The 245,872-nt window shown below is 42.8% G+C and overlaps 2 protein-coding genes across 15 annotated transcripts; both read right to left on the reverse strand.

The window, feature by feature from the left end:
* Positions 1-8,362: 8,362 nt before the first annotated feature.
* On the reverse strand, positions 8,363-8,938 carry FGFBP2 (fibroblast growth factor binding protein 2). Its single transcript, XM_075849384.1, has one exon. It carries the CDS (start codon positions 8,936-8,938, stop codon positions 8,363-8,365), a length of 576 nt encoding a protein of 191 aa, XP_075705499.1.
* A 9,640-nt stretch (positions 8,939-18,578) lies between these two features.
* On the reverse strand, positions 18,579-210,622 carry PROM1 (prominin 1). 14 transcript variants are annotated; one of them, XR_012882462.1, is made up of 30 exons: positions 210,443-210,622; positions 190,829-191,208; positions 138,108-138,166; positions 135,201-135,227; positions 116,652-116,857; positions 107,694-107,814; positions 106,157-106,220; positions 105,722-105,826; positions 81,367-81,584; positions 81,172-81,246; positions 79,779-79,842; positions 75,167-75,326; positions 64,436-64,588; positions 64,152-64,275; positions 57,786-57,889; positions 56,151-56,235; positions 55,462-55,608; positions 52,306-52,377; positions 49,152-49,244; positions 43,473-43,490; positions 39,314-39,367; positions 38,648-38,728; positions 37,468-37,536; positions 30,059-30,151; positions 28,356-28,471; positions 25,567-25,590; positions 25,161-25,229; positions 22,407-22,505; positions 20,346-20,382; positions 18,615-18,666 (listed from the first exon to the last, which is right to left on the reverse strand). XR_012882462.1 is itself a non-coding variant. In XM_075858353.1 (29 exons), exons 2-28 carry the CDS (start codon positions 191,040-191,042, stop codon positions 20,364-20,366), a joined length of 2,619 nt encoding a protein of 872 aa, XP_075714468.1. In that variant the 5' UTR covers positions 191,043-191,211; positions 210,443-210,622; the 3' UTR covers positions 18,579-18,666; positions 20,346-20,363. The 14 variants fall into 14 exon arrangements, 8 of the variants coding, with proteins under 8 accessions (XP_075714468.1, XP_075714424.1, XP_075714488.1 ...); XR_012882465.1 differs by having other exon boundaries at positions 105,722-105,811; positions 190,829-191,211; XR_012882461.1 differs by having other exon boundaries at positions 190,829-191,211.
* Positions 210,623-245,872: the final 35,250 nt, after the last annotated feature.

Below are 245,872 nucleotides of genomic sequence, written 5' to 3' on the forward strand. Positions count from 1 at the left end.
CGCTGCTGCTTGAAATTCTTCCATAGTTTCCATACTATCTGTAAGACAAAATTATCATAAATGTAATCAGTTTTTCATAGAATGCAAATACTATGACTTCTGCTCTATAAAATACCATATGTACAGTTGGTGCTTCCATAGGCAATGGGGGAGATTTATCAAAATTCATGCAAAAGAAAAGTAAATTGCCCACAGCAACCAATAAGATTCCTTCTTTTTATTTTCAAAAAGGAATGTAAAGTTGAGAGCTGGAATCTGATTGGTTGCTATGTCCCCCATTTTCCTTTTCACCAGTTTTGATACATGTCTTCCAATGTGTACATATACCATAAATAAACAGCAGCGTCTCTCCTTGGCTTGCCCATATTATAACTACAACAAATATAATGGTGTTTGGGTCAATCTATAGGGTAAGCAGAAGAAACCGTTTACCTGGACATTGCTTTGGTCACTAGAGGTACATCACTTGTTTTTTCTTTGACATATAGTCAGGAATTACAAGAATTGTGTAAAGGATTTGGAAATGTCACCATTGGTTTATACTCTGTCTATGGCTCTGTACACTTTAATTGTTACACACAACAATAAAAAAAAAACATCTCTCACTCACTGTAATTTACAGTAAAATTTTCCCACAAAATATACAAAACCTAGGAAGTGTCTCCGCATACCCAATTGTCATCTGTCCTGATGACAAGATGACATAGGACACGAAAAGCTGATGTAATTGTTGATTGATGACAACATAATGGTCTCCATCCATTGTCTCAATTACTTAAATGCATGGAAAAATATGAAGTAATTGGGACAGTGTTCATTTTTCCATCTGTGGCTTATAACATTGAAATCATCAGAAGGAATATTTGCTATCATCTATGACGTCTTGATCCATTTCATTTGTTGTCACTTTGATGGACATTATTTGCGCTGTATTCAGTATTTCCATATCTAATCTAAATTCTGTCCATCGGCCCAAGGGAAAACTGTACAATATTACAGAGGGATTTGAGGATGCTTGGCAGAGAAAAGTAAAATTAAAGGGGTTTTCCAGTCTGATGGCCTATCCACAGGATAGTCCATCAATAGCTGATTGCTCGGGGTCTGACTGCCGGGACCCCCACCGATCAGCTGTTTTGAAGGGGCCGCAGCACTCGTACAGGCACTGCTTCGCCTTCATTCCAGTCACTGCTTGTATTGTGAATCGTTGACACAGCAGTAGCGCCGATTCACAGTATTACAACTAGTGAATGGTAGAAGGCTGTAATACTGTGAACCGCCGCTACTGCTGTGTCCGTGATTCACAGGACGAGCAGTGCCTGGAATGAAGGGGAAGTAGCGCTCGGACAAGCTCTACGGCCCCTTCAAAACATCTGATCGGAGGGGGTCCCGGCAGTTGGACCCTAAGCAATCAGCTATTGATGGCCTATGCCATTAATTTTTAGGGAAAGATGATGTGAATAAATGTAAGGTTATGCAATTGGGCAGAGGAAAAAAATTCTACAATTATGTATTAAATAGTAAAACCCTGGGTAAAGCTGCCATTGAAAAATATATTGGTGGACAGTAAATTAAACTTTAGCAACCAGTGCCAGGCAGCTGCTGCCAAGACAAATAAAATCATAGGATGTATCAAAAGAGCCATAGATTCACATGATAAGAACATAGTTTTGCCTCTATACAAATCACTTGTAAGACCACACATGGAATATTGTGTACGGTTTTTGGCTCCTGTGTATGAGAAGGACATGGCTGGACTAGAACAGATGCAAAAGAAGGCAACCAAGGTAATTAAGGGAATGGGTAGCTTTCAGTACCAAGACAGGTTAGCATCTTGAGGTTATTCCGTTTAGGGAAAAGACGGCTTAGGGGCAAACTAATTACAATGTACAGTACAGAGATCAGTCTAATAATCGTTTTACACCTAGGCCTGTAACCATAACAATGGGGCATCCTCTACTCTAGAGGACGGAGGGTTTCACCACTGTCACAGACAGGAATTCTTTACTGTGAGGGCAGTGGGACTATGGAACTCTCTGGCACAGGAGGTTATGATGGTTGATTCTTTGAACAAGTTCAAGTTAGTAATATTACAAGTTATGAGTACTAGATTCTGGGATGTTGATCCATTTTGATTTATTCTAATTGCCAAATTTGGTTATGGGGAAAAAAATGTTCTAATATGGGGCTACTGGCATATGTCTCATGGGGTTTTTGCCTTCCTGTGGATCAACACGGTAGGATTATAGGTTGTACTTGATGGATCTGGGTCTTTTTACCAACCATATCAACTATGTAACTATGTAACTTTTGAAATCTTGATTAGAATGTAATCCCATTGAAATGAAGGGAATCTGGTTTTATGCCCATTTTTTAATTTGTGCAACTATTCTATACATAGTGCCCATTGTGCACTATGTATGTGAGATCAGAGAGCACAGAACCAGTAAAAACTGCGTCTGTTTTCTCTCCTGGGGGCTTGACTGGCTCGTGCAGCTAACATAAACCCACTCCATAAAAGTATAATGGGCTAGTGTGAGTAAATTTACATCTGGCAGACCTGTAGCGGCTTATATACATTCTAAGTTCATCCTAGCGGCTTATATACATTCTAAGTTCATCCTATCATGATCCCTTATATGTCCTTCTTCACATATTAGTTTGCAAATGTGCCGTTATCCAATATACCCTCACACAATAGACCATGGCAAAGCTTAAATGAAATATACATGCACTTTATCTATGTGATAAAAGCCTTGATCCACAATTAAAGGGGTATTCCCGTCTTGAACATTTATGGCATATCCACAGGATGTGCCATGAATGTCCGATAGATGTGGGTCCCACCTCAACTTCCCGAGCTACGCAATTTTTGGAACTCCTTAATAGTGAATAGAAGTTATGCAAACAGCGCAGCTCAGCGAGCTCGGCTGTTCCCGGAAAACCCGTACAACTCGTAACTAAGCAGCTGGAGCCCAGTGACTGCGGGAGAAGGTAAGACTGGACTCAGGGGGTGCCGTTCTAGTGGTGGGACCCACATTTATCGGATATTTATGACATATCCTGTGGATATCCGAATTTTGAATTTTTGTATTTTTTTTATGTCATCCTCTTCAATTTTATTTGACACATTGTCAAAAGGTTTTTGTTCATCCAGATCATAAATCTGGTATACCTAGTATTAGGAAGTTAAACTCAAGTGCACTTAAAATGTTCAGGACGTATTACCACTGATCCAATTGGCTTGCACAGCTTTTATACACTATATGGACAAAAGTATTGAGACGCATTACACCTACAGGAGATTTATGACATCCCATTTTAAATCTGTAGGCATTAATATGGAGTTGGTCCCCCCCCCCCCTTTGCAGCTAAAGCAGCTTCCACTCTTCTCTGAAGGCTTTCTACAAGATTTTGGAGTGTGTCTGGACCTTTCATACAAAAGATCATTTGTGAGGTCAGGCACTGATGTTGGAGGAGAGGGCCTGGCTTGCAATCTCTGTTTTAGTTCACCCCAAAGGTGTTGGATGGGGTTGAGGTCAGGACTCTGTGTGGGCCAGTCAAGTTCTTACACACCATACTCACCCAACCTGTGTTTATGGACCTTGCTTTGTGCACTGGGTCACAGTAATGCTGGAACCTATGGTCACACAAAGTACGTTGCAGTTTTGACGTGTTTTTTGGTCTGAATCGCGGGTCTGTATTTAGGGTGTCTGGAGTCTGTATTAGTTTTACGGGGTCTGGGTTCTGTATTTGTTTATGGGTCTGTATTTAGGAGGTCTGGAGTCTGCATTTAGGGGTCTGGGGTCTCTATTAGTTTAGGGAGTCAGGTCTGGGGTCATTATTAGATTAGAGGGTCTGTATTAGTTTAGAAGGTCTGGTGTCTGGATTTAGGGGTCTGTCCTCAGGTGTGCATTAGTTTAGAGTCAGGTCTGGGGGTGTATATTTAGGGGTCTGGTCCAAGGTCTATATTTAGGGGTTCCGGTCTAGGGGCTGTATTTATTTAGGGTGCTTGTTCTGGGGTCTGTATTTGTTTAGGGGGTCTGGTCTGGGGGTCTATTTATTTCGGGTACCTGTTGTGGAGCCTGTATTTGTTTAGGGTGGTCTGGGGACTAAATTTATTAATCTGAGTTAATGTATGGGCTTGTGGTCTGGATTTATTAAGGGAGCTGGTCTAGGGGAAGGACAATTTAGGGGGTTTGGTGTCTGAATTTTTGTGTTTCTATAGTGGCTGGAAATGGCTACATAAGCGCGGGGCGAAGATGTCTTGGCAGGAAACTCTGCAGTCATCAGGAGAAGTTGCCATAACGGTCTGTGTCAGATGAAGACGAAAAGAGAATGACTTCCATCTGAGAAGACGTCGATTTTGAGTCACTGGATTTATAGAGAATCTGTCACCTAACTTGACATGTACCTTATAGGAAATCCTTGTATTCCACAAAAAGACTTTGTGTAGCCCAGGACTTATAGACAATTAGGTGTTACCATTCCCCTTATCACGTTATGTCCCTGCACAGTGTGATACTGTCAACGATGGTTGGAGACTGTGAGTATGTAGGGACATTGTCCTTTGACAAGGGGAATTGTAACACCCTTTTGTCAATGCTCGCACAGAAAGGTGGCGTAGACTAAAGGCAAGGCGTGGCAGGCTGGCGGTGGAGAAGGGGGTCCAAGTTTAAGGAACAGCCCAGGGCCCGTGGACTACTTAATCCACCGCTGGTTACTACTGCTCCAGAGTTCATGGTGGCGTGCTTTATACCACTACATCCGACCCTTGGCATTGTGCTTGGTGATGTAAGATTTGAAACCCATGACATGAAGCTCCCGGCGCGCAGTTTTTGTGCGGATGTTAATGCTAGTGGAGGTTTGGAGCTCTGCAGTTATTGAGTCACCAGAGTGTTGGCGACTTTTATACACTATGCGCCTCAGCACTCGGTGAACCCGCTCTGTAACTTTACGGGGCATACACTTTGTGGCTGAGTCTCTGTGGTCCCTAAACGCTTTGACTCTGCAATAATACGACTCACAGTTGATCGTTGAATGTATAGTATATGTGAAACTTCACAAACTGACATGTCACAACAATGGCATCCTATTACAGTCCCACACTGGAATTCAGTGATTTCTTTAGAACGACCCATTCTTTCACAAATGTTTGTAAAGGCGACTGCATGGCGAGGTGCTGGATTTTATACACCTGTGGCAATGGGGCTGAAAGAAACACCTGAATTCATTGATTAAGAGGAGTGTCCTAATACTTTTGTCTATATAGTGTACCTCTGCGGGTAATTCAATCACAGTATTCCACTCCCCAAAGCCCATGCTGATGTAGTCATTGTTCACTTCGGTGTCGAAGGCTCCATTAGGGTCCTCCGTCGAAGATTTCTGCATTTTTGCCAGACAAAATAGCGCAGCATGCAGCGTTTTTTTGTCAGCTTTTGGCCTACGTTTAACGTGTATGCTGGAAAAAGTCTCAAGAAATATACATTAAATGTAGACCATCACTATCGAATTTAATGAAATACGTTATATGTATACGTCATAAACTCTCATGACCCTGTTCATGAAGTATAGGTTAAACGCATATAGTCTATGGGTAATAAACAGATATAGTCTATGGGTAATAAACAGATATAGTCTATGGGTAATAGACGCCACCGTTAGGCATTCATTAAAGTAAACCTATTTAAGGGAACTTTTTTTTTTAATAATGTGTTTGGTGCAACTTTACAATTACTATTTATTAAAAATTATTTTTACTTTTTGAGATAGAGCTGCTTTGTATTCTCTATACGCAGCAGCTCTATCTTTTGTTTTCATCTGAATCTATCAGTCCCGATTATGAAGTTAATTGTGATAGATTACAGGTGGATCCTGCGTGTCAGAAGTCTGCTGGACTTATGGATTCAGGTAATAGTGAACAATATATCTGCTCTGTATAGAGAATACAAGGCAGCTGTATCTCAAAAAGTAAAAATCATTTTTAATAAAAAGTGTTTGTAAAGTTGCACCAAACACACTGATACACTGTTTTTTTTATATTTGCCTGACAAAGGTTTACATAGCCTTTAAATGTAAATCCGTCACCTATAAAATTTAATGGTATCCATTTAACGTATACGTCACAATTGAAAATCCCATAATGTACAGTATACATTAAACTTATGTTTTTATAGGTTTGATTTAACATATAGGCAAAGTATTCCATGAAAAATATGTCTATGCAAAGATATTATATTTTTTCTATTCTTACATTTAAAAAAAATAGCAATTTCTTTTTGTTTTTATTTGAAATGATTTTTTTTATTTATTTACATATTTAATTATTTATTTTTCAGCAGGGATAATATGATCTATGGGATACCTGCATTCTAATGTTGACAGATTACTGGGAGGAAACAGATCCCAGCCTCGCCCTGTGATGTCATCATGACTTCACAGAATTCAGTAATGACACAAATGTAAATGGTGGCATATATAGTAATACATCACTCTCTCTCTGTACATTGTGTTTTGTTTTGTTTTTTTAGTTGCTGGAACTACGTTATACAGCACCATATTCAAGTATAGGCAACATGTGGTTCATGCTTCGTGAACGTGTATATATTTATTAGTGGTGTCTATAGGTTTAATCTGTTTACCTGTTATTGTAAATATAATTAATAGTGAAACCACTTTGAGAAGACCACCAAAAAGAAGTGAAAATGGTCTTCTAGAGATAGATAGATAGATAGATAGATAGATATAGAGAGAGAGATAGATAGATAGATAGATAGATAGATAGATAGATAGATAGATAGATAGATAGATAGATAGATAGATAGATAGATAGATAGATAGATAGATAGATAGATAGATAGATAGATAGATAGATATGAGATAGATAGATATGAGATAGATAGATAGATAGATAGATAGATAGATAGATAGATAGATAGATAGATAGATAGATATGAGATAGATAGATAGATAGATAGATAGATAGATAGATAGATAGATAGATAGATAGATAGATAGATAGATAGATAGATAGATAGATAGATAGATAGATAGATAGATAAATATGAGATAGATAGATATGAGATAGATAGATAGATATGAGATAGATAGATAGATATGAGATAGATAGATAGATAGATAGATAGATAGATAGATAGATAGATAGATAGATAGATAGATAGATAGACAGACAGACAGACAGACAGACAGACAGACAGACAGACAGACAGACAGATAGATAGATAGATAGATAGATAGATAGATAGATAGATAGATAGATAGATAGATATGAGATAGATAGAGAGATATAGATATAGATAGATAGATAGATAGATAGATAGATAGATAGATAGATAGATAGATAGATAGATAGATAGGATACAAAAATAGCAGCACAGGCTTAAATGAAAGGAGGTACAAGCCTGAGTGAACTGACCACTGTCCCTCTAGACAAAAAGCAGTAAATAGGCAGCACTCACAAAGGCTTATAGTGAAAAAAATAGGGTGCTTTATTGACCCCAAAAGTGCGATGTTTTGGCTCACACAACCTGAGCCTTTCTCAAGCTAGATAGATAGATTATTAGGAGTAATGCTGAATAGTGGTAAATCAAAACTCAAATTATATAATTTGCATCAAAAGCACAGGTAATTACGCAGGTAAAATCCACACTTAATACTGCATTTTTGATGCGATTTAAGATGCTTTGTTTTACATTAAGCTGTGCTTTCTAAATATGGATTTAATGTAATTGCAATGACTGATAATTGAATGGGTCATGATAAAAGCGTAAGCAGTAATTAACTTTTTATTGAGCAGTAATGTCAAATCTCCTGTTAGGCTGGGTTCACACACCCTATTTACGGACATAATTCGGGCGTTTTAGCCCCGAATTACGTCCTAAAATACGGCTCCAAAGCGTCGGCAAACATCTGCCCATTCATTTGAATGGGCTTTACGATGTTCTGTGCCGACGGTCATTTTTTTTACGCGCTGCTGTAAAAAGACGGCGTGTAAAAAAGACGCCCGCGTCAAAGAAGTGTCTGTTACTTCTTGAGACGTAATTGGAGCCGTTTTCCATTGACTCCATGGAAAAACAGCTCCAATTACGTCCGTAATGGACGCAGCGAAAATCGGCTGCAACATGCCATTACGTCTGAAAGTCAGGAGCTGTTTTCTCCTGAAAACAGCTCCGTAATTTCAGCCGTAACGGAGGCTGCCGTGTGAACATAGCCTTACATAGTATAAAGAAATAAAACACTTCTCTATATAAAACACTATAAAAAGAAAACACTTATTTGATCTATTATGCTTAAATCATGATCCAATAATGTAAGTTTAACAACAAATGTTGAGGTTACCTGTAGATTATAAGAAAATCTCTATAATGTAGGAGCAGAATGTCTGGAAGAACCATGAGCAGTTGTCTTTTGCCATCTTCACAGCTTTGGGATTTTGCTCTTCCAATTGTTTAGGCTTGGGAGGGTCTGGTTTCTTGGTGGATGGAGGTTTTTTAGTTGTTGGTTTCTTTGTTGGTGGTGGTTTCTTCTCAGGTTTTGAGGTATCAGACTGTTGATTCCTAGGGTCTACTTGCTTAAACTGAGAAGGAGCAGGAGCCTTGGGGCACATGCTGTGCTTGAACATTTGAGGCTCACATGGATTTGTACTTTTTTTTAAATCTTCACTGAGCTGGTTCCAAAATCCCTTTGGATCTCTGTTATATGCCCGGCAGAATGTTGGTTTGGACGCAAATTCACATAAATAGTTCTTACCCTGATTTTTGCATTCGATTCTTACTCTCATCTCACCTTGACCGCTGACGCTCATGACACATGCATCTCTTTTTTTAGTTTGAAAGGGAATTTTTTCTTTGGTACCAGGCTGCTGGGCTAAAGTCCCCACCCAGACCAATGCAATAGTTATTATGACCGTGCCACACTTCATGGCCAGAAATTCCGGTTGTAAGCCCCTGTGCGGTGGAGTCGATGCGCCGATGCTCTAGTCGCGCAGCTGTGCTTAGTGTGAGCGATAAAGGTACACTGATCAGTAAATCTAAAAGTGTGATGTTTTCTGGAAAAGAATGTGCCTGTAATGTGCCTGTAATGTATAGCTCAGAGCAGTGTTTAATGACCCAATGTGATCTCAGAAAACAAGACGCATCTTGTTAAATTCTGTAAATTGTCAAGTGGTGAAAGTGTCATTTAAAAGTTATAGATTCTGAATTTCCGTTTTATAAAACATTTGAATTAGAATTTAAAGCTCATTTTTAGTTCCAAGAGTTCTTCACATATAGTAGCAGCAAGTAGTTGTTCACATATAGTAGTAGCAAGAGTAATTATAGATGTCAATATGTTTCACAGTCTTTATCTTCTCACCTTCAGTTATCAATACTGAAAGCGGAATAATAAAATCAATAAGTATGGTAAAGATATAAAATTTGATTAAAAATATTTTTATATATTATAAACTGAGTGTGAGATTAAGGATCAAACACCAGGTGCCAAGCCTTAGGTCCTTTTACACTGTGTTTCCCCTACATTTGATGTATGCGCTTGGAAAGCTCCTAGCGCATGCATCAAACTTACCCATCGTCTTCCATTTTACCAATGGGGTCCAAAAGAGTGTTATTTTGGCCTTCTTCAGGTGGTATGTATTCAAGGATAATGTTTCTTTGCTGTCTGGAATAGCACAACAGACTGTGCTATTCCATACAGAGGCATTAAGTTGAATTTTTTTTATCTGCATGGTATTCCTTTTTTATTTTAATTGGGAGCCTATGGGTGACAGATGCTACTGTATGGCATACATCACAGGCATCTGTTAAATGTATAGATCATGAGCTTTTCAATAGCTTTTCATGACATATACGTTTTACTGATTCCAAAATAGCCTGTGGGTGTTGGATATTTTGTGACGGATGCTATTGTGGCATCCATCACCAATAGGCTGTTATGGCATCTCTTAGCTCTTTGCCACAAGAGCCTACATCAGCAGTAAAGTAGAATCCCGCGCTGCCCAAATGGGAAAAAAAACACCTGGCAAAGACCCCCAGATACCAGCCAGAGTTTCAGTCTCTGCCCCCTTTGCTTACCTTGGACGCCCTCCTCTCCAGTTAGACTTGTAGCCTAGCGGCCACTAACAGAAAGGACATGGTCTCGGCCTCCTGATCGGGTGAGTTGCAAGCCCTGAATCCTTCTGCTGCCTCTGGCTCTGCGGTTACTCACCCTGCTTTCTCTCCAACCATTCTAACGGCGCTGGATTTTGCCAGCCTATTCCACCAAGAGGCCACAGTCCCTCGGTCTCCCACTTCCATTAAATCGCAGACGGGCTTCTGGACCTGTCCTCCATACCAGCACTTTCTGACTGCGATACAGGGGAACATGAGGGTGATGAGTCTTCCTCACGTCCTCTGCAGGCTAGGCTGCTCCAACCGGCTCTCTGTTTATTAAAGTGGGCCTCTATTTCAAAACACTTCACTATATGCTCTACAGGGATCTCTGATGTCCCTCTCCTGGTACGCCCAGATACTCAACCACAGTGATGGTCAGGTAACTCGACAGACTCCCCTGACGCAGCAGGCCTTGATCCACTGCCTGTGGATTGGTGGAACCATGTATTGCAGCTCCCAATTAAGCAAGATTTCAGAGTGTTTATTACCTCAATTATAGACACCTGCAGGGCTGAAATTGGTTTGGTCAGACAGGATGTTAACTCTATTTGTGCACCGTCTTGATCAGCTTGAAGATCATCATGCGACTAGGTCGGTGGTCTGCTATCTACAAACAGGATTCTTTTCATGCAACAATCACTATCAGAGAGGTAAAACAACATATTGAAGACCTGGAAAACAGAGGGACATGACATAATATCTGAGTCACAAGGAGAGGAAAATGTTTCAGCGATACTCCATGCCATCTTTAACTCGGTCCTTGGCCACTCTGCTTCTCCTCTCAATAGAAATTACCACACAGGGCCTTGCACCCTAAATCTGTAGGGGGCCGCCCACAGGACATTGTATGTTGTATTACGGACTTCCTTCTGAAAGAAGAAATCATGGCAAAGGCTCGTCCACTCATGTGGATTTTCAGGACATTTCTGCTGCTTTCCATCTCAACCCCCCAAATTACTAGATTGGGATTCGATTCCACATCTGCCTTTTATATCTCCATCTTGGCTAGCCCAAGCAAGAGACAACATGGTTCAAGAGAGGGAACATGCCTATTACGGCCGTGATGATGATTGAGGCCTACATGAGCAACCCAAGATATCCTTTACAGTATTATGAATTTTCATTGTTATTTTGAGTGATAAGGCTTTTTTGGAGGGATAGTATATTCTATGGTTTTTAGGGCCATTTGTTTATGGAGCTTGTTATACATTCTCCACCTGGCAACCTTCATGTACTCCTCTATAGAGTTTCCTTATCATGCTTGCAAGTTTCTTCACAGAGGCTGATCCTAACATTTTGTCCCCTTCCTTTACTGATGAGACTTCTATTTGATGACCTATTTTAAATGACCTTATTCTACTACTGCCTGTTTCATTGAAGGGTCATCGGATTTTAACCGTTACCATTCTATCGTTATACATTATTAATTTCTTCCCGCCTTCTTACTGCACAGCAGCTCTCAGGTTACTTGGAGTCTGCGACTTTTATATTGTGGAGGAGTAGCTTGGTGACTCCCTTGCAGGGTTCTTGTGGACTTGGGACCTTCCTGCTATGGGCCCCCGGTGACACCCAACTAAGCGTTTTTCTTTATAACCACAACTGTCATTCCCTTAATGTGAAAGAGATGAATTCAGATATTAAAAGGCCTCTGACCCTACAAATAAAAGCAAAAGTCTCAAGCTGATTTGTTAAACATTTGTTTCCTGTAGCTCATATGGCCTGTAATAAAACTGCTTCGGTAGCTATCCTCATAGCCCGATCCTGCCCGTTGAAAGTGTCCAGAATTGACTCTGACTCTCAGGGACGTTAGCTCATCCTACAAGGGATATTTCATGGTGTTTCTATAGCTCTCTGTAATGTAAATCCTCCTAAATTTCTCCACATCTCCTTTTTGTCCTCTGTGCTCTCTTTGCTCCCCCACTGCAGGGTGCTGCACTTCTTATAGGAGGTGACCTTAATTGGACTCTCTCTGAAATTAGAGATAGATTTACCTTTTACCCAGTCCGTCCCCAAGGCTGTCTCCCATCTATTGTCAGATTTCCGCAAGTTCATACATTCTCATGCCTTATATGACCTCTGGCATAACCCTTCAGCTCGACACTACACCTTTTACTCCCATCCTCATCACACCCACACTTGTATTGACTACTATTTGGGGAATATTCCAATTATGCAGTCTTTAGCCTCCTCCACTCCACTGCGCCTCAACCATTGGCCTCTTAACGAGTCCTTCCTGACGAACTCATGATGTACTTTGCCAACTTCATTCGAACATATCTGTATACAAGGTCCCTTCTCTTAGGTCCTCATTTCTAGCTTACTGGACAGTTTTGATTGTGCTCCCCACATAAACATTCCTATATGCATCGTAGGTAGAGTTGGTTGGGCAGAGAATAGCCAAACAAACTATGGCAGGTCGTTTGGACCAGGGCAACCAAAAGCTCTTTGTGCATCTTATATAAGGAAAAATCACATTAAGCTCCTTATGGCCTGGTATCATAACCATGTGTAATTCTCCAGGCGGCTCACTGTACCATGTATTCTGGGAGTACCCACTAATTGCTCCCTAATTTAGTAGTTGGGTGCCATGCTGCTTCTTCACATATTGCTGCAAAATGGCTTATTGCTTTATTTTGGAGACGTAAGACTCCTTCTTTATAGGTCGGTCATTTATGTTCTCATGAGAGATCTTCACTCTATGCAATATTTAATGGCTCCTATACAAAACACTGTGGACAAATTTACAAAACCCTGGACTCCTCTGGGACTCGTATAGTCAAAGGATCCGTCTCAGAACTGTACTAAAAACCGTTTCATATGGATTTTTGATTGCTGTGCAAGATATTTCCTTTTTTTGTTTCACACATTTTTTTTTCGTTTTCTTTCTCCTTTTTGCACATTACCCCCTTAACGCATTATCACGTAACTGTACCTGATAAGGGTTAAGGGGAAGTGAGCTCGCTCCATAATCAGCAGGTGATGGCTGTGTTACACAGCAGACACCTCACTGCAATGGGCAGTTCACTTTGATTCCGCCCGTTTAACACCTTAAATGCCGCGGTCAATCGCGACCGCGGCATTTAAAGTGTTAGAATCAGGGGGCCGCCCCCTCAAACAAGCCATCGCACCCCCCCCCCCACGGCATGATCGGCTGGTAAACACGGCTGTTATGGCAGTCTGGGGGCGTAACCAAGGCCCGCCATCTTTGTACTCCTTTGAAGCTCTGCCTCCGGCAGGGCTTCAAAGTAGATGGTCAGAATCACGATATACTGCAATATATTAGTGTTGCAGCATATCATGCAAGCGAACCAACGATCGCTGCTTCAAGTCCCCTAGGGGTCTAATAAAAAAGTAAAAAACAGTTAAAGTTTTTATTTATGTTTAAAAAAATATATAGTATTAAAAGTTAAAAAAAAACAACTTTTCACAGTTTTTCCCTAAATCAATGTTAAAAAAAATAACCGTTAACATAACTGGTATCACTGGCGTAGCTATAGGGGTCGCAGCGGTCGCAATTGGGACCGGGCCCCGAAGCCAGGGGGGCCCACGGCCCCCCGCACCACATCAATAAAAAGTTACTATAGTAACTCGGGCCGCGGGCCCCTGTTACTATAGTAACATACTTTACTTACCTTCCTGGTTCCGGATGGCAGCGGAGGTCCTGACGTCAGGCGCTGTGCGCAGCGCATGACGTCACAGCGCTATGCGCCGCGCACAGCATCGAGACGACAGAACTCCCGCCGCGGCCGAAGAGGAAGGTAAGGTTAGCTCTGACTGGCGGGGTCCGACTCCCGGGACCCGCCAATCAGCTGTTTTGAAGGGGCCGCAGCACTCGTACGAGAGCTGCTCCCCTTCATTCCGGTCACTTAATTCCGGTCACACTGTGAATCAGTGTCGGCGATTCACAGTGTGGGCGAGTAGTGAAATGAAGGGGAAGCAGCTCTCGTACGAGTGCTGCGGCCCCTTCAAAACAGCTGATTTGCGGGTCCCGAGAGACACATCAGCTATTGATGGCCTATCCTGAGGATAGGCCATCAATGTTTAGGGACTGCACAACCCCTAAGCCTACGATGTAGCAGGCTTAGGGGGCCCATGAGACAGGATCACAGATTGTGTGATCCGGTCTGCTGGGCCCTGTATCTAAGCCAATCACATTGCAGGCTTAGATACATGGCCCATGCGTGATCCTGTCTGCTGGGCCCTGTATCTAAGCCAATCACATGGTAGGCTTAGATACATGGCCCATGCGTGATCCTGTCTGCTGGGCCCTGTATCTAAGCCAATCACATGGTAGGCTTAGATACATGGCCCATGCGTGATCCTGTCTGCTGGGCCCTGTATCTAAGCCAATCACATGGTAGGCTTAGATATATGGCCCATGTGTGATCCTGTCTGATGGGCCCTGTATATAAGCCTACCACTCTGTAGGTTTAGATACAGGGCCCCAGCACACAGTAATCTTATACTGTATAAGATTACTGTCTGCTGGACCCTGTATCTAAGCCTACGTTGTGGTAGGCTTAGATACAGGGTCCCACAGACAGTATCACACATGGGCCCTGTATCTAAGCCTAACACACGTGTTACTAATAATTTTTTGTGTCTTTTCTTATAGGTTCGGTCGTTGGACTACGTCAGATTCCAGGACTACTTCGATGACGGCTTTTTTTATTATCAATAAAATGGTTAATGAGGGCTGTGTGGGTTTTTTATTTTTATTTCAATAAAATATTTTTTCTATGCCTTTGTGTTTTTTTTTTAACTTTATTATTACCGCCTTAGTAATGGCCGCCGGCTGATTGACAGTATCCATTGCTAAGGCGGGGCTTAGTGTTAGCCGGTGCAGAGGCTAACACTAACCCCCTTTATTACCCCGGTACCCACCGCCTCCAGGGGTGCTGGGAAGAGCTGGGTACGATCCAGTACCTGACCATCTGTAGTGATGGTCGGCCACTGGGATGGCCGCAGGCTGGTATTATCAGGAGGGGAAAGGCCAAAAACAGTGGCCCTTCCTACCCTGGTGATGCTAGGCTGCTGCTGCTTTATTGTATCTGGCTGGTTATGAAAAATGGGGGGGACCCCACATCATTTAAAAAAAATAAAAATAAAAAATAATTGGAAAGAACGATGTGGGGTACCCCCCAATTTTCATAACCAGCCAGATACAACACAGCAGCAGCAGGCAGCATTACCAGGGTGGTAGGTGCCACTGTTTTTGGCCTTCCCCAGCCTAATACTACCAGCCTGCGGCCGCCCCGGTGCCTGCCCGTCACTACAGATGGACGGGTACTGGTTCGTACCCGGCTCTTCCCAGTACCCCTGGTGGCGGTGGATACCGGGGTAATAATGGGGGTTAGTGTAGCCTCTGCACCGGCTAACATTAAGCCTCGCCTTAGTAATGGAGGTTGTCAATCAGCCAGCGGCCATTACTAAGGCGGTGATAATAAAGTTTAAATAGATACAAGCACATAGAAAAAATATTTTATTGAAATAAAAACACACAACCCTCATTAACCATTTTATTGAGAATAAAAAAAACGCCGTCATTGAAGTCCTCGTATCCGAAGTCCAACAACCGAACCTGTAAAAAAACACAAACACACCAAAAAAATCAGTAACACATAAAGAAGCAAAATTATTATTCTTACCTATCCTGGGTCCAGCGCTGGAGACGCAATGTCAGCGAGCTGGGCCCTGTATCTTATCCAATCATGTGTGATACTGTCTGCTGAGCTGTGTATCTAATCCAATCATGTGTGATACTGTCTGCTGGGCCCTGTATCTAATTCGATCATGTGTGATACTGTCTGCTGAGCTGTGTATCTAATCCAATCATGTGTGATACCGTCTGCTGAGCTGTGTATCTAATCCAATCATGTGTGATACTGTCTGCTGGGCCCTGTATCTAATCATATCTTGTGTGATACTGTCTGCTGGGCCCTATATCTAATCCAATCATGTGTGATACTGTCTGCTGAGCTGTGTATCTAATCCAATCATGTGTGATACTGTCTGCTGGGCCCTGTATCTAATCCGATCATGTGTGATACTGTCTGCTGAGCTGTGTATCTAATCCAATCATGTGTGATACTGTCTGCTGGGCCCTGTATCTAATCCTATCATGTGTGATACTGTCTACTGGGCCCTGTATCTAATCGTATCTTGTGTGATACTGTCTGCTGGGCCCTATATCTAATCCGATCATGTGTGATACTGTCTGCTGAGCCACTGCATCTAATCCTATCATGTGTGATACTGCCTTCTGAGCCACTGTATCTAATCCTATCATGTGTGGTACTGTCTGCTGAGCCACTGTATCTAATCCTATCATGTGTGGTACTGTCTGCTGAGCCACTGTATCTAATCCTATCATGTGTGATACTGCCTTCTGAGCCACTGTATCTAATCCTATCATGTGTGATACTGTCTGCTGAGCCACTGTATCTAATCCTATCCATAGTTTATAGGGTCGTAGTGCTATAGATATGCTATGCTGTCTCCTATACACACTTTTTTTTGGGCGGACACATATGTATTGGGGCTATTTCCCTGACATTTTAAGCCCTGAGGGTATGTTCAAATGGCAGCGTCCGTTACGGCTGAAATGACGGTGCTGTTTTCAGGAGAATGGCATGTGCCGGCGTCTTTCGCTGCGTCCATTACTGACGTAATTGGAGCTGTTTTTCTATGGAGTCCATGGAAAACGGCTCCATTTACGTCTGAAGAAGTGACAGGCACTGCTTTGACGCGGGCGTCTTTTTTACGCGCCGCCTTTTGACAGCGGCGCATAAAAAAAATGACCGTCGGCACAGAACATCGTAAGACCCATTCAAATGAATGGGCAGATGTTTGCCAACGCTTTTGAGCCGCATTTTCGGACGTAATTCAATGCTAAAACGCCCGAATTACGTCCGTAAATAGGGTGTGTGAACCCAGCCTTAGTGACGCCCCCGGCTGCTAGTGCTGCATTGTTGGGTCACTTAGGAGACCCAGCGATGCAGCTGAAAGCTGCGGACCGTCGGCCATGAGAAGTTTGCGGGGGGGGGGGGGGCCCAGTAAGAATTTTTGCATCGGGGCCCATGAGCCTTTAGCTACGCCCCTGACTGGTATCGGCTCGTCCGTAAAAGTCCAAACCATCACAATATAGCGTTGTTTAACCCGCTCGGTCAATGGCGTAAAAAAATAAATATATATATATATATATATATAAAAAACAAGCTTGCTGTTTTTTGGTCACCTTAGCGCTCCAAAAAAATTAATAAAAGTGATCAAAAAGTCACATATACACCAAAATGATATCGGTGAAAACTACAGCTCTCCCCACAAAATTAAAGCCCTCACATCGCTAAATTGATGGAAAATTAAAAAGTTATGGCTCTCAGAATATGGCAAAACAAAAGATTTTTTTAAATTAGCAAATAGTTTTCTTTTCTTAAAAGTGATAAAACATAAAACAAAACATATAAATTTGGTATCGCCGTAATCGTATCAACCTGTAAAATAAGGTGAATATGTAGTTTTTACCGCCTGATGGACGCTGTAAAAACAAAACCCCAAAAAAATTGCGTAATCGCTGTTTGTTGCCCATTTCACCGCACAAAAAAAAAAATTCTGCTTGCCAGTACATTGTGCGGTATCATAAATGATGCCATGAAAAACTACAACTTGTCCCGCAAAAAACAAGCCCTTATATGGCTATATAAACGGAAAAATAAAAAATGTATAGCTTTTGGAAGGTGGGGAGGGAAAAACAAAAGTGAAAATCCGAAAAATGGAGGAGAGAAGGGGTTACCTGGTATGCAAGCAAATGATGTCTATTGGATATAAAAATGTATAATGCACAATGTTTCCCTCTTACCTTTATGTCCCCTTGAATTTTTTATTTTTTACTAAAAAATTTCAAGAAACATTTAGTGGGTTATTAAAAAAATTGGTTCTAGAATATTGGAAGGCTTCATTCACAGAAGCATACATTCAGTTTACAAATCACTACCTCCAACGAGAACAGAGTTCATGCGTTCGCTAAATTGCCTACATGAAATAACTACGCCACACTAGATGTTAATAAACAATGTTTACTTTTACTGACCATACAAGTGAAGATTTACAAACTGAAATGGTACATATACCCTTTGTGGTTTTTTCCCTCTTTTTACAGAACTAAAATACCATAATAAATATTGAGTATAAATACAAAAGTTTGTCATACAAAAATGAGCACTAGTGTAAACACTTGTTCTTAACCCCATAGTTCTGCTATGCATGGCATTACTTCTTGGCAGTGACAGATTTACATATAATTAAAAGAAGTGTCACAAATATGGAATTGGTAAGAGTTTCTCTACAGTCCACATGTATTCATTCTTCTTGGAAGGGAAGTTTTTGAAGACTCTGGAAGTCTGAAGTTTTACGATTTGTCAGGCAGTCATGTCTTACATATTACAAAAAGCGCTTATACTTTGCACAAACTGAAGTTGTGTTATCTCTGTATATAATGCTGCACCTATAAAAGAAATAGTACTTAAAATTATACTCGTAGTAGGACATAATAACGAACAGTGGTCCAACCAGATAGCTGGATCATAAAAAAGCATGCCTGTAGTGCATCACCATCATTTTTAATGACTAATCTATCCCCACATTTTGTTTTTGTTTTTTTAAAGCTTATGTGTTTAAGAGCTACTAGTTATATAAGTTTTCTTAAAGTGTAACTAAACGTTCACAAAACTTCTGACATGTCACAGTGACATGTCAGAAGTTTTGATTGGTGGGGGTCCAAGCACTACGACCCCCAACAATCACTAAAACAAAGTGGCAGAAGCGCTCGTGTGAGCGCTCAGCCGCTTCGTTTTTGTTCTGCTTTTTTCGGAAATCAATGTATCAGAGTACGGGCTCAATAGAAAGTCTATGAGCCTGTACTCCAATACATCGGTTTTCCGGAAAAAGACGAACAGAAACTAAGCCGCTGAGCACTCACACGAGTGCTTCTGCCGCTTCATTTTAGGGATTGGTGGGGTTTCAGTGCTCGGACCCCCACCAATCAAAACTTCAGACATGTCACTATGACATGTCAGAAGTTTGTCAACTGCTTAGTTACCCTTTAAGCATCAGTCCTTCCAGTGAGAGGCATATTTTTGAGTAGCTAAGAAGAACCTGTCTTCCACCTAGGCAGTGCCATTTTCCCTCAGAGTAGACAATGTCTTAGCTGCTTAGATGTTAACTTGTAAGGTTTCCTGGGTGCAGCTTCTTCTATTTCTGATCCTCATGGTTCTGGCCATAAGAATTCAGTGGTGATATAATCGATTTTATGTTGTCATAGTTCTGACATCACTGAATGATAACATGTTTTTAAGACCTGAAGATCACACATATATGTTGGAAATATTTGAGATAATATAATGATTATGGGAGCAGACATTTTTTCTGGACTTCCGGACAGAAATCCCCGTAAAGAACTTAGTTAAAATTGTCTAAACACACCGATTTCAGCAGTATCGGCTATTGATCTAGTGTTTATGGGGGCAGCCTGACATTCCCCTGACATATTAGGCATGTTAAATTTCAAAATTCTTGAGCCTTTATTACCCAACAGAGGTGTTTAATAGAAGTTTTAACACCCTTTCTTCCATTAAATTAAACATGCACGCTTGGCTGAGCCAAACCTGTATGTGTATGGCTGGGGGCCTGTCAGTAGATATAGCTGTTGGCCCAATGAGCATTCACCCAACAGCTATCTAATATGTATATCAAATGCAGATAATATAGACTTTAGTGTCCCTTATAGTTCCTGCTTAGTTCTATAGCAGGAAGGTTTATTCATTTTTTACAATATTCCACTCGCTTTACCGAACAGGCCTAAGGCAAAATGTGTAGGGGCTTTCCAGTGTCATCTGGCAGGTTACTTGGACTATTCCTCTCAGGTAATTGTTGTTATTTTTAAAATCTTCCTATGATATTTCTGTATCCTTGCTTATTTTCTGACTTTCAAAAACATAAATTTTTTGCAGTTTATTGTAATTTAATCTTCTTGCGTCTATACTTCACTCAATACGATGACCTATATTTATTCATATACATTCATATCTGTGCATGTGTTATTTTTGCTATAACTTAACCTTTATTCTCTGTCAGCTTTTGGTCAGTTCTTATTTTTTTTATACATGGGTGTTTAGCTGTACTTACCAGAATCTCCATTGTCTTCTACCACTGTTCCATAGCACTGCAATAAATAAAGGCAGATATCACTTACTAGTAAGTAGAAATTGTGGTATAATTTTTTTTAACGAAAAATTGACACACATTTTTTTCTTTTACAAAAGTTATTTTTCATTTTACAGAAAAACCTGCCGTTGTTGATAATAAGTCCTGCTTAAGTTTAATTCTCCAGACCTGAATCCATTCTGTACATACACCTATACCTGCAACCTTCACTCACCCCTCTGTGAACACCCAAATTGGCAGCAGATCGATCTATTTTAATTGATGGGATATGTATTTTTAATCTCTTTTGATGCCATTATTTATCTAGAATTAAACCTTGAGCTGGATAACAACTTAAAATAGTAGAAGTTCTGGAAGCTTGCAGTGATCCGAGACCCTGGAAAAAACCCTCCTCAATACAGGTAGAAGTCTCTGCTGGATTATTATACGTAGTTTGGAATGATCATCAAAGTGGTTGTCACAGCATGTGTTTAACCTGAGCAGTACTTGACTAAATGGCAACCTTCCTGGTTTTTTCCCATCCAGGGACGTGTGCTGCAAGTTGGGTATTCATCGGGTGATGGACAGTTTTTTACCCAATGATAGTATCTAGTGTTAGCAGCTTCTATTCTTGAAAATCGTCAAATCCTCTTACTTTAACTTTCTCTTTTTCCAGATTTTTCAACTATTTCATAAATTACACATTTTGTATGACATTCATAATTGTTCAATGAGTAAACTTTTTATTTTAACATTTATAAATCAAATTTTTAGTCCTTATTCAATTTACAATATAAGCTGCTACACCTTAAAATTAAAAGAGTTGCAATTGATGAATTAACAATATCTGTTTGAACTCGTTTTATGACTTATTCCACAATTTCATGAAATTATGGCACTTGATATTTATTCATTTACTTAGAAAACATGATAACATCCATATGCATAGTTTTTAATGAAAAATATGTAGATAATAAAGCGCGTTTCACAAGAGGCTAAAATTAAAATCTAAACTAGGATGTCAATAATCTTAATTTATTTTATTTGCTACCAGATACATAAAGCATTAAGACATTTGTTTTCTCAGACAATGAAGATTAATAATATGCAACAGAAAACAAAGAGAACAAGAAACAGCTTACACATAACAAAGCCCAAAACAGAAAACGTGGCCAATTTTAACAGAACAAAAAGACAATTATCCGATCGGAAGTCATCAAAATGTCTTATTTTTGTAAAAAGATCGTTTTTACAGATATGTTTAAAATATGCAACTGGTTATATTAAAAGAACATAAGTATTCTCAACACAATTCATTGATGAAAATTCTCAGGAGCAGCCATGGGAATAATGCATGCTCCCTTCAAGTCCTATCTCTATTGTAACTAGTCAAGAAATATTCTGGGGAATTCACTTTTGTAGATTAACTCTATACATTCACTTGCTTTAAATAACAATAAATATGACTTATTAGTTTATATAAATCACCTAAAACTGGTCACATTTGATAATCTGACCCGGAAAACAATCAAATATTAGAAGTCACTACTTTACTTTTTGTATGTACAGGTTTGTGTTTGTTTGTTGGTTTTATACATGGGGCTTAATGTGCATATTATATAAATCACTGGCTTGCCAAAAAGTTAGTAGCTTTTTAAACTCACAAGATATAGGAATAAAACATAATTCAGCCCAAGTCTGATTAAATTTTTTTTTATCAGAAAATCACCCCAAACCTGAGTACAGGACATCTCCATAGTTAAGAGAAAGTCCTTCTCAGATCATAGGTGTATAGTAAACATTCCTTTTACTGGTCAACCATGCTACTCAAAGATTCATCTCTTTACAATATAACAATAAGAAAAGTTTCTATTTTATTGAAATTTTAATGAATTGTTGAGAATAATTATGTGTATTTTTGCATAAGCTCCAGTGTTAGAAAGTTGTGAAGAAAACGTAGAGAACTTAGTAACAGTAAAGGATAGAGGCAAAAGCTAGAGCCATGGTGAACAAGGGTCAAGCTACAGAGAACAGATATGATACCTCCACAATCTCAAACAACTGGATAGGTTTCATCAATCATCTTGACGTGGTGGGGCAGAAGCTCGAGGGAATCTACTCACAGAGTCAAATGAAGATAGACTATTCATGTTCAAGGAACGTAGTATAAAAGAAAACAGACGTCACTAGGTGTAAGCCGGCATTTATTTAGGAAAACTCAACATTATTTTAAGTTGTAAAATCTAAACCATGCAGCTTCACATTTTACACAAAAGCTGGCATTGCAAGACTCTTTGCAAAGTATAAGGTCAATATAGAGGTAGTCCAAGGAGCAGATTAAAGGGATTGTCTGGTTTAGAAAACCCATTTTCAAATAACTTATTAGGAAATTCTAAGTTAATAGAAGGAGGTCCTCATCAAGGTACCTCATCTATTAGCTACAAAGAGCATTTCATGTTCTGTAGGACTCCGTACATCTGAGCAATGAGTGATTTCAATGAGCACTGTGTAATGATTCATTTCTCCTGTGGTGGCGCTGCAGAGGCATTGCACAGCTGTTAACAGTTTATTGTTGGGGGATCCTTCTGGCGCAAATATAATTTTCCAAAGCGGGCAACCCCTTTAACAAACACGTTATATGACGTACAGAACACAATGTGAGCCTAACTCTTTACTAAATAGGGACTTTTAGCCCATGTATTGACTTATAAGGCACATAAGGATTGTGACTGTACTCCGTTTTGTGTTTCTCCCACATATGTAATTTACCGGCTTCATTCTCTGCACTATGATAACTATTTAAGCTAACATAAAGGGGGTTTTACACGGGGAAATTATTGGACAGATGAGCAGTCATAGAACGCTTGTTGCCGACAATTGCCCTGTGGAAACACGACAGGGATCTGCAGATGAACGAGCAAACGTTCGTTCATCCGCTGATTGTATCGTTTTAAAAAGTAAAATATTATCGCTGTCGGCAGCACATCTCCCTGTGTAAACAGGGAGACGCGCTGCCGACATCATAATAATGTATGGGGACGAGCGATCGGAGTAACGACCACTCGTTCACATACATAGCTCCTTGTGAAAGGGGGAAACGAGCGCTGATCAACGAGCTGTCTCGTTGGTCAACGCTCGCTTCACCGGCCAAAATCGACCGGTGTAATAGGGCCTTAATGCAGTAGGTTTACCTGCAATCTTAGATATGATAAACTGAACTCTGCCACATCTGTATGCAAGGGGTTGATGTGTTGCACAAGATAGAAATCAACTCTGTGTGTGAAATATGTAATGTATACTTCATTGATTGTTGATGATTTCAATAGATTATCCAGTAATTCTAATAGATATTGCCTATAATTAATTATTGACACCATTTTTGATATTATTTAAGGAGTTGAAAGTGATTAGAGAAAAAAAGAGTCTACTTACGTTCCAGAAACAGCGCCACTCTTGTTTATGGGCTGTATTGCAGCTATGCCCTATTCCCTTGAATGTGGTTGAGCTGTAATGCCAAACACAGCCCATGGAAAAGAGTGGTGCTGTTCCTGAGAAAAACAGACTGCTTTTTTGTAATCTCAGACAATCTCTTTTAGACTTTATTCTAACAGGCATACTGGCAAGAAAGTTGAATTTCCCCAACAGCTAGCTAGAATTCTGTTAATAACGGTAATAGCCAAAATTATATTTAAGGAATAAGTAAATTAATTCTTTCAGCAAAATAGTTTTAAAATATGGACAGAGATATGTTTCTCAATAGACTATATGAAAAACATACAGTATATATTCTTAAATTTCCAAAATAAATTAGACGTGCAAAGAGAAATGCAAACTAACAAGCAAAAGTCATTTAGATGCTCATGCTTCATTTGCCTAAAACAACCATGCACTAAAACATTAGACCTAATAAATAAAACTTAATTATAAATAGTAGAACAATACAGTAGATCAACCTAGCTCACCACATTGGCATTTTCCATTGTAAAACAAAAAAGCATATATTGTGCTCTACGTTTTTTTGTGGTGGCCTACTGTGTAGCAATGGATAGCAATCTGCCGTTTCCTACAAAGCGAATATAAAGATATACCGATATATATGTATATCATATGGGTTCATGGACCTGGTCGACGTATGTGCCGGAAGCAGTGTGAGCATAGCCTAAAACGGGGTTTTCAGGTATGTAAAGTTTGTTCCAATAGTATGTGTGTTACAATAGCAAAAAATGAAATCCCCCGCCGATAAATCACAGGTCCCACACTGATGGAGCCCTGGTTTCCCGCTGCTCTATGTTTTCACTATCGGCAGTGATAATGTATCATACTAACACCGAGGCAGCCAATTACTGGCTGAAATGGTGACGCTTTGACCTTTCTGAAGTCACTGCTGCAACTAGTGATTTCCACCACAGTCGCGTGTTGAATGATATATCAGCGCTGTAGTAGTGTAAAGAAAGACCAGCGGGGGACCAGAGATCCATCAGCGGGGGATTTGAAAAGGGAGCAAATAATTTATAATAGTTGGTTTAACACATTTTGATCATGTCGGCAGCACGTCTCCCTGTTTACAGAGGGAGATGTGCTGCCGATAACGATAATATTTTCTGCATTTAAAACGATATGATCAGCTGATGAACGAGCGTTTGCCCCATTATTGGCCAGTGTAAAATGGCCTTAAGAATACATACAATCCATGCAACCTGCCCTTGTGACATGAAAAGCCAAATGTCATGCAAAAGAAATACCATGCACAAAAATGAATAATAAAACCAGAAAGGCGTGCTCTTAAAGTGTTTTTACCTGGTCATAATAGGATTGCGTATACCATACAAATACTCATTATGATAACCATTATTACCATTTTCCATACTGTAATAAAACAATTGCATGAAAAAAATAAATTGATGTATCATGTAAAAAGATAAAAAAGAAATAATGGGAAAAAATATATATATAAAAAAAGTGACATGTAATATTTTATTGTGATACTATGTGACAGGATAATTAAAAAAGTGGCATGCAATAAAAATACAGAATTGTATTAAAATAAATGGAGTTAATATTACCATAATCGTGGTCCTGGTATAAAATACATAGATAAGCACAGACTGACACATTAAAGGTATCTCAAAATACGAGTTAGCCCCTCTGTTAGGATTATACAAAAATTTAAAAAAAAAACACAAAAATAGCATAAAAATCTTACTTTTTCATGGGGACAGTTTCAACACTACAAGATATAAAAAGAGGGAAAATTACTTTAAAACGGCAAAGTTAGTATATAATAAATTAGTGATATAAATATATATATATAAAAAAAAATCATAAGCTTGTGCTTTTTATTGGGTCAGGCTTATAGTCAGTCCTGATTTTTTACATTTGGTTATTGCAAGTAGCCTAAGTACCAGATGCACCTGTGGAACAATGCAGTGCATTCCTGTAGCACCAGTAGTACTCAGTGCAATCTATAGGAGTTGTCTGCATCGATGAATAAAATACAAGAGGAAATATGGAGAACGTAGAACAGTAAATGTTCTCAGAGAGTGAATCAGTACTGAATAAGGAGGCATGATTGGAAGTCCAATGGTAAAAACAGTTATCATAAAGTGAAATGCCAAGTCCCTGAAACAGAAGTACTGTAGATAAGAGAAGAAAAACTAGTTAGGACAGACACAATCGGTCACAGAGAGACAATACGAGGCAAACTTCTTTTGGTTATATATGTCAATGTGAATGATGATGAAACAATAAAACTTTAGGAATCCAAAAATTCCTGACATTGATGGATTGTTTCTATTTATATTTGATGGTGCTCACATCTTCAACATCATAAATGTAGGACCATTTGAGGATCTAATTGGCAATAGTACATTGTCCACATGGAGTTTTTATTTGCCAACAATAATTGTTCTCCCACTGTGGGATCATAGAATTATATTGACTCTTGGTTACTGCCCGGGGCATGACAAGTAACCATTGGGCCCAATTCCACGATGACCACCCTTAGAAGCAAGTGAGTTCAGGTAATGGAACTTTTTTGGTTATTATGATCTTTTGAGTCCTTCACTCACCTCTCTGCTCCATACATTTTATCATCCACTTTCTCTCATTTCCTGCACATTAAATTTCGCTTTTCCCCTAAATTATCAACAGTGATCAGTAAGGTTGTCCTCCTCCTCCGTTGCTGGGCCCCATAGCAGCTGCTATGCATGCTACCCTGGTAGTTACACCTATGGTTACTGCTCAAGGCTATTTTCCCCACCATGTTCCTAGACTATTCTTGAATAGATCGATATATCAAAATTAGAAAATGAAGTTAATGTCAATGCTACTAGGACATCCCAGGACGGACTTTAGCTACGTCCTAGAAGTGGAGGATTCAGTTAAGTAAAGCTTTTGAGGAAACATTGCACAAGGGTTGGCCTAACACTGAATTATTTTTTCTTTTAAAGTCAAAGGCCCATTTAGTTTAGCTATTGAATAAATTGTGATTATGCTAAGCTGATCAAAAGAAAAAATGCAAAACCCAAGTGAGTGATCTTCCAATTTAACTGCCAAGTGAAAAAACTCCTTCTGACCTAACAATCAGACAAAGTGATCTAGAAGAGTGTATCAGCCTTGTACCCACTAACTCAAATAGATGACATCTAAGTACTCCTAAGGCTGTCATCAAACACTGTTAACAGCACAACATTAGGACAGTGCAAGTACCCCCTACACGTACCAGAAGTTGAGAACCTATAATCGGGAATACAACTAACTATGGATATTGACAGTATGATGGTTACTATTGATGGCGATGGTTGCATTAGGAAGACAAGTGCCATAGAGTGATCATTTCTAACCCTCCAACATTGACAAAGTCCTTATATTCCTTAATGGTAATGATGCACTAACAAGGTACAAGCCTTAACCACAAAAAATAACCCAGGTCCAAAAGCATGTAAGCCAGTGCCTACTTACACTAACCCAAAGGCAATTTATAGAACTTCTAAGTCATCATCTAGCCACCCTACCCCATGCAGATCTGTGACATGACCCCAATTTAAGATTTGAAACACTCTCAGTTCATTTGCATCTCCTTCAAATAAAAAAGAAAAATTACTAGAATTAAATCTTTTTGTCCAAGATAAAGAAGAATCATAGACATACACTCATATATGACCACGTCAGGAACTCTGGGTCTAGCTGGTACCTTCTCAAAACGTTCTCTCCACCATTATAATCTAAATATTAGGTTTGGTTCTCTGACTACAATATTTCTTTATACGTCTGTCTGTGCAGCAGATACATAAACTCTCTAGACCTAAACGAATGCTCCTTATTTAAAGTGTGACTCCAAGCAAACTCAGAAAATTCACCTTTTGGCCACACCTATGTACCACAACATTCGCTCATTACTTACCTGAATGTCACTATTCAGGAGATCATACACTATTTTCTACTAGGCCACATCTGAAGCTTGTGCTGTCCATGACAACCGAGCACCACTAAGCCACCTTAAAGTCACCATAGGAAATATGCCAACAAATACTAACCATAACCCTGTAAGTTGTCACGGCCAGCACCTGCTTCAGCTATAACCTACTAAAGGACAATAGTTAATCTTGGAAATGGTGGCATACAGGTAAGTCAAACTTTGGGGCGGTGTAGATCTCTAACGACTGGCCAAAAGCTGCATTTTTGCCGAAAGTTCCACTTTAAGGTATAAAAAAGCTACTACACTACCAAAGATCTATTAAAACAGCTCCAAATAAGATGAATTAATTGTAGATACTTGCTTATCCCAACATTAATAAGGAGGTACAGTCATCTCTATGGAACAAGCCGCATCCCCATATTAAGTATCCAAAACTGAATAGCAACAGGATGTCCAAATGCACAGGGATCTCTTCTGTATTTGTCCAGTTGTTTACCTTCGAGTTTCCCTTTAAATTAATGTCTAAATTAATTAATATACAGACTAATAATATCCATACATATTTAGGTACTCACTCATCATAAACGTCTTCTGTCTCCATTCTACGATAGAACTTTGCTAACTTGATGGCAAAAATAATAGCAGGGATTAAAAATATTGTAGCGCCCCCCAAACCAAACCAGAAGGAATTCTATAAGAAAAAAAAAGAGTAAATAACTTTAATAACCCATGAAAATCACAAATTGTTTGGTTAACACCTTGAGGACATTTTGTCAGTAAGGACCTTGGGAATATTTTCATTTATTTCATCGCCGCATTCAGAGAGCCATAACGTTCTTACTTTTCCGCCGACATAGCTGTATGGGTAAGTCCACACGTAGCGTTAACACTACGGATTTTCTGCAACGGATTTCATTGCTGAAAATCTGCAGCGTAATACAGGAGCATCAAAGTGGATGAAATTTGAAAAAAACTCGCCAACAAAAAACGTTTATATATTGACCTGCGGTGCGTTTTTTTAATCCGCAGCATGTCAATTTATGCTGCAGAATAGCTGGTATTGTGTTACATTGTTGCATAGTTGGTATGGTTGAAAAAAGACACATGCACATTGAATTTAATGGGGAGCTAAAACCCACAATAAAAAAGGCAAATGTTATTTTTGTGGTGGAAAAGCTGGGATTCCACCGCAAAAATCGCAACTCAGAAAATAAATCAAGCCTATATTTACCCAGATCTCTCTGCTTCTGCGTCCAGCCTGGCCTCCACAGATTAAGTTTTATCCCATGTGACTGATGCATCCAATCACAGGATGGAGCGGTCACATGGGATGAAACGTCATCCCAGGAGGCTGTGCTGAAGGACGTCAGAGGGACGCATCGCCATGACTACGGATAAGTATGGACTTTTTTTATTTTAACCTGCTATTTTCCGTAGAGTACATTCTGGCTGAAAAACTGCCCCACAATTTAGTGCGTTTTTTCGGCTGGAATTCCCTGCGTGGACCAGGGCGGATACGCTGTGTACTTTTACGCAGCGTATCCGCCCTGTGTGAACATACCCTATGAAGGCATGTTTTTTACTGGATGAGTTGTATTTTTCAAAAACACCATTTTGGGGTGCTAAACTTGTTGCTTAACTTTATTTACATTTTTAGGGTGGGAATGGAAAAATAAATCAGCATTTCCGCCTTTGTTATATGGATTTAAAATGTATGCCGTTCACCATGCGGCATAAATAGCATGTTAGTTTTAATCTATGGCTTGGTACGATTCTGGTGATACCAAATATGTATAGTTTTTTTTATGTTTTACCAATTGTCACAACAGTAGCAAATTTTATGTGAAAAAATAGTTTTTATGATTTTGGCAATACCATATATGTTTATTTATTTTAGTTTTTTTAATACTTTTACCAAATAAAACCACTTTTTATAGAAAAAAGATGGTTTAGATATTTTTCCCCCAAATAATTTTTTTACATTTTTAAATAAAATGCATTAACCTTTATTAATTTATGTTTTTAGTTCCACTAGGGGGCTTCAAAATATTGTACACCATGGTTTACAAGAAGTGACATTTCCACTAGGGTATAATGGCCCATATATGTACAGTATGCGTTAGAGGAAGCAATAACATTAGCAAGTTTCACTAGACAAAAGGCAATGCTGTGATATAGGTTAGTTCGTAGCCTGTAACCAGTTGTAATTAATGGAAATACAACTCCAAGTTACGTATTCATATTCCCCAAATGGAGTGTTTTGATGGAGGTATCTTACCACTGAATCGATTATGTAGCTGCATAAAAATACATCTACTACAGTGTCGACAGCATTTGCAATTGGTTTACATCCTGCAACATCCAGGGCGATCTGAAAAGATAAGATCAGACAGATGAGGGTAGGAAGCCACAGAATAATACAATGATCAGAGGAAGAGAGGATCGATACGTTAAACGGAAAGCAACGGCTCCATTAGAATTACCATTGCTTTCAATGGTAATTCTTTTGTATCAGTTGCTTTCCGTTTGTCTCCGTTCGCCAAGTTTCCGTTTTTGTTAAAGGAAACAAAAGTGCAGTCTGCAAAACTTTTATTTCCGTTCAAAAGAACGGAAACCTAGCGAACGGAGACAAACGGAAAGCAACTGATACAAAAGAATTACCATTGAAAGCAATGGTAATTCTAATGGAGCCGTTGCTTTCCGTTTAACGTATCGATCCTCTCTTCCTCTGACGGAAGAGAGGTAAACGTATATTAATGCTAGTGTGAACAAAGCCCAATACAAGTAAGATATTAATATTAAATAAAAAAAAATAAAAAAACCCCAGCTGGGATTTGAACCAGCAACTACACTATAGAAGCCATCATAGTCAATGCCTGTGAAACTGTAGTAATTGAGGGTTTATCAGTCTATCCTGTCTGTCTGCTGCGTGTGGGTGGTGACTGGTCAGAGACTCACAGTCAGACTGGCTGCCGCATGCAGTGTGCACTGGGAGTGACTGTGAGACTCACCAGTCACAGCCCCGCTTGTAGCTTTCCCACGCTAATTAAGCACAGGAAAGCTACAAAGCCCTTATACTGCGCTCAGCTTCCTGCCCCTGCCAGGAGTATACTGCAAGGAGGGGGGGGGGTCTGGGCGTTTTACTGACAGCAGAGGGCTTCTTAAGGGGGAATTCCCCCCACCATAGAGCCCTGACTAGTTACTATACTGAAAGGTTAGGGGGGGGGGTCTGAGCATCTGACTGACTGCTCTAAAGGGGGGGGGGCAGAATCCTCTGCAGTAAGTCAGACTGTCAGACCCTCCCCCACCCACACTAATCCTTCCATTATAGTGATGTGAGGGCTCTATGGGGTGGATTATTCCAGCCCCATAGAGCCCTTTGCTGTCTGTAAAATGCCCAGACCCCCCCTTGCAGTATACTCACGGGACCCAGTAAGGCAGGAACTTACCTTGTGCTTCTCGTCGCTCGACCGCTCCTCCTGCAGACTTGCTCCTCTCTGGCTGCATGTGCTGTGTACAGCGTCAGAGAGGAGGAGGAGTGTTTCAGACGTTCGGCACGTCTGCTATGTGCGTCTGCATGGCCCCTCCCCCCGGTCCAGTCCGTCCCGGACAGCCCCCTCTGTAGATAACGCCATACAGCCCCCCTGTAATAATGCCATACAGCCCCCTGTAGATAGCGCCATACAGCCCCCATTGTAGAGAACGCCATACAGAGTCCCCCCTGTAGATAAAGCCATACAGCCCCCCCTGTAGATAACGCCATACAGCCCCCCTGTAGATAACGCCATACAGCCCCCTCTGTAGATAACTCCATACAGCCCCCTCTGTAGAGAACGCCATACAGCCCCCCTGTAGATAACGCCATACAGCCCCCTCTGTAGATAATGCCATACAGCCCCCTCTGTAGATAACGCCATACATCCCCCTGTAGATAATGCCATACAGCCCCCCTGTAGATAACGCCATACAGCCCCCTCTGTAGATAACTCCATACAGCCCCCTCTGTAGAGAATGCCATACAGCCCCCTTTGTAGATATCTACAGAGGGGGCTGTATGGCGTTATCTACAAAGGGGGCTGTATGGCGTTATCTACAAAGGGGGCTGTATGGCGTTATCTACAGGGGGGACTCTGTATGGCGTTCTCTACAATGGGGGCTGTATGGCGCTATCTACAGGGGGCTGTATGGCATTATTACAGGGGGGCTGTATGGCATTATCTACAGAGGGGGCTGTATGGCGTTATCTACAGAGGGGGCTGTATGGCGTTATCTACAGAGGGGGCTGTATGGCGTTATCTACAGAGGGGGCTGTATGGCATCCTCTACAGAGGGGGCTGTATGGCGTTATCTACAGAGGGGGCTGTATGGCGTTATCTACAGAGGGGGCTGTATGGCGTTATCTACAGGGGGGCTGTATGGTGTTATCTACAGAGGGGCTGTATGGTGTTCTCTACAGAGGGGCTGTATGGTGTTCTCTACAGTGGGGGCTGTATGGCATCCTCTACAGTGGGGGCTGTATGGCGTCATCTACAGTGGGGGCTGTATGGCGTTATCTACAGAGGGGGCTGTATGGCGTTCTCTACAGGGGGAGCTGTATGGCGTTATCTACAGAGGGGGCTGTATGGCGTTATCTACAGAGGGGCTGTATGGTGTTCTCTACAGTGGGGGCGGTATGGCGTTATCTACAGAGGGGGCTGTATGGCGTCCTCTACAGTGGGGGCTGTATGGCGTCATCTACAGTGGGGGCTGTATGGCGTTATCTACAGAGGGGGCTGTATGGCGTTCTCTACAGGGGGAGCTGTATGGCGTTCTCTACAGAGGGGGCTGTATGGCGTTATCTACAGAGGGGGCTGTATGGCGTTCTCTACAGGGGGAGCTGTATGGCGTTCTTTACAGAGGGGGCTGTATGGCGCTAACGCCATACAGCCCCCCCTGTAGAGAACGCCATACAGCCCCCCCTGTAGAGAACGCCATACAGCTCCCCCCTGTAGAGAATGCCATACAGCCCCCCCTGTAGAGAACGCCATACAGCCCCCCCTGTAGGGAATGCCATACAGCCCCCACTGTAGAGAACGCCATACAGCCCCCCTGTAGATAACGCCATACAGCCCGCTCTGTAGAGAACGCCATACAGCCCCCCCTGTAGGGAATGCCATACAGCCCCCACTGTAGAGAACGCCATACAGCCCCCCTGTAGATAACGCCATACAGCCCGCTCTGTAGAGAACGCCATACAGCCCCCCCTGTAGGGAACGCCATACAGCCCCCCCTGTAGAGAACGCCATACAGCCCCCCCTGTAGGGAACGCCATATAGCCCCCCCTGTAGGGAACGGAATACAGCCCCCCCTGTAGGGAACGGTGTACAGCCCCCCCCTGTAGAGAAAGTCCCCCGAAGTTCTCCATGACTAACCTCTGACTTCCGGCGTCTGCGCAGCTCAATAAAAATGAAAGAAGCGCTGGTCACGCATGCGCACAAGCGCGACCGGCGCTCCATTCATTTCTACGGAGCTGCCGACACAGACCCCGGAAGTCCGAGGTTTGTCATGGAGAACATTGGGGGGCTTTCAGTCCCCCGTTCTCCCTATCAATGCCAGCGATCACACATGTATCCCCTATCCTGTGGATAGGTGATACATGTCTTTTGTTTAATGGCAGAGCAGGGAGATACCTCCCTGCTCTGCCGTAGTGTTCAGTGGCGTTGCGCTGTAGCAGCCATAACGGCTGCTAGCGGAGCCTCCGGCCATGGAGGGGGCCCGTGCCGGTGGGCGACACGGGCCCCCTCATGCCGCGGGCCCCATAGCAGCCGCTACGGCTGCTACGGCGGTAGTTATGTCAGGGATCATTACCATGTATATTGTTTGAAAAATATTATCCTTACATATATATATATATATATATATATATATATTCAGTATATTAAACAAAGAGATTGGATTCATGGAGCACAAAGAGCAAGCATAACACGCCTATGGAAGACACCGCCCCCTGGAATGCAAAGAGGAGTGTGCAGAAGAATGTACAGGAGAACTTACAGCTGAGGAGCCAATGGGACTTAAGCAAGTCCCACATCTCTAGGGAGGGGCATGTGTCTTTTCTCTGTGTGTTTCTTTGTTCTGAATAAAGGGCAGTTCTCCTCCTGTCTGATCTAGGGAAAGCTGTGTACCAACATCTCTGGCTAGTTTACTTCTTTCCAGGCATGCCTTCAGCTTTCAATTTACAGAGGTGGTTATTCGGTGTGAAATAACAGGAAGAAGGGAGCTACCCTGATATATGGACCTGACAGTTACGCCACTGGTGCCGGCCATATGCCCGACCATTGAAAGTGCAAAAACCAGGTAACCATGTAATACATGGTCAAGCCAAATTCTTCAGAGCGGGAGCCCCATTACGATTTTTTTCTTGCGAGTGACATCCTCAGCACTTACTGTCTTTAGTCACTTAATCTGTTGGGCATCCCATGATCACGGCGCTGAGGATACCCAGGAGCCTCTCCTGGGTCAATGTCTCTAACACTTTAAAGGAAATGTCTCATGTATTTAAATTTAATATCATTAATTGGATGTAAATCTGCAGAAGAGAAATAATGTTTTGCTCTGCTCTTTTTAATGATCTAGCCATTTATTTGTTATTTTTAAAAACTTTCTCGGTGCGGCCATATTGGAGACACTCACTTACAGCCTGTATTATCTGTATAGGCAGTGCAGCAAGGTGTGTGCTTTATGGCGGCTGAAATTAATGAGAGTCAATTGACTGAGATCATAGATTATTACAGTCTCCAGGAAGAGATGGAGTACAGCCCATTCACAGAGACCAGTGAGTAGCAGGGGAGCTGCATACAGGGCTTTATCTGTGTATATAATTACTATTCTGACTTATCTATGTGTAGCAGTACAAAGAACTGTCATATGTCATTAAATCTCCCGTTCTCTTCTGACCCTGCCCAAATCTGACAAGTGAGCTGAAGAAAACAGGAAATCGCCAGTCTATCGTGGGGGCTCTTGTGGCCAGTGGCCAATATTTATTTTTTTAATTATGCTTGCATTATCTTTTCTACTGACAAAAATTCACCAGCAGAGACGTGTGAAATTCCCAAAATTCGTTTGTGGGTACAATTCTGAACCGGCCGTTAGATTAAATTCAGTTCAAATAAATTTGTTGCATATCAAAAGTGCTCTGATTGCCCTGAAAAGTCGTGTTTAACACTCTGAGGTTTCCTAGGACTGTACCCGACACATTTCAAACTCTTTAACACCAAGAGAGCATTAGTATTATAAATGTGACGGTAACATATATGGCTATGGATAAACGGATGGTGGCCGGGGGTTACAAATAGCCTGTTTAAAAACACACTGCACTTCAGAATAATAAGTAAATTTTTTGTGGCATTATTATTAGCAATTATATATATGCAAAACAATGAGTAGCGTCACGTCCGTGATGTCTGTATAGGCAGCGGCACACTATCAGCACCAGGATTTAAATTTATTTATTTTTAAAAATCTGCCACTTGAACTCATACGGAAGTATAACGGCGCTGTATAAATGATTGATGTGGAACAATACGCCAATTTTTTGTGGCACTATTAGATATATGCAAAACAATGAGTGACGTTACATCCATGATGTCTGTTTCTAAGGCAGTGGCACGCTATCACCAACAAAATTATTATTATTTAAGATTTGTGAATGATGTGATGTAGATTGGTGATTCACAAATTTATGTAAAAATTGTATAGCTGCAACAGCAGTCAATCACAGAAATGGCTGTCTGTGTCTGCCTAACTAACACAATGACTGATTCCTAGGTCTCTCTAAAATTTCTCCCTCTATCAATGTATTGTAAATCTAATTATCTATTCTCTTCTTCTCACTATGAAAAACACTCACTGAGACTAACCCACTATTTATCTGTTTTCTGTGTTTTAGTATCTCTCACTCTCTATCTGACGTCCTCTCTCTCCTATCTGTATCCCCACAAAGCAGCAGCATTTGTTGGTTGGGCTGTTTATAGTGGCAGTCACTCAAAGGACTGCTATCAGTGACTTACACATATACCGCTCATGATGGGCTGTGATAGAGGAAGGACTGCCTGCACTATGGGGAAGCACATCGGACCGCCACCCAAGGTCATGTGATCCTTCTTTGTCTACTTGTCTTTTTCTGATCTGTAAAATGGCGGGGACGAATCCCGAAAGTTTCTGATTCGATAAACGTTCCCCACACTTTTCAAATAACTCAGGCTTGGCACAGTCTGGCACTGAACATAGGGCAGGGAAGGCACAAGGATGCTTGGCAGTACTCAAAACATGCTTTTATCTATCCTGTTGATAGATCCTGTTAGCGTTAATGAGATTTTTGTGAAAATAAATTCAGGTAGGAAATGCTTTAATTGACCCTAAGAAATCTACATTTCTTCTCTCCCTCATTTTGAGAGTAATTATTGATAATTAACATTTTATATGAACCAGCGTACATAGTAACTGTATTACAATCTATAATCTGGATGCCAGGATATCATTCCGATAATATTATACCTTTTTTTTTCTTCAATAAAGAAAAAACTCTGTTTACATTAGAAAACCCAAGATATAACATTAATATGTTATCGATGGGCAGCTTATAGAAATGGTAAATTCACACAGGTCGGAATTGCTGCAGAAATCTCAACAACAAATCCGAACCAGATTCTGCAGGTAATCCTGGCTGAAAGCCCACGCCAAATCATGTTTGATTTGGTGCAGATTTTTGTTCAGATTTGCCACTGCAGACAACAGAAGAGGGGTAAAAAAAAAAAAATACCATATACATCTGTCCTAGTGTTCTTAGGGTATGTTCACACAGCCTAATTTTGGGCCGTAAACACCCAAAAAATGGACGAAAAATCGGAAGCAGAACGTCTCCAAACATCTGCCCATTGATTTCAATGGGAAAATGTTCTGTTCCGACGGAGCGTTTTTCGCGGCGTTTTTTTACGCATAAAAAAAGTCTGCGAAAAAGAAGTGCAGGACACTTCTTGGGACGTTTTTGGAGCCGTTTTCCATAGACTCTATTGTAAAAAGCTCCAAAAACGGACGTAAAAAACGCAGCAAAATTCGCGAGTGGCACAAAAAATGTCTGAAAATCAGGAACTGTTTTCTCTTGAAAACAGCTCCGTATTTTGAGACGTTTTTGACTCTGCGTGTGAACATACCCTTATAGCAACACATCCCTCTTCTCCAGTTGGTCTTTTTGCAGCTAGCCTCCTGTGATGACGTTTTGTCCCTTGTGACATTGCAGCCTATGAGTGTGGTCACATGGGATGAACCGTCATATGGTATTTTTTCATTTAAGGTCAAATAGTTGTTTTTTTCTAGTTGCAAATTTTGCGGCGAAAATGCAGCTGTTCCACAGGAAAAAATAATAATATTTGGCATTTTTGCAGCCCGTTTGAACTCAACAGGGAAAAAAATACAACAAATGTGCAACCATTCTGCAGCATAAATTGTCATGCTGCAGATGAAAGAATCCACACCATGTCAATTTCTGCACGGAAATATTCTGCAGCATGTGGATAAAATTAGTTAAACTCTCATGTACTTTGCTGCTACTATAGCACGCTCATCCGGATGGAAAATCTGCAGCGATTCCCCTACGTGTGAACATAGTCATACTGTACATTGTTCAATGAATATACCATAATTACTTACTGAATCTTTCACCCACTGAATATATTTAACGAAGTAGCTGAGGATTGTATTCATGAACTTTTTAGATTCCTGAAACAAAAAATAAGTCAAGTTAGATATCGCTTGATATGCCAGTTTAGTGCCCACCACTAGACTAAACAACACCCTTTTCTTTTTTTACTGGGTCGTCTGACACTAGCTAATTGGAGGGGTTCAATTGAACACTAAATCCGATTGAGTTCAATTAGTCGTTCGGAAAGTGTGCTGCTCTTTGCAGAGAGTTTTTCCGCTCTATTATCTCAAGATGCCCTAATAAACATTGCATGTACAGATCCAAATTACCAGTCAGTAGTGGCAGTCATTTGTTTATATGTGCGGATATTGTTATATTTGGTGATCTGAATCGACATCATGACAAGTAGATCATATTATGTAAAAAATTTTTGTAAATGTAGCCATTTATTTTTTATTTTTGAAAACTTCCCTGGGGTGGCCATGTTGGAAACAAACACTTTCTTCCTGTATTGTCTGTATGGACAATGCAGCAGGATGTGTGTGCTTCATGGCAGTTGTAATGAATCGGAGTCAATTGACAGAGAAATGTCAGACTACATTCTCCAGGAAATAATGGAGTACAACCTCTCCCCCAGAGACCAGGGAGTGTCAGGGCATTGGATACAGAGCATTATACCGCATATATAGTGTTAATATCCTGCGTTATCCAGGCATCCAGCAGTACAATAGAGCTATCACTAAATCCCCGCCCTCTGCTGACCAAGACACAGTCTACACAGCAAAGCTGACAAGTGAGCTGCAGAAAACAGTCTATTGTATGTGCTCTAGTGGTAAGTGTGAAAACAGGAATATTTCAAGATTTGTGTGGATCGTCAAATTAAAAATACTAATAACAAACAAAGCGGATTTAAAGTGGTATTCATATCTCAGACAATTAGAGCATATCTACCTGGTGAGGCGGCCACCACATCTAGGTGAAGAATAAATAGAGAGGTGGCCGAGCACGCTGGCTCCCGCACCTATCAGATATTTATGGAATATTCTGTGGATATGCCATACATGTTTTAGATGGGAATACCCCTTTAAATAATGTTATTTTCTGATAATACATTCTCTTAAAACAGTATCATGAATCAGATGCCATAGATCTGGAGAAAATAAGTACCAGTTACAACAAATGTCTTACCTGCTTTATGATTGTGGAAGCATTGTTATTGATTAACATTTGAGCCGCATCAATCGATGAAATGACATCTTGTACCTTTGCCTGAAATTAACAAAACAAAATGTATGCTCAGACAGAAAGTACTGATTTATTCAAGCAAAATCACTTGTGGCGATATACCTCATGGTGTACTATTTATACCCTCAATACGAGTGCCTTACCATATCTTACTATAGCAGTTTTCTGCCGTGATAGTAAAATAATGGAAACCCTAATAGGAGATTGCACTTCTAGCAACCAGGGTGCATTTGGACTGCCATAAGTGTGCCCCTAAATCACTGTAGGAGAGCCTCCCCGTTTACTAATCCAAGCAGGAGAGCAGGGGAATTAATATAAGATTACTATACAAAAGGCAGAGAGAAAAGGATGAGCAGAAAAAGTAGGCGTGCTCAGTGACCAGGTGACTAAAGACAGATCTCCAAAGTCTTAAAAATGGCTGGCTATGTGCCAATATGCTATTTTGTGTGATATGAATGATTTTAATAGGAAGCTGAATATAAATATCACACCTCAAGTCTATGAAACACTAACCAAGATAATGTTCATTACCTTTAAGAATAATTTGTGGATATTAAAAATATATGATCCAGGAGATTAAGTAATGAGTCAAAATCATGACTTACATACCTCAATATCAAACGATGTCCTCTCTAGCAATTTAATACTTTGATTTAAAACACCCTGTAAAACAAAGCAATTCCATAAACACACCGGGATTGGTTAGTAGAATAATAATGTCCAAGATGGTGGTAAAATACATACATACAAATAAGGATAATATTATCATGCAAGCATTTCCACTGGTTTTACTCCTATCATATAGCAATGATTTCCTTAGTTGGAGCTACGAACCCAATGCTATTTTATCCCAGCATTCTTAGATATTTTCCTATGAAATGTCAGATGTTCTGTGCTGTCTCAATCTGAATACGTCCCATGTCGCCCTTTCCAAATAATTTTTGCACCCAGAGTTTGAAGTTCTGTATCTATTATATTCTATTGTCTATGTGAACATCAATGCAGGAGCAGGAGTTCGAATGTGATCAGTTGTGATAGACTGACCGACCGCAGCCACGGATCGGGAAATTGCAGAGGGTTGGATACCAGTGATGTTATTATTATCCAAATAGACAGCCAGTGATATCACATACTGTACTAACCCTAAAACACCGGGGATATAATTTTTTGGACAGGAAAACAGAATAAACAATAAGACAATAAACACTAGGCTGTAATATCTTGTAATCTAGAAGACACCACAAATATTATTTATTAACTCACAAAAAACTGGGGATATTAAGGAGGTTGACCAGGATTAAAGACATAGAAAATAAAGCCTTTCACCATTATAAAGTGAATAAAAACTGAGGCCTTTATGCCCACTGCACCCCAAGCTGTATGTAAATATTGAAGCTACAGGACCCTAAATTTACATACTGAGGACGGGGCATAGTAGTGAATGGGCCTGGACTTTGAATTACTTTATAATGTTCGATCTTATTTTCTATAAACAGAACATTTCTCATAAAAACAAAATATATTTAATCCAGAATTTTTTATTCACCAAGTCAGATAATATAATTGTATTCACTCACTAGCCCACAAGGGATAATTATAAAACTACTAGATCACCAGGATTATTAATATGATTAGTATTTTAACCCACTAGACAAACAATGTATGGTACTATAAACTGGGCTCAGTATGGCAGCATTATTTAGGGAGTGAATGACTATTATTTGGCCACTGTATAAGGGCCTGTGCAAATTTTTTGCCCTTATTTCAGGTACACACTATACCTTTCCTTAGGGCTCCATGGTCTGATGGAGGCATAAAGTATTCTTTTGGCCTCTGTCGGGCTGGTATGTGTCAGTAACCTTTTTTTGGATGATTGAATAGTGGAGTAAACTACGCTTTTCCATACCGCATAAAAACATATATTGCACCGTGTGTATATATATATATATATATATATATATATATATATATTAAATTTTAACATGGGAATCTATGGGTGACATATGCCACTGTATGGCATACATCACGGGTATACATTTAACGTATACGTCATGGACTTTTTCAATAGCCTTTCATAACGTAAACATTAAATGTATATAATTATACTTTATGGGTGACGTATGCATTAAACGGATGCCTAATAGTGGCATCCGTCGCCTATAATAGTATCAGTTTAATGTATACGTCGTGAACAGGCTAATTGACGTAAACCTTTAACGTACACCATTAAGCGCTATGGCAGGGGTCAGCAACCTTCGGCACTCCAGCTGTTGAGAAACTACAACTCCCAGCTTGCCCCGACAGCCAAAAGCTTTATTATTCAAGCCAAAGGCTGTCAGGGAATGCTGGGAATTGTAGTTTCACAAGAGCTGGAGTACCGAAGGTTGCTGACTTCTGCTCTATGGTGACGCATGCCGCTGTTAAGACACAGCCTACGTTTAACGAATACGTTAAACGTAGGGCCAAAATAGCACTACTGAGGCAATGTATGGCACTATTATTTGAATACTGTGTTGCTCTTATATATTTTTACATATGTGAAAGAGGTCGTTTTAGGATGTGGCAAATATAATTAGGAGGTAAGACTAAGGGCTTGTGCACTTAACCTTTGTTTTATTTTGTATCTTACCCGTTGTTTTTGCGAATAGCATTCTGAACCATTCAGTTTTTTTTTTTTTTGCAGATCCGTGTTTCTGCTCTGCAAAATAATAGAACAGGTCCTAGTCTTGTCCGTATTTGCGATCTGTCTCACTCAATCTAGTGTATGGGTCCTCAAAGAAACAGCACAGGGAAGCCACCAGGAACCGTGTTTTGCGGTCCGTAAAATGGAAACAGTTGTGTGCATAATGATTAAGGTTCTAATTTTCTGAAAATAATTCCACAATACAATACATGTGCCATACATTTCTAAGATTCAGATTAAGCCTCTGCCTGATGGTTTATCTAACTCATGGAAAACTTTGCCTCTGTCACCCGTCCACATTTTGGAAAACGGAAAGTTATTTAATCCCATTAAAAAGTCGAATAAATTGGAGTTTAGCATCACCGGAAATGAGAGTACTCAAGTACTCTGACGTCACTGGCTAATAATGCTTTACATAGGCTGAATTCCGACAAATCTAACAGAGAAATAAATGTGTAAGCAACCTATGAATTTACAAAGATCGCAGTTGTCTTGGACCTGTCATACAGGTCCTTCTCAATTAATTAGAATATAATCAAAAAGTTAATTTATTTCAGTAATTCAACTCAAAAAGTGAAACTCCTATATTATACAGATTCAGTACACACAGAGTGATCTATTTCCAGCATTTTTTTATTTTAATGTTGATGATTATGGATAACAGTTAATAAAAACCCAAAATTTAGTCTCTCAGAAAATTTGAATATTGGGTAAAAGTTCAAGATTGTAGACTCATGGTGTCACACTCTAATCAGCGAATCAACACAAAACACCTGCAAAGGTTTCTAAGCCTGTAAATGGTCCCACAGTCTGGTTCAGTAGGCTACACAATCATGGGGAACACTGCTGACTTGACAGTTGTCCAGAAGACCGTCATTGACACCCTCCACAAGAAGGGTAAGCCACAAAAGGACATTGCTAAAGAAGCTGCTGCTCACAGAGTGCTGTATCCAGGCATATTAATGGTAAGTTGAGAGGACGGAAAAAGTATGGTAGAAAAAGGTGCACAAGCAACAGGGATAACCGCAGCCTTGTAAGGATTGTCAAGAAAAGGCGATGCTAGAATCTTGGGGAGATTCATAAGGAGTGGACTGCGGCTGGAGTCAGTGCCACCACACACAGGCGTATCCAGGACATGGGCTACAACTGTCGTATTCCTTGTGTCAAGCAACTCATCACCCAGAGAGAACATCAGAAGCGTCTTACCTGGGCTAAGAAGAAAAAGGACTGGTCTGCTGCACAGTGTCTAAAGTCCTGTTTTTCGATGAAAGTAAATGTTGCATTTCATTTGGAAATCAAGGTTCTAGAGTCTGGAGGAAGAGTGGAGAGGCGTCAGTCCAAGTTGCTTGCGGTCCAGAGTGAAGTTTCCACAGTCAGTGATGGTTTGGGGGCCACGTCATCTGCTGGTGTTGGTCCACTGTGTTATATCAAGTCCAGAGTCAACGCAGCGTCTAGCAGGACATTTTAGAGCACTTCAGGCTTCCCTCTGCTGACAAGCTTTATGGAGATGCTGAGTTCATTTTCCAGCAGGACTTGGCACCTGCCCACACTGCCAAAACTACCAATGCCTGGTTTAAAACCCACAGTATCACTGCGCTTGATTGGCCAGCAAACTCGCCTGACCTAAACCCCATAGAGAATCTACCGGGTATTGTCAGGAGGAAGATGAGACACCAGACCCAATGCTGGAAATAGATCACTCTGCGTGTAATGAATCTATACAATATATGAGTTTCACTTTTTGAATTGAATTACTGAAATAAATTAACTTTTGATAATATACTAATTCATTGAGAAGAAGTGTATAGTTGGAGAGTCCTTGTACAGTGACTTATAGATGTATAGTTGTGGCATCTTTACAGATCCCATTAGCCAACTTATATTCTAACGATGGTAATCTGATTGTACCCTGGGGCTATGGATATTGATCTAGGCCAGAAGAGAAGCTTTCGAAATCTTTCATGAATTATTTGGACGGTTTCTTTAAGTAGTATTATCATTACAAGATATTAACCCTATTTACAACATATAACACCACAGGTCAAACATATATTTACAGAGGTGCAATATCTCACTTATGCTTACCCTGGCTTTAACATATTTCTTGTATGGCAGAGGAGGGAATAAGAAAGCAATATCAACAATAGAAATCACATTACACCATGACTCCTCGATTAGCTCAGAGCAAACCGTAATAAGACATGCAAGAATGCTGCCTCATATTACTAGCCCTAAAACTACTCGATAGCATTCCCTGATCTCAGTACAGGACTGGCTATGTATAGCGGAGTCTAGAACCATGATAAGACATGTACTGAATATTATGTAACACTAAACTCCTCCAAAAAATTCTGCGGTGAAAGGAACAGGAAGAGGGGTTTTAAACGGCTATCAAATTCAGTAGGGAAACAGACCCGAGGGGGAGCAAGATTAGAATTGTTAATGTCATATCTGACAAAACAGATATACAGGGCATTCGGAAAATCTTCAGAGCCTTTCATTTTTTTTAAAACATTTTGTTATGTTGGGACCTTGTACTAAAAGAAGAAAAAAAAAAAACAAGTTTTCCCTCATCATTCTGTACTCCATACCCCATAATGACAAAGTGAAAACATAATACATTTTTTTGTGCTAATTTATAAAAAAATTAATACCTCAAATTTCGTATGGACATAAGTATTCAGAACCTTTGCTATGACACTTGAAATTTAGCTCTGGGCGCCTCCAATTTCTCTCGATCATCTTTGAAATGTTTCTACACCTTGATTTGAGACCACCTGTGGTAAATTAGGCTGATTGGATATGATTTTGAAAGACACATCACTGTCTCTATAAGGTCTCACAGCTGACAGTTATATCAGAGCAAAAACCAAGCCATGAGGAGGAAAGATCTGCCTGTAGAGATCAGAGACAGGATTATGTGGATACACAGATCTGGAGAAGGGTACAAAAAAAAAAATCTGCTTCACTAAAAGTACCCAAGAGCACAGTGGCCTCCATAATTCTTAAATAGAAGAAGTTTGAAGCAACCAGGAATCTTCATAGAGCTGGCCGCCCCACCAAATTAAGTATTCAGGAGAGGTAAGAGAGGTAATCAAGAATCCAATGGTCACTATGGCTGAGCTACATGGATCCTGTGTGCAGATTGGAGAAACTTGCAGAAGGTCAACCATCACTGCAGCACTCCACCAATCTGGGCTTTTTGACAGAGGGGTCAGAAAGAAGCTTCTCCTCATCAAAAGACACATGAAAGCCTGTCTGGAGTTTGTAAAAAAGCACCTAAAGGACTGTGAGAAACAAGATTCTGTGGTCTGATGAAACCAAGATTGAACTTTTTGGCCTCAATTGTAAGCGTCATGTCTGGAGGAAACCAGGCACTGCTCATCACCTGCCCAATACCATCCCTACAGTGAAGCATGGTGGTGGCAGCATCATGCTGTGAGGGTGTTTTTCAGTGGCTGGGACAGGGAGACTGGTTAGAGTTGAGGGAAAATGAATGGAGCAAAGTACAGAGATATTCTTAATGAAAACCTAATCCAGAGTGCTCTGGGCCTCAGACTGGGCCGAAGGTTCACCCTCCAACAAAACAATAATCCTAAGCACACAGCCAAGACAACACAGGAGTGGCTTAGGGGCTCTTTGAATGTCCTTGAGTAGCCACAGCTCTGACTTGAACCCAATCAATACTTAAACTACAGAATGTAATTCGAAAGCTCTGGCCAGTCTTACATACAGCGTATCCCCACATAGAGGAATTTTCCCTTCCAGCTATGATGTGTCAAAAGAGACCACCTAATATCCGTGATCACCTTATCAAGTATGATATAGGTAGTTTAGATAAAGTACGAAGACAAACATTCTTACAAACCAAACATAATGGGACTTTGCTATGGCTACACTATTGTAGCTGGTCCAACATCATTAGGGGTGACAAAATCCAACATCCTCAAAATAACAAAACATTCACAGTCAAATGCTGTTACAGCTTAGTCTACGTAGGGGAAATGACAACATATCAGGGATCGTATAGCTAACAATAACTGCATTATTCAATGCAATAAAACCTGGCTACCACTACCTGACCACTTTCAAAAAACGCACCACAGTTTGTCACAATTTTAATTTCAGATAATCAAACAGGTTCCGAAACCAAGAAGAGGGGGTAACCATATCCGCCTATTAAAGGGAAGAGAGTCATACTACAGGGTGGGCCATTTATATGGATACACCTAAATAAAATGGGAATGGTTGGTGATATTAACTTCTTGTTTGTGGCACATTAGTATATGGGAGGGGGAAACTTTTCAAGATGGGTGTTGACAATGGCGGCCATTTTGAAGTCGGACATTTTGTATCCAACTTTAGTTTTTTCAATGGGAAGAGGGTCATGTGACACATCAAACTTATCGAGAATTTCACAAGAAAAACAATGGTGTGCTTGGTTTTAACGTTACTTTATTCTTTCATTAGTTATTTACAAGTTTCTGACCACTTATAAAATGTGTTCAAAGTGCTGCCCATTGTGTTGGATTGTCAATGCAACCCTCTTCTCCAACTCTTCACACACTGATAGCAACACCGCAGAAGAAATGCTAGCACAGGCTTCCAGTATCCGTAGTTTCAGTTGCTGCACATCTCGTATCTTCACAGCATAGACAATTGCCTTCAGATGACCTCAAAGATAAAAGTCGAAGGGGGTCAGATCGGGAGGCATTTCTTCTGCGGTGAAAAGTTTCCCCCCTCCCATATACTAATGTGCCACAAACAGGAAGTTAATATCACCAACCATTCCCATTTTATTTAGGTGTATCCATATAAATGGCCCACCCTGTAGATCCATACAATATAGACCCTCACACCAAAGGGACTCAACAGGGATTTCGATTTACTCACATGATAGATATTAACTCTCTTTGTCTACATTGATGCAATTTGTTATACCTTGTCTCATGCATGCATTAAGTACGTTCTTTAATTTCTTTTAGACTCGCTAGAATTTGCGCATCCATGTCTGACCAGATACAGGTACCATAAATCCAGCTCACTCCTTCCTTTTCTATTTTACTCCAATATTCACATTTTTATAATTTTATTTAATTATTATTTTCTTTATTCATTTCCCTTTCTCTCCATTTTTTAAATAATTTCCACGTATACTCTTTTTGACCTCTTATTTTACATATCTCTCAGCTCTTAGTATGACGTTCTTGGTCTACATTTAGATACCGATCGCCCCCCCCCTTTTTCCTCCCCCCACCTCTTGTTTATGACCACATAGGCCATTATGCCATATGTACACCGTATAACATATAACCCATTTGCCCTTACTCACTCCACACACATAGCCCTATGCCAGACTACATTTCCCATGACCATCACACATCAGGCACACCAAGATGTCACAACACACGGACCCTCCTAGTGCCATAGGGGCGGTACCCCTGTCGACGTAATGACGCGCAACCCGGCGTCTCCTAGGAAACTACGCACAGCGTTGCGCAGACTAGCCAGCAACCAGAAGTAACCACAGTTGCCGCTGCTTTTTATTCCCCCTATATATAAAGCGGGTCTCGCTCAGATCCTCACTCACTCCTGAGCTTCTGGCAGGCGCCTGAATAGACCTTTGGGATCCATACTACCCTCTTCTTACAGATGACTATTTCCTATACTTGGATACTTTTACACTCTTACGCACATTTATACTGGTATTTTTCTGTATGGTCTAGAGGGGTGGTTCCACACCCCTCCACCTATTTAGTAGTATGAAACTATGATACCTTATTGTTTATGGCTCTATTTATCGATATTCATGCTGTGTTCAATCCATGTACATTTTGTCGTTTATACTGTTTTGTGTATTAGCCATATGGACACCATATTGTGCTTATGTCCAAGATTTATATCAACTTCACCCATGGAGAGCACGCATGTTTATTTATCTTTGTTCTAGCCCTCGATGATATCCCTTATCCAGAGGCCCCCCAAGTCACAATTTGCCTCCTTTTTATACTAAAAATGACGAAAATCTTTTGAATGTCAATATATCAATGTTATCTTTTGTATATATTTATTTTATGTACTGATGTTTATCTGTGTATCATATCCATAGCGACGGTGACAAAGGCCTGGGACAGGCTGATACGTCACTCACATTTATTTCAAATTCTGTCCTATATGGAATAGTTAATGTATGAATAAAAATACAAACTTTGATCAGCAAGAAAATCTACTCTTCTCATTATGTTTGCTGGGGTATTTTGGGACTACTACTTTTTGGGGTATCCATACCAACCCTGATCACACCAAACCTTACTCCAAGAGGGCATCACATTTTTTCTCTATATTACTTTAACCCAATCGAACATCTCTGGAGAGACCTGAAAATGTCTGTCCACCGACGGTCCCCATCCAACCTGACAGAGCTTGAGGGGATCTGGAGAGAAGAATGGCAGAAAATCCCCAAATCCAGGTGTGTAAACCTTGTGGCATCATACCCAAGAAGACTGGAGGCCGTTATCGCTGCCAAATGTGCTTCAACTAAGTCCTGAGTAAAGGGTCTGAATACTTATGTCAATGCAATATTTTAGTTTCTCCTTTTCAATAAATTAGCAAAGATTACTAACATTTTCTTTTCACTTTGTCATTATGGGGTACTGAGTGCAGAATGATGGGGAAAAAGTAATTTTTTTTTTCTTTAACACAAGTGAAAAAATGTAAAGGGTCTGAAGACTTTCAGAATGCATTGTATCAGGTTGCAATGTGTTCTTGTATATGTTTCATAAGGCCTTCCATTTCCAACACTAGGTCCCTGCATCAAGAATTAAAAAAAACGCAGTAAGCTGCTATATGAACAACTAAACAATATTTAAGAATTTCTGAGGAAAATAAATTAAAGTGATACGGTCACAAACTACTAGCCACATCTAGGTAAACACGGCAATTTTGTCTTTTATTGGCACCAGTTTTTTTCAGAGGCCAAATGCTCGACACATTATATTTAATGGGCGACATATATTTAAGTGGAGCGGACAGAAAGCGAAGTGGCATAGCGCTTTCCTATTTCATGTACTTCTAGCTAGGGGTCACAGGGGTTGGTGTTTAGGATATGCCATTAATGTCTTTACTTAGACAACCTCTTTTAATTTTAAAGCTGGCACCACATGCCCCTGTTCAGAACAAGCAGAGGCCAAAGAAGGTGCCCATACACATTAGATGAATGTTGACCAAACCCGTCAATTTCATCGGGACCGTCCCGCGATTTTATGTCTATGGGGGTATCTCGGCTCCCCTCCAATGGCAGATGTTGGGGGAAAGTAGGATCGGGCATGTTGGATTTCAACATGCTCAATTCTTTGTTCGCAAATGAGATAAGCGGCCACCAGAGGTGTTTGGCAGCGGCAGCGGCTTCTTCCCCACTCCCCAATGAGAACATATGCACACTCAGCTGAGCACGTTTATGTATGGGGGTTGGGAAGAATTACTTTTCAGCCGACAGCTATCAAAGGTGTATGGCCAGACAGCAAGACAACCATTTATACCATGCACAGCTACACAAAAGCAGCAACATGTTTTCACAAACTTGCATGGATATATATATTGGATGCAACTCAATGTGTTCGCGACATGACAGACGCCAATAGTTTGGATCTCTGGAGAACACCAGTACAGTACTAGCAAACACAAAGAAACCACAATGTAGAGTGAAGCTACTCATCCCTGCTCCCCGCATCTATCTACGGAATATAGAAAACCCATAGTGTTTACCATTGTCTGCTCCATCGGTACGACTTGCTGAATGTGTATCATCCGTATACTATTAGCATGTCCTTTTAAAGCATTTCCTAATGCTCCTTTTGGCTAAAAGCAAATAAAAAGACTTCAGAACAAAGCAGTTATTAGTAGTATGATGGGATGATGAGCAAAAGCAGTGTTACAACATGGGGTTAATCTTTACAAAACATCGATTATATTGCAATTTCAGAACAGTAAAGTAGAATTGTGATCTTGCCTATGGCATTTCTGGATTCACTTGCATTTTGTAAATTGCACCAGGCACAATAATTGGTTGTTATGAGCAACATCTCTGGTTATTATTCTCATTGATTTCATACATTCCATGAATAAGTTATTTTACAGATGTAGTGGCGAGGAGTTTGTCAACGGTCAACCAATGGTGATATCATAGAGAATTGAATGATGTGGTCTTACATAGGACTGCTAGAAAACCCACTTCCTTATCGGAACTTGTTGCTAGGGAAGCTATGCCTGACAATACTACTGTAACTATGGTTACATTCCTAGTAACCAGACAAGTATCAGCTGTTCATCTCAAAGCTGGATTTGCCCTGTGCCAATGATAGCAGTGCAAAAGAAGCCATGTCATTCCCCGTCTAAGGTTGTGGCCTTAATCAGATATTTCTAAGAAAAAGTGGAGAATCATAGACAAAGACTTTTCAGTATATTAAAAGCAAATCACACATTTTATAAGTGGGATTAGTAAACAGTTTTTGGAGCAGTTTTTAAAATAGCGGTGTAAAAAACGCCCCGTTTGAACAGAAAGCAGTTTTTTTCCATTGATTTCAATGGAAAGCTGTTTGTTGGCGTTACAGTAGTATTTTTCCAGGCGTATTTTGAGGCGTTTACACCCTGAAATACGCCTGAAAACACTGCATGTGAACATTTCCTAATAATAGAAGCAGCTGTAATACAGATGTAGCCTGCACTCCGAAAAAGGAAAAGTACAACCTGCTCCAAGTTTCTATAAGTTAAAAATTCTGCATCTTCTTTTTTTCCCAATTTTCTGCATAGAGTTAAATTATTACATTCTGGTTGCAGTCGCCACTAGGTGGAGCTTAGTATCTTACTGCATACGTACTATTCATACACTATACTCAATAATAACAACACAGTATGCACTAAGCTCCCTCTAGTGGCGGCTGAAGGAAGTCCGAATTCTATAATTTAACTTTGCATCAATGCAGGTTTGGAGCTCTGTAACAGAAAAACAAAGCTCTGATCACTATAAAGACATTAAGGAAATTAATCAGCACAGAATTTTGAGCCTACAAACGACTTTTATTCTCTAACCAGATCTTCCCTTTAACCCCCTACGGGACTGAGCCGTTTTTTTATTTTTCATTTTCGTTTTTCACTCATCGCATTCCAAGAGCCATATCTTTTTTTATTTTTCCTTCAATAGAGTGGTGGGAGGGCTTATTGTTTTGCGGTAGGAGTTGTAGTTTTTATTGGTACTGTTACAGTCGCGGTCACGGACCGCGACCTCCACTTACCTGCCTCCCGCAGATCTTCCTGCCAATGTCTCCCTCCCCGGAGATATCCGCACATGCGTCCGCTCTGTCCCATACTGTTCAGTAGAGGGCACGCGCCCGCTGGTTCCAGGCCATAAAGGGCCAGCGCGCGCATATGTAATTAATTAATTTTGCTCAGATCACCTTGAACTATAAAAAGGGCCCTGCCCTTTTGAGCCTTGCCTGAGCGTTGTTTGTAATTCCCATGTTAGTCTTGCAAATGGTTCCTTAGTGTTGTCCTGTTCCCAGTGTTCCTGTGCCCTGCTACCTGTATCACGTGCTGTGTTATTGTTCCTGAGCCTGTTTAGTGATTGAAGTCGTATCCTGCTGCACCCGTTGTCATCCGCCACATCTGGCGCAACCTACTGCACCCGTTGTCATCCGCCACGTCTGGCGCAACCTGCTGTCATCCACCACATCTGGCGCAACCTACTACCATCTGTGCCAGAGCCCCTGCCACCGCCTGGACTATTTCAGGTACCCTTGTGCTACGAACTTGTACAGACTTTTGCATAGACTGTGACTTGGCCAGCTGCCTCTCCGCTACGGCGGAGCAGCCTAGTGGGTCCACATAACCCTTGCTCGTGACAGGTACCATTCATAGTTCCATATAATGTACTGGGAAACGAAAAAAAAAATTATTTGCGGACTGAAGTTGGAAAAAACTGTGATTCCTCAATTGTTTTTTGGGTTTCATTTTTACGGCTTTCACCGTGCGGTAAAAATGACAACTATTCTGAGGCTCAATACGATTACAGTTATACCAAATTTATATTGTTTTTTTTTTATATTTTACTACTCTTATTGATAAAAAACATTTTGTTAAAAAAAATAAATGTTTTGTTTTGCCACATTCTGAGAGCCATAACTTTTTATTTTTTTCACTGATTGAGCGGTGTGGGGCTTATTTTTTGCAGGACTAGCTGTAGTTTAAAGTGTTACGTACGAAAAAATGGCACCGATAAAAAACTGTGAAGGCAGTCCTGGGGACCTTCATTAGGCCCATTGGCTGCCATGACAACCGTCGTCACCCCCTGATCTCACTGCGGGGGGGTGATGAGGTGTCGCAGGTGGCCACCCCCCCTCTTTTCAATGCCTCATATGCTGCGGTCGCGATTGACTGCAGCATTTGAAGGGTTGAACAGCGCTATTGCTGCTCCTGGCTGTTAGTCTTGGGTGTCCGCTGCAAAATACAGCCGACACCTGCAGCATATGAAGCACGCTCAACACGTGAGCGCGCTCCAAACATCACCCCCCGCACCCAGACGCAATAGCACATCTGGGTGCGCGAAGGGGTTAAAGGGGTTTTCCCATCTATCCACAGGATACGCCATAAAAGTCCGATAGTTGCGGGTCCCACCCCTGGGACCCGCACCTCTCTCTAGAACAGGGCCTCCCTAAACCCTATTCTAGCTTACTCGGCTCTCGCTGCCTCCCGGACACTTCCTGGTTAGGTGGTCGGGAGTAATATAAAAAGATACAAGCTGTATTATTCTAGAACATCTGTGATTAGACTATAGAAAACTGTACATATTAATAAATCATAGAGAGAATTTTACATTTATAATGAAATATTATATGAAGGAAACCAATACAGAAAGTAGACTTACCAGCATGTCAGCATTTCCTTCAAGTTCATTGGCGAAAGCCAAGAGATCCACTTTTGTACTGCTTTTTCCTGCCTAGATTTAGAGATGGACAAATAAGTGACCCCGATGTATAATGAGGTTTTACTATATATATATATATAAAGATCCTATTGTAGGATTGAAACGTTGCTGTTAGTTTGGATTGAATAAACCACCATTTTTTTCATGTTGGAGTGCTGCAAATTTTCTTCTGCTATATATCATTATACGTCCTAGGATCGGGACGTTTTGCTGGGCACCTGGTCGATTATTCATTAGTGAGTGCTGCTGTCTTCTTGTGTGCTATATATATATATATATATATATATTACTCTATAAGGCTGTGTTCACACATAGTTTTTTGCAGGAGGAAAATTCCTCCTGCAATAACTGCTCCAGACGGTTTTTGCACAGTGGTTTCACAAAAACTCGTCAAAACACTCGTCGAGGCGTTTTTTTCCTCTTTCTGACTGATTGAAATGGGATTTTGGAGGCGGAAACTGCCTCAAGATGGCTCATGACGCTTCTTTTTACCGCGACATGTTTTTTTTACTCGCGATAAAAAAACTCAATGGGAGGAATTTTCGGGCGGTTTTTGAGGAGTTTTGCGGCGCGGTTTCCGCGTCAAAAAACTCTGTGTGAACAGTGCCTTAATGTACATAACATCTTATAACAGAAAGTCTTTTACAGCATAGTTTTTCAAACTGTGGTACAGGTTCGATAGGGGGTATGTGATGATAAAGTTTATGGGTTACATGGGGTGCCCCAGGCCATAGAATTCTTCCTTCCAATGTTGCCAGCTGGATCAGTTATGGGGACATGAGATGGCTCTGCTTTAGGGGCATTGTTGCAGGCTGTCTCTGTTATGAATCCTGGCAGGCTGTTTCAGTTATGAAGGCTGGCAGGCTGTCTCGGTTATGAAGGCTGGCAGGCTGTCTCGGTTATGAAGGCTAGCAGGCTGTCTGGGTTATGGAGGCTGGCAGGCTGTTTCGGTTATGAAGGCTGGCAGGCTGTCTCGGTTATGAAGGCTGGCAGGCTGTCTGGGTTATGGAGGCTGGCAGGCTGTCTGGGTTATGGGGGCTCAAAGGCTGTCTCTGTTATGGGGGCTTTCAGACTGCCTCGGTTATGAAGGCTGGCAGGCTGTCTCTGTGATGAAGACAGCCAGGTTGACTCTGTCATGTAGATACTTTTGCAGGCTGGATGGGGGTGCTGTGGCTGCTCTGTAATGGGGGGACACCAAAGCTGCACTGTAATATGGGCACTATGGCTGTTCTATAATGGGAAGTGGGTAGGACTAGGACTTCATTGGGGGGGGGGGGGTGATCATCTCGGTTACGAGCGCAAGGAGACTGTTATAGGGACACTAGGACACCTGCAAAAATTTGCCAATGTATGCTCAGAGAACTATATACTTATGTCCTTTCCCATCTCCCAAAGTTGTAGATATCCATTAAACCCCCATATACTGCAGTACCTTCTACACCACAGTGTGAATGGATTCTAATAGGAATTGTGCATGAACATAGAGATTCAGGGCATTTGGATGACATCGCATGGACTAGGAGGTGATTGGCTTAGAAATGTAGAAATCTTGACAAACACAGTATTACAGTACATGTCGATGCAGTCACAGATACAAATTTTTGGGAACCAATTCACACATATGTGCACACACAGTGACATGTCTTTTATCCAATAATCCAGAAAATCGAATCTTGCCCAGAAATAAAATATAATATATAGACCTAAAGCAGAAGACTGAGCGAGATATTCAGTTACTGTAGGAAGTTCAGAAAGTTAGAGTTGTAGATTTGGCGTTGGCAATTTTCTTTGGACTTTCTACTGAAGAATTGTACACATTTCTATACAGTACTTTCCTGTGACTGTCCAATTGTCCATTTAATAGGTTAAGTCTTGACGAACGCACATGGAGAGAACTACATGAAATATATATTCAGACACGAGGATTGTGCTAACACAGTCCAAAGGATGTACTCGCACTGTGTGATCGGTTATGGATAGACACTAAAAGAGTTTTTATTAACCCTACTGAGGACAAACAATTGTGGATTAAAAATGTAATCCAGCGACTGCCTTTACAAACTATTACTATTGTATTCTGAATTTAATGTTGATGGGCAAATCTGTAGAGAGGAAAAAATATATCCCGTTATAGATAGGAGCACTAATATTCCAATTGATAGAAATTCACCCTTTTCTAATGTTATAGGGTAGCATTCAATATATATTTGAATTCATTTATTTGCAAACTCATGTATTAAAGATGTTGATATCTCCTGCATTTATTGAAGGTATCTACAGCTTATATCTTAGAGTATGTTCACACGCTTAGCAAAAAACGTCTGAAAATACGGAGCTGTTTTCAAGTTTTTTAAGCAATTAGCGTTTTTCGCTGCGTATTTTACTGTCGTTTTTGGAGCTGTTTTTCTATAGAGTCAATGAAAAACGGCTCAAGGAGTGACATGCACTTCTTTTTCACGGGTGTTTTTTACGCGGCCGTTTTTCAAAATGGCCGCGTAAAAAACGCCCTTCCGGAACAGAACGCTGTTTTTCCCATTGAAATCAATGGGGAGAGATTTGGAGGCGTTCTGCTTCCGATTTTTCGGCCGTTTTTCGGTGAAGTGACCAAAAAATTGTGATTCTGGTATGATTTATTATTATTTTCTTTTACAGCGTTCACCGCACGGGATAAATAACGAAATAATTTTGTAGTTCAGGCCGTTATGGACGGGGCAATACCAATTATGTAGAGTTTATTTATTATTATTTTTAATATTATATTCTCATTAAATTGAGAATATAATATTTATAATTGGTAAAGGCAGTCCATGGATTTAATTTTTAATCCACAATTGTTTGTCCTCAGTAGGGTTAATAAAAACTATTTTAGTGTATATCATAAAGGACAGTTTTATAGTGTGAATATACATAACCGATCACACAGTTAGTGCGAGTACATCCTTTGGACTGTGTTAGCACAATCCTCGTGTCTGAATATATGTCCAATAATCCAGTACATCCAACACATATTAGGTATGAATTATGCTGGATTAAAGGAATTTTACTGTGTCAAATATTTTGTGTGTGTGTGTATTTATATATCACATATGTACTTACTTCTGCTAAAAATGCATCAAAGTCTATGGTATCAATCCCTGTGGCACTAAAATCCTCTAAATTCTTCTTTCCTTTTTGATCCAGCAAAACTATATTCTTCAGGTTTATATTCATCTTTTCAATCCGATCTGATATTTCATCAACATACTGGAAAAGAAGGGCAATAGATGGTAATGAGAGTAATGATCTGCAAACTCATACCTAGTCATAATGTAAGGGAGTCTTTCTATTTGTGAAATTCTAATATTTAACTCTATAAAATGCCATTGTATATCCTCTGGACCCCATTTGTTTATGTGCCATAGAGGCTGCAATGGGGACTTTGGATAGCAGATCCAAATCAGGGTGGCCCAAATTCCCTTCCCTATGAAATGTGTTAACCCACATAGTGTTCCCTCTCTTTTCACCAGGACTTCAGTGTTAGAGTAGGGGAATAGGGCTAAAGGTTACAGCAGAGGGTGCGGGTGACAGTGTGAGCCAGCACCAGGTAGGATTCCCACTATGACTTTTAGTTTAGAGATGGGCCAGATATTCCTGTATGTATGCCCCTGGGGGAATAAAAAGTTAATGAACCTCATGTGAATCCCACTCCCATGTTCAATGTATTTTTCTTATACTATAACCAATAAATCATAGTGGTTTAATCCCTAATAAACCCCAATAATATAATATAGGTATTGAAAACGTACCATGCTGATGTTTAAGAATTCATTAAGATTAAATAGATTATCAAACTGAAGAGCAGTAAATATGCCCTTGTTTTCCTTGCAGTCACTAGAAAAGAATATGAAGATATCATGTCAGCAACTTCTCAAAAACATAAGAAACCAGTAATACATTAAAAGGGGTTGTCCACTTTTGTCGACCATTATTCATCTGCAGTTCCCCAGGTCTCCCAGGCAGGTTCCACTCATACCACTGCAGGTTCCCAGGCAGGTTCAACTGCCTGGGAGACCATCCTGAAAGTGCTCATTTTGCAGCATCGCATGGCACCGATTGAAATAAATAGGTGCCTGTATGTTATGGAGTCCCTAGCTGTTAAAAATGGACAACCCCTGTAATCAATATAAAATGTTGCGGAAAGTAATGTGACATGTAGATGTTGTTTATAGCAGCCAGACAGCTCTCCGATTTTATTATATAACCTGTACTAGGAAAATGATAGCAGGACAACTCTTATTATTTTACCATTTCATATAGGAAAAGGAGATGACCACTCAAAGCAAAAAAAATTATTAAAAAAAAATAGGTAAATCAGAAGTTAGAGCAAAGAGATATTGACATTTTTCTGTTTTGTTGAAGTGGCCATTTTTGCCAAAGTGACAGCGGGAACTGAAGCCATATTAGTTGTCACCTTTGGATTATTCTCTTAGAAACTGATGACCTATTGCCATTACAATTCACTGAGAAGCTAACTCAAAGGTAACAACCAATATGGCTGCACCTCCTGTTGTCACTTATGCAAAAATTACTGCCACAACAAAACAGAAAAATCACAATACTCTGTTGGCCAGGATCACACACACATTTTTTATGCAGTTTTTGGTTAAAATTTTTGAGCATAAAGCAAAGGTTGACACAAAAGAGAGTAGATGTAGCAGTCTTTTCTTTATACCTTTACTTCCTTAAAAAACTGCACCAAAACAGCTAGTGTGATTTGGCCTTAGTAAAACAAACATAATTACCAAATGTTGGCTCCTGCACTAGCTTCTCATTTGATAATGTATAGACAATTTAACATTCATAGGATAGGCCATTAACATCAGATCAATGGAGGTCAGACTCTGATCGCCAATCAGCTGATTAAAGGGGCATCGGGGCTCTAGTGAGCACGCCATCCCTTTTGTTGTTCCCCGTGTGGTAGTGGCTGTTCCTGTCTCTCATTTGTTTGTATTGGACTGAGCTGCAGTACCAGGCGCAGCCACTACAAATGGCGCTCTGCCTGATAAACACTGAAGGGGACGCAGTGCTTTTTGTAGCGTTGCAGCCCCTTCAGACAGCTGATCAGTGGGGATTTTGATGGCCTACCTTAAGGATAGGCCGTGAATTTTATGGTCATGGAAAACCCCTTTACCTACTTTCAGCTATCTTATGTAGCAAAATCTATCAGTTTACCAAAATCGCAACCAAGTCGTTCTCCATCATTTTAGCTATGTCTTCTTTTTCATATAGACTGATGTCTCCACCTATAGTGGAATCTGGACAGTACTGGTTAGATGATGGATCCAGGTAAAATTTTTGCCTTGGGGCCGAAAACCTTAACTCTAGACCTCTACACCTTTCCCATAAATGTATTTTTGCCCATTCATCTCGTTTTTTTTTACCTGTAGACTTTTTCAAAACTGAGATTCATATTGGCGTTATGATATATGGCACCTGAGAGATAATTTTTCCACTGTGAATTCAGTATATACGGAGTATCCAGAACCTCGAGAACAAAAAGAACCAAATGTTATTACACAATCACAAGATGTAAAATCAATCATTTCTAAGAAGACCAGGAAGTTATGGGAGAGGACACTTTGTAATACTGAGTGCTGTACAAGAGCTTATTATATAACCCTACAGGGCCCAGAGCAGAGGAGAAACGTCAAGCTTCTGGGCCCCTATTCAGAATCTACGGTATAACAGACATAATTTACAGTACTGATCTCATATGGGGCAGAGGGACTGCACTCCCTATAGTTACACCCTTGGCCCAGAGCTCAGCCCAATCATATCAGGCCATATTTACTGTAGGCAGCAAATATATATATATATATATATATATATATATATTAAAACCGGTTTGGAGAAAGAGTGGCCATGTTGTAGTAGCCAGAGTCCATGTGTAATTATTTTTTTTATTAGAATTAGCTCCGTTCACGTCATGTTTTTGCTAAATGCTTTTTTCAGTACATTTTTCAATGGAAAAAATGCACAGAAATTTTGTAACATTCTCACATTGTAACATTTACTATGGGGTTAACATACGGTAGGTCAATGTTCTTTTAATGCCACATGTAAGAGACTGATAGAAGAGTGCTTCTATAAAATAATAACAATACTAAATATTTGCATATAGCTCAGCGCCTGCAGAATGCTGCTGCATCTCGAGTTTACTTCGCACTGCAGGAACAGCAGAATAGCACCTGCCTATTTATTACACTTTTAGGAGGTGCTGACAAACTTTATCTTTTGCGCCCTTAAAACATACACATTCACAACTCATATTTTTATTGTTGCACGTGCATAATGCACAAGTAAACCAAAAAGAAGCCCTAGTCTCCCCACCACAGGGTTTCTTATTCTCCATTTTTAACCCCTCATCAATGTGTATAAATTGGATATTCAGCTACCCGGGCAAAAGAGTGAAAAGAAACTCTTATCCCTATTATTTTGGTGGTGACTTTTTTAATGTGTATTGTGTTATACTGAGGTTTTGAGTCATTCTCATTTGCATATATATTGTTAGTAAATATCATAAGGTTTTTGTGGGGTATTTTTAGACCTGGTCTAGTAATACTATTTGGTCACGGTATGACTATTATTTAGTATCTGTGCTGATATCTGGGCGTGCAGTTTTTCTTGGTCTCCCACATAGATCACACTTGCTAGGTGACAACCACTAATGGCAGCTATTATTTGGCATTCAGGTTGTCACCTATAAATCTGCAGTACTATATATAGAATTACAGCCTCCACGTTCAAACTTTCTTACTGCTCGCCCACATGTTCCATTATTTTTGACTGCTCTGTAATTATGGCTGTACTGATGAACCAAGGAGCTCAGGATGAACAATGAGGAGTGCTTAATGGAATTATAAGTGACTATAAGCGTGAATATAAATGCTAAAATGAATCCATCCCGGATTATCCCTATAATATGCACATAGCACAATGGTACGCCTCTAATTTAATCGCATTTGTCAAGCATTCCTACATATTATCATTAAGCCATTTAGTTAAAAACTACTGAACATGACAAAGTGAAAAAGTCATATTACTAGAAATTAAAAAAAGTCTTTGTGTGCGATAGAAAATTCCAGTGTGGCTGCTGGTGCCTGGAGCTTTAAGCGAGTGAGTGACATATTTCGGCTGTCATACAGGCTGCGGCTTGAGAAAGCACGCACCATAAAATAAGCTGGAAGGAAAGACAAATAGGATTAACCCCCCGGAGCGTCATATTTCTGTGGATTATATACAGTCTTCTACTATTTCTTTATGCATTGGGAAGGTAACATGTCAAGAATTATTACAGTGCTTTATGATGAGGGGGTATGTGGAGAGAATGAGTTCAAGTCATCGATGTAGGACAATGCCAGTTTCATGTGTCTTCTCTGGATTTACTGCTAAGGAGCAAACTGCAGGATTAAGCCCAGGATGTGTCTATGGATTAAATCACTGCCATTTCAATTAAAAAGACAATTATCGACTTGTATAACGAGTCAAAACAATGATGTCTACAACACGCAACATCCCTGAATGCTTGACATATAACTCCGAACTATCCAGATCACTGGATTAAGAACTCCAGATCATCGGACTGATATTAAATTCTAATATTAATAGTAGATAACAATCCCAATTAGGCTGGATTCACACAGGACGAAAATTCTGTGTTTTTTCCGCAGCGCTTCTGCAGCAAAATATGCAGTGAGTTTAATATCCGTAGCATATTCTGATTTCCTATATAGGATTGGAGCAAGCAACAGGAAAACCCCGGGAAAAGGAAGGCACTTGGCTCAAGGGTTATAAAAATATCAAAATGTATTTTATTAACAATAATATAAAAATATATATATAAGAGAGGACAAAAAGTCAGCATCATAGGTGATCCTGCGTCCCCAAGGGCACGTCACATGCCCGGCCGGGTAGGGGTATAACAACCAAGAATGGTCCGGATAATGTTCAGCAGCATGTGGATGAGATTTGTTCAAATCTCATCCACATGGCTGAGACCGTAATCCGCCCCAGATTTCCGCCCCTGGATGTGAATCCAGCCTTAGGCCAGTTTCAGATAGCCATAATGTAGCCACATTTAGTTGTTTGTATTATGACCACAATACTTGGACCTCCCATGGTTCTACTGAGTCGGACTTAGATCACCATTCGGTTCAATGTTGATCGGAGTACGATTTCATAGAACCATGGGAGTCTGGGTTTTGCAGCCATTTTGGAACGTGTTGTATTTTTCAGTCGTATCATTTTGGGTACATATAATTTATTGAGTACATATTTATTTTTTATTTTTTTGGGGGGGGGGGGGGGATAGAAAAACCGTCAATTGTGCCATTGTTTTTTTTTACGTTGTTTACTGTGCAGTATAACTAACACGTAAACTCTCTTATAAAGGTCATTGTGATTATGGTGATATAATGCTGGCAGTGGGTTATACTGCCGAGATTAGAGCTCTTTCTGATGACGGCTGTTACCCCAGGATTGCGGCTGTCAACCACAGTCACGTACGTCCAAATGCGCAAAGGGGTTATGACCTTTAACCAACTGCTTGGTCTTCTGTATCTACTCTTTTAGACTTCAGAATAGAAAGTGATTCTCATTTATAATGATCTTATAATGGTTGTTTACTTAGGAAAACCCCCTTTATGGCCATTTATAAAGGTTGCTCGACCATTGGGAGTTCTGGACCATCTGTTACCAGACTGGTGGAAAGTTATCAAATGCAACATGTTGATATTGTCTTGCAATAATAAGGATCCGCTGGTTTTAGACAAGCCAGCTCCATGTACACTTTTAGGACCTATTCACATGTCACGGTCACAAGTGTCGGGCTCAGGGAGAAATGACCGCTGGGTGTCTTCCTTCCCGCTTCTCTCCGCCAGGCTCAGCTTGAGTGACTGGTCTCTCCCTACCACAAATAACCAGTGTTAAAACTCTTATTTCCCTAAAGCAAAGCAGTGCTTTTGGCCTCATGCACATGACCGTGCTTTTTGTCTGCAATTTACCCGCATTTTTTCAAATTAATTGTGGACTCATTTTTTATGGCCCCATGCACACGACAGTGGCTTTCACAGATCTGTTTGGGGGCCGCTAATCCGAGCAGAAAACATTCAAGACAAGTCATTTTATGTTCCGGATTTGCTGCTTCACAAACCGGTGGCAACAATTTTTTTGTTTCGGATTTGTGAATCCTGTTGACACATGGATGCACAACAAAAGTTTTTTTGCGAAAAATGTAGTGCAACGGATCTGTGTTTTTTTGGCCCGCAAACCACTACGGTGGTGTGCATTAGGCCTTAGAGTAAAACATAGTTTCATCCTTTCATAACCAGGATTGTTTTGGGCGTTCATGTCCTGAACAAATTTTTACATTTTGCATTCTAAGGCTGGGTTCACACGTGGCGGAATTTCACTTAAATTCCGCTGCGGACACTCCGCAGCGTTAATCCGCAGCGGAGCCTTTTCTGTATTGACTTCCACTTCTATTTAGAAGTGTTCGTTTAGACGATGCGTAACATTCCGCTGCGGAGCATAGGCTGTGGAGCGGAATTTGGTGTCCGCAGCATGCTCTGTCTGTTGCGGAGCAGTGGCGGACTCATGGCGGAATTTCTCCATTGACTTCAATGGAGATTCTAAGTTCCGCAATGAAGTCCGCAGCTGTCATGCACATGTTATGTGTGCTGCGGATGCGTCTTGCTTTTCTGCCATGACATTTCTTCATTCTGGCTGGACCTATGTATTTCTAGGTCTACAGCCAGACTGAGGAAGTCAATGGGGCTCCCGTAATGACGGGAGCGTTGCTAGGAGACGTCTGTAAATAGTCACTGTCCAGGGTGCTGAAAGAGTTAAGCGATCGGCAGTAACTGTTTCTGCACCCTGGATAGTGACTACCGATCACAATATACAGCAACCTGTAAAAAAATATAAGTTCATACTTACCGAGAACTCCCTGCTTCTGTCTCCAGTCCGGCCTCCCAGGATGACGTTTCAGTCTAAGTGACGGCTGCAGCCAATCACAGGCCAAGCACAGGCTGCAGCGGTCACATGGACTGGCGCGTCATCCAGGGAGGTCGGGCTGGATGCCGAAAGAGGGACGCGTCACCAAGACAACGGCCGGTAAGTATGAATTTCTTTGACTTTCACAAGGGAAAGTGCTGTCCCTTCTCTCTATCCTGCACTGATAGGGAGAAGGGAAGCACTTTTCCCGCAGTCCGCAGCAGCTAGTCCGCATCAATTTACTGCACATTTTGTGCAGATCCGCAGCAGAATCTGCAACGCAGATTCTGTGCGGCATTGATGCGGACAGTTGCGGAGGAAATCCGCCACGTGTGGTCATGCCCTAATAGTATATTTTTATGTTGTTTTGTCTACTCCAAAATGTTTTGTTTCTTTTTTTGTAGCACACATGTGGCTTTCATATTATTTAAAATTGGAGCAGATCTCAATTAATTTTGTAGGTCTTTTTTAGGGAAAAATGGTCAGTAACCGAAAAATTAGTTTTTCCTTATTTTTTCCATGCTATGTTTTAAGGTAGTTGGTTCAATGAATAATATTCACCATAAGAATTAATTATTGAATTCTCCCACACTGTGATGTCAATTATGTGTACATTGTATAACATATGACGTCGCTATAGTGGTAAAAGAAAAACCCACTATTTTAGCTTTAAATGTATCCACCCTTCTTAGCTTAAGACGCAGCATCTGTACATTGATAATCAGCCAAGTACAAACATTTTTTAGTAAAGGTCGATAGGGCCGGGGCAAAACAGACTAAAATTTGCCTAAGCACCTGGCGCCCATGCAAAACACATTTGTGTCCTGCAAAATAAATATAATTGGTGCATGGGCACTTTTTGGGTGCTTTTTAATTTTAGTATTTTTTAGTTTTCTTTATTTATTCTGTTTTGTTATTTTTAAATTATTTTACATATTACTGAATTTATGAATTAATGTATTTTTTTTTCACAGCTTGGGAAGGAACACGTTATGCATACAGATCACGGATAACAGTGATCTAAGGGTCCTTTTAAACAACCCGATATGGGCTGTGAAAACGAGTGCCGATCGGCGAGGCAGCTCGTCGATCGGCGCTCGTTTGCTCCTTTCACAAGGAGCTATGACGGGTCGTCCCCATACATTTATATCATTTAGGCAGCACATCTCGCTCTTTACATGTATAAGGGTCTTGATGGTAACGGCCCATTAGATCACAGTTATCAGTGATCTGTATAGTCAGACAGACAGACAGAGAAGACTGAGATCATGTTCCCTAGCAACCACAGCCTTCCATATGAGTGCTGTGTTCAGAGGTATTTTTGAGACAGGGAACTGATTATTTCAGTTCCCTGTCACAATACAGGATCGGGCTATCAGTGTGACAGCCTGATTCTGCCAATAGCACAGCGTGCAGGAGCACACATTGCCATCAAACACAGCACAAATATGATGGGTTTCTGGTACAGAGACAATGTCATTAGCCCATTTATTTGCATGGCATGGGTGGGAAAAAGTTAATAAATTCATGCTGCCTACGATTCACTTTATAGATTCCACCAGCTTGATCTCCGCAAGGAGAAGCAGTACCTTCCAATGGGTAATCAATGAACCTATGAATTGATTTTGGAGTGTTGGAGAAATCTGTAATAATTATATTTTCACACTTTCTTGCTTTAGGTGACTGTTATATAACAAGTAAAGTAGCTCTGCACCATCTACTCTACAGTCAATGTCTATGATACACAATCTCACCTTAAACAAAGACTTGTCTTGAAAGGGTTCACACACCAACTTTTCTACATTTCCACCAGCCAAGAATGTAACAATCACAATAAGCATGAGAACCCAGGAGAAGATAAAGCTGAATCCAACTCCGCTGTATAGTAATAAACCATATTAGTATTACAGAGGTAGAAGAAGATAAATGCATAACAATGAATGAGAGCGGACCTCCACTGAGAACATTACGTAAGACTGCACTGGATCAGGCGAACAATATGGTCTTTAAAAACGTTGGCAAAAGAAAGTATACTCACGCCATGAGAAAGTTCCCTCCGGTATTTGAGATGCAGCCTCTTGTGGTCGGAGAAGCATGTTGGTCATAACCACAAGAACCAAATAAAAGGCCAAGGAAGTAGAAAACCACAATAAGTGTAGCCATGCAACAGAGGACAAGAGATCCCAACCACCTGTAGAGGAGAAGTCACCGTTAAATGTATATGACTAAATTGCTGGTTTTAGGGAAAGTTGAGGTTATCTGGGAAACGTTACCCTTCAAACATCTTACCATAGAGATACATGATGGGTGGACATACAGATGTGTCTTCCCTCACTTGCTCTCTAAATCTGACATAAGGCCTAGTCTAGTTATTGAACTACGTTTAGAATGTACTTGGGAGAGCTTCCGGCGTAGACACTAAACATTTACATAGGGCTCTATTAGCCCGACGGAGAGTATATCTTTTTATTCTGAGGTATGTATTAACATAGTAGACTACACTATTCTATACAATGGAATCCCGTAAAAAAGTATACCGTGCGGTATATGTTTTTTAGCATGGGACCCAATGCGTGTCATATGTCACTGTATTGCATACATCACAGGCATCCATTTAACGTATGCTTCCTAGACTTCTTAATAGTTTCCATTACGTTTACGTTAAACAGATGCCATTATAGTCTGCGGGTGACAGATACATTAAGTGGAAGGCTAACAGTGGTCTCCATTACCCACAGACTATAATGGTATCCGCTTAACAGATACACGTGATCTTTCATGACCCCAGCACATGACATTTACGTTAAATGGACACCATTAACGTTCATGGCGACAGATGCACCTGTTAGGCATTTGTAACAGTCGACATTTAACTTATACATCAGGAGCTTTTCACGATGTATACATCAAACGTAGGCAAATAAACATGATGTGAACAAGGCCTAACCAGAGATATATGGCGCAAGATGTTAAACAATCATGTCAAGAAAAGTATACCTCCCATGAATGCCATCCGCCACCCATAGACGCCCATGTTAAAAAAAAACATAAACAGCCATTAATTTATTAAAATATACCTTTTTTTTAACATGTGATTCTATGGACGTCAGATAGCCAACGGATTTAATCCATCAGAGGCATCCGTCGCTCATAAACTCCCATGTTTTAAAAACGTACAAATTTAGGTATATATTTTTTTACTGTATGGCGAGAGATTGTAAAAAAACATATACTGGTATCATGACAAATTGTATAACTTAACACAATTCAAGAAAAGGTAAGCGTGGACACATCTTTATAGAAAGACAGATTGAAATGAGATAGATGATAGATAGATAGATAGATAGATAGATAGATAGATAGATAGATAGATAGATAGATAGATAGATAGATAGATAGATAGATAGATAGATAGATAGATAGATAGATAGATAGATAGACATGATAGGACTTGGTTGACCAATAGCAGAATGTGAATTCTATAGGACCCAAACTGAACAACGTCATATGTTTGGTATCCACTGGAAGAAGCCTGGTTCTATCTGAGGTAAGGGCTTTTGACCATTTAAACTTAGACAAGATAATACGAGACATCCTTAATAAATAAATTGGAGACAAAATATGCTCAGCTTTTGATATCACACAATTACATAGAATTAATATTTTCTTGCAGGAGCAGATTTGAACTTCTTAAGTATTTCTTTCCAATCCTTTGTTTGCTACATATATTGTATACCATAAACGCTCCCAAGTACCATGTAACATGTCTCAGAGGTGAGTGCTCCCCTCGGTGAGACACTGTATCAGACCTGAAAAATTACTGCGAAATATACATATTTTCTGATACATAAATGCAATAATCTGTTGCCTAGAGGGTAGAAGTTCCTCTCAGGCATTTAGACATATCATGCATACCAAAATACCTAGAATAGCTGTTATGTCCAGTGTTACATATTTACAGGTACAGGTAGGACTTCTAGGAAAAACACCCGGGAGAACTGGAATACAATACTTAGAGTAGTTAAAGTGTAACTCCAGGCATAAGGCCTCAAAGCATGCACATGGCTGTATTAGGGACCGGGCCACACTGATTCTAAATAAGGCACCCGTAGAATACTTACATACGTACAATGGCACATGGAGTGTCTTAGGATAAGTAAGATGGACCAGTGGGCCCTATAGCAGCTGCAGAGGTTGCCACTATTTTAGATACTTATATTCCATGTAATGCATATGTATCACAGCACAAACAACAACACTGTATACTTCCTGGATCCAGGATACACACTACCGTTCAAAAGTTTGGGGTCACCCAGACAATTTTGTGTTTTCCATGAAAACTCACACTTATATTTATCAAATGAGTTGCAAAATGACTAGAAAATATAGTCAAGACATTGACAAGGTCAGAAATAATGATTTTTATTTGAAATAATAATTTTCTCCTTCAAACTTTGCTTTCGTCAAAGAATGCTCCATTTGCAGCAATTACAGCATTGCAGACCTTTGGCATTCTAGCTGTTAATTTGCTGAGGTAATCGGGAGAAATTTCACCCCATGCTTCCAGAAGGCCCTCCCACAAGTTGGATTGGCTTGATGGGCACTTCTTGCGTACCATACGGTCAAGCTGCTCCCACAACAGCTCTATGGGGTTGAGATCTGGTGACTGCGCTGGCCACTCCATTACAGATAGAATACCAGCTGCCTGCTTCTTCCCTAAATAGTTCTTGCATAATTTGGAGGTGTGCTTTGGGTCATTGCCCTGTTGTAGGATGAAATTGGCTCCAATCAAGCGCTGTCCACAGGGTATGGCATGGCGTTGCAAAATGGAGTGATAGCCTTCCTTATTCAAAATCCCTTTTACCTTGTACAAATCTCCCACTTTACCAGCACCAAAGCAACCCCAGACCATCACATTACCTCCACCATGCTTGACAGATGGCGTCAGGCACTCTTCCAGCATCTATTCCGTTGTTCTGCGTCTCACAAATGTTCTTCTGTGTGATCCAAACACCTCAAACTTCGATTTGTCTGTCCATAACACTTTTTTCCAATCTTCCTCTGTCCAATGTCTGTGTGCTTTTGCCCATATTAATCTTTTCCTTTTATTAGCCAGTCTCAGATATGGCTTTTTCTTTGCCACTCTGCCCTGAAGGCCAGCATCCCGGAGTCGCCTCTTTACTGTAGACGTTGACACTGGCATTTTGCGGGTACTATTTTATGAAGCTGTCAGTTGAGGACCTGTGAGGCATCTATTTCTCAAACTAGAGACTCTAATGTACTTGTCTTGTTGCTCAGTTGTGCAGCGGGGCCTCCCACTTCTCTTTCTACTCTGGTTAGAGCCTGTTTGTGCTGTCCTCTGAAGGGAGTAGTACACACCGTTGTAGGAAATCTTCAGTTTCTTCGCAATTTCTCGCATGGAATAGCCTTCATTCCTAAGAACAAGAATAGACTGTCGAGTTTCACATGAAAGCTCTCTTTTTCTAGCCATTTTGAGAGTTTAATCGAACCCACAAATGTAATGCTCCAGATTCTCAACTAGCTCAAAGGAAGGTCAGTTTTATAGCTCCTCTAAACAGCAAAACGGTTTACAGAGGTGCTAACATAATTGCACAAGGGTTTTCAAGTGTTTTCTAATCATCCATTAGCCTTCTAACACAGTTAGCAAACACAATGTACCATTAAAACACTGGAGTGATGGTTGCTGGAAATGGGCCTCTATACACCTATGTAGCTATTGCATTAAAAACTAGACGTTTGCAGCTAGAATAGTCATTTAGCGCATCAACGATGTATAGAGTGTATTTCTGATTAATTTAATGTTATCTTCATTGAAAAAAACTGTGCTTTTCTTTCAAAAATAAGGAAATTTCTAAGTGACCCTAAGCTTTTGAACGGTAGTGTGTATATATATATATATATATATATATATATATATACATATATATAGTAGTCTTTCTCAATGAAATAGAATATCATAAAAAAGTTAATTTATTTCAGTAATTCAATTCAAACTGTGAAACACATATATTATATAGATTCATTACACACAGTGAGATCTATTTCCAGCATTTTTTTCTTTTAATGTTGATGATTATGGCTAACAGTTAATGAAAACCCAAAATTTAGTGTCTCAGAAAATTTGAATATTGGGTAAAAGTTGAAGATTGTAGACTCATGGTGTCACACTCTAATCAGCGAATCAACACAAACCAACTGCAAAGGTTTCCTAAGCCTTTAAAAGGACTGGTCTGCTGCTCAGTGTCCAAAGTCATGTTTTCAGATGAAAGTAAATTTTGCATTTCATTGGAAATCAAGGTCCCAGAGTCTGGAGGAAGAGTGGAGAGGCGTCAGTCCAAGTTGCTTGCGGTCCAGTGTGAAGTTTCCACAGTCAGTGATGGTTTGGGGGCCGTGTCATCTGCTGGTGTTGGTCCACTGTGTTATATCAAGTCCAGAGTCAGCGTAGCATCTAGAAGGACATTATAGAGCACTTCATGCTTCCATCTGCTGACAAGCTTTATGGAGATGCTGATTTCATTTTCCAGCAGGACTTGGCACCTGCCCACACTGCCAAAAGTACCAATACCTGGTTTAATAACCACTGTATCACTGCGCCTGATTGGCCAGCAAACTCGCCTGACCTAAACCCCATAGAGAATGTACCGAGTATTGTCAAGAGGAAGATGAGACACCAGACCCAACAATGCAGACGAGCTGAAGGCCACTATCAAAGCAACCTGGGCTTCCATAACACCTCAGCAGTGCCACAGGCTGATCGCCTCCATGCCACGCCGCATTGATAACACCTCAGCAGTGCCACAGGCTGATCGCCTCCATGCCACGCCGCATTGATAACACCTCAGCAGTGCCACAGGCTGATCGCCCTTATGCCACGCCGCATTAACACCTCAGCAGTGCCACAGGCTGATCGCCTCCATGACACGCCGCATTGATAACACCTCAGCAGTGCCACAGGCTGATCGCCTCCACGCCACGCCGCATTGATAACACCTCAGCAGTGCCACAGGCTGATCGCCTACATGCCACGCCGCATTGATGACACCTCAGCAGTGCCACAGGCTGATCGCCTCCATGACACGCCGCATTGATGCAGTAATTCATGCAAAAGGAGCACCGACCAGGTATTGAGAGCATGTACTGTTCATACTTTCAGTAGGCCAACATTTTGGTATTAAAAAATCATTTTTGAAATTGGGCTTATATAATATTCTAATTTTCTGAGAGACTAAATTTGGGGTTTTCATTAACTGTTACCATAATCATCAACATTAGAAGAAAGAAATGCTGGAAATAGATCACTCTGTGTGTAATGAATCTATAGAATACATGAGTTTCACTTTGAATTGAATTACTGAAATAAATTAACTTTTTCATGATATTCTAATTCATTGAGAAGGACTAGCATATATCTATATATATCTTGTATCCAGCAAGTTTACAGGTTTACTCTATTTGGAGTCATAAAAAGTCACATCGACGTGGTAGTGCGGAGGTCACTGATCACTTTAATGAAGTAATACTGTATGATTTATTACATGTAGAGATGATAAGCTCTGATCATACTTAGGGCAAAGAATATAGCCACTGTGTACAACTGATAAACAGTCCACCCGATGACATAATGCAAGACTATGGGTATTACCTGCTATTTACTTTCTTCAGTGCTGGCTGTTTAGCAACTTTGTAGCCATATTCAATAAGGAAACAAAAATAAACAGTCTGAAATCTACCCCCTCATCAGAGGCTCAGGCTGCTGCACTGCCCTTCCTCATGCTTTACACTGCAGCTCAGACTGGCTGCTGTGTATAAGTACAAGCCCACCACTCACCCAGCAGGAAGTCAGTGCATGGAGAGCCATTTTCCATTACAGAAAAAATGACTACTAATACTGCTGCCATTACATCTGCCACAGGGGTTTTCCTCCATGGTTTCTCTTTGTAGCTTTCTCTACAAAATTCTTACCAAGGGATCCAGAATTGAAACTGAGTCCTAGCTGCTAATTTCTTGTCCCTGGCAGCTCAGACTAGAAGTGCTGTTGGCTCATATGAATACATTTCATGAGTTCTTCTGCTCATTGTGAGTGACAATGCAGGACATCCTCAAGAGCAAGGAGATTCAGTTTGTCACCTGCTGGTCATGTCTTCTGTTAATTAGTAACAACCCAAAGATACTCAGACTACTGCTTGGCAAACAACATAGCAAGAAAAAACATTTGTTTTTTTATTTAACTGAAGCTTACAGTAAAAAAAAAAAAAAGATGAAAAGAGATTAAAGGAAAAGTTTAATAAAAAGTTTCCCTTAAAATCAACTCTATAGCATGTCTGGACAAAGTGTCTCAAACATCGACAGATTAATTGCTAATGTTTACATTAATATGAGGAATAGCCTCATTGGAATTTAGACTATTTGATATACATAGAAATATAGACTCATACACACGCACATATAATATATATATATATATATATGTATATATATATATATATATATATATATATATATATATATATATATATATATATATATATATATATAGATACACACATATGCACATACATACAGCAGTTTTTCCACTGCTTTTATAGTTTAAAATTTGAGCTAAATGTTGGAGTGTAGTAATCTGGGGGAGGGGGTCTGAGTGCTTAAAGGGGTTGTCGTTGTCCACTACTGGACAACTGATGACCTATCCACCAGATAGGTCATCAGTACATGATCTGTGGGGTCCGACACCCGGGACCCAAACCATTATGCTGCTCCGGCCGCCTCCGAGCACCGGACGTACATGTCGGAAGCAGTTTGCTCCGGCTACTGAATAATGGCCGAGCTGCAGTACTTCTAGCAGAAGTAAACCTTTCAGTCAAAAAAAACATTGATTTCAATGGGATTTGTTTTTGCATCAGTTGTGCTCAGTTAGGCTCCGTTCCGTCTGGTTTCCGTTTTTTTGACTGAAGCAATAGCGTAGTCTGCTGCGCTCTCGTTTCCGTCATAAATGATGGAACCCATTCACAATGGTGACAAACGGAAACCATTAGCAAAGTTCCCGTCACCATTGAGATCAATGGTGATGCAAACAAAGGCTGTGGTTTCCGTTTGCCTGTTCGTTGAGGGGTTCCCCCGACGGAAAGCTTAGACGGAACCTCTTAATGGAACACAACGCTGATGTGAACAGGCCCTAAAAATGAAAGCAAGAAAGATCAAAGATAAAAACTGATCCGTTAAAAATGGACGATAACCGATGACAAACTGACACATACGGAAAGAAAAGAGTCAGTTTGACGGATCCATTAAACTGATCAGTCAAAAAAATATATATTTTTACCTTCCGTTGCGTTCAGTCTGGTATCTGTCATTCTGTCCGTTGTTTTTTATTTTATTTCAACGGATCCGCTAAAACAGATGCCACAACGCAGATGTGAACGAAGCTTTCTCTATAACATGGACCCACATTCCATTATTAGCTGCTGAATTCAGAGATGTAACCTGAAGCGTCTGCGCCCCAGTGCCAAATATTTAACCAGCCTCCACCTACCGTGTGCCATTTATAATACTGGGGTCCCTGTGGTAGAGGGGCTTTAAGTTCCCTTTAGGCACTAGGATCCAGGTGCGATTTCTAAATCTGCAGCCTCTATAGCTATGCCCTTGGCTGAATTAAATGTGGAAATGCTTGCTTTGTGTATTTTTCAGCATGCTTTGTGTATCAGTATATAAAGGAAGGTTAACTATTATTATATTATCCATCCAATGTGTGTGTGGGGTGAGATTGGAGATTTTTTTTATTGTTGTCACAGATCCTGTAAGGCAAGACACAATCTGGCTCGGGATCATACTCTGGTGCATGGTTTAGGTGGGAGGAGTCTCAGGTAGTAAGGTGGGAGGAGTCTCAAGTGGTAAGGTAGGAGGAGTCTCAGGTGGGGGGGTCTCAGATGGTAGGTTGGGAGGAGTCTCAAGTGGTAGGAGTCTCAGATGGTAAGGTGGGAGGAGTTTCAGGTGGGAGGAGTCTTAGATGTAAGGTGGGAGGTGTCTCCGGTGGTAATGAGGGGGGAGGAGGAAAGTGTCAGTTAACAGTTGGGACTGTAATGGAGATTGGGAAACTGTGTGGTGGGAGCAGTGGTGTGTGACACAGTAATGTCTGCCTGTCACCTTAAAGGGGTTCTCTGAGAAATAAAGAAAATTAAATAATTAAGAAATACATTACTATAAGCAAATTCATAAATACTTTCCATTATTTATGAACGCTCGTCTTGGCAAGGAGTAAACATTAGGTTAATTAAAATGGTTGCTGTCACATTAGTAAGCACGAAACCCGCCCTACATTGGAGAACACATGCAGGAGAACGGGTTGCATCAGTATACTGTCTCGAGACCGTCGTAAGTGCTCCTCCCTGCTCTGACTGTCAGTAACCAGGGATGTGAATGCGCAGTCAGTCTAGAGAACGACCTAAGGATATACACCTATAACAGATGACACTTATCTCAGCCTTGTCTGTGTGCCTCAGAGCCTATCCGGGAACGGAGTGTGCAAAGACACAGCTGAAGTGGTAAAGAGGAGGGATGAAACGCGAGCTGTTGTAGGGGATGTAGGTCCCGAACACTTTGCGTCTCAATCCATACAGTCTCCCTGTCTCCATTACAACGCCAGCTGAAAACGGACGCTGTCCTCCTCTCATCACCACCTGTGACTCCTCCTACTTCACCACCTGTGACTCCTCCTACTCCACCACATGAGACTCCTCCGCTCGCATTATCACTTGAGGCTCCTCCCACATGAGCAATGCACCAAAGTATGATCTCTAGCCAGATTGTGTCTTGCCCTACAGGATCTGTGACAACTATAAAAAGCCTCCAATCTCACCCCAAACAGACATTGGATGGATAGTAATAGTTAACGCCCTTTACAAGAAAGAAGGTTACCCACAGCAACCTGGCCTCAAGGTTGCCAACCTAATATGGTTGTTTTTTTTCAGGACAATTTATCCAACAATCCCGAACAGCAAACATTTTTTACGAACAATCTGGAAAACCACAATTAATCATAAAGATTATAAGTAATATATGGCTATAGTTTAGAATAGTGACACATTAGCAGGGTATACTGTGACCTCTAAACCAATGATAATTACATTCCCAATAAATGGCACAAACTCATTCAACCTCAAAAAAATCACAGACGCATCAATTTTTTTTTACAGACACTGGAAAAAAAGACACTTATTTTTACATATTTAGGACTAATAACCCATTTGTGTATTAACCTAAAGCAATCTAACTGCTCCAGTTAGAGTCATATGGGGTTCTTTTCTGCTGGAACTGAAGAGCTCGGTTGTGGTTGGACCTCTTTATCTGGGCCCACTGGAACAATCTCTTGTCGGCCAGACCATCCCTACCATGACATATTTATTAGAAATGACACCCGGAAATCAAGTTAGCATGTCTCAAAAAGCAAAGTAATCTTCTATATTGTGCTCTGTTGATAGATAGATAGATAGATAGATAGATAGATAGATAGATAGATAGATAGATAGATAGATAGATAGATAGATAGATAGATAGATAGATAGTTTCACTATGACGAGTAGATTACAGTATGGCATTTAAAGAGTAAAAATAGTTTCATCAAACTTTTGATATGTCATAGAGACATACCAAAAGTTTGGATCGATTGGAGTCCGGGTGCTGGGACCCCCATCGTTACTGAAACGAATGTGCAGAAGTACTCAGCTGAGCGCCTTGCTCCTTCGGGTGTGATCGGCGCTCCGTCTATGTTAGCCGTTTTCAGCCTCACAGGGAGCGCTGAACACAGTCGAAGGAGCGAAGCGTTCAGCTAAGCGCTTTTGCACCTTCATTTCAGTAACGGTGGGGGTCTCAGCACCCAGACCCCCACCGATCCAAATTTTTGATATGTCTCTATGACATATTAAAAGTTTGATGAAAGTGTAGTTTCAATTCAAGAATAAACAAACATACCTATATTTTTTTTAATTTGCAACCATTCCAATAATTCCTAATAAGTACCTGTAAATAAGCACCTGTATGCTTTAAAAAAAATTGCCAGGTGCAGAGCCTGGAGGGTTGGTGCATAAATCAGGGATTCATCAAACACCAAAGAGAGAATCCCTGTATCATGCTCCACCCTCTTAAGCCAAAGTATTCCTTTATTTAAAGGGGTTTTCCCACGAGGGACATTTATGACATATCCACAGGATATGTCATAAATGTCAGATAGATGCGGGTCCCACCTCTGGGACCAGCACCTATCTCTAGAACGGGGCCCCCTAAACGCTGTTCTAGCTTTTTGTTCTCACGCTGTCTCCCGGCCACTTACTGATTACATGTTCGGGAGTTACGGAAACAGCGTAACTCGCTGAGCTACGCTGTATCCGTAACTGCCATAGTAGTGAATGGTAGTTACGAAAGCAACGTAGCATGCGAGCTACGCTGTTTCCGTAACTACCATTCAGTTCTATGGGGCTTACGGAAACAGCGTAGCTCAGAGAGCTACGCTGTTTTCTTATTCATGGTCGGAAAGCAGCCAGAACACAAAGATGTAGAATGTGGTTTAGGGGGCCCTGTTCCAGAGATAGGTGCAAGTCCCAGAGGTGGTACCCGCATCTATCTGACATATATGACATATCCTGTGGATACTGTATGTCATAAATGTCCCTCGTGGGAAAACCCCATTAAGGCATGAGATAGAAACAGACGGATAATATATTCTACATTAAAAAAATATGAGTAGAACCGGGCATACCTGTAAAAATCATACTGTTCAATGACAGGATAATAATCCCGGACATACATCTCACTTTGAGTTAGATAGAATGAGAGGTTGGACATTATATGAACGACTGGGATAATTTTGGAAAAGGTAGTGATATTTGCTCCAATGGAATCCAAAATGTTCTTCACATCTAAAAAACAAAAAAAAAAAACAACAGCAAAATCAATATTTCTGATCAACTCTGGGCAATCTCAGATGGCACAGCTTTGATGAACTACATACCCAAAATAAATCTAATGGAACATGTAGCTCTCCAAGAGCTGAAGATCCAAAGGCTGCCCATCAATTTTATGTATTAGCTTACTTTATTGAATCCAAAACTCACAAATGTATCATGAATGAGGAAAACAGGGCACACGATGAATAATGAACACGACACAGCACTGGACGCACTCAACTGGTGTTCAATGAAGTTTGGAGATAAAGTCAGAGTTCTCTTTATTTTCCACATTAAACATCTCATAAACACCTCTTTTTTAGCTTTTGACTCCAGGTTTCGGAATTTTAGGTATTTTTCTACTTTTGCCTGTGGGATCAGCAAGAACTGTCATATTCTGCTAGTGATGTTCAGACTTGAAAGGGGTGTGTGTGTATGAAAAGACATAGCCTGCTTCTGTCTAATGTCAAAACTTATACTGAAATTTATCTGGTAAAAAAACACAGATAAAGTTCATGGCACCGATGTGTTATACAAGCCGATTTCATAACACTAAGATAGCCAGGTCTAGATGGAGTAAAACTTATACAACAAAAGTGTTAAATAGAGACTGGTACCTGATATCGTTAAAGTAGTAGGTGCAAAAACACCCACTGAATAGCCCTCAAAGTGGAAACTGGGGTACAATCCTAACATACTAAGCATCTCCCCAATCTTTGGTCACCATTACCAGAGAAAGGCATTGAGGAGGATCATGTATCAGCACTTACCAGCCTGTTCACCTGGCTCTTATACCACCTAGAAGCAAAAAATGCTATGGGTGTCAAAAAGCCAACAGCACTGGCAGAGAGGGCTCATTGAAGAATGGAAGCCACATACCCATGTATGGTGCATTTAATTTATGCCCATATTAAAACTTTGGCGGGACATCAAGGAATAAAATACCTCCTATTAGTTTATCTTTATTGTGACAGTTTATGGAGGCCCTAATTCGAAGGAGTCCGGACTCATGGTGATGGACTCTAAGAAAAGCATGATGGAGTGTAAAGCTTACATATTTTGTTTGAGCGTCCTCAAAAGATGTCACTCCATCCAAGGAGATGACAGTAAGCTATATGCTTTTAGATAAAATTTGATTTGAGACAAGCCTGTGATTATTTAGGTCCCTTTATGTCTTATATTACATTTGTTTTACATACGGTATCTGAAACGACACAGTATGACAAATGTGCAATAATAAGGAACCATTAGAAGGGGGTAAATACGTTACAACAGTATTTTACAGTGAAGAAATATGTCATATGTAGTATACACATAATGTAGTAAAATCACCTGAAGCAGCCGCTACAGGGGAAATGCAGTCAGGGGGACTCAAGTCTGCCAGATCGGAGATGCTCTAAGTGGCTTGTATAGGGGTCCCTCTGTGCCCTAACGGGGCAGATAATGAGACTTTGGGAAAGTCTCGCCTGATCTTACAGGATGGAATCCGATCTCGTATTTGGCTCTAAATAAACAGCCCCTGCACAGAGCTTTGTAGTAGTAGTAGTAGTAGTAGTAGTAGTAGTAGTAGTAGCAGCAGTAGCAGTAGCAGTAGTAGTAGTAGTAGTAGTAGTAGTAGTAGTAGTAGTAGCAGTAGTAGTAGTAGCAGTAGTAGTAAAAGTAGTATAACACAGGCATAATTTGTGAATAAAGAAAGCTCTGACTTTTCTTTTGGTATATAAGAAACACAAAGCCTCCTGTAAGGATACATTATCCAAGAACAACTTACAGGGAATGGCTGAGTAACAATTCCAAAAACAGGTCCAAAAAGATTTTGTTAATAATAGAAAACAAAACACGTCATTAGTCACGTACCAACTGTACAGAAAGAGGCAACAAAAAGAAAGTAAAGTGAGGGAAATGGAAGCTCTAAATATAAGATTTTCAAAACAATATTTTAACCACGTTGGACAATATAAAAAAAAAAAAGTATATATTTAACAGTAAAATTTAAACTTCACAAATGATTAATGTTTGCGCTGTATGGCATTACGACACTCCTTTAAAAGGGATGTCAAACTTTGAAAACCGTTTTACAATTTTGTATACTGTACATGAATACAAAAATTGATTATCATATTCTTCTTGTACCTATGCAAAATAATTATTCAGAGTTGCGTTCACTATTCTACAGGCTGCAGAGCTGAAATCTTCCAATTTGCACAGTTTACGATAATGATTTTCATCCTGTGAAGGGCAGTCTTTACACGGCTCCGTACAGTAATGTGATGTAGGACAAATTACCAGTGCCATCTGCAATATTGGAGCTCAACTAATATTTTGACTGTTTCCAATGATAAGCAGCAGAATTGTGAATACAGCTCTGGACTATAATACAAGATGTAACCCAGGAGCAGTAGAAGAAAATGTATTGGCAAAGTTACTCCAGTTTTTTTATATAAATACTTGAGTCACCAAGTTGTTATTAAGTCTATTCAGCCATTTCTTAGTTTATCTACTTTTCTGTTAAAGGCTATGTAAACCTTTGAAAGGCAATTTTTTTATTATTTTTTAATAAAAAGTTGAATCAGTGTGTTTTGTATAACCTTGTAAATAATTTTTATAAAATTGTTTTTTTAGATAAAGCTGCTCTGTATTCTCTATACAGAGCAGCTGTATCTAGCGCTATTCAATGAATCCGTCAGTCCTGCAGACCTGACGGGTTCTGTGTCGGCGGATCCTACGTGTCTGTTCATAGAGGCTCTGGTGCCCTCTATGGCACCAGAGCTTTGGTGTGACTTATCTCTGCGTCCCATATAGCTACGCTCCTAAGTGAATGGATCACTGCATAATTGGGCAAGTCAGACATTCAGACGTCTAGGAGAGCTAGAAGATGTCTGCATAAGCTTTAATGGCAGGCTGATGGAAGAGGACATCTCAAGGATCTATATTTACAAGTCATTTTATTCTCAGTTTTTGGTGGTCTACTGCAAAGCTTCATTCTTCATTTAATTTAAGAAGCCAAATATATCTTTAGATTACTAATCATTTATAAAATTTTACTCAGGACTTTTGATTACCGTGTTAAGGGTAAAGGTGTTATCCGGGTCATTAAAATAGATGTCCTATCCTTAGGATAGGCCATTAGTATTAGATCGGTGGGGGTTCGACTGTGGCCTCCACCACCGATCAGCTGTTTGAAGGGGACGCAATGAGGCAATACCTTGCACTGTGGTGCAATACGTTGCACGGCCGTTACAAATGTAACAGTGCGTGCAAGTATGAACAGTAAGAAGAAACATGTAAACAATGAAGAAGCTGACCCTTCAAACAGCTGATCGGCGAGGGTGCCGACAGTCGGACCCCCACCGATCTAAAATTAATGGCCTATCCTGAGGGCAGGCCATTGATTGTATTAACCCTTTGATAAATAATCTGTTTCTCTGAGAGGATTGGATGTGTCACCTGTAGGAATAAATAATGCAGCAGCAGACACAGTTAGAAGATACTGGGCCCTGAATAAAAAACTATACTAGCCAAATGTAAATGATGTCATGAACTAGTCTAATTGTAATGCCATGCTGTATGGTATCTACAGACACTAACAATGATATAGTTCTGAATAGTGTGATGCAACTGACAGGTTGTCTTAATTTTTGGCAGTGCCCGTTTATAGGACTGCTGTTCTCTTAGGTTATAGAGGCCTGAAGGGCTTGCAGCTGGAAGGGCCAGGGTGTAAAGTCCAACAGGTGAATGGTGTAAGGACCAATTGGACCCACTGTAACCCTTATTTCTACACTGGGAGGTATATTGCTACAACAATATCTATTATACAGATTGCTCTGGGTAATGCGTGTAATAAGCAGGACGGCAGCAAGGAAATAAAATTCTCCGTTGGTGCCATGCAGAATGAAGATCACATGGGAGATGTTTAAAAGGCCATCAGCCGACTCTAAAATCCCTTCCCCATATTAAAATCACAGGCATCTGTTAGGGCATATAAGGTATTCCCTGTTGTGCAAGAACAATCATCTTGCCTTATCTATTGATAATAAAGCCCCAAGAACTCGACACCCAAGACGGATATATACGTTATGAAAAGGGCTAAAAAACCAAACAGCAAGTATAATTTATTTTTAACGGCTGCTACGCAGTCACTTCATTTAGCATGGACCCTCTACAACGTTGGTGACCCTGTGCCAGCAAGCAACACTGCAGTCTGCTGGTACAGTACAGTAGCTGTGGTTCGAGTTGTCCCAACTATAATTTGTAGGTCAACTTGCTGTAGTATCTAAGTTCAGGGGTTAAAGTGGGATTGGAAAAATATACAATTCTCTGTTTTTAGGTGACAATCAATAATAGTATAGATACTGGAGCAGATCTCCTAGAATACTATTATAAAGGACATATATGAAATTAGTACCATGGTAGAAGAGAGTCACTCACCTTCCTCTATATTTTTAGTTTGGTTTTGTACCATTTCTGGAGTGTTATTGAAAGCAGCGTAACCCTATGGGAGAAGTAAAAACAACGTAATTTTTTTTAAAAAGTGAATAAACGAAAAACCTTTTATTAATCTGCCCATAATACACATCAATGTGCATTAATACTGTATAGTCATACTCAATTTTGCATAGTCTACACATATTAGGGACAGTCCTGAGATATGATTGTGTTGTTTTTCTTTTTTCAAATATTTTTTTTTTTTACAAACCCTTAATGAACCTATAAACAAAATAATCGAAAAAGCCATAATAAGTGTTTACTGTGGACATACACACATTTCCATGCCTCAGATCAGTTGTCTACAGCCTGTGGTTCTCCAGATGTTGCGATCTACAACTCCTAACATACTCTGACTGTCACAGGCTGTCAAGGAATATTGGGCATTGTAGTTTTGCAACAGCTGCAAAGCCACAGTTTGGAGACCACTGCCTTAGATCATTATTATAAAGCTATTACATCTTGTAAAAATGCTGTAATACTGGTCAGGTGAGCTCTTTTGGTCAATGAGTGGAAGGTTGTGTTATATACAATGCGTGCATTGCACGCTATTACATCCACAACCATCTGAGAGGGCATCTCATTATGCGCATGCACCAAGGTCCAGGAAAACAGTTGTGAATTAGATCTTTCGATCATAATTATCTGGTTAAGAAAACCTATTTTGATATACATTATTAGGCAATTCTGAAGTAATAGAAGGGGGGGGGGGCGGCGATTCATAGCTTCAATCAAAGAGTATAGCAGCTACAAAGAGCTTCTCTCTCCCTCTGGAAAACCCAGCATGTTCGTGCATTACACAGACAACCTATTGATTTCAACAGGCAGCATGTGATGCTTCATTTCCCCTGTGGTGGTGCTGCAGGCAAATTAGACACCTACTGTCAGGTTCCCACTGAGATTACAACTCATCGCTGAAGGTGCCAGCAGCAGGACAACTTGTGATCACCTTATTTTCTAGGGGGCGATCCTTCTAACAAAAATAAATTGTCCAAAACAGACATCCTCTTTAATTAGGAAAAGGAGAATGTCCTTGGGTATATGCGACTGACCTTGACGTCAAGTCCACCAGCCTGCTGAAGTGGTGGAGGACATGTAGTGGTGACATACAGTACCACATTTCCTCCCCACTGAATTTCTCTATAAAAAAAAAAATCAAAACAAGAAAGGATGGTCGCTGCTGCAAAGCACAGAAGCTCCTATATAAAAGGTGAGTTTTCCATAACTATTTTCTGGTAAAGCTGGAATTCTTCTGCAATAAGAACATATTAAATATTCTCTTAACACCTGTCAAGAACGGCTGGTAGAACATTTTCCTAAGCATTCCTTGTCTCACCTTTTGTACCAAATTGCTGAGATCCGTCTTGAGAACGTTGTTTAATTTGCCAAGATGCCGGTTTACGTCTGGTAACTGCAGAAAATAACTTTAAATTACTGCGTGTGGATTTAGGGGTATAAAATACCATACAATCTAAAGAGATTATCAAATTTCATTTATTAGGTTCATTTATTAGATCTTTATTTATCTTACCGAACTGAAGTTTGCATTGACCCTTAGTTGGGCAAGTGAACTCTTGATCTTGTTGCAGGGAATCAATGCCACGTTGGTGAAGCACACCGGGTCACTCAATGTGCTGTTCAGTTGTACCTTGGCATCTGTAAGGTTTTCATGTAGCCTGTCCATTGCCTCTTGAAGGACTTCCACAGACACGCTGACGTTCTCCAGAGCTTCTTTTGTTTCCTTAATCGCTGAGAATACAAACATGGTGGTAAAGCATTCTAATAGATATGTTGTAGCCTAAGGCTTCGTTCACTTCTGGGTCCCGTTCTGGTTTTCCATAGGAGCTTCCCATCAGAACGGGACCCTGACTGAAACAAACGGAAACCATAGGTTTCCGTTTGCATCACCATTGATTTCAATGGTGACGGATCTGGTGCAAATGGTTTCCGTTTGTCTCAGTTGTGCAAGGGTTCCGTCGTTTTGATGGAATCAATACCATAGTTGACGGAACCCTTGCACAACTGAGACAAACAGATACTATTGGCAGCGGATCTGTCACCTCTGAAATCAATGGTAATGTAAACGGAAACCTATGGTTTCCGTTTGTTTCAGTCAGGCTCCCATTCTGATGGGAAGCTCAGACGCAACGTCAAAACGGGACCCTGATGCAGATGTGAACAAAGCCTAATACAGAACATCCTGTTTGGGTTATCTCATGACCCATTTCTCATATCTCAACATAATGGTCCAGTTTCTGCTATAACAATCCTTTATTGGAATGGAAATGGAGTTTCAACTAGAGATTTAAAATCATTTAATTTCCATTCCCCCCTCTAACAAACAATAACTTCCTAGACTCGCAGAACTGAAAATGGTATTGTGGATCATATTGTAAGAAATGACCAATTGATTACGACTTGTTTCAACAAGGAATCACAAAGGAGTCAAAAAACAATTAATAGCTGATCATCGCCCAGCCAGTATCTGAGAAAAACCTACCTATAAAGTGATGATGATGATAGCTGGTTGAGGACAGAGCAGAGTGGAGATATCTGTGACCAGGTCAAGTTGTGTCATGGACTATGGTTATACGATAGAACTTAGTTTTCAAAGTACACTAAAATCTATTAGGAGCAAGTCTAATGATCCAGGGCAGTGATTTCCACAGAACGGGTGCAGCACGAGAGAAGAGCTGCAGACGGGACTTAAAGGATATAGTAAGGGCGGAAGAGAGTTGTAGGTCATTGGCTGAGAGAAATTATTCTTTGGTCTCACCATCAATCTATAGAGAACATGTCTATGTCCACTTTTAGCTACTTAGTTATAATTGTACACATAGGTTATTTAAGTAATAAATTCTAAAAGGTTATTTGTGAATGTAAAAATTGTCCCTAACATTGGCCCAAATCAGCTTCACATGGAGTTGTCCTCTGCTGGACTATTGAGGCCGGTCTGGCACTAATGTGAAGCCAACCTATACCAAACAATGATTGATCACTGCCAAATATAATTTAATGGTTTTAGTATTATATTATTTTTATGAAGTTTATTTTTTAATCATCATGAATGATGATTATTACATATTTTCTATTGAATGTTATTCTATATAAATGATGATTGTGGATGCCGCTACACCGTGTTCCAAATTATTATGCAAATGTTATTTTTCGCTGATTTTCCTAAATAGTCGATGCAAATGACAGTCAGTATAATCTTCAAGCCATCAACCGTTGGAGTATAATGCGAATTTTATTGAACAAATCTCCTAATGATACAGATTTTAAAAAAACTCAAAATGCACCGTTTCAAATTACTATGCACGACAGAGATCAAAACATTTTAAAGGTTGTAAAGAGAACTAAAATGGTAATTTGTTGAATTTGCAGCATCAGGAGGTCATATTTACAGAAATCAAAAGCTCTTTCAATCAAAAAAAACTTAACAGGCCAAGTTACATGTTAACATAGGACCCCTTCTTTGATATCACCTTCACAATTCTTGCATCCATTGAATTTGTGAGTATTTGGACAGTTTCTGCTTGAATATCTTTGCAGGATGTTAGAATAGCCTCCCAGAGCTTCTGTTTTGATGTGAACTGCCTCCCACCCTCATAGATATTTTGCATGAGGATGCTCCAAAGTTTCTCAATAGCATTGAGGTCAGGGGAACATGGGGGGGGGGGGTCACACCATGAGTTTCTCTCCTTTTATGCCCATAGCAGCCAATGACACAGAGGTATTCTTTGCAGCATGAGATGGTGCATTGTCATGCATGAAGATAATTTTGCTACGGAAGGCACGGTTCTTCTTTTTGTACCACGGAAGAAAGTGGTCAGTCATAAACTCTAAGTACTTTGCAGAGGTCATTTTCACACCGTCAGGGACGCTAAAGGGGCCTACCAGCTCTCTCCCCATGATTCCAGCTCAAAACATGACTCCGCCACCTCCTTGCTGACGTTGCAGCCTTGTTGGGACATGGTGGCCATTCACCAACCATCCACTACTCCATCCATCTGGACCATCCAGGGTTGCACGGCAACTCATCAGTAAACAACACGGTTTGAAAATTAGTCTTCATGTATTTCTGAGCCCACTGCAACCGTTTCTGCTTGTGAGCACTGTTTAGGGGTGGCCGAATAATAGCTTTATGCACACTTGCAAACCTCTGGAGGATCCTACACCTTGAGGTTCGCGGGACTCCAGAGGCACGAGCGGCTTCAAATACCTGTTTGCTGCTTTGAAATGGCATTTTAGCAGCTGCTCTCCTAATTCTATTGATTTGTCTGGCAGAAACCTTCCTCATTATGCCTTTATCTGAACGAACCCGTCTGTGCTCTGAATCAGCCACAAATCTTTTCACAGTACGATGGTCACGCTTACGTTTTCTTGAAATATCCAATGTTTTCATACCTTGTCCAAGGTATTGCACTATTTCATGCTTTTCGGCAGCAGAGAGATCCTTTTTCTTTCCCATATTGCTTGAAACCTGTGGCCTGCTTAATAATGTGGAACGTCCTTCTTAAGTAGTTTTCCTTTGATTGGGCACACCTGGCAAACTAATTATCACAGGTGTCTGAGATTGATTACAATGATCCAAAAAGCCCTAAGACACAATACCATCCATGAGTTTAATTGAAAAACTAATAATTAAATGTTTATGACACTTAAATCCAATGTGCATAAGAATTTGGAACACGGTGTATATTTGCTGCAGAACATCTGTGATTCAATATTCGCTAAGCAGCTCTATTGTTCTTCGCTATGATGATGAGACATTTTCCATTTATTACAGGTCAGACATCCTCATGCATCATCTTTAGTGTCCTAATGTGGAAGAATCTATTGCTGCCTCTGATAAACAACTCAGTATCTTAATTTCATCATAAAATACAATACGTGCCTCCTCTGTAATGATCACTTTGTCTTTTCTTAAGATCTTCTAAGCAGTTTTTAGGTCAGAAAATATGTCAGAGAAGAAAGAAGGGTCAGTTGACACAGAGTTTTTGGCGCTGATTTTGATGTGGAATTAGTGCTACAAAAATGGCCCAAGTTGCCCCCCACTGATTTCAATCGGAGGCAGAGGCAGTTTTTTCCCCAGGCGGCTTTTGGCCGCTTGCTGAAAGAAAAAAAAGTGCATGCTCTTTTATTCAGTGGTTTCCGCCTCTGACCTCCCATTGAAATCAATAGGAGGCAGACAAATCTGCGGCGCTTGTTTGGAACGTTTTTGTGTCATTTTTTGCATTACATTTAATGGCCACGGGCAAAAAAAGCAGCAAAGAAACTCAGAAAAAAAGTTTCAAACAACGCTGGCAATTCAAACTCTGAATCAAAATTCCTGAAGGAATTTTGAGGCAGACTTTTTCTGCCTGTGAAAAAACACTGCCACTGATTTTGACGCAGAAACCGCGTTGGAATCAGCGCCAAAAGACGCTCCAAATTTCTCCCATTGATTTCAATGGAAGCCAGTGGCTTTTATCCGTTCACGGGGAAAAAAAGCGGCATGCTCTTTCTTTGAGAAGTTTCCTTTTCTGACCTTCCATTGAAATCAAGGGTAGGCAAAACAAGAACGCTGTGTGAACTGACCCCTAGGCCTCAAGCACACTTCAGTGAAATGCTTCAATGTGCTATCCGTTTTTTTCATGGCTAGCACACTGACCCATTCATTTCTATGGGGCCATGCACTTTTCCGTTTATTCTAGCGGAACAGTGTGGCCCTTCTGCCAAAAATAGAACAGGTCCTATTCCTGTCCGTTTTTTGCGGATCAGTCTCTGCCATTCTAGTCATTTGGTCCATTAAAACAACGGACCGCACACGGAAGCCATCTGTGTGCGGTCTGTGTTTCGCGGATCCGTGATTTGCGGCCGTATATTTGGCAACGTATGTGTGCTTGAGGCAAGTTTTGTTCTCATCTGGAAATCCTCTTGCATTATATTAACAAAGGAGTAGGGATGCCATAGAGAAGGTAAATTTCCCACTGCTGCTCCTGAAGTTTATCTCTGGAGCGCAGGTTATTCACCGCCTGTAACCTGCTACAATGGAGAAACCAGGAATTTGTTTTCATTGCAAATGTCTAGTTCTTTGTCCGTATCTGCCATGATGCAGTGTACGGCATATAATCCAGTTCAGATCCCTAATATTAGTAAACAAATCACCAAACTAGCCCCTCATGGGTCTTTTTGCAACCCACTAGTTCCTTACATGTCCTTTACAAGCAATAGATGGCCACAGGGTAACCTGCATAGACTACATGACCTGCCTAAGTAGAGTCGTGTGTTAATGAACCTTCCCTTACCCATCCTATCCCTCCACCCCCACCTTTAGGAAAGACACGTGACACCGAGGTTGGATGTGAAATGGCCACAGCAGCCGTTTATTAATTTCACAGTTTTATAAAAACAATTTAAATCCGAAACATTCGGATAACTAGTTAGGAATCCACCAGAGAATTCCTCCTAATAATTCACATGACCCAACATGGGTCAGAATCGTAAATAACAATTTTAACGTTAACATTAACCCGAGCAGAGGAAGTCCTTGAAGCCCTTTCAGATATTCCTTTTTTAAGAACACACCGAGTTAGCCATCTGCAAACCAGTAATTACCTCCAGCCGTAAACCAGCTCGGAAGCACCGTTCACCTCTGCAGATGGCTCCAACCACTAGAAGTCCACTTCAAAGGGATAACACCCGATGAAGCCCTCAAGTGATATACCGACCACTAGAAGTCCACTTCAAAGGGATAACACCCGATGAAGCCTTCAAGTGATATACCTTCCACCAGAAGACCACTTCAAAGGGATAACACCCGATGAAGTCTTCAACCATGTACCTTTTTTGGGGGACGCATACCCCCGATGCGACCCCCCCACCATTTTGTACTGACTGGCCTCAAGGACTCCCCCCGCCAGCTGCCATGACAACAGAACCTACTCCGGAAAAAGGAAAAAACATGTTAAATAAGCACACAAATCAAACACAACACTCATAGACAGACGTACATAAAGACCCACAGGGGTAACAAACCAAGGGCGGGAGGGTGGGAGCTTGTCTCTCCCTGTGTTACTTCTCCCGCTGCTATCGGCTCAATGCCGAAAAACAGCGGGAAGCCCAGCAACGGCCCCCTGACTCCTCCTTATCCCTCCTCCACCTCCTCCTCACTCTCCCTCCAACTCTCCCTTACCTATTAACCCTTTCCCTACCAGGGAGGTCATGGAGGCTTCCCCTTAAGCCCTGCAGGCTGCGTCCAGCCTCTTCTTGACCTGCCTAAGTAGAGTCGTGTGTTAATGAACCTTCCCTTACCCATCCTATCCCTCCACCCCCACCTTTAGGAAAGACACGTGACACCGAGGTTGGATGTGAAATGGCCACAGCAGCCGTTTATTAATTTCACAGTTTTATAAAAACAATTTAAATCCGAAACATTCGGATAACTAGTTAGGAATCCACCAGAGAATTCCTCCTAATAATTCACATGACCCAACATGGGTCAGAATCGTAAATAACAATTTTAACGTTAACATTAACCCGAGCAGAGGAAGTCCTTGAAGCCCTTTCAGATATTCCTTTTTTAAGAACACACCGAGTTAGCCATCTGCAAACCAGTAATTACCTCCAGCCGTAAACCAGCTCGGAAGCACCGTTCACCTCTGCAGATGGCTCCAACCACTAGAAGTCCACTTCAAAGGGATAACACCCGATGAAGCCCTCAAGTGATATACCGACCACTAGAAGTCCACTTCAAAGGGATAACACCCGATGAAGCCTTCAAGTGATATACCTTCCACCAGAAGACCACTTCAAAGGGATAACACCCGATGAAGTCTTCAACCATGTACCTTTTTTGGGGGACGCATACCCCCGATGCGACCCCCCCACCATTTTGTACTGACTAGCCTCAAGGACTCCCCCCGCCACAGCGAAACAGGCCTTGACCACCTTAAGCCTGTGAGTTCCGCCACACCACCACCGCCCTTTCTATTCCTTCTGCTATCGCCAAGCTCCAAAGATCAATGCCAACCTCGGTCAGATGAACCCCATCACTCCTCCAGAAGTTCCCCACTCCTGACTCCAAATCCCTGTGCCGCACGCAAATGCCCCCGTTTTTTGCTACAAAACGGGACACCGCCCGATTAACTTTAATGCGAGACTTATTGACTCTCTCCACTGACCTAGCCAACCGCCAATGTTTCCTCGGGACTATGTCCGACCACACTATCCCCAACTTGGGATAAGAAACCCACAAACACAACATATCGTGTTTGATGTCCCGCACCAACTCACGAAAGGGGCGGACACCTAAGTCATTCCCACCCACGTGCAACACTAAGACCTCCGGAACCCTATCAAGCCGGGCATATGTCTGGAATTCCGCCAACACCCTGCTCCATGACATACCTCTAAATCCCAGCCAATGCACAACCGCATCCTGTCGCGGAACGCGCAACTGGCGACCGTCCGGGCGGACGTCCGCCCTCAAAGCCCCCCAGTGCACGTAAGAATGACCCAGCAACCACACCAAACACGGAGGCGAATCTGAAACAGAAAAACAATTAGACACCACCATATAAAACATTTCTTTAAGCGTTAACAACAAACCTCATAACAAATGGGGGCGGACATAGGACTTAAATCTGTTGGACTCCCAACGACCAATGCGCCGAACCCCTTCATCATCCAACCCCCAGCGCCCCGCTTCAGTTGCTGCGCCAATCCTGAAGGAATGAGATGAATATGAGCCCGCCGCGACACCAACCGCCGTCAGACATTTTTTTTTATTTTTTTGTATTTTTTTGTATTTTTTTGTATTTTTTTTTATTTTATACAGCTCCAAACTGAAACCTGGACAAAAACGACCCGTCCACATGACGTAACAAAGGCAAATCTGGAGGCCCCGCTCGCGGCTTAAAAACCCTGCATGCACTCTACTGGGCACATAACCGACCCCGGGAGGGCGAACAAAACTATCAGCTTACCCTTCCCTAATTGGTCAGTTTTTCAGAAAAAACCCCGCCTCCCAGGCGTCCCCTAACCAGTACAAAAGTGCCACCAACCTGTCTCTATCCGTATTGACGTCACCCAACTCTCTTACCCACTCCTCCCACTGCCTCCAACAAGCAGAATAAGAACTCCACGTCGTGCGCGCCAAAGACCTTTTTACCAGTTGTTCTACGGGACCGAGACCAGATCCCAAAGATGTTCCGGACAAGCCAAACCGAGACGTTCCGCTCCCGGTGCCAATTGCCGAAACCGGTCCCACCGCGAGCGAGAAAGAGCATCAGCGATACAATTCCGTACTCCCGGCACATGCACCGCCACCACCCACGCGTTCAACGACAAACACACCAACACTAAATGTCGCAACAATTGAACTACCGGAGGAGAGGACGCCGTGATGTTATTAATGGCCAGCACCACCCCCATGTTGTCGCAGTAAAAACGAACCTTCTTATCCCTGAGCCTGTCCCCCCAAATGGTCGCCGCCACCACGATGGGGAACAGCTCGAGCAGGGCTAGATTCCGCGTGAGTCCACTGGACACCCAACTAGCCGGCCATTGACCTGCGCACCACGGACCTCCCCCGTAAGCCCCAAAACCGCCCGCCCCAGTCGCATCCGTAAAAATATTCAAATCACTCGTATCCTGCGCTGGGGCCATCCACAGCGAGCGACCATTGTACTGGCCCAAGAAGTCATCCCAAACCTGAAGATCAGCTCGGTGCTCCTCCTTGAGCCGCACAAAATGATGCGGCGCACGCACTCCCGCCGTTGCCGCCGCCAACCGTCTACCAAACACCCTCCCCATTGGCATAATCCGGCAGGCGAAATTCAACTTCCCCAGCAGCGACTGAAGCTCCCGCAGCGTCAATTTCTTCAGTCTACAAGCCCGCCGTACCTCCAGCCTCAAAGCACCCAGCTTATCCGCAGGGAGACGACACTCCATTGCCACCGAATCTATTTCAATTCCCAAAAAACAAATCGTCGGTACCGGGCCCTCCGTTTTTTCTGGCGCCAAAGGGATCCCAAAATCCCTTGCCACCTTCTGTAGTGCATAAAGCAAATTACCGCAAACCGGCGAACCCCCCGGCCCAACGCACAAGAAATCGTCTAAGTAATGGATCAACGAGTCGACCCCGGATACTCCCCTCGTTACCCACTCCACGAAGCTACTAAACGCCTCGAAGTATGCACAAGAAAGGGAACACCCCATCGGAAGGCACCGATCCACGTAAAAAGCCCCATTCCAAAAACAGCCCAACAGCCGTTGGCTTTCTGGATGAACTGGCAACAACCTGAACGCCGCCTCGATGTCGGTTTTTGCTAGCAGCGCGCCCGGACCCGCAGCCCGCACTAAACCCACCGCCTTATCGAATGAGGTATAAACTACGGAGCACAACTCGTGATCTATCCCGTCATTTACCAACGAACCCTTGGGATACGATAAGTGTTGAATTAAACAAAATTTTTTTCGGGCTCGCGCTTAGGAACAATACCCAACGGGGACACAACTAAATCTTTTACTGGCGAATCAACAAAAGGCCCCGACATGCGACCCAACGAAACTTCTGTTAACAATTTGTCCGACACGACCTTGGCATGCAAGTAAGCCGATTTTAAATTCCTCCGCGTAACCGGCACCTCATAAGGAGGCGGAGGAATAACGAAACCAACACAAAACCCCTCGTAAAGCAATTTAGCCGCCGCCCTATCCGGATACTCATTTAGATAAGGGGCCATCTTTTCCACCCTCACCGGTGACACCCCCTTGACCAGCCGCGGAGGACTGGTTCCCTGACCTCTTTTTACGCATACATTTTGCCGCCCCGTGTGATGCACCATTACACTCGGAACGCACGTGGCCCCGAACTTACACTGGCCTTCATTAAATTGCCAGCAAAACCCCGCCTTTCCCCCGCCGCCTTGTCCAACCTGACTAGACTGGCCTCCTTGGCCGGCGCTCCCGGGAAAGGACTGCCTAACCGGAGCCGTAACCCGTAACCAGAGAGCAATATCCTTCTGGTCCCACCGAATCGCCGGCCGAACCGCTTTCCGCTGACGGAATTGCTCATCGTATCGCAGCCACGCCTGACCCCCATACGCCCTATGAGCCTCCCCAATGGCATCAAAATAACAAAACAACGGCGAACAATTTTCCGGCGCCTTTTCCCCTATCACACTGGCTAATATGGCGAACGCCTGCGACCAATTAACGAACGTCTGCGGGATAAGCCTATACCGCCGCCGTTCCTCCTCGTCCTTTTTACTCTCGTCCCGCTTGCTCTTATCTAAATAAAATTTAGCGAGCGGCAAGAGAGAAAAAATCTCAACATATTCGTCCTTCCAGATCCGCTCACGCACCTCCTGCTTTAAATGCGCCCCCAACGGACCTTTGAAACAAACATACACCTCCCCACGAGCACGATCATCAATACGCACCCGATCGCCATCTTTTTGCGCCTCGGTCTGTACCGACACCGCGACCGCCTCTCTAACCGCCGTCACGGGCCGCGCTTGTAACAATCCCACGTCCCTGGGACCCTCCCAAACTACCGCCGGGGACACTTCCGTGACTACCGGCGCCACCGCCCTATCTAGGCGCCCGACCAGCTCTCTCAAGCAACCCACTAAATCTGCCAGACCCGCGCCATCACGCCCGCCCGCGCCACTACCGGCCACCGATGCGACGCTAGCAACCCCCCCGCCGACACCCGACATAAAAATCGCTGGATATGACAATGATGGAGTTATACACTCACCGGGCTGCACAGGCGCTGTGTTCCCGTCAGCCGGACCATCCTGACCTCGACGATACGCGTCCAGTTCACCTTCCTCCAGCTCCTCTCTCGCAGACGACTGGCCATCCCACCGACATCTTCGGAACGGAGATGATGAAGCGCTGACCGATGGGCCGGCAACCTGCCGCCCGACCGCTGGAACCCAGACTTCCGACCGGACCTGCTGCCTCGACGTCGCTGTGGATCTAGGCGTCCGTCTCGATGATCCTGAAGAAGCCTGCCCCCTGGCCGGAACATCACCAAGCGGGGCGGCCGTACCTTGTCCTCCGAATCTTCCATCCGATGGGGGAGGGGTGACAGGGAGCCCGGCCTGCGACTCCCTGCATACCGCCGGACCCCGTCGCGGCTTGGGATTCCTGCCAGGACGCAGGGCCTGGGAAGAGGCGGTCCTCCCAGCTGCCTGGCCTGCAGCGTCCGTGATCGGGCTCCCTCTGCGACGCCGTGTCCGCGGGACTGCCTCAGGACTGAGGCGCTCTGGAGGTCGGGACCGCCGGGAGGGACGGGTCGACCCGGCCTGAGTCGCCGTCACCCCCGGCAACGCTCTCTGCCTGCTCCGATCAGGAGCGGTTGTTGCCGACTCCCCCCCCGCCGCCATAGTAATGCTAGGAAGGGGGCCGGGGGAGGGGAGCCTTTCCTCTGCAACAGACCCCGAACGCCGGGCCTGACGTGGCGAAACGGCGTCCGGGATCCTAGTTAATGCAGCCACGGTCTCCTCCAGCCATCCGGGACCGTGGTGCACAGCAGCGGCGAGCAGCCGCTCTAATAATAATGCCTCCGACATCGGGAGTAGCGCGGGCAACGGGGAGCTTGTCTCTCCCTGTGTTACTTCTCCCGCTGCTTCCGGCTCAATACCGAAAAAACAGCGGGAAGCCCAGCAACGGCCCCCTGACTCCTCCTTATCCCTCCTCCACCTCCTCCTCACTCTCCCTCCAACTCTCCCTTACCTATTAACCCTTTCCCTACCAGGGAGGTCATGGAGGCTTCCCCTTAAGCCCTGCAGGCTGCGTCCAGCCTCTTCTAGAGGGCACAACACATCCTGACATTGTGCCCAGGGCTTCCTCCAGGGGGCAGAGTCGCTGACACAATAACGTAACCCAAAAGGTCCAGCAGAAGACAACCCCACGTGGAAGTGGCTTTGGAGCTATACTTGCCACTAGGGTCTATTTCTTATAGGATGATTCACAAATATCCTATTAGGCCTTACTGATTATGTGTCCTGTGCGTACAATGATAGCAGTAAAGATTATGATGTAAGTTAAAGTGCGTGCATGTGCGTTTTTTTTGCAGCTTTCCAAAGCGGTAAGCGTGCCAAAAAACGTCCAAGAACGCAATGGGAGCCGGAGGCGTTATTCTCCTGCGAGCGGTAATAACCGCTCGCGGGAAAAAGAAGCGACATGTCCTATTTTCGGGCATTTACGTCTCTGACCTCCCATTGACATGTCATGACAGGCAGAGAAAGCATTTTTCGCGGCGTTATTTGCCCGTGGCGCACAATGGCGGTGGGCGAAAAACGTGGCAAACGGCGTGCAGGCAGATCAAAATCTGCCTCAAAATTCCAGACAGAATTTTGGGGCAGAAATTTCTGCCTGCAAAAAACTCTGTGTGAACAGGGCCTAGTGGGACAGCAGCTCTTGGCAACATTGTAGCTCTGGTCGTCATGAACCAGGAAACACCGAATGAACAGTGTCATAGGTTTCTCCTACATACAGTAGGTGAATGCTGCTGTACATTTAAAAGGGGTTTTCCCACAAACATGTATTCCCTATCCACAGGATAAGGGATACATGTGTGATCGCTGGGGGTCAGACTGCTGGGACCCCCAGTGATGAGAACGGAGCGCTAGTGCGCATGCTCAACCATCTCTCCAATAATTTCTATGGAAACTAATGGAGAACCTCGTTGAGGATGCGCACCAGCTCTCATGAGGTGCTCTGGGTGACTTTCGGTCCCCCGTTCTCCTCATCACTGAGGGCCCCTGCTGTAAGACCCCCACCCATTAGCAAGTCAGCACATATTTTAGCTACGGCTGAACAAATTAAGCAAAAAATGATTAAGAATGAAGAGAAAAGGTTAATTTTAAATATTATTTTGAGAGGATTCAAACTAATTAATTTCTGCGCTGCTCTCTCCTTTCGTGCTGTGACATTGTTCCTCGATACATCGGTTAGTTCATATTTGTACTTTAACATTGTGAGTAAATTCTGTACATGTTTTTTTCCTCCACAACTCCTGAAATATGGAATAGAACAGGATCAAAGTAGAGGAGAAGGGCCAGAGTACATATAAAAATGGAGCCCCTTTGTTAACACCACTACACCCTTTAACATCGTGGGACAGACGGACGTGGTGTTTGTTGTCCCCCGATGTCCTTTCCGTGATACTTGGTTAATGTCACCACATGGTCCCATAGCAGCCGCATGGTTTGTATAGCCATTGCTTGTATTTTTCAGGTTTTTTGTTTCTTTTTTAACTTTTATTTAGTTGGTGGAGCCAAAGATAAAGTACATGGAGACAACACACATCACAGCTAGGAATATAAGTAACAAACACTTCACGTCACACGACTGATTTATGGCAACACATTTTTACCTTTTATTGCCCTTTCCACTTTGACTTCAAGTTAAAATAAAGCGTGAACAAAAGTGAAAATAAAATATACAACAAAAAATAACAATGAAATAAACAACAAGACAATAAGTATACTATGGGTTAACAGTCTCCTGTGATAAACAGCTGTGGTCATCTATAGAAAAGGTCTCCCGTTTTGTCTCACAAGATGTCACAGGGATGAAAATGTCTCTTGTTTTCAAGTAAAGAATAATGAAAATGTCATTCCACACAAAATGTTTTATACTTCTGTTGCACAATGACTGATATGTCAGAAGTGTCAGAACAACAAAAAATGCTGCTAACTGCTTGAGGTCCGTCATGGATATCACACAACATCACACACACATGCAGGAGAGTAAAGATACTGGGCCCCAATGTAAAATCTGAAACATGGCCCACCACTTATAATACCGGGGTTTTCTTATGTAGAAGAGGGGACTTTGGGCCCCTTCAGGTATTAAGGGTACAACTGCTACCTCTGCACCCCCTACACCCCTGCACATACTTTTAATAAATACTGACAGATAGTACAACGTGAAAGGGGTATTAAAGTTTCAGCTAATGAATGTTATTCTATGTATAATAGAATGCAACAAAATATAAAATTATCTAAACTTTTTTTGTATTAATTCATCATGGGTTTCAAGATCTCTGCTTGCAGTCAATTAATAAGAACCCTTAGGCCTTGTTCGAAAAAATGCGTCATGTACATAAAGAAGCGTCAGGTCAATTCTTGGCGCGGAAAACGCAGAGAAAACACACCTGACTCCTATAGCTAATTACGCGCCCAAAAACGTGTAAAAAAATTAGTTGAAAAAGCCCATACTTTAAAAAGCGCTATGCAAAAACGGGGACTAAAAAACAAATAAGAAGTCTATTCTCACCGTCCCAGGTAATTTCCTGCAGCAGTCAAATAAGAGAAAACGTCACCCCAGGAAGCCGGCTCAACACAGACCAGCGCAGGCAGCAGGGACGCATCGCTATGGGTGTGCCAGGGGAGGAGAGTATTGTTGTTTGGTTTTTTTTAAAGTGAAAAAAGTTTTTTCTATATCTGCAATTTTTGTTGTGGAAATGCAGATATTCCACAGCAAAAAAAATTCAACATTTGCCCTTAGTTGTGGATTTACACTTTTCTATTGAACACAATAGAGAAAATCTGCAACTAAGGGGGAGTTCACACAGAGTTTTGTTGACGCGGAAACCGCGCTGCAAAACGCACCATAAAACGGGCGAAAATGCCTCCCATTGATTTCAATGGGAGGCGGAGGCGTTTTTTCCTGTGAGCGGAAAAAGCAGCTCGCGGGAAAGTGTATTTCGCTGCGTTTTATGCCCACAGCGCTCAATGGCCGCAGGCAAAAAATGCAGCGAAAATAGTCATGCAGGCAGAGGAAAATCTGCCTCAAAACTCCAGACGGAATTTTGAGGCAAATTTTCCTCCTGCAAAAACCTCTGTGTGAACCCAGCCTAAGGCTTCGTTCACATCTGCGTCAGGGCTCCGTTCCGTCTGAGCTTTCCGTCGGAACGGAGCCCTGACTGACACAAACTGAAACCGTAGGTTTCCGTTTCCATCACCTTTGATTCAATGGTGACGGATCCAGTGCCAATGGTTTCCATCCTTTTGACCAGATCAATACCATGAAATCAATGGTGATGGAAACGGAAACCTACGGTTTCAGTTTGTGTCAGTCAGGGCTCCGTTCCGACGGAAAGCTCAGACGGAATGGAGCCCTGACGCAGATGTGAACGAAGCCTAATAAGCCACCATTCTGCAGAATAAATTGACATCCACACCACAGGTCAATCTGCACGGAAATTTTCCGCATCATGAGGATGAAATCATTTAAATCTCATCCACTTTGTTGCCACTGTAATGCACTGTGGATTTTCACTCTCAAATCCGGAGTGAATATCTGCAGCAATTACATGACGTGTGATCTGAATAGGGTTGTTTGTGCAGCAGATGTATATGGATTTCTACAAGTTCCATTCAGAGGAATAAAGCTGATTTTCAGTTGCAGAAATTTCTGCAACAAAATCTCCCATGTGTGACTGCACACTTAAGGCTTGTCCACACACAACGGAATTGCTGCAGAAAATTTCTTTCAATTCCATTGAAAGCGCAGACATTCTGCTGCGGTAAAAATTCAACATTTCCTGGGGTTTCTACGGCAGAAAATGGTGCATATTTTGCTGCGTTTTTCACAATGATAGTAGATGGAGACATCTCCTCTGAAAAACGCAGCAATTGTGTCCACTTTCCGCAGCAGGAATTGACAAGCTGCGGTCTGAAAAATACGCACTGCATGTCAATTTCTGCTCTGAATTTTTACACAGCATGTGGATGAGATTTGTTAAATCTCATCCACTATACTGCTACTGTATTCTACTGCGTTTTTTCGTCTGAAATTCCGTCCGAAAAAAGCCTGCCAATTCCGCGGTGGACGAGCCCTTACAGAAAAGTTATCAGAGCGGTGTCCAGGGTTGCCAACCGTCCGTAAATTTCTGGACAGTCCGCAAAAATGGGTGGTTTTTTTCTGCCGTCGGTAGTGTTCGGCAGAAAAAAGCACTGCCCGGGATTTACGGCAGTCTACTGGAACTTTGCACTGCGCATGCGTCAAAATGTGCATGCACAGTGCAAAGGAATATTAGGCCGCGGGAGGGATGGTGGAGGCTGCGCGGCACTACTTACAAAGGAAGGGTGGAGCTGTGTGTGGCTATCTACAAGGGGGGAGCTGTGTGGCTATCTGCAAGGGGGGCTGTGTGTGGCTATCTACAAGGGTGGGGCTGTGTGTGGCTATGTACAAGGGGCTCTGTGTGGCGTTATCTACAAGAGGTAGCTGTGTGGCTATCTACAAGGGGGAGCTGTGTGTGGCTATCTACAAGGGTGGGGCTGTGTGTGGCTATCTACAAGGGGGTGCTGTGTGGCTATCTACAAGAGGGTGCTGTGTGGCTATCTACAAGGGGGTGCTGTGTGGCTATCTACAAGGGGGGACTGTGGCTATTCACAAGGGGGTGCTGAGTGGGGCTATCTATACGGGGGCTGTGTGTGGCTATCTAATCTACAAGGGGGGGCTGTGTGTGGCTATCTACAAGGGGGGCTGTGTGTGGCTATCTTCAAGGGGGGACTGTGTGTGGCTATCTACAAGGGGGAACTGTGTGTGGCTATGTGGCGCTATTTACAAGGGGGAGCTGTGTGGCTTTCTACAAGGGGGGACTGTGTGTGGCTATCTACAAGGGGGGGCTGTGGCTATCCACAAGGGGGTGCTGAGTGGGGCTATCTATAAGGGGGCTGTGTGTGGCTATCTACAAGGCGGGGCTGTGTGTGGCTATCTACAAGGGGGAGTTGTGTGACTATCTACAAGGGGGGCTGTGTGTCGCTATCTACAACGGGGAGCTGTGCAGCGCTATCTACAAGGGGGAGCTGTGTGTCGCTATCTGCAAGGGGGACTATGTGTGGCTATCTACAAGGGGGACTATGTGTGGCTATCTATAAGGGGGAACTGTGTGTGGCTATCTACAAGGGGGCGCTGTGTGTGGTATTATCTGCAGGGGGCTTGGTTACTGAGGGGGCACTTTTATTGTGTTGAGCATGGAGGGATAATTATTACCATCTGGGGCACTGTGGATTACGAGTTTCTTTAGAGGATGGGGTATAGGTGGGGAGGATGCTGGAAAAGCGAGAAACCAACATGTCTGTGTGTTAAATTCTGCAGAGACGAGTCGTGGCTGGAATAAGTCGTCACAGTGGTCTGGGCCGGATGGAGAACAAAAGGGAAAGTGAACGACTAATCAGAGAAAACATCACCTAAGTTAGCGGGGGAAAGCTACAAGCAGAGCTGTGATTGGTGAGTCACTCCTAGCACACTGCGCAGTGCACAGGCAACGATTTTGTAATGTGTCCGTAAAAATTTAGATCTGTCCGTGAATTTGAGCTTAGTTGTCCAGAAATTTCTGAATTGGAGGTTGGCAACTGTGGCGGTGTCTTGTAACAAGCCATACACCCTGTGTGATTATCACCTGACCAAGACAGGTTTTAATACACAAATGCTGCAGGAGAAACGTATGTCATAGTGTTTTCTGCAGCTGGAAATCAGCTACCATTGAAAAAGAGGGATAATAGGGTTTTCTCGTCTAATCATCATAGTAATAATGGTGATCGGATTGGCAGAATTGTAAATGGACCTGACAAATATTGGATCATTTGCACATAACATTTAGTTTTACAATCCGCAATCTTCAGCAATAAAAAGTTAGAATATTAACTCTTTTTTCTCTTTCACAGTATGATGTGTTTTCTTCCTATGCCCCTGACTTATTATCTCTCTTGTAGCCAGGTCCAGGAAGGAAGTTACTACATATATTTTTGGATTTATTTTTTGCAGATATGGAACTATTACACTGTCACAGAGTCACCCAGGCTTTATAGAAATGTCTAGTTCCTTCTCTATCTCTCTCGTCCTCTCTCTTCACTCTACTCTAAACTCTCTGTAGCCTGGGAATTATATGGTAATACATTACACTGAAATTAGATTTCAATGGACGGTCCACCTTCGCAATCAATTTTTGTTATTGTTAAAATTCAAATGAAGCAACTTTGCAAATAGTCTTAATTAAAACTATCCTATCACTATTCTACAGCTCAATAAAATAAAAATCCTCTATGCAGATCTAAGTGTCTCCATAGTTACAGACTACAAACAAACTTGTGTGGTCTGATCCTGTAGTCATACTAATAAACATTTGGTAGCTTAGCAAGAAGTTAGGGACAGATGGAAGGGAATATGACTGCAGGATCAGGCCACACAGGGTTTGTGTGTAGTCTCCTTACCATGGAGACAGATAGGTATGCATAGATATTTTATTTATTTAACACTATTTGAAAATGTGCTCTGTTTTATCAGCATGTCGTTTTTTGGTCAGACAGTCTGTGTTCATGCATTTCCAAATATATCTTTATAGTGGATGGAGCTTTGCTATTGTGATACATAGCTCTAAATTTCCTGCAAATACGTAGGGGTTTATCTATTAACAGTTTGCTGTCGTAAATTATAGTAGCTGGTGTAGATTTCCCTTTCTGGCTCACGGATAGCCGAAGATGCAAAAAATTTATTAAGTGCCTCTTACGCAATATTACCTATTGAAATGCATTAGCAAATACATCTTTAATAAATGGTCCTGATATTTATACCCAGGGGCGCATGCAGGGGGGTTTACAGTTGCATGGAAATCCCATGTGATCATGGCCGGGAGGGCTTCACATACAATTAGACTCAATTGTGTCTGTGTCCATGGGATGTGGATACAATCTACAGCGCTGGCAAGGCAAGGAAACCACCAGTTCCCTTCTCTGCCATTTAGCGATTTTCTTGTGATGTAGGATGCACGATTACATCATCGTGCCACCTGCTTTGTTTTGCTGAAGCAGGCCTGGTCAGAAGAGACTAAGCCTGCATCGGGGATAGATTAGTGCGCTTGTTTGGGGCATTATCTACATGGGCAGTGTGTGGAAGTATCTACAGGAGCCACTGTGGCATTATCTGCAGGGGACACTACTACAGGGGGCACTGTGTGTGGCACTATCTACACTGGTTTTTTATTCTACAAATAGTGGTCAGCACATATCCACGTGCCTCGCCCTTTATATTAGAGCTTGTAATATAAAGGGCTAGGCTGATGGATACGATCAGACAAATAATCATAGCGTAAAAAAACAAAGGGTAGTGAGAGCGTGTCGAAAATAGCTTGGTTAAAAAGTAAGTATTTGGACAGCCATTTTTAAAAATCCTGCATTTGCCCCTGATACCCATAGAAATTAGTTTTGGAATGCAGAGCGTTAGCCAGGGTAGAGAGCCTGATCCCTCACATGCTTTATGGGCTATATCTGCCTTTTCACCCCAGGTAGTGAGAGTTCGGCATTCCTATGTGATGACATTATGCTGCACTGATGAGTTAACGCCGAGCTCTTCAGCAAGAATTTACAGAAAACAGGGATAAATCATCTGAAAATTAATTCTATTGCCATAGGACAACTAAGTGATTGCTATAATCTTACTGTGAAAACCCTGGAGGCCTAACTCAATTGTATCAGGTCTGATCACACAGGCCTGTCTGTACAGATCCGGCATTATCTGCGAGCATGGAAAAAACCCTGAAATAGCATTGAATAATGTGACATAATCCTGATATCTTTTATATAACCAGAAACTATTCATATGAAGCAGTTTCTTGAATATCACTATTGCTTGATATCGACCTTCATACTTTTTTCTGTAAACTGTATTATCATGTGAATATACAACAAATCCAACCATACAGTGAAGGAAATAAGTATTTGATCCCTTGCTGATTTTGTAATTTTTCCCACTGTCAAAGACATGAACAGTTTCTAATTTTTAGGCTAGGTTAATTTTACCAGTGAGAGATAGATTATATAAAAAAAAAAACAACTCAAAATCACATAGTCAAAATTATATACATTTATTTGCATTGTGCACAGAGAAATAAGTATTTGATCCCTTTGGCAAACAAGACTTAATACTTGGTGGCAAAACCCTTGTTGGCAAGCACAGCAGTCAGACGTTTTTTTGTAGTTGATGATGAGGTTTGCACACATGTTAGATGGAATTTTGGCCCACTCCTCTTTGCAGATCATCTGTAAATCATTAAGATTTCGAGGCTGTCGCTTGGCAACTCGGATCTTCAGCTCCCTCCATAAGTTTTCGATGGGATTAAGGTCTGGAGACTGGCTAGACCACTCCATGACCTTAATGTGCTTCTTTTTGAGCCACTCCTTTGTTGCCTTGGCTGTATGTTTCGGGTCATTGTCGTGCTGGAAGACCCAGCCATGAGCCATTTTTAATGTCCTGGTGGAGGGAAGGAGGTTGTCACTCAGGATTTGAGGGTACATGGCTCCATCCATTCTCCCATTGATGCGGTGAAGTAGTCCTGTGCCCTTAGCAGAGAAACACCCCCAAAACATAATGTTTCCACCTCCATGCTTGACAGTGGGGACGGTGTTCTTTGGGCCATAGGCAGCATTTCTCTTCCTCCAAACACGGTGAGTAGAGTTAATGCCAAAGAGCTCAATTTTAGTCTCATCTGACCACAGCACCTTCTCCCAATCACTCTCAGAATCATCCAGATGTTCATTTGCAAACTTCAGACGGGCCTGTACATGTGCCTTCTTGAGCAGGGGACCTTGCGGGCACTGCAGGATTTTAATCCATTACGGCGTAATGTGTTACCAATGGTTTTCTTGGTGACTGTGGTCCCAGCTGCCTTGAGATCATTAACAACTTCCCCCCGTGTAGTTTTCGGCTGAGCTCTCACCTTCCTCAGGATCAAGGATACCCCACAAGGTGAGATTTTGCATGGAGCCCCAGATCGATGTCGATTGACAGTCATTTTGTATGTCTTCCATTTTCTTACTATTGCACCAACAGTTGTCTCCTTCTCACCCAGCGTCTTACTTATGGTTTTGTAGCCCATTCCAGCCTTGTGCAGGTCTATGATCTTGTCCCTGACATCCTTAGAAAGCTCTTTGGTCTTGCCCATGTTGTAGAGGTTAGAGTCAGACTGATTAATTGAGTCTGTGGACAGGAGTCTTTTATACAGGTGACCATTTAAGACAGCTGTCTTTAATGCAGGCACCAAGTTGATTTGGAGCGTGTAACTGGTCTGGAGGAGGCTGAACTCTTAATGGTTGGTAGGGGATCAAATACTTATTTCTCTGTGCACAATGCAAATAAATATATATAATTTTGACTATGTGATTTTCTGTTTTTGTTTTATATAATCTATCTCTCACTGGTAAAATTAACCTAGCCTAAAAATTCCAGACTGTTCATGTCTTTGACAGTGGGCAAACTTACAAAATCAGCAAGGGATCAAATACTTATTTCCTTCACTGTATATATCCAAACCGTTCCGGCTTCAGCGGGACAGTCCCGTATTCCGGGCAGTTTCCCAGACAGCCGGTGGTATATCCCAGTGTGAACTGTATCTGCGTCATCAGTTGAATCCAATGCTGAGCAGAGAGAGCTCCTCCACTCGTCGAGGACTCCCCGGTCACAGCGCTACTTTAAAGAGGCTCTGTCACCAGATTTTTCAACCCCTATCTCCTATTGCAGCAGATAGGCACTGCAATGTAGATTACAGTAACGTTTTTATTTTTTAAAAACGAGCATTTTTGGCCAAGTTATGACCATTTTCGTATTTATGCAAATGAGGCTTGCAAAAGTCCAACTGGGCGTGTTGAAAAGTAAAAGTCCAAGTGGGCGTGTATTATGTGCGTACATCGGGGCGTGTTTACTACTTTTACTAGCTGGGCGTTGTGTATAGAAGTGTCATCCACTTCTCTTCACAACGCCCAGCTTCTGGCAGTGCAGCCACAGCCGTGTTCTCCAGAGATCACGCTGTGTCGTCACTCACAGGTCCTGCATCGTGTCGCACCAGAGGCTACAGTTGATTCTGCAGCAGCATTGGCGTTTGCAGGTAAGTCGATGTAGCTACTTACCTGCAAATGCTGATGCTGCTGCAGAATCAAGTGTAGCCTCTGGTGCCGACACGATGCAGGACCTGTGAGTGACGTCACAGATCTGCACTGCCAGAAGCTGGGCGTTGTGAAGAGAAGTGGATGATACTTCTATACACAACGCCCAGCTAGTAATAGTAGTAAACACACCCCGATGTACGCACATAATACACGCCCAGTTGTACTTTTACTTTTCAACACGCCCAGTTGTACTTTTGCAAGCCTCATTTGCATAAATACGAAAATGGTCATAACTTGGCCAAAAATGCTCGTTTTTTAAAAATAAAAACGTTACTGTAATCTACATTGCAGCGCCGATCTGCTGCAATAGCAGATAGGGGCTGCAAAATCTGGTGACAGAGCCTCTTTAAGCACTGAGCCCGGGGAAACCCTTGACGTCACTGTCCATATATGGACAGTGATGTCGGGCTTTAAACTATGGAGTCCCCGGCCAGAACAACGTAAGCTCTCTGGCAGGGGAATCCTGTTTTTGGAAAGCCTTTGACGTCACTGTTCATATATGGACAGTGACGTCAGTGGCTCCTCCAGGAGCACAATCCCCGGCAAGAGCGTTATTGACCCTCTGGCCAGAGTTTCCGCTCCTGGAGAATCTCCTGGCATTACAATCCATATATGGACATTGACATCAGGGCCTCCTCCTGGAGCGGAATCCCCAACCAGAGAGTGGCCAATGCTGTGGCTGTGGCTTTCTCTCCTAGAGGGAGCCCCAAAGGCGCTATATACAGGGGGTAGCACTATCTACAGGGGGGGAGGCTCTACTTTCATGGGCAGTTTGGCATTATCTACATTGGCACTGTAGCACTATATGGGCACTATCTACAGGGGACACTGTGGCGCTATCTACATGGTCACTGGGTGGCACTATCTACATCTGCCTGTGGCACTAGCTACATGGGCACTGGCACTTTATATGTGGGCACTGGGACTAGGGGCAGCTAAAGGGGCATTATACTGTATGGGGCATCTAAGGGGGAATTATACTGTATGGTGGCAGCTAAGTAGACATTATACTGTATGGGGCAGTAATGGGAACATTGTACTGTATGGGAGCAGCTATGGGGGCATTATGTTGTATGGGGGAAGCTATGGGGAATTATACTGTATAAGGGCATCTGTATGGGTATTATACGCTATGGGGGCATCTGTGTAGGTATTATACTGTATGGGGCAGCTGTGGGGGCATTATACTGTATGGGGTCAGCAATGGGAGCATTGTACTGTATGGGGCATTATGCTGTATGGAGGCAGCTATGGGGCCTTATACTGTATGGGAGCATCTTTATGGGTATTATACTGTATGGGGGCATATTTGTGGGCATTATACTATATGGTGGCACCTATGGAGGTATTTTACTGCATGGGGCATTATGCTGTATGGGGCAGCTATGGGGCATCATACTGTATGGGGGCATATGTGTGGGCATTATACTGTATGGGGCAGCTATGGGGGCATTTTACTGTATGGGGGAATTTGTGTGGGCATTATACTGTATGAGGGGAAGCTGTATTGGCTTTATACTCTAAGGGGCATTATACTGTGTGGGGGAAGCTATTTTGGCATTATACTGTTTGGGAGGCACTATGGGGCATTATACTGTGTGAGGGGCAGCTATAGGGGCATTATACTGTGTGTAGGGTTCTATGGGGGCATTATACTGTGGGGAGGCACTATCGGGGCATGATACTGTGTGGGCTGAACCAGGTATGTATGGGCGGGGATTGGGCAGGGTTAGAGGCGTGGCTTAAAAGGGAAAAAAGATTGCTGTGCCGCATCAGTTGTGCCTCTTTGTGATACTTGAAAGTTGGGATGTATGTCCATCTAATATAAAGTACAAATCAATGACAAGTGAAGATCTATGGACTTTGTTAATGGTTTCTCTTATGTGCAGAGGTGTAGTTAGGTTTTTCTTAACCAGGGGCAAAGACTTAGTTTGCTGCCCTAGCCCTGTGTCAAATACCCTGGCCACGGCAGAGTGGTTCATGGAACTTCCCCTACCACCCAGCACCATGGCCACAATTAAATGCTGCATCCTGACAAGTGTGTGGAGATCTGGAGTTGTAAGCCCCTGCAAACTTATCTGGGCCGCTGCTTAGCAAATATTGTGAGTAAGAATATATTAATAATAGACTCCACAATAAAGAATTACAATGGGAAACAGCAGTGCAGGTCGTTCTATTCCCATCATATGTAATGCCCTATCACTAGGATACACACAGAAAATCTGTAAAGTAGCTGCAGCGCTTAACTAGCACTGCTGCCCCTTCACTCAAAGGATTGTGGGGGTCACAGGAGTCAGACCCCCACAAATCTGGAAGAGATAGGATATTCTAGTAATATACCATAGCTTCTTATGGTCGGAAAACCTGTTAAAAATATTTTTTTAAAAAAAGTGCACCCCCCTATTTAAAAATAATCTCTATAATATATATACGGTACATGTTCCGTTCACACAAAAAAACAAAACAAAAAAAAAAAACATATAGTGCAAAAAAAAGTACCCATTGAAAAACGGTGTCCAGACAAACCTGTTAAACAAAGACACTTCTGTCATACGTCTACACAATAGAAGCCTATAGGTACTGTACAGTATGTGCCTGATGTCGGTCAAATGTGGTATGAATAGAACCTGTGACCTTCATGTCATTGGATCCTGTGGGTGATCTAATGTGTAAACGACTACTCTAGATCGTGTGCCCATTCTAAAAATAATTGATGGTGAATTTATATTCGATTAGGTCATCAGTATCTTATATATATGACCAAGCCCTGGATAAAGAGAAAAGAAGGCAAACAATGGAACAGTTTCAAGGGAAATTCTACAATCTTACCTACACTTACTCATAAAAAGAATATTCTTGTACCTGAATGTTTTTATATGTACATTGTACAGCTACTATAAAGCCACAGTTTTAGTGATAAGTCATAATTACCTCCCGCCATGTTGAGAACGCCATCAAAAGCAGGACGTACTTCTCTCCCGAGCTGTTCATGGACACGCTCACCCAGCAGAGGCCCAGCATCTGGAAGATGAAATTCTCAGACAATAGGGAAATAATCGACTCAACTCATATATACGAGAAAATGTCTTCATTAATCACATACAAAATCGAGAAGAAAGAATTGTAACCATGGGTGTAACTAAGAGCAATGGGGCTGCGCTTTATCAGGGGCAAAGGTTTAAGATTATTTTGGTCTCCACTCATCATCATCCAAATCATCATCCACAGTCATCGCTAACTACACCTTGCCTCTGAGTGGAGATGGGTCCCCTTAGATATTGGGCCCTATACGATTATCTATGCTTGCTATACTGGTTCTAACATTACTAAAGATTATCGCTATATTATCTAATATATTATACTTACTGCTCAGTTCAGAAAGAGCCTTTTCCTTGGTGATGTTAAACTTGTTCAATAGATAGTCAATTTGCTAAAGGGAATGAAGCAAATATAATCATGAAGTACAGAACATACAATAACTCAATGTGTTCTGTACCTTTAAGTAAACTGACGGGATTACATGTGTAGCTTAAAGGGGTTTTCGCAGTCCCTAAAAATGTATGGCCTATCCTCATGACCAGTGATTTGTCGGGGTCCGACTCCCGACACCCCCGCCGATCAGCTGTTTTGAAGGGGCCACAGACTGACTGATCACATATTGATGGCCTATCCTAAGGTTAAACCATCAATTTTTCGGGACTGAAGAACCCCTTTAAAGGTGTTGTCCAGTTTAGAAAACCCATTTTTATATGCCCTACTAGAAATTCTGAGTTAATAGAGGGGGGGGGGGGGGTCTTCTGTTCAATCTCCTAATATTTTGGCCAGTATAGAGAACAATTACAAAGAGTATTCCTCGCTCTGGAGGACCTGTTCTATCCTGCATTACACAGACAACTTATTGATTTGATGAGTTATGTGTAATGCCTAATTTCCCCTGTGGTGGCACTGCAGGGAAATTGAACACTTACTGCCAGGTTTCTCTACAGATTATAGCTGGGGGTCCCAGCAGGAGGACACTTGTGATCAGTTTATCGTGAAAGTACCCTTCCTACAAGTAGGGATTTGTGTAAAGTGGAAAACTCCTTTAAATGAAACTTTAGTGCTGGAATTATTAGTCTAACACAGTAAGATCGACATTCTTTCTGGAGATCTGGATGTGTCATTTACATTCATTAGACGTGCTGGCGGCACATATTGGCACACACTGGCAGACTTCCCTGCCATCACCAAAGTAGAAGTTAAAAAATAATAATACCAAAATATTTGTTTCAGCTGTGGGGAGCAGGGCGGGGAAAATCCAGAAGAAGACGTCATGTAGACATACAGCCCCAGGGACCACCTCTTAGCAGCTGCATTAGTGGCTTTAACTAGTAATAGGAAAACCTGTCATTGTCCAGGCATGGATGTGGGGTGAAGATGCCACGGGCTGCAACGTCAACGTGGCTGAACGAATACAGGGGGGTGAAAACTGCACAAATAGTGGAAACTTATTAAAATGGAAAAACAATATCTTTGACAACCAGCGTGATACTAAATTGCAGACTATGTTAGTTTAAAGCCTGATACTGACCTCTGCTGGTTAGTTGAAGATTTACAATGCTATGTTTTAAGTTAGTTCTACAAGTTTTTCCCCTTTGGGACAACCACAAATTAAAAATAACAACTATTTTTTGGAGATTAGTGATTTCTTCCACCAGAAACCTACTAAAAACCGCTTCTAAAAAAATAATCATTGCATTAATATATATAAGAACTGGCAGATATCACAAAACTACCACCTGGTATATACAGTTCACAGCAAACTACGGCTTTTATCACAGGATGAGAGACTAGAGGTGTTTAATGTTTATAGGTAGTCATCATATTAAATAAGTTATAAAGGCAAGAGTATTGGGTACTGTACCATTGGAGTATCCGCCAACAAGGTCTTCAGGTCCTTAAAGTTGCTTTGCACCAGTTTTTTTGATCCGCGAATCTGCTCGGTAAGGTTTTGATTTGCAGCAAATGCACAAAGGACGCCAAGACTGTGAGAAACAGGATCATAAAGATTAATACAACAGCGATTGTTTCACACATGATATCAATCGTGTGTTGTGAAATTACACAGCCAAGAAAAAAAAGCAATACTCCAGAATTTTGTAAAAATTTAAAGAAAAAGACAAGAGGACATGTCAAGAATATAACCTTGAACTTGAGGATTTAGCAACTGCAAGTGACCTGTCAAATCTAGTAGAGGACAATATTAGGCCCTGTTCACACAGAGTTTTTTTATACTTTTTTATGACGCGGAAACCTCATCGGAAAACGCGACAAAAAACGGCCAAAAATGCCTCCCATTGATTTTAATGGGAGGCGGATGCGTTTTTTTACCACGAGAGGAAAAACCATCTCGCGGTAAAAAGAATCAACATGCTCTATCTTCAGGCGCTTACGCCTCTGATATCCCATTGACATCAATGGGAGGCAGAGAAAGTGTATTTCACTGCGTTTTTGCCCATGGCAATCAATGGGCGCGATCGAAAAATGCTGCGAAAAACGCGGCAAACGACATGCAAATCAGATGCGTCAAAATTCCAAATGGAATATTTTGAGGCAGAATTTTCTGCCTGCAAAAAACTCTGTGTGAACGCAGCCTTAGGGTATGTTCACACGCCCTATTTACGGACGTAATATAGGCGTTTTACGTCTCGAATTACGTCCGAAAAAACGGCTCCAAACCGCTGTCTAAAGACGGCACGTAAAAAGACGTGCATGTCACTTCTTGGGACATAATTGGAAATGTTTTTCATTGACTCCAATGAAAACCAGCTCCAATTACGTCCGTAAAAGACGCCGCGAAAAACACTGAAAACAGCTCCGTAATTTCAGACGTATTTGGCGTTGCCGTGTGAACATACCCTTAGAGATAGGGCTAAGGGGGCATTTACCAACCTGAAACTAACCAGTAAACAAATGCCACCAGTCTGTAATAATCCAAATATTGAAATATTTAGAAAACTGGTTGAAAAAGATCTAAGGACATTGGAGAGCCATAAAGTAGACTATGCCAACATGTCAAGAGAAGAGACTAGTACATTACAAACCCTATCCAATAATAAAGAAATAACAATAAAATTCGGATAAGGGGTGCAATGTGGTTGTAATGGACACTGGGAATTATGTGGATATGTGTAAGAGGGTTAGTAGATTCCAGATACATACAATCGCCTAAAAGAAAACCCGATAGAAATATTCTCGGGACAATTGAAAAAAATTGTGGATAGAGCTTTGTTAAATGGACTGATTAACAAAACGGAATACCAGTTCCTATGGCCTGAATTCCCTAAAATAGCAACTTTCTACACAACCCCCAAGATTCCCAAGGGGACTGACCCAGTAAAAGGGAGATCAATAGTCTCTGGAATTGATAGCCTGAACCAAAACTAAGGTATCTACATTGATACAATCTTACGCCCATTCGTTCTGAGTCTCCCGTCGTATATCAGAGATACAACTGACCTCCTATTGAAATTAGAAGGTATTACATTGGAAGATAACATGATTTTTGCCTCAATAGATGTTGAGGCACTCTATAGTTCAATTCAACATCATATAGGACTTGAGGCAGTATCCAAATTTTTGAAAACAAAAGGAAATCATTTAAGGGAACACAACTGATTTGTGATTGAACTCATTGAATTCAATCTAACAAAAAATTGATTTCTCTTTGGTGGTCAATACTATGACCAGCTCAGGGGTACGGTTATAGGGAGCCCCTGTGCCCCCTCTTATGCCAATTTACTCCTGGGCTGGTGGGAAGCAAATATAGTCTTTTCAGAGACCACCAGCAAATGGCAAGAGTCAATTGGCCTCCGCTAAGATTTATAGATGACATATTTATCCTGTGGACAGGGACCCAGACAGACTTCAAACAGTTTGTATCTGATCTCAATTCAAATCAAATTGGTCTCAGTTTCACCTCAGTGAGTGACCCTAACAGTCTGGCATTCCTAGATGTCAGACTGTCGAAACTGAGGTCTACAGAAAGTCTACTGCAACGAACAGTCTCCTGAGATGGGAGAGCGCCCATCCGTACACCCTTAAGGCTATGTTCACACGAAGTATTTTGGGGGAGGAATATCTGCCTCAAAATTCCGTTTGGAACTTTGAGGCAGATTTTTCTCTCCCTGCACGCCGATTTTTGCGGCGATTTTCGCGCCGTTTTTCGCCCGCGGCCATTGAGCGCGGCGGGCATAAAACAGCGCGAAATACGCTTTCTCTGCCTCCCATTGAAGTCAATGGGAGGTCAGAGGCGGAAGCGGCCGAAGATAGGGTATGTCGCTTCTTTTTCCCGCGAGGCAGTTTTACTGCTCGCGGGAAAAAGACGCCGACGCCTCCCATTGAAATCAATGGGAGGCGTTCTCGGGCCGTTTTTGCCGAGTTTTGCAACGCGGTTTCCGCGTCAAAAAACTCGGCAAAATACTCCGTGTGAACATAGCCTAAAAGAGGGAAACTAAAGGGACAATACCTCCGTCTTAGGAGAAATTGCTCAAATACGAAGACATTCCTAATACAAGCTGCGTATAATGAGAGACAGATTCCGCCAAAGGGTTTATTCTGACTAGATTCTCAATGAAGCATTCACTAGTGCAATAAAAACTGAAAGAAGAGATTTACTGATACCCAAAGGAAGTGAACCCACTAAAAACAATAAGATGCGTGTCATAGGGACATATGATGGAGCTCACAAACAAGTGAGAGGAATCATTCAGAAACACTGGGGGAGCCTTATAGAGGATAAGGACCTGAAGGAAGTACTAGGTGAAAGACCTCAGATCACTTTGAGTAGAAACAAAAGTCTGAAAGATAGACTAGTACAGAGCTATCATAGACCGGCACCCGAAAGAGATTGCTGACTCAATAGAAGACCCTAATTACATTTTAAATGTGGCAACTGTCTAGCGTGCGAATCCATATTAGTGTCTAAAACCATTGTGAGCACAACGACTGGCAGGGAATATGTAAACAGAGAATTTATTAATTGTCTATCGAAGGGAGTTATCTATATGGCGAAATGTACATGCCCACTGGACTACATAGGAAAGACTAAACGTGAATTTAGGAGACGAATAAGGGATCATTACAACAATATCCTTAATAAAAAGAGATATGCCAATTGCTAGACACGTATGGGCAGTACATGGAAGTAACCCTAGCGTTATTAAATTCCAGGGAATTCAACATATAGAACCTAGCCCAAGAGGGGGCAATTGGGACAGGGATTTGCTACAAGTAGAAAGCCGATGGATACATAGAATGATGTCAGTAGCCCCAGAAGGCCTAAGCCCTTATTCACACGACAGGGTTTCCCGTCCGGGTGACGGCCGTTCATAAATCGGCCGTCACCCGGCTGCATTAGGATCAATAGACCCCTAATGGGGCCATGCACACGACCGATTTTTTGACGGCCCGGGAAACCTGGCCGTCAAAAAATGGGACATGCCCTATTTTCGGCCGTTTACCCGGCCGCCAACGGCTCCCATAGAAGTCTATGGGGCCGGGTAATACACGGCCATCACCGGAATGTGTCCCGAGTGATGGCCGTGTATTCCGTCGCTCGTGCTCTCTCTCCTCTTCCTCCTCCTCACAGTGCAGAGTGCATGTGAGGAGGAGGAGGGTCTTTTTTTGCTCCCTGTAGGAGTCGGAATCCCCAATCCCCGGCCGGGGATTGGGGATTCCGCTACACGAGAAGTGCGTGACTACACTGTCCATATATGGACACAGCGATGTCACTCACTTCTGCAGCGGAATCCCCGACTCTATGGCCGGGGATTCCGCTACAGGAGAAGTGAGTGACTACTCTGTCCATATATGGACACAGTGATGTCACTCACTTCTGCAGCGGAATCCCCAACTCTATGGCCGGGGATTCCGCTACAGGAGAAGTGAGTGACTACACTGTCCATATATGGACACAGCGATGTCACTCACTTCTGCAGCGGAATCCCCGACTCTATGGCCGGGGATTCCGCTACATGAGAAGTGAGTGACTACACTGTCCATATATGGACACAGCGATGTCACTCACTACTGCAGCAGAATCCCCGACTCTATGGCCGGGGATTCCGCTACAGGAGAAGTGAATGACTACACTGTCCATATATGGACACAGCGATGTCACTCACTTCTGCAGCGGAATCCCCGACTCTATGGCCGGGGATTCCGCTACAGGAGAAGTGAATGACTACACTGTCCATATATGGACACAGTGCTGTCACTCACTTCTGAAGCGGAATCCCCGACTCTATGGCTGGGGATTCCGCTACAGGAGAAGTAAGTGACTACACTGTCCATATATGGACACAGTGACGTCACTCACTTCTGAAGCGGAATTCCCGACCTGTGGCAGGGAATTCCTCTCCAGGAGAAGTCAGTGACTACACTATCCATATATGGACATTGAAGTCAGTGACTTCTCCTGGAATGTGGGGGGGGGGGGTGGGTGCAACCTACAGGGGGCTGTGTGGCATCACCTACAGGGGGCTGGGTGGCATCACCTACAGGGGACTGGGTGGCATCACCTACAGGGGGCAGGGTGGCATTACCTACAAGGGGCAGGGTGGCATTACCTACAATGGGCATGGTGGCATTACCTACAAGGGGCAGGGTGGCATTACCAACAGGGAGCTGGGTGGCATTACCTACAAGGGGCAGGGTGGCATTACCTACAAGGGGCAGGGTGGCATTACCTACAAGGGGCAGGGTGGCATTACCAACAGGGAGCTGGGTGGCATTACCTACAAGGGGCAAGGTGGCATTACCTACAAGGGGCAGGGTGGCATTACCTACAAGGGGCAGGGTGGCATTACCAACAAGGGCAGGGTGGCATTACCTATAGGGGGCAGGGTGGCATTACCTATAGGGGCAGGGTGGCATTACCTATAGGGGGCTGGGTGGCATTACCTGCCGGGGGCTGGGTGGCATTACCTGCAGGGGGCTGGGTGGCATTACCTGCAGGGGGCTGGGTGGCATTACCAACAGGGGGCTGGGTGGCATTACCTACAGGGGGCTGTGTGGCATTATATACAAAGGGCTGTGTGTGGCAACAAATTTAAATGAAATTCATCAGATTTTAAAACGGCCAGGGAAAAAAACGGATGCAAAACGGGTCAAAATCGGCCGTTAAAAACAGCAACACGGCCGTGTGAATGAGGCGTAAATGAAAATTTGAATTATGTCTGTTTTCTCTGAAACTTTGTCTATGCCCTTAAGTCGAAGGACATCTAAATAGTGAAATGATACAGGATGGAATTAGAGGGAAGAACTTCTGTGGGGATGGCTATTGGTGGTATAATACGTACACTGTAGAATACACAGTATACTGTTCATCTATATACCATTAGGATGGCGAAACATCTAAATTGACAGCTCAGGACTAGAGGTATTGCTAATCTATTTAGGCAGTAGTCTCTAAGATATGTGACTGGTTACTCAGTTTAGATACTCATTCACCTCGCCATTTAATCTTTATTTGGAATATATGGCTGACTAAATTAGTCCCATCTAACGTGCTAGAATGAGAACAAAAGTTACGTAACGCACATAATGATTGATGGAAGCAAAGAGCCAATAGGGGTTAAGCTGAAGAAATCCCTGTGAGGATACTGAAAATCCAGCCCACTGAGGAGGTAAGCAAGGACGCGAGATCAATGAGAGTGTAATGATGTAATAACGCTCTCATCTGATTGGTTACCCGACGACCGAGCTCACAGAAGGGGTGGAGCTAAGTTACATACAAAAGGAGTGTGATTTGAAGCGCTCGCTGCCACTGCCATATGATCGGTTAAGCCGTTACGCTCAACATCTCCCTGACAAGCCAGAAATCAACTGGCAAAAAGCGTAGGAGCTGGAGCTTTGGTTAGGAAAACGGTCTCAACAATAGGGATAGGTTCCAGTGACAACAGGGTCATTCTTTTTAGAACGGGTGCCCGGTGTGTTGTCAACAGTGAGGGTCAATTAATAGGCTGAAGGGATAGATAGAATACCACTATGTAATCCCAAATGAACCTTAGTAACCCTGCTGTGAATTCAAGGAACTCAAATACCCTGTATTCGTCACTATGAATACTGTCTGCTGTGTATGTTACATATTACAAAAGTATATATTATACTAACCTTGATATTCCATTTTATATGGGTCTAATTAAAAGTTACGTTTTATACACTTATCCTTCCTTTGCACATTAGTTATAAATATTGGAAGGTATAACGGGAACCAGCCCGTTGGTTACTAACTGGGAATATTCGATTTTGTAAAAAGGGTTCATATAAATGTAATGGAGCGTTTAATTTAGGGATTGCAGCTGTGTGTGGACACCCATCCTAAATTTCGACTTCAGGTATTTCAACAACAACTATTGTCAACAGGTACATAAAGTCAAGCACACAGCTATGTAATCTCCATGGACAAAAATTGGTAGTAGTATGGGTCATACTGAAGAGCTCAGTGACTTCAAATGTGGCACTGTCATAGGATGCCACGTTTCCCAAAAGTCAATTTGTGCTATTTCAGATCTGCCCCAGTCACCTGTAAGCGCTATTATTGTGAAGTGAATGGGTCTAAGAGTTATAACAGCTCACACACAAAGCGATAGACCACGCAAACCCACAGAGCAGGACCGCCGAGTGCTGAAGCGTGTGGCACAGAAAAATCACCTATCCTCTGTTGTATCACTCACTAAAGAGTTCCAAACCGCCTCATGAAGTGACATCAGCACAAGAACTGTGCATCCAAAACTTAATGAAATTGGTTTCCAAGGTCAAGCAGTTGCACTCAAGCCTAAGATCACCAAGTACAATGCGAAGCGTCTGATGGAGTGGTGTACAGCAGGTCACCATTGGACTCTGGAGCACTGGAAACGTGTTCTGTGGAGTGATGAATCGCGATTCACTATGTGGCAGTCTGATGGAGGAATCTGGGTTGGTTTGTGCCAGGAAAATGCCACCAATTAGAAGGCATCGTGCCTACAGTAAAATGTTGTGGAGGAGGGATAATGGTCTTGGACTGGTATTTAGGGTTTGGCCCGTTATTTCCAGTGAAGGATAATGTTAATGCTTCAGCATACCAAGAAATTTTTTCACAATTCTATGCTTCCAACTTTGTAGTAACAGTTTCGGGTTCGGCCCTTTTCTGTTCCAGCATGACTTTGCCCCTGTGCACAAAGCAAGGTCCATAAAGTCATGGTGTAAGGAGTTTGGTGTGGAGAAACTCGATTCACTGCACAGAACCCTGACCTCAACCCCATCCAACACCTTTAGGATGGATTAGAATCCGGATTGAGAATCAGACCTTCTTGTCCGACATCAGTGTCTGACCTAACAAAATTTTGTGGAAAGACCCAGCAAAAGCAGTCGAACTTTTTAACACTTATGGTTTTGGAATGAGAAGTCCAACAAGCTCAGACAGGTGTGATGGTCAGGTGTTCCCATACTTTTGGCCATATACTGTAGTATGTATGTTGTACATATCATCCTAAAATCTGCTTGATCTCTAAAAAAGCGACATGGCCTATCTTGAGGCGTTTTCCGCCTCAAAAAGCACATTGAAATCAATGGGAGATTGAAAAAACCACCGTGGACGGCCGCAGCGTTTTTTGACTAGTTTTTTAACACATTTTTTTCCTTTGCTCATTGAAGAAAGAGGTAAAAAAAAAGACTCAAAAACCGCGGCAAAACGCGTAAAAAAAATGCTTGTGGTGCAAAACCACTTAAAAAAACCGGACCTGATTTTTTCAGGCAAGATATTGGCCACATTTTATTAATACAACCAATCCAGTCAAAATGATCTTCGGGGAGGTCATAGATACATGCGAGAAGATCACATTGGTGAAGTCTGATCTCAGACCATCACTGATCTCCAGAATAAAATGGCTGTGTAGAAAGCTCACAGCTATCAAAGTATAGTGATACTGCAAATCTAACACTACAAGCAGAGGGTCATTGATATGAAAGGAACTTTATGTACAATTTTGGCACATATTTCTAGTAACCGAAATCTCTGAGCAGTGCCAAAGAGGTTTGATCGCGCCCTATAGAGTTCTTCAATTCTGCAATTTAGCGGTGGTCCCAGACTAAAGACTTCACCAATGTGTCATCTTCTCACATGTATCTAACAAAGAGGAGTTTCATGTTAATTTGGTTATCTTAACTGGACAAAATGAAGTAACCCCAGGGCGACATTGACCATTGCAGGGGAAATGTAGTATTACACGTTGTCTTATCAAATAGATGGGTTACCATATACATACATGGATTCATCTAGTTCGTCAACTACTCTGGCTTATAGAGGCGGCTTCGGAGCAGGGATATTAATATTGTGTAATGTTAAGGATAAGGACACTACACAGAGCCTTCAATGTTAGGTCACCTATGAGACCCAGCAGATGGCTCCTGAATCCTTCAATTAATGGACCATGGATGAACCTCTTGGTGTATAGAAGTTTTTTCAAGATCACTTGCATACAACACGAGAAAATACAAACCGCCCCCTAGTCAGAGGACCTGGAGGGCTACCCTTCAGATTGTATTTGTTAGGACATATCATAGATGTTCAAACATCAGGGCTGTCTGGTGTCCGATACCCTTCAAATTGTGTTGAGGACAAGCCCACGCAATATATAGATCTCACGATGTATAAATTGTGTTGAGAACTATAATAGGAGGCCGGTTTTACAATATAGGTTTCCATTTGTGTAATGAAGCCATTTACATATGGTTTGAAGATTAGGAAGTTACCAATGTGATTTACTCCCCGCTGTTTATTACCTTAGAGAACTTTCTAAATTAGATTGCAGACAGTTTAATGGCAACATGGCATTCAGACCTTATTATCATAGACGTCACAAAGAGGAAGGTGGAAAAAGATCCTCTCCGGCAGTCTGCATTCTTCTTGTTTCTTTGATGCATCTCCCCTCCGCAGTTATCGCAGCAACGACACAAGCAGAAACACAATCCCACCAGAGGCACGAAGAAGAGAAAGAGGAGTCCAAGGACAGCGGCCACAATGAAGCCAATCTCATAGTGTATGGTCTGGAATATCAGCAGAAACACATCATCAATAGCCAATATCACATGAAGAGTAATAGTGAAAATATGTCAACCCTAAAACTTATTTCTATCAATTAACCAAGAGCCTCTCAGTGGTCTTTGTAGTCTTTTCATTCTGAGCCTCATATTTGAAGCGTTATGGTTACACTCTTTTATAGAGGGTGTCCAGGATGGTTTGATCACGGTTTGTGGTGGTGGAGGGACCACAGGATGATCCCACTTGGCAACAGTGTCCATTTAAACTAATGGATGACCATGGTGTCCACCGTTTTCATTAGGCATTCCCCTAGTTCCTAGAGAGGCCCCATATCTGAGGTCCTCCTCCATAAATTAGACTTACCCTACTTGAACGCTGGTGTGTTGAATAAAACGTTTCTACACCTGTGGCACGGTTTTAAACTAACTCTGTTATGGGGGCACTGTTCTTCTCCAGGAGCACTGTGACTGGAACATGAAGTGATGCCACTGCCAAGGCGTGCACAACTCACCACAAATTTATATCACTCTTTCCCAACTCCAGACATTGAAAATATGCATACATCCCCTCACCTCTTAATAATATGTTCAAGCCATGAGAAATAAGAAGGTATTAAGGAATCAGTTGCAAATTTATTTATTTTCTGTGGCTTATATAGCGCCGACATATTCATAGTGCTGGACAGGAGTTGTCATTACTCACATCAGTCCCAGTACCCAACAGGAATCTAAAATGCCTATGCCAGACCAGCACAGAAGAATTTCATAGGAAGCCAATCATCCGATCAATATGTTTTTTGGAGTGTGGGAGGAAACCTGAGAACCCAGAGGAAATTCACACAAACACAGGGAGAACATACAAACACAAAATTTCCCAAAATCTCCATCTTTTACTATTTGGGTGGATGTTATATCAAGTCCTTAATATTAACCCCTTAGTGACCAGCCTATTTTAGGCACTAATGACCAGGCTATTTTTTTCATTTTTCTATAGTCACATTCAAAGAGCTATAACTTTTTTATTTTTCCGTTGACATAGCTGCAGGAGGACTTGTTTTTTTGCGGGATTAGTTGTACTTTTTAATGGCACAATTTTGGGGTACATATACATTTTTTATTAACTTATATTAGCTTTCTTTGGGGTAATAGAAAAAAACCCCTGAAATTCCACCATTGTTCTATGCGTTTTAAATTCACGCCGTTCACTGTACGGGGTAATAAACATGTTACCTTTATATTATGGGTCGGTACAATTACGACGATACCACATATGTAGGAGGTTTTTTTATATTTTACTGCTTTTACACAATAAAAACTCTTTTGGACTAAAATTATTTGTTTTTGCATCGTCGCTTTCCAAGAGCCGTAATTATTTAATATTTTCATCAATGAAGTGATATGTGGGCTTATTTTTTGTGGGACGAGACGTAGTTTTGATTGGTACTATTTTGGGGTACATGGGACTTATTGATTAACTTTTGCAATTTCGCCATAGGTTTTTGCGTAATTTTTTTTACGGTGTTCACCTTCCGGTTTAAATTACATCTTAATTTTATTGTTTGGGTCATTACGGTCGCAGAGAGATACCACATGTGTACTTTTGTTTAATTTTTTACACTTTTACTAAATAAAACCACTTTTTATGGGAAAAAAGTTTTGTTTTTTTACTGTAAAATTTATTAATAATTTTTATTTCGCATTTATTACTTTTTTTTTTTTGTCCCACTAGGGGACTTCACTGTGCGATCTTTAGATCGCTGCTGTAATGCTTTGGTATACTTAGTATACCAAAGCATTATTGCCTGTCCGTGTAAAACGGACAGGCAATCCTTCCCTCTGCAAATTATTTAAATACCGCGGTCGCTATTAACCGAAGCATTTAACGGGTTAAACTGCCGCGATCGAAGTAAACGAGACACCCGTGCAGTACTTAGACTGGGCCGCCATGAAAAGGCGACAGTCTAACCTAAGGCCCCTTGGTGACCGCCGTGAAAAGGCGCATTGGTGGTCACTAGGGTTAATATGTCCAAGTAGAACTTATAATCTACTTTTCTTAAAAATCACACACATACACACAATAAAGTCAATAGTAGAGGAAGTCAATTGACCCAAACATGAAAAGAACATGCAAACTCCATGCTAATATTGTCCCTGATAACTCTGCAAGATGTTAGCGTATGACATTAGTGCCAGTCAATAAGCCTACAACATTGCAAGCAGTTACATCAATATTGAAAGCACAGAGCCACATTTCTAGATTAAAATTTCCCTCGTTACGAATTTCACACTCTAGAATCTTGTTGGGAATCATCTTAATATACTTCTTTTGAAGAATATCCAAAAAGGGTTTAGTGGGGATGAACATTAAAAAAATAAAACAAAAACACGACTTCTTAGACAGCTATAGAGACTTAGGGTATGTTCACACGATGAGAGGCATTTACGTGTGAAAAGACAGACTGTTTACAGCTGCCTCGTTTCACACGTAAATGCTCCTCCTCGTAATTTACGAGGCGTCTGAGACGCTCGTAAATCTTGAGCTGTGCTTCATTGAGTTCAATGAAGAACAGCTCAAATTACGTGGCAAAGAAGTGCCCTGCACTTCTTTGCCGAGGCAGTCCATTTACGCGTCGTCGTTTGACAGCTGTCAAACGACGACACGTAAATTACAGGTTGTCTGCACAGTACGTCGGCAAACCCATTCAAATGAATGGGCAGATGTTTGCCGACGTAGTGTAGCCCTATTTTCAGACGTAAAACGAGGCATAATACGCCTCGTTTATGTCTGAAAATAGGTCGTGTGAACCCAGCCTAGAAGACAGGGACACTGCAGCTGCATCCCCCTCTTTTCCCTCCGGACATCTTTTTATTTTACAATAGATGGATTTTATAAGAAAAGGTTAATGAATATTTTCATCCTGCAGGCAGGAAAAGGGAAACCACAGGCTGCTGGAAGGTGAGGAGATGGGACTTTTTCCTAAAAAGATATATCACAAGGTTACATGTATTCCTTTGTACTGTTGATTTATGCAAAAGCACAAGCATACTAAATATACCGATTGAGTATTTTCATGAAAGACCTATTTTTTTCATAGGTTTGGACAAATCATTTTAGAATTATACTAAATATATTTTGCACAATATGAGGATCATTTTCCAGATATAAATTGCACCAGGATTTTCCGGAATTTCATTTGTGTTTCTTAATAAAAATGGCTGCTCATGATTATTCCTTCTATCCAGCCCTCTTAGCAAACATAATTTAGCAGCTTTCCTCCACCTGCTGACAGCTGATTAGCATATTAGGCTTTCTCATATTTAGGGCTTATTCAGACGAACGTGATATACGTCCGTGCAACGTGCGTGATTTTCACGCGCCTCGCATGGACCTATATTAGTCTATGGGCCAGTGCAGACAGTCCGTGAGTTTCACACAGCGTGTGTCCGCTGCGTAAAACTCACGACATGTCCGTTCTTTGTGTGTATTTCGCGCATCACGCACCCATTGAAGTCAATGGGTGCGTGAAAATCACTCATGCCACACGGAGGCACCTCCGTGGGACGCGCGTGATTCGCGCAACAGCAGTCAAAGTTTGAATGTAAACAGAAAAGCACCACGTGCTTTTATGTTTACAAACATACAAACAGAGTGTCATAAAGATGGCGGCTGCTGACACACGGAGCTGTCAAGTGCCTTTTGCGCGAGCAAAACGCACACGCTCGTGTGAATCCGGCCTAAGACTGAGACACCTAATTTTACATTTTCTCAATGTGTCAAAGTTCTTTTAAAGACAAATGTTCCAAAAAGTAATCCCTGCCCTGTAGAGTCTTGCATATCCTGGTATATTAATAACAATAAAAACACTAGAATTTAAATCTTTCTGTATGATCTCAGCCAGAAGTACGATTAATATGTTTCTCCCCAGACTCCGGCTTTACAGCGTCCCCTTTATCAAGATGACAAGGTAAGAAAGAATCACCACAGTCAGAAATAATTAATATTGGCAGTAAAACAAATGAGTGGTGACACTAGAACCTCCAACATACTTCTGGATATCCTTCAGGTATTGTTTGGCTATATTGCGCCATTGCGTCAAGTAAGATGATACAAAATGTTTTAATATTCTCCCTTATAATCTCACGATGATTAGGAGGGTCGATGAGTTAATTTTAATTGAGTTAATTATTTTTTTTAATATATATTTGTCTTATATTATTGATTAAGGTTTTTTCCTTCTTTTATACTTTCTGCTATTTTTGAGATATTTATTGTCTATTACTTATTTCAATTTTTTAATTTTATTTTATTTAATTCTGGTCTGTACGATTATTTCACTTTATTATTCTACACTTGCATTTTTATATAGTGTATATATATACGGATATTTATTTTTTATGTTTTATTTATATATCTGTACGGTTTTTACCTTATATTATTGTGTAACTTTATATTGAGTTCTTTATCACTTTCTCACATTCACTTTTATTTTCTATACTTTAGTATCAGTATTAAATTGCTTTTTGAGTAATATTACTTTGCACGACCTTTCTGTGTGTCATTTTTTATTCATATATTTTTCCACTTTTTCTATTTTCACTTTATTTATTTTAGCATAGTTCATATATTAATTCACTTATTTATGTATTTATTTAATTTTTTATTTAATATCGTATTAGCCGGTTGTCACTAGCATAATTTATTTTGTTCTATTTATGTCTTGCTTATCCTGTTTAGGTTATTCTTACCTTTCTTATATCTATAGCAGTTTCCACCATTGTATTTTCCATTTATTTATCTGTGTTCAGGCATCCTGGTTACCTTAACTGCGATGTGCGCACAGACGCTCGATCGCGCATGCGCCGTGGGACCCACACCCGGGAGTGCCGCTTAGCATCTGGTGCAGTCACTGTGATTTTGTCTAGGACGCCCGAACATTAGCTGATATGGGGTGTATCTCGTCGTGCGGTGTACTGTGTGATTGTAAGTCCAATCCAGATCATCTACGTACTCAGGCCATCGTTCCTGTTTCTCAGCAAGGGTTCTCAGCAAACCAACTAACGTGCGGTTAAATCTCTCACAGCCCCCATTACCTTGCGGGTGGTAAGGCGTCATCCTCGATTTCTTGATCCCATGTAGGGCACATAGCTCCCAGATAAGTTCGGATTCGAAATTCGTCCCTTGGTCGGATAACAATTGTCTTGGACACCCGTAAGGACATAGAACATGTTTCCACAATGCAGTGGCTGTTGTTGACGCTGTCTGATCCCGGGTGGGAATCCCTACCGCAAATTTGGAGAAGTGGTCGACACACACTAAGGCATACTTGTGGCCCAACGTGACTTCCTGTATGGTCAGGAAGTTGACCGACATCAGCTCCAGAGGTTCCCCCGTCTTTATGACCATCGGTTCTTCGCACTGTTCGGTAGCTTTGTGCACCACGAAGGTCGCACATTCTTCACATACGTGCCTGGTTACTTCCTCTAATCCTGGGGAGTAGAAGGGATTACGTATCAATTGGACCGTTTTGTCCGCTGCAAAGTGGCCTCCCTTCTCATGCATCCATCTGCATACCGACTTCACGTCTGCCTTTGGTAACACCAGCTGCCATAGTTCTCGATACTCCCGCGGAACCCACACTCTGCGGTACAGGACTCCATTCCGCAACTCCAACTGCTCTAATTGGCGGCCCAGGAGCCGTGCTCGCGATGTCAGTCGGCTCCTCTCAGCCGGTGTTGATCTTTTTCCTTGAATTACCCAGGCTGCGGCTACGTTGATATCTTCATCTAGTTGTTGGCATCTCGCCCATTCGGTTTGGTCATATAGTTCGGCCATAACGGTAGTTGCTTGAGCCACTTTAGTGACCCTCTTGGCCCTTGACTCTGCCGGGGGCCACCCGCAGTGGGGGAATCTCGATTTCCTCCTGTTCTTCATCCACCTCTCCACAAGGGATTTCACAGGGTTGTTGGGATAGCACATCCGTATTGGTGTGATCCTTGCCCGAATTGTAGTGGCTAACGTAGTCGAACCGAGTTAACCGGGCTACCCACCTTTGTTCCATTGCTCCCAATTTTTCAGTATTGAGGTAGGCTAGGGGGACCGCGGAAACTCTTGTCCAAACATCTCTACTGGTAGCCAGGTCACCCCCGCCATAGGAATTGGAAGGCTATTGGCTGCCGTTAGTTCTATCCAAGGTGCCTCTTACCTCTGATGGTTCTGGAACTTGTCATGGAATAGCTGATATGTGATGGTGGTTACCTCGGATCCCGTATCAATCAGGCAGGGGACCTCCACTCCCCCAATGATGGCCGTCACCACTGGACATCGCCACGTCAACAGTTCCCCGTTCCCTCGTGGGCCTAACAGTGAATTGCGCGCGGCTTGACCCTTAGCGGCGGGAGTTTCTAGTTTAACGGCGGCTGTTCATGTCTGGGGAACCGCTCCGCTCTGCACTCTCGGGCAAAGTGTCCTGGTTGATCACAGCGCCAACAGCGACGAGGACCACCTGGCGGGCCTCGGGACATTCGAGGCTGGCGGCGTTGTTCTATCGGCCATCACTCTCAACTGCGCGACCTCCGTTTTCAACTCCCGGATTGTGTCCCGGACGTCCCGTGCATAATCCTGGAAATCGGATCCCGGTCGCTGCACTCCACCTGGCGTCGCTTCGGTAGGGCCTGTACACTGTGAGGCTACATTTGCGTCCCCAGCTTCTTCTTGATGGAGTTCCAGGACTTCTCCTAGAACTTTACCCATCATCACCATTGTTGTAGCTCTGACAAAATCTCTCAGCGCCCTTCTCAAGGTGCGACTATCCAGACCGGAGATGAACTGGTCCCTCACAATCCGGTTAGGCTCGGGTAGCGCCGCACATCCCGCTGGGTCTTTCTTCACCAACCGACTCCACGTGCCTTGAAGACCCACTGCAAAATGTTGGAGAGACTCCCCATTCTTTTGCACCCGAGTGTAGAATTTCTTGCGCAGGTCGGCGGCTGAAGCGACGTCCCCAAACAATGAGTCCCGTCTATTAATGATAGTCTCTAGCATGTCACGCTGGCTGGACCAGTACAGCTCTCCTTGCATCCCCCTCTAGGGAATTGAGCGCTAAATTGGCTTGGTGTGCCAATGGTACCTGGGACAACTGCTCACAAATGCTCTTCTAGATGAATGGGCCAAAATTCCCACAGACACACTCCAAAATCTTACAGAAAGTCTTCCCAGAAGAGTGGAAGCTGTTTTAGCTGCAAAGGGGGAACCAACTCTACATTAAAGGGAACCTGTCACCAGCATTTCACCTATTAGACCAGCAATACCAGGTGGTAGTGGGTGAAAAATATTGTAGCTTTAGTATTCAGTTTTTTAGTGTTCCCACACCATATGCTAATGAGCATAAAAGAGTCATATCTTCATTCCTCAAGTCTTTCCGAGTTTACCCCGCCTCCTTACTTTTGATTGTCAGCTCCTCGCCTTCCCCCAGCACACAAAATCCCGCGCTTGTGCATTGATGTCCTCTTCTGGTGTGTGCGCACAAAGGGACACCGGATTATTACGATAAAAGGCACAAACTCTTTGCAGACCGTTATTACAGTCGAAGGAGGAGTTTAGGAGAGGGGATAACGGCAATGAACTTTTGATATCAGCGGCCAGTGAGGGATAAGTAAAGTTCCATAGGTGAAATGCCGGTGACAGGTTCCCTTTAATGCTTATAGATTTAGAATGAAAGCTCATTAAAGCAATTATAGGTGTTATGTGCAGATGTCCCAATACTTTTGTCCATGTATTGTACATCATTCAACAGTTTACAAATAAGGTCGATCTACATAAAAATCAGTAACTTTGTAAACACATACATTACTTCTCTTTCACTAATCCTGTGAATCAGAAGATAAGTACAGTGATGTATTTATAAAAGTGGTTTAGGCAGATATATTTTATATATATATATATATATATATATATATATATATATATATATATATATATATATATATTGTAAAATCTTTAGCCTACTTGTTACTAGGCAAGGAACAACGTTAGAGCACAGGCTCACCCTCAGAGTACCTTGTATATTAGGGAACTTGAACACAGAGCGATTCCTCAGTATGCTTCCATTATTGGAGTTATACCTTTTTTATGATCAGGATTAATTTAATAATATGAAATCTCCACCACGGCCATGCAGGTCAGACAGGAGAACACAAACTCATCAAAAAAATTCATGCGCCTAAAGGAGGGAAGCTACAAGAAATTATATTTCCATGCCACTGACCTGCTCCGTTTTCATATATATTTAAATCATACGGGAATTATTTAAATAATAAAAGGTTATCCTATAGTTTTTATACATGCACACGCTTTGGACCCAATTTCTAAAAGCAGGGGGAAATGAAATAACCATGACTGGCCTAAGTAGAGTCATGCCATGTTTTACCTAATGAACCTGTTCACCCCTTTCTCCTGCCCATCTCCCAATAACGACACGTGACAACCGAGTTTGGATATGAAATTGGCCACAGCAGCCGTTTATTTATTTACATTATTTAAATGCAATTTAATCCGAAACATTCGGATAACTCCACTTCTAATTCACATGACCCAACATGGGTCAGAATCAGAATTAACCATAAACCTATTTTAATACTTTAACAGAGCAGGGGAAGTCCTTGAAGCCATTTTAAAACGAATTTTTCTTTAAATTAGCCATCTGCAAACCACCACGAACTCTTTACCTCCAGCCGTAAACCAGCTTGGAGGCACCGATCACCTCTGCAGATGGCTCCAACCACCAGAAGACCACTTCAAATGGATGACACCCGATGAAGTCTTCAAATGATATACTTTCCACCAGAAGACCACTTCAAAGGGGTAACACCCTATGAAGTCTTCAAATGATCTACCGTTTTGGGGGACGCATACCCCCGATGCGACCCCCCCACCATTTTGTACTGACCAACCTCAAGGACTCCCCCTGCCAGCTGCCATGACATCCGAACCTGCTCCAAAGAAAATGAGAAACACAAGTTATGAAATTATACAACATAAATCAAATAACAAAATCATAGCCACCCCGATCCCCAGGCCAACCCCTAACTTAAGGGCGGGAGGGTGGGAGCTCAGCTAGCTACCGGTTGTTCCTCCCGATGCTTCCGGCTCAATGCCGAAAACAGCGGGAAGAACAGATAACTCCCCCCGTCCCCTCCCCTCTCCGTTCCCTCCCCTTCCCCAACTACCTCTTCCCCTATTGGCTCTCTTCCCTCCTATGGCAGTCATGGAGGCTTCCCCTTAAGCCCTCCGCGCTGCCGTCCAGCCTCTTCTTGACTGGCCTAAGTAGAGTCATGCCATGTTTTACCTAATGAACCTGTTCACCCCTTTCTCCTGCCCATCTCCCAATAACGACACGTGACAATCGAGGTTGGATATGAAATTGGCCACAGCAGCCGTTTATTTATTTACATTATTTAAATGTAATTTAATCCGAAACATTCGGATAACTCCACTTCTAATTCACATGACCCAACATGGGTCAGAATCAGAATTAACCATAAACCTATTTTAATACTTTAACAGAGCAGGGGAAGTCCTTGAAACCATTTTAAACCCGAATTTTTCTTTAAATTAGCCATCTGCAAACCACCACCAACTCTTTACCTCCAGCCGTAAACCAGCTCGGAGGCACCGCTCACCTCTGCAGATGGCTCCAACCACCAGAAGACCACTTCAAAGGGATAACACCCGATGAAGTCTTCAAATGATATACTTTCCACCAGAAGACCACTTCAAAGGGGTAACACCCTACGAAGTCTTCACATGATCTACCGTTTTGGGGGACCCATACCCCCGATGCGACCCCCCCACCATTTTGTACTGACCAACCTCAAGGACTCCCCCCGCCACAGCGAAACAGGCCTTGACTACCTTAAGCCTGTGAGTTCCTCCACACCACCACCGCCCTCTCAATTCCTTCTGCTAAGGCCAAGCTCCACAGATCAATTCCAACCTCGGTCAAATGCACCCCATCACTACACCAATAGTTCCCAACCCCGGACTCCAGATCCCTGTGACGAACACAAATGCCCCCATTCTTGGCAACGAATCGTGACACCGCCCGATTCACCTTAATGCGGGCCTTGTTGACTCTTTCCACCGACCGTGCCAGGCGCCAAGCCTTCCTCGGAACTATGTCCGACCAAACAATAATCAAGGACGGATGGGACGCCCACAAACACAGCAAATCATGCTTTATATCCCGCACTAGCTCACGAAAGGGGCGTACCCCTAGATCGTTCCCCCCAACATGTAACACCAAAACCTCCGGGACTCTATCCAGGCGAGCATATGTTTGAAACTCGGCCAATACCCGGCTCCATAACATACCTCGAAATCCCAACCAATGTAACACCACATCCCGACGCGGAATGCGAAGCTGGCGGCCATCGGGGCGCACATCCGCCCGCAGTGCCCCCCAGTGCACAAAAGAATGTCCTAACAGCCAGACCAAACATGGGTGATGACCTGAAAGAAAGGACAAGAAACTCACATATCATCAGAAACATCATACAACTCATAACAAATGAGGGCGCACGTAAGACCTAAACCTATTGGACTCCCAGCGGCCAATCCGCCGCACGCCCTCGTCATCCAATCCCCAACGCCCAGCTTCCGTAGCCGCGCCAATTCTGAACGAGTGAGACGAGTAGCACCCGTCCCCCACCCCAACCACAGCCAAGCATTTTTTGAATATTGCATCAAATTGATACTTAGACAAAAACGCGCCATTCTCATGACGGAGCAATGGCGCCTCTGGCACCACTCCCATCGGCCTGAACGCACCCATGCAAGCGACCGGACACATCATTGATCCAGGGAGAGCAAACAACACTATCCGCTTACCGCGGCACAACTGATCAGTCTTCGACCGCCGCACCAACAACTCGAGTCTATCCCGATAAAGACCAACATCCGCCTGTCGCAACCCCCCAGCCTTAGCCTTACTAGGAGAGACAAACTCCCCAATTCGGAGCGCCCCAAAAAACGCGAGGGAAAAAGCCAACCTAAACAACTCTACCTCATAAGGTGACTTACAAACAGCCCCCAGCGATGCGCCCAGTGAACCAAGGAGGGCAAAAGACACCGGTCGCCTCCGATCCGCTTCGGCCCTGCCTCTCCGCAATCCTTTCAACGCCTGCTTCACTAGAAAATGCTTGGATACATCATGGAAACCCCGTAATTTGAGACCGAACGCCAAACCTGCCACGAAACGATTCACCTTAGCCAGCGAAAACCCCGCCTCCCACGCATCACCCAACCAATACAACAATGCCACCAACCTGTCTTGGTCCGTACAGACGTTGCCCAATACTCTTACCCAATCCTCTTACCCAATCCTCCCAATCCACCCCTGGCACATGCACCGCCACCACCCACGCGTTTAGCGACAAGCACAACAACACTAGATGACGCAGCACCTGAACCACCGGTGGAGATAATGCCGATAAGTTGTTAATTGCTAACACCACTCCCATGTTATCACAGTGAAAACAAACCTTTTTATCCCTGAGCCTGTCCCCCCAAATGGTCGCTGCAACCACGATGGGAAACAGCTCGAGCAGGGCCAGATTTCGCGTCAGCCCACTGCTCACCCAGCTGTCCGGCCAGCTCCCCGCACACCATTGACCCCCCGCATATGCGCCAAAACTCCCGGACCCCGCCGCATCCGTAAACAACTCCACATCACTCATTTCTTGCACCGGGGACATCCACAATGATCTACCATTATACTGCCCAAGGAACTCGTCCCATACCTGCAGGTCTGCCTTGTGTTCCCCACCAAGCCTCACAAAATGATGGGAAGCCCTGATACCCGCCGTCGCTGCCGCCAAGCGCCTACTAAAAATTCTGCCCATTGGCATAATCCTACAGGCAAAGTTCAACTTCCCCAGCAGCGACTGGAGTTCGCGCAACGTGATCTTTTTTAGTCGGCAGGCCCGCCTCACCTCCTGCCTCAATGGTCGTAATTTATCCTCAGGCAGCCTGCACTCCATAGCGACCGAATCAATTGCGATCCCTAAAAAACAGATGGTGGAAACTGGGCCCTCAGTTTTTTCGGGTGCCAACGGAATTCCGAAATCCGACGCAACCTTCTGCAAGCAATACAATAGGTTACCACAAACCGGAGAACCGCTAGGGCCAACACACAAAAAGTCATCCAGATAGTGTATCAACGAGTCCACCCGCGCTACACCCTTCATCACCCATTCCACGAAGCTACTAAACGCCTCAAAGTATGCGCATGAAAGAGAACACCCCATTGGAAGACACCTGTCGACGTAGAACCCCCCGTTCCAGAAGCAACCCAACAGCCGTTGGCTTTCTGGATGTACAGGCAGCAAACGAAAAGCCGCCTCAATGTCTGTTTTTACCAGCAACGCCCCTTGTCCCGCCCCTCGCACCAACGCCACCGCTCTATCAAATGACGTGTAAACCACCGAGCATAAATCGTGATCTATCCCCTCATTAACCGACGCTCCCCTGGGAAACGACAAATGGTGAATCAAATGGAATTTATGGGGCTCCCGCTTCGGCACGATTCCCAAGGGGGATACAACCAAATCCACAACCGGAGGCTCGACAAAAGGACCGGCCATGCGCCCCAACGAAATTTCTTTTAACAGTTTTTCTGAAACCACCGTCGAGTGCAAATAAGCCGACTTAATATTACGCCGCGTAACCGGCACCTCATACGGAGGAGGGGGAATAACAAAACCCAACGAAAACCCCTCCAAAATTAACTTGGCTGCAGCCCGATCCTGATATTCAGTTAGATACGGTGCCATTCTTTCCACCCTCACCGGAGACCGACCCTTGACCAGCGGAGGATGACCGAGGACCTGACCGTTTCCTTTTCCGCATACATTTTGCAGCCCCATGAGAGGACCCGTTACACTCCGAACAGACATGTTTAAATTTGCATGAGGCCCCGAACTTACACTGGCCCTCATTGAACTGCCAGCAGAACCCAAGCTTTGAACCGGAACCCTGTCCGGACTGACCCGACTGGCCTCCTTGGCCAACGCTCCTGGGAAAGGACTGCTTAACTGGGGCCGTAACCCTTAACCACAGCGCAATATCTTTTTGATCATACCGGATCGCCGGCCGCACCGCTTTCCGCTGCCGAAATTGCTCATCATACCTCAACCACGCCTGTCCACCGTACGCCCTATACGCCTCCCCGATGGCATCGAAATAACAGAACAACGCCGAGCAGTTTTCCGGCGCCTTTTCTCCGATCACGCTCGCCAGAATAGTGAAAGCTTGCGACCAGTTCACGAACGTCTGCGGAATAAGCCTATACCGCCGGCGTTCCTCCTCATCTTTTTTACTCTCATCCCGCTTGCTTTTATCCAAATTGAACTTAACAAGCGGCAGAAGAGAAAATATCTCCACATATTCATCTTTCCAAATACGGTCCCTCACCTCCTGCTTCAAGTGAGCACCTAACGGACCTTCAAAACAGACATATACCTCCCCCCGTGCGCGATCATCAAGCCTAATTCTATCCCCATCCTTCTGCGCCTCAGTTTGAACCGACACTGCTACCGCTTCTCTTGACACCCCCGCAACATTACTACCCACAGACCGCGGCAATACATCACGATGACCTTCCCATACCACCGCCGGGGACACCACAGGAACTACAGGGGCCGCTGCCCTATCTAAACGCCCCACTAACTCGCGCAAACAACCCACCAAATCAGCTAAGCCATCGCGCCCGACTACACCACTATCGACAGCCGCAACTTCCACGCTTGCTAACCCCCCCTCACAACCCAACATGAAAATTGCTCGATACGGTAACGTTGGAGTTACACACTCACCGGGCTGCCCAGGCGCTGTATTCCCGCCAGCCGGAAAATCCTGACCGCTCTGCGTCTCATCCAGCTCTCCATCTTCCAAATCTTCTCTTGGTGCTGAGTGGTTCTCACACCGACATCTACGACATGGGGACCCCGACATGCTGACCGAGGGGCCGGCCACCTGCCGCCCGACTGTAGGGATCCAAACCTCCGACCGGACTTGTTGCCTCGACGTCGGCGTTGATCTTGTCGTCCTCCCCGACGATCTCGAGGAAGCCTGCCCCCTGGCCGGTACATCACCATGCGGGGCGGCCGTGGATTGTACACTGCATACTGCGGCTGAAGGAGGGGGTGTGATCGGGAGCCCGGCCTGCGACTCCCTGTTAGCCGCCAAGCCCCGTCGCGGCTGGGGATTCCTGCCAGGACGCAGGCCCTGGGAGGAGGCGCCCATCCCAGCAACCTGGCCTGCAGCGTCCTTAGAAGGGCTCCCCCTGCGACGCCGGGCCTGTCAGACGCTCTAGTGGACAGGACCGCCGGGATTATCTCTCCCCCTGCTGTAGTGACATTAATGCCCGTGAAAAGGGTGGGGGAAGGGGCGCCTCTATGCCGGCTGCCGACAAAGAGCGTGACGGGCCGGCCTGAGTGATCCGGGCTAGCCCTGCCACTGTTTCCTCCAGCCAGCCCGGATCGTGAAAAGCCGCTGCAGCCTGCAGCTGCTCGAACATTGCGGCCAGGGAAGCCATCCTAACACTGCCACGGGAGGTAAGAAAACTAACGGTGGGAGCTCAGCTAGCTACCTGTTGTTCCTCCCGATGCTTCCGGCTCAATGCCGAAAACAGCGGGAAGAACAGATAACTCCCCCCGTCCCCTCCCCTCTCCGTTCCCTCCCCTTGCCCAACTACCTCTTCCCCTATTGGCTCTCTTCCCTCCTATGGCAGTCATGGAGGCTTCCCCTTAAGCCCTCCGCGCTGCCGTCCAGCCTCTTCTTTAAAGGGGTTTTCCCATGAGGGACATTGATGACATATCCACAGGATATGGCATCAGGAGCGTAGCTAAAGGCTCATGGGCCCTGGTGCAAGAATTCAGCTTGGGCCCCCTATCCCTCCCCAACACCACAAGACCCCTGCCGCGCCTATGGCCAGCTGCCTTGCCCAACAGCCCCCCAGTATAATTCCCCCCATAGCCGCCCCCACAGTATGCTGCCCCCATACTATATAATGCTCCCCATATCTGCCCCATACAGTATAATGCTCCCATAGCTACCCCCCCACAGTATAATGCTCCCATAGCTACCCCCCACAGTATAATGCCCCCATACAGTATAATGCCCCCCATAGCAGACTCCATACAGTGTAATGCCCCTCATAAATTCCTCCATACAGGATAATGCCCCCATAGCAGCCCCATACAGTATAATGCCCTCCTTAGCTGCCCCACACAGTATAATTCCCCCATACAGTATAATGCCCACATAGAAGCCCCATACAGTACAATGCCCCCTTTAGCTGCCCCACACAGTATAAAGCCCCCATAGCTGTCTCCCTACACAGTATAAAGCCCCCATAGCTGTCTCCCTACAGTGTAATGCCCCCATAGCTGTCACCATATCAGCCCCTCAGACAGTATAATGCGCCCATAGCAGACCCCATATGGTATAATGTCCCTCATAGCTGCCCAACACAGTATAATGCCCCCATAGCAGACCCGTACAGTATAATGCCCCTCATAGCTGCCACCTTATCAGCCCCCCAGACTATAATACCCCTCATAGCTGCCACCATATCAGCCCCCATACAGTATAATGCCCCTCATAGCTGCCACCATATTAGCCCCCCTCTTTATACAGTATAATTCCTCCATATGTGCATAATAGACAAATAATAAAGTTACTTACCTAGCCCCGTTCCCACAACGGGTGGAGGAGATCCTTCTCCTTCTTTGCCCTGTGTTGAGTGACTCGGCGCAGACAGGCGCGATTACGTCACTAATTCGCGCCTGTTTGCGCCGAGAAGCTAATAGCTCACGGCACAGTGAATGCTAGAGGAAGGAGCCATCAGCTCCTTGCTCCAGGATTAAATTCAACTGGATCTGCGTCCTGAGGACGCAAATACAGTTGGAAGCAGGACCTCGGTGAGTGGTTCACGACCCACCGGAGGTCTTCACACGACCCCCCAGGGGGAGTGCGACCCACAGTTTGTAATGTATTGTGTCGTGCAGTTTGTGTTTGCGGTGGAGAGGGAGGCCTGTAATTTAAAGCCCCCCTCTCCTCTCTCGACCCCAAACACAGACAGTACAATACAACAGACAGTACTATATAACACACATACATTACGGGCCCCCTCTGCAGCTCACCTGCAGTCTTCCATGCTCTTCAGAATCGGCTCTTCCACAGTGGCTGGAACGCCCCCTCACATGACGTCACGGTCACATGGTACACTCAGTGTACCATGTGACTGTGACGTCTAAACAAACCATCCCCGTAGTCAGGAAGTGCTGGCATCACGGCACATACAAAGTTTGTATCAGCGCGCTGCGTGGCAACGGGGGGCCTGTGGGCCCCACAGGCTTGGGGGTCCGGTCTCATCTGCAACCCCTATAGCTACGCCACTGTATGGCATAAATGTCAGATGGATATGGGTCCCACCTCTGGGACCCGCACCTATCTCTGGAACAAGGCCCCCTCGAGTTATGCTGCTTCCGTAACTCCCAACTATTTCATCAGGAAGTGGCCGGGGAGGCAACGTGAGCACAAAAAGCTAGAACAGGGTTTACAGGGCCTCGTTCTAGAGATAGGTACGGGTCACAGAGTTGGGACCCGCATCTATCTAACATTTATGACATATCCATTATGAATATGTCATAAATGTCCCTCATGGGAAAACCCCTTTAAAAAAGAGTTGAGATCTTAAAAGGAAAATACATATTTATGACTGTGTGACTGCAGCTTAGCTGTATTAACTATTGGAAGAGTTAAGAGAATTCAAAATACATTTTCTCTTAACACAAACTCAAATTGCTCTCTGTCCCTCTCTATGTGTCACACTGCAGCTCTTTTTAGTCTGATTGACTGCTGTATACAAGCACAAGCCCACCAAAAAGCCATTGCATGGAGATCTGATTTCTTTTACAGCCAGGTCAGAATGATTATAAACCACAAGCAACTAAACCACTGATTAAAGGTTATACATGCATGAGATAAAGATTGTAGCAATACATGTACTGAGGAAAAAAATTGTTAGTTCTTTCTCTGCATCAACAAAGCATGGAAATAGGTTGCATTGATGAACATCTGTCTTTTTAAACCACATATATATATATATATATATATATATAGAGAGAGAGAGAAATGTAGAGCGTAGTAACGGCACCAGGACTTCAAGATGGATGAAAGCAAAAGTGGATTTATTTCACCTCAACACAGCAACGTTTCGGTTCAACAGGAACCTTTCTCAAGCCATGGCTTGAGAAAGGTTCCTGTTGAACCGAAACGTTGCTGTGTTGAGGTGAAATAAATCCACTTTTGCTTTCATCCATCTTGAAGTCCTGGTGCCGTTACTACGCTCTACATTTCTCTCTATCTGGATATTGGGGAATTGATTCACCCCCAGGTAACGAGCACATGGCCTGATTTGTTGCATTTGGAGTGCTGTGTTCATCCACCCTGGACTGTATATATATATATATATACACACTTACATATACACACACACACATACACATACACATATACACACACACACACACACACACACACAGATGCGTCCTTCCTTATCTTTCACCTCAACATATCCTGAGATGTGTGGCGCGAGATGATCAGCTTTGAAAGAAAACCTGATTTTGCGATACTCTGTCCCGAGATGTCTATGCTACATGTGTCTATGTATGGCCACCCAGTGTTTGTGATGTGAACCGCAGCCTCTCAAGAATTTTGCTAGCATGTCACGATATTGTATTAAAATGGTCTCATGAATAATTGGAGTCCTTAACCAAATTTAAGGAAAGGGTGGACACATCTGTGTATATATAAAACCAACACACGTTTTTTACTGATCTATATAGTATTGATAATATCATGTCACTAAGTAAACGGGACCTTGCCTTGTTCTAGTAAGGATAGTGCCCCCCTCTTGCTTTTGTCAGTGTTGGGGTACCTTCGTAGAGGGCAGTTCTGTACAGATTCCCCCTCATTATGCTGTAAGGAGAATGTGATCAACCTGAGTTTAGATCCCCTATGGGCACGGGCATGCTACCCTTATGGTACATATACTTATGTTTCAGACATAATGTAGAAGTGCTATATTATAAAGACTTCTTTTTACTAAGTGTCCCCCCTAAAATCTGGGTATGGCAGAAGTATTTAATTTCAGCACAGACTTCTACATTGTCAGTGCTGCCATTAGAAAAAGAGAGATCAGTATTCAGTCCTCACAGCGAGAGCTTATAGAACATTAGACATCCCGCTGACATACTACTGGTTTACAATATAACAAGATGAGATTACCTGCAGAGTCAGGACAACATTCTCCGGCTGCAGGAGGCACAGCGGTTGTGGGCAGCATGTAATGAAGATGCAGCAAGCTCAATATCAGGTTAAACAATTCAATACATGAAGAACACAGGTCTCAAGGGAAAAAACATGAAATGAGAAATGACTATATATGTGGCTATAGACCTGCAGATACAAGCTTTATGGTTATAGTGGTTAATTATTCTATCCAGCCCTTTTGCAGTGATACGGTATCTGATTCTTGGTGGAATCCAATGGGGCTGTCACTACATCTCTCCAGAGGTCATCACTGCCAAGTTGAAGGGGCTTTCTCATCTTAGACATTTATGGCATATGCACACTATACCTCTGGCACCCCCACCTTTCCATAAAACAGGGGCCTCTTGACCTCCATTCCACCTTGCAAGATGGCTAGTGGTAGTTGAGACCATGCATAAACCTAATAGAGAAGAGACTGCGCCTGTCCGCGGTTCTCTCCATTAAAGTCAATGGGACTTACGGGACAGCCGACCAAGCTGTTTTATTCTGTGGATATGCAGTGAATGTCTAACATAGGAAAATCCCTTTAAGCAGAGTCTAGGAAAAGTGAAGCACGACCCCAGTAGGAGCAGTAGTAGTGATTGGACATCACCCACTCACATTACAATCTATATAAAATAATTTTTTCCTGCTCATTTCTCTGTAAAAATCTTAACATGCATGGCCAGTTTTAAAGGAACAATAAACCTAGAAATGAATAAGTAAAAATATAAAACAGAATGAACACATGCCTGTTTTTCACAGCATCCGAGTGGCACCCGATAGTTTTCACAGACCCATTCACTTTAGTCCGTGAAAACGACCCGACTTTCCGATCCGTGGAAAGATAAGACATGTCCTATCTTTCCACGGATCACTGACGGAACCTGGCCGGCACACACGGTCATGTGCATCATGAGCCATTACACTTTTTTGGAAATCTGCAGGACTTTCAGTAAGCTCTTAAAACAATCAACCTTGCAGAATCTGGCATCCATCTTTTTCTAATCTCCTGTATTTTAGCTGGGGACCTACTGAGGAGGAGGAGGGGTAAGCTTTCCTTGTCTCTTTTTTTAGATAGAGCAGTGGGGGAAGGTTCCTACTACAGCAGGGTGCCTCCTAGCCAGAGATTGATTTGATTTAAGCAGTGGCGGATTAAGTGTACCATGGGCCCTGGACTGTTGACATAACTTGGGCCCCCTCCTTCCCCCTCTCATGCAATGCAACCCCACCAACCCGCTGACACTGTACCCATCAGTGCCACTGACCTGACAGATTCAGGTCTCAGCACACGATACAGCTGCTCTGTATAAGATTACAAATCAGCTGTATCTGAAAAAGTAAAATAATTTTTAATAAAAAGTATTTAGAAAGTTGCACCAAACACTGATAGAAATTTTTATTAAAAAAAGTGTTTTCAAAAGGTGTACATAGCCTTTAACACATCAAATAATAAAAAAAATAATTGTAACACCTCTCTTTAAAGTGTAACTAAACTTTTAAAAAACTTTTGACAGGTCATAGTGACATGTCAGAAGTTTTAATCGGTGGGGGTCCAAGTGCTGGGGCCCCCACCGATCCCTAAAATGAAGCAGCAGAAGCACTCGATTGAACTCTGTGCTGCCTTGTTTCTGATCGGCATTCATCGGAGCGGAGGTATTCCTCTATAAGACCGTACACCACTCGCTAGGTTTGCCGAGAAAAGCTGATCAGAATCTAAGTGGCATAGCGCTCACCAGAGCGCTTCTGTCACTTTGTTTTAGTGATCGGTGGCAGTCCCAGTGCTCGGACCCCCACCGATCAAAACTTCTGACATGTCAAAAGTTTTTTAGAAGTTTATTTACCCTTTAAGCAGTTAGACACCCCTCCCCTTGCAGTAAAATAACTACTGAGAGGTATATGGCGGGGAATATGTTGCAAGTGGAGGTCAGATTGTCTGACTGACTTCTGAGTGCTCTATGGTGTTGTCTGAGCGTCTGAATCTGACGGGCTCTGTGGGGAGAACATATATAGGGTCCTCAGCAGTCAGTCAGATGCTCAGACCCCCCCATAGAGCCCTCAGCAGTCAGTCAGACAATCTGACCTCCCCTTGCATAAAATAACTACTGAGGGCTCTATGGGAAGGGGGTATTATACTGCAAGGGGGTCTAACCATCTAAATGACTGCAGAGGGCTCTATGAAGGGGGGAGTAATCCTCCCGTCCCCACAGAGCCCTCAGTAGTTATTATACTGCAAGGGGGGTTTGAGTGTCTTAACTAACTGCTGAGGGCTCTATGGGGGAAATTATTATCCCCCATAGAGCCCTCTGTAGCCAGTTAGATGGTTAGACTCCTCCTTGCTGTATAACCCCCCCCCCTTTCTGTATAATTCCCCCTAGCGTCGGCCAATCACTTTAATTTTGGCTGGGGCAGGAGGATGAATGGGCAGTATCACACTAACCTCACCGACCTGCTCTCCTGCACCTCCCTGGCGGCACGTGCTAAGTTAGAGAGGCGTGTTCCAAACACAAGGAGACGTGCCTATCGTGCCGCATGTCTGCTTGCCCTATCCCAGCTCGGCCCACCCCTGCAATTTCTCTCTCTGCCCCTCCTCCCCATAGTTCTTTCAGTATTTTTTTTTATTATTTGCGGATCAGGTGCTCTGGGCCCCGGGTTGCCTCGAAACCGCCCATATGATGATCCTCCACTGGTTTTTAGGTCTGTGACAAGGGAGAAAAAATAAATGTTTCCTCGGACACAAAATTAAATGAATTTGCCCACCATAGTAAGTTTGGCATATTGCTTCACTTACTGATTTGTAGGGGTCATTTTGACCATAGCTTGCTGATCTCATTGCCTGCATACACAGAATATAATGAAAACTGGAGATCTCGTATAAATTACCTTTTTATAGTCATTGCGCGTTTCGGCAAACTTCTGCTGTGCTATTTGTTTCACTAAGTCTGAAACAGACAAAGAGAAGGTAGGTTAGTATTATGTCATAATACAGAATATAACTACATATAAGAAGATAAAGCTGTTCCCTGATGAAATCTTATTAATTTACAAACATTATAACTGTCCTCCCCTATGTTAGTAAAGTCAAGCAGTGCCCCTATACAACCCTGCACTACAACTCCCACCAACACTAACAACAGAAGATTCCCAAATGCAGCAAAATTACATGACAGCTGACGGATGATGAAGCACTTTAAGACAGGGGTCAGCAACCTTCAGCACTCCAGCATTTGAAAAACTACAATTCCCAGCATGCCGTGATAGCATTTGGCTGGAATGATAAAGCCTTTGGTTGTCAGTGCATACTGGGAGTTGTAGCTTTACAACAGCTGGTCTGCCGAAGGTTGCAGACCCCTGCTTTAAGAGATCTAATTATATATAATGATGAACTCTTAGACGCGTCCATCATGTACAGGTGTGGCACTGTTTTTGGAAGAAAGCAGTCATGTTTTTATCTTATTCTGTGCAACCCCCTTTATACCAAATTGCACATTTCACCTATAGGACCTCCCTTTCCTGCGCCTTCGGCTTGGTTCTACTGGTCCCAGGACTCACGTGTGTGGTTATCTAATAATCGATTCACTGGGTCACATTAAAGGGAATTTGTCGCTAGAATTTTTTTTTATTTTTTTTTAGTTAAACAGTTATTATATAAATGATTAGACATTGTTCTAATTTTTTTAATTTTTTCAAAAGTCAGGAAATATTATAAATTAATATAAAAAAACAAATTTCCGTGACACCAAAAAAATATTTTTTTAAATCAATTTGCTTTTAGTGTTTTATAAAAAAAAAAATTATTTATTTGTGTGTTTGTGTTTTACTTTTTTTATTTTCTAACTTTTTTTTCACTGTGGTGTACGCCGTCTGTGTGGGAACGGCACATGCGCCGCCCCCACACAGTCCAAATGGAAGGTCTTCGGCCAAGCGACATCCGGCGCCATTTTCTTGTGGACCGGAAGCCGCGGCCGGACAGTAAGATTACTACTTCCGGTCGCGGCTTCCGGACATGTGTTCTGAAGCATGCGGTTGGAGCAGACGGAGCAGACGGACCGGAGGGAGCGGCGGCGGCAGGAGCAGGTAAGTTATGTCTGTGTATGTTCGTGTTTTAGTGTGTGATTACCACTGTATGTAAGCCTACTACACTGTGTATTCGCTCAAAAAATGGCGACACACAGAGTAGGAGGTTTGAACATTCAATCCCCTCCTTTCTCCTGGCACTAGCCAGGATAAAGGAGGGGGGATTGTTTGAGGACGCTAGAGCGAGTGGGGCTTCTCAAATTTTGCAGCATAAAGCAATGTGGTTGCTTTACCACATACCAATGCTGCAATTTTGGGAATTTCTCCCTCTAGTGACCAGCACAGGGAAATGTTATAAATTAGAATCTAATTTCTAATATTTACTGACTCGTGAAAAAATTAGAACAATGTTTCATCATTTATACACTAACTGTTTAACTAAAAAAAAATAATAATAATTTTCTAGCGACACATTCCCTTTAAGAACAAAACAGAAACAAAACAAAGTGATTGGCAGTAGCAATGGGAGTCTCGTAGATGTCTAGACGGGTCAAGATTAGTTAGTCGAGTAATACAGCAAAAATTTTGTCAAAACAGTAGCCAAGTTTGGAATGGAGAGATGCGATACCCAAAATTGCATTATAAGGAACACAATCTATAACCGAAGTCAAAGTAACTGAGGTCAGGAGACGGAGGAGGCCAGCAATCCAGATGATATATAAGGAGTCACAAACAATCCAACACAAATATATAACGGTGATCAGGAATAGCAGGATAAAAGCAAGGAACAAGGTATAAACCTGGCACCAGACAGAGCAACTATGATAGCCAGGCGACAGCAGGACCTTCAGACGTCGCTAGATCGGGACAAGGTAAGTTTATTACATTATAATACATTTACACCACACTTACTATCTCTATACCATGTCAGCACGTTTTCATTCAATGCCTGCGTTTACATACATAGCTGCTGACCCCAAACAGACAGACGTCCAGATAACAGGGTAGCATGGTGGTCTAGTGGTTAGAATTGTTGTATTGCAGCACTGGGGTCCTGAGTTTTAACAATATTTGTATGTTCCTCCCATGTTTTGTGGCTTTCCAAACTGTACTAAGTTTCCTGCCACACTCCAAAAACATACAGATAGGTTCAATGGCTTCCTATGAAATTGGCGCTAGTTTGCGTGTCTGATATATGGAAATTAGATTGTAAGCCCCATTGGGGACAGGGACTGATGTGAATGATGACCATTACTTTACCAACGCTGCGGAATATGTTGGTGCCATCTAAGCATTGGAAAATAAATAATGAATTGCCCATATTCCCCATAACGGGCTCTTTCTGATCACTGTTTACCTTTTCTGTTAAAAATTTACATTTTCTGTTCCTTTTTTTTTTGGTATCAAACTCTGTGACAGATAGGCAGAATATCTAATATATAAATGCAAAAATCAGCCTAATCCCATTGTAAAACGGTACAGTCAATGTGAAATAACTGCTTACCCACAAGAGCTTACATTCAACTGCACAGCAGGAAATGTAGAGTATCTCATGTATTGCGAGGTCTGAGGAAACGTTAGACTGCTGCTAGTCTGTAATCCACATGATCATATTCTCCAATGTGAGTACTGTACTCTAGCATCAAGGTAAATACATGGATACATTGACAGTCATCATTGTACAGTATTTGTAATTCTGGAATTCCCACTGCTGCCACTAGGTGGCACAATTTCACATTCATAATGTTATTAAAAGCTATGTAAACCTTTGAAAGGCATTTTGTTTTTATAAAAAGGTCAATCAGTGTGATTGGTGCAACTTTATAAATAGTTTTTCTTAAAAATTATTTTTACTTTTTGAGATACAGCTGCTCTGTATCCTCTATACAGAGCAGCTGTATCATTTTCCTGTCAGGTCTGCGGGACTGACGGGTTCAGTGAAAGCGAGACACGCAGGATCCACCTGTAATCTATAACATCTAAGTTCATTACTGACTGATATTTGATTTAAAAAAAGGCTTTTCAAAGGTTTACATAGCCTTTAAACTGTGCTATAACACCTGCCATGCTTACATAGGGTAATGCTATTTTCCTGAGCTGTGAAAGTTATGTGCAGATGTCAGGGAGCCGTGGCCTGCAACCCATGGTTCCCAGACTTTATAGGGGTTGTCTGGAAGAAATATAGCCGAGATCTAATGGGACCTTTGTGTGTGTTTGCTCATTATGCTGCTACATATCAATGCAGTGATTCCAAAGTTGACCATGCACATGAAATACGCAAAAATACACATTTTAAAAGTTGGACTGTTCCCCAACCCCTTGGGTTGTCATGGCCGCTCACCAATCACTGAAAGGTAATATTATCTATTCCTGACTAGAATCCTCCCTTTTAAATGTGGCTCAGTGCTTCCAAATCAATATTGAATATTTAAAGGGTAACTAAACTAAGCAGCAGAAGCTGCTAAAATGAAGCAGCAGAAGCGCTTGGGTAAGTGCTGTGCAGCTTCATCTCTGATCAGCATTCCTCGGAGCAGTGTATGGGTCTACGAGTCTGTACAACAATCGCTTGACTTTACGAGGATAGCAGATAAGAAACGAATCGGTACAGCGCACACCTGTGCTCTTCTGCAGCTTTGTTTTAGCGACCGGTGCCGGTCTCAGTGCTCGGACCACCAGCGATCAAAACTTCTGACATGTCACTATGAAGTGTTAGGTGGGGGCAAACTGGGCAATTGCCCAGGGCCCCATCCTCTCAGGGCCGCTTGCCCAGTCGTGGCACTATAGCAGCCATAGCGGCTGCTAAGGGGCCCGCGGTATAACATTTATGGGCCAGGCGGCACGGGCCCCCTCATGCCCGGTGATGTCGCTAGAACTGGGGAGGTCCCGAATGCTAGCGACTGGCGCATTCAATTGCATCTGTGTCCTTTAGGACGCAGATACAAATGAATACTATAGACCACAGGCCACGTTAGGCCTGCAGCCTATAATACGCTGGGACAGAATTCCTGCGCAAGCCGGTGTGATGACGTCACTGGGTCACGCTGGCCTATGCAAGGGGTGCTATCTCGGCGTCTCGAGGCTGTGGAGCAGCTACGTCAGTTGTGGGAATGGGGCAAGGGGAGTACAATTTTTTTGGGGGTTTGCGGGGCTGTGTGGCACCATCTACATTGGGGGGCTGTGTGGCCCGAAAGGGATGGGGGCCCACTCAGCTGCCCTAAACGCTGTGCGCATAGATCGGCACAGGGCCCCTGTGGGGCTCCTTTCTGGGCCCCCATGCCGAGGGATAAGGAGGCCCGCACCGCCAAAAATATAAAATTTATGGGCCGGGCAGCACGGGCCCCCCTCATGCCCGGCAGTGTTGCTAGCACCGGAGGGGGTGCCTGGTGCTAGCGACAGCCACATTCACTTGTGTGTCTGCGTCCTCAGGACACAGATACAATTGAATACTATAGGCTGCAGGCCACGTTAGGGAAGACTATAGGCTGCTGGCCATGTAATGCGCTGGGAAGACTCCCTGCACAGGCTGGCGTGATGATGTCACTGCATCCTACTGGACTGCGCAAGCGTCCCAAACGGAGTCTATGCAGTGCTCCATCCATTGCGGAAAGGGGGCAAGGTAAGTGGAATTGTTTTTTTTTGGGGGGGGGGGGCTTGTGACAATATACAGGGGGGAGGGAGCTGTGTGACACTATGCAAGGGGAGAGGAGAAGCTGTGTGGCACTACCTGAAGCAGGGGGTGTATCGCTGTGTGGCACTATGTACAAGAGGGGGAGGGAGCTGTGTGACACTATATACAAGGGGAGGGGGGAGCTATGTGACACTATATACAAGGTGAGGGGGAGCTGTGTGGCACTACCTGAAATGGGGGGTATCGCTGTGTGACACTATGTGCAAGAGGGGGAGGGAGCTGTGTGACACTATATACAAGGGGAGGGGGGAGCTGAGTGACAATATACACAAGGGGAGGGGGTAGCTGTGTGACACTATACACAAGGGGAGGGGGGAGTGGTGTTTCACTATATACAAGGGGAGAGGGCCTGTGTGGCACTATATACAAGGGGGCACTGTGTGGCACTATATACAAGGGGAGGGTGGGCTGTGTGCACTATATACAAAGGGACGAGGGAGCTGTGTGACACTATACACACAGGGAGGGTGGAGCTGAGTGAAACTATATACAAGGGGAGGGGGAGCTGTGTGACACTATATACGGGGTGGAGCGGTGTGAAACTATATACAAGGGAAGGGGGAGCTGGGTGACACTATAGACAAGGGAAGGGGGAGCTGTGTGACACTATATACAAGGGGAGGGGAGAAGCTGTATGGCACTATAAACTAGGGGAGGGGGGAAGCTGTGTGGCTCTGCCTGAAACAGTGGGTGGGTATCGTTGCGTGGGATTATATACAAGGATGGGGGGGCTGTGTGGCACTATATACAAAGGGGGCTGTGTGGCACTATATACAAGGGGAGGGGGGCTGTGTGACACTATATACAAGGGGAGAAGCTGTGTGACACTATATACAAGAGGAGGGGGGCTGTGTGGCACTTTATACAAGGGGGAGCTGTGTGGCACTATATACAAGGGGAGGGGGGCTTTGTGGCACTGTATACAAGGAGGAGACGCTGTGTGGCATTATATACAAAGGCAGGGTGGGCTGTATGGCACTATATACAAGGGGAGAGAGGGAGCTGTGTGACACTATATACAAGGGGAGGGGGAGCTGTGTAGCACTATATACAAGGGGGATGTGTGACACTATATACAAGGGGAGGGGGAGCTGTGTATCACTATATACAAGGGAGGGGGAGCGGTGTGGCACTATATACAAGGAGGGAGGCTGTGTGGTACTATATAAAGGGGGGCTTCGTGGCACTATATACAAGGGGGCTTTGTGGCACTATATACAAGAAGGGGGCTGCGTGGCACTATCTACAAAGTGGGAGCTATATGGCACAATATACAAGGGGGAGGGCTCTGTGGCTCTATCTACCGGGGATGCTGTGGCGCTATATACAAGGGGGTACAAAGGGGGTATTATTACTAAGTGGGAACAGAGGGGGCACGGTTACTGATGGGGCACTTTTATTGTGTCGAGCACTGAGGGATCATTATTACCATCTAGGGCACTGTGGATTACGAGTTTAATTAGAGGATGAGGTATTGGGGGGGATGCTGGAAAAGCGAGAAGCCAACATGTCTGTGTGTCAAATTTTGCAGACGAGTCATGGCTGGAATAAATCGTCACAGTGGTCTGGACCAGATGGAGAAGAAAATGGAAAGTGAACAACTAATCAGGGGAAACATCACCTGTGAGTCACTAGATATAAATGTGCTGTAATCACTTATATAGTCTGCAGAGCTCCTGTGTATAACTGGCATTTACCACTATATGATAACTATATAGTAGTAATATTGGTCTTTGTATAGTGGTTTTTATTCAGTAACAGTATGGTGGTATTATTCAGTCACTATGTGGTTATTGTGTGGCGGTATTATTCAGTAACAGTATGGGGGTATTATTCAGTTACTATGTGGTTATGGTGTGGTGGTATTATTCAGTAACAGTATGGGGGTATTATTCAGTCACTATGTGGTTATGGTGTGGTGGTATTATTCAGTAACAGTATAGTGGTATTATTCAGGCACTATGTGATTATTGTGTGGTGGTATTATTCAGTATCATTACTTGCATTATTTATGTTTGTTACTTGTGTTTTAAACTAGTTATAAAATGTGCAATATAGATTTGTACGTGCGCTAGCGTGGTTAGGTTATGGTGGGCCCAGGCACATTCTTTGCACAGGGGCCTTCTGCAGTCTGTGTCTGCCTCTGACAAGGGGAGCTGTGTGGCACTATCTACAAGAGGGGGCTGTGTGTTTGGCACTATCTACAGGGGACTGTGTATGACACTATCTACAGGGGACGCTGTGGCACTATCTACATTGGCACTATCTACAGGGGCCACAAATTGGGCATTATTATTGATGGGACACTTTTATTGTGTCGAGCACAAAGGGATCATTATTACCATCGGGGGGCATTGTGGATTACGAGTTTGTTTAGAGGATGGGGTATAGGTGGGAGGGTGCTGGAAAAGCAAGAAACCAACATGTCTATCTGTCAAATTCTTCAGAGACGAGTCGTGGCTGGAATAAGTCACAGTGGTCTGGGCCGGATGGAGAAAAAGAGGGAAAGTGAATGACTTTCGAAGTGAAGTCATCACCTGTGAGTCACTGAATAGAAAATGTGCTGTAATCACTTATAAGTCTGCAGAGCTCCTGTGTATAACTGCCATCTGTCACTATATGGTGGTAATATTGGTCTTTCTATAGTGGTTATTATTCAGTAACAGTATGGGGGTTATCATTCAGTAACTATATGGTTATGGTGTGGTGGTATTATTCAGAAATATTATAGGGGTATTATTCAGTCACTGTGCTTATGTTGTGGCGGTATTTTTTAGTAACAGTATGGGGTTATTGTGGTGGTCACTATGTGGTTATGGTGTGGCGGTATTCAGTAACAGAATGGGGGTATTATTCAGTCACTATGTGGTTATGGTGTCGTGGTATTATTCAGTAACAGTATGGGGGTATTATTCAGTCACTATGTGGTTATGGTGTGGCGGTATTATTCACTAACAGTATGGGGGTATCATTCAGTCACTATGTGGTTATGGTGTGGCGGTATTATTGAGTAACAGTATGAGGGTATGATTCAATCACTATGTGGTTATGGTGTGGCGGTATTTTTCAGTAACAGTACGGGGGTATTGTGGTGGTCACTATGTGGTTATGGCGTGGCGGTATTATTCAGTAACAGTATGGAGGTATTGTGGTGGTCACTATGTGGTTATGGTGTGGCGGTATTATTCAGTAACAGTATGGGGGTATTATTCAGTCACTTTGTGGTTATGCTGTGGAGGTATTATTCAGTAACAGTATGGGGGAATTATTTAGTCACTATGTGGTGATGGTGTGGTGATATTATTCAGTAACAGTATGAGGGTATTATTCAGTCACTGTGGTTATGGTGTGGTGGTATTATTTGGACCTTATATTGTATTATTATTGGTAATATTGGTCTTATAATAGTGAGTTGTGTTCAGTAACAGAATGCATGTAATATTTCATCTGGTATAGTGGTATGAATTAATAACTCTATATGTATATATATCATTTTTTTGTGTGAGAGGGGGGACATAAGATTTGGGGCTTGCAACACTCCTGGACGCGCCGCTAGAAATCAGTAATGCAGTTCTCAGCACATCGCCTTCTGAATGTGACAGCATTATTGATACAATAATTTAGCATTTGGGGCCCCACTTTTAACTTTGACCAGGGCCACACTTTGTCTAAAACTGGCCCTGCTTGTGTCAAGGGAAAAGGCCATTCAGATTACGTCCTATTCAAACCACCATATCAATACAGTGCACAAATAATACCGCGATACAACAAAAAATGTTCAGCTCGAACGTGTTCCCTTAACATATTGGCGAGACCATTAGAACACAAAAGTGCTATACAGTTTGCAAATACAGTAGACCCTCAGTTTTCTTCAGGTTAAAATATTTTCAACATACAATGGTTTTTCCTGGGCCATTGTAACTTGAAACCACATTCAACATACAATGCCACAAAAGGTCAGTATCATGGCACGTATGATTGGCTGGAAGATCCAGCTAATGAGAATGGGCATTTTACCTGTTGTAATGCAGTTTATACCCTGGTTTGCTGTCTAGTAGCGCCTCTCTACAGTACAGTGCAGTACTACATGTCCTGTACTGATTTACCTGCGCCAGAATGAATTGCTTTAAACACCAGGTGAGGTTTGCCCAATTTTATTTTTCTGGTACACCGTGTACTGTACAGGCTCCTGAAGAAGCTCCTGTCCTCATCAGAGAAAGTGATTTACAGCCTCCAGCAGCTGCAGTATTTCTGACTTTTATATGTGAGAACTTACTTTATCTGTATATGTTATCTGCTTAATCATAATTTTTTCTTATCTGTTGCTGACATTTTGGGGGCTTTGGAACCAATTCCTAGTTTTCTATAGAGTTATGGTCTCAAGTTACAATATTTTCAAGTTACAATCATCTCCCCGGAGCCAATTAATATTGTAACTTGAGGGACCACTGTACTCACAATACATGCTTTATTTGTATTTTTGTGCTTATTTGTCTTCAATCCACCTTTTTTATTGTTTCGGGTGGACATTTTGGGGGCTTCGGAACCAATTACCAGTTTTCCTTAGGGTTATGGTTTCAACATACAGTACAATGATTTTAACTTAAAACGGTCGTCCCGGAACGAAATAATCTTATATGTTGAAGGACCACTGTACCACAGGGCGATACAATCCCTATTCATTATAGATTGCAAGCATATATGGACAGGGCTCTTACCTTACAATTCTTATAAACAATATGGTGCTATATAAATAAATATTTATATCAGAGCCCTACAGGGTGCATATAGTGCAGATATATACTGCAAAGCGCTTACACACTGTGACACCCAAGGTCAGACAATCACTCACCTCACAGGCGGCGTTCACTCATCCTAACAGCTAGAGACAGATGCTTGCACCTACACATGCATCCCTGTATGTCTGCAAAATGTAGGCATGTTCTATAGGTTTTTGTGCTTTTTATTGCGGGTTTTTTTTTTTCCAGAGCTGTCTGTTGTCATGACGGGATTTAAAGAGGCTCTGTCACCAGATTTTGCAGCCCCTATCTGTTATTGCAGCAGATCGGCACTGCAATGTAGATTACAGTAACGTTTTTATTTTTAAAAAACGAGCATTTTTGGCCAAGTTATGACCATTTTTGTATTTATGCAAATGAGGCTTGCAAAAGTCCAAGTGGGCGTGTTTAAAGTAAAAGTCCAAGTGGGCGTGTATTATGTGCGTACATCGGGGCGTTTTTACTACTTTTACTAGCTGGGCGTTCTGACGAGAAGTATCATCCACTTCTCTTCAGAACGCCCAGCTTCTGGCAGTGCAGACACAGAGCGTGTTCTCGAGAGAGTAAAAGTAGTAAAAACGCCCCGATGTACGCACATAATACACGCCCACTTGGACTTTTACTTTAAACACGCCCACTTGGACTTTTGCAAGCCTCATTTGCATAAATACAAAAATGGTCATAACTTGGCCAAAAATGCTCGTTTTTTTTTTAAATAAAAACGTTACTGTTATCTACATTGCAGCGCCTATCTGCTGCAATAGCAGATAGGGGTTGCAAAATCTGGTGACAGAGCCTCTTTAAAAGAAAATCGTGTTCACTCAATGATAAAAATCTGGTGATAATGCATGAAGTACAGTTATTACAATGATAAATTTACATAAAAGCAGTTTTAGAAGCAATTTCTAAAATGCTTTAAAAAATAGTGCCAACAATTATGGCATAAGTATGGTAAAGGTACATGCATTAACATGAATCCCCCCTTCCCCCATGCTTTGTATACCAGTGATTTTTAGCCAGTCTGACCATGACTTTTTACGGTTCAGTTGATTTGCAAGGTCAGGATTTCTTTTATCCCACTGGCAAACCAGCAGATATTTTGCCACTCTGCTGCACTAATCTCTTCCTAGGGGGCACAATGACATGAATATAGAACCATCATTAAATAGAAGTCATTAAAATGTACCAGTAAAAAGGTTTAAAAGTCATGAATTCATATTAATAATATATACAGTAAGTCGGAAAGGTTATTGAGCTGTTTACACATAGTATAGTATGTCCAATTTAAACATGTTATAGTGTTTTAATGTGGCACTGCCAAATATATAACGTAAAGGGAAACACTAAAGACGTGTGACTACAAATTTGTAATGGTTGTACCAAATTTGCTATTGACTTGTGCAATTTTTTTCCGCAAAGTCCTGCCATATAAACGTAAATAACAGAAAAGTGACCCTGGTAACAATACAAGTCCAAGTCTTGCTCCCTGTCCTGGGTGCTATCACATGATGCTAAATGCATGGAACTGGGCAGTAACTGGCAGGATCTGCCCTGGTATAGACTATTCCTGGTGGGTAGAGAGAATTCAGTGGGGCTGTCAGTTAGTGAAGAGCTCTGTGTGATCCTCACACATCAATCTGTGTAACCCAAGATATATACATGAGCTGGAAGCTACATGAAGCAGAAGGTAAAAGGAGTTATATCAAGCTTCCTGACAGCATAGGGCACAATGCAGGAGGGCACTGAGGGTGAAAATATACAAGGAAAGGAGAGGGGTGTGTTGTGATTGCTGGGGGAAGGTTGTGGGAGACCATGCTGTGATTACCAGGGGAGAGAGGGAGGATGCCCTGCTGTGACTACTGGGGAAGGTGGAAGGAAGCCCTGCTGTGACTACTTGGGGAGAGTGGTAGGAGGCCCTGCTATGACTACTGGGGGAAGGTAGAAGGAGACCCTGCTGTGACAACTGGCAAAGGTGGTAGGCGGCCATGCTGTGATTACTGGGGAAAGAGGAGGGGGACAACTGTGACAACTGGATGGGAGAGAGGAAGCACTGCTGGGACAACTGGAAGGGAGACACTGCTGAAAATTCTCTAATTTGGGGTCCAACAGGCAAGATAAATATGTTTTTAATTATACCCTTTTGAATCTGAGTTCTGCATACATTATCAGGATGTGTGAATCTAGCCATATGCATTATTCATGGATCCCAACTTTTTGGAGATGGATCCTTGACCTGGGTAAGGTTTGTTTTCAGATTTCTGTTAACTGTACCATTTTAATTTTTATTGGTAGGCCATGCTTGTAAGACCGGCACAGAGAGCTCATGCCATGACACGATTATTCTTGTATATCTTCTCCTGGTATACTTGATCATGCTCCGTCAGTCTCTGCACCATCTTCCTCCCCGCTCCCTTCATAATGCAAGATGAATGAAGTGCCTGTCATTTAAGTCAAATGCAGTCATTTATACATTACGGGTGATCTGCCTAACATTGACAAACTAATCTTTGTGTCTGCAATTCTTACAACCAACAGTCTGTGTGAGACTAGTTATCGCTACAGGTTTTAAGATTTTGGACATTAGCAGTGACAACTCTCTTAAAGAGGGCCTGTCACCTCTCCTGACGTCTTTTTTTTTTAGTAAATAATTGTATCCCCCATGAAATAACAATTCTGGAGCATCTTTTATTAGAACTTTACGTTGTGCACTTCCTCTGTTATTCCTCCTAGAAATTTTATGAATAAATTTACAACTGGGTGTTACCAGTTGGAGGTAACAAGAGGAATTGTAATGTCAAGTTGACAGAGAAATTGCACAACACAGAGTTGTAAGAAAATATGTTATAAAATTATTTCATAGGATTACAAGTATTTACTAAAAAAAGACAAGTCAGGAGAACTAACAGGTCCTCTTTAAAGGGGTGGTGCCCGGGACGGTGTTGGGACTGTAAACTGGGACTTGTTGGGTATGCCCTTTGTGACTTAGTTGGACTTTAGGTGCGGCTCTGGAACAAAGCCATTATTCAAGGGGCCGGTATGTATATAGTGTGGACCCAGTGTTAACAAGGACTGTGGTAATTGGACTGTTCATTCTTTAGTTTTGGAACTTGCATTTAGCCACAAAGGACTATGTCTATTGGCTAAAGTCTAATAGTAGGGCTTAATATGTGGCTCTTATAAAGAGATAAAAAAATAGAATAGAATAATAATATGTCATTAAATCCATCAAAGGACAAGTGAGCTGAACGTTAACATATTTTTTAAATATAGGGACTTACCAGGTTGGGTAGCAAGTTAGGCGCCATTAACAAGTGCCCAAGCGCCTCATTGTATATAAGTAATATAGAAAACTTCATTACATCATAGAAGACTTAGAGAAAAAGAAGTCATTACGCCACAGGTATGATAAAAAATGTAACAAGTTTTATTAGGACATACAATACAATATACTGATATATAAAATACAAAAAAGGATCCGAATAAAGGAAGGAACGCAGTGTGGTGGCTTCACAAAAGATAGAAGTTGGGGTATTATGCCCACCAAAAACAAAATTCCCTGGCAGTAACTCACTATCTGATATAGATCGCAGGTAACATAGTCTAGGTAGTATGATGCAAGCGTAACTATGAATTAATGAGGACAGCAAAGTTATAAAAATTTACAGAGAGAGAACAAGTCACTCAAAAACCACATGTTTCAAAGATTGCTGAGATGCAAAAAAATAATTTCATGCTGCAGTGTGGGGCCATTACTACGTTCACCTTCATGGGTAAGCCTACCTCTATACTCCTTATGTCATATATAGATCTATTGCGATCTATACAGGCTATGCACACTTGACTCTTTCTCTGGCAACTCTACTCTCATTACGACGCTTTGATCCTGCTCTATTTCTATTTATTTAAAGCGTAAACTAACCATGAAATTAATTTTTTGCATCTCAGCAATCTTTGAAACATGTGGTTATTGAGTGACTTGTTCTCTCTCTGTAAATTTTTATAACTTTGCTGTCCTCATTAATTCATAGTTACGCTTGCATCATACTACCTAGACTATGTTACCTGCGATCTATATCAGATAGTGAGTTACTGCCAGGGAATTTTGTTTTTGGTGGGCATAATACCCCAACTTCTATCTTTTGTGAAGCCACCACACTGCGTTCCTTCCTTTATTCGGATCCTTTTTTGTATTTTATATATCAGTATTTTGTATTGTATGTCCTAATCAAACTTGTTACATTTTTTATCATACCTGTGGCGTAATGACTTATTTTTCTCTAAGTCTTGTATGAACGTTAACATTGATGACAAGTTCAGATCAAAGCCAAGCAGCGAACAAAAACACCCTGTCTGGAGCAACTATTGAGCATCCACACAATACAAAGGAGCTTGACCAGACATAACCTGATTAGATCAGTACTTGTGCAGTCTATAAATAGGGAGATTAACTTCAACCCAGCTGTCGTGCTTTGTGTATGTCGGATATCCCGAGAATGAATATGAAGCTTGTTGTTTGCAGGCTATAAAACATGAGACATGCCCCCCACGACTTATCATATAGTATGTAATTGCTAATAAAACTAAGCTGAAGTAAAATTATCTTAAAGTAAATCTCTAGTTTGGAAACACTTTATTGGCCATATTAGAGGCTTGCATAATAAGTAATTCCCTAACCTAATGGTATTATCAGATTCTTTCCTTCTACAGGGTGGAGCGATCCAATAATAACCCGCAGAACATTTCAACTGTAGTCATGACAGATCACTAATAAAGGGAAAGGGAGTCAGGACTTGATTACATATATACCTGTATATAGTCCAACATTTTACTGCGGTGACTCATTATAGTCCTGTAATAAGTGGTGGGCATTGGTTCTTTAAAAAAAACTAAGAGTATTTCCACCCAGAACATAAAATTAGCTATATTTTAGTAAATCACAAGTTAAAGCAATATCCAAAGTTTGGTAATTATGTTCCTTTTTCTTACATAGATATTGGCATTTTTCCATTCAGTTGGCTGCAGGTTAAATTAAAATAGTTACCAAACTTTAGCGATCACTCTAACTTCCGATGTACTCATCTATGACCATGTTTATGTTTTGGGTGGAAATCCTCTTTAACTGTGTTTGCACATAATCTTACGTGATTCATAGTCAAAGCGAGTATTTATGAACGGTCAAGAAAATTTAAATAGTAAATAATACCAGTGGTAATAGGGGTAATAATAGCTATGGGAGTCAAAAATGTCCCAAGGGGCACCTATGTGTGATGGGCCAGGAGGATCCCTTACAGTGGCAAATATTACAGAAGCCTTTTAGATATAACTAGAACGCATAAAGATTGAAGGGGCTCAGCAACCACTGCCTATATAGTGAGTGTCGGGACCTGAACATAAGCCTCTAGAAAATAAAAAAGCAGCATGGGGTAAGGAAGCTTGTAAAATTCTAGGTCTATGAAAAAGGATTCTTTTTGTAGGCTTCTTTTTGTAAACCGAAGTCCAACCCTATATGTGGGCAACGTGACTGGTAGAACAGTTCTCTCAATACTGGACTCAGTTAAGGGCAGAACAATTGCTAGTAGCGGTCCTGCCCCATGGTTGGGAGCTATTTTGCAAATATTAAATGCATTTCTGTAATATTGTGTCTTAAAGAGGCTCTGTCACCAGATTTTGCAACCCCTATCTGCTATTGCAGCAGATAGGCGCTTCAATGTAGATTACAGTAACGTTTTTATTTTTAAAAAACGAGCATTTTTGGCCAAGTTATGACCATTTTTGTATTTATGCAAATGAGGCTTGCATAAGTCCAAGTGGGTGTGTTTAAAGTAAAAGTCCAAGTGGGCGTGTATTATGTGCGTACATCGGGGCGTTTTTACTACTTTTACTAGCTGGGCGTTCTGACGAGAAGTATCATCCTCTTCTATTCAGAACGCCCAGCTTCTGGCAGTGCAGACACAGCCGTGTTCTCGAGAGATCACGCTGTGTCGTCACTCACAGGTCCTGCATCGTGTCGGACGAGCGAGGACACATCGGCACCAGAGGCTACAGTTGATTCTGCAGCAGCATCGGCGTTTGCAGGTAAGTCGATGTAGCTACTTACCTGCAAACGCTGATGCTGCTGCAGAATCAACTGTAGCCTCTGGTGCCGATGTGGCCGACACGATGCAGGACCTGTGAGTGACGACACAGCGTGATCTCTCGAGAACACGGCTGTGTCTGCACTGCCAGAAGCTGGGCGTTCTGAAGCGAAGTGGATGATACTTCTCGTCAGAACGCCCAGCTAGTAAAAGTAGTAAAAACGCCCCGATGTACGCACATAATACACGCCCACTTGGACTTTTACTTTAAACACACCCACTTGGACTTTTGCAAGCCTCATTTGCATAAATACAAAAATGGTCATAACTTGGCCAAAAATGCTCGTTTTTTACAAATAAAAACGTTACTGTAATCTACATTGCAGCACCTATCTGCTGCAATAGCAGATAGGGGTTGCAAAATCTGGTGACAGAGCCTCTTTAAGTACCCCAAAAGTGAAGGTATTTTTTTACCCAGCTATGTAGGAAATCCTCAAAAAAAAGGCAGAAAAATCCTTTTTCATAGACCTAGAATTTTGTAACCATGAAACTTTCCAGCACAGCATTGCTTTAAAACTTGTCTTAGCTTGGATGTGTCTTCTGCCTGACATCAACTCCATTCTCTCTAATACCATCATAATCAATAGAAAAAGATGAAGCCCAGGTAGGGGTCTTACACCACCAACCTAAGTACTGCTATGATACTATATTCTAATTTTATATTGAGGGCTAAATCGCTCTTTATTCCTCAAGAAAGAGTAGCTTTCACTAAAAAAAACAACCAAATTCTGAATTGGAACTGAATTGAAGTCGAAAGAAATTGCCTTTAAAACCCATAACCAAAAATGTTGTCTGTCGCAGGTCAACCAAGACACCATGAGCATCAGAAGAGTGGTGAAGACTAGCCTACTCAAAAATGATGTTATACTGGGAGATCCCCATGTGCAGTAATAAGTTCTACTACTTATACATACACTCCAAATATCTCTAGATCATTGATAGATATTGCGTTGTCTAATATTACCAAACTAGAGACTTCAATTGCTAAGCTAAAGCCAATCATAGACATTCAATAAATGACCCTTGAAACATCATCTAACAGTTAAAACTTTTATCTAACTTTCTCAGTAACATGCATGATGTCACATAATGGAGGAGGTGAGAGATGAGCAGACGGCTTGCCTTGGAGGAAACCATATAATCAAACAGAAAACAATTCTCCTTTCCTCCCGACACCTGATCATGTATTGCTCTGACAGCCCCACAGAAAATTAAATGCAAAAATCCAATGTTATGGAATTCATAGCATATCTATTGTTGTGATCTTATCAGCAACATGGAACTATAGAGATAGTAAACAAATCAAAATGTTCTAGATAAAAGGCTTATTGATGATATAGGCAATATACAGTGGAGGAAATAAGTATTGGATCCCTTGCTGATTTTGTAAATTTGCCCACTGTCAAAGACATGAACAGTCTATAATTTTTAGGCTAGGTTAATTTTACCAGTGAGAGATAGATTATATATAGAAAAAAAAATAAAAAATCACATAGTCAAAATTATATATATTTTTTTGCATTGTGCACAGAGAAATAAGTATTTGATCCCTTTGGCAAACACGACTTATTACTTGGTGGCAAAACCCTTTTTGGCAAGCACAGCAGTCAGACACTTTTTTTGTAGTTGATGATGAGGTTTGTACACATGTTAGATGGAATTTTGGCCCACTCCTCTTTGCAGATCATCTGTAAATGATTAAGATTTCGAGGCTGTTGCTTGGCAACTCGGATCTTCAGCTCCCTCCATAAGTTTTCAATGGGATTAAGGTCTGGAGACTGGCTAGGCCACTCCATGACCTTAATGTGCTTCTTTTTGAGCCACTCCTTTGTTGCCTTGGCTGTATGTTTCGGGTCATTGTCGTGCTGGAAGACCCAGCCACGAGCCATTTTTAATGTCTTGGTGGAGGGAAGGAGGTTGTCACTCAGGATTTGACGGTACATGGCTCCATGCATTCTCCCATTGATGCGGTGAAGTAGTCCTGTGCCCTTAGCAGAGAAACACCCCCAAAACATAATGTTTCCACCTCCATGCTTGACAGTGGGGACGGTGTTCTTTGGGTCATAGGCAGCATTTCTCTTCCTCCAAACACGGCGAGTTGAGTTAATGCCAAAGAGCTGAATTTTAGTCTCATCTGACCACAGCACCTTCTCCCAATCACTCTCAGAATCATCCAGATGTTCATTTGCAAACTTCAGACGGGCCTGTACATGTGCCTTCTTGAGCAGGGGGACCTTGCGGGCACTGCAGGATTTTAATCCATTACGGCGTAATGTGTTACCAATGGTTTTCTTGGTGACTTTGGTCCCAGCTGCCTTGAGATCATTAACAAGTTCCCCCCGTGTAGTTTTCGGCTGAGCTCTCACCTTCCTCAGGATCAAGGATACCCCACGAGGTGAGATTTTGCATGGAGCCCCAGATCGATGTCGATTGACAGTCATTTTGTATGTCTTCCATTTTCTTACTATTGCACCAACAGTTGTCTCCTTCTCACCCAGCGTCTTACTTATGGTTTTGTAGCCCATTCCAGCCTTGTGCAGGTCTATGATCTTGTCCCTGACATCCTTAGAAAGCTCTTTGGTCTTGCCCATGTTGTAGAGGTTAGAGTCAGACTGATTCATTGAGTCTGTGGACAGGAGTCTTTTATACAGGTGACCATTTAAGACAGCTGTCTTTAATGCAGGCACCAAGTTGATTTGGAGCGTGTAACTGGTCTGGAGGAGGCTGAACTCTTAATGGTTGGTAGGGGATCATATACTTATTTCTCTGTGCACAATGCAAATAAATCTATATCATTTTGACTATGTGATTTTTTTTTTATATATATATATATATATATATATATATATATATATATATATATATTCTATCTCTCACTGGTAAAATTAACCTAGCCTAAATATTCTAGACTGTTCATGTCTTTGACAGTGGGCAAACTTACAAAATCAGCAAGGGATCAAATACTTATTTCCTTCACTGTATGTACCATTTTAGAACTTCTGGTTCCTTAATTGTTCTAAATTGGTCACCTGGAGGTTAAATCATTTTTTTTTATAGGGAAAATAGAATTTGGTACAGTCAGTATTTGTTGTGATTAATATTGGTCACTTATAATTAAGTTCCTTCATTAAGTAAATATTTCAGAGAGATGAGCATTTGTCACCATCTTGAGGTAGCTGGATCAATACTGATGATCAATAAATCGACTTCTGCTCAAACTAAATCTTTCACGTTGAGATGTTCTAACTTTTTTCCAAAGTGTATGAACTTAGTTGATTGTCAATAACCAGTCATGAAACCACTGTCATGGACTGGACTACAAAATACAAATTTGAGCAATGATATTGGTCGTTGCTCTGTCATCTCCTTCAAAAGTGAATAGACAACCAAATAATTTTAAGGAAATATGACTTTAAATGTTATGGGTCATAACGGGTCAATGAAAACACTCTTCAATCTGCATGTTACACCCCTACATGGGTTATTTTTCTGCTCATACAGTATTTATACAGTGGATACAACTTATTGATGTCATGCATGACTTTCTGTAGTGAGTATGGGAAGTATAAGAATACATACATTTATGGATTTACCCAATTGAATTTTGAAAATCCACTAGACAGACCTTTAGTTTAAGGACATCTATATGAAGACATAATATATAGAATTGTATTGTCCCTCAATCTTCTGATTGAGGGTGAGGGGTCAGAGAAAGTTCTGTGCACTGTACAGTATGTTCATTACCATCCCTAAACCCAGTTGGTTAATCTATGAGGCCAGACATGTTACCCCTCTAATTCCTATAGGCTAAATACCAGTCCTGGCTGGATTCTGACGTAACTCCTTATTCCCATCTTTGTTACAATCAGATTATTTCCTCTTCAGCAACTCCTAATTTGTTTGACCGACTCTTGTTCCCTGGGTCTTTTTATTGGATAAACTCTGGTATCTCCGTCTATTTAAGTTCAGATATGGGGTACAGCTGAGCACTACAGCCCGTAGGCGGCATTATGTCTAATTCTCCTTGCAAGGTGCCCCAGTGAAAACTGCCCAGATGTTGAGGCATCAATCCCCAAGGAAGAGCCAAGAATCCTCAAGTTTTAGACTCTCCAAATATGTGTTATTCCTTGGTTATGGCAATGAGAGATACTACCTATGGGTCATGAATTTTTTAATTCCACAATCAGCAGTCTGCTGCTACTGTACAGTATATAAATTGATTTGTATTTTTTTCTTTTTTTAGCCAAGCTCAGTAACTCTAGTTAAAAGTTTCTATATGGAAGACCTTATTGATTTTTCTGGAAAAAGTCATTTGTAAAACTCTGCATAATGACTAAAGGAAGAATTATTTGGAAATTGGAAAGTTAGTATGATTAAAGGGTTACAGCTAGTTTATTGTAAGTTAAGGTTCTATGTTGAGGGATGCCTGCAAACAATGCCAATCAGCACTCACATGGGTACGCTGGCATTCACTGCTCCATCTGGCAGGCTAATGACTCGCGCATAGCTACGCATTTAGTGTGCAGTCTTCCAAGTAAGCTGCAGCTGGCAGATCCAGGATCTCTTCTGTCATACACAATCCCTTACTAACAGGCATAGAAAATATATAATATAGGGATAGTGTGTGTGTGTGTGTGTGTGTGTGTGTGTGTGTGTGTGTGTGTGTGTGTGTGTGTGTGTGTGTGTGTGCTCTTTATGTAATAAATATTTTCTAAATACAGTAACTATAATAATGACAAGCCCTAGTTTATACAATATGGATTATATGTACAGATCCACATTTGAGTAAAATTGACACTAAAGTCATTAAATGTGATATCTAGCATGTTTTCAATGTGCATTACTTGTAATGCTGTTTTCACAGTTTTAGCTTGTTTTTACTCCATCTAGAAGATTCATGAACAACCTTCAAGTAAGCAAACTGCTGTTGACAAATCTTATTATGACTTTTTTGTTTGTTATATTAATGGCTTATGTAGATAAATACATCCCACAGCTCAGCTCATTTACATCTGTATCCAAACAGGGTGATAAACATAAACTAATACATATTTGCATTTGGGTATTTGTGTGTTAAGTTGGTCATACATATGGGATGAATGTTACAATTAGCAGCAGGACTGCTGCTAATCAATTATTCCTGTTATCTGTGTTTGGGCGTTGCTAGGCAATGCATTTGGTCAGAGTCTGGATTTGGTCATCATTTATCTTTGCCTGGTTAATTAGGGCAGATTACTTTTCTTGGGTTTATATATACTTTAGGCCTGGATTACTTAGGTTCTGGTTAAACGGTTTCCGTCATGTGCTAACTCTTTCAGATTCTAGTTGGTGACTTTGTTCTTGTCTATGTGTTTATTTGTACTGTGGGACAGGTTGGTCCTCTGAGAGATCTAGTTTTTGTATAGTAGTTTTAGGTGTATACTGGGATTAGTAGTTCCACTGGTTTGTTTACCATTCCTGTGTGTTTAGTCTGCTGTTGTCTTACCCTGCTGTGGGATAGTGTTCAGATAGGGTCAATGAGTGCTGTTAATTCTTGCCCACTGTTTTTTCATCTGTTATGTGCTTGCATGCTATTCATCTGCCATCGTGTCCATCTTCTACTACGTTCACTATTCGGTTCCGCTCATCCACTGGTGAGTTATTTGTGCCTTTTGTTTTCTGGCAGTATTGATGCGTGCTTCAGCCATGTGATAACGATTCACTGGTATTTTAGTTCTTGAGCACCACCAGCGGTGTAACATTATAACCGCATGTCTGATCCTAATCTTGTGCAGAGTTTGACTGATCAGATTTAGACCTTGGGTTCTGTGACGAAGAATGTTCTAGCTCATTTGGGTTCTCAGAAACAACTTACTCATAATATGCAGGAGGGTGAGATTACTCCTGTGCCTTGTCCTGAACCTCGTATAAATTTACCTCACCATTTTTTGGTGATCATTCTCAGTTTAGAAATTTTTGTGAAATTTGTATATTGAATTTTTCTTTGAGACCTAGATCTTCGGGGGTCAAAGACTCAGAGTTGTAAATATTAAGACTTTCTTGCAAGGGGTCTTGGGCTTTTAGTCTTAAGCCTGGAGATCTTGAATTAGGGGCCGAAACATTCCTGTCAGCTTTGGGGATCTACTATGATGACCCGGATGCAGCTACTTCAGCAGCTGCTCATCTTCGGGCTTTGAAACAGGACAGTGTTGGAATATTCAGCAGAATTTAGACGGTGGTTCACGGTTAGTGATTGAAATAATGCCGCCATCCATAGTCAGTATTGTTTGGGCCTTTTTGACGAGGCAAAGGATGCCATGGTACAATTTCACTCATGTGATTCTCTTAACCCCTTAGTGACCAGCTCATTTTAGGCCCTAATGACCAAACTATTTTATTCGTTTTTCTATAGTCGCATTCAAAGAGCTATAACATTTTTATTTTTTCGTCTACATAGCTGTATGAGGACTTGTTTTTTGCGGGATTAAATGTGCTTTTTAATAGCACCATTTTTGGGTACATATAATTTTTATATTAACTTTTATTAACCTTTTTGGGGGGGATTATAAAAAAAAACTGAAATTCCAGCATTGTTCTATGCGTTTTTAAATTGACGCCGTTCACTATGCGAAGTAAATAACATGTTACCTTTATTCTATGGGTCGGTACGATTACGGCGATACCACATATGTGGAGGTTTTTTTATGTTTTACGACTTTTGCACAATAAAAACACCTTTGAACTAAAATTATTTGTTTTTGCATCGTTGCATTCCAAGAGCCGTAATTTTTTTATTTTTCCATCAATGTAGTCATTTTTTGGGCTTGTTTTCTGCGGGACAAGACGTAGTTTTGAATGGTACTGTTTTGGGGTACATGGGACTTATTGATTCATTTTTATTATGACTTTTTTGGGGGGCAATGGAAAAAATTGCAATTTCGCCATAGTTTTTTTACGTTTTTTTTTTACGGTGTTCACTTTGCGGTTTAAATTACATATTAACTTTATTAATGGAGTCATTACGGTCGCGGCGATACCACATATGTGTACTTTTTTTTTTTTTTACACTTTTACTAAATAAAACCACTTTTTATGGAAAAAAATGGATTTATTTTTTTACTGTACTTTTTATTAATAATCTTTATTTCACTTTGATGACTTATTTTATTAGTCACACTAGGGGACTTTACTGTGCGATGTTCCGATCGCTGCTATAATGCTCTGGTATACTTCGTATACCAGAGCATTATTGCCTGTCAGTGTAAATCTGACAGGCAATCTGTTAGGACGTGCCTCCGGCGCGTCCTAACAGGCATATGTCCAGGGCAGACCTGGCGGCTTTTATCAGTCCCCCGGCTGCCATGACACCCCATCGGAGACCCGCGATTGCATTCGCGGGCCGCCGATGGGTGACAGAGGGAGCGCACTCCCTCTGTAAACAAAGTTAAATGCCGCGGTCGCTATTGACGGCGGCATTTAACGGGTTAAACGGCCGCGATCTAAGTAAACTTCGATCGCGGGCGTTGGAGCAGGAGCTCAGCTGTCATCAGACAGCAGAGCCCCGGCTCCTGCCTGCACGGGAGACCCGTGCAGGACTTAGACTAGGCTGACGTGAAAAGGCGTCAGCCTAGCCTAAAGCCCATTAGTGAATCACGTAAAAAGGCGTATTAGTGGTCACTAAGGGGTTAAAGAGGCTCTGTCACCACATTATAAGTGCCCTATCTCCTACATAATCTGATTGGCGCTGTAATGTAGATAACAGCAGTGTTTTTTATTTTGAAAAACTATAATTTTTTAGCAAGTTCTTAGCAATTTTAGATTTATGCTAATTAGTTTCTTAATGACAAACTGGGCGTGTTTTTACTTTTTACCAACTGGGCATTGTACAGAGGAGTGTATGACGCTGACCAATCGGTGACCAATCAGCATCATACACTTCTCATTGTTCCAGCACAGCTTCTTTCACTGCACAATCACACTGTACTGCCAATCAGATTATGTAGAAGATAGGGCATTTAAAATATGGTGACAGAGCCTCTTTAATAACCTTATGTCTTTAGCCATCAATATTGACAGGCGTATTAGGGAGATAAGGTCAGGGAGGGAGACTGCTTTGCGTCATCCTGTTGTTGTCTCATACCAGAGTGTGGCTGAGGAGGAACCAATGCAACTGGGTCTCCTGAGGCTCTCTAAGGCAGAGAAGGATAGAAAGAGACTCTTAGGCCTTTGTTTGTATTGCAGTAAAGAGGTACATTTTCCCAAAACTGTCCCCTCAAGTTGGGAATCTTCAGAGCCTTGAAGTCAATGGGAAGGTTCTCCTGGGCATAATAAAAAAAATTCACAAAAATATTGTGTTGTTGACTTCTAAGAATGAATGGGACACAGTAGCGTAGCTAGCAGGGGGGGCCGTGTCTCCAGGCCCCCTGAGATGGTGCGTACTACCGAAATCGCCCCCGCCATGACCACCGCTCCTGCTATGGTCCCGCGACACAAGGCGGCCTGCTGTCTGAGGGTGCAGCGGCACAACTGAAACCAGACGCTGCCACCCCCTCCTGCACTAATTGTACCTGTGTCTATAGGACCCAGATACAATTACATGCATAAGTGCTGAATGACCAACCATTCAGCGCCTAACAATGATGCTAATTAGCAGGGCAGAATGACTTGCCCCCCAATCAGCGCCTTTCAATGATGCTAGCGCTTCCGTTGTTGAGAAGTGCCAATTGGCGGGGCAAGTCATTCTACCCTGCCAATCAGAGCCTTTCAACTACGCTTTCTGTTGTTGTAAGGCGCTGATTGGCGGGGCAAGTCATTCTGTCTTGCCAATCAGCGCCTTTCAATGATGTAGCATCGCAATGACGTTGTAAAGGATCTGCCAGGCACAGCCTCTGTGTCAACGCCCATAGGTAATCAGTCTGCACCTGCTTCTATGTCTGTGAGACTGACTCCATCTTCCACCACTCAGGATGGCAGGCTTAGGAGTGGGAGAGCCTATCACAGCCTGGCCAGACGGAGCTAGCTCCCGTCCTCTGTCTATTTATACCTGCCTTTCCTGTTCCTCCATGCTTGTGATTCTTCTCATTTGGTTTCCTGGCCCTGCTGCAGCTTCTGAACTATTTGACCCTGCTTCATATTGACCCTGGCTTACTGACTACTCTCCTGCTCTGCGTTTGGTACCTCGTACACTCCTGGTTTGACTCGACTTGTTCACTACTCTCCTGCTCTGCGTTTGGTACCTCGTACACTCCTGGTTTGACTCAGCTCGTTCACCTCTCTTGTTGCTCACGGTGTTGCCGTGGGCAACTGCCCCATTTCCCTTAGCTTCTGTGTACCCTTGTCTGTTTGTCTTCGTGCACTTATTGAGCATAGGGACCGTCGCCCAGTTGTACCCCGTCGCCTAGGGCGGGTCATTGCAAGTAGGCAGGGACTGAATGGTGGGTAGATTAGGGCTCACTTGTCTGTTTCCCTACCCCCATCATTACAGACGTCATCCCGCCGCTTTCGTTGTTGAAAGGCGCTGATTGAATGAGCAAGTCATTCTGAACTGCCAATCAGAGCCCTTCAACGATGCAAGCGTCGTTCAGCCCCAACAGACCTGCTCAGAAGAGAGCAGGCCTGCATTGACACAGGGCGGCGTGGGGACGGGATCAAGGTGAGTTTGTAAAGTTTATTTTTTTCACTTAAAAGTATGAGTGGCATTATCTACGGGGGAAGCTATATGTGGGGCACAATCTACAGGGAGGCTATATGTGGGACACTATCTACAGGGGGGCTATATTTAGGGCATGATCTACAGGGGGGACTATATGTGGGACACTATATACAGGGGGTGCTATATATGGGGCACTATCTACAGTTAGGCTATATGTAGAGCACTATCTACAGGGGAGGCTATATGTAGAGTGCTATCTTCAGGGGGCTATATGTGGGGCACTATCTGCAGTAGTGCTATATGTGGGAATCTACAGGGGGCTGTATGTGGGTACTATCTACAGGGGGATTTATGGGGGGCACTATATACAGGGAGCATTGTGTGTGTGGGACAGTATATGGTGCTATTATAATCAGGGACACATTGTATGGTGCTATTATAATAAGGGACACAATTTATAGCGCTATTATAATTAGAGGTGCAGTGTATGGCGCTATTATAATTAGAGGTGCAGAGTATGGAACTATTATATATTTAGATGCGTAGTGTGTGGCACCATGAGAATTTTATCTTCGTTTACAGGTGCAGAAATGTTTGAAAAGTGAGAAGCTGAAGACATCTGTGCAAACTGCAGAAATGGGCTGTAACCGTGAGAAGTCATCATAGAGGTCTGGACCAGATGGGGAAGATAAGAGAAAAAGAACAAATAGAATCTGAAAAAATGTTACCGGTGAGTCATCTAATGTAAATGTTTATTCTGCCTCTAATCAGTACTGTAGTCACTGTATGATCTGAAGTGAGATGATGGGTGGAATGATTTTTTTCGTGAAAGAGCAACTCCCAGCATATCCTTACCATTGTTTGGGTCATGCTGGGAGCAGTCGTTTTACGCCGTACAAACCTATAAGGCAGGGGTAGCCTGGCTGGTATATACAGGGATGATGGGTTTTATATACAGGAATGATGTTTATATACAGGGATTATGGTTGTTATATATAGGGATGATGGGTAATCCAGCCATCATCCATGCATTAACCCCCATCATCCCTGTGTATACCAGCCATCATACCTGTTTATAACCTCCATCTTACCTGTATATACTAGCCAGGCTGGAATATACAGAGATGATAGGGGTTATATACAGGGATAATAACTGTTATATTCAGGAATGATGGGGGATATATACAGAGATGATGGGGTTATATCCAGGGATGATGGCTGGTATATAATTAGAATGCGCCTCTTCAGTTGTAAACATGCGTTAGGGGGTCCCACTGGGTTGGGGCCTACTCAGATATGTTTTGCCCCCCCCCTGTGCTAAACCCCTAGCTACGCCCCTGATGGGAGGGCATATTTTTGCATATGCATGCCTTTGTTGATTCTGGTGCTGCCAAAGAAGTTGGGTATTATCTCTATATTGGTAAGATACCGTACTGCTGGTCTTAAATTGTCAGTAGGAAGTATCCACTGTAAGAGAATTTATTTTCTGTTCGCTCTCCCTCATATCCAATTATTTTGCGGTATCCTTGGTTGTTCCTCCATAATCCAGTGTTTGAATGAACTCCAGGAGAATTAGTGCAGTGGGGAAAGTTTTGTTCAGGGAGATGTTTTAGTTCCCCAATTCTGGTCACAGTTACCAGTCTGCCTGTTGAGTATAAAGAATATGTGGATGTTTTTTGTGAAAAATGTGCTGAAGTTTTTCCCCCTCATAAAGAGTATGACTGTTCCATTGATCTAGATACTGGTTTCAAGATCACCAAGGGGAGGATTTACTTCTTGTCCGCTCCTGAGAATCGAGCTTTGGAACATTATATTAAGGAGAACCCGGAGAAGGGTTTTATTTGCCCTTCCAGGTCCCCATCTGCTGCTAGGTTTTTCTTTGTGGCCAAGAAAGATGGTGATCTTCGTCGCTGTATTGACTATAAGGGACTTAAGAAGATCCCCATACGCAACCGTTATCCTCTCACCCTTATTTCTGAATTATTTGAACAACTCAAAAAGGCAGTTATCTTATCTAAGATTGATTTTAAGGGGGCCTGTAATCTAGTTAGGATCCAGAAGGGGGATGTGTGGAAGACAGCTTTTAACACCCAGTTGGGGCATTAAGAATATCTTGTGATGCCTTTTGGGCTCTGCAATGTCCCAGCTGTTTTCCAGGATTTTATGAACGATGTGTTCAAAGAATATTTGGGTCTATTTATGGTGATTTACTTAGATGATATCTTGATTTTTTTCCCATCTTTGGAAGAACATCGTGTTGATGTAAAAAAAGTTTTGCTAAAACAGAGAGTGAACCAGACATTACAGCAATATCTCTGGTGTTATGTTTAAGAACTGCATGATGATTGGGTCTAGTTTTTGGCATTGGCAGAGTTTGCTTATAACAATTTGTGTCATGTATCCACTAATGTCTCTCCATTTTTCTGTAATTATGGTTTTCACCCCAAGGCATCTTCATTTACCGGCAGTGTGGGCTTTGACATTCCACTGCTCGGACTGAGAATTAAGATGTTAAAGTCAGTTTGGAGTAAGGTCCATGGGACTTTGGGCTCAGCTGCCCTTCATGCTAAACGCAAGTTTAATCACCACCGCAGAACACATACGTACAAAGTGGGAGATCGAGAGTGATTGTCCACCAAAAACATCCAGTTAAGACAACAATGTGGCAAGTTGGGGCCTAGATTTATTGGTCCTTTTAAGATTTTAAGACAAATTCATCCAGTTTCCTTTATTTTGGATTTACCACAAAGCATGAGAATACCCAGGTCTTTTCATTGTTCTCTTTTTAAGCATGTGTCTAGTTTCAGAAGGGTGATCTGTAGACCTTGGTTGGCGGGGCTATGGCGCAGAGGAAAGGTCCTGGGAGCGGCTAGAAACATCCATGCTGATAGATTGATAAGAGCATTTCATGCAGCCAATCCAGACAAACCCAGGATCAAGGGATCTTCAGCCTTTCTTGATAGGGGGGGGGGGGAGTAATGTTACGATTAGCAGCAGGACTACTGTTAATCAGTGATTTCTGATATCTCTGTGTTTGGGCGTTGCTAGGCAATGCCTTTGGTCCGAGTCTGGATTTGTTCATCAATTTACTTTGCCTGGTTAATTAGGGTGGAGTATTTTTCTTGGGCTTATATATACACTTCAGGCCTAAATTACTCAGGTGCTGGTTATACTGTTTCTGGCATGTGCTAAACTCTTTCCAGATTCTAGTTGGTGACTGTGGGACCTGTTAGTCCTCTGAGAGATCTGGTTTCTGTATAGTGGTTTTATGTGTATCCTGGGATCAGTAGTTCCACTGGTTTGTTTGCCTTTCCTGTATGTTTGGTCTGCTGCCAAGATGTGGAATAGTATTCAGATAGGGTCAGTGAGTGGTGTTAATTCTTGTCCACTGCAAATAAAAAAGGTTGGCAGTATTCAATTAGTGGAGATAAATCACCATTGGTTTATTCCAGTTTCCGACTTTTCGGCTTGTGTAAGCCTTTATCAAGCATTCTTGATAAAGGCTTACACAAGCCAAAACGTCACTCACTGTAATAAACCACTGGTCATTGATTGAATGCTGCCAACCTTCTTTATTTGCTCTGAATATCTTGGGGGAAGTTGGGACCATGCCACTGGTGTGGCGTGCACCATAGAGCCACAAGACTTCACAAGGAGTGCAGTTCCCATCTCTGCTTTATACAATTCTTGTCCACTGTCTTTTTATCGGTTAACTGCTTGCATGCTATTCATCTGCCATACACTCTATTCATGTATCATCTCCATCTTATACTACCTTCAGTATTCAATTCCACTCATCCACTGGTGAGTTATTTGTGCCTTTTCTTTTCTGTCAGTATTGATGCATGCTTCATCCATGTGATAGCGATTGTCTGGTATTGTGGTCTTGTGCACCACCAGCGGCATAACAATAGATTTTGGCCGAATGCTCTGGCAACGACTGATCTCCCATGGGAACAAAGGATCAGGCATGTTGAAATCCGATGTCCGATCCAGCTTTCCCCAATCATCTGCACTTAGAGGACAGTTTGGAGGCCCCCAAACATATGAGATCTTTGGCAATCCTGCCAAAAGTCAGGGTGTTTGACCAACTTTTGTGTATGGCCAGCTTTAGTGAATAGGTCTGTGGTGGTTATTTAGATGTAAACAAGCCATTCAGACCTACAGTCCATTCACAGCAGTATAAATCATATACTCAAAGTACTAAAAGAGAGACACATAAAAAGAATGAGTAATCTGTTAACAGCAACTCGTTGCTGGTTTTCAAGTGGGAACGTAAGATTAATTTTCTAGAATGCACAAGATGAAAAGAAACGAAAAAAAAAAGGGTAAAAAGCAGAAAAGAAAAGTTCTAAAGATTTAGCATTTTCTCACTATAGAGTTAGTTACAACATAGAATATGTTACAAGACGTAATTCTTCATATTTGGATATCTCTTCGTTCCATAATGGTACTATGCTATTTAACGCTAGATAAGGAGGTACCACTCAGTGCACACAAAATGTGTCACTTTTATTTGAGAATCACCTGAGCGGCTCACGGTCACATTTCTTGCAGAGCAGTTTTGCATGCAGCATGGGCTTCTTGACTGTCCAGTCATTTGGGAGTTCGAGGGGTCATTGCGTGGGTTGTAATGCACTATTTCGCACTACGCACGCTGTTAAGGCATTATCATAGATCTGTGTTTTATATCCATGCATGAAAAGGTTTTTGAAAAATATTGGTCATCGGAAGATCTACAATTACGTCAAAAAGTCCTCAAAAAGTGACTGTGTAAAAAAAACCAAGAAGGGATTTAAAGAGACTCTGTCACCACATTATAAGTGCCCTATCTCCTACATAAGGAGATCAGCGCTATAATGTAGGTGACAGCAGTGCTTTTTATTTAAAAAAACTATATGTTTTCACCACTTTCTTAGCGATTTTAGATTTATGCTAATGAGTTGCTTAAAGCCAAAGTGGGCGTGTTTTTACTTTAGACCAAGTGGGCGTTGTACAGAGGAGTGTATGACGCTGACCAATCAGTGGCCAATCAGCGTCATGCACTTCTCTCCATTCATTTACTCAGCGCATAGGGATCCTGCTAGATCCTTATGTGCTGTCTTATACTAACACATTAACAATACTGAAGTGTTTAGACAGTGAATAGACATTCCACGGGATGTCTATTCACAATCTCTGCACTTTGTTACTGTTTCTATGGTAGCTACAGCAGAGGAAGCGTAAACTCGTTGTAACCTGTCATTTACAGCGAGATCTCGCTTCCTCTGTGTAATGACGGGGTAGGGAGACAGACAGGTGAGCCCTCATCTACCCGCCACGCAGTCCCTGCCTACTTGCACGAATTGTCCTAGGCGACGGCATACAACTGGGCGACGGTCCCTACGCTCAGTAGGTGCACGACAGACAAACAGACAAGGGTACACAGAAGCTAAGGGAAATGGAGCAGTTGCCCACGGCAACACCGTGAGCAACAAGAGTAGTGAACGAGCCGAGTCAAACCAGGAGTGTACGAGGTACCAAACGCAGAGCAGGAGCGTAGTCAGTAAAGCCAGGGTCAATATGTAGCAGAGGTCAATAGTAATAGCTGGAACAGCAGAGCCAGGAAACAAGAGAGAATCACAGGCAAGGACAAGAAGCAAATGAAGGTATACATAGACAGAGGGCGGGAGCTAGAACCGTCTGGCCAGGCTGTGATAGGTTCTCCCACTCCTCAGCTTACCAGCCTGAGTGGTAGCAGATCGAGTCACTCTATCAGACCTAGGAGCAGATGCAGACTAATTAACCACGGGCGTCGACACAGAAGCTGTGTCTGGCAGATCCTTTACAGTACCCCCCTTTTATGAGGGGCCACTGGACCCTTCCTAAGTGGACCTGGCTTATTGGGGAACCGAAGATGGAACCTCCTGAGCAATACCCCAGCGTGAACATCCCGGGAGGGTACCCAAGTCCTCTCCTCAGGCCCATATCCTCTCCAATGGACCAGGTACTGGAGGGAGCCTTGGACCTTCCTGCTGTCCACAATCTTGGCCACCTCGAATTCTACCCCTTCAGGGGTGAGAACAGGGACCGGAGGTTTCCTCGAGGTAACCAAAGACGGGGAGCAGCGTTTCAGGAGGGAGGCATGAAACACGTCGTGTATTTGAAAAGATGGGGGTAACTCCAGCCGGAAGGAGACAGGGTTAAGGACCTCAATGACCTTGTACGGCCCTATAAACCAGGGAACAAATTTTTTGGGACGGAACCTTAAGGCGCAAATTTTTTGAAGACAGCCACACCAGATCCCTGATCACAAACAAGGGGTTAGCACAGGGGTGGGCAAACTTTTTGACTCGCGGGCCACAATGGGTTCTAAAATTTGACAGAGGGGCCGGGCCAGGAGCATTTGGAGGGAGTGTTTGGGCCGGATATACTAAAGCATTAAATGTAGTGTGTGCAAACCTCATAGCACAGTAAGAACACTACAACCCAATTTATTAACTGTCTTTCAAATGTGAAAAATAGCCCTTATCAGTTAATAAATTTGTCTCAAGGAATATGCAAGATATGGCATTTACATACTATTTCGCAGATACTGGGAGGAGGAAATGTAAATAGATTAAAATAACATACGCACTGTGATTTATCAAGAAAAAAGTTCTGTTGACTCTGTAAATTAGCTGCCAACCTCTGAGCAGTAGCCGCCCGTTCTTGTGTTGACTGCTTGCTAGCATAGTTTGCATGCTTCGTGGCAAAGTGACGGCTGATATTGTACTCTTTGAAAACCGAAGGGCTTAATGGTGACGTGAAACGAAGTGAAAATTAAAGTGAAATAAAGAGAAATACGCGCCACATTAACCCCTTAATGACCGGGCCATTTTGCACGTTAATGACCAAGGATTATTTTTTGTTTTTTCATGGTCGCATTCCAAGAGTCGTAACTCTTTTTTTATTCCGTCGACATAGCCGTATAAGGGCTTGTTTTTTGCGGGACGAGTTGTATTTTGTAATTGCACCATTTTTAGATGCTTACAATATATTGATTAACTTTTATTAACTTTATTTTAGGAGAGAATTGAAAATAAGCAGCTATTCCAACATTAATTTTCACGTTATAAATTTATGCCGTTTACTATGCAGCATAAATAACATGTTACCTTTATTCTACGGGTCGGCACGATTACGGGGATACCAAATATGTAAAGGTTTTATATGTTTTCCTATGTTTGCACAATAAAAACCCTTTTAGAAAAAAATTACTTGTTTTTGCATCGCCGCGTTCCAAGAGCCGTCATTTTTTTATTTTTCCGTCGATGTGGCCGTACGTGGGATTGATTTTTGCGGGACAATGTGTAGTTTTCATTAGTACTATTTTGGGGTACATAGGACTTATAGATGAACTTTTATTTTATTTTTTATGGGGGGAATGGGAGAAAAGAGAGAATTTTGCCGTTGTTTTTTGCGTTTTCTTTGGACGCCGTTCATCCGGCGGTTTAATTAATGTGTTCATTTTATTGGTCAAGTTGTTACGATCGCGGGGATACCATATATGTGTATGTGTGATTTGTTTTGACCGTTTTATTAAATAAAACCACTTTTTGGGGCAAAAAAGTAGTTTTATTTGACTTTGACTGTAATTTTTTTTATTTTTTTTTTCACAAACTTTATTTAACGGTTTTACTTTTTTTTTTTTAGTCCCACCAGGGGACTTCACTATGCGATGTGCCGATCGCATATATAATGCTTTGGTATACTTCGTATACCAAAGCATTATTGCCTGTCAGTGTAAAACTGACAGGCAACCTGTTAGGTCATGCCTCCGGCATCGCCTAACAGGCAGATGCTGAAGCCAGACCTGGGGGTCTTTGTTAGACCCCCGGCTGTCATGGAAACCCGACGGCGACCCGCGATTTGTTTGCGGGGGCGCCGATCGGGAGACAGAGGGAGTTCCCCCCTCTGTCAAACACATTAAATGCCGCTGTCACTGTTGACAGCGGCATTTAATGGGTTAAACTGCCGGAATCGGCGCGTGCTTCAATTCCGGCAGTTGCAGCAGGAGCCAGGCTGTGTATAACAGCCGTGCTCCTGCCGCTGATCGCGTGGGTAAACTGTCAGTACCCGCGCGATCACAGGACGGATATATCCGTCCTCCTGCGCGAACTAGCAGCTGCTGAGGACGGATATATCTTGGACAAGTTCGGCGGGCCGGATTAAAAAGCCTAACGGGCCGTATGTGGCCCGCGGGCCGTAGTTTGCCCATGTCTGGGTTAGAACAACGTCTTCTATCTGCCTGAGTCTTTTGTATGCTCTGGGACGCCTCTAGGTTCTTCTGAACCTGGGCCCAGACTGTGCACAGTTCCCGATGAATGACATCTACCTCGGGATTGTTGGAACCACCAGGTGAAACGGAGGAGAACCGTGGATTAAACCCAAAATTACAGAAAAAGGGGGAGACCCCTGACGAGTTACTGACCCGGTTATTAAGGGAAAATTCGGCGAGGGGAATGAAGGAGACCCAATCATATTGACAGTCAGAGATAAAACACCTTAAATATTGTTCTAGAGACTGATTAGTCCTTTCAGTTTGGCCATTAGTTTCAGGATGGAAGGCCGAGGAGAAGGACAGATCAATCTCCAACTTTTTACAGAAAGCTCTCCAAAACAATGAAACAAATTGTACCCCTCTGTCAGAAACAATATTGACAGGAACCCCATGGAGACGCAGGATGTGTTTGACAAACAAGGTAGCTAATGTCTTGGCATTGGGTAGTTTCTTGAGGGGCACAAAGTGGCACATCTTACTAAAGCGGTCTACTACAACCCACACCACCGACTTGCCTTGAGATGGAGACAGATCGGTGATAAAATCCATGGAGATATGGGTCCAAGGTCTCTGGGGAATGGGAAAAGAACATAGTAAGCCTGCTGGTCGAGACCTGGGAGTCTTGGACCTAGCACAAATTTTACAAGCGGCGACGTAGGCCTTAACGTCTTTAGGCAACCCAGGCCACCAATAGTTTCTAGCAATGAGGTGCTTTGTACCCAGGATGCCTGGATGGCCAGATAGTGCAGAGTATGATTTTCCCTGAGTACCCTTAGCCGGAATTGCAGGGGAACAAACAGCTTGTTCTCAGGAAGGTTCCCGGGAGCTGAACCTTGATCAGCCGCAATTTCGGAGACTAAGTCAGAATCAACAGAGGATTTTATTATACCTGGGGGCAAAACACAAGCAGGATCTTCCTCCGAAGGAGGGCTGGCCATGAAGCTATGCGACATTGCATCAGCTTTAATATTTTTAGACCCAGCCCTATAGGTGACCACAAAGTTCAATCTAGTAAAAAACAACGCCCATCGAGCTTGTCTGGGGTTTAGCCTCCGGGCAGATTCTAGGAAGACCAGATTCTTGTGGTCGGTAAGGACCGTTACCTGGTGCATAGCCCCCTACAAGTGGCGCCACTCTACAAATGCCCATTTAATGGCTAAGAGTTTGCGGTTGCCCACGTCATAGTTACTCTCAGTGGGCGAGAACTTCCTGGAGAAGTAGGCACAGGGACGGAGATGGGTGAGGGACCTGGTACCCTGGGACAAAACAGCACCCACTCCCACCTCGGAGGCGTCAACCTCCACGATGAACGGCTCCATTTGGTTAGGCTGAATCAGCACTGGGGCAGAGATAAAGCACTTCTTAAAGTCAGAGCAGTACTTTTCAACGGGTCTCTTACCCTGACGTAAGGTCTACACCTGACTCTCGCAAAGGCAGTCTTGTCAGTCTCGTCATAGATGAGCCCGAGAGCGGAAAAAAAAGGTCAACAGAGGAAAGTTCAGGGGCGTCAGGAGCCAAGGAGAAGGCCCATTCTTAGGGGCCGTCCTGGAGCCGGAAGACAATTATACCCACTCGCTGACTCTCAGAACCTGAGGAGTGGGGCCTTAGACGGAAATAGAGCCTACAACACTCCCGAAAGGAGAAAAAAGTCTTCCGGTCCCCTGAGAACCGGTCAGGCAACTTGGGATGGGGTTCAAGAGGTGAGGAGGTTAACATCACGCTGGTCGCACCTGTGAGCCAGGGTTTGGACCTGTAGGGAGAGACCCTGCATTTCCTGCGCCAGGGTCTCAAGGGGGTCCACAGTAGTAGGAACCAGGGTAGAAAAGGTATATGGGCCTGTGATTATGTAATGACGGGGTAGGGAGACAGACAGGTGAGCCCTAATCTACCCGCCACTCAGTCCCTGCCTACTTGCACGACCCGTACTAGGCGACGGCGTACAACTGGGCGACGGTCCCTACGCTCAGTAGGTGCACGACAGACAAACAGACAAGGGTACACAGAAGCTTAGGGAAATGGGGCAGTTGCCCACGGCAACACCGTGAGCAACAAGAGTAGTGAACGATCGAGTCAAACCAGGAGTTTACGAGGTACCAAACGCAAAGCAGGAGCGTAGTCAGTAAAGCCAGGGTCAATATGAAGCAGAGGTCAATAGTAATAGCTGGAACAGCAGAGCCAGGATTGGTCAGCGTCATACACTCCCCTGTACAACGCCCACTTGGTTTAAAGTAAAAATACGCCCACTTGGGCATTAAGAAACTCATTAGCATAAATATATTTATCTCACTATATTAAAAAATCTATATTTTTATTACAGCCTGTTCTGTGTACACTGGGGGCAGGGTCAGCAGTGAACGAAAATGAATAAAATGAAAAGGTAACACCTTTGTTATAAAGCTGAAAGCAGATAACATACAATCACACCATTGTAATGAGGACAACTCAGCTCGTCCTCCATCCTTCTCCTCCCTGCACAATGACCTCAGTAAGATTAAAGCTTTTCTTCTAATAACTTTTATCATTCATTTCTAGGTTTAATGTTCCTTTAACCCACTAAAACAAACAAAAATAATATTTAATAAAATCACTAAACATGAAACACAAAAGGCACAGGAGCCAGGGACACACACACAAAGGAAATTAGGTAAAGAAAATAATAATTTCAATTTCCAGCTTTGCCTTAGGCTGGGTTCACACCTGCTTTGTGTGTTCTGTTGTTCTGCTCCGTCAGAGGAGCAGAACAAGGGAGTAACGGAACCAACGGTTCTGTTGCACAATGGATAGCGCCAGTTGCCAACTGAACCTATTGACTTTAATGGATTTCGTCAACTTGGCATCGGGGTGTCCATGCTTTTACCGGACACAATATAGTCTCTGTTAAACTCCAGCAAACCCTGCCGGATCTGCGACTAAGGCCCCTAACAGAGCCCCCGACGCAGATGTGAACATAGCCTTAAACACCAAGAAAACTTACCACTACCTACCACTGCTTTTTAACCCCTTAAGGACACGGACAATCTTTGTTATTTCATTTTCGTTTTTTCCTCCCCGCCTTTCAAAAGCCATAACTTTTTAAATTTTTCGTGGATATAGCCGTACGAGGGCTTTTCTTCTGTGGGACAAGCTGTAGTTTTTCGTGCCTCATTTATTGTACTGCATAATGTGCTGGGAAACTGGAAAAAAACTGGAAAAAAAATATTTGTTGGGTGAAATGGGCAAAAAAACAGCGATTACGCTGTTTTTTTGGGGAGTTTTGTTTCTACGGAGTCCATCAGGCGGTAAAAACGACATGTTCACCTTATTCTAGGGGTTGATATGATTACGGCGATACCAAAATTATGCTTTTTTTATGTTTTACCACTCTTTTTTTTTAAAAAAAAAATTGCTTAAAAAAAAAATTGGCTCTAGGGAAAAAAAAAACATTTAAAAAACTTTATTTAACTGTTTTTTTACTAGTCCCCCCCAAGGGACTTGAACAATGATCGTTGGATGATATACTGCAATATCGCTATACTAACATTCTCCTTTGAAGCCCTGCCAGAAGGCTTCAAAGGAGGTACAAAGGGCTTCAAAGGCGTATAAACATGGCAGACCCGGGGGCATTCATCAGCAACCTGCGCTCGCGTCGCGGGGGAGTTGCGAAGGCACATCAGAGGGGGCTTCCCCCTTGATCCTAACCATTTAAATGCCCCTTACGCGATTGAACGCAGCATTTAAGGGGTCAAATGGGTTGAATCAAAGTGATCTGTATTACGCAGCCATCACCTGTTATGAATGGAGTGAGCTCAGTCCGTGAGCCCGCTCCATACTTCCCCTTAATGACTGCCACATACATGTACGGGGCATTTCATTAAGGGGTTAATAAGATCTTTGAGACCTCTTTGGTCAAATATTTACATCAATTACTTATCTCTTTACAAAGCACTCTTTAAAGCAGTTGTCTAGTCAGAGACAACCTCTCAGATAGAAGCCGCTAAATTGGCTTCCGGCAAACAAGTGATTTTGTCGGGGAAAGTATGTAGTGCATGTAGCATTGCATGGCGGACATTCAGATGAATGGCTGTGTGTGTTTTACAGGGACGGCTCAAGTCCGCCAGAGCATGAGCCGCCCCCCTCTATATATTTATCAATTACTTGTGTAAAAAAGTAACAGCTTTGTTAGATCTTCTCAATGGTAAACTGGAGAAAATGCAGGGGAAACTACTGGCCCCACCTCATTATAGGAGCTCAGGTGTTAAAGGAGTTGTCAAATTGTCATATAGTAGTAATACATACATTGAACAAACAATAATGGTTTTAGCAATGATTTAATATGATTACAATGATAGACACGACGGTACTTTATCAGGGATAGAGAAATAGTAAGTGTCTGAGCATTTCCGGGGTGGAGGATAGAGAACCCTGTAAGGAGCGGGTGGAGAATAAAGTAAGGGGTGAAGTACCCCACACATCCCATATTTTATGAAACTTGGTGAGGTGACCCATATTAAGATAAATAAATTTAAAAAAAAAATCACATTCATTAGGGGAGAACGGTATTAACTTTTCCCCTCCATATAAACACACGGCATCTTGGAAGCATTAGGGTCCGTTGTTGCGAACTACAACCAAGGAAACACCTGCATGTTCTTCCCGTGTTTACATGGGTTTCTTCTGGGTAGTTTTCTTACACTTTATGCGTGTTTGTCCCCATTGAGCTCACAATCTAATTTCCCTGTTGCAGGCAGAGAGAAAAGTAAGTGAATGCATTATTTATCTTAGTAACTGCCCTCCACTTTGGCCACGAGATGAGGATCCTGAACAGAGGACCCCCCTCTATTAACTCAGAACTCCCTTATAGGGTATCTGAAAATAGGTTTTCTAAACTGGACAACACTTTTAATCTTTTAGCCATAGTTCACTAATAGGCGCATCATTTACATGTTCTATGTAATATTTAATTATTATATTGAACTATTTAAGATGCCTACTTAAACTATTATATGATTTCAGACTGAAGTAAATTATCTATGTTTAGTTAGATTAATTAAAACATGACGGATAACTTCCGCCGTGAATTATGATGCAAAGTTGCAGCAAATCTGCATGTATAACATGCAGATTTTGCTGCAGATTTGCCTTGGATTTCACCCTTTGCATTGCAAACTTTATCAAAGCAGCAGTGGAGCTGCCCAACTTCCGATTATGAAAGGATACATTCACCACTCCCGTACTAAATCATAACTAGGAAGATTTGGCCATTCGGGATCTGTAAGTGAGCTGTAATGATGACCATATTGGTTGCTTTCCTATGATGTGAAGTGGAAGAAATAGTTTCAGGGACACTTACAAATACTTACTGGTAATTTCTCTTTTTTAGTTCAATGCCCGTCAACTAGATTATTAATTTCGCAAATGAATCTCCCTCCATTTTTTGTATACAGCGTCTATGCAAAACCTAGGTGCCTACATGGCTACAAACAAAATCTATGTAGTGTGATCCTGCATTCATACTCTATACTAAATGTATGAGAGCAAGAAGTAGGGAACAGGTGGAAATGACCTGATGGAAGAGTCTGTAATTACAGAGACACATATGTCTGCATAACTGCTGTAGACCATACAAAAAAAAATATACAGTAGGAGTTTTTTTAAATCACAGTTGCGCTCACAACTCCAGCCATGGTCCCAGTTTCCCGGAAACCCCCCTGTGACCATGGCTGGAAGGCCCTTACATACTATTGTACGCCATTGTGTCCTCGTCCTTAGGACACGGATACAATTAACAGCACTGGCAATTTAAGGGAATCATCAGTTACCTTCTCCGACATTTGGCACTTTTCTTGTGATGCAGGCGGCACAATGAAGTAATCGCGCTGCTGCCGTTGTCCCGCCGGAGTAGGCCTAGTCAGAAGAGACCAGGCCTGCATTGCTGGAGGACGGAGTGGGAACGTGGACATGGCCACTGTGGCACTACCTACGTGGACACTGTGTGTGAATCTACATGGGGCACTGGCACTATTTACAGGGGACACTGTGGCATTATCTACAGGGTAGTGTGTGGCACTATGTACACGGTCAGTGTGTGGCACTATGTACATGGGCAGTGTGTGGCACATCTACAGGATGCAGTGTAGGGCACTATCTACAAGGGGCACGGAGTGTGGCACTATCTACGCTGGATTTTTACACTACAAGTAGTGGTCTACACGTATCCACTAGCCGAGCCCTTTATATTATTGTAATATTAAGGGCTAGTCTGGTAGATAAGTGCAGACCAATACTCGTAGTGTAAAAACCAGAGGGTAGCGAGAATGTGGCTATAATAACTTGGTTTGAAAAGTATGCATTTGGAAAACTTCCTTTAAAAACCAATTTTCCCCCAAATCAGGACTATTTGCAAACTTGCATTAATTATATCATTAATACAGATAGGGAATTTAGATTCTGAACTCCACTGGGGACAGTGACTGATGTTAGTCTCTGTACAGGGATGCAGAATATGTTGGCTCTATATAAACAACAGAAATAAATAAGAGGAAGACTTGATGACAATAGCTGCCATGCCCAGTTAATAGACAACACTGGGTGATTAACACAGTCTCACATGGCCGAGCTGGCATGGAAAACACAGGCAGCAAATTCTTCTGTTTTTGGAAGAGTCACAGTTGTAGTGTTTGTTTCACTAATCCCATTCTTTACGGATGGCTCAATTTTTTGGATACAATGAAAGACAAAGCTGCTGATTTGTCGCTCATATCCCACTGATGTACTAATCTTGGATTAATATTATCTGACTGAGATGAACACCTGGCTGCCATAGACACAGATACAGCTGAAGATTCACAGGAATTGGGATGTTAGTAAATAGGTTTATAGATATTAGATACAATTTTACTCATGGTTTCAGCTACTGATGCCTTCTTTATGTTTGTTTTAATTCAAGCTCATTACAATATTCCTATTAATTCCCTGTGGACAATTAAAGTAACGCTAAATATAAAAAATAAACACACACACAAAATCCCAGCAATTCCTCCCTTAAAAAGGTGTTTTATCCATAGGATAGGCCATAATTATCAAATCTTGGGGGTCCAACTTCCAGTACCACCACCGATCAGCTGAGTGAAAGGGCCGTGGAGCTCCGGTCATTATTTACTAGCACGGCACCATAGAGTTTATAGTGACTGTGTCAAATACTGCTGCTGTTTGCAGATCCTTCCCATTCAAGTGAATAGAACGGAGCTGAAATACCAGGAAAAGTCACAACAAAATGTATTGTGCTGTGTCTGGTAAACAATGAAGGAGGGTATCCAGAGTTGGACCCCCATTGATCTGATATTAGTGACCTATGCTAGCCATGGGCAGTGGCGTAACTACCGCCGTAGCGGCTGCTATGGGGCCTGCGGCATGAGGGGGCCCGTGTCGCGCGATGCCACTGAACACTACGTCAGAGCAGGGAGGTATCTCCCTGCTCTGCCATTAAACAAAAGACATGTATCCACTATCCACAGGATATCCACAGGACAGGGGATACATGTGTGATCGCTGTCATTGATAGGGAGAATGGGGGACCGAAAGTCCCCTGAAGTTCTCCATCACAAACCTCGGACTTCCGGGGTCTGTGTCGGCAGCTCCGTAGAAATGAATGGAGCGCCGGTCACGCTTGTGCGCATGCGTGACCAGCGCTCCTTTCATTTTTATTGAGCTGCGCAGACGCCGGAAGTCAGAGGTTAGTCATGGAGAACTTTGGGGGACTTTCGGTCCCCCGTTCTCCCTATCGCTGCCAGCGATCACACATCTATACATGACTTTTGTAGGACACACTGTAGGTCGGATTTTTTGGGGGGGGGTTGGGGCTGCATGGCGTTACCTACAGGGGGGCTGTATAGCATTACCTACAGGGGGCTGTATAGCGTTACCTACAGGGGGGGCTGTATAGCATAACCTACAGGGGGGGCTGTATAGCGTTACCTACAGGGGGGGCTGTATAGCGTTACCTACAGGGGGGCTGTATAGCGTTACCTACAGGGGGGGCTGTATAGCGTTACCTACAGGGGGGCTGTATGGCGTTCTCTACAGGGAGCTGTATGGCGTTCTCTACAGTGGGGGCTGTATGGCATTCTCTACAGTGGGGGCTGTATGGCATTAGCGCCATACAGCCCCCTCTGTAGATAACGCCACACAGCCCCCACTAGAGAGAACACCATACAGCCCCCTCTGTAGATAGCGCCATACAGTCCCCAGTGTAGAGAACGCCATACAGCCCCACTGTAGAGAACGCCATACAGCCCCCACTGTAGAGAACGCCATACAGCCCCCACTGTAGAGAACGCCATACAGCCCCCACTGTAGAGAACGCCATACAGCCCCCAGTGTAGAGAACGCTATACAGCCCCCACTGTAGAGAACGCCATAAAGCCCCCACTGTAGAGAACGCCATACAGCCCCCACTGTAGAGAACGCCATACAGCCCCCACTGTAGAGAACGCCATACAGCACCCTTTGTAGATATCTACAAAGGGGGCTGTATGGCGTTATCTACAGGGGGTCTGTATGGCGTTATCTACAGGGGGGCTGTATGGCATTATCTACAGGGGGATGTATGGCGCTATATACAGAGGGGGCTGTATGGCGTTATCTACAGGGGGGGTTGTATGGCGTTATCTATGGGGGGCTGTAAAAAAGGCACTATCTACAAGTGGGGGTTGTGTGACACCCAGGGGAGGGGGGGCCCCAGTCAAAAGTTTGCTATGGGGCCCAGTCTTTCCTAGTTAAGCCCCTGGCCATGGGCCATTATTATCAAAGTTCTGGAAAACCTCTTTAATATCCTCCTCTTTCCCATTATTGTGAGAATTCTACAAAGAAATATATAAAGAACTCTCCTATACTTGTACAAGAAGATCAACAATTATTTCCCCTACTCCTTATCAATAACATGTGTCTGGCTGTAAGGCAACTGGCTGCAGCAGGAACCCTCCCCGACTGCTCTGTCTGTAATAGAATACCAGAGATGCTAACTCTACCCCCCTTGGCTATGTCCTGCCCTCACATACATCTGTCAGCAGAAGTCCAACACCTTATATTTCAGAAACAGCAGAAAATCCTGCAGACTGACAGACAGCATAGACACATTTATATTCTGTATACTTTCATTATTCATTTCTAGATAGATTTAGGGTTACTTTACAATGAAAGGAGATGTTATATTTGATACCACAATTTTAAGAAAAGCTCTAGCAGGAGGACACAAAGTTCCTTGCCAGTCCCGTGCTCCAACCCCCTCCAAAAACACAGCAAAAAAAAATAAAAATAGCAGTCCACAATCTGTCACTGTGTCCTGGCCACCATCTTTCTACCTCTTCTACTAGTGACACTACAGGATCTGTAGAGTTTGGAGATTAGTGGTGTCACTCACCAGTTGTGTCCTGTTTATATTCCATAAATGCTTCAGACAGGAATACCATTGTAAACGTTGCGTTCCCTGGATGGAGCTTAGTTGGAGTATGACAGTGTCCACCAGTTGAACTCTATGTAGGGGACAGGAAACATACTCAGGGTGTGTTTATAGTTAATAAAACTAGTGGTTACTGTGCTAGAGCATACAAGTTTGCTAAATAACCAGCAACTGAATCTGAGGTATACTATTCCTAGACCTGTGATCCATTCATTTCTGTAGAGATTGTTCCAGGGATGCTTCACTACAGCCCACCCAGGACATTTCACACAGTGATGTCACAGTTTAGCAGTTCATTGGCTCTGGGTTGTTAAATAAGAAGCAACTTACAGGGTGCAAGGCATAGAGAATAACGAAGGTACAGTAGCAAGGTTCTGCCCAAGGGACTAAGCAGCCACTCCATCTTGAAAAAATGAAAAACTATTCCTGCTTCTGAATTAGGCGGCAGGGGAAGTCTGTATCACTAAGAACTGAGCATGGAACAGAAAGACTTCACACATTTAAAGCACATGAGAAATCAGGAGCAATGTTTTCCCAGAGATATTCTTTATGCCACTTAAAAAAGTTGATTCAACTTGTAAATATATTGCATTGCCTATCATGTGCTGTTTGTCTTCTATTGTAGCTTGGAGCTGCATTTACAATTCTGCCAGTTATTGAAAAAACAGTTGACAACTTGTCATCAGACATCCTCCATGTCTGTCTGGATGCAATGGCAGGACGAGGGTCGCAGGACCCGCAATATGGAGATAGGTGCAGGTCCCAGAAAGTTTTATGAGAATATTGTGCACAGTGATGTCACAGAAAAGGGTTTATCTTACAGAACAGGAATAATAAACATAGTGATGTCATAGCTAATTGCTAAGAACTACAATGATGTGACAGCACAGTGATAATAAACACAGCATCATAATGCAGGGTTAATGTACACAGTGATGACACACTACAGGTATAATTAATGCAGTGATGTCACAGCAAACGCATTATAAAAATGATGATAAACCTAAAGATAATGCACACAGTCATGTCAAAGTACAGGGATAATTAATGCAGTGATGTCACAGCAAACGCGTTATAAAAATGATGATAAACCTAAAAATAATGCACACAGTCATGTCACAGTACAGGGATAATTAATGCAGTGATGTCACTGTACAGAGAATAAACAGTTATTCTCTTAAGTGGCAGAGTTGTCGCTAGGCCCCCACAGGCCCAAGTGTGACTAGAAACCTCTGAACCCACTGTAATTAGGTAATAGGGTTATAGTGTAAACACCCATGTTTATGAACACCGGCCGATCTCCATGCTCTTGCATTTTAAAGAGGTGCATTCATATGTGCAATCAGCAATTCTGGTCCATTTATAGGAAGGAAGACGGCACCTGGGTTCCAGTGCTTGGAATATTCCTTTAACTGTCCGTTTGATAATCTGCAGTGCGTTTATGTGGTCATAAATATCCTTTGGTAATACATAGTTTGCTGATTTTTGTCATATTTGTGATATGGCGATCTATAAATACATGAAATGTGTCTTTTGTGCTATAAATATTACGGATAATTTTCTGCTACTTTCCGCCTGTTTATTAAAATCCTGAATGACGGGATTATGTTTCGCTGCTCATCTCCTTTATACTATATTTAACGGAGTGTCATGAATTATTAAGATGTAACCACCGCACCATTGAGAGTAGTTTATTTACAGCTGCTGCTGGTGCATTTATCCAATATTAATGCGAGTCCTGGGAGCTGTTCCACTCCATCTTCATAGTCCTCTGTGGTTAAGTAGCATTTCATGATGTAGTTATTGCTCAGCAGGGCCACATCAATGTTATTGCAGACCCTTGGACTAAACATTAGCAAATAGAGAAGGTATCCATAAATGTATCTCCAATAACTCCTATTCTTGTCGTGATGATGGCGGTGTTTTTTTACAATGTTTTTCTCATGTCATATACAATAGTATATGATATGACTGACCTGTTACACTCAATCACATTGCAGAAGAAAATATGGGCCAGGGTGGTGCTAGTTTGGGTTGCCATCTTGCCGGTAAACCATTAGCCTAGCATCATTTACACTTGGAGCCGGTTAAAGTAAAATATTTTTACTGGCAATAAATAGCAAGTGCCAGTCTTTTTGCATAATAAACAGGTTACTTCTTATTTGGATTAGATACTACTCTTTTGCCAGTCCACCCAGGTATAGGAAAGGCAGCAGCATGACTAGGTCAAGTGTGAGATTGCAACTGGCAAGGGAGCAGAAAGCGGGAGACACTCACATTCAGTAGCTGGACACCCGGGCACTGCCTGTCTGTGCAGCCCCAAGAGTAAGGAGCGGAGGCTGGGGGAGGAGGATACTGACTGTTTTAGGGTAATTCTAAACGGAGCGGCCCTGATATGGTGGCAACGTGGCCAGCAACCGCACCATGTTCGGTGCGGCTGTCAAATAGCCTGTTAATGGCCACGCGTTATTGCGGGTAAAAGGTCCCTTTGCCTACAAAATTGTGCGGCCATAAAGGGTGTATTAATTAACGACCGCTCAATTTTGCAGGTAAATGGCCATTTTACCCGCAATAATGTGCGACCATTACCAGGCTATTTGACAGCCGCGCCGAACATGTTGCCGGCGAGGTTGTTGGCTGCGTCCCGACATGGTCAGGGCTGCGCCATTAAGACTTACCCATAGGGAGTCATTATCGGAGGCTGCCAGACAATTGCAAAAAATACTCAATGTGAAATCACGTCCCCAAAACCACACCCACTTTTTTACCGACAGCATTGTGAGTGTCTAAATTACGTGCACACTGTGCTTGCAGTCGTCTAAGTCTGATGTATATGTCAGGATATACCCTTGATGTAAACCTTTGACGTGTGCCAATCGGTTCTTATTAAAATTTGGATTTATATCTTTTCAAACTCAATGAGTGCTATGTATTTCTTGAAAATTTTCTTTACAGTGGCAAACGTCACTGATAGGCTTCCTGCCCAAAAAAATTATACCACGCAGAATCCATTTTTTGCAGGATGATCTGTATAGAAAAGCACAGCTATGCATTTTTTATACAATGAAAAAAAAAAGTTGGAATGTTGGTATCTGTCTGGTATTAGGGCCAGTTCACACAGAGTTTTTTTGACAAGGAAACCGCGTCAGAAAACGCACCAAAAAATTATCGAAAATGCCTCCCAATGATTTCAATGGGAGGCGGAGGCGGTTTTTTCCTGCAAGTGGAAAAACCGTCTTGTGGGAAAAAGAAGCAACATGCCCTATCTTCAGGCGTTTACATCTCTGACCTCCCATTGACATCAATGGGAGGCAGAGAAAGCATATTTCACAGCGTTTTTGCCTGCGACGCTCAATGGGAAAACGGGGCAAACGGCGTGCAGGCAGATCAAAATTTGCCTCAAAATTCCAAACGGAATTTTAAGGCAGAATTTTCTTCCTGCAATAAACTCATACCCTTAGGGCCCTATGGATTCTGAGAGAACGTGCTCTGCAAACGCAGCTTTTTCATAGCCTTACATAACTATAAAAACATAGAATATACATATGACTACACACTGTTCAGTTTATACATATATACATTTTCTCTTTAGCAGGCGCCATTCCCCAAGGACCATGTATAGTAAAGTCCTACTATCGCTATAGGTAAATCCGGTCATGGCCACTTTGAAGCACCCTGTCAAGGACCCACTCTTGGACATGGGACTTTGCTTCGTTTGCCTGTTTCCCATCTGTTATTTATTATTCATTTTATACAGACATCGAAGACATTTTTATAGTTGGACTATTATTTGTATTTTATTTGTTTCATTTTTAACTTAGGAATCATAGTCCTGTATTCTTCTACTATTACCTCTCATTGTGTCTTCTTTTGCATTCTATTTGACCTGTTAGTGTAATCCTATTTTGCTTTGCTCTATTATTATGTAACATCATAGACTTGTATCATTTAGCCTGATTTGTTTTTTGCATATGCCAACTATGATTTATTTATTTTCCACCAAAAAACACCAATTCTTTGTACCCTCATAATTTATCATTTGCATTCGGGACTTTTGCAAGAAGCACTTTTCTTTATCACTTCAATTGCCACCTGCTATCGATTAGGCATGATAGTCGGGAGTGTGACAGAAGCTTTACCTATGGGTAAGGCCACATGGTGCGTCGATGATGCGGTTTTGTTGCGGTTGAAAACCGCATGCGGTCAACTGCATGTGTTTTTTGTCTCTGTAATGCTGCAGTTCTGTTGCGGTTTTAAAGGAAATAATTGATGGACATAGTTTTCACCCGTGTTGAAGTTTGTGAGGTGCTGCCTGTTTATAGTTCATTACAAGGCATTGCAGAACGGTCAGCAAAAACGCAAGCAGTTCAGCAACAACTTTGGCAGCGCGGTCACTAACTGCATGCGCTCAGACATTATGAAGATGCAGTTAACTGCACAAAGAACACATTGTAATATAACAGCTGCAGTCTGTCCATAACAAACATTTCACCATTGACTTCTATTGAAAAATGACTTGCTGCAGTTTAAAAACGCAACATAAACGCACCGTGAGCGCACTGTGTGGCCTTACCCTATATCTGCCTCCCCTTTTCTATCTCTTCTTAGTTTCTCCTTCAGGAACAATTACAGGATAAATTCCCAGCATTTTAAGTGCATTAATGGTTAATGTCGTCAGTGCCGTACAACCAGTAACATGCAATAAAAAAAGCCAACAGAACGCTGAACATATTCCTCACTGCGGATTATAAATTGACTGACATATGGTAGAAAAAAGATTAAAGGATTAGCTAATTAAATCGCATGACTCAGATCTCCACACCATCCACAGTAGTGTTGATCTATACCAGGATACATGCCAGTAATTGATAATGGCAGTTTTGGCCCAGTAGTTTCTTGTTTTGACAGGAGGAATGCTGGGGGTGTAGGAGAAATATATAGGAACGCTTTATATCACCATTATATAATGTACAGATATAACAGGCAAAGATATGGCAATGTATATATGCTGGTCTAATGACCCAACTAACAACATCGGACGCACACGAGCCGTCCATGTATTACATGGATAGCCATTTATCTGAATGGCCGCCGTGTAATACTACATTTACGCTGCAGGTGAAATGTGTGGATGTCGGAGGCTTCCTTCAGCAAAATCAGCTGTTTGTTGGGCTTGTCAGGAGCTGGACCCACGCCACCTCCCATATGAAATACAGCTTTTTGGTGCCGTTTTTTTTTAACCAAACCAGGAGTGGATACAAAGGAAAGGAGTATCAGTCTTCCCTTTATACCTTTACTTATTTTTGGATCCACTCCTGGGTTTAGTACAAAAAAAAGACATAAGAAAAACCTGCCAAAAGCAGCATGTGAGATTTCAACCTTAGGGGAGGACAGGTTTCCTACTTATTCAAGGAAATGTTTAAGTTAGGTTCTTTGCCGAGATTAGTTATGGTCCACAATACAGACGGCATTAAGGATAATTTTAAACGTACTGTACATGGATATTTATTGTGGAATTGGTCTTATTGAAGAAAAAGTATTTTTAATAAAAATTGAGTAAGCACTTTGAGATGATACAGTAACATAGCATAGTGCATGATGAGAGAAAAGCTCAACAACAAAGTGTTGACCACTGGGCATCATTGTGTAGTTAACTCTCGAAATAAGCTACAGTACACACTGTAATACAAGAGAGAATTCACCCACTAATTTTGCCCTTATTGGTATACCAACTTAGGCCCCAACAGTGCTAATAAGTAATTTTATTGACTTGGTTTTCACACCACGGCTATTTTTTATATAGCAGTTTGTGAATAAGAACGATATAATTAGAGTTATAAACATGTATTAGAAATTAAAGCAGGGTGAGTAGCTACAGATGGTGCAGAGGTAGCCATTGTACCACGGCCTAGGTGTTCAAGGGGGCACAAAGGCTCTTGTGCCACGTGGAAATGTACCAGTATTATAAATGGCACATGGTAGGTGGGAGGCCCAGATTTTGGAATGGGGTCCATGTTACGGCTTTGAATGAAGCAGATGGTTAGGTGTTCTCATCGGAGCCAGACAGTTGTGGGGATAGATTTGTATCCACTGAAATCAAACAATGAAGGTTCCTATTGATTGACAGCACAAAAATGTACAACTTTTCTTAAAAAAGGGCCAAAAATAAGAAGTGTAGCCAAAACAGTAAGACCAGATCAATCATATTGCCAGACACCTAGTCCAGGCCTGGGCTCTAGCTGTTCCTTGGTTTTCCCCAGAAAGTCTCAAATCCAATCTTCAGCACCCATACACTCTACCCATACACAAGGCCTCATACACACTACCGTTATTTTTATCGGCAATTACGGATCTGTAATTGTGAATAAACTACTGACCCATTCATTTCTATCAGCCACAGACACCTTCCCGTACATTTACAGGAAAAAAATAGGACATGTCCAATTTTTCGCATTTAAGGATCGTGCTCCATTACTGTGAACACGGTCCGCAAATGCGTGTGACACTCTGCAGCCCATTCGTGCAGTATTTAAATATGATGATACCTTAGTTTCTGCTGTCATATAATTCACAATATATATATATATATATATATATATATATATATATGCACTCAGGTATATTTTATTAAAACTTAGTAGTATTCCATTTTCTTTAATGATATGATGTAAAAGAATTATAATCGTGAAATTCCATGTGTTGAGCAGGTCCCTTCAAATTAAAGCTCCTTAGATGTTCCTCTTGGCCTTAAAACAGGTTTCTGCTCTTGACCTACTTTCCACAGAATTGTCAAAGGACCCGCAAACAAACCATCTTCTAATTATCTAGAAAATTAATTCCACTAGCTTGAACTCCTTCACATGAAACATATCTTTCTATGAATGATATTTGGTGGAATTTGGGTTAGGTTAAAAAAAAATAAAAGTGACAACTATACCTATTCTCTAATCTTGGTCCTGTCACCTTCATATAAGAGAAAGGATATTTCAGCTTTCACCTCCTACTGCAGTATGGTTAGACACATTCACAGTATGCACAAAACAAACTCCAGTTGGGCTTTGGACATGACTTATCTATTGTTGGTTGGTCGTGGACTGTGCACCCATGTGCCCCGGTTTTCCTAGGACATGTTTTGTTAACCACTAAATCTTATAATGTGGAGCAATTTCGCACAATCCCAACACTAAAACACCCCAAATAGTAACATCCATATGTCAAGATAGTTTTGTAGACTAGTTCTATGAAAGTAGGGTGTTGGAATATACTAACATGGAAACATCCCTTCTGACCTGCCCTATCTGGGCCCTAATCCTCAGTTACTCCTAAAATTTCTTTCAAATCCTAAAAATAAATCAGACTCAATTTCTGGTTTCAAGGTTGTCAGGGATTATCTAGAAATAATTTCAAGATCTCTGTTTGCTGGGGGTGGACAGAAAATCATGTTAACAGTGAGAGGGCTGAATACCTGTTTTAATCATGTCCAACTGACACAGGTGCAGGGCTAGTTACAGTGTATGAGAGCCATCACTTGTAAGGAGCCATGCACCTCTGTGAGTTGGACATGATCAGGACAGGTTTTAAGCCTGCAAACAGTAAGGAATATTATAAAAATAGAAAGCAGTGATCTTGAAAATGATGAGAAATTGAAACGCAAAGTTGCATAACTTTCATTGCTCAACAAATAAAGTTGATTTAAATAAATCCTGAAAACCCATGTAAATGACCATTTGATCTACAACATGGAGGTCTATTTGGTCTTCTTGGGCATATAGCCAGTAGGCTTCTAAGCTCGGAGGAAAATGTTTACTACATGATTGTTATTCAAAACCACTTTATTTAAGAAAATACATACAAGAAGTTACTCATAACCTTCAAATTAAATGTGCATTATCCTATTTAGAATTCCGTTTCCATGGTTTTATAGAATATAGCTCTTTTTTTGCTAGAAGAATGCTGGAAGCCAGAATTCCATAGCTCTTTTATTTCAGAAAAATTAAAGGAACATTGCCATAGATTTTTACGCTGCAATATTTACAGATGATTATTATACATTATTGGATTAAGAAAAACTAAAAAGATAAAAATCATGTTCAACTGAATTGGTCTTTGGGTAAAAAACATAGACAATTGTTTGTGGGTGAGCAGTAATCTGCCAACATGCAACATCTGACCAGGCTGCAGTCAACAAAAAGCTGGTCTTTTATTAAATTTTACTTTTTTCAGGATACATTTTTGTTTAAAAGATCTGGGAGCATTTCTATTATCGGTCTGGTTTTGGCAAAAGCAAAAATATCCTGCTTTATTATAAACTAAAAAGCTTTTAAGCATGGGCAACTAATGTAATTATAAAAAAATCTCTTGATTTTTTTAAGCTCAAACAGATATCATGAGCATGTAAAGAATCTGGAACCGCAATGGGGGAGCACATTATGCCTATATTTATCTCCTAAAATTCGAACCTTCCATTGTGATTGTTCTTATCACACACCGTCTCATTTTTTTCTGCAAATAACCTTATATTTTAGAAATATTTAACTCAGAGTTTCAGGAAAGCATCCCCAAGCAGGTCATATACTACAGATTTAAAAAAAATTAAAAAGCGATCTAGACAATCTTCTGATGACGGTGACAAACACCAACCGAAGACAGATATCTGTGGAAAACGTGCTCTGCCGTGCTGGATTATTTCAGTCGTTGTCAGGTGCAGTCTTGTAAGGTCCTTCATGCCAAACAACAGATCTGGATCCCATCAATGGAATCCCAGACCAGGCCACAGATCAAGGCAGAGAGTGATCAGCGATTTACCGTTTCAACTTATGGCATGGTTGTCCAAAACGACAACCTTCACAAACCAACCTTGGGGGGACAAGCCGTTCAGAAAAATCCCTAATGTATCGTAAGCTTTTTTCCGGTCTACCCGTGCACTTTGCTCTATTTTTATTTAAATCTTGTGGGTGTGAGGACTCTCTATCATTTCTCTTTTTGAAGGGCCCAATTTGCCAAAGTCTACGGTTATATCACTTTAAGGTGATCTGTTCTCCCAGTACGTCATTAGATGAAAAGGAAGGCTGGATCGGGGCACAAGGTAGAGGGAAATAATTTCATAAGGAAATATTAGGGAATGTTTCTCCCTTCTGCCACATTCGGATTCTCTGGATCTAAAAAGACGTGCAAAGGAACGGCTCTCTTGAAAGTGATGTAACCCTAGTCTTAATATGCTACACCATCAATGACAATAGTTATTTTTTCCCACATTTTATAAAGTGCATATAATATCGCTCTGTGCTCACATTAGATCTACATATTATACTGTTATTTACTTGCATGGGATGTACATATTGTACGGTTATGTACTCATGGGGTAAATTTCCTTCTCCTGTGATTCGGTTGTTATGGTTTAATTGTCTGACTCCTATTGCTATTTTGTATACCTTTACAGTACAATATACCTTTAGTATATACCCATGACGTGAACCAATAACGATGTTCCCAGAATTTTAATTCAGATTACACAACTACAAAACAGTAGTAGGGTTACCTCTATCAATCATACAAAAGTGACCTGTTGTAGCATCTCAATTAAGGACAGAAGAAAATAATACACTTATAGGCACGTACCTTGAGGGAATTCATGTGGTTGCACAAGATATAGGAATCCATGCACTAATTGAAATAACAGGCCTATAGGTCCTGGCTCATGGTAGGCGATAGTGTCATAACTTCCAGTAGGTACATATCCAAAATCCAAGGGAGCGCTGTTGTAAGAAAGGGATTTTTCAGAGACAGTACTTCTACAGAGCAGCAGCAATACTATATAAAGTTTAAGAGCCATTGGTGTCAAAACCACATCAGACTCGGAGGTGGTGGGTTTGAGATAAAACTAGCTTCTTTATTGTAGTGTTGTTGGGAGCAGCTGATGTCCTCAGTCCTGTGTCTGATCTGATCGTCTGCTCACTTGGAGGTAGGAAGGGATTTAGTTGACAGGATCTTACAGGTCACTGCTGGGAAGAAAAAGTACAAACCGTATTACTGTCCATGGATTAGGGAGGTAACTCAATAGCTGCCTTCCAGGATACCAGAATGGATGCAGTTAATGAAAATACTGAGATACATATATTGTATATCATAATATATTATTTCTCAGAAGACTTTTTGTTTAATGAGGATTATTTATTATTACAACTTCCTTATAAACTCTTTAAAGCAGAGGCTTTGTAGTATATGATGGCCAAATAATATTTTATTTCCTATAGCTTCCATATAAGCAGACAGGGGGGTCTCCAATTGTAAACATGACCCCTTCAGTAAAATAATCACCATCAGAGATCTATGTTCCAGCACAAAGAAAACATTGCATCATGTTAAATGTACTTCATTACTGGTGGTATATTTAAAAAAAAAAATAGTACTTACATAAAAATGTATTGTTAAATATTGCAGTTTCAATAGTAGCCAGTAGAGGTCAGCAAAACAAAAAAAGTCAAACTTATTTTACAGCATGCTGTGAAACTGATGTTGTGTGGCTATAAAATAATAATATATAATGTAATAAATAATAAAATAATATTATGTACACTGTATAGTAGTTTACAAAAAAAGTGTTCTTTAAAGAGAAAGGTGTCTTTTTTAAATGATTGAAAATATATGTTAATAAAAAAAAGGTTTCATAGATTTATATAAATAGGACTAAAATATCAGAGCGCTTCTAGTGTTCACATTTGCCACTACACAATGGGGAGATTTATCTAAACTTGTGCAAAGTAAAAGTGGAGCATCTAACCATAGCAACAAATCAGATTCCTGCTTACATTTTTCAGAGGACCATGGAAAAATAACAAGGGCAACAGGATTGGTTCCGGAGCGCTACAGCTCAACTTTCGCAGATTATTTATTTACAATAGTAGTAGGGGCTGTTATGTATTATACCGCAGGGATTGATAACTCCCTCATCTCATAGATACCCCAAGTAGAAAAAGAAGGTAGCAGCACACAGATTTTAATTTCAAAAGAAATTCGCTGATTTATTCACCACATGTGAACACACGATATTTCGGTTCACTATGGCGCCTTTCTCCAGCCACTTAAAGAAGGCTCCATAGTGATCTGAAACACTGCGTGTTCATATGTGAGGAATAAACCAGCACATCATTTTTAAACCAAAGTCTGTGTGCGGTTACATTCTTGTTCTACTTGGAGAAGCCGTGCGTATATGGACAGGTGAATCCCCACCCATTCTTCCAAACAGTATATATTGGAAGGTGTGAGCTTTATATGTATTCTGTGTGTCAGAGGCATAACTCGAAGCTTCTGGGCCCCAATGCAAAATATGTAAAAACACCCCACCCCCACATGCCATTTATAATACTAATGTATTTTTATCATGGAATCAGGGTCGGGGTGCAACTGCTACCACTGCACCCCCTTTTACTTTGCCCCTGCTGTGTACTATTTCAGCTATATTTATATTTAATAAGATCCCTTTAAATACTTGATAAATGTATAGCTATATATAGGTATGTAAAGGATACCATTGCCTTAAAGGGGTTCTTCACTTTAGACAATCCCTACTTGTTAGAAGAGTCCCTAGACAATAAGCTGATCACAAAGTGTCCTTCTGCTGAGAATCCCAGCGATCAACTGTAATATGTGAGAAACCCTGAAAGTAAGTGCTAGATTTCTCTGCAGCGCCACCACAGGGAATAATAAGCATTGCACAGTGCCCATTCAAATACATAGTTTGTTTGAGTAATGCAAGACTGGACAGGTCCTCCAGAGCAAGAGATGAAGATCATGAACAGAGAACCCCCCTCTCTTAACTCAAAATTCCATAATAGGGTATATAAAATTGGTTTTCTAAACCAGACAACCCCTTTAAAGAGAAAAGCTGACAATCTAAAATCTAGTAGAAACCTTTTAGGAAACTCTGTTATACACTTTAAACTCTTACATACATCAACAGAACAGTTATGACAGCGGAGGCATTATGAGCTTACATAGGGCATGGAGCTGAATCTGAATCCTTTGTATAAAAGTCGGCTCTTAAAAGACAAACTTAACCCTCTTAGCAATTAAAAATCCACATGAAATAGTAAAACAGAACATTCCTTTATTGATACTCCCTGAGGTCAGCCGTGAAATAGGATAAGAGATGAAAGGCAGGGAAGCTAACTCTCCAAACACGAGATTATCCTGACAATGGTCTCCTGTGACAACAGAAGTCTTACTTACTTTCTGGGACCATCCACATTAAAGAAATACATGCAAAGATACTGTAAGGTTATCAGTGTAGCTTCTAGTATGCTATGTATAGGAGAGGCGCCGTCATGGATGTATATATATATATATATATACACACACACACACACACACACTACCGGTCAAAAGTTTGGGGTCAACCAGACAATTTTGTGTTTTCCATGAAAACTCACACTTATATTTATCAAATGAGTTGCAAAATGACTAGAAAATATAGTCAAGACATTGACAAGGTTAGAAATAATGATTTTTATTTGAAATAATAATTTTCTCTTTCAAACTTTGCTTTCGTCAAAGAATGCTCCATTTGCAGCAATTACAGCATTGCAGACCTTTGGCATTCTAGCTGTTAATTTGCTGAGGTAATCGGGAGAAATTTCACCCCATGCTTCCAGAAGCCCCTCCCACAAGTTGGATTGGCTTGATGGGCACTTCTTGCTTACCATACGGTCAAGCTGCTCCCACAACAGCTCTATGGGGTTGAGATCTGGTGACTGCGCTGGCGACTCCATTACAGATAGAATACCAGCTGCCTGCTTCTTCCCTAAATAGTTCTTGCATAATTTGGAGGTGTGCTTCGGGTCATTGTCCTGTTGTAGGATGAAATTGGCTCCAATCAAGCGCTGTCCACAGGTATGGCATGGCGTTGCAAAATGGAGTGATAGCCTTCCTTATTCAAAATCCCTTTTACCTTGTACAAATCTCCCACTTTACCAGCACCAAAGTAATCCCAGACCATCACATTACCTCCACCATGCTTGACAGATGGCGTCAGGCACTCTTCCAGCATCTTTTCAGTTGTTCTGCGTCTCACAAATGTTCTACTGTGTGATCCAAACATCTCAAACTTCGATTCGTCTGTCCATAACACTTTTTTCCAATCTTCCTCTGTCCAATGTCTGTGTGCTTTTGCCCATATTAATCTTTTCCTTTTATTAGCCAGTCTCAGATATGGCTTTTTCTTTGCCACTCTGTCCTGAAGGCCAGCATCCCGGAGTCGCCTCTTCACTGTAGACGTTGACACTGGCGTTTTGCAGGTACTATTTAATGAAGCTGCCAGTTGAGGACCTGTGAGGCGTCTATTTCTCAAACTAGAGACTCTAATGTACTTGTCTTGTTGCTCAGTTGTGCAGCGGGGCCTCCCACTTCTCTTTCTACTCTGGTTAGAGCCTGTTTGTGCTGTCCTCTGAAGGGAGTAGTACACACCGTTGTAGGAAATCTTCAGTTTGTTGGCAATTTCTCGCATGGAATAGCCTTCATTTCTAAGAACAAGAATAGACTGTCGAGTTTCACATGAAAGCTCTCTTTTTCTAGCCATTTTTAGAGTTTAATCGAACCCACAAATGTAATGCTCCAGATTCTCAACTAGCTCAAAGGAAGGTCAATTTTATAGCTCCTCTAAACAGCAAAACTGTTTACAGCGGTGCTAACATAATTGCACAAGGGTTTTCAAGTGTTTTCTAATCATCCACTAGCCTTCTAACACAGTTAGCAAACACAATGTACCATTAGAATACTGGAGTGATGGTTGCTGGAAATGGGCCTCTATACCCCTTTGTAGATATTGCATTAAAAACCAGACGTTTGCAGCTAGAATAGTCATTTAGCACATTGACAATGTATAGAGTGTATTTCTGATTAATTTATCTTCATTGAAAAAAACTGTGCTTTTCTTTCAAAAATAAAGAAATTTCTAAGTGACCCTAAACTTTTGAACGGTAGTATATATATATATATATATATATATATATATATATATATATATAAAAACCTGTAATCTGTATCTGCTTTATATAACCAAAAAAAAGTGGATGAGAATGACAAATGCCTCTATCAATGTCTTTTAAACTTTATCCTAGAATATTTGACAATAAATGCTGCAATTGTTGAGGAGCTAAACATTACATTACGAGCTGCAGCTTGGGAAGTTATTATCATGACAGGTATTTTAGTATTGAATATTAATATGATAAACTTCACCTTCAAGGGTTGCGGTTACTAATTATATTGATGGTCAGTAGGGGAAAATTAACAATGATGTAGGTTCCAGGGCAATGAGATTAGGACCTGCAGAATAATTATCAAATGAAAAGTGCATTATAAAATCGGTGCTAGACACATTAATGAAAGACGTGCCCTTTTGAATCCTGTACTACAATATTTGACAGGTCGTGGCTTAATTATTTGGGACGCTTGACAGTCATGAAGTGACGCGTATGTGAGTAGAATAACGTGATTAGCACCGAATGTATAATGTAGTGTGCGCCATTTTGATGACTTTGACTGAACATATGCCAAATTAAATGCTTTAATCTTCCTTTATAAAGTGTCATTTTAACAATATATTGAGAAACGTGGCAAACTTTGACTGTACAGTGACTTCATTCAGAGTAAGATATTCTGCTGATAACAGTTATGGACCATTAAAAGCTATCAGTGGTAGGAAACGTAATATTCTCTAGTACCAACTATAGATAAGGGACACCTGCTGGTTATATGGTGGACACGGAGGTCTCCGACGGGTGAAGTCTGTGGACCCGTCATCTGGTGGGCCGCATAGAAATGACTTAGACTATAGCTCTTCCTCTGAATTGTTCAGCCCATACTTCCAAGCAGCAAGTGGCAAACATTTCCAAAATATCAACAATAAAATACAAGAACATGGAACGTGTATAGGTGCAACCACAAACTGCAGCAAAGAAATTTTAATGTAGACATGAAGCTCCTGGGCCCCAATGCAAAATCTGTAAAACTGTCACACATCATTCATCGTTCTAGTATTCCTGATATGGGGCAGGGGGACCTTTTGGGCTTCCTGAGGCTCCAGGCTTCATGTTCCATTTTGCCCAGGTCTAATTAGTACATTGAACATGTGTAGGACATGGGGAGGGCAGAAGTCCCTCCATCCCCCAGCAGAATGTCTGCATCTTTTTAATGGTTATAATCCAAGATTTTGCTAATCACATATTGTGATTTTGAAGAAATTACCAAATATAGTTTTTAATAATCATGATGAGTCTTTTATACAGAACTACTGCACATCATTTGCTGGGTAGCAAAACGGTGACAATTAGATTGTCATCATTAAATCGGCTAAAGTTTTTATTCCAAGACTCTTTTTAATTACACAAACTTATTTCTTCTAATTAAAATTGTTTTTACATTATGTGGTTTTTAAATACATATAATAAATCTGTAAAATGTGGAAAGAAATCAGGTGGAGATAAATAGACAGTTTTTAAAGGGGTTGCCCACTTTGGACAATTATTTCTTGTTTAAAGGGTTATCCAAAGATAAGCTGATCACAGGGTGTCCCATTGCTGGGAACCTTTAGCGATCATCTGTAATCTGTGGCAGAAATTGTTCAATTCCTCTGCAGCACCACCACAGGGGAAATTTAGCATTACACAGTGTCCATAGTAATTAATGAGCTGTTTAGGCAATGCATGAATGTGTCGGGTCCTCCAGAGCGGTGAAATAGAGTATTCAATGTGACTTTTTTTTCTAAACGAGACAACCTCTAAGGACTACCATTATTACAGTGCAATTCTAAGGCTGGATTCACACGAGCATGTTCGGTCCGTAAAGGACGGAACGTATTTCAGCCGCAAGTTCCGGACCGAACACACTTCAGGGAGCCGGGCTCCTAGCATCATAGTTATGTACGACGCTAGGAGTCCCTGCCTCGCTGTGGGACAACTGTCCCGTACTGTAATCATGTTTTCAGTATGGGACAGTAGTTCCACGGAGAGGCAGGGACTCCTAGCGTCGTACATAACTATGATGCTAGGAGCCCGGCTCCCTGCAGTGTGTTCGGTCCAGGACTTGCGGCCGAAATACATTCCGTCCTTTACGGACCGAAGATGCTCGTGTGAATCCAGCCTAACACCATATTGAGTTTACTGATATATATGACTTAGAGTATGAACAGCCTTATAAATTCTTAATCTTCTAACATTTTTGTTACGACCAATAACATGAAAGTCCAAATAAAGAGCATGAGAAGTAATAAGATGTTTTATTAATACGCATTACTCTAAAATTAGCACATGTGCAAAAAGTTTCCTTCCCTAACAAATACGTAATGCAGAACTTTTTAATATTTTACTTTATTTCCGCTATGTAAAAAAGTACTGACAATGAAACTTCGATTTACATTAAAATTAGATACAGTGAAGGAAATAAGTATTTGATCCCTTGCTGATTTTGTAAGTTTGCCCACTGTCAAAGTCATGAACAGTCTAGAATTTTTAGGCTAGGTTAATTTTACCAGTGAGAGATAGATTATATATATATAAAAAAAAAAAAGAAAATCACATTGTCAAAATTCTATCTATTTATTTGCATTGTGCACAGAGAAATAAGTATTTGATCCCCTACCAACCATTAAGAGTTCAGCCTCCTCCAGACCAGTTACACGCTCCAAATCAACTTGGTGCCTGCATTAAAGACAGCTGTCTTACATGGTCACCTGTATAAAAGACTCCTGTCCACAGACTCAATGAATCAGTCTGACTCTAACCTCTACAACATGGGCAAGACCAAAGAGCTTTCTAAGGATGTCAGGGACAAGATCATAGACCTGCACAAGGCTGGAATGGGCTACAAAACCATAAGTAAGACGCTGGGTGAGAAGGAGACAACTGTTGGTGCAATAGTAAGAAAATGGAAGACATACAAAATGACTGTCAATCGACATCGATCTGGGGCTCCATGCAAAATCTCACCTCGTGGGGTATCCTTGATCCTGAGGAAGGTGAGAGCTCAGCCGAAAACTACACGGGGGGAACTTGTTAATGATCTCAAGGCAGCTGGGACCACAGTCACCAAGAAAACCATTGGTAACACATTACGCCGTAATGGATTAACATCCTGCAGTGCCCGCAAGGTCCCCCTGCTCAAGAAGGCACATGTACAGGCCCATCTGAAGTTTGAAAATGAACATCTGGATGATTCTGAGAGTGATTGGGAGAAGGTGCTGTGGTCAGATGAGACTAAAATTGAGCTCTTTGGCATTAACTCAACTCGCCGTGTTTGGAGGAAGAGAAATGCTGCCTATGACCCAAAGAACACCGTCCCCACTGTCAAGCATGGAGGTGGAAACATTATGTTTTGGGGGTGTTTCTCTGCTAAGGGCACAGGACTATTTCACCGCATCAATGGGAGAATGGATGGAGCCATGTACCGTCAAATCCTGAGTGACAACCTCCTTCCCTCGACCAGGACATTAAAAATGGCTTGTAGCTGGGTCTTCCAGCACGACAATGACCCGAAACATACAGCCAAGGCAACAAAGGAGTGGCTCAAAAAGAAGCACATTAAGGTCATGGAGTGGCCTAGCCAGTCTCCAGACCTTAATCCCATCGAAAACTTATGGAGGGAGCTGAAGATCCGAGTTGCCAAGCGACAGCCTCGAAAATCTTAATGATTTACAGATGATCTGCAAGGAGGAGTGGGCCAAAATTCCATCTAACATGTGTGCAAACCTCATCATCAACTGCAAAAAACATCTGACTGCTGTGCTTGCCAACAAGGGTTTTGCCACCAAGTATTAAGTCTTGTTTGCCAAAGGGATCAAATACTTATTTCTCTGTGCACAATGCAAATAAATATATATAATTTTGACAATGTGATTTTCTGTTTTTTTTTTTAAATATAATCTATCTCTCACTGGTAAAATTAACCTATCCTAAAAATTCTAGACTGTTCATATCTTTGACAGTGGGCAAACTTACAAAATCAGCAAGGGATCAAATACTTATTTCCTTCACTGTAATTGTGATAATTTCTTTGGTCTGATCTTAGACCAGGGCTTAAACAGGTACTTTGGCCTTACAATGCTGCGACTCTTAGGCTTCCACTGGTCATTAATTGGTGTCTTTCAGGTTGGGGCTGTATATTGACTATGTGATGTGAAACCTTCTTTTCTATAATAGTCAATGTTAATCATACGCAACCTCAACAGTTGGACAGCAGTTAAAGAGGCTCTATCACCAGATTATAAGTGCCCTATCTCCTACATAATCTGATCGGCGCTGTAATGTCGATAACAACAGTGGTTTTATTTTGAAAACAATCATCTTTGAGGAAGTTATGAACAATTTTAGATTTATTCTAATTAGTTTCTTAATAGACAACTGGGTGTTTTTTAACTTTTTACCATATGGGCGTTGTAAAAAAGACCAATCAGCGTCATACACTTCTCTTCATTCATTTTTAGCTGTACTCGCAGCACAGCGTGATCTCGCGAGATCACGCTGTGCTGTCACATACTCCCACATTAACTTTACCGAAGTGTCTTGATAGTGAATAGACATCGCCTCCAGCCATTATGCGATGTCTATTCACACTCCCGACATTTTGGTAACGTTTCTGTGGGATTTTCTCACAGCACAGTGTGATCTCGCGAGATCACGCTGTGCTGTCATTCACAGCGTGATCTCACGAGATCACGCTGGTGCTGTGATTAAGTCCTACAGAAACTTTACCAAAGTGTCGGGATAGTGAATAGACATCGCTTACTGGCTGGAGGCGATGTCTATTCACTCTCAAGACACTTCGGTAAAGTTAATGTGGGAGTATGTGACAGCACAGCATGATCTCGTGAGATCACGCTGTGCTGCGAGTACAGCTAAAAATGAATGAAGAGAAGTGTATGACGCTGATTGGTCTTTTTACAACGCCCATATGGTAAAAAGTTAAAAACCACCCAGTTGTCTATTAAGAAACTAATTAGCATAAATCTAAAATTGTTCATAACTTCCTCAAAGATTATATAGTTTTCAAAATAAAAACCACTGTTGTTATCTACGTTACAGTGCCGATCAGATTATGTAGGAGATAGGGCATTTATAATCTGGTGACAGAGCCTCTTTAAGTGACACTGACTGCGGTTTAGAAAAGTAAGTATTTGGTTCAAGTAATCCGACCCTCTTATGCTTGGTATTGTAGACCAGAAGTTGGCGTCCAGCCACAGCATTATTGGAGTTTGCAGCTTAGTTTCCCTCTACTAAACTTTCATCCAAGCCATGATACAATATTGTATTTGGTATATCATATTAACACACGTGAACAAGATCAGATCATAATAACTCTAACGCTTCCAACACATAGAAGATAATTGCTTATTTAAAGTGGTATGACCCCTGATCCCCCCCCCCTATCATGCATGTTTGGCCCACAAGAGTGGAAGAGTGTCTTGAAACGTTGGCTTAACTATAGCCGTAGCCGCCATAGCAGGCTCTATGGGACCCAAAGAATGAGGGGGCCCAGTAAAGTGCAAGAAAATGATTTCTTTTTTTGGGGGGCAGGGATAACAAGTGATCTGTTTTTCTGCCTCATGTCGGTTCTCCTCCTCTGATATATGACACTACTATCTCCTGTTGTCTTCACTACATTTCACAATACTCTATGAATGTAAGTGACACCCTGTCTTGAAGCTTTTAACAATTGTTAAATAGTAGCCAGATTTACTGTAAAGAAAGGCTATGGACACATTTGACATGGAAAAAAAATATTTTTATATATGTTAGTAGTTACCTCGAGTTAAAACAGCTGCACTAAGTTTTAGGCTGCAATCTTCATTCATTCATGTTCAGACCCCATGATTTGCATTTTACAACCTGCTCCTATTTTCAGACTTATCTCCTGTAGGTGTCCCTCTTCTAGTAATACATGCTGGATGTGACTTTTGTATGTCCAGGTTGCTGCTTCCTTCACTAGCTCTCATGTATAAGTACAGCTTAATTTCTGTTCTACTTTTACGTTCTACAGCCCATTAACTTTTTTTTATTCCTTATGCTGACACAGACACTGATGTTGAAGAGTGTGTGATCACCACTTCCTCCCCCTGCAGAGCCTGGGTGCTACACAGCCTGTGTTATCTGTCCCCCCCCCCCCCCCCCCCCCTATCCCAGTGTGCTCTCTTCTAGATTTCTGTTCTAATACTGACAGCCTAATGTAATCTGCTCTCCCCAAAGACTTGGATTCTTTCCTCCCCCTCCACACTCTGATCTGCCGTGTACAACCTCCTGCCCCTTCCTGCTGCTATCTCTAACACTGAGAAAAGGAGGGACGGTCAGGGAGAACTAGTGTCATCAGCCCCCTACAGGAGCAGTGTGTTGTGGGATCTATGTCAGAAGCAGCAGCACAACCAGCTATGTGAATGATGGGCAATGTAGCAGAATGTGAGAAGGCAGTGAAGTTACGTCCCATTTATGTGCTACCTCCCCCATTTCTATGTCTAACAGTTAATGTGCCTTCCATTATCCCCCTACCATTATTCTGCTAGTGGTAGTGACTTGGAAGCTAACAGCCAATGTGAATTGTCACCACCTCCTTTTCCATAGTAATATAAAAGGTTACCTTTTTCCAGTCCCCCGCCCCTGGGCTGGGACCTGGGGGTGTTACATGTACCTCCCTACCTTGTGTGTTGGAGTTGTGTTTTGAGACAACCTTAAAAGACCAACCTTGAATGTCCATCTGAAATTTGTAGTGTACAGCCACCTTAAAGAGGCTCTGTCACCAAATTTTGCAACCCCTATCTGCTATTGCAGCAGATAGGCGCTGCAATGTAGATTACAGTATCGTTTTTATTTTTAAAAAACGAGCATTTTTGGCCAAGTTATGACCATTTTTGTAGTTATGCAAATGAGGCTTGCAAAAGTCCAAGTGGGTGTGTTTAAAAGTAAAAGTCCAAGTGGGCGTGTATTATGTGCGTATATCGGGGCGTTTTTAATACTTTTACTAGCTGGGCGCTCTGACGAGAAGTATCATCCACTTCTCTTCAGAACGCCCAGCTTCTGGCAGTGCAGACACAGCGTGTTCTCGAGAGATCACGCTGTGACGTCACTCACAGGTCCTGCATCGTGTCAGACGAGCGAGGACACCGGCACCAGAGGCTACAGTTGATTCTGCTGCAGCATCAGCGTTTGCAGGTAAGTAGCTACATCGACTTACCTGCTAACGCCGATGCTGCTGCAGAATCAACTGAAGCCTCTGGTGCCGGTGTCCTCGCTCGTCTGACACGATGCAGGACCTGTGAGTGACGTCACAGCGTGATCTCTCGAGAACACGCTGTGTGTCTGCACTGCCAGAAGCTGGGCGTTCTGAAGAGAAGTGGATGATACTTCTCATCAGAGCGCCCAGCTAGTAAAAGTAGTAAACACGCCCCGATGTACGCACATAATACACACCCACTTGGACTTTTACTTTTAAACACACCCACTTGGACTTTTGCAAGCCTCATTTGCATAACTACAAAAATGGTCATAACTTGGCCAAAAATGCTCGTTTTTTAAAAATAAAAACGTTACTGTAATCTACATTGCAGCGCCGATCTGCTGCAATAGCAGATAGGGGTTGCAAAATCTGGTGACAGAGCCTCTTTAAGGGAGCAGCAGAGGGATAAATTGAAGCTCATGGGCCCCAATGCAAAATATGTAACAGGTTCCCAACTATAAAGCATAATTTATAGTACTGGTCTCCTCACATGAGGCAGGCAACTTTTTGGGTCCCTTATAGTTACGCTCCTGGGGAGCAGTTATAGCCATTCATGAGCCAACTCCCTCTTCGCAGTGTCTCCTTTTTCCATAAATGACTAAAACCGTGGATTAGACTTGTCATCTTCACACGTATTCTATATTCTGGATTGGCACAGTCATTTTGATATCTGGCTGACACCCACACAGCGTGAGCTGTAAGACATTCGTGGAGGGCCGTATACACAGTAAATTCCTCTGAAAGTGTCTTAAAGTAATGATTAAAGACAAGAATTCTCTCGGCTGTCTCCCACACGTTTTATATTTTTAAGACCTCCTGACACTAACATGAGATCATCAATCAATGGATAAAATTCCAAAGTCTTCATACCGTGGCAATAAAAGTGCTGAGTTGATCGCACTGGGTTAATCACTTCTTACAAGCCACTGATCATTAACAATCACAGATTTTAATTATATACATTAATTGTTAATGAACTCAAATAAGCAAAGGACTTGGGGAATGAGCAACATAAGCTGTTGATAATGCAAGAAAAGGTGCCATGTCTTCAGGGGTTCTATTGTCTTAACAATAAGACTCCATGCACACTGCGGAGCCATATTCACGGAGCCGGTATACCAGCACACAGATACCATACGACTCACTAGCACAGAGCCATATAACCTCTGTTTACTGCCGTTCCATGCTCCATCGGTTGCCATATTTACATACGTACATCATCTAATTTAGCATGCCACAAACGGAGGTACAGTAAGGGCCCATAAACCTGTATGGATGCTGCATTACAGAGCTGTACAACTCGGATGTATGGAGTCATAATATGTCTGTATGCATGGGTCCTATACTATACTATGTTTGCTTTTATATGAGGATTTCCAAATCGACAGCATGCCTATTTAAAGCAATGCAAAGGGTAAAATCAGCGGCAATTCCACTACAAAATGTAACACATGCTGCTGATTTTCTGTCATGTCTGACCTGACCCTTGAAGGGATGCCAAATTGTTTTTTTGACATTCTTCTGAAGGGGTTTTCTGGGATTAGAAACAACAGTCTACTTTTTATTTCCCGGAAACAGCACCACTGGTCATGGGCTGCAATACCAGACACAACCTATAAACAAATGTAGTGCTGTTTCTGGAGGGGAAAAAAAGCAGACCAATGTTTGTAATCCTGGATAAGGCTTTTAATAGATAATATGGTTCATCCTAAGGGTATGTTAACACGCTTAACCAAAAACGTCTGAAAATACGGAGCTGTTTTCAAGGGAATACAGCTCCTGATTTTCCAAAGTTTTTTGAGCAACTCGAGATTTTCGCTGCGTTTTTTTTACGGCCGTTTTTGGAGCTGTTCTTCTATAGAGTCTATGAAAAACGGCTCCAAAAACATCCCAAGAAGTGACATGCACTTCTTTTTCGAGGCTGTTTTTTTTATGCGGACGTTTTTCAAAACGCCCGCGGAAAAAAACGGCCCGTTGGAACAGAACGCTGTTTTTCCCATTGAAATCAATGGGCAGATGTTTGGAGGCATTATGCTTCCGATTTTTTGGCCGTTTTTCGGGCGTTTATTGCCCGAAAAACAGCCGAAAATAAGCCGTGTGAAAATACCCTTACAGTGGTTATCACAGGACAGCCCCAGGGGGGGCCTTACTTACCCTCTTGATTGTCACTATATAACGGTCAGCCCAGGTGATCACAATGCCAGGGCTGAAACACAAGGTGTGCCAAGGGGTTAATCAAACTTGCCTATAATTTATTCTTGGACCCTAATTATTAGCACCATGACAATAGCATTTAATAGCAATTCACTAATAATTACCCACATCGGGCGGTTATACATTTTGAGAATCAAGGGGGAGTAACTTTTGCTGCAGTCTAGGAACCATAAGATATTATTACTATGTTAGCAAAATATTTTTGCATGTACGGTATTATAGACAAACATTATAATAGTGGATATCACATTGGGAGCACTTTATGCGAATGCTTACCTTTCTCCCAAACCTTCATCCAGGGAAGCGGCAAGGTGTTGAATCATAGACGCTAAGCAAGGTGTACTACATCTGTAATATTAACCCTACCCCTACACCGGATTCAGCAGGTAGAGCAGCAGCACCAGCCGCTCATATGCTTCAACCCCCACAGTGCTATTTGTAGACTGAGCTGAGGAGGAGTAGGGACAGGCAGTGATGTGGTAACGCTGCACTCATATACTGCTTACCACTTACTTTTCTATATAAGCATCATGTAAATCAAATCCAATACATAATGCCGTCACCCTCACTGCTCCTGGTCCTGGGTCCTTTTTTCCTCCAGAGCGCCAAAAACACCTGACTGGGTCCTGATGCCAAACAACACCCGCTGGCCAGTGTCAGGATTTAGTGAGGTGGCGTCAAGAGGAAAAAGGACCCGGGAGAGGGGATCGGTAAGAAACGCCACAATCTGGTCTGGGGTCTGAATTTTTTGGAAGTGTGGTCCGAATTTAAAGTGTATTAGAAAAAAAAAGGATAATAGTGCAGGAGTTCTAATAATTTTTTTAATCATTGTGTTGGGGAATTTTGATGTTAAACTAAAGCACAGAACGGCCGGACTGCACGCTAGACAGTAGGAGACAGAGCGTCCTGCTCTGACTGCTAGGCTACTGTCCAGTACAAGAGCCATCATTTGCGCTTTGTCTCCTGCTGACTATCATGCCGCCTGCCGGTCTGTGCTGCAATTTAACATCAATATACCCTAACACTCTAATAGTTTTTCTTTTATAATTGGAGGTACGTTTTAAGGGTCTGATCTGAGGACTGAGTTTATTTTGGGGGCTGATCTGGGTTTTGATGCCCCATCCTCAATTTTTTACTTGTGGGTGATAATGTGTGTGGTACCATTGTTTATCTTTTTTCCATCCACCTATATTTTATTCCTGGGAGCAGCCGGTCAGCTGAGCCTCAAGAAGAGAGGAGCATGCCAGTGCGTATTGCGGTACATAGAGAGAGGCTGACCGGTATGGCCGGTTTCCGTGCCGTGCACCCTCTGCCTTCACATATTAGATAAGAGGAGGATGAACCCTGGCTGCCTGCCCTGCCAGCCAAATTTACCAGAGAGGGACTTGGAATCTATTGGGCGGTACAAGGGGCGGCAGCAGCAGGCAGGTAACATTTCTTGGTGCCTCCATGCTGCTTACCATATACTTTACAGTGTTTTAGGAGAACAGTGGTATAGTCCACATACACTCCTCAACATTAAAATTGCAATACCAAGAAGGGCAAGCCGTAAGGTTATGCAAATCGAGGACGTAGCAGGTGTCGCTAAGATCTGCAAATGATAACGTTTTTAAGCACCTAGATCCAATCTGGGGCATGTGGGAGGTATAAAAGCCAGATTGAAAGCAAAGTTTTTTAGCCACATGAAACCTCAAAAATCAAGTGGTGTGGAATGATTCTGCGATGCTTCCTGTTCATCGACGTGCCAGTTATCGACACTTGTCGCAAACTGAGAGGGGCAGAATTCTTGAACGGAGAGCCCTTGGCTTATCACTCTGGCAGATACGCATCTAGGCCGACATGTCAGCACTGTTCAACTTTGCGTGTCCCGGAAGTTGGGAGAACAACAACAACAAACGGGACTGACAGCAAGAGGAGCGCGGAGGCGAACATCAGCACGGACGGATCGTCTGATTGGAAGGATGGCGCATAGTGATGCATTCTGTACTGCATGTGAAACTGGACGTCGAATCCCAAGCCTAGGGCGGAAACCAGTGTCTACACAAACCATCAGATGGCATTTGCACGACATTAGGCTACGAGCCGGACGTCCAGCTACAGGTGTTCCATTAATCACACGCCACCATTCTCAAAGGCTATCATGATGCACAGCAAGACTGCAAATGAGGCTTGGGTGGAGGTCTATCCTCTTTAGTGATGATTCACACTCTTTTCTCAGACACAATGATAGCCGGAGATTAGTCTGGAGACCACGTGGGCAATTCCACCAAGAGGCCTTCACAAGGAAACGTCACACCGGTCCTACCCCCGGGATTATGGTGTGGGGTGGTATAATGTACGGTAGCCGGACCCCTCTAGTCTTTATTTGAGGTACACTAACAGCTCGGCGTTACATTGAGTTGGTCGTGGAACCAGTGGCATGGCCATTTCTCCAAAGTTTTCCAGAAGCAATTTTCAACAGGAGAACGCCAGGCCGCATGTTGCGCGTGCTACAGTGAGCAGCATGTGTGGTCTACACGTGCTACCATGGCCTGCAGCGTCTCCAGACTTGTCTCCTATCGAGCACATCTGGGACGTCATTGGTCAGCAATTGCAAAGGGAGCTGCCAGCAGCCAGTCTAGTTGATTTGCCCAAGTGTATTCAGCGTGGCATAACATTCCTCAGACAACCATTAATAACCTCATTGATACCATGCCAAGACGTGTAAGTGCGTGTATTTCTGCGCGTGGCGCTTATACTCAATACATAAATGAAGATGTTTGAAATATTTTGTTTTTATTTTCTATCATTAACATGTCTATCCATCCTGTGATTTCTGAAATTCAAAATCTTTTCCTTCTTGGTGTTGCAATTTCAATGTCGAGGAGGGTATATAAGGCAATGTGCCCATTCAGCGGCTTTTTTTCAATGTGGAGTGGCCTGAAAACCGCTGGAAAATCTGCATATGTCACATATCATAGCTTCAAATCCAGAACAAAAGTCTGTAGCATGCCCTCAAATCTATGCAGATTTATTTTTTCTCTGCATGTGCACGGGTTTTAGTAAACCCCACTCACATAGTTTGTACTCTAATTGCGGATATTTGGTGTGGATCCTGCACTACTTGCCTGACAAGTTGCCGACTGCATTACTGTAAGGTGAGTTATATGGCCAATAGTTTTAAAGACCAGCTGGAGGAGAATGGCACCACTTATGGTTTCAACAAATGAGTTTAACGATACCCCCCACCAGGGCATGCTCTAAACTTTTCACCCTTTATATGCAACGCGTAAAATCAATGGCAAAATCCACATCAATACCCTCAAGAACTTATCCGGTCCTGATGTGACTAATTTATTATGAGGAGCACCCATTAATAAATTTGTCCTATGTTATGCTGCCCGTGTACCAGTAATGGAAATCTACTCCAGCTATAAGATTTTTGCAAATATGTATGCCAGTGTTTGGCATAAATTATAGTGAATTTGTTGGACTGTGGCGCACCCACCCTTTATGCTAAGCCCAACCCACTTTTTAAAAATTTGTAAGGGACAGCGTAAAATGGCATAAAGGCACAAATCAAGGTGAAAATATGGCGTGTGTCATAACTTGCAACTTTTTTAACGCCATAATACCGACATACAGCCATTATCAAATTCCCCACTTCGGGATTTTCAATCCTTTACAATTTTATTTTCTTAAATCTCTGCTTGCTGTCAGGGAATGGAAACATTGTGTTTAAATCCAGAGGCTAAAGACTCCTACAGACTGAATACTTCTCGCAGCTGAGAGGCAGATACAATTGTATCCAGTCCAGACAATCCTCTGTGAGCTAAACAACCTGAACTTCAGCCTGAAACATTGTTACAAACTACCAGGAAAGAAGAAAGATGTTGCTGATGTACCGTATAGAAAGACGCCCGCGTCAAAGAAGTGCATGTCACTTCTTAGGACGGTTTTGGAGCCGTTTTTCATTGACTCCATCGAAAAACAGCTCCAATAACGTCCGTAAAAAACGGCACGAAAAACGCAAGTTGCTACAAAAACGTCTGAAAATCAGGAGCGGTTTTCAGGCGAAAACAGCTCCGTAATTTCAGACGAATTTTGCTACTGCGTGTGAACATACCCTAAGGGTATGTTCACACGCAAACTCAAAATCGTCTGAAAATATGGAGCTGTTTTCAGACGTTTTTTAAGCCACTCGCGATTTTCGCGGTGCTTTTCGCTGCATTTTTTACGGCCGTTTTTGGAGCTTTTTTCAATAGAGTCAATGAAAAACAGCTCCAAAAACGTCCCAAGAAGTGACCTGCACTTCTTTTTCACGGCCGTTTTTCAGATTTTTCGACCGTCTTTTGGGCGTTTACGGCCCGAAAAAACTCTGTGTGAACATACCCTGAGGGTACTAAGGGTATGTTCACACGCTTAGCAAAATACGTCTGAAAATCCTAAGCTGTTTTCAAGCTACTCCTGATTTTGAGACGTTTTTGTAACAGCTCGCGTTCGTAACACGGTAAATCCCATTGCAAGCAATGGGCAGATGTTTGGAGGCGTAATGGTGCCGTTTTTTCAGGCGTAATTCGAGGCGTAAACAGCCCGAATTACGTCTTTAACCACTGCTTGTGAACATACCCTAAGGGTATGTGCACACACACTATTTACGTCCGTAATTGACGGACGTATTTCGGCCGCAAGTAGTGGACCGAACACAGTGCAGGGAGCCGGGCTCCTAGCATCATACTTATGTACGATGCTAGGAGTCCCTGCCTCGCTGCAGGACAACTGTCCCGTACTGTAATCATGATTACAGTACGGGACAGTTGTCCTGCAGCGAGGCAGGGACATAAGTATACATAAGTATGATGCTAGGAGCCCGGCTCCTTGCACTGTGTTCGGTCCGGGACTTGCGGCCGAAATACGTCCGTCAATTACGGACGTAATTAGTGTGTGTGCACATACCCTAACTTAAAAAACAATTATAAAACTTATTAGAAAATAATTTTAGAAAAAAAGTGGAGCAACGTGAGGTTTGCTATTCTTCTAAACCTGTGATGAAGTCTTGTGAAATCTATTAAGCTGCGTTCACACGTTGCGGCCAGTTTGCGTTTCTTAGCATTGATCTTTGCAAAATCGCTGAAAAATTCACCATTTCGAGAAAATGGTGGGGAAAAAAAATAGACTGCAACATGTGAACACAGACTTCATGGGCTTTACTTGCCTTTGCAATTTGTATTTTAAAAGCAGTGGGTATAGCTCCTGGCAGAGAAAGAGTTAATGATGGGGAGGAGCAGAGGGCAACTAATCCAGGTGTTCACTAGGAGTCAATAGGGGAGATTCTCAGTTACAACTCTGTCAATAGCAGACCACCCCTCATGCTGCCATCCAAGAGGAACGATATTAGCCTTCCCTCTCACACCCAAAGCCTATTAACAGGAGGAAAAGCACGTCAGGTCCTTGTCACAAACACAACAGGTGGACGAAATGCATCTGCTGGGGGGTAGTAAAAAGAAATGGTACATAATCACCTGGCAATGAATTGGTTAATCACACCTCCACCTTCCTCAACAGCAGAGGACTTTAAAGCAATGCTTGTCCTCAATGGGTTACATTGTGATAGTGCCCATGCTTGGGCACAGGTGTCACTCACAGCACCAGCCATCCAGAATAATTCACCTGTCCTCAAGCAAGGACATCCTGGCACAGGGACTCGCTGGAGGACTCTGTGACTTCTGGGCATGTAGAATAACATTGTATGTCAGCTACAAGTGCAATGTCATGTGGACTTACCTGTAAGACATGGACCCCAGAGGTAGGATTTAGCATGCTGCTCTTCATCAGGAGTGAAGTCTCTGTATGTCATTGATGAGATGCCCCCTGGGGGTCAGTAATGACTTGCTGGGTCTATGGCAGTGCCCAGCTGCTGGGTTTCCTCTCCTGCAGTGAGTCTATCTGCTGCATCCTCATTGAGCACTCACTGGAAGGAAGAGTCATTCTGTTTCAACCCAATGACAATCTTCAATGCCGCGCTAAGACCACCCAACTATGAATTATTCATGATCTAGTTCTCAGGGGCTCCACATCCAAAGCTCAGACAGAAAGCTCCTCGCTGCTGCTGCAAGGTGGATGTTTCCATCTCACTCTCTTATCCATGAACATTTTAAGGGATCAGTCAGGCGGAATATAAATCGCTGCCTAAAGGGGCTTTCATAGGAGGGGGACGCAGGACACAGACGTGACAAGGCTACACAACCTGTAGATCTTCTGATAGTTCATATGGTGGAAAGTTCAAAGACTTTACTGGTAAATGAGGGATTAGGGGTGGGGGACAAATAAGGCTATGTTCACATGCGGCAGATTTGCTGCGACTGGAAAACTGTTTTATACATGTGAATGAGGTTGTTTCTGCAACATATGAATGGATTTCTGCCAGTCCTTTTCAGATGAATTTCTGCAACAAATCTGCCACTTGTGAGCATACTCTAGGGGTGTATTCACACGTGCAGGTTTAGACCAGGGTTTGTATAAAGGACAGATACTTCCCTGATCAAACCGTGTATGCTTCCCATAGGCGCCCTGCACACGATGCGGATGTCTCGTCTGGCTTTCGGGCTCAATATCCGCAGCAGGTAAGTGGGCGAGATTTTCAAAATGTCACCCACCTGCTGCTGAACATTTTTCACACAAAAATCAGAGGATGCTCCTTCTGTTCTGGATGTTCACTGTGGATTTCACACTTTTTAATGTAAGGCGGGATTCAGACACTTTGTTTTGCGGCATTTTTGTGTGTTTGTCATGGCATTTTTTGCAGCATTTTTTCATGCAGTTTTAAGTACAGCCAAATGTTCCATAAAAGTCTATAGTAAAACAGTCTAAACACGCAGCAGATTTTGTGCTTGCTGCAGAAACAACCCCATTCAGATGAATGGAACTAGTTTTCAGTGGCAGAAGTTTCTGCCAAAAAATCTGCAGCATTTGCAGGGGGCCTAAGGCCAAGGTCACACGTCACGTATTTAATGCAGATTTTTGAGCCAAAGCCAGAAGTGGTTTTAAAAGGAATTGGAAATACTGTATAAAGGGAGGACGTACATTTTTTCTTCCTGGATCTACTTCTGGCTTTGACTCAAAAATCTTAATTTAAATCCGCAGCAAAACCTGCAACATATCGTGTTAACGTAACCAAGTACTATTGACTGATGCTGATAATGTGCAGCTGACTGGGTTCACACCTTTTTGTGCAGTATGTTCTTGTGCTCTGATCTAAGGCTATGTTATTGCGATTTGTTGCAGATTTTGGTACAGGTTTTTGAGCCAAAGCCAGAAGTGGTCTCAAAAGTGATAAGTAATATAAAGAAATAACTTCTACTTCTCCTGCATCTACTTCTGGGTTTGACTCCAAATTTTGCAACAAATCAAGATGTGTGAACATACTGTAGCCTTAGGCCAGGGTCCCACGTAGCATAAACGCTGCGGAATTTACGGAACGGAATTGTTTGCGGAAACTCCGCAGCGTTTACAGTAGCAGCAAAGTAGATGACATTTATAGAACCGTAGGCATATAGCTGCTGGGTCTGGGACTGCAGCAGTCGGCAAGGGGTTAAATTTAGAAAGGGTAAATACGGGTCCTTTGTCACACATTTTTAACCCGTATTCCACCCGTATATACGGACCCCTAAAAAAAGGGGGGCTGGAAATGTCACAATCATGTCCAAACCCCTTAAAAGGGTCACATGATCGCACAAACGCCATTTTACTTGTTTCTATTTATTCAAAAATTGAGATCCCCTGTCGTCGCCTAGCAACGCTCTTGTAATTACGGGAGCCCTATAGACTTCTATGGGCCTGCCCGTGCCATAATTACGGCCTGAAATAGGACATGTTCTATATTTTTTAATGGCCCGGGCACTTTCCCGTACGCAAACGGGAAGGTACCCGTAGCCAATACAAGTCTATGGGCCTGTAATTACGGGCCGTAATTATGGCCATTTTTACTGTCGTGTGCATGGGGCCTAAGGGATTCCCGCGCTTCCTCCTCTTTGGCCGAAATCTCACCGGCAAGAGGCTATGGAGGAGTCGATTCGGCAGCGTTTGATGCAGGTGGTTCCTGGCTGGCTGCAGTCTCTGCTGGATGAGACTTGCCACTCAGCTCCCGATGCTGCTGCTTCACTTCCGGTCCGGAGGTCGGCACGGCAATCCAGGCCGCCTGCACGGCTATCACCGTCGCCTCATGTGAGTCAGCGCTCCGCGTCCTTGCGACGAGGAACGCCTGTAATCTCCCCTTACCAGGCCGCATCAGATCCCCCCCTATCGGCTCTGTTGGGGACTACCTACCTCTGGACGGAGGCCGTTTTTGTGGATATCATCTCCCTTTCCCTGGCCTCGTGCTATTAACAGGGTTGGGTCACGCTTGGCCCCCGCCGGGCTGCTTCTCAGGAGGTTAGTGTCGCTGGCTGCTAGCTCAGGAGGCCTTGCTGAATTGCCCAGGGGCGCCCCCCTTCCTCCTGCTTTCCGGCCTACCCCAGTGGCTACATCCACAGCTGCAGATCCCGCTGTTAGTGCACCACTGGGTGCTGTATGGGGCGCATGGCACAATCTGTCCCCACCACGCCTTGTGGATGAGCCTTTAGGGTATGTTCACACGATTAACAAAATACGTCTGAAAGTACAGAGCTGTTTTCAAGGGAAAACAGCTCCTGATTGTCAGACGTTTTTTGAGCAACTTGCGTTTTTCGCAGCGGTTTTTTTCGCGGCGATTTCGCTGCGTTTTTTATGGACGTTTTTGGAGCTGTTTTCAATAGTCTATGAGAACACAGCTCCAAAAACGTCCCAAGAAGTGTCCTGCAATTTTTTTGACGAGCCGTCATTTTACGTTCCGTATTTTGACAGCAACCCGTAAAATGACAGCTCGTCTGCACAGAACATCATAAGACCCATTGCAAGCAATGGGCAGATGTATGCCGACGTATTGGAGCTGTCTTTTCAGGCGTAATTCGAGGCGTAAAACGCCTCCATTACGTCTGAAAAGAGGTTGTCTGCACATACCCTTACTCTCCCTGTGTGACAGTGGAGATTATTTATTCCCTCCTGAACAGGGCCAATCCTCCGTTCCTGCTGCGGCTCCATCTGCAATGTCTGCTCCTGTGCTCATACATAGGGACTTACGGCCGGCATATATTTTACCAACTGATCACTCCGGATCCCGGTCCTCCCGTTCACGGGAGGTGTCTGCTAGTTCTAGGTCACATTCTCGGCGTAGGCGATCCTTGCGTCGTTGAGGATAACGCTCTTATAGGCGAAGGAGGACTTAATCATCGAGCAGTTCATCGGAGGCCACCCCCAGAAGTTCCCGCGGTCATTCCTTGAACCGTGGCACTACCACACGTGGCCACGTATCCTCGGGGAGCGCTCGTGGATCCAGTAGGATTTCTCGCACAGTGGTACCAACTTTCTCAGCTGCACCTGTTCCGTTACCTGAGACACCTGTACCTCCACTGCTGACGTCCAACGCCGCTTCTGTTTATGGTCCGGGTGAGTCTGACTGTCTTTGGGTATGGTGTACTTCTAATTCTGCTTCCAATGCTGATTTACTGTCTGTTTTAAAATCTTTGATGATCAACCCGCGGGTGCAGAGCGGGTCTGTGGTTGCAGCAACCCTCAAAGTCTCTGGTTGAGGCTTCTACATCTACCCCTGTGCTGCCCGTCTTTAGAGATGCTTATTTTTGTGAAATAGCTCCTCTACATGCTCGTTTGTCTGACGATACCAGGGAAAAAATTTGTCAGAATGCTTATGTTGATATTTGGTCCCTGGTGTCGGTGGATTCGGTGACCATCGATAAGGAGTGTAGTTTTGAGAGCGAGGTTTATACGAAACCGAAAGTTGAGCGATCTTCCAAAGAAATATTATCAGTTATTTGTATACCTAGACACGATTTTCAGCGCATATAGGACGCATGGGGGCGCAGCTTGGTGGCGTTTATAACGAGGAGTTTAGGAGAATAGGTTGGGTTACAAAGGCGACCGACGTATGGTTGTGACTTATGATGTCGCAGCGCCCCTTTCAGTCCACCTCCCCCTCCTTCACGTCCTTTACCGGCCCCTCTCCTGGGGTTGGGGGCCCCGTTACGCATCGGTCTGGATCCTGCTGGCTTTTCAATGAAGGACATTGCAAGTTCTACGGCCCGTGCAAATTTAAGCACGAATGTTCCAACTGCGGGGATGGCCACCGGTCACTTCTAGAATCGAGGACCCCGGTACGCGTCAGCGCGATGTGGCAGTGGCTTGAACGGTACCCCAAGATGGGGGAAGCCGCCCTACTTAGAACTGGTTTAATTTTCAGTTTTTTCATACCCTTCGTTTATAGCCCCACGCCAGTATTTTCAAAATTTTTAAAATCTACCAGGGAGTTCCCCTCCATTATTAAAGAGAAAGTTATGAAAGAGGTCAGCATGGGTCGCATGGCAGGCCCCTTTTTTGCGTTGCCTTTCCCTAACATTCACGTTTCCCCGCCCGGCATAGTCCCTAAAAAGGAAGTTGGTAAATATCGGTTGATACATCGTCTGTCATACCCTAAAGGTCTCTCGGTTAACTACGGCATTAGTAAGGAGATAGCGGCGGTTTCTTATGTTTCGCTAAATCGGGCGGTGGAGTTGGTCGAGTCAGCATTACGACTTTTGCCTGTTCATGAGGATTGTTTCCATTTGTTGGGTTGTCAGTTAGAAGGCTTCTACTATTCTGACATGTGCTTGCCCATGAATTGTTCCATTTCGTGTTTTTATTTCGAAGTTTTTAGTTCATTCCTCGAATGGGTTTTACTGGAGCAAACTGGCTCTTCATCTGTCACGCACTATTTAGATGATTTTGTCTTTGTCGGCCCTCCCTCTTCACCTCGTTGTTAATTTTTGCTTGATTCGTTTCGTTTTTTGTCCAGCCGTTTCGGGGTCCATCTTTCAGCAGAGAAAACCGAGGGTCCCACCACCGTCACCCCTTTTTAGGTATAGAAATTGATTAGTCTACATAGTTTTCCGTTTGCCGGCCGAAAAAATTTATAAAATGTAATCCCTTCTAGCTTCAGCATTGTCGGCTAAAAAGATGCAATTAAAACAGATTGTCGCTGTCGGGTTTGCTTGGCTTTCGCTAGCAGGGTTATGCCCATGGGTAGAATTGCTTGTCCATGGCTACAGCGGGAGCTTCGTCACCCCATCATTTAGTCTGTATCACGGCGGATATTAAAGCTGACTTGAGAATTTGGTATATATTCTTGCAGGACTACAATGGACGGACATGTTGCCGGTCTCCAACTGTCTCCAGCCCGGATTTCGAGCTGTTCACAGATGTCAGGCAGCCTGGGTTTTGAGGCCCTCTTTGGTACAGCATGGTCTGTGGCCCCCTGGCCTGACGCTTGGCAATCCAGAGGTTGGTGTGGGAATTTGACTCCTGGAAATGTTTCCTATCATCGTGTCTGTGGAATTGTGGGAATTCGCAATGGCAAACTCTTTTGTGTTACTTTGGTCTGACAATGGTAGTGTTGTGCATGCTATTAACCGTTTAACTTCCTCATTGCCTGTGGTGGTATTGCTGCGTCGGCTGGTGCTGTGCTGTTTGCAACATAACATTCATTTTAGGGCCCGGCACATTCCCGGTATTGACCATAAGATAGCTGACTCTCTTTCCCGCTTTAATTTCCAGGTGTTTCGTTCTCTTTGCCCGCAGGCAGATCTGGAGGGGACGGCGTGCCCGGATTATCTATGGAGGCTATTGGATCCCAGCTAGTGCCCTTTGTCAGGTCTTCCCTTGCTCCGTCTACGTGGACAGCGTATGGTAATGCTTGGAATGAATGGCTTAAAGTAGTTGGTGAACCTATTACCGATCCCACGGGCCATCCGCAATTGACATTTACTATTGAATATTTGTCAGGTTTGTCAGAATGGGGAGTGTCTGGGTTAGTGGCTCAGAGGCTACTGGCGGGTTTGGCCTTTTTCTTTAAACTTCATGGGTGGTCGGATGTCATCAAGTCCTTTTTTTATTTTACAGGCACTAATGGGCTGGAAAAAATTGTTACATAGTTTTAGGGGGGTGTGCGCCTCCCCTTTTGAGTAGTCTCTTTTTACGGCGGCTTTTTCTCTTGTCTTTCTCGGTGCTTTGCGTATATCGGAGTTAGTGCCCCTTAGTTTATCTCGCTCGGGCGGCCTCTTATTTGAAGACGTTAGTCTGTCTTCTATGGGGCTGCGTTTTCGCATTCGTCGTTCCAAAACAGACGTTTTTGGGTTTCTTTGCACCCGGTCGGAGGCGAGGGTTGTCCGGTTGCTGCAGTCACTTCCTACCTTTGCGTGCGAAAAACCAGTTTACAGTTTTTACCGCAGATTGACGGCAGCCCCTTACTAAATTTCAGTTTACTGCGGTGTTAAAGAAGGCCTTATTGTCTTCTGGCCTCCCCCCTGGTGACTTCGGCACTCACTCTTTTGTATAGGGGTGGCTACTACCGCCAGCGAATTCGGTCTTACGGATATGGATGTGCGTAGAATTGGGCGTTGGCGTTGTGATTGCTTTCCAGGTTATGTTCGCCCTGATTTGGTTCTGTACTAATTTATTTTATTTTGTAGGTTATCGGCCTTAAGTCTGGATATTGGACCACTCCATTTGTTCTGGGCTGAACGGAGGGCGGCTATACGGCCCGGGGTCCTGTCGCTGGGTTTTCAGGACGTGGAAGTATACTAGAGAGGATTGATGGGCCTAAGATGGTTACAGCCGCTGCCGGAGGTGGTTGATATTAGCCGGCACTGGCTGGTGCCAACTGTATTGGCTCTTCACATTGGGAGTAACGACCTGTGCTCATTTTGACTGGGGGAATTGATTGCTTTGATAAGGTTAGACTTGGAGCGTTTTGCCTCATTCTTCCCCGAGCTCGTGCTAGTTTGGTCCTTGGTACAGGAATATACCAACTTGCTTGATGAGGGTTATAGACGAGGGGCAATAACCCTCAATGAGAAAAACTTCCTTTCAGTCAAAGATCCACGTGTTGCCACATTTTACATGCTACCCAAAATTCACAAGGATCTCACCAATCCCCCTGGCAGGCCGATTGTCTCTGGTGTGGGAAATGTCACGGAGAAGTGCAATAAGTGGCTGGATCATCAGCTCCGAGATACAGTGTACAGACTTCTGTCCTACACCAGTGACACCATGCAGATCCTGAGAGAAGTAGATGGGGTTAACCTTAGTAGCAACGAGCTATTGGTCACCTTTGACGTAGAGAGCCTCTACACTAGCATTGACCATGATGTAGGTTGTGCAACAGTGGAGTTCTTCCTTTCCAGGGATGAAACTCTTAGCCCAATAAGAAGGATTTTATGCTCCAGGTCTTGAGATTCATTCTGAAACGTAACTATTTTCTCTTCAGCAGGTACTATCTGCAAATTAGGGGTACTGCCATGGGAGCAGCCGTGGCACCGACATTTGCGAACCTCTATTTGGGGTGGTGAGAAGAAGAAATTGTTTTTGCTGACAACATGAAAAGCCTTACAGACAATGTGAGCCTCTGGCGACGCTTTATAGATGACATCTTTGTAATATGGGGTGGAACAATACCAGATTTTCATAAATTCATTGATTTATTTAAATGACAATGAATTTAATCTCAAACTGACTCTCAGCTACAATAATAATTTGATTCCATTCTTAGATGTCAATATATACACCGACATGAAGGGAGACATACACACAGATCTGTTTAGACAGGAGATCTCTACAAAGAGTCTACTAGCTGCTAATAGTGCACATTCAAAAAATACTATAAGAGCAATCCCTAAGGGAGAATTTCTGCGCTTGAGACGCAACTGCTCTACATGACCTATTTTCAAACAGAGAGCAGCAGAATTTAAACTTAGACTCCAAGATAGAAATTACTCTAATAGAAATATCAAGGAAGCATATAATGCAGCCCTTAGAACTGATAGAGAGACTTTGCTCATTCCAAAGAAAAATAAAAACATGGACACAACTAACCAAGTTCCATCATCAGAGCCGAACCATTCCCAAGTCAACCTAGGTTTATAACAAACTTTAATGCAGAATGGAACAGATCCAGATCTCATTAAAATTCTAGGTGATAAGATTCCAACCGGCTACCGCAAAGGGAAAACCATATCTGACCTACTAGTCTCCAGCCATTTCTCTCGCAATGACATTAGTAAACATACGTTGACCCCAGGTTTCTTTTCATGCAAAATGTATGCAGAGTTCTGCACAGTACAAAAGAATTTACTGATGGCTTTGGAAAAATCTTTACCATCAGAGATCACATCAGATGCACAACCAAGGGTGTCATATTGTCTGGAATGTCCATGTGGCTTAAAGTATGTGGGTAAGACTACAAGGGAACTCAGGGTTCGTATTAGGGAACATATAGGATCCATTATCAACTTAGACAGAAATGAGCATGACCGCAAAGTTCCCAATAAACCCTTTACCCCTACCGCCAGACAATTTAAGAAGAGACATAATTTGGACTGGACCACTCTTAGAGGTTGGGGTTTCTGCAAGATGTGTCTGGGAATTAGGGGTGGTAGTCTGGATGAGGCACTCCTGAGAAGAGGCAGCCAGTGGATTTTCCGCATGAACTCCGTCAATCCATACGGTCTAAATGCAAGTTTTAACTTTGGTTGCTTTTTTGTAATTATTTTATCTCGCTACTCACAAATCTCCATAAATGATTTATTTATCCAATCTTCAAATATCACATAATAAATCTATTGAACTATTTTTTCCATATCAATTTCATTGTGATATAGCCTAAAAGGTAGCTTGCTGCATCATAACATTTAAATAACCAATTTTGTGAACTAACCAGCATGGTGATTATAATATAACATTTAATTTTGAGTATATGTATGTATTTGTGATTGTGTAAACAAATCGTATATAACATGGTCCATATGCACAGGTCCAGTCTTGCCAACAGAATTTCCTCTGATTAGCTGGAAACCCTGTCAATCACTCAGCTTCCCAGCTGTACACACTGATACTGTAAAGGATCTGCCAGACACAACTTCTGTGTCGACGCCCATAGTTAATCAGTCTGCACCTGCTTCTATGTCTGTGAGACTGACTCCATCTTCCACCACCCAGGATGGCAGGCTTAGGAGTGGGAGAGCCTATCACAGCCTGGCCAGACGGAGCTAGCTCCCGCCCTCTGTCTATTTATACCTGCCTTTACTGTTCCTCCTTTGCTTGTGATTCTTCTATGCTGGTTTCCTGGCCCTGCTGCAGCTTCTTGAACTACTGATCCTCTGCTTGTGAATGACCTTGGCTTTACTGACCACTCTTCTGCTCTGCGTTTTTGTACCTCGCTCATCTCCTGGTTTGACTCGGCTCGTTCACTTCGCTTGTTGCTCACGGTGTCCCCGTGGGCAGCTTCCCCATTTCCCTGGCTTCTTTGTACCCTTGTCTGTTTGTCTGTCGTGCACCTATTGAGTGTAGGGACCGTCGCCCAGTTGTACCCCGTCGCCTAGGGCGGGTTGTTGCAAGTAGGCAGGGACTGAGTGGCAGGTAGATTAGGGCTCACCTGTCTGTCTCCCTACCCCGACATTACAGATACGATGTAATTGGCAAATTTTTTCGTGATTGGCATATTGACCTGTCAATCAAAACTTACACCTATATGAATGCAGCCCATATAGTGGTTGCCACCCCTGGAAGAAGCCGGAACTTCCGGCAAAACGCGCGTCGGGTGTTTGGTAACAACTTTTAATTTTCCAATGTATACCTCACAGAGTCTTCTTTAACCCATTTATCAGGGTAACATGAATGATGACCACACTATTATAGTTATATTCCTATAGCCATGTTTATTTAAACTCACTGGCACATGCACTCACCGTTCTCCACGTCCTCTGCACACAGGTTCCGTGGAGCATGGTTGACGGCATCTAGGTCATTTCTTACTAGAGTCTGATCCTGTCTTTCTCTTACGGTTTCTGGCCTCCTCAACAGTGTGGGCGGTGAGCCAGCTGTTACCTGTCGCGAGGCACGTCATCTACTTGTTCCTATGCAAATGAATGATGACCATACTATTATAGTCATACACCTATAACTATGTTTGTGGGTTATTTAAACTCACTGGCACATGCATTCACCGTTCTCCACGTCCACTGCACGCAGGTTCCGTGGAGCATGGTTGACTGCATTTAGGTAATCTCTTACCAGAGTTCTTCCGTTTTTCTCCCAACTGTTTTCTGGCCACCTTCTCACAATAGTGCGGGCAGTGAGCTAGCTATCATCTGTCGCGAGGTACGTCATCTGCTTGTTCCTATGCAGGTCCAAACACGGACGACACTTGTGATTGCGGTGCATCCTATCACTGTTCAGTGGGGCCTCTCCACTGCTCTGCTGGGCCTTATTTTACTGCCCGGTGAAGAGACCTGGCTTCATAGCAGACACCAGTCGTACGTCCACTGTGCATGATTCAGCACCGGACTTTGCGATCTATATAAACAGTTAACATGACACAGGCTTTGTACTTACATAGCACCCAGGGGCGTAGCTAAAGGCTCATGGGCCCCGATGCAAAAGTTCTTATTGGGCCCCCCCACGCAAACTTCTCATGGCCGACGGTCCGCAGCTTTAAGCTGCATCGCTGGGTCTCCTAAGTGACCCAACAATGCAGCACTAGCAGCCAGGGGCGTCACTAAGGACTTAGAATGTCAGGGAAAGTAGCCCTAATACATATGTGTCCGCCCCAAAAAAAGTGTGTGTGTATAGGGGACAGCATAGCATATCTATAGCACTACGACCCTATAAACTCAACAGGGATTTTGATTTGCTGACATGAGCACATTTTCTTGCTCTAGTTGGGACATTTCTTTACTTATTCCCTCAACAGACTTTTCTTATCGGTTACAATGTTTTGTCAATATGTATATTACATATTATCTTCCATTTCTTGTAGAGTTATGTTCTTCTGCACTCAACCAGATACAGGTACCATAAAACCGGCTAACACTTTCGTTGTTTCCTTTTCATCCATGCTTCTGCTACCTCCTTTCTTCTCACTCATCAATATTCATTGATTATACTTAATTTAATTTTATACATTATTTAATTCTCTAAAATCCCCCTTCTTTCTTCATACCCCTCGTGGGATGCTCCCTCTCTTTCCATCCTTTTTCCTCTACACGACACCTTTTTCTCCTAATGCCATTTCCCCCTCCATTTTATTCATTTCATATCTATTTATATATTTATCTATTTTTATATTTATTATTTTTTACTTTTCATTTCTCTACTCTTTTTTTTCTATATCCACTTCATTATGTCACGCATTAATTCATACATTGACATATTCATCTGCTTTCCATCTAATTATTCATCTTCTCCTTTCTCTCATTCTTTCCTACTTTCATACTCTGAATATATCCTTTAGTCTATATCTACCTGCTTACACATAGACATTATGTACTCCTTCCCTTCTCACCCCTTTTCTCTTCTTCATTCCGCTCAGATCTACTCTGCATGACATTTTTCCCTACTCTACATAACTCTGCCTGACAACATGTCACGTGCATCGTGACATCTACACACATGCCCTTCTAGACTTGGCTGCTGTTTGCCTCCAGTACGTCACCACGCTGACATCACTCTGAAAAACACGCTTAACGTCATTACATCCGACCAAACTCCGGAAGGGAGTGCAGCCTCCGCTGCCTCCCTCTGGTGTTTTCCACCTTCCCCTTTCATCATATTTAAACGCAGGCGCTGCCTCGCTCTCCTACTCACATTGGAGCGTCTGGTAGACGCCTATACATCATATTCTTCTCCCCTCTGTTCATCCTTTAAAGGTACCCATTGATTTGTTTACTCACTACTCTTAACACTGGTATTTTATGGTATGGTCTTGAGGGGTGGTCTTAGCTGCTCAGGTAGGCACAAAGAGAGTTAGAGAAAAGCAGAGCCCACAAAGCGTGAATGAGAGCAGCGGAGTGGGCCGAAGCTATGGCTAAAAAAAACATAGAATGAAGCCATACTTACTAATACAAGGGCAGGTTCAAAAACCAGTTCCCAGCAGGATGCCGACAAGCCACAATGCTATATAAGATGAGATCCCACAGGTGCAAAATACTGATAAACGGTCACTCTCACACCTACTATTCATGAGGGTGGTGGCTGCTCAGTGATACACATAACGGTGTGACTGGCACTCATCTGTGTGCAAAGATAATACTAAGCAGCCACCTCTCTCATGAATAGTATGTGTGAAAGTGGATATCAGTATTTTGCACATGAGAACTCTTCCTCTATGTAGCATTTGTGGCTCGTCTGCATCCTGCTGGGAATTGGTGTTTGAACCTGCCCTTGTATTACTAAGTATAGCCTCTTTCTGTGTTTTTTTGAGTAAATATGTCCTTCTTTGCTGTGATTTGTTTTAATGCAGTTATAGCTAAGCGCGGTTGAGAGAAAAGAAGTGGTTGTTCGTTTTTTTTAAATGACTAGATGTGGTGGGTTAAAAGGTATTTTAGCTCCTTTAGGGTTGATTCACACGCAGCATTTTTAAGAAAAAATTGTAGTGGGTTTTTTTTGCGGCAAAACTACGCTGCGGCCAGATTTTAGATTGAAGTCAATGGGGAAATTTAAAAGACCATCCAAATGTGCCATTTTTTTATTTTTAACTTTTTTGGGGGGTCAGTGGCGTTTTTTCAAGCCTGAAATTTTTCCAAGCATATTTTTTGTCTTATAAACCTCCTCCACACCAAGAAATGCAGAGAAATGTAGTTCTATGGTGAAGTCATGGAGCAAGAAGGTCCAGACAGGACAATACCTAGATATTTCCTATTACAATGTCTGCAGAACACAGCAGAGCCCCAAAGCATGGGAAAAAAGCAGGGGCGTAGCTAAAGGCTCATGGGCCCCGATGCAAAAGTTCTTATTGGGCCCCCCCCCCCCGCAAACTTCTCATGGCCGACGGTCCGCAGCTTTCAGCTGCATCGCTGTGATCCAACAATGCAGCACTAGCAGCCAGGGGCATCACTAAGGTCTTAAAATGTCAGGGGAAATAGCCCCAATACATATGTGTCCTCCCACAAAAAAAATTTATGTGTGTATATGAGACAGCATAGCATATCTATAGCACTACGACCCTATCAACTATAGATAGGATTAGATACAGTGGCTCAGCAGACAGTATCACACATGATAGGATTAGATACAATGGCTCAGCAGACAGTATCACACATGATAGGATTAGATACAATCGCTCAGCAGACAGTATCACACATAATAGGATTAGATACAATGGCTCAGCAGACAGTATAGCACATGATTGGATTAGATATAGGGCCCAGCAGACAGTATCACACATGATTGGATTAGATACAGGACTCCGCTCGCTGACATTGCAGCTCCAGCGCTGGACCCAGGAAAGGTAATAATAATAATTTTGCTTCTTTATGTGTTACGGATTATTTTTGTGTGTTTGTGTTTTTTTTACAGGTTCGGTTGTTGGACTTCGGATTCGAGGACTTCAATGACAGCGTTTTTTTATTGTCAATAAAATGGTTAATGGGGGTTGTGTTTTTTTATTTCAATAAAATATTTTTTCTATGTGCTTGTATCTTTTTAAACTTTATTATCACCGCCTTAGTAATGGCCGCTGGCAGATTGACAACCTCCATTACTAAGGCGGGGCTTAAAGTTAGCTGGTGCAAAGGCCAACACTAACCCCCATTATTAGCCCGGTACCCACCACCAGGGGTACTGGGAAGAGCCGGGTACGAACCAGTACCCGACCATCTGTAGTGACGGGCAAGCAGCGGGGCGGCCGCAGGCTGGTAGTATTAGGCTGGGGAAGGCCAAAAACAGTGGGACCTACCACCCTGGTAATGCTGCCTGCTGCTGCTGTGTTGTATCTGGCTGGTTATGAAAATTGGGAGGGGGGACCCCACATCGTTCTTTCCAATTATTTTTTAAATGACCTGGGGTCGCCCCCATTTTCATAACCAGCCAGATACAATAAAGCAGCAGCAGCTTAGCATCACCAGGGTGGGAAAGGCCACTGTTTTTGGCCTTTCCCCTTTTGATAATACCGGCCTGCGGCCGCCCCAGTGGCCAACCATCACTACAGATGGTCAAGTACTGGATGGTACCCGGCTATTCCCAGCTCCCCTGGTGGCGGTGGGTACCGGGGTAATAAAGGGGGTTAGTGTTAGCCTCTGCACCGGCTAACACTAAGCCCCGCCTTAGCAATGGACGCTGTCAATCAGCCGGCGGCCATTACTAAGTCGGTAGTAATATAGTTTTAAAAAAAAACACAGACATAGAAAAAATATTTTATTGAAATAAAAAAAAAAAACACACAACCCTCATTAACCATTTTATTGATAAAAAAAAAAAAACGTCATCGAAGTAGTCCTGGAATCCGACGTAGTCCAACGACCGAACCTGTAAGAAAACACACAAAAAAAAAACGATTAGTAACACATGTGTTAGGCTTAGATACAGGGCCCATGTGTGATACGGTCTGTGGGATCCTGTATCTAAGCCTACGACAAGGTAGGCTTAGATACAGAGTCCAGCAGACAGTAATCTTATACAGTATAAGATTACTGTGTGCTGGGGCCCTGTATCTAAACCTACAGTGTGGTAGGCTTAAATAGAGGGCCCATCAGACAGGATAACACATGGGCCATCTATCTAAGCCTACCATGTGATTGGCTTAGATACAGGGCCCAGCAGACAGCATCACACAATCTGTGATCCTGTCTCATGGGCCCTCTAAGCCTGCTAAATCGTAGGCTTAAAGGGGTTGTCCAGTCTCTAAATATTGATGGCCTATCCTCAGGATAGGCCATCAAAAGCTGATGTGTCAGGGTCCGTCTCCCGGGACCCGCCAATTAGCTGTTTTGAAGGGGCCGCAGCACTCGTACGAGCGCTGCTTCCACTTCATTTCACTTACTCGCTCACACTGCGAATCGCCGACACCGATTCACAGTGTGACCAGAATGAAGTGACCGGAATGAAGGGGAAGCAGCTCTCGTACGAGTGCTGTGGCCCCTTCAAAACAGCTGATTGGCGGGTCCCGGGAGTCGGACCCCGCCAGTCAGCTTTAGCAGTCAGGGCTACTAATCTTACCTTCCTCTTCAGCCACGGCGGAGGTCCTGTCCTCTCGATGTTGTGCGCGGCGCATAGCGCTGTGACGTCATGCGCTGCGCACAGCGCTTGACGTCAGGACCTCCGCTGCAATCCGGAACCAGGAAGGTAAGTACAGTCTGTTACTATAGTATCAGGGGCCCGTGGCCCAAGTTACTATAGTAACTTTTTATTGATGTGGTGCGGGGGACCGTGGGCCCCGTGGCTTCGGGGCCCGGTCGCAATTGTGAACGCTGCGACCCCTATAGCTACGCCACTGGAAAAAAGTCCTTAAACATGTATTTATTTAATCCAGATCCCTTGTAATAACTCCTGAAATATGACTTTAAATTTTTTTGGATATATTTTCACTAGTTTATAATTTTACCATTACAGAAGTAATCTTATGTGCTTTGAAGGACGTTGTATTGTAATGACCGGCTTACACTATTCACAGATACAGTGATTTTACTCAAGTGGTAAATAATAGGACGGCTGCCGTCAGTCAGGGCATTAACTGAGTAATACTGGTAATGTCAGGCCCAGAGCCACACTTGACAATTAATATTTTACATCATTGTCTATAATTCAATAAACACACAAAAGATCTCACTGATGAAGCACAATGACAGTCACAGACAATGATAGCGGTATATAGGGCTGGGTGAAAGTGCTGGCATAATGTGTCTAACCAGATCCATTAACCCGTTAGTGACCGCCCCATAGTGTTTTTACGTCGGCCACTAACGGGCTTTATTCCGATGCAATAGACTTTTTACGTCGCTGCATCGGAATAAATAAACAGAGCAGGGAGCTGTCAAATATCCCTGCTCTCAGCTACCAGAGGTAGCTGAGGGCTGGGGGCGTCCCTGCTCGACCGGAGGGAGCTCCCTCTCATCCCACTGACACCCGGCGATAAGATCGCCGAGTGTCAGTGTCTCCGATGGCAGCCGGGGGCCTAATAAAGGCCCCCAGGTCTGCCTGTAGCGAATACCTGCTAGATCATGCCTCTGGCCTGTCAGTTTTAGTATTGCAGAAGTATTGCAGTGTATTATAAATGCGATCGGATAATCGCATAGTGAAGTCACCTAGTGGGATTAGTAAAAAGTTTAATAAAAAGTGAAAAAAAATAAAAATGAAAAAACCATTTTTCCCCCTTACAAACTGCTTTATTAGTAACAAACAAAATAAAGTATAAAGTTACACATATTTGATATTGCCGCGTCCGTAACGACCCCGACTATAAACTTATTACATCCTTTGACCCGCACGGTGAACGTCGTAAAAAATAAAATAAAAAACCATGCAAAAATTGCTGTTTTCTTTGAATCCAGCCTTAAAAAAACAGTGATAAAAAGTGATGAAAAAGTTGCATCTACTCCAAAATGGTGCCGATAAAAACTACAAGTCGTCCCGCAAAAAAAAAGCCCTCCTACAATTGCATCGGCGAAAAATAAAAACGTTACGGCTCTTCAAATATGGAGACACAAAAATAAATAATTTTGAAAAAAAAGTGTTTTCACTGTGTAAAAGTAGTAAAACATACAAAAACTATACAAATTGGGTATCATTGCAATCGCAACTGAATAAAGTTTTTGTGTTATTTATACCACACGGTAAACGGCGAAAATTTAGGACGCAAAAAAGTGTGGCAAAATTGCTGTTTTTTTTCTATTCCCCCCCCCAAAAAAAAGTTAATAAAACTTAATCAATAAATTCTATGTACCCCAAAATGGTGCTATTAAAAATTACAAAAATTACTTGTCCCGCAAAAAACATGACCTTATACAGCCATGTCGACGCAAAAATAGAAAGGTCTCTTAGAATGAGACGATTGAAAAACGTAAAAAATGGCTTAGTCATTAAGGTCTAAAATAGGCTGGTAATTGATTTGTTTAGTGTGTGTGTGTGTGTGTGTGTTTGTTTTAGTGTGTGCGTGTGTGTGTGAGTGTGTGTGTCAGGACAGGTGAACTGACATTGATTGGGAGGCAGGTGTGGGAGGCAGGCAGGTCTCAGCTGCTACTCGTTGGTGGAGTGGTGAGGTAATTTCCTGCTAGCCCCAGCTAGCTTCAGCTGCTGAGCGCACCGACGCAGGGCTATTTAATCCTGCCGGTACGCTCGCAGCGGGGGACGAGTGGCGCTCGCCACCGGCTAGCATGGGTCGGCATCGTGATAATGTATTACCAGCCGACTCATGAGCGCCCGTGCGTAATCCCGCGCGTGTGCGCAAGACCGTCCGTGCATGCGGGAGATTTCAAATGGATCAAACTATCTCCTGTCTCCATGGTTTCCAAACAAAGCAGGGCAATGCTAATTGCTGACAACCGTACTCATGATCAGGGCTGTGTTTCTACAGCCCTGGCTCATGAGACATTATATGTATTATATATACACATACATATTATATATACACACATATATATATATATATATATATATATATATATATATATATACAGTATATATTCATAAATAGGGCATCCCACAATCATCCTACACCACTTGATCCGATGTTTGATGTTCCATGTGGCTAAAAAAAACAATGCTTCAAATCTGGCTTTTATGCACCATAGATGCCACAGATTGGAGCTAGGTGCTTGAAAATGTTATCATTTGCAGCTCTTAGCGACACCTGCTACTCCCTCGTTTTGCATAGCCTTACAGCTTGCCCTTCTTGGTCTTGCAATTTTGAGGAGTGTGTATATATATGTATGTAATATATATATATATATATATATATATATATATATATATATATATATACACTACCGTTCAAAAGTTTGGGGTCACCCAGACAATTTTGTGTTTTCCATGAAAACTCACACTTATAGTTATCAAATGAGTTGCAAAATGACTAGAAAATATAGTCAAGACATTGACAAGGTTAGAAATAATGATTTTTATTTGAAATAATAATTTTCTCTTTCAAACTTTGCTTTCGTCAAAGAATGCTCCATTTGCAGCAATTACAGCATTGCAGACCTTTGGCATTCTAGCTGTTAATTTGCTGAGGTAATCGGGAGAGATTTCACCCCATGCTTCCAGAAGCTCCTCCCACAAGTTGGATTGGCTTGATGGGCACTTCTTGCGTACCATATGGTCAAGCTGCTCCCACAACAGCTCTATGGGGTTGAGATCTGGTGACTGCGCTGGCCACTCCATTACAAATAGAATACCAGCTGCCTGCTTCTTCCCTAAATAGTTCTTGCATAATTTGGAGGTGTGCTTTGGGTCATTGTCCTGTTGTAGGATGAAATTGGTTCCAATCAAGCGCTGTCCACAGGGTATGGCATGACATTGCAAAATGGAGTGATAGCCTTCCTTATTCAAAATCCCTTTTACCTTGTACAAATCTCCCACTTTACCAGCACCAAAGCAACCCCAGACCATCACATTACCTCCACCATGCTTGACAGATGGCGTCAGGCACTCTTCCAGCATCTTTTCAGTTGTTCTGCGTCTCACAAATGTTCTTCTGTGTGATCCAAACACCTCAAACTTCGATTCGTCTGTCCATAACACTTTTTTCCAATCTTCCTCTGTCCAATGTCTGTGTGCTTTTGCCCATATTAATCTTTTCCTTTTATTAGCCAGTCTCAGATATGGCTTTTTCTTTGCCACTCTGCCCTGAAGGCCAGCATCCCGGAGTCGCCTCTTCACTGTAGACGTTGACACTGGCGTTTTGTGGGTACTATTTAATGAAGCTGCCAGTTGAGGACCTGTGAGGCGTCTATTTATCAAACTAGAGACTCTAATGTACTTGTCTTGTTGCTCAGTTGTGCAGCGGGGCCTCCCACTTCTCTTTCTACTCTGGTTAGAGCCTGGTGTGCTGTCCTCTGAAAGGAGTAGTACACACCGTTGTAGGAAATCTTCAATTTCTTGGCAATTTCTCGCTTGGAATAAATAGCCTTCATTTCTAAGAACAAGAATAGACTGTCGAGTTTCACATGAAAGCTTTTTCTAGCCATTTTGAGAGTTTAATCGAACCCACAAATGTAATGCTCCAGATTCTCAACTAGCTCAAAGGAAGGTCAGTTTTATAGCTCCTCTAAACAGCAAAAGTGTTTACAGCGGTGCTAACATAATTGCACAAGGGTTTTCAAGTGTTTTCTAATCATCCATTAGCCTTCTAACACAGTTAGCAAACACATTGTACCACTAGAACACTGTAGTGATGGTTGCTGGAAATGGGCCTCTATACACCTATGTAGATATTGCATTAAAAACCAGATGTTTGCAGCTAGAATAGTCATTTACCACATTAACAATGTACAGAGTGTATTTCTGGTTAATTTAATGTTATCTTCATTGAAAAAAACTGTGCTTTTCTTTAAAAAATAAGGACATTTCTAAGTGAACCTAAACTTTTGAACTGTAGTGTGTGTGTGTGTGTGTATATATATATGTATATATATATATATATATATATATATATATATACACACACACACGCACACTACGGTATATGAACAAAAGTATTGGGACACCTATATGTTATGCTTTTATGACATCCCATTGTAAATCTCTAGATATTAATATAGAGTTGGTTCCCCTTTGCAGGTAAAACAGTTTCCACTCTTCTGGGAAGGCTTTCTACAAGACTTTGGAGTGTGTCTGTGGGAATTTTTGTATGTTCATCCAGAAGAGCATTTGTGAGATCAGACACTGATGTTGGGGGAGTAGGCCTGGCTCACAATCTCTGATCTATTTCAACCCAAAGGTGTTGGATGAGGTTGAGTTCAGGGCTCTGTGCGGGTCAGTCAAGTTCTTCCACACCAAACTCCCCCAACCATGTCTTTATGGACTTTGCTTTGTGCACTGGGGCACAGTCATGCTGGAACAGAAAAGGGCCGAACCCTAAACGGTTCCCACAAAGTTGTAAGCTACAATTGTCCAAAATGTCTTGTTATGCCGAAGCATTAGGATTTCCCATCACTGCAACTAAGGGACCTAGACCAACCCCTGAAAAACAACCCCGTAGCATTATGCCCCCTCCACCAAACTTTACAGTTGGCACAATGTAGTCAGGCGGGTAACGTTCTCCTGGCAATCACCAAATCCAGACTCGTCATTCAGACTGCCAGACAGAGAAGTGTGATTCATCACTCCAAAGATGGTCGACGTGCTTTACACAACTCCATCCGATGCATGGCATTGTGCTTGGTGATGTAAGTCTTGCATGCGGTTGCTCGGCCATGGAAACCCATATCATGAACTCCCAGTTTTTGTGCTGATGTTATTGCCAGATGAGGTTTGGAGCTCTGCAGTTATTGAGTCAACAGAGCGTTGGTGACTTTTGTGCACTTCAGCACTCGGTGACCCCGCTCTGTAACTTTACGTGGTCTCCACTTCGTGGCTGAGTCACTGTGGTTCCTAAACCCTTCCAATTTACAATAATATCATTCAAAGTTGATGGTGAAATATCTAGGAGGGAAGAAATTTTTTGAACTGACTTGTTGTAACGGAGGCGTCCTATTTATTTATTTTTGTAAATTCTTTATTTAACAATTATACAAATTCAAAAGTGTAAGAGGTTGGAAATACAAAAAGAGAAAAGGTGTTGTGGAAAATCTCACATGGGGGGTACAAAAATAAAACATATGTTGGGGAAAGGGTACGCAGGCCCAATATATTGCATCCGAAAACAAATATAGTTCGGTAAATCAACATCAGAAGAGAGAAGGAAAGGAGAACGGAAGAGGGGAGAGAGAGACGGGAGAAAAAAAAAAAGGAGGGGTGGGGGAGGGGAGAAGGTTCCACCACTGTAGACACATGGAGCTACACCACATCACAGGACGCTTCATATCTCTACCTCAGGTGGCCATGATGAACTTATATTCCGAGGTGCCTTGATAAACAATCCAATGGTACCAGGTATTAGAAAAGATGTCATGTCGATTTGTCAACCCGAGAAGTGAGGTCCTACTTGTGTTTAATTTCCTCTATCTTGAGGAACCAGAGCCGAAGAGAGGGAGGTTCCGTGCACTTCCACAGAGCAGGTATACAAGCATGGGCACTGTTAACCAAGTGTTTAAGAATAGACCTTTAGTACAAAGGGAATATCGCTCAGATGAAGAAGGAAGAAGGCTGGAGTGAAAGGTATGGTGTAATCAGAAAAAGAGGAGGTTACTCTCCATACTTCCTGCCAGAAAGGGAACAACACTGGGCAGTCCCAAAAAGTGTGTAGGGGGAAACCCTCAGCAGACTGGCATCGCCAACAGTGCGAGGAGACATGACATGAAGTCTAGACAGAACAAAGTACCATCGAGATAAAAAATTGTATCCCGCTTCTTAGTTGCGACTAGAGATAGACGACCCATGCGTTAGATCTCGTTAACTGAGAGTCAGAAAAAGACAGGTTCAAATCATGTTCCTATTTGCGCACGAAGGGAGGTTGAGGTTGCGTCAGGGGAGATGCCAACATAGCATAAATAGAGGACAAGGCATGTCGTACTGGTCCCTTAGCAGCGCAAAGGGTTTCCTATGGTGTTTTGGAATGGGAAACGGAAGATGGGGATGGAAAGGAGATAAGGAAATTATAGAGTTGGTTTGTTCTTCAGAATCCCAGTGGACACGGGTCAGAAGTAGAACTAAGAGACTCCAGCGAGGGCCAGGAGTCTCCTGTCAGAAAATGAGTGGCCCGATATCGGCCACAGGACACCCAACTCTGAAACACGGAGTCCGACAAGCTCGGTGTGAAAGAGGGATGGCCCAATATCGGGAGCAAAGGAGAAGGATAGGGTATAAGTTGGTCCTCAGTAGACTTTTTGATTATTGCCAAGGTGGAAGAAATGGTGGAGAGGGTAATGAGAAGTTGGGTAACCAGGGTAGAATCTGATGAGGCGAGGAACAAAAATGAGACTCCAATAGGACCCTTAGTTTGCCAGTCTACCAACCTATTGAGATGAGTGGCTCTGTAGTAGGCATAAACATAAGGTAAACCAAGTCCTCCATTTCGTTTAGGTCTATATAGTAACGACTTTGAGATTCTAGCTGGTTTATTATTCCATACAAATTTGGTGAAGAGGGTGGCAAATACGTTGAAGAAAGAGCGAAGAATATGGATGGGAATGGCCTATAACAGATAAAGTATCCTAGGGACAACATTCATCTTCAGTATTGAGCAACGACCAAACCATGTAAAGGTACCTTGATTCCACCTTGTCTAGATCTTTTTTAACCGAGGATAATAGGCAAGGAAAGTTTGCTTCATAAAGTCCTGACGTGTGCAGGGTAAATTGAACCCCCAGGTATTGTAATGTAGATGGAGACAATTTGAATGGGAAGGATGATGATAAGGATGCAAGGGCCATCTGAGTTAGATAAATATTGAGGGCTTTTGATTTCTGGAGGTTAATTTTGTAGTTAGATAGGGGCGCGTATTGAGAGAGTTCATAGATAAGGTTAGGGAGAGAGTAACGGTTTAGATAGGAAAAATTTTATGGTTAGTGTCACCAACTTGGACGCCGGCAATATCAGCATTCTGGCGAATAAGTCTAAGGAGAGGTTCTAACGTGGGGATAAAAATGAGAGGGGACAACCCTGACGGGTACCGTTCGTGATAGGGAAATCATCAGATAGTACACCATTAATATTAACTGCCGCAGAGGGGTGTGAATAGAGACATCCGATCCATCGGAGTATGTTGGATCCAAGTCCTAAGTGTTTCAAGGTCTGGGTAAGAAATTCCCAATCAACTCGATCAAAGGCCTTTTCGGCATCAGTGGATAGGAAGACAGCCGGGTTAGGGGAGGTGGAGATGTAATGTAGGATGTTAATGGCCCTAGTAGTATTGCCTCTAGCTTCTTTGGAGGGCATGAATCCAACCTGGTCTTGATGGATAATGTGCTGTAGCAGGGGGGTAAGGCGGGTAGAGAGGGTTTTAGCAAAAAATTGAAGGTCCACGTTCAGGAGAGAGATGGGTCTATAATTCGAGCATTGAGATAGATCTTTACCGTCTTTGGGGATAACTGAAATGTGGGCCCTGAGAGCGTCTGGAGGGAGGGTGGTACTTGCGGCGAGGGAGTTGTAGGCAGAGAAAAAATTAGTTTGAAGGTCAGGTAGGAATGTGTTGAAGTATTTCAACGTGAGACCATCCGGGTCTGGGGCTTTGCCCGTACGGGATTCTTTAATAGCGAACTCGAGTTCAGGAAGTGTGACAAGGTCCTTAAGAACCAAAATAGATTCCTGGGGGAGAATGGGAAGGCCTGCATGTTGTAAATAGTTGTCTATGAAGGTTTGACGATCAGTAAGGGCCTGTAGGTGAAGTGGGGGGAATTAATATTATAAAGTGTGGAGTAATAGGCTTGGAAGGTGTCTGCTATGTGGGAAGAAAGTGTATGTTTGTGGCCGTGTTCATCAGAAATATGGGGAATAAACGGACGCACCCTATGTAGGCGCAGGGCACTAGCCAAGGTCTTCCCCGGCTTGTTCCCAAATTCAAAAAAGTGACGGCAGCATTTGGCCAGACAGGCTTTCGCATGAGAAAAGGACAAGTTTTTAAGCTGTTCCCGAAGTTGGCAGAGTTCAGTTTTAGTCTGAAGTGCGAGGGACCGTTTCAGCTTTCTCCAGGGTACATTCACTTTTTCAGTCGTTTGAGCCGAGCGCCGTGTTTAATGAATGTTCCTTGAATAAAGCATTTATGTGTTTCCCAAACTATTGGAGAGGAGACATCCTGTGTTGTGTTACTGGAAAAGAACTCCTGGAGATCTGTGCGAATACAGTTTGGTCAGGGGCGTAACTAGGAAAGAATGGGCCCCATTGCAAACACTTGACTGGGCCCCCCAGGTGCCACAAGCAGCCCCCCTTATAGATAGTACCCCCTGTAGAATGTGCCATACAGCCCCCCTGTAGACAGTGCTATACAGCCCCGCCTATAGACAGTGTCACACCCAGCTTGTAGATAGCGCCCCCCACTTCCCCCTTGTAGATAGTGCCATACAGCCCCCTGTAGATATCGCTAAAAAGCCCCACTGTATATAGTGCTATACAGCACCCACTGTATATAGTGCCACACAGCCCCCCTCCCTTGTATATAGTGCCATACAACCCCCCTTAGTAGATAGTGGGACACACAGACGCCGGTAGATTGCGCCACACACAGCCCCCTGTAGATAGAGCCACAGCCCTCCCCTTGTAAATAGTGCCATACAGCCCCCCTTAGTAGATAGTGCCACACAGCCCCCCCTTAGTAGTGCCACACAGCTCCCCCTTGTGTATAGTGGCACTCAGATTCCCCTTGTGTATAGTGCCACACAGTTTCCCCTTGTGAATAGTGCCACACAGCTCCCCCTTGTGTATAGTGCCACACAGCTCCCCCATGTGTATAGTGTCACACAGCTCCCCCTTGTGTATAGTGACAAACAGCCCCCCTTGTGTATAGTGCCACAAGGCAATGGCGCATCCCAGAAAGTTGTATCAGCCAGGGGGATGTCAATAAAACTTGGAAAGTTGGGTTTGGAGGCAGGACTATGTGACTCTTCAGGATAGCGGCACCGCCCCATGATCCTTTAATGAGTAATTAGCATATAGCGTGCACCGTTTTAAACGTGGATTTTAAAGATCTTGCTGCATCTGAAAAAAACATACATTTTGAAATATTGTTAGGTCATGTATTACCGCATGGTGGCGGTTCAAGGGGTTAAAACTACCAGACAGGTTCCCATGAAATATACAATGAATTGAATCTGCCCTGCAATTTTGTTATTATAATTATATTCTATATAATTACATCTCCAGAACCAAGCTCTGACATATATACGGCTCCAGAACCAAGCTCAATACATATATACATCCCCAGAACCTAGCTCAGTACATAAATACAGCACCAGAACAAAGCTCAGTGCATAAATACAGCACCAGAACCAAGCTCCGTGCATAAATACAGCACCAGAACAGAGCCCACTACATATATACAGTCCCACAACCAAGCTCAGTACATAAATACAGCACTAGAACCAAGCTCAGTACATATATACTTCCCCAGAACCAAGCTTAGTACATATATACAATACTAGAACCAAGCTCAGTACATATATACAGGGTGGGCCATTTATATGGATACACCTAAATAAAATGGGAATGGTTGGTGATATTAACTTCCTGTTTGTGGCACATTAGTATATGGGAGGGGGGAAACTTTTCAAGCTGGGTGTTGCCATTTTGAAGTCGGCCATTTTGTATCCAACTTTAGTTTTTTCAATGGGAAGAGGGTCATGTGACACCTCAAACTTATCGAGAATTTCACAAGAAAAACAATGGTGTGCTTGGTTTTAACGTTACTTTATTCTTTCATTAGTTATTTACAAGTTTCTGACAACTTATAAAATGTGTTCAAAGTGCTGCCCATTGTGTTGGATTGTCAATGCAACCCTCTTCTCCCACTCTTCACACACTGATAGCAACACCGCAGAAGAAATACTAGCACAGGCTTCCAGTATTTGTAGTTTCAGTTGCTGCACATCTCGTATCTTCACAGCATAGACAATTGCCTTCAGATGACCCCAAAGATAAAAGTCTAAGGGCGTCAGATCGGGAGGCATTTCTTCTGTGGTGTTGCTATCAGTGTGTGAAGAGTGGGAGAAGAGGGTTGCATTGACAATCCAACACAATGGGCAGCACTTTGAACACATTTTATAAGTGGTCAGAAACTTGTAAATAACTCATGAAAGAATAAAGTAACGTTAAAACCAAGCACACCATTGTTTTTCTTGTAAAATTCTCGATAAGTTTGATGTGTCACATGACCCTCTTCCCATTGAAAAAACTAAAGTTGGATACAAAATGGCCGACTTCAAAATGTCCGCCATGGTCAACACCCAGCTTGAAAAGTTTCCCCCCTCCCATATACTAATGTGCCACAAACAGGAAGTTAATGTGACCAACCATTCCCATTTTATTTAGGTGTATCCATATAAATGGCCCACCCTGTACATCCCAGAACCAAGCTCAGTACATAAATACAGCCCCAGAACCAAGCTCAGTACATAAATACAGCCCCAGAACCAAGCTCAGTACATAAATACAGCCCCAGAACCAAGCTCAGTACATAAATACAGCCCCAGAACCAAGCTCAGTACATAAATACAGCCCCAGAACCAAGCTCAGTACATAAATACAGCGCCAGAACCAAGCTCAGTACATAAATACAGCCCCAGAACCAAGCTCAGTACATAAATACAGCCCCAGAACCAAGCTCAGTACATAAATACAGCCCCAGAACCAAGCTCAGTACATAAATACAGCCCCAGAACCAAGCTCAGTACATAAATACAGCCCCAGAACCAAGCTCAGTACATAAATACAGCCCCAGAACCAAGCTCAGTACATAAATACAGCCCCAGAACCAAGCTCAGTACATAAATACAGCCCCAGAACCAAGCTCAGTACATAAATACAGCCCCAGAACCAAGCTCAGTACATAAATACAGCCCCAGAACCAAGCTCAGTACATAAATACAGCACCAGAACAAAGCTCAGTACATATATACAGCACCAGAACAAAGCTCAGTACATATATATAATACAAGAATGAAGTTCAATACATATATACATCTCCAGAACCAAGCTCAGTACATGAATACAGCACCAGAACCAAGTTCAGTACATATATACATGCCCGTAACAAATCTCAGTACATATATACATCCCCAGAACTAAGCTCAGTACATATATACATCCCCAGAACCAAGCTCATACATATATACAGCACCATACCCAAGCTCATACATATATACAGCACCAGAACCAAGCTCATACATATATACAGCACCAGAACAAAGCTCAGTACATATATACAGCCCCAGAACCAAGCTCAGTACATATATACAACACCAGAACAAAGCTCAGTACATATATACAGCCCCAGAATCAAGCTCAGTACATATATACAACTCCAGAACAAATACAGCTCCATTTAGTGCAACCCCTGCCATATATGTTTTCACGGCGTAAAACTACAGCTCCCAACATGGCCCGAGCAATAGTAAGGATATGCTAGGAGATGCTGTTTCACAAAAAAATTATACCACCATCATCTCACTGCAGATCATACAGTGACTACAGTGCTGATTAGAGGCAGAATAAACATTTACATTAAGTGACTCACCGGTGACGTCTCAGTGTAATGATGGGGGTAGGGAAACGGACAAGTGAGCCCTAATCTACCCGCCACTCTGTCCCTGCCTACTTGCAACAACCCGCCCTGGGCGACGGGGTACAACTGGGCGGCGGTCCCTACGCTCAGTAAGTGCACGAAACAAACAGACAAGGGTACACAAAGCTAAGGGAAATGGGGCAGTTGCCCACGGCAACACCGTGAGCAACAAGAGTGGTGAACGAGCCGAGTCAAAACAGGAGTGTACGAGGTTCCAAACGCAGAGCAGGAGAGTAGTCAGTAAGCCAGGGTCAGTATGGAGCAGGATCAAATAGATAGAAGCTGTAGCTGGGCCAGGAAACCACACGAGAAGAATCACAAGCAAAGGAGGAACAGGAAAGGCAGGATATAAATAGACAGAGGGGGGGAGCTAGCTCCGTCTGGCCAGGCTGCGATAGGCTCTGCCACTCCTAAGCCTGCCATCCTGAGTGGTGGAAGATGGAGTCAGTCTCAGAGACATAGACTCAGGTGCAGACTGATTACCTATGGGCGTATACACAGAAGTTGTGCCTGGCAGATCCTTTACACTCAGATTCTTGTTCTTTTCTTCTCCCTCCGGTCCAGACCTCTATGATGGATTTCTTCCAGCCACGACCCACTTCTGCAGTTTTCCGCTCAGATGTCTTCACTTCTCACTTTTAAAGCACTTCTGCACCTATAAACGAAGTTAAAATTCTCAACACCTCTAAATATAATAAAGCGTCATACACTGCACCTCTAACTATAATAGCGCCATACACTGTGTCCCTGATTATAATAGCACCATACACTGTGTCCCACACACACACACACAAAACACACACAAACACACACCGTGCCTCCTGTAGAAAGTGCCCCCATAGCCCCCAGTAGATAGTGACCCCCATAGAGCCTCTGTAGATAGTGCCCTACATAGAAGCCCCTGTAGATAGTGCCCTACATACAGCCCTCTGTAGATAGTGCCCACATATGGACTCCAGAGGTACAAGGCAATAGTGCTAACCCCTGAGTCACCGTATTGCCCTACATATAGCTTCCCCTATAGATAGTGCTCCACATATAGCCCACCTCTGTAGATAGTGCCTCACATATATCCCACTCCTGTATATAGTGTCCCACATTTAGCTCCCCCTGTATATAGTGCCCCACATATAGAACCCCCTTTAGATAGTACCCCACAGGTAATCCACTGCTGTATATAGTGTCCCACATATAGACCACACCTGTAGATAGTGCCCTGCAAATAGCTCCCCTATAGATAGTGCTCTACATATAGCCCACCCCTGTATATAGTGTTCTACATATAGCTCCCCCTTTATATAGTGCCCCACATATAGACCCTGTATATAGTGCCCCACATCCCCACATATAGACCCCGCTGTAGATAGTGCCCCACCATCCCCACATATTGACCTCCCCTGTATACAGTGGCACACATCCCCACATATAGACCCCCTTGTAGATAATGCCACTCATCATTTTATTAGAAAAAAAACCCAAAACTTTACATACTCACATGATCCCGTTCCTGCACCGTCCGGTGGCAAATCAGATCTTCTCTCTTCTGAGCAGGTCTGCTGGAGCTGAACGGCACGTCGCTGAAAGGCGCTGATTGGCAGGGCAGAATTACTTGCCCCGTCAATCAGTGCCTTTCAGGCACGGAAGCGGCACGATGACGTCATCGCGCCACTAGCGTCGTTGAAAGGCGCTGATTGGCGGGGCAAGTAACTTTGCCCCGCCAATCAGCGTCATTGTAAAGTGTTGAATGGTCTGGCATGCCCGACCGTTCAGCGCTAATGCATGTATTTGTACCTGCGTGCTATAGACGCAGGTACAATTACTGCAGTTGGGGGTGGCTGTCGCTAGGACCAGGGCCCCCTCCAGTGCTAGCGACGCCCCCAGGCATGAGGCCCATAAATGTTAGAGGCTCGGCGGCGCGGGCCCCGTAGTAGCGTCACTACAGCTGTAGCAGCCATAGCGGATGCTAGCGGCGCCACCGGACATATGGGGCGGGCGTGTCGGCTAGAGGCACGGGCCCCCTCAAGCCGCGGGCCCCATAGCAGCCGCTATGGCTGCTACCGCGGTATTTACGCCACTGCGTTTGGTCCTGTAGAAGGCTTTCATTTGGATGCCTTCTCTAAAAATGTGGTTGATAGGACAGGAGGGTAAGCGACACGGATATTAGGGCATGGTCCGAGAAGGAAATGGTATCAATGTGAGCGGATTGCAACAAAGAAAGTTTAATGTGGGATATAAATAAATAGTCAATGCGTGAGTATGAATCATATATGTGAGAAAAATGTGAGTAATGAGGGGTAGAGGGGTATAACAGGCATGGCGCCTGTTGAAAATGATGTAAGGCAGCCTTGGCCTTTCGAAGGGAAACAAACAGTAGGAGAGGAGCCATTTGAGGTATCAAGCAGAGGATCCAAAGCCATGTTGAGATCCCCCCCCCCAGGATAACCACCCCCTCCAGGAAATCCTCTACATCCCAGAGCATGCTGTCTAAGAAGTGAGACTGCCCTGTGTTGGGGAGATATGCCATACCAAACATAAAAATAGAGTCTGCCATCTTACCTTTGACAAAGAGATAATGTCCCCCTTCATTGCGGCGACAGACCAAATAAGCCCAAGGTGCAGTGCGAGCAAATATAATTGAAACTCCTTTCGTTTTAGAGTCAGGGGAGCAGCTGTAGAAGACGTCCAGAAGTCTCGTTTGTGAGAGTCCTGGGATTTGATCTTGTCAAAAATGTGGTTTCTTGCAAGAAGGCTACAGAAGCTCGCTTCTTCCATAGAAGGTGAAGCAGGGAGAACCGTTTCTCAGGAAGATTAAGGCCTTGTACATTCAGGGACGCCGTGGCGAGTAGATCCGTCTATCTGTCAGGAGCGGGGGTAAAAAAAAATAAGGAAGGGGGAAAGAAGAAGTAAAGCGGAGGGAAAAAAAAAAAGGACTCAAGGCAGTCCTATGTATACAATGGAGAGACCGTAAGTTCAGAGACTATCCAGCAGACTGGCAACCGGACATTGTCTGACAAAATTGTGTAGAACGTAGAAGGAATGAACAAAGTAACAGCTGAAAAAGGAAAATATACTGCATAATAGAGACGGAATATAATAACTTCATAAAAAATATAACATAATACGCATACCAAAGGGGAAGTATATATTAATAAGGGAACAGAGGGTACTGCAGGAGGCCATGGAGGGGAAAGGGAAGATAACAGAGACATGAGGGCTCCGTCAGGAAAAGGCACATGGGAGAGAGGAGAGAATTCTATATTGACAGAGTTAACTATATGTCATCCTTCTTCGCAAGGGGGGGGGGTGCTTAGTGGTATCATATGAGAACTGTCGGAACCCCACCCTCAAAATTAACTAGTCTAATTGCAATTGGAGGAAGTAGGTAAGAGGGTCATACAGGGAAAGAGATAGGGAACCAACAGGGGGAAGGATAAAGGGAGGGAGGAAAAAGGGGGGAGGGAGGAAAAAAGGTAGGGAATAGAGGGAGAACAGCGAATCTCCAAGGAAACGAGGTATACGGAGGCAGTGTCTAAATGGAAGTGCACTAGCTGCCCGAAGAGATCAAGTAAAGTAAGTATGGTACCAACAAATATGCGATACGGATTAATTCGTTCAAAAACTCAAAGACCATGTACAGCATATAAATTCGGGTACATCAGTCACATAAAACCCACAGCCCAATGTTCTTATAATTCAGTTGGAGAGGGACTAACAAGTCTATCAATGGACAGAGAAGCAGTACTCCTAAAGTTCTATCGACTCTGGAGGGAAGAAGTGTGGACTCAGGTCGTTGGAGCGGTAAGGGGATTCCTGATCAGAGGGTCCCCAGCCATAGCACCATCAGCAGGACGGATCATATCAATTTGCCGAGGGAGGGCCGGTGGTCTGTCCAAGTTGGGACGGTGAGGGGCTCGCAGGAAAAGTCCGGGGACCGTCCAGTCCGGGACTGGAACGGAGTCCACTCACAAAAAGGTAAAGGCATCATGTAGGTCCTCTGGAGATCTAACAGCAAATTCATTGCCTACCTTGCATAAAATTATGTGAAAGGGATGGCCCCAACGATATAAGGCACCCGCATCGCGGGTCTTATCAAACATGGGCTTCACTATTCTTCGCATGTTGAGGGTGCGTCGCGAAACATCTGGTAGCAGACTTATAGATGCACTTTCATGTGCAATGGGACCCAAATCCCAAGCTTTTCGAAGAAGAGCTTCTTTTTGCTGGTAAAAATGGACGCAGCAAAAGACATCACACAGGCCACTTCTGTTTCGATCCTGTATCCTAGGGTTATACACCCTATGAACCGTCGAGCTCCAGGTCATCCTCGTCAGGTAAGTCCAGCAACCTGCCAAATAGGGTAGTGACGTAATGCCATAATTCGGCGTTACCCACCGATTTTGGCAGGCCTCTGATTTTGATATTGGGGCGGCCCCGATTTTCCAAGTCGTCAATATAGAGAGTGTGGTCGCTTAGCAAGGTAGAGTGAGACTGTAGTGTAGTCATGAGATTAGGGAGAGAACCGTCCAAATCTTGGGATCATTGTTGAACATGAGCCACTGTGGAGATCTGTTGGACGGTTTGCTGAATGGCGGAGATGTGCATGGCGTGGCGCTCATCAAGGCGGGTAAATTGAGCCTCTAAATCCACGAGGGTAGGGAGAGCCTGTAACATTTCCCTAAGTTCCAAAAGCAGCGGAACATCAGCTGAGGGGTCCTCGATGCCAATGGAGCTAGACAATGATTCTCTGTTTTGAGAGAGGAACATAGCCGGTACAGGCTGGCTGAGAGCGCAGGGGCTGGAAGGCCCTCGCAGAGGAAGTTGTCTATTGATCGACGGCGTGGGCGCCATGACGGGTCGAGGAGAGGAAGGTGATTCTCCTGCAGATTGACCGTAGAAACGCGCCAGCAAGGCGACTGGGGTGGGTGAAGGTTTAGGGTCGGGTTTCTTCCCCTTTGGCATGCTTTCTGTGAAAGGTAAGTGATAAAAGTCTCTGTAGTTAAGCCGTGGTCTCGGAACTCAAGAAATCAGACTCACTCCACCATGTCCAAGCCACGCCCCATGATGGCGTCCTATTACAGTACCACGCTGGTATTAAGTGATCTCTTTAGAACGACCCATTCTTTCACAAATGTTAGTAAAGGCGACTATATGGCTAAGTGACGGATCTTTTACACCTGTAGCAATGGAACTGTACGAAACACCACATTCAGTGGTTTCGAGGTTTGTCCCAATACTTTTCTCCATAGTGTGTGTGTGTGTGTGTGTGTGTGTGTGTGTGTGTGTGTGTGTGTGTGTGTGTGTGTGTGTGTGTGTGTGTGTGTGTGTGTGTGTGTGTGTGTGTGTGTGTGTGTATATATATATATGTGTATATATATACACATATACACGGTTAAAGTTTTCTGAAAATATACAGTCCAGTACTGGCCTACCATTAGAATAAGCTATAATTCTGTGATTTGGTGGGGCCTGGGACGCCCACTTATGAGCAGAATGAGATACATGGTGCTCGCTCCTATTCACTTGAATGGAGCTTAGCTGCAGTACCAGGCACAGCTGCGCGTATGGACAAACCAACGTGCCTGGATAAACGGGGCTGGGGCGCTCTCCTGCGTCCTGCAGCCTTGGTGAGGAGCCCAGGGATCGGACTCCCACCGATAACATATTTATGGAAAAAAACAAACCTGTAAGGGAGTTTTATTGTACACTGAGAAGTTATGCATGTAAAACATTTTTTAGACCTCTGAATATAACCAAGAACGTTTTTAATTCACTGACATAAAGCATGGATCTTAAGAATGGTGTAGAATTTAAACACAAAGGATAATAGAAAGTTGTAGAACTTTTCTTTATTCATTAAAGTTTTATTGATTAGTTTTAGAACTTTTCATGATACAATGATTAAGATTTGTTGACATTTAATAAAAAATGTATAGAAACAGAATATCTGGATCTTAAAGAGCCCCGCTGATATACTCCTAACACTTCACTTCTGTGCAGGGGTATTCGACGTTTAGAATGTGCTAACATTCTGCGGAATCAATCTGTTGCAATATCAGAGCAATTTTTCCATGATTCCATTTGATGTAATGATACGTTTTGGCTGTCTTGACCATAAGTGACCTCTGCTGGTATCGAGCACCATTACAGTGGAATTTACTGGTATAGCGCTACAGCTGTGTTTTATTACCATCTGTTCTGTTCCTGAAAATCACTCACTTAGCAGAGCTGCGGGGAATAAAGGAACAAAACACTGAACAATGCACCAATGAGACATTGGAGACATATGCAAACTTCCCAAAGTCAAATGGATATTTCTTCTCGGCTCTGTTGGGGACTGAATTAACTGAGCATGAAACAGTACTTAGTGAACTGACCTAAATGTAGGCAAAAAAATACTTGGGGGCCATATGTTTAGGGAATTCTGGAGAAGAGAAGCTCTTCTTCTTTTTGGGCTTCAGTTCCAGATTTATATGAAAACGTGCCACCAATGATCCACTAAAAAATCTCCTTAGGATATGCGTAAATTTAAGTTTTCAATCTCCAATTGAGGTACACATGCCCCATTAAAATTGCCCCAAACAAAATCTTATCCTATTTTTGGTACTAAATATATAGCACTATGGGGTGTTTCAGGGACAGAGATATACAGTGGGTCCCCGTGCAAAAACATCTTATGGGCCCTTTGCTCTCAAATCATAGAGCACCCCCTAACGTCTCTCCGACAATCAACCGGTAATTATGAGCTATGAATTTCATTAACTCAGTCGCTTACATGCAATCTAATAGAGAAGTAAAATTATGCGAGCTGCTTTTGAGGTAGTACAGGGCCCCCTTAACTGCTGGGCCCCTGTGCTGCTGCACAGGTCGTAAATATGGTATGTCCGCCCCTGGGGTGTTTGCCCTTAAGGAGCTGTGTCTATTAGGGCAAATAAATGTCAAGTTGGCGGCTCCCTGGCCAGGACCCCCTCCTAATAGCCATAGAAGATAGCCGCTGCCATGGACTCTGCACTACCATAAAATACATGGCCAGCTATTCATTTCTATGAGTGCTATATAATACCACAACTTTACAAATACAATAATACAGCCTTACCTGGTAAAAGCAGCTGGTCACAGAGATTGGAGCTTTTAAAGAGTCAAACTAGGTCTGCAGGGGGAGCATATATATGGCAAAACATGCAAACAGAGGCCTATCGTAGCTGCAAATAATTGGATTGTAGTTCAATCTACAGTGGTACTGACATATTAGAACTAGGGGATAGCCTACACAAACTCTCATAGTGACAGAGTATAGCGCAATGGTCTGCAACCTGTAGTTGTCTGACTATTGCAAAACTATAATTCCTAGCATGCCCTGACAGTCAGGCATGTTGGGAGTTGTGGTTTTGCAATGTCTGGAAATCCACTGGTATAAATCAGTCAGATTCATACAAAATTGGAGGCATACAGAGATACATTAGGTCCCCATGCACCTTCATCGAAAAACAGAGCCATAATATGAGCGTCTGTTGAGGCCGCTCTGCAGTAGCTTTGTGCAGTCTTCTGGTGCAAGTTTGTGCTACAGTTTTTGAGACAGGAGGAAGCAGTGCGAGAGCGATCATCGTCGGCCATACTACAATAATTGTCATCGAGCTGTGTTTTCGATCACTCCCATTTTGTGATACTCCATCTCATTGTGCAGACACATACTCAAATGAATATACATCGGTAGGTTGTGATCTATGATCAGGCAGGAATACCCAAATGCCCATGGAACCATCAGGAATATGCCTTCACCTTAATCTAGAACATAAAGGGTTAGGTGCCCATATACAGAGCGGCCGTGTAAATAATGTAATTTATTTATTCAACTTATTTATATATTAACTGAAAAGTGCTGCTCTAGCATATAAAAATACAGTTCTCAACTTTTTTTGCTTCTGTGTCCTCCTTGGTGCTGCTGCTAATTTACA

The sequence above is a fragment of the Rhinoderma darwinii genome, chromosome 1, assembly GCF_050947455.1.
Source record: "Rhinoderma darwinii isolate aRhiDar2 chromosome 1, aRhiDar2.hap1, whole genome shotgun sequence".
Taxonomy (NCBI): Eukaryota; Metazoa; Chordata; class Amphibia; order Anura; family Rhinodermatidae; genus Rhinoderma; species Rhinoderma darwinii.

Bases quoted from the DNA above. Each gene is read 5' to 3' on its own strand.
- FGFBP2 (XM_075849384.1), bottom strand. From the start codon at position 8,938: ATGAAGTGTGGCACGGTCATAATAACTATTGCATTGGTCTGGGTGGGG.
- PROM1 (XM_075858309.1), bottom strand. From the start codon at position 191,042: ATGGCTCTTAAACTTTATATAGTATTGCTGCTGCTCTGTAGAAGTACT. The intron at 116,858-135,200 runs GTAATCTCATCT...CTGATATTCCAG, and splicing joins ATGTTGTCCTGACTCTGCAG to ACCATACACTATGAGATTGG. The intron at 64,589-75,166 runs GTATGCCCGGTT...TCTCCTCTACAG, and splicing joins GAACAGTATGATTTTTACAG to GTGGTTGGGATCTCTTGTCC.